The sequence below is a fragment of the Antechinus flavipes genome, chromosome 1, assembly GCF_016432865.1.
Source record: "Antechinus flavipes isolate AdamAnt ecotype Samford, QLD, Australia chromosome 1, AdamAnt_v2, whole genome shotgun sequence".
NCBI lineage: Eukaryota > Metazoa > Chordata > Mammalia > Dasyuromorphia > Dasyuridae > Antechinus > Antechinus flavipes.
The window spans coordinates 298,379,453-298,667,810 of record NC_067398.1 but is presented as its reverse complement, the minus strand read 5'-3'; the positions used below and the strand labels follow the sequence as shown (position 1 = coordinate 298,667,810).

At 33.1% G+C, this 288,358-nt stretch overlaps 1 protein-coding gene and 1 non-coding gene across 8 annotated transcripts; both read right to left on the bottom strand.

Annotated features, from left to right (window-relative positions):
• Nucleotides 1–25,774: 25,774 nt before the first annotated feature.
• On the bottom strand, nt 25,775–25,846 carry TRNAT-CGU (transfer RNA threonine (anticodon CGU)). Its single transcript has one exon. It is a non-coding gene; the product is annotated as a tRNA-Thr (tRNA).
• Nucleotides 25,847–63,360: 37,514 nt separating this feature from the next.
• On the bottom strand, nt 63,361–203,861 carry MRTFB (myocardin related transcription factor B). Of its 7 annotated transcripts, XM_051963104.1 has the most exons (17): nt 203,656–203,849; nt 196,675–196,737; nt 127,994–128,059; nt 125,895–125,950; nt 124,712–124,787; nt 122,325–122,486; nt 121,109–121,287; nt 108,131–108,268; nt 90,949–91,196; nt 82,644–82,782; nt 80,837–81,853; nt 79,454–79,588; nt 76,062–76,223; nt 75,510–75,650; nt 72,262–72,322; nt 69,007–69,483; nt 63,361–67,269 (listed from the first exon to the last, which is right to left on the bottom strand). In XM_051963104.1, the coding sequence occupies exons 1-17, from the start codon at nt 203,807–203,809 to the stop codon at nt 67,112–67,114; spliced, it is 3,432 nt and encodes a 1,143-aa protein (XP_051819064.1). In that variant the 5' UTR covers nt 203,810–203,849; the 3' UTR covers nt 63,361–67,111. The 7 variants fall into 7 exon arrangements, with proteins under 7 accessions (XP_051819064.1, XP_051819031.1, XP_051819014.1 ...); XM_051963071.1 differs by lacking the exon at nt 196,675–196,737 and having other exon boundaries at nt 80,987–81,853; nt 203,656–203,852; XM_051963054.1 differs by lacking the exon at nt 196,675–196,737 and having other exon boundaries at nt 203,656–203,848.
• Between the last annotated feature and the right edge of the window lie 84,497 nt (nt 203,862–288,358).

The following is a 288,358-nucleotide window of genomic DNA, read 5'->3' as shown; positions in this document are numbered from 1 at the left end:
AAAATCAAACTAGCCACAAGACATCCCCTTCCTCTTCTTTCTCTTGAGGGGCCTAGATTCCCGTGAATCCAAGTTAGGTAGACATTTCCTCTCTGGTGTGTAATGTTACTTCATCATAGAAAATACCGAAATCTCATTGCTTCAAGGGAGACAAGAATGGAAGTGGCTTGATACTGCAGGAGAGAGTAGTCCCTAGTTCTGGAGTCAAAAGAAGGAAAATAACAAAAATTTATTAAGCACTTACTATGTGCCAAGCACTTTGCTAAAGACTTGACAATTATTATCTCATTTGATCCTTACAACAATCTTGTGAGGGAGGTCCTATCCTCATTTTATGGTGGAAAAAACCCAGGCAACCAATTTAAGTGAATTTTGCAGTGGCATACAACAAAAGTCTGTGGCTATATTTGACCTTAGGTCTTTCTGTCGCCAGGCCCAAAGTTTTATCCCTTTGATACCTACCTACCTAGAAGGCAGTTTACTTACATTATATGACCCTTACTATCAACTCACTAAACTTTGTTGGTCTCTCAGTTCTTTTTATATAGTTATGTATATTCTCTTTCTCATTTGAATTTTTCAGAACATCTTTAGGTCAGGGATTGTTTTTGCCTTTCTTTGTATGCCCTAAGTTTAGCATGATGCCTGGCACATAGTTATTACTTTGAACATTTTTTGTTGACTATCTGACTTGATGACTTCTGAGGTCCCTTCAGATCTATAACTCCATGATGCCTTGAGTGTCAGTTAAGCTAGACACGTGAATAATGATAATGATAACATTTAAATAACATTCCAAAGTTTAAAAGGGATGTCCAGCAACTAACCTGGTTAAATAAGTAAGATAAGTAATATTTTTATCCTCATTTTAGTGATGAGGAAACTATGATTCAGATAGGTCTAATACCTTGCCCATAGTAACATTTATTTATACATTACTTGTGTTAACTTTATAAACAAGAAAGTGGGATTTTTTTTTTCTACAGGCAAATCCATTTGGTCAGATCTATTCAGATAATTGGACAATTTCAGACTTCTTGTAAATTAAAAGTATTGAGGTTCATCCTATCCTACTTGTCATTGAGTAGTCTAACTCTGTGACTCCATCTTGGGATTTTCTTGGGAAAAATACTGACATTTTCTTTTCGGGCTCATTTTATAGAAGAAGCTGAGACAGACCGGGTTAACACAGCTAATAAATGTCTAAGGCCAGACTTGAACTCAGGGAAAGAAAGTCTAAGCCAGTGCTCTAATTCACTGCTCCAATTTAGATCCTATAAATAGATAAAAGAAAAATAAATACTTAATTTAATAAATATTGAATGGGGATCGTGTATAACATTTAAAACTTGGCTTGGAAGATTCCAGTCATTCTCATATACCTAGCTTCCTATCACGTCTGATACACATAGTGACTGTGTGACCCAGCAGGTCATAGTTCCTCAGTGCTCTAAGCAATTCTTAATGAGTATAAGTTGTAGAAAAAAAGGTAATCTGTGCATGTAGAGGGAATTTCTTTATTGAAGAATTCCCTCTATCAGTGAAATAAATCATGGGTCCAGGGAATTAATATAGTTACACAAATTTTCGGTGACCTTCAGCTATATGAATACTGAACAGTAGTTTGAAAGAACATGTAGTCTAAAGACATCTTTTTTAAAAGTTGGTTTAAAAAACCTGCTTTATTATTTGACTTTGTGAATGTTGACTTTGTTTTCATTGAATCAGTAGAACTGGTTCTGAAATTCCTCTTTGGCACTTGGTCCACAGTTCAATTAGGCAAAGATATGGCCCCAGTCAGAGCAGGGCCTGAGGCAAAGAAGGCCATATCAAAGACTGGATCCACCTATTTACTAGGTTTTAGGAGTGAATTCAAACCCTTAGGGTCAGATCTGAGGGAGATTTACAACTACAAGTAGGAAGTGACTTTATTTTTAAGAGATGGGGCCAAGGGGGCTAAAGGTGCTTGGGATTTGCCAAATATGGCTCCTAGATTGATTACCTGAGACCAGAATCTCTGATGAGAGCAATTAGATGTGTGCCCAAAGGAAAATGGGGAGTAAAAGGCAATCCTGTATTTGACTTCACTTGGCCAGTAGCAGTGCCAAGGAGCATCAGCTCCTGGAAATTGCCCAGTATTTGGGATGACTTTTCACAGATTATAGAAAGCAGAAAATATTTTCCCCAAATCCCTTCCATGATTCTGAGAACTGATTCTGAGAATATGATGCCCTCCCTTTCCACTAAACCAGAAATAGTTCCTGATTGAGAGAGAGCAGAGACAGTGTAATCTCCAAAAAGGACTGAAGAGTTCCTTTGCCAGGTCACTAGAGCAGATACCCAGGCCCAGTTCCTTTTGGTGGAAAAATTCTGGTCCACTGGAACCAGAGCCATCCTCTTTATCCCAAGGTCTTTTGGTAAAACATGAGAAAAGCATCCAGTTTTTTGGTGTGCCTTCTATCTTTCCTCATCACAGAGCTCCACTATAAGCACCCTAAAAATGGGGAGCCCTGTCTATACATATATAGAACTGCACAGAGCCTGGATATTTCATTAAAACATAAAATAATAGTAGTAACTTTAACTTGAAATTTTTTCAAACCTCCATCTCTAGTCCTCTTCATTCCCACTGCCTACCCTTCATCCTCTCCTCCCTCCTGTTTCCTCCCCTCATCCCCAGGAAATGCATCCAACTGAAGCTTGTCCCAGCTAAAAGCAAGAGTAGAAATTTGGGTCAAGGACACCTAGGTAAAACTGCTCTCCGCAAAAGTGCCTCAGGCTCCTCAGTATCAGTGAAAAGAAAGCAGGGCTCTCTCCACATCCTTAAATGCTAGTTAGAATATTGGTTTAGGATTGATTACTTTAAACATTTATGCTTGATAAAAAGGTCCCAGAAGTCTGCTTGTGTGCATCAGTTTTCCTGTTCTACCTTATGAATGAAATTGGAAAAGGAGAAAAAACAAATTAGCAAACACCTAATTGATGATCATAGGATTCTCTTCCACCATGGAAGTCCTGGATTTTAGAGAATAACATCTGTTCTGCTTGGTCAGCATTCAGAACAGTTGCTAATTAGCAGTTTGAATGTCTTCCTCCCTTCTCTGGTCCACATAATGGAGTAGGTAAGAGGGGGGAAATGTGGTTTGAATCAAACTATCTCTCTGCCCTTCCAACTCTTACACCATTTCACAATGTTGTGTTCAGATTTCCCATGGGTCAGAGAGATCCAATTTCTACCATGCACAGAGAAGTAGTTCTGTGGTGAACAAGGTCCCACTTCTACTCTGAACCATTTTAAATTTAATTGGTTTGTCTTCAGGGGTGACTGAATGGGTATATCTTTGCTTTCTACCATTCAAATTTAAGCAAATTGGAAGAGCATTCCTGATTCTTAGCTCAAAGAGAATGAGGCACAGAGATCACATGATCTGAACTGAATAGAGCCAGGGATTAAGACCTGAGGCAATTGGCACCTCAAAACATATACTATTTTACCATTCAACATAAGCAATTCTCTGAATGCCTAGATGAGTTTGGGACTTGAAGTTAGGAAGACCTGGATTCAAATCTTGTCCCTAACCTTAAAGCCCAATCTATTTATTTTACAGATGGGAAAACTGAGGTCCAAAAAGGTTAAGTGATATGTTTAGGATCACACAATTTATAAGTATATGAAGCAGACTTCAAATCCAGAGCTTCCTGATTTTAGGTTCAAGAATCTACCCATTATGCCACAATAATTTTTATATGCCTTTTAGCAGCAACCTAAAACTTATCAAATAAGTCTTATTTAGTTCAATTCAATAAGTCTTTACTGAGCATTTGTTTTGTGCCTCATATTATAATTGGCTCTAGAGATGCAAAGAAAAAGGTGAAAATGTGCCATAGTTCCCTTTTAATGTCCTCACACAGTTTCTCTAATTGTCCTATTCAGTTACTCTGCCTCAGATTATATCATTCCTTCTTAATGTTTGATGAGATAAAGGTTTTATATCTTTAGGCTATAATCATTCCTGCTTAATGTTTGATAGGATAAAGATCTATCCATTTTAGACATCATTAGAATATCAATAACCTCTCCAGTGCCTCCCTCCATTATGTCATCATAGATGCCTCCCCCCATCCAGGTACCTCCCCATTATGTTGTTCTTATTATCCTATAAAAGAGTCTTGCTGTCCAACATTCAGGGCTGGATTCTTTGAGCCGATAGTCTTGTTCAACCCTGGGACCAAACATGGATCATTTGGTACCAGTAAATCTCTCCATTTAATAAACTATTTTCTCTAATCTCTGTCTTGGTTAGTTTCTCCAGCATTACAAAAATAGTCCTTGTTTGCGATGCATATATTTTTTAAGAATGTCAGAGGAAAGTTTCTGTTTTGGTAGAGGTAGTAACTCATATCAGAAGTTCCCAGGGAGACGATTTCAGATCATATGAGTATTTGCCTATGTATGTATATGTTTGGATGAGCTATATTTCCAATTGTTTGAAAAATTAGAGTATGCACATATAAGAGATCATTCATCCGTTGAGTTATATGTATACACATGTATACAATGGTATTTATGGATGGTTTATCAGTATAAACAGTTTGCATCTGGGTATTTACATGTTGTTGTATATATTCTTTAATCCCTGGGAATCCTGGAGAATAGATAAGCATTCAAGTATAAATAATATTCTTTCTTTCCAGACTGGAAGAGGTGTGGGGGAAGGGTAGAGTGAGGGATAGGGAAAGATACCAGGTGATGCTGGACATAATGTGTTCAGTAGTGCTGACAGCATCAAAGCTTTTTTCTCTTCTCTGAAGAGGATCAAATGAGATAATAAAATGCTTTAATAATTATAATAATAAAATACTATGTGAGGTTAAACTCTACATGAATGATGATGATGATGACCATGATGATTCTAAAGTAGGAAACCTTAATCTTGTCAGGTCCTTGTTCACACTTCCTATTCAAACATAACAATGATCTAATTTAGGCATATCTTCTTAGGCTCGAGGCACCAATTCCACTCTAAAGTGTTTTAAATTTGTTTGGTTTGTTCTCAAAGGCAACAGAGTGATAGCTTTGTTTTCTACCACTCCAATTTAACCATACTGGAAGATCTACTCTTTGGGGATATGCTTGTCTTATAACCTTGACAGATAATATAGATTTTCATAGTAATGCATCTTCTTACATCCTGAAAATGAATTTACTCTCATAAAAGGCATCACACTATATACTCCATTCATTTCCTGGTTTAATATTCTATTTAATTATCTGTATTTTTTATAAGTCTGTGTCCATTTATTGGCACTTATCTTATACTGAAAACTTATGATACCCTCCAACTCCTCGAAGAACAGAAGGTTCTGATCTATGTAATTCTTTTTCTCCACTCATATACCATCATTCTAATGTAGGTTCTCATCATTTCTCTCCTGAACTATTGCAATAGTCCTCTTCAATCATCACTTTACCTCAAGGCTTCCCACATTCTAATCCATCCTATCTAGAACCAATAATTTTTCTAAAGTACATGTACTGAACATGTACCTCACCCCTTTCACTGAACTCCAGTGCTTCCCTATTATATAAGGATCTAATATAAACTCCTTTTATTGACAGTAAAAACGCTTTTATAATTTGTCCTCTTCACATTTGTCTTCTTTCTAGTCATTTTACATATTACTCCTCCCCATCCATTCTTCATTCCAGCCATACTAATCTGTGTTCGATGTTCATTAGGTCTGGAATACTCTTTTGTCACTCTCACCAGGAATGCCTGATTTGCTTGAATACTCAGTTTCAGCACCAGTTTCTTCCTCATTCCTGCCAATTATTAATGCACTCTTTCTCAAAATGACCTTATATTCCTTTTGCATACATTATGTATCTATTTCTGTACATACATGTTTCCCCTTTTAGAATATAAACTCATTATTGGAAACTGAGTGGATACCATCAGTTGGGAAATGGCTAAATAAGTTCTAGTATATGAATATCATGAAATTTTATAGTTTTATAAGAAATGATGAGCAGGCTAATTTCAGAAAAACCTGGAAAGACATGAACTGATGCTGAATGAATGAGCAGAACCAGGAGAACATTGTACATAGTAATAGCAAGATTATGTGATGATCAACTCTGACAGATTTAGGTCTTCTCAGCAATACAGTGATCCAAGACAATTCTAACAGATTTGGGATAGAAATCTGCATCCAGAGAGAAAACTATGAAGGCTGGATGTACATCAAAAGATTTTTTGTTTTGTTTTTTCTTTCTTGTGGTTTTTTATTGTTGTTGTTGATTTTTCTTTCATGACATGATGAATGTGGAAATACTTTTAAAATGATTGTACATGTATAATCTATATCAGATTGTTTGCATCTTGGGAAGGGGGAAGGGATGAAAGGGAGGGAGAAAAAAAATTTGGAACTCAAAATCTTGCAAAAGTGAATGTCAGAAACTATCTTTACACGGAATTGAAAAAATAAAATACTATTAAGTGGGGGGAGAGAAATGTCAACTTCTTAAAAATAAGTCGTCTTTTTGTTTTGTAGCATGGTGTCAGTATATTGTAAATGCTTATTGATGATGATTGCTTTTTGCATAGCATGTAGTGGAATTTCATGTGCATTTAGATACTCAATGAATAACATGAGGGTACCTAATAGAGAGGGGTCTTTAATTATAGGAAGGAGGAAATTTCTTAAGAGCTAATTTCATTTAGCTAGTCAATCTGAAAACAGATTTGTCCATTTAGCTTTTTAATACAAAAATTTACATCTTTAGGACTTGGAAGTATGAAGCTTCTTCTATAAAAATGATTTCCTTTTAAAAGCTTCCTTAAATGATATATCAATTAGTTGTTTTTGTGGCTTTCTTGAGATCACTAATTTCTCCTCTAACCATCAGGTGGCACTCATGTCCATTTATATTTGGGAGAATATTTACCCATGCCCACAAAAGGCAGAAGTACCAAGACCACTCTCTGTAGACTTGCTGGGGTCAGTAACCTTCTATTCCTTAGCTCTGCTGCTATTGAGGACCTCTACCTATCAAAATTAGCTCTGAGGCTCCCACTAGTTGGCAAACTCCACTTTCTTTTTGGAACTGGTTAATTTTCAGTGGCAATAATTAGAATGGTGCAGTGGATAGAATGTCAGGCCTGAAGAAGACTCATCTTCCTGAGTTCAAATCTGACCTCAGACTCTTAACTAGCTGTGTAATTCTGGGCAAGTTTTTAAACAATGTTGCCTCAGTTTCATTATCTGTAAAATAAGCTGTAAAATAAAATTCAAAATCTGTAAAATAAGCTAGAGAAGAAAATAGCATCTTTGGAAAAAAAAAAACAAAAAACAAAAAACAAAAAAACAAAAAACAACTTCAAATAGAGTCTCAAAGAGTCAGATCAACTGAAATGACTGAACAACAATGATAATTTTTTAGTGAGTGATATTATGCCATAGATCTTGGCATAATATCAAATATTCTTGGCTACTCCATGCAGTGTTTACTCATCTTGGGCAAATCTTTTAACCCTGTTTACTTTAGCTCCTTATCTATAAAATGAGCTGGAGAAGAAAATGACAAACCCCTCCCTGTAAGTATCTTAACACTTCTGGGCAAATCACTTAACCTCTCTGTTTGCCTCAGTTTCCTCAACTGGAAAATGGAATAATTTTAGCACTTACCTTTTATTTAAAAAAAAAAAAACTGCTTAGCATAGTGTCTGGCATATTATGTTGTTGGAGCTTTATAAATGTTTATTTCCTCCTTCCCCATGTGATTATTCTCTTCACTATTATATAGCAATTCTGCCAAGACTTAATGGAGAAACTTTATGAGCTGGTCTGAAAAATTCATTGCCTGAAGGTTCCATCTGATTTCATGACTAATTTGGTTTTCAGACAATCATCACTGGACTTAGACTAAAAACTTGTCTTGTTGATTAGCTATAATGTTATTCTCTAAAATATAATGCTCTCTGAGAGAACGTTTCTTGGGGGGGCTTCTGGGAGCAGTCTTCATTTCAGTTCAGTGTAATCACCTTGAATGCAGACAGGGATTAAAGTCCAAATCCTTTCTTTTCTCTTCCAAAATCTTATCTCCTTCACTTAGGGCTCAGCTAGTTTTCTGGAGGCCTTCTGGATCTTGGTTTCAGTGTTCTCCACAGGACAGCTTGCCACCACTTCTCTGTTTTCCTTCGTTCTGCCCAACTGAATCCTGGCTTCTCAATCTACCCAAGCATCCTGATTGAGGCTCCTAGCTTATATATGCTCTCTTAAAGATGTGAACTCTAATAGGTACTAAGTACATCTAGAGAACTGTTGAGCATCCTGCTAAACAACAATTGTCTCTATCAATTCCACTGACTTAGCACCTTGTAAGAATTCTAACAATTAATACCATAACTTGTACTCTTATGGTATACTTGTTATAGAGGTATCATATAGATGATTGTCTAAGACAACCAAGTAGGCCTTTAATAGAGATTTCCCTGTCACTTAGGTTCGTACTAAAAGGACTATAAATCAGATTCTTTTTTATACTTTCCAAAGTGCTCAAACTGAAATTGCCTCTCATGATAATAATGGGCAAAATTTTGATCAGCAGTTGTTAGGCAGATAATCCAAAACGGAAAATTTCTCTTGCAGCATTTTTGTGCATATGTTGACATATGTATTTGTGCGATTTGTGTGATCCATTCTTCAAATGGAATAATGCTCTGAAGATCTCCAGACTCAGGACTAAATGAAGTTATTTAGTTTATTTCTCTGCCCAGAAAATTCCCTGCAATCCTTTGATTGCATCATTTCTCAGACTGATGAAAAGTACCAGACTAAAATAAAACGTGATATCTGTATTTTTTACTCTCTTTGGGTTAGGGAAGGTAATTAAGTACAAAGATTTTTTACTGCCCAGCACATCATACTCATACTGCTTATTCAAGGCCCACTATAATAAAATCATTCCCTTACATAGCTAACCTTCCCCACCATATTAAATTCTTACTCTTCAATTTGACATTTAAGGTCCTATATAAGATTATCCTCTTATTTAGCTAGCCTACTTACTTAATATGTATTTTCCTTTTAGAAAAGTCAGTCTCCTCACTGTCCCTTCAACTGACCATCCTTCTATACTTTGCACATGTTATTCTCTGACTTGGAATGTCTCTTCCTTCTTCTCCATCTAGCCACATTTTATCCACATTTTCATGCACAGGTGAATCCTACGTCTTCTATTACTATATCTCCTATTTATTTGCTTCCTTTTTTGAAGCACTATAGTATCTATAGTTAATATACAATTTCACTTAATAATGTATATGCTGTTATCTTCTCTTGTTATTTAACATATCTTGAACTGAAATTTCTTTGAGGACATGTCTTCAATTCTTTTTGTTATCACTCAGTGTTCCTAGCACCAAGTTGGGTACATTAAATAAAGGGCCAACTGGTTAATTGGCTCAAAAATTCTTCTGTTGAGTTACAGGCTTTAAGGAAGATAAATAAGAGGTAACGAATTGTCTTAACTAAGGACGGTTTTCTATTTGCTTTAATTATGTCAGTGAGAACTTGAAAGCAAGATTTATAGGTAAACCATACTGTAAATAATCTAATGATAATGAAGAATTTATTGACCTGAATCCTGGACAGGTGATATCCATGAAGCAGATTGAATAATCCTAGGACTCCTAGATTCTTGGCCATTAGGTAGGGTTTCAAATAGTGGCAGTTTACTACTGTTCCCTCTCCTCCTTAGAAAAATGTAAGATTTTCAGGTTATTCCATAATTCATTTTTCTTTAAGGAGTGTCATTGCTCTGAATGAGATAGAGATCCTCTAACATTTTAACTCATTGAAAGCCTGGTATGATTAGCTCTACAAATTACAGAAGCTACCTAATCCAACCTACTTTTGCATAAGGAGATAGGCAACCAGGTGGTGCAGTGGACAGAGTACAAGGCTTGAGGTCAAGAATTTCTGAACCTAGATCTCATCTCACATACTTACTAGCTCTGTGTACTTGAGCAAATCACTTAGTATCTGTTTGCCTCAATTTTCTCCACTGAAAAAATGGTGACAATAAATATAACACTGACAATAACTGTGACAATAAATAAATAACACTTGTGTCTCAGGGTTATTGTAATGCCAGAGAAACTGAGTAAGATAGAGATTAGAGAACAATTTAATAATTTATTTAATAGAGAGATTTACTGGGACTGACTGAGACTATCCTCTCAAAGAATCCAGTAGCAAATGTCAGATACAAGAATCTTTTATAGGGTAACAAGAACAATGACATAATTGGGGAGGTACCTGGATGGGGATGATCTAATGGGGGGGAGGAACCTAGGATGAGGATGACATAATGGAGGCAGACACCTAGGATGACATAATGGGAGGTACTGGAGAGACTCCTGATATTCTAATGATGTCTAAAATGGATAAAGACCTTCATCCCATCATACATTAAGAGAGAATGATTATAGCCTGAGGTCTAAGATATAAGGCCTTTATCCTATCAAACATTAAGAGGGAATGGTTATAACCTGAGGCAGAGTAATTAAATAGGACAATTAGGGAAACTATGTCAGGACATTAAAAGAGAATGGTGGCACAACATTATGAGGACAAGTGGAATAGCACTTTGCTATATAGATACTAGTTTAATATTATGATTATTATTATTTCCCCCATGTAGCAGCTTTTCACAATCTTAAGGATAGAAATAATGTCCTCTACAAATTTTGTCTTCTTTGGGTTAAACATACCCTATTTGTTTAATCTTTACATGGCACAAACCTAAAGTCTTTCTCCATTTTGGGGACACTGGTGATGTTCTCTGGCTTATCAATGTCTTTCCAAATGGTGATGTCCAGAGCTGAACACAAGACTTTCTAGAGACAGAAGGGTTTCTACCTCACTATTCCTGGTGTGAGAATTGGATGAAATTTTAGTTCCTATAATGTTATAAAAATTGAATTAGAGAAATACAGAGAATGGGAGGCTAAGAAAAAGAAAATAAAAACAAAAGGGGAAAATATAACCAGGTATTGGAGATTCGGACTTATAAAAAGAAAATGATAATGTAATTAGGGTGGAAATTTAAATAAGAATTAGAGGTCAGAAACTACTTATGTGTGGATGGTAGGAGAGAGGAAATTTAGACTCAAGTTGGGGAAATAGACTCTTCAGATAGGATAGTACTCAGCCAATAAGGAATCAGGGGAAGGATTGAACTACTTCCATGCAAAGATAGTTTTCAACATTTACCCTTGCAAAACTTTTGTTTCAAATTTTTCTCCCTCTCTCTCCTCTTCCCCTGCCTTGGACAGCAAATAATCCAATATAGGTTAAACACTGCAATTCTTCTAAACATATTTCTACATTTATCATTACACAAGAAAAACTAGATCAAAAGGGGAAAAACTGAGAAAGGAAGAAAAAAAAAACCCAAGTAAACAACAACAAAAAGTGAAAATACTGTGCTGTGATCCACAGTCTCCATAGTCTTCTCTGGATGCAGATGGCTCTTTCCATTATGTCTATTGGAATTGCTTTGAATCACCTCATTGTTGAAAAGAGCCAAGTACATCACAGCTGATCATCACATAATTTTGTTGCTGTGTACCTTGTTCTGTAGGTTCTACTCACTTCACTTAGCATCAATTTCTGCAAGTCTTTCCAGGCTTTTCTGAAATCAGGATCGAACGGCTTCCAAATAAGGAAAATGCAGGTATAAAAAAAAAGGATAAGAATTGATTCCAGGCTTTCCTATAATATAGACTACCGGAGTCTGAAGTTGTGAAATTAAAGAATTCACCCCTCTCAAGTCCAATGGAATCGTTTCTCACCACTGAAAGCTATCTGTTTCTTAAAGCAACTCAAATAGCATTAAATGTTTTGGGTGGTCATATCACATTGTATATTAAATCCACTGAAACTGCAAGATCTTTTTCAGCAACCCAACTTGTATTTATCAACTTGATTTTTTTATAATTCAGTATAAGGCTTTGTTTTGCCATATTTAATTCCATCCTTCAGGTATTGCAATAATACTTGTGTCTGAAAAATATGTGTGTGTGTGTGTGTGTGTGTGTGTGTGTGTGTGTATGTGTTTAGTACATCAATCAGTACCTTTTAGAACTAAATGGTCAATTATCCAGCACGCTAGCTTTTTTACATCCAACTTTTCTATTTGTACTTACAACAAGACTTGAAAACTTCTTAAGAAAAGTTCTGCCCATAGTAAAGAATATAATAAGTGAGCTTCTGACCTGTTCTCCTGTGTAACAATTAGATTCTAGCATCTGCTGTTGACTCTTCAGGTGGTCTTGAGTTAGAAAACAAATCCTGGACCAGACCAATAAGAAAGTGTACATTCATTCATTCTATAAGCATTTGTTAAACATTTACTCTCAATAAGCTTACATTCTAGCAGGAACAGGACAGCTACCTTCCTAGACTCCTTAAGGGTGGCATCTTGATGGTATCAGTAGTTTGTTTAAAAGCAAGTGGGGATTTGTGAGGCATACTTTGTGAAGGCAGTCCAGAATTAGTCTCATTTTTTAAAAAGTGATTTTGCTTTCGATTGTCCCGTCTATAAAATTGACTCTTCTAGTTAACTTAATATTACAAAGTACTTTAAGGCTAGAAAAGCAAATTACATATCTCATTTGATCCTTAAAATAATTCTGTGAAACAGATTCTATTATTTTTTATTTTTATTTTTTAGGTTATACATGTATATTCATTTTTTATATATTTCCACATGAGTCATGTTGGTAGAGAAGAATCAGAACAAAAGGGAAAAACCACAAGAAAAAAAAAGAAAAAAAGGTAAAAATAGTTTGCTTCGATTTATATTCAGTCTCCATAGTTCATTTTCTGGATGTGTATGGCATTTTTCCATTCAAAGTTTGTTGGGATTGTCTTGGATCACTGTATTGTCAAGAGCTAAGTTTATCATAGTTGATTATCCCATAATCTTGCTGTTGCTATGTACAATGTTTTTCTGGTTCTGCTTGCTTCACTCAGCATCAGTTCATGTAAATCTTTTCAGGATTTAAAAAAAATCAACCTTTTTATTATTTCCTATAGAATAATAATATTGTATTATTTTCATATACCATAACTTATCCAGCCATTCCCTAATTAATGGCATCCACTTATTTTCCAATTTTTTTGCTATCACAAAAAGAGCTGTTACAAACATTTTTGCACATAGCATGCACAGTTGTGATTTCTTTGGGATATAGAGTAGGTGCTGTTATTATTCCCATTTTACAGCTAAAGAAACTGAAGCTCTAGATGATTTACCCAAAGTTTCCTTGATTTAAAAATTCGGAAAAGGCTTTGAATTTTATTTTAAGAGGTTAAATAGTTGAAAGTATTATGACTAGTAGGTTTATCGATTTTTTTTTTTACATCAAATGAAATGATATAGACAGAATTAGAGGTAATTAGAACTAGAAGGAGATAAATTAGAGACAGAATTAGACAAGTCTCATTTTAATGTGATATAAAGTCTGCTGCTTTGGGGATGGCATAATACTTTCTTTAAATTATATATGTGTATTTGAAATGTGTTTTTTAAAATGCATTTCAAGTGAATTTTGTATATCCAACATTTTGAAATGCCTGTTTTGTTTTTATTTATGTTAAATGTTGGTTTTCTAAATAGATGACATTAGCCACAATTTAAATATGTCTTCATAAACTTTTCATCATTGAATATTGCCAAGTTTTTGACCCACTCTGCTCAATGGGAATGTGTTACTTTGAGCTGATCTCTTTGACAGTGGGAAGTAAGCTCCTAAATTTCAGAGGCAGAATATGATGATGATGATGATGATTTACACTTTTATATAGTTTCTACTTTTTTGTTGTACTTTCACATTAATTATCAAAACAATGGATGCAGGAATGAAGAAAACAATTTACTAGACTTTGAACTAGGCACTGAAATACAAAGAAACTTATCTCTCAACAGGAAAACAAAACATAAATGAACGTTTTCCCTGGCCAGAAAAGGGAGCTTTGTTTTGGGGGAATCAGTTGTTATATCCTCTTCAATAGCAAAGATATTGTTGATTTGATTATTGTTCTCAGAGCAAGAGACCGGGATGAGGCAGGGCAGGAAGAAGATATTCATGTTTGGGGATGGTTCAGATGGCAAGAAGCTTTCCTTAGCTCCGGTTTCCTTGTAGATGACTGGATGGGATGTGAAATAATGGTCTCTGGTCAGCTAAATATCATGAGTTAGGTGAATTTGCATCAGGACCTCTTCAATCTAGGACAGTAGTCCAAAACAAAATGGATTAATGTCCCCAGGAAAAAGGCCGATCTCTAAATCTCCTCTCACAGGTTAGGAAACTAAATATCAGAGTAGTTAAGTAATTTGCCCTAGAACACACAATGAGTCAGGGATGAAGCAAGAACTGGGTCTCTAAACTTCTGAGTTTAGTGCTCTTTCCATTATGCTTTATGATTGGAGACAAGTCAATTCCTGTCAAATTAATAATAGAGTTAGAATACAATTATCCTGAACTCCAAAGAGTGGTTAGGCAGCATATTGGATAGAATCCTGGGCTTAGAATCAGGAACACTCATTTTCTTGAGTTCAAATCTGGCTTCATACACCTATTTGTTATGTGACCCTAGGCAAGGTACTTAACTCTATTTGCCTTGGTTTCCTCATCTGCAAAATGAGTTGGAGAAGGCAATGGCAAACCATTCTTGTCCCATTAAGGGGACAAGAAGAGTTGAAGAAAAATCCAAAGGGCTATTCAAATTGTTTTGTTGTACCAGAATCCCTGTTTTATAACATATTCATTGAAACAAGAAAGCTTTTAGCTTGGACTTGGAAGTCTTTTATTATATAAGTCTTTTTCATTCTAAAGATTCACAGAATAACAGTATCAGGATTGGAAGGGACCTGAGAGATCAGTCATTCCAATCAATAAATAGGAATCATTAATATTATTTTTCTTGGAATTTGACTATCAATGATGATGATATTCATCAGGAAGAATCCTAGACTTTTTTCTATGATTCTACTTTAGATTTATTAAATGGAGTTCCAAAGAGACTCTCTCTGAATGGGGAGGAAAAAAAATCATACAGTTGTATGGCTAACAATTTTTTTTTTGGCCTGGAGGAAGGAGAGGGGTGTGTGGGGGTGGAGAGCTCTTCTATCCCTGTGTTGTTCTCATGATATGATATAGCCATACAACATTATGGCCCTCAAAGAAATGTATCACTCATTAGGAGTGATATTTGAGGAATACTGAAATGACAAAGAGAGGCATATAATGGGAGTGAATGGGCTGCAACACATTACAAACAAGGAATTCTACAGAAGCAGTATGAAGAATGTTATTAAGGAAAAATATGGAGAAAAAAAGTAGACTAGTCACATGGAGAACTGCAGAATAGCTCACATGCTCTACTGGTATCCTGGAAGGCATGTTGGATCAGTGTCTTGCAGTGAACTTATGGAAAGACATGGACAAGAGATAAGATAGGAAAAGATACAAACATTCTTTAGTGGTTTGCCATTGCATTCTATTTTTTTTTTTTTTTGAGTCCAGCTCTTCTATCCCTTTTGCTTATAAATCATCCCTCCTACTGACTCAGGGGTTCTGAGCCTGGGATTTGTGAACTTGTTTTTAAAAATATTTTGATAACTAGATTTCAACATAATTGGTTTTTCCTTTGTAAGCATAACACATTTTATTTTATTTATTTATAGACATTATTCTGAGAAGAAATCCATAGGTTTCATCACACTACCAAAGGTGTCCATGATACAAAGTTAAGAATCTCTGTTCTAACTTTACCTGGAATAGGTAACCTAAGTTTAGCCACAGGAAGAGAGGAAGGATATGTGTGAAACCCATGCCTGTTTTTGAACATAGATCTGTGTTGTTGGCATATCAAACCAATAACTATTCTTGATCATAGCTTTACAGCTGAAAGGGACCTCAGGGGCCAACTAGTCTAATCCCTTCATATTTAGTTAAAAAACAAGTCCAGGGAAATTGTCATACTGGCAGTAAGAATCAGACTGAGTTCAAGTATTCTAACTATAGAACTGTCTTTTTTTCCATTGTAGCCAGGTCAAACCAGTTTGAGAGTGACTTAAAATTTCAATATGAGCATCATGCCTGGGAAACTGACAAAAGCTATAAATCAAGGCATGATTTGTTTTATTGATAGTCTAGATTTAAGAAAGTGATGGAGAAATGTTAGTATTTATGAAAAAAATTAGTTAAACTTGGTGATTGGTGAGGAAGTAAGAAGATTAAACTTAAAAGAAGTGGGACACTTTTAAAGGACCACTTAAGGTTCTTACCAAAATGTAAAGTTCTCTCAGCACTGGTCATCATATGTTCAGAAGCAGGCCCTATATAGTTCTGCTCGGCATGCTTCAATGGATGTGCAAAGGAATAGGGAGATAGCCCTTACTATAAAACATACTGAATTTCTCCCTAAACCTTTAGAAGAGATTGCAATTGTTAAACTAGGATAACATTCTCAACAGAGAATGCCATTATTATCATTAGAACACATTTTTCTTTAGCTCTGCACACTTCATGAATACCATCCTGTTTATAATGTGTGTAAATTATGGATTAAGTGTTGAATTTGGATTCTGGTTGGGGACAATTATAGAAATATTTGGAATGAGGTCTTCTAGAGTTTGAGGAATTTAAAAATCATCAAGAGACTTGATCTGTTTCTCTTATCCGTTTCAATTCCTTCATTTCATGATAACCACCTTTCTGAATGAATGGTTATATTGCTGCTCTGACTCTTCACAAGGGGGAACAAAACTTATCTGTTCAAAGGATTTTTTTTTTTAATGATATTCTATACATGTAGATGGAGACTGGAGAGGGAATACTGCATCCTCATAGTCTGTATCCAGATGGAGGTGGTGGTATAGTAATTCATGGTGGGTATGGGAATGATCCGGAGAGCTTCTTATATCTTTTGGTATAGGAAGTCCAATCCCTGGAATGTTTTCAAGGGTGATTGGTGTGGAACAAGTTGGAGTGAGGATGAAAATATTTTCTGACTAACCTAAGATTAAATAACAAGGGAGAATGTGGAAAATCTTACCTCTGCTACTAAGTATATAGGTCCAGATAGCCTCTATCCAAGGGTTTATTATTGGATAAAAAGGGGAGAACTTTTAAATTTGACTTTAAAAGTGAAAACAAAAATCTAAAGACAATGAATACTTATGGAATACAATCTAACAAGTGCTAGAACAATCTAGTACTCAAGACCTCAAGAAGTGATTTTGACTTTTTTCCCTGTGGGATTTTACTTGTGAAATACTAACTCAAAGGAATAGGATAAAGAGAAAAAACTTCCCACACATAAGATCTTAACAAAGGGCATAAAGTTCTCAATCATATAGCTATGGATAAATGTGTGTGTGTATCTTATGACACCTACTATTAATTCATTTACATTCTTAAGAATGAGACAGACAGAGGTTAAGGGACTTGCCCACAGTACACAGATAGTATTTGTGTTTCTATTTCAATTCATGCCTTTCTAACTCCCAAGTCTAAAGCTTTATATTCACTGTACACTATATTCACAGGTACAAATGCTCATAAATATATCCCTTGGGTTATAGCTAACAAAAGGGCTCCTACAAAATCATCTCAGATTCAATGTATCTATGCATAAAGTTACACTTTCCCACAGCTCCCTCCAATGGAGAAGCAGACAGATGAAGGGAATACATTGACCAGAAAATAGAGAGATATGAAGGGGGCAAAAGTTAACTCCTGTCTCTAACATGGCTTTCCTTTGCTCAATTCTAAATGTTTTTAGTTGTTACTCTCTTTTGCCATCTGCTGGGCATTATCTGCAATGTAGCTTCTTCTGCTATTACAGGAATCATATTGGTTCTTTGTGACAAGTACTACCACTCAGCTAATTAGTTGGAGTAGCCTTCATGCCCCTGAGGTTTGTCTTATGAACTCTTCTTTTTCTGATTTTTATCTCCCATTTACACAGTCTATATCTTATATATACATAGTTGTGTACATATTAGAATGTCAATTCTTTGAGAACAGGAATGATCTTTTTGTATCCTCAGCACTTACTGTACCTGCTACCTAGAAATAGCTTCATAATTGCTATTATTGACTATTGCTTTTGCTAAGAGCTCTTTTGGTTCAAATTCTTGACTTATGGCAATTGATCTACAGTCTCATTGACTTGAATTTTCACTCCCACAGTGCAGATTGTAGCCTGTCCTTGCCTGGAGACCAGTGGAACATGTAGGCTTTCCTGCAATTCTTCATGTCTTCTTTTTTGTTCATACATTTCCCTATTAACATTCTTCACACCACTTCCACACAGTTTCTTGTTTGTAATGTTTAGCAGTCTATTCATTCCTATTATATGCTTCTATTTTGTCTTTTGGGTGATCTTCAACTACATTTCTTTGAGGACCATAATATTCCATAGGCATGTCACATCACAAGTAGTATTTTAAATAAAAAATGAGCCTTTATTTCATTGAGAAATTTAAGATCATTGAAAGACTTTTATAATTTTCCAAAAGTAATATAATTTGCTTCACTGCTCTTCAATTCTAGGTTCAATTCCTTATCCATTTTCAGTGTTTACATATATAAAGACATAGACATATAGGTATTTATAGGTATACTTACATACTTTACACAAACACACATATATGTTATCCCAAAAATCTCAATGATTTTAATTTCTTAAAGCTTAAATATATGTAGTATATTATATAATTACACATAATAGTATATTATATTACTAATTATATAATATATAATACAAATAACTTGTACATAGTACATGTGGACACTAGACACACATATATTTTATACTATATTTGTTTGTGTGTATATGCACATATATATATGTATATTTTCATATTTATAGAACAGCTCTATAGGTTGTCCTTTTATTTGTATATTATAACATGGACAGTAACTATTTTTTGTAAACTTGGTTTTTCCAGTATGGATGACAGTTATAGTTTTGAGTTATAAATAGTTTGTTATAATGAATAGTTAAAATTCTTACCCAAGATGCTCTGCAGTGTATTATGACTAGATTCATTTAGCATGACACTTGTGAGCCAAGCAGCTAAAGGACCTCATCATCAATAGGGAATTCCTTTTCAACTTGAATTCTGTAGTGACCTCCTCCATAATATCAGCAAATACCTCTGGCATTCATTCAAATTTCTATATTATTCCTTTTTATTATTAATAATCAGCATCATTGAATAGTTGTTATTGACATATAGATGGGAGATGAGTAGTACCTCAATGGAGGAGAGCCATTAAAGAAGCATTTTGGGGCAGCAATCAGATTACTCTGGATCAGGCTATTTTAAGAGTCTGAGATCCAAGAATAATACAACACTCAGTAGTCTAAGAAAGCACCATCAGAATCAGCTCAGACTGAGCCTATAAGGAGAAATAAGGAGAGCCTAGTCCTAACATCAAGTCAAAAGTCAAGAAGTAGGTTGAAAGAAAGAGAGGACACAAAAAAGAATAGTTATCAGGGTGATAGAGATATACTTAAAGATATAAACCCAGAAAAAGAGAATGACCCCAGAGCATCTATAATAAAAGCTCACCCCTCTCCCCAACCAAAACACAACAGCAACAATTAAAACATCTGGAGAACAAATTCAATTAGAATTTCTGGAGGAGATGAAAAAAAAAATGGGGAAAAAAGAGCTAAAAATTGTGTTAATAAATGAAATGAGAGAAAAACTGGAAAAGAAATGAGAATTATGGAGGAAAGAATTGGAAAGGAAAGCAACAGCTTCACACAAGAATATAAACTCTTTCATAAGCTACAAATTACCTGAAAATAAGAATAGATGAAAAAGAAACCAATGATTCCAAAAAACAAGAAGAAATATTAAAACAAAGTCAAAAACTAGAAAACATAGAAGAAAATACAAAGGATCTCATAGCAAACAAACAAACAAATAACAACAAAATGTACTTGAAAAACTGACTGAGAAAAAAATTTAACAGTCAGTGGACTATCTGAATACCATTAAGGAAAAAAAGAAAAAAGAACCTAGATATAATATCTCAAGAAGTCTTAAAAGAAAACTGCCCAGATCTCTTAGAATCAGTGGGCAAAATAGAATACAATTCAGTGATCACTTCCTGAAAGAAATGGACAAATGAAAATCTGTATAAATATAGCAAAATTCCAGAGTTCCCTAGTGCAATTAAAAAAAAAAAAGCAAAGAAATAGGAAGAAACCAAAGTGAGAACCACAGAATGATTTAGCATCTACCACCCTAAAGGATCAGAGATCTTATAAGACAATATTCCAGAAAACAAAAAATATATAGGTTTACAGCTAAGAATAATACTCAGAAAAACTGAGCACAATACTACAAGGAAAAAATGTTTTGTTTTTTTTAAACAAAACAGAGAAGTTTCAAGTATTCCTGATGAAAAGATCAGAACTGTAAGAAATGGTGAAGGAAATAGTTTTAGAGAAATCTGGGGAAAGATTTATATGAACTGATGCAGAGCAAAATGAACAGAACCAGAAAACTGTATATAATGACAACAATATGGTAAAGATAATGAACTCTGAAAGAATTAGAGACTCTAATCAGTATAATGACTAACCACAATTTCAGAGGACTAAAAATCAAACAAGATATCTGATCAGGAGATGAAGGATTCAAAATGCAAAATGGAACATATTTTTTGAACTTGGTCAATTCAGCAACTTGTTTTATGTGAGTATATATGTTGTAACAAAAATTTTGTTTTCTTCAATTGAGGGGTGGATGGAGTAGAAGGGAGATTGAAAAAAATAAATTTTTTCAAAGTGGAATTTTGCTCTGATTCAAATTTTTAAATAATTTTTAAAAATTATTAAATCTTATTAAAAATAAGATCACAGTTGGATCTTATTTTTGTTACATCTTTTGGACAATAGTATAAAAGTAAGCATATGGTCTGGTGGGTAATATTGCTCATGAAGGTCTATTAGTCCCTGTCTAACATCTTTATTACTAAATGTCCTTGATACATGTATAAATTATTTTCATAAAAAATTAATGTACTGGGCAAAGCAAGCATGTAAACTCACAATTATTAATTTCTCTCATTCATATTTTTTTTCTATTCCTTCAATAGCTTTCAGAGACCATGAGAAATGATTTCCCAACATTTTTATGAAATGCCTTTCAAACTATTTGATCTACTCCCACTGCTTTTTGAATCCTTTTTCAGTGTTCTTATCCAAGGAGCATATGCATGACTTTGATATAGTGGTTTCACTGTTATAAAAACATATGAAGATCTTTTCCATTTTTCTTCTGTTTGTTATCCTTCCCTTAATTTCAACCTTAAATGATCACATAGTTGTATCTCTCACCAAACTTGCCTTTTCTTTATAAGGCAATATTGTCCAAAACCTTTGATCATTGTCCACAATATTTTAGAAAGGAACTTATATATTGTAAACCAGTATTCCCCTGGGCTACTATTTCTTTAGTTGGCAAGCAGATTTAACCAACAAAGTTTCTAGTCTTTTTAGTCTCTTCATTACAACTTCTGCATGTAATTGTTATAATTGTTATAATTAAGGAAGTCCTTTCCTCCCTCCTCCATTTTTGACATCAGTAACTTAAAGAAAAATTGGTCAGATTGAAATTATTTTAGTTCTTCATACCTTTTTTGCCATTCTTATATTTTTAATTAATTTTTAAAAATTATTAAATCTTATTAAAAATAAGATCACAGTTGGATCTTATTTTTGTTACATCTTTTGGACAATAGTATGAAAGTAAGCATATGGTCTGGTGGGTAATATTGCTCATGAAGGTCTATTAGTCCCTGTCTAACATCTTTATTACTAAATGTCCTTGATACATGTATAAATTATTTTCATAAAAAATTAATGTACTGGGCAAAGCAAGCATGTAAACTCACAATTATTAATTTCTCTCATTCATATTTTTTTTCTATTCCTTCAATAGCTTTCAGAGACCATGAGAAATGATTTCCCAACATTTTTATGAAATGCCTTTCAAACTATTTGATCTACTCCCACTGCTTTTTGAATCCTTTTTCAGTGTTCTTATCCAAGGAGCATATGCATGACTTTGATATAGTGGTTTCACTGTTATAAAAACATATGAAGATCTTTTCCATTTTTCTTCTGTTTGTTATCCTTCCCTTAATTTCAACCTTAAATGATCACATAGTTGTATCTCTCACCAAACTTGCCTTTTCTTTATAAGGCAATATTGTCCAAAACCTTTGATCATTGTCCACAATATTTTAGAAAGGAACTTATATATTGTAAACCAGTATTCCCCTGGGCTACTATTTCTTTAGTTGGCAAGCAGATTTAACCAACAAAGTTTCTAGTCTTTTTAGTCTCTTCATTACAACTTCTGCATGTAATTGTTATAATTGTTATAATTAAGGAAGTCCTTTCCTCCCTCCTCCATTTTTGACATCAGTAACTTAAAGAAAAATTGGTCAGATTGAAATTATTTTAGTTCTTCGTATCTTTTTTGCCATTCTTATATTTTTAATTTTGTTTTTTGTTTTTTTTAAGAACTTTTTATTGACAGAACCCATGCAAGGATAATTTTTTACATTATCCCTTGCACTCACTTCCGATTTTTTCCCCTCCCTCCCTTACTTTTAATTTTGTATGAATTTTCATCTTTGCCCTAACCAATTGGTGGTTTGATCATATACAAACAGCTAATTCAAGAATGACTCCCACATCAGTAATGAACCATTTCTTATTTGTTAAAGTATAATTAATTTAATTTGTTTTTGTGATATTATTGTTTGCCATGCTCACAGCTTTTTGAAAATATTCATAATATAAAGGTGTGAAGGATCTGAGTTATCTACATGTTTTCAGTCTGTGAACCATATTTTTTCACATATTTTTCACCATCTTTGACTATATTTATTTTTGCCTTGAAATCAGAATATCAAAGCATATGCTGATTTCATTTGTGGAGTTTTGTTTAAGTTTTTTCAAAGAATGTTTCTATCTTTTGGCTACAATGATAGGAGAAGATAATGATAAATATTAGAGGGGATGTGGGAAAACTGGGACACTAATGCTTTGTTGGTGGAATTGTGAAATGATCCAAGCATTCTGGAGAGCAATCTGGAACTATGCCCAAGGGCTATAAAACTGGGCATACTCTTTAATCCACTAGTGTCACTATTGGATCTGTGTCACAAAGAAATCATAAAAGGGGGATATGTGCAAAAATGTTTGTAGCAGTTCTTTTTGTAGTAGTAAGAAACTGGAAATGGAGTGGCTACCCATCAGTTGGGAAATGGCTGAATAAGTTATGATATATAAAGACAATCTATAAGAAATGAGTAGGCTGATTTGAGAAAAGCCTGGAAAGACTTATGTGAACTGATTCTAAGTGAAGTGAGAAGAACTAAGAGAACATTGTACAAAATAACAAGATTATATTCTGATTGACTATGATTAGATCTTCTCAATAATATGCTGATTCAAAGCAATTCCAATAGACTTGAGATGGGAAATGCCATCTGCATCCAGAAAAAAGAATTATGGAGACTGGATGTGAATTGAAGCATAATAGCATTTTCACTTTTTGTTTTTTTCTTTCTCATGGTTTTTTCCCTTTTGGTTTGATTTTTCTTGCACAACACGACAAATAGGGAAATATGGTTAAAAGGATTGTACATATTTTTTTCCTCTTTTTATTTTTTTATTAAAGCTTTTTATTTTCAAAACATATGCATGGATAATTTTTCAACTTTTACTTTTACAAAACCTTGTAATCCAAATTTTCTCTTCTTTCCTTCTATCCCCTCCCCAAAATGGCAAGTCATCCAATGTATGTTAAACATCTTAAAATCAATATATGTATACATATTTATTTGTACAATAATCTTGCTACACAAGAAAAATCAGAGATTGTACATATTTAACCTATATCAAATTGCTCACTTTCTTGGGGAGGGGAGAGATAAAGGGAAAAGGGAGAAAAATTTGGAACACAAAGTCTTACAAAAATGAATGTTGAAAACTATCTTTACATGTATTTGGAAAAGTAAAATGTTATTGAGAGGGGAAGAAAAGAATGTCTCCATCTCTTTATTTTCTACAAGAAAATGCATATAAGCTGCAATTATTTTCATGGTGATTTTTTTCCTGCAAATTGTTTGTGAAGTAATCAAAAGTGACATGAAGTGATAGCGTTTTCTCTCCAAAGAGTATATCTTGATGCATCCTTCCATTTATCTGCAACGTCCTTTTTTACTTCTTTTGGTTTTATTCAGTTAGAGTAATATCATTAAGATTTAGATGATTCAATACCTCCACTTGTCATTGGATAAGCAGAATAAACTGCAGCTAATTTAATGTTTATGTAGTTGGTCTAAAAACTATCTTTGTCCTACCTTCTGCCCCCTTTCTGTCATACCACCACCCTTATAGAAGAAGGAAAATTAGTACCTGGGGAGGGCTGAGGGCTATTTTTCATGGCAGCTAGATGATGTGGTGAATAGATCTTGGACTTGGAGTTCGGAAGATACTGCTAATGAGACTGGAGAAAGCCTGGGGAAGTAGCATTAGGAGAAAGATAGTGGGATAGGCTCGGGCTTTTCCATTCGAATTTTTCCCCCTAAGTGTAGCCCTATGGCAAGATTAGGAGACAGAGTAGATTCAAATCTCCCGTCTTGCTCCACTTACAGTTCTGTGAGATTGAGCAAGTTATTTCTTCCGTAAAATAAGGGGATTGTAGATTTCAAAATCTTCGTTCCAAATCTGTTGTATGATCCTATATGACCACAGTCATTCTTTCCATTAAAAACCTTCCCTGCACTGACTTGGAGTTAAGGGCAGGAAGCTGGCACAAAGAAGAATAGAAGAAAATCGTTTGGGAAGGCGTGAAGGAAGGGTAGGAAAACCCAAAGCCGCCGTAGGAGGAAGGGAAGGATCATTTCTAGGGTTCCTGGGGTAGTTGGTCGAGTTATGATCAGTTGTGATCAAGTAGACAAGAAGGTATAAAAATCACTGAACTTGCACATGTTTGACTGAACACTAAGTTCCTCAGGTTAAATGTAAACTGAAAATCCAAATACACTTGAGGAATACCAAACACATTTTCATTTACTTACTTATGAACATGAATCAATGAGGCCACTCAAAAGATGCCCAGTGATAAACACGGGCTCCCGGGTTGTGTAGTTTATATGAGTACTACATATATTTAAAATGCCTCCCCTCCCCCCCCCCCCCCCATTTTATTGGTTGATTTCTGGGCAACACTTTTGACTTTTTGGGGGGAGAGAACTATTCCTCTAATTTATTTGGATTTTGATGGATTTTAAATCAGAGACCATTATTTTCTTTATAAATACCAATTTCATAAGCAAATACATACTTCCGTGCTCTATGGTCTGTCCGGGTAGTGGTGGCCTTTTCCACAGAATTGTTCTCGGGCAGACAGAGATGTTTGTAACAAGCAATTGTCCGGTCTAGTTCCCCAGCGTCCCAGCTGCTTGCAAGGGGTGGGTAACTCCGGCACGTTTGCCTTTAACACGAGCAGCAAAGATAAGGTAAAACCGGACGGAGATGTTACCTAATGCGGGGCTGAGGTTCTTCGAGGAAGAGTGAAGACCTCACCTCCGTACACAAACGAAATTACCCTAAAAAGTTGCGGCTTGAAAGTGACTACTCCGCCAGCACTAGGCACGGACGGGGTTCGAACCCGTGATCTTCGGTTTACGAGACCGACGCCTTACCACTTGGCCACCGCGCCTGCGTTAGGCTGCCGGGCGGGCGAGCCTCTATCCTGGCGCCGCTCCCGAGTGCTTCCCAACGCGTGCACGAGCACGCTCTTCTCGCTTCTCTTTCCTCCACCCCCTCCCTTCTCCCTTCTCGCTCAATAGACATGGCCCGCGCAGAAGGGACCAAGGATGTTGTGGGCGGAGATGTTGTGGGCGGAGTAAGGGGGCGGAGCCAAGGTTGGGGTGATTAGTTCCAAGCCCGAAGTAGGCCGCGCCCCGGGGAGTGACTGATTAATTTGGGGCGGGGGTTTTTGCTTGGAAGGGAGGAAAAGCAGGGTAGGTGACGGGAGAAGAATTGTAGAGGGTGCTGCTACCTGAGAATGTCTCCCGCACCCCCATCCTTCCTGCTCTTTGTCTGGACTTTCGGTTATGGTGAATAAACACCGAGGTACTGTGACCCTCCCATCCCCCCGCCCCCGCGGTGAAGTCCTGCGGGTGGGGGAGGGGAGGGTCTGGGCTCTGCTCTGGTTCACCTGAAACCGGAATCATCGGGTGTGGCTTGTACTTGGGGGCAGCCAAGGCAGGTCTAGCACCCAAATATCGACACAGAAGATTTTTTAAATTTTAACCCGCACTCTGCATTTAGTTCCCCTGTCCCCCGCCCCACTCCTCCGTACACTACGTAGCTGACTACGTTCGGCTTCGCTAACAAGCCTCGGGCGCGGGAAACTTTTCTGCTGGAACCCCGGGTTATGGGGCACGTGCAGGAACCGTGAGGTCGCGAAGACTTTGCTCTTTTCCCTTTTCCTCCTTCCTCTACCCCTTCGCGTTTCATTTAAGCTCAAAAAGTAGTTATTTTGGAAATAACCACTTCAATCTGGACTTAGATTGTTTTTTAAAAAAAAAAAAACTAGCACAATGTGCATCAAACCAATAGGAAACTTTAAGCAATAGAGAAATGAATGCAGACTGAAAAAATCAGGAACTTTTCACCTCATCTCAATTTAAAATTCCGTGACAATTAATTTAAAAAAAGGCAGGCATCATAATTTGAAAGTTGAAAAACTCATGGTAAGAGCAGTATTTCACACTTGCCAGTGAAATGCAAAAGGATGTTTCTCCTTTTGAAATGGCACTTTCCACAATTCGACTTTGTTAGAGAAACCTACTCAAAGCTTGAAAGGAAGACAATTCCTGCTTATGTCCACACGTACACTTTGCAGAATATTTTATTATTGTACTTAAGTGGGGAAGAACAAAGCATAAAAGGAAACTGGCTTACAAGGTAAAAACAGTTTTTCTCACATGAAAGCGGAATTAAATCTTCAGAAAAGACTCAGTATTCTATTGGGGTGTCTTCTCTGACCTATGAGATAATTCATTTGTGGGAACTGCGGCAAATAAAGAGAATAATTTTAACAGCCTAATATATGTATCTCATTTGCAGTTCTGCAACAAGGCAAAATGTATGGGAAATCTTTTCAAAATCCTTTGTTAGAGTTCTTTTCTCATAAGTCTTGTCATAAAGTTTATACCTTGTAACATTTAAATTTGAAAAAAAATCTTTGTAAACAATATTTCAAATTTCCAGATATTGAACATTTATTTTTAAGAGATTGTATGAATCAAAGAAAATGGCATCCTTAGTCAATAAAGTTTGGTGAATGTTCTTCCTAAGTATTACAAGAAATTTTAAAGAAAGCAAAAGATAAAATCCTTTATCTCCAAGAGTATAATCTAATGGTGGAACTGGTATCAATTGGAATTATTATAGTCCTATAGTAGCTTTATTTTTTAAATTGCATGTTTTTATTTTTGTCTTTTATAACATATTTCTGAATACTGTATGTCTTTCCCTACAGAGTCCATCCTCTGTTTTATTTATTTAACTTTGGATTTTTTCATGAATTTATAAGTTCCTTCTACCATTTAGGAAAAGGGAAAGATTGAGACAAAACTGTTCTGGTTGGAAAGGGACCCCAAAAGGTTAGGGGTTGCAGACCAGTGTCTCAGAGTGTCTCAAAAGAATTTGCAGGCTTGAACTCATATCCAAGTCAAGGGGCAAAGTTTATTGTAATTGTAATGCCAATTGAAGCAGGCTAAGTTCCAAGAGAATTTAGCAAGGAACCTGAAGCAAGGAGACACATTTATCTAGTCCTTCAAAGCTAATTTTATAACCTAGGGATAGAACCAAGAAACAATCTCAAAAATTTGGTTATCACTGAACAATAGAGAGTAATGTTTGTAAGGCTATTCCAAGGCCAAAAGACTTGAAATCATTGACAGATTGTTAGAACAATAGTCTCCTAAAGTTAGAGAGTCTCAGTATCACCAATATATCTTCCCTAAAGTTTAAGGAAGAAATATTATGTTCCTAGGCCAGAAGACTTTTATAATCATTCACAGAACAATATAGCATTCTTAGATAAGGCCTCAGGATCATATTCCAAAGTCAGAAGATTTAGAATCATTGACTGTGGGCATGGTCCTGTTGGAGACATCTGCAAAGACAGCTTGACCAACCCTTGATTATACAAGGTAAATCTTGGCCTGGGGGCTACTCAATATCAGGCCAATTATCAGGTTGAATTCTCCAATTGAATAAAATCACTTAACTGGGGAGTTTGAGCTACTGGGAGTGGTTCTCCACTAACCTTCAACTCAATAGAGGGTTGGACCACGTCCCTGCCCAAGATCTCCAACTGAATGAGACCACTTAACTGCCCTGAAAGGTGAGCCTCTTTCAGAGGATAGTTTGAGACTCAGAAACTTCCCTCGAGAAGGGGGACAGTTTTGGAGTTCATCCCAAAGGTTAAGGGGACCTAATTTACATCTCCCCCCCAAAAGATCTCAATTTACATCATTCCCAGTGGGGTCCAGACTGAGAAGGGGAGGCACACAACTTGAAGATGGCAGCAGCAGCATCTGGTGCTGAGTGTCAGAATCAGTTAGCCCAAGGTATTCAGGATGAACAAATAGTTGGAAGTTCACAGCTTGAAATCGGGAGGAAACAACTCTACCAACAGGAATGTTAGTTCTCAAAAGCTTCAAGGAAGGTCATGTAGAAGCATCACAAGTGAGTTTGCCAGAATAATTTTGGAATAGATATCCCTCAATTATTATGTGGGCAAGAAATCCTTTCCAGCAAGAAAACAGGGGATAGGTTAAAGTTATTCCCCTGGAGGGGGAAGGGGGGAGTAGCTAGTACAAATGGGTGGGGATCCCCAGGGTGGGGATGGTGACATTTGGGAAAGGCAACGAATCAGATCAAACATATGGGCTGCCTTAGGGATGCTGAGGGCACATCCAACAACCCTGATTGCCCCCACTGCCCACGGAGTTCCCTAGCCTCACTAAAGACTAAGGAGTTATCTCCCCACTAGTAGGGGCCCACAGGGTGACACTGAGAGAGCTGGAGAGAAAATACTAAGAGCAAAGCTCTCATCCTCGGAGTGTTGTTAAAGGTAGACCTAGAAAAGGTGGAAAATGACAAGAAAGAAAGCAAGCTAAAGTGAGAGCGAGAAGGACACAGGCAATGTCACCCTTCTCTATCCAGGATGTTTCTAGGAGTCCTGAGGAAGAGTAGTTTTAGGTCCTCTCTGGGTTTATAGGAACATTCAAGAATGGCTGAGGGAGAAGTAACAAGAGCAGCACTTTTAATTCTTGAAACATGAGTCCAGCTGGGGGAGCCTGGAGTTTGAGTAGGAGATTCTTCACTCAATTTTTTGGAGTCCCCAGGGAAAGTTTAGTAAGGACTCATTTTCTCCACCTTCCCAGGAGACTGAGGCCACCAAGCAGAGTGGAGATGACAAGTAATCTTAGGTGGGCTTGATTTCCTTTAGCAAAAACCTCTGAGCCTTTTCAGTCTTACAAGGGAAGGCTTTTACCCAGTTAATAAATGTGTCAACAAAAACCAAAAGCAGTTTGAAACCCTCTGAGAGGGGGTATATGTGTAAAATTTATCTGCCAGTCCTCCCCAAATATGTACCCTTCCTCCAGATGGCTTCAGGAGGGGGCCCTTTCAGGATTTACTTAGGCACAAACTGGGCAGGCTGACAGATTAATTGTTTCTCCTTGCTTGTGAACATGAAGATAGGTTTCACAAGGGATTGGAAAACATTTTCTCCCAAGTGGGTAGCTTGGTGTAGGCCAAAAAGACAGTGTCCCCCCTCCTCCCCCCCCCCCCCACCTTCCATCAATATAAAGTGTAAAAGGCTTTAGCCAAGACTAAGGCCTGGGCAAGAGGTTAGTTTACCTTTCAGGGGCTGTCCAAATATGTGAGGATTGTCACAGAAGTCCTGAGCTACTCCATGTTATGGATGTGACTGCCTCTGTTAATTGGTGGACCCCTTTAAGGGCATAAAGAAATTGTGAAGCTTTATACAATGGAATGCAAAAGAAAGTATCTTTAGGATTTAAGATAGAAAACCATTATATCCCCTAGGATACTTGTTTTGGGCTCATGATTTCCATTGACCATTTGCTCTGATTATAGAGGAAAAAGCAGGGACATTATTATAATAGCATCAAAACAGGTCCTTCAGGCCTCAGCTTGAGAACACACATGACAAAATAATGCCTCCTTAGATCTATGTGACAACTGATCATGGAATAATATTTTCACCTCATAGCCAGACTCAGGAATAATCAGGTGGGAAAAAACCAGAACTGGGTAACTGAGTCTCAAGCATCTCACCTTAAGTAGAGGCTAAGATTGGCCTTCCAACTTTTGCCCAGATAAGAGGCATTCCTAAGCATTTCTCTTCAGGAAGGCATCCCTCTGAGTAATTTACAGCATTTCTCTTCGAACAGTGGGTTACTAACTTAATGATCAGGCAATCAAATTCAAAACTCAAAAGATTATCTATTACAATCCCAAGAGATTTTATCTCTAATAGCAAATCCTACTTATCACAGCTTAGGCTACATACGTTATATTAAAAGTTTACGAGGACTTACACACATAGGAGATTTTTTTAAAACATGTCTTATATGTTTGAACTTATTTTGGTGCAAAGGATCAGTCATTATATAAGCTTATAGATTCTTAGTAAACACATTTCTTGTTTAGGAACTACAAATTCTAAATAGGCTCCATTCTCAAGGTTGATGATCTTGCTTGCCCTGATGGTTTCAAGAAAACTGACAAGCTGACAATATAAGGGGGGGAGGGGATGGTTGACAGAGACCCCAGAGAAGGGGCTGACCTTGCTGTTGCCCACCTCAACTATTCCTAGTGTTTTCATGAGCTGTGCTATTTGATACCTCTCCCCACTCTGTGAAAGGGGAAAAGGTGTTGCATACTTCATACTTGGAGGTGAACTGATAAAGTTTTTACCTCATCCCTCTTGTTCCACACATAGAAATTACAGCTAAGACCATTTGGCTATTATGTAGAAAAAAATCTAAAATTATTAACTAAGTTATTTGGTAACCAATTTTAGCTTTAACATGATGACAATAACTCCAAATAATTTAGTTAATAATTTTAGATTTTTTTCTACATAAGAGCCTTAGTCTTAATAATAGTCTTAGCTGTAATTTCTGTTCCCTTAATAAGTTCCCCTTTTGTTTTAGGGAGAAAACAAGATAATTCTTAACACTGAGAAAACAGATTTTAAAATTGACTTAACTTTAGTTAATGAGATTCCCTAGTTCTAGACAAACTGAATTGCCATTTGGTTATTTTCCAATTTACCCAAATCATTTCTCTTTTGTTAGCCAGGAAAGGGGTTAAGGTGCCAGTTTTTACTGGCAGGGCCTTCAGAAGTCTGCCTCTAGATGACTCAAAAGCAGGTTATTTGTAGACAGAGTTTTAAAAGTAGTAGAAAACTTCTTTTCTGTTTTCCTAAAGTTCCCAAACTCTTCTTTTAACATTATCAGTACAAATAGATTACAATTTACATATCCCTTTAGTGGACTTTAATTAGAGCTCCTTTAAAAGTGCTTTTATTATCATCTTAAACAAATTTCCAAATTACTTTTCACACATATAGAAATCATTTATCTGTTGGTCACATCTAAAAAATTCCCATAAAATTATCAAATATGAAGCAATTATATCCAATTAAGCAGTTAACATTTATATAATATGTTTTATGCTAAGCACTTTTATCATCATGTGATCTTCACAACGACTGTTATTTCTCTTTACAAATCAGAAAGCTGGGCAGAAATAAAATAATTTGCCATAAATTTCATAGCTAATACATATCCACAACTGAAATAGAGAGTGGTGAGCTTACCAAATGCAGAGGCTGACTGGCTTTCTCACCTCACACTGCCATGCTGTGTCAGGGTTCTCAAATTCTTCCTAGGCAATTACTGGACAGAACCTGCTGAAAGCGGGGGTGACTAGTGCCAGTATCTCCCTTTGATGGTAGTTTCAGGTGCTAGGGCTCATGGAATGCTGACCATTGGGCCAGCTGGATTGGAGAGATAGTTGGACAAAGAGTTGTGTGGTGACTCCCCATGCTTTTGCTGCTTCCCCTATTTCTACAGGTAAGGCAGAATTTGAATTTCCCTACAGTTCTGAGATGAGAAGAGTTAGCAAATAAAGGGACTTAGGCTATATCGATTTTGTTAGCAATCCCCATAACTGAAATACACTCAGGACCACTCCAGGGAATAGAGTAGAGGAAGTCCTTTGATATCTAATGGAGTGCTTTCTCAAAAAGTTGCTATTTACCTAGTTTTCTTTTCTTCCAGAATGGGATAAATTCCTGGAATTATCCCCACTGTTGCAGGAATTTTTCTTGCCATGTTAAAATGACTAATTGCTAAACTTACTAATCATTGCTTTTAAAATTTTGAGAATCTGCTAAGATGTTATTTTAATTTTAGTTAACTAACTTTTTTGTGTGGCCCCCAGCTTGGCCAGAGCTGAAGTTCACAGAAAAAAGTTAGGATTTTTAAGAAATCTTCCTAGCATTTAACTATAATATAGAAGTTTTTCCTTGCTGGTTGCATTTTAAATATTTCCAGGTAACAAAACCTAGCTCACAGAACAAATATAACACAGACATTCTGCACAGAGACATAGACACAGACAAAATGACATGAAAGAGAACTGTCCTATCTTTGCCAAAAGTCCTCCTATAGCACTTCATCTCCTGTGGTGTCCCAGAGGAGGTAAAAAGGCAAAAGATTTCCTAGGAACTTTGCTGAAAATTGCAAGAATTTCCAAATCTGGGCATCCCCAGTCAAGGAAAAACTTGCTGAGCATGAAGCTCACAATGACCCAGACAAATCTTCTCAGTGAGTTGTGGTATCCCAACTATAGGACTAAGGGAGAAAAAAAAAATTGGGAGGCTTACTTGATAAGGAGGAAATCGCCAAATGTTGAGGCTGGGAAGAAACCCTAAAAGGTTGGGATTACAGACCAGTGTCTCAAAAGAATTTGCAAGTTTGAATTCATAACCAAGTCAAGGGGCAAAGTTTATTGTAATTGTAATGCCAGTTGAAGCAGGTTAAGTTCCACGAGAATTTAGCAAGGAATCTGAAGCAAGGAGACACCTTTATCAAGCTCTTCATGTCACTGATATGGCTAATTTTATGGTCTAGAGGTAGAACCAAGGAGCGGTCTCAAGAATTTAGTTATCACTGACAGACATAATGTTTGTAGGACTATTCTAAGACCAGAAGACTTGAAATCATTGACAGTTTGTTAGAACAATAATCTCAGGATCACTAATATAATCTCTCTAAAATCTAAAAGAAGAAATATTATATTCCTAGGCCAGAGAACTTTATAATCATTAACAGAACAATAGCATTCTTAGATTAGAGAGCCTCAGGATCAGATTCCAAAGCCAGAAGATTTAGAATCACTGACTTATTGTTAGAATAGATGTCCCTTAAAGTCAGGGAACCTTAAAATTATTGATGTCTCTCTAGAAGCTATTGTAATGCCGGAGAAACTGAGGCAAGATAGAGATTAGAGAGTTTTAATATTTTATTTGAAAAGGAGAGATTGTGCTGGGGGCATGTTGCCCCCAGGGCTGATGTCCCAAGCATCCTGCAACTAATGTGTGCTTCCCATGAAGTATATATGCATATGCCTACAAGCTACCAGGGGGTAGACTGAGGCAGGGCAGAGTCAGAGCATTGAGAGCAGGAATGGACTATCACTCCAGTTCTGACAGGGTTGGGGAAGGCACTGGACGTTCTGATAAATTGGGATCAAGAAGAACAATGACAGGATGGGGGGAGGCACAGGAGATTCTGATAAGTAGGGAAGGTCTGGGGTCATGATGTCTAAGATAGAAAGTCTCTCCTTATCTGGATCATGATGATTAAGAAGGGGGATGTTGCAACCCAAGCAACATTTCAGGGAAATTGAGGTAGAACAATTAGGGAAACTGAGTCAGGACACTAAAAGGGAACTGTGGCACAACTCTATGTTAAATCAAAACCATTTATATATTTCGATTTGCTGTTGAATTGAAATTTCATAGTATGAGTGTGTAAGTCCTAAAGTCAATTCACTTCAGGAAGCATTTTTGAAGTATTTAGTATTTCAAGGCACTGCTTGCTAGACAAAATTTAAAATGAGTTTAAGCATGTCACCCACGTTTGATTAGAAAGATGATGAGTTAGAACAAGAACACAGGCATGAACACTGTGTTGATTTGTTTATCTTGATTATACTTATATCTTTTAAATTTTTTGAAAAGTCTGGGCTTCTCCTAGGGGATGTCACACTTAAACAGAGAAGTAAATAGATCATTTGAGGAGGAAGAAAGCACTAAAAAGTAAGGATATTAGGAAAAGTGGGGCATTACCTTAGTAGGTAAAATCCTTGAAGGATTTTAAGTAGAGAGGAGTAAAGAATGTATTACAGCCTGTGGCAAGGCATGGAGATGGGAGATAGAAAAACCTAGTTCTGGATGCAGAAAGGTCAGTTTGGTACACAAAATACATAAAGGGGAATAGTGTGAATTAAGACCAGAAAGGTAAACCAGAGTAGATTATTTAGAACTTTTTATATCCCAGATCAAGGAGCTTGCATTTTATCTAAAGGCATTAAGCCTTAAACAGGGTGACAAGGTCACATTAGTTTTTCTTTTTAAAAATTTTTTAAAAATTTGTTTTGATGTACTTAACATATACTTTTAACATATTTTACATGTATGGGACTACCTGCCATCTAGGGGAGGGAGGTGGAGGGAAGGAGGAGAAAAGTTGAAACAGAAGTTTTTGCAAGGGTCAATGTTGAAAAATTACCCATGAATATGTTTTGTATATAAAAAAGTTATTTAAAAAATAAAAATAAAACTTGTTTTGAACTTAAAAAAGAAAAACAATCTATTTTCATATATATAACAACACAAAAAGAGGATTCAATATGAAACCATGAATCTCTATTTCATACTATTTACTTTAAAAAAAAAAAAAAAGACAAAAACACTGTAATAAATACAACATATCATTTTCTGTCCTGAGTTTTTGTTGTTGTTGTTGTTGTTGTATATTTTTTTTCTGCCTTCATTTCTATCCCAAATTAGAAAAGGCCACCATTAGATTCAGATATTTGTATGTATGTGTATACACAAACACATGGATTTATATATGTAAAAAGATATTATGTCTATTTGTCATTTCTTTCTTTGGAAGAAGATAACATCTTCTTTCGTAGGTTCTTTGTGGGTTGATTTGAGTATAATACTACAGCTACTACTACAGCTAAAATACTATAGTATTTTAAAACATATAAGTTCTTTTCCTTTTCCTCTGATCACTCTGGGACACAAATCATTAGATCTATTAAGTGGTATTGCTAGGTCAAATTATAATTTTGGAGATATACTTCCAGATTGTATCTCCTAACTGGCTGAATGAGTTTACAGGTACTACCAACAGATTGATTATTAGTGTCCCAATTTTTCCACATCCTTTAGATCAATTCTTTTAAGAAAATTATTTTGGTAGTTATTTGAAGAATGTGTTAGAGAAAAAAGCAATTTATAACCTCTTACGGTAGTCCAATTAAAAGATGATAACAGCCTGAACTGCTATGGTGAGTGAGTGGACAGAGAAAGGCATAAATGCAAAACATCCTAAGCAGATAAAATCACAAGACTTGGCAAATGTTTGACTATGGAGAGTAAAGAGTTAGATATGCCTTCAAGATTGCAAACTTGAGTGACTGGAAGAGTGAGAAAAAAAAGCAGTGTGAATGAGGGATTGGATTAAGGGATGAAGCAAATGAGATCTGTTTTGGACTTGTTGAATTTGTGAAGTTAGTGGGACATAAAGGTGAAATTGTCCAATAGGCAATTGGTAGCATCAGTATATGATGGCTGACTTAAGGAAGAAGAATGAAATTTGTTCTGATTGGTCCCAGAAGAAAGAACCAGGAGCAACAGGTAGAAGATGCAAAGAGGTGTATTTAGTTACAATGACTGAAAACTTCCTGAGCAGTAGAGATTCCCCCCTCCCCATCCTCCACAAAAGTTGCCACCCAAAAGCTATATTGGGAGGAAGTGAATTCCCTCCATTAGAGACTGGAAGACTACTTTCTAGATGATAGCTGAGGTTCCTTTCAAACTTAAAATTTGATAATATGTGCTACAAGAGCTTAGGTTCTATTTTCATAGCATTACAGGTTTTCAAAACGCTTTACATTATTTTATTTGATTCTCTCAACAGCCTAGTGAGGTACTACATTTTATCACTCCCACTTTATAGGTAAGAGAATTGAGGTTCACTGAGGTTAAATGACAAATTTATAATTATCCAGCAAATAAGTATTAGATTTGAATTTTACGTTCCAATAAGGTTAGATTTAAATGAATGTTTTTTTCCTTTCTTTATGTCCAGTATTCGTACTATTTTACCAATTTGTGTCTCCTCTGTGGATATTTAAACAGAAGTTTTTCTTTTTTATTATAAAATTAATAATCATTAACATACAAAACCTTCCAATATGCATTGCAAAAAAGAATAAAGAAGACTGCATACAAACTATGAATTTCTGTTTGTTAACAAAAATTGAATATTAAATTCAACAAGATAGTAATGAAATTGTTCTGTTTCTTGTGAACTTTTAAACTCTAGATTTGTACTGCTTTTTATTTGTTTTATTTTATTTATACTTTCTTCTCCACCCTCACCTCCCATCTTCTCTATCTTCCTTTCCTCGTCCCTTGCCTCTAAATCCATCCTTATAACAAATATAGTCAAGCTAAAGCAATCAACAACTTGGACCTATCTGGAAATGTGTTCTCATTATGATCTCTAGATAAAGGCAGCTAGATTGCTCAATGAATAGAATGCTGCACCTGGAGTCATGAAGACTCAGCTTGTTAAGTTCAAATCGGGCTTCTGACACTAGGAATCCTGGGAAAGTCATTTAATCCTGTTTGTCTCAGTTTCCTCATCTGTATAATAAAGGAAATATCACACTACTCCAGTATCTTTGCAAGAAAACCCCAAATGGGGTCACTAAGAATCGGACAAGACTGAACAAAAAATAAAAACCTCTAGTTTATCAATTTTTAATCAGAGGTAGGAGCATGCTTTAATCATTAGTCTTAGGATAATGGTTATGATGTTGAAAATGTTTTTTTTTTTAACATTATTGTGATCATTATGCAGATAATACTTCTGAATCTGATTATTTTATTCATGCCAATTATTTTGTAATTATCATTTCTGGCACAATAATATTCCATTATATTAATAAATCACAATTTGTTCAATTGTACTCCAGTTGAACAGTACTTACTTTGTTTCTAATTCTTTACCACCACAAAAGTGTTGCTATAAATATTTTTGTAAATATGTGTCCTTTGTCTTTCTTTGAACTTTTTTTTTGAGTTATTGCTGGGTCATAGGATCAGTAGAACACTGTTTAGAGATTACTGGAACATTGTTCTCCAGAACAGTTGGATCAGTTTCACTTCGTATCCATTCACATAAGTCTTTCCATGTTCCTCTGGGGAATTAATTGCAATCATTATTTTTCATACTGGAATAATCTTCATATTATCATAGATTTAGAGTTAGAAGGGACCTTAAGTGGTCGTCAGGCCTAGCCCTTTCATTTCACACGGGAGCATACTGAAGCTTAGAGATATTAAGCGATTAGCCCAAAGTTACACAGCCAGTAAATGGTCACAGAAGACATGTGAATCCTTATCCTCCTGACTCCTGATCCCAAATTCTGACAACAACTAATGAAAAAATAGGAAAGCAGTTTGGTAGGAATGAAGTTAAATCAACATCTTATGCCATAAACCATAATGGTTCATGGAGATTCAAACTAATTTTAAGAGAACACATTATTTTAAGAAATTAGAGAAAAGTTGTGGTAAAACATGCTGTCAATTCAATTGTGTTTCCACCCTTTCCAGTCTAACTGAGAATCCTTGTTCCAGTAGTTTTTGTTCTTGGGTTTATCATATTTTAACATTAAAAACCATTCCTGAGCTCAAGGGATTGGGGCACTGTACCTACTCCTTTCTCTATTAGGAGCCCTTCTCTGCTCTGGACCTTTCAGTTTGGATTTAATTGGGGAGGGGGTGGCCTAGCCTCTAATGAGAAGGGTGAGACTTCCTTTTTTTCACTCTTCTGCTAGCTATGACCCAACCAAAATCTGCCTCCTACTACTATTGTACTGTATCTGCTTCCTCTGACAAGTGTTGGTTACTCATTTAGAGTAAGACCAGCATATCTTGCAGGTAGTCTACATATTTATAATGTAATGCTGGAGAAACTGAGGCAAGATAGAGAGTAGAGAGTTTTAATATTTTATTTGAAAGGGAGAGATTTACTGGGACCAAAATGGATCCATGGTTTGATCCCAGGGCTGAATGAATCCAGCAGCGAATGTCGAATGTCGGATACAAAGATTCTTTTATAGGGTAACAAGAACGATGACATAATGGGGACAGGCATCTGGGATGGGGATGACCTAATAGGGTGAGGCACCTGAAATTCTAATTAATTGGGATGAAGAGACACATCTGATATTCTAATTAATTGGAATGGGGAGAGGCACCTGATATCCTAAGATATAAAATCTTTATCCTATCAAACATTCTGATGATTAAGAGGGAAGGATAGTGTTATAGCCTGAGAATTGAACAGAACAATTATGAACTGAGGCAGAACAATTCAGGGAAGGCAGGACAATTTGGGAAACTGAGTCAGGACAATAAAAGGGAACAATGGCACAACAACAATTCTGTTATTAGTTAGCAGTATGGTTCTTAAATTGTTCTTAAGTTGGTTAAACTGTTTGAATTTATTATTATTTGTCATCTCTTAAGAGGCTTGCTTTCCTTTTTGGAAGACCCAAAGATTTTTTTTCCTAGTATCATTCCTCTTTTCTAAAAAGCTAGGTGGGATTAAGACCTGCTCACCAGTGTTCCAGATAAGCTCTATTGCCTATTTATTCTCTGCACTTAAATTTCACTTTATTCAGCTTTCAGTGTGTGAATTTGCCAGAGTGGTGACCAAAGAAGTATAACTATTTCATCCTTTGTTTTGATCTTAAACACTTTTAAGGTGATTGTTGGTAATTTATGTTACTTTTTTTCCCTTTCAACTGAAAAGTTAAATTCGAAGAAAAATTCATTAACCATCTATTATATGTCAGGCTATATGCTAGGTATGAAAAGACAAAAACAAACAAAATAGCCTCTGCCTTCAAGGAGTTTATTCTACTGGGGAGGAGTGAAGGTCAGGCTGGATATGATAAGCACATACAAAGTATAGCAGTTATTTTGGAAAGTCTGGACCAATTGAAGAAGCATAAATCTCTGAAGACTGTGGAAATTGTATTTCTTCCAAACCAATTAGAGACTACTTTTCTCTAGGGATCAAGACCTAGGAGGTTTAAAAAGCTTTCTGGAGAATCATTGAATGATTTTAAGCTCTTTGAGAGCAGAACTTATGTTTTGCCTTTCTTTATATCCTCTGTTCTTTAAAAATGTTTGATGAGGGCTAAACCAGACAGCTTGATAAAGTGATATAAACAAACTTAAGTGGATTTACAAACTTAAATGGATTTACATTGTCTGGAAGAAATTCTAGAGAAATACTCTTTTCATACACAAACCTAAATGGTCCCACACCTTCTGGAAGCAGGAAGAAAGATTATCTAAAGAATGTACCTTCTTGGATGCAAAACTTAAGTGGCTTTGCCTATTCTGTTCTATTGTTATGTTTCTGAATAAAAATTGAAAGGCTGAACTAGAGTAGAGACTATTATTTATATTTTTTTTATAACTTATCTATTAGAAAATGACCTTATAAATATGTCAATTTCCTATAGAATTTGGATATCAGACTTTTATCAAAGATAACCCTCAGTCCAATCTTCTACAAAGGCAAGAATTCAAAGAGACTTGAATCTCCTTGAAGGAGTTTCAGAGAGAGAGAGTTTCAGGGTTCCCCTCTTCAGTTTCAGGGTTCTCATGTCAAAATCATTTATAAGTTGTCCAAAAACTTTAAAGTTAACATATCCATACCATCTCAAAGTTGTCAGTAATATTTGGTATTCTATTGGTCTTTACATTTACAAAGAATTACAAAGAATTTAACTGAGATTTACATGTCATACAACCCAAAGGCTCCTTAGTAAATCCTAGAAGACTTTTCCTGATTCAACATATTGCTAGGCTATAATTTTGGGTTAATAAATGAAATCATCTCTTTTTGAAGATGGTAGAATGGATCTAAAGAACTCTAGAGAGTCAATCAAAAACTTAACTGAAACACTATCTTCAGTAATACAGCAGTATGTGAAATAAATCCATAAAATCATCAATTTTTTTGAATTTTACCTAAAAAAATTCTATAAGGAAGAGATAGAAAAAGAATAGAAATTTTATTCAAAATAACTGCAGGATATATACAATATTTGGGAGTTCCACTATCAAGGTATACACATGAATTATATATAAATAAAACAACAACAACAACAAAAAAAACACTTTATAGAAATAAGGACAGAACTAGTGTTGTGCCACAGTTCTCTTTTAAAGTCCTGATCCAGTTTCTTAATTGTCTTATTTAGTTACTCTGCTTCAGGTTATAACTATTCCCTCTTAATGTTTGATAGGATAAAAGTCTTATATCTTAGACCTTAGGTTATACTTATTCCCTCTTAATGTTTGATGGGATAAAGGTCTTTATCCATTTTAGACAAAATTAGAATATCAGCAGCCTCTCCAGTACCTGCCTCCATTGTGTCATCCTAAGTGCCTGTCTCCATTATGTCCTCCTCATTCTAGGTTCCTCCCCCCCATTAGGTCATCCCCATCCAGGTACCTCCCCATTATGTCATTGTTCTTGTTACCCTATAAAAGAATCTTGTATCTGATATTCATGGCTGGATTCTTTGAGATGATAATCTCATTCAGCCCTGGGACCAAACCATGGATCCATTTGGTCCCAGTAAATCTCTCCATTAAATAAATTATTAAATTGTTCTCTAATCTCTGTCTTGCTCAGTTTCTCTGGCATTACACTAGATAATTGAGAAATAGTAATTGCTTATGGTAATTGCTCAATATAACAAAATTGATAAAAACTGCTTTACTGATTTTCTGCCATACCTATCAAAGTCCCAAAGGTTTACTTTATAGAACTGGACAAAATAATAATTTATCTAGAGCAACGAAAAATCATAACTATCAAGGGAAATGGTAAAAAAAAAAAAAAAGTGGGAAGGAAGGGAGCTTGCTAATACTAGATCTCAAACTGAGAGTTTCAGTTTGAATTCTGAACTTCAGAAATAAATGAGCATAGTAGCATAGTATTCTGTAATTCAAAGGATTCCTGGTAATGCAGTATGGACTCATTATTGTATTTGACAAAAGCTTTTGGGAAAACTCTGGAACTGCCCTTCTGGCAACATTTGGACTGACTTCCTCTGGAGAGGGCCTGGGTTACTAAAGAATCTGATAGTTCTATTTCTTCTATGTTCTGCAAGAAAGGATGCTTTCTCAGGATGTCACTGGAAGATAAAAATTATCCACTTCATCTGTAGTTAAATCTCTCCAGAGAAGAATGTGAGGGAAGAGAATTGTAGGGAGAGTGGCTGGAGCAGCTGTGGCAGCAGATGGATGGGGCTACCAAGGGATTGATTCTCTGAGGCTTGTTGGAGTAGATGGAGTCTTTTCTTTGCTCCAGAGAGAAACCCATTATTGAGAGAATCCAGCAGAGAATGACTCAATGGCAACTCAGAACTCAGAGAAACTGTTGGTACAGTGGCAATTATTCTACTTTGTTGTACTGCTGTATAAGATAAGATACGTACGTGATTCATTACCAAAGGCTTTTGATTTTTAAATTTTGCCTGCTGGTTATTTATATTTTAAAAAAATAATTTACTAGATAAAAATAAGATAATTTTAATTGTATTAAGTTTGTGTTTTATTCTAGAGAACATGCTAAGGGCATAAATTTGTAGATAATTGCACCAAATGCAACTCCTCCCAATTTAGCGATCAAATTGTCTGGAAGCTTAGAGAATTTTGTGAATTTTTTTCTTTGAAATCTCTATTTTTTGAGCTCTTTAGCCCTTTAGATATGGACCAAGTGCCTTGGTCCAGATCAAAAACTCTTAGAGCTAATCTTATCATCTTCAAGCAGATGGGTACTTTGTACTTTAGGTTTCTATATCTCTTGAGGCCAGAGAAGGGGAGGAGGAAATCTCATAAGAAGATCTTATCCCAAGCTAATTCCAGTGGGTGGAGATAAATGGGGACTGAAGTATTCTATATGTAAAAAATGTTCCTTATTCAAACTGTCTTTTGCAAAGACCTTTCCTGGCCATTAGCTAGAAAGCAGTCTTGCAAAAATTAAATTTAGATCAATATACCACACCCTGTACCATAATAAGCTTCAAAAAGATAGATGATCTAGATATAAAAGATCATACTATCAATATAGAAGCACAGGGAAAACTTTCACAATTCTAGATGGGGGGAAGAATTCTTGACCAAACAAAGTATAAAGAAAATTATAGGAATTTAAGTTTCCACCTAGAAACGTAGAATTAGAAAGAAAACTGTTAACTATAAAAATAAATTTGCAGCAAATTTCTCACTGAGGCAATACAGAAATTGGTTTTTAATCTTTTAATGTGAAGAGTTTAGGCTAGCAGCTCATGTCCAAATCATTCTGGCCCTGAGGAACTGAGGCAGAGAACTTATATAGAGTTTTAGCTAACTAGGGTTTTCAAACAGAATATATAACATGAGTATACAGTCTTATAGGGGAAACAAAGGCAGATAGTAGGGGTGAGGAGTAGTGAGAGGATGGACAAGCCATAATTCTAGGAAAGGATCATAACTTAATCCTGACAGGATAGGAGTCAAGATAAGGTCAATGGCAGGAGACAGCGAAGCAAGGAGCAATACTCAAAGGGAGGGGGAATTATATAGCAAGGATTGAGATAAGGATTTTATGACATGATGGTATATAAAGGTTATTGGAGCTCCAAGGTTTTTCCAGATTCAGTTCTCCCAGTCCTAATGGCAAGGGGGTGGGGGGCAATAATAATTTTATTCAGGGCATAACAATATATCCAAACTATATGTAAAATTGATTGAAACATGTGAGAGACATTCTTTAATAGGTGCATGGTTAAACAATATAAATAGACTTTCTTGAAGAAAAGCAAGCTATTAAAAATAACATAAAATATTTCAAATCACTAGTACAATAAATGAAAATTAAAACAATTCTGAGAATGTTTCTTTTTTCTTAATTTTTTTTATTTTGAAAAAAAATTCTTTACAACATTATCCCTTGCATTCACTTCTGTTCCGATTTTATCCCTCTCTCTCTCTCCCCTACCCCAGATGGAAAGCAGTCCTATACATGTTAAATATGTCACATATATCCTAGATACAATATATGTGTGCAGAACCAAACAGTTTTCTTGTTGCACAGGAAGAAATGGATTCAGAAGGTAAAAATAACCCAGGAAGAAAAACCAAAATGCAAACAGTTTACATTCATTTCCCAGTGTTCTTTCTTTAGGTGCTTCTGTCCATCATTGATCAATTGGAACTGAATTAGATCTTCTCTTTGTCGAAGAAATCCACTTCCCTCAGAATACATTCTCATACGGTATCGTTGTTGAAGTATATAATGATCTCCTGGTTCTGCTCATTTCACTTAGCATTAGTTCATGTAAGTCTCTCCAAGCCTCTCTGTATTCATCCTGCTGGTCATTTCTTACAGAACAATAATATTTCATAACATTTATATACCACAATTTATTCAACCATTCTTCAATTGATGGGCATCCATTCATTTTCCAGCTTCTAGCCACTACAAACAGGGCTGCCACAAACATTTTGGTGCATACCGGTCCCTTTCTCTTCTTTAGTATCTCTTTGGGATATAAGCCCAGTAGTAGCACTGCTGGATCAAAGGGTCTGCACAGTTTGATAACTTTTTGGGCATAATTCCAAATTGCTCTCCAGAATGGTTGGATTCGTTCACAACTCCACCAACAATGCATCAGTGTCCCAGTTTTCCCGCATGCCCTCCAATATTCATCATTATCTTTTCCTGTCATCTTAGCCAATCTGACAGGTGTATAGTGGTATCTCAGAGTTGTTTTAATTTGCATTTCTCTGATCAATAATGATTTGGAACACTTTTTCATATAAGTGGAAATAGTTTTAATTTCATCATCTGAAAATTGTCTGTTCATATCCTTTGACCATTTATCAATTGGAGAATGGCTTGATTTCTTATAAGTTAGAGTCAATTCTCTATATATTTTGGAAATGAGGCCTTAATCAGAACCTTTAACTGTGAAAATGTTTTCCCAGTTTGTTGCTTCCCTTCTAATTTTGTTTGCACAAAGGCTTTTAAATTTGATATAATCAAAATTTTCATTTTGTGATCAATAATGATCTCTAGTTCATCTTTGGTCACAAATTTCTTCCTCCTCCACAAATCTGAGAGGTAAACTATCCTATGTTCCTCTAATTTATTTATAATCTTGTTCTTTATGCCTAAATCATGGACCCATTTTGATCTTGTCTTGGTATACGGTGTTAAGTGTGGGTCCATGCCTAATTTCTGCCATACTAATTTCCAGTTTTCCCAGCAGTTTTTGTCAAATAATGAATTCTTATCCCAAAAGTTAGGATCTTTGGGTTTGTCAAACACTAGATTGCTATAATTGACTATTTTGTCTTGTGAACCTAACCTTTTCCAATGATCAACTAATCTATTTGTTAGCCAATACCAAATGGTTTTGGTTACTGCTGCTTTATAATATAGTTTTAGATCAGGTACAGCTAGGCCACCTTCATTTGATTTTTTTTTTTCATTAATTCCCTTGAGATTCTCAACCTTTTGTTCTTCCATATGAATTTTGTTGGTTTTTTTTTTTTTTAGATCATTAAAATATTTTCTTGGGAGTCTGATTGGTATAGCACTAAATAAATAGATTAGTTTAGGGAGTTTTGTGAAAATCTGTTTCTTAACAGATTGGCAAAGGTGACAAAAATGGACGACAATTTTTGGAGAGAATATAGGAAAATGGGCCCATTAAGACAGTGATGGTGCTGTGAAATGGCTGGACAATTCTGTGAAGCAATTTAGAACTTTATTCTGTTGTGCCACAGTTCTCTTTTAATGTCCTGACCCAGTTTCCCTAATTGTCCTATTCAGTTACTCTGCCTCAGGTTATAACCATTCCTCTTAATGTTTGATAGGATAAAGGTCTTATATCTTAGACTTTAGGCTATAATCATTCCCTCTTAATGTTTGATGGGATAAGGTTCTTTATTCATTTTAGATGTCATTAGAATATCAGGAGCTTCTCCAGTACCTCCCATTATGCCTCCCCCCATTAGATCATCCCCATCCAGGCACCTCCCCCATTATGTCATTGTTCTTGTTACCCTATAAAAGAATCTTGTATCTGACATTTGCTGCTGGATTCTTTGAGAGGATAGTCTCAGTCAGCCCTGGGACCAAACCATGGATCCATTTGGTCCCAGTAAATCTCTCCATTAAATAAATTATTAAATGAGTTTAGATTTAGATAAACTCTGAAAGAGTTTAGCTAGAAAAAGGAGAGATACAGAATGATAACTAGAATGGATGGGCAGATCAAATGAAGTTATTTTAACAATGGGGAGACAAGGGTATATTTTTAGGCAGTAGAGAAGTATCCAATAAATGGGGAAAACCTATAGATTAGTGAGAAAGTAGGGTTTGATAGGAGAGTTCAGTCTGTGGGAGAAGATGGAATTGGATCTCTTGGGGTCATTTAGGAAGTTCTGCAATATTCTGGGTTTTGATGCAATCAACAAAGCATTAGTTTTCCTCAGAAGTATCTGGCGGTCTCAGCACCTGTAAGGAATTCCTCAATGATTCAGGATAAATAACTTTTCTTCCTAAAACAAAAATTCATTTTCTTTAACACCAATATTTTTCTATGATGTAGTATGATTAAAAGTGTTAGGAAATCATAAATTCAGGAGAATTATAATTGCAGTTTTTTCAAATAGCAATAATAGGTTCATAGTTGTGGGGAGCCAGCACTAATCTACAGGTGATAAGTCCACTTTCCTAAGACTACTTTAACTTTGGATAGGCAGACATCTCGGTGCCTTCTAATCACATCCTGGAGTTTCTCGTCCTTTGGTGGGAAATTAATCCTTTGTCTAGGGCCCCCTCTGTACTGAATTTGTGCGACCCCTACTTCCTTTCTTCTTGCTATAAATGCCTGTACTACTGCATATAATAAATGAGACTTGATTAGAAAGCCTGTCTTGTCTCCATTCTTTGTAGCTCCTCTCCCTTGCCCCCTCTCTTTTCTTTCAGGGTCCAAGCTCTGATCCCGCGGGTTGGGACACATAGTGAGTTGTGAGTAGTCTACAACAAATTATTGACAAAAAAAAGTTACTTTGGATAAATCATGTGAAGAATATAACTAGAGAAGATATATGACCAAAAAAGAGGTGGGCTAGCCACGTATCATGAAAAAAAAAGATAACTGATTAGCATATGTTCCATTGGCATCTGTACAATATTAAGAGATTTATATCAAAACAATCTGGTATTGGCTAAGTGGAGGCAATAGTGGACCAGTGGAATAGATTAGGTAGTCAGTATTTAGTAGTAAGCACAAAGAGCCAAGTTTGGGGGATAGAAATCACTATTTTACAAAAATTACTGGGAAAAAAATGGAAAGCAGTTTGGCAGACATGATACATAGACTAACATCTTACACTGAATACTTGAGATAAGGCCAAAATGGTACATGATTTAGACATAAAGGGTGATATTTAGGGGAGCATCAAATATTTTACATGTTAGATCTATGAATCAGGAAAGATTTATTTGATTTAAATAATTTTTTCCAGTTATATCTAAAGACAATTTTAACCTATTTTTTAAAAAATTAAATTCCAATTTCTCTTCCTCCCTCCCTTCACTCTGAGATCAGTAAACAATTTGATATAGGTTATATATGTACAATCATGAAAAATACATTTTAGTATTATTTATGTTGTGAAAGACCACATAGATGTTTTTTAAAAACATGAAAAAAATAAATTGATAAACAATATGCTATCTACATTCAGACTCCATCAGCTCTTTCTTTGGATGTGGATAACATTTTTCATCATGACTAAAGGGAAGAATTTATGACCAAATGAGATAAAGAACATTACAGCATGTAAAATGGATAATTTTTTTTAACATTAAATTAAAAATGTTTCATACAAGCAAAACCAATGCAGCCAAGATTAAGGGGAAAGCAGAAAATTGGGAGAAAATGTTTATAGATAGTTTCTCAAAGGCCTTATTTCTCAAATACATAATGAACTGAGCCAAATTATTAAGAATATCATTACCCAATTGATAAATGGTCAAGGAATATGAAGTTTTTAGAAGAAGAAATTGAAACTATTTATAGACATATGAAAAATATTTGAAATCACTATTAATTAGAAAATGTACATTAAGACAAATCTGAGGTGCTACCTTACACTTATCAGATTGGCTAATATGACAGAAAAGGAAAGATGACAAATATTGGAGATGATGTGGAAACATGGAATTGTGAACTCATCCAACTATTTTAAAGAGCAATCTGAAACTATGCCCAAAGACCAATCAAACTGTTCATGCCCTTCTAGCAATAACTCTTACCAAAAAGGACTAGTTTCCAAATTTTCATGATAAGCTCATCCATGGGAGAGCTATTATTCCTTAGAAGTTTGAATCCGGATTTGCTAAGTAGCATAATGTTTATAAAAGAGATGGCAGACAAACATGATTGAGATGATAGCATGACCAAGTAAATGGATATATTTTCTTTTTTGTGGCAATCATCTCTCAATGCCAGCTTATTAATTAGTGGGATAAATAAAACCATGTCTATAATTAGCTCCACTCCAAAGCTCAAAATGAATTTGATGATTTTGAATTGGGTCTACCTTATGTAGCATTCTTTCAAGTAATAAGTCAACTGACCCTAATGGTGCAATAGAGAAAGTACAAGGCAAAGCTCAGGTATCTCAAGCAGCTTTAAAAATCAGTTTTATTACCACTTTCAGCATGACAATTTGAAGTTATTGAGCAGTGAATCAACATAGGTTGGAGAAAAAAAAGAGTATACCACAGTTCAGGTTGGTGGTCAGTTGGTAATCGGGTAATGCAATAAAAACAGCTCACCAAGAGGTTTCTTGTAGTCAAGTAATACAGGTCCAGTTATCTGAGCAAAGGGAGAGCTCCTTTAGGAAGGTGGTCAGGTTGGATGTGCCCGACACCAAACTTGTTGGGACAAACAGTGCAATGTAAATTGCATAAATCTTGATACTATGTTGTGCCTTTATGATAATTTTCTATCTTAAGTCTTGACTTGAATATTTTATGCACAAGTGAGATCATCTTTGTGGAGAAGAGCTTGATAAAATTGAAGTCACAGTCTGTAACATACTGCTCCTACTCTTTCTTTTTTGCCTGCTGTTATTTTTTAAAATAGTATTTTATTTTTCCCCAGTTACGTATCAAGAAAATCTTTGGCATGCATTTTTACAAGATTTTGAGTTCTAAATTTTTTTAATCTTCTTTCCGTCCCTACTTCAGAAGACAGTAGACAGTTTGATATGTTTATACATGTCCTGTCATGTAAAACATATTTCCACATTAGTCATGGTTGTGAAAGAAACAGATCAAAAGGAAAAAAAAAAAGAGAATAAAATGAGTGAAAAAAAATGTTTCAATCTGTATTTGAAGTCCATCAGTTCTTTATCTGGATATGGATAGGGTTTTTCTTCTCGAATCCTTTCTACTTGTCTTGGATCACTGTGTTGCTGAAAAAAGCCAAGTCATTCATAATTGATCATCACAGTGTTGCTGATGCTATGTATAATGTTTTCCTGGTTCCAGACTGCTCTATTCTTGAAACTACCTGTAAGTTTTCCCTGGTGAATCTTGATGTAAGGATGACTTCAAAATCTGGATGAAAAGCTTCTATTTTAAAAGTAACTAGAATCTTTGTCACTCTCCTAAACATTTGTCATCTTCTTCAGTTGCTGTTTATCAACATATGTCTGGACAGCAGCACATACAGTTAGTTATTCAAAGAATACAAGAACTCTAACTGAATATGTTTCATTTTGAATAGCATGGTTTTGCCATATAGCTTAAAAATTCAATCATCCTACATATTGAAGTATTTTGTACTTTGAAATAGGAAAGTAGAGTATATATTTGTATACTTTTGAGTCTGAAATAATGTCTCAATAGTCTTTTTGTTCTTCTTTTGGGAATATCATTAATGTTACTTCCCTCCTGCCCCAGATTAAAAACAAAACTACAAAAAAGAAAGCTTACAACAAAAAAGAATGCTTATAACAAATAAGCACAGTCAAGCAAAATAATACATAATGGCCATGTCCAAAAATGATGCCTCCACATCATTAGTACATTGCCTGTCAGGTCTCTGTTGGTCATTGTTTTGGTTAGAGTTCTTGAAGTTTTTTAGATATTTTTCTTTATAATGCACTATTCTTGGTTTAGCTCATTTCACTTTGCATCAGTTTATAATTTCTTAGAAATTTTTTCTTTCATCATTTCTTATATTGCAATAGTAGTAATACATTATATTTAGATCTCACATTGCATGTTTATATATAAATAGATATTCATGCAAATAGATATCTCTTTTCTTTGTAAGCTGAATGCTTAGCACAGTGCTCAGTAAACGCCTCTGGTTTGACTTAACATAAATTTTTCATTCATTTCCCAAATGATAGTCTTCAGTTCTTTGCTTTTCCTACATCTCTCTCTCTTTTTTTAAAAATAACTTTTTATTGGTAGAACTCATGCCAGGGTAATTTTTTACAACATTATCCCTTGCACTCACTTCTGTTCCAATTTTTCCCCTCCCTCCCTCCCTCCACCTCCTTCCCTAGATGGCAAGCAGTCCTTTACATGTTGAATAGGTTACAGTATATCCTAGATACAATATATGTGTGCAGAACTGAACAGTTCTCTTGTTGCACAGGGAGAATTGGATTCAGAAGGCATAAATAACCCGGGAAGAAAAACAAAAATGCAAGCAGTTTATATTCATTTCCCAGTGTTCTTTCTTTGGGTGTAACTGCTTCTGTCCATCCTTGATCAATTGAAACTGAGTTAGCTCTCTTTATCGAAGAGATCCACTTCCATCAGAATACATCCTCAAACAGTATTGTTGTTGAGGATATAATGATCTCCTGATTCTGCTCATTTCACTTAGCATCAGTTCACCTACATCTCTCTTAATCCTCATTTTGGTATCATAAGTTCTTTATTCTTGCAACTATTTACTCTTTTCGCCTCCCTAAATTCAAATCTGAGACTGACTAGCGATGTGATGTTGGGCAAGTCACTTAAACACTATTTACTCAATTTCCTTAACTGTAAAATGGAGATAATAACAGCACCTACCTCCCAGAGTTGTGACACTTAATAAAGATAACATTTGTAAAATGTTTAGCACAGTGCCTGGCATATGGTGGTTGTTTGTCCTTTATTTTTGGAGAGGATCAATGACCATATAGGGTGATGCCTTGACTCATGCACTAATTGGATTTAAGTGAGGCAGCATTGTATAACATTGTCCAAGCTCTCCATAGCATCTGCTTTAGGCACCTTTGTGGCCATTGGAACAAACTGTTCTCATGGGCCCATTCTGCCAAAGAAAGTCTTCATTCATGTGCTTGGGGTAGATGCCCACTAACTCACAACAGTTTGAGGACCATCAGTTGAGCATAACCTGGGTTAGCCCCACCTGCTGAGACCTGCTTCCTGGGTTATGGCTGCTGCACATGCTATAGCTTTTTGGAACTACAGATAAGAGCTGAGTATCAGATAGACACTATGGGTGGATGAGCAGCCCTGAAAGGAGCTTCGCTGGCTCTCACCAGAGAGGTAGTAGGCCTCTTTGAACACTCCATACACTTCCCTTTTCCTTCCTCTCTCCTATTCCCAGTCCTGGAAGGTTTTCCATTAATATACATCTATATCAAATTGTGTGTGTGTGTGTGTGTGTGTGTGTGTGTGTGTGTGTGTGTGCCATGTATACTTTCAACTTTCTTTTGCTTCAGATGAAAAATTCAACTGAGGCCCCCTTCTCCCACTTCTTCCAGGATCAAAAGTTATGCATAGTTTGATAACTTTCTGGGCACAGTTCCAAATTACTGGACCAATTTATAGTTTCACCAATAGAGTACTAACATACCTGTTTTTGTACATTTCCTCCAACATTTCTCATTTTCCTATTGTCATTTTTGTCAGTCTACTGATTGTGAGGTACAACCTCAAAGTTGCTAATTAAAGCAACTTTATTTAATTTTTCATTATTTATTTTATTTATTTCTCTAATTATTGACAATATAGAGCATTTTATATGATTATTATTTATTTATGTGATTGTTAATAGCTTGAATTTTATTCATAGTGACCATTTATCTATTAGGGAATATTTTTTAGTTTCATAAAGATGAATCATTTCTTTATATATACCTTAGAAATACAACCTTTATCACAGAAAATTATTGCAAAGATTTTTCCTCTATGCCTTTACATTGTAGATTTTTATTTTTAGTATTAAAAGTGTTGTGCTATGTTAAAAGTTTTTTTTTTCTGAATCTATTAAAATAATTGGTCCTGAACCAGTTTCTATACTTACTGCATTATGGGCTATAAAGGCTATATTAATTATGTCTGCCTTTTTTACATTTGTTATATAGAACTTAGCGAATGGTCAATTTTTGTAAAAGTTCAGTACAATACAAAGAAACACATATATTCTTTTACTGTCCTATTTAGAAGATACCAAAAGCATCAAATCTAATTTCTCAGAAATTTGTTTAGTTCTATAATTTTCTTTTTATTCATCTTTCTATTAGAATTATCTAAAACTGATAAAAAGATATTGAAGTCTCCTGTTACTGTTCAAGTCTTCTTGAAGGTCAGCTGTTTACTTTATGAACTTAGATGCTAAAGTATTTGAAACATTTTAAGTTTTTGTTGCTTTCCTGGTCTGAACTTTTCCAAGCTTCTAATTCAAATCCAAAGTCCCTAGCAGAATTCCATAAGACCACTACTGACTCAGTTCCTGGCAGTTATCTGGAAGACTGTTTAGGTTCAGAGTGATAGAAATATCCTGGTCTTCTCCTTGCCCTTGTTACTTAATTCAATTAAAATTTTCAGACTGGGACAAGGACTTACTTATATCCTGCTCCAGGTTCAGTGACATCCAACTGCTTCTTGCTTCTGTTTCTGATCTTTTCCCAGTACTTAACCTCAGACTCAGGATTATCCTGGTTAATTGATTCTGGGTTCAAGTCCTCTTCCCAATACATTTTAGATCTGTGACCCATCTGGGTTCAGAGCAGCAGAGTTTAGCTCCTGTTCTTGCTCCGCACAGTGTTAGCTCGATCTTTTCTGGATTCCTGATTTCCGAATTCCTTGTCACAAACTTTAAGTCAGTCTGAATCACTTTGCAAGGTGCTGTCAACACCCTCCCATCCCTTTACCCCGACTAGACATTGTCCTCATTGTCTACAATTCTTTCAGTCAACCTATGCTGACTTTGACTAGAAACATGCCCATGTTTCCCCCTTGGATTTTCCCTCTTGGATTTCTCACAATTTGGCTGGTACCCTTACTAAGTTTGTGTTGGCAGAGTTGTACTCTACAACTAGATACGTTTTTACACCTGACTTGGAAAGTCCTCTCATTTTAAAGCTCTCTTCTTCAGTGCCCTTTCCTCTCTGAGTTTTTCCTTCCTGATCATTCAAACCCACAGCTATTACTCTTTCTCTGAACTCCGTTTTATGTTTAGCTTTGACATATAAAGTAGCATGTGCTACTCTATATCACTGAGCAATAAAAAAAGGAAAAAGAAAACTTGTTAAAATGCATTGTCCAGCTTAACTAATTTCTTATGCTGGCTATGTCCAAAAATGTGTATGTACTCTTCATTTTAAGTCCATTTCTATGGCAGAAGGTGGATAGCATATTTCATTATTGGTTCTCTGCAATCATTGTTTAATATTGCATAGATCAGAGTTCTACACTCTTTCAAAATTGTTTTTCTTTATTATGTTTTTGGTATTGTGTAAACTGTTTTCTTAGCTTTGCTCACTTCACTTTGCATTAATTCTCTTTCTCAGTTTGCTCTAAAACTGTTCATTTCATCCAATGGGATATTTCATACAATATCCCATTGTATCCACACATTCTATTTTATTTAGCTATTCTCCAAAAGGTGGTCAGTCCTTGTCACAACAACAAGAAAAAGAGCTACTCTAAATATTTTTGAATATGTGGGTCCTTTTTTCCCTTTCTAGGATCTCTTTGAAGAATAGATCTAGTAGTGGAATTGTTGGATCAAAGAGTATACAATTTGATAACTTTTTGACCACATTTCTAAATTGATTTACAGAATGCCCGGGCCAATTGATAGCGGCATCCACATTGCATTGATATACTTGTTGCCTTAGCTCCTCTAGCATTTGTCAGCTTTATCAGTCATTGGGTATGAGATAGAACCTCAGAGTTGCTTTAATTTGCTACTTGGATGTGATAACTCACTGAGTTTTCTTGCAATAACAGTTAATCTTTCAAGAATACTGAATTTTATGTTGTCCCTAGGCATGTACTCATTCCATGTATTGATGGTGAATGGATACAGCTTCAGAAAAAGTTTTTGTACTTTTTTGTGTTTCAACTGCAGGGTAGGATCTCTGCCTGCTATGGTAAGCAGGCCAAGGTGGTTAGGTAAAGTAGGCAATTTTTAGGGCATATTTTGTGGCTCCTTCCTTATGTCAGAAAGTAAGCAGTGTGGTCCTTTAAAAAGGCTGTACAAACATTTTGTTGTTAACTTGAAGGGAAAGTTGAGCCAAAACAATTGGCAAGAGTGGAGTAAAAAAGAAATAGGTAGCTTTCAGAGACGTGGCATACAGCTCTGCATTTAGTCATCTGGGCCAGAATACTCATAAACATTAGGATTGGTTTGATGAAAATGATGGGGAAGTTCACTAAGTAAAAAAAAGAAAACTCCTCCACAGCAGGATAGTTTATCTGTCACTTAAAGCAGTGCTTTAACTCCATTAAAAATAAAGTACAAGTCAAGTCTAGACACAGATGCTTGATTCTTGGCTTAGAAGAAAGCAGATGAAATTTAGTTTTACCCTGATAGTAATAACCCAAAGAGCTTTATGGTGCCCTGAAGGCCAGAGCCCTATGGTATGTCTCAACTACTCCATGCTGATGGAACAACATTGATTAGTTATAAGTATGTGATTCCAGAGAAGAGGCTAAATTCTTCCATAATATTCTCAATAAACAATCATCAATCAATTCTCAGCCACTGATTAAATAACTCAAGTTAAAGTCAGTTCCTTTCTTGCTGAACTTCTGACTGAAGAGGTCTTGAATGCCATCAGGCACCTCTCATATGACAAAGTACCTTATTCTAAGACAATATAGATTAATATTGCTGATATGTATTTTAGCTTTAACTTTGTCTGAGGTCGACTATTACTCCTGCTTTTTTACATAACAAATTCTACTCCGGCCCTTTATTTTCTTTATGCATCTCTCTCATTTTTATATTGTTTCCCGAAAGCAACATATTGTTGAATTCAGATTTTTAATTTGCTGTTTCTGTTTTATAGGTAAACTCATCCCATTCACATTCTAAACTATAATTGTATATTTTCTTTCTATTTTCCCTATCTTTCTCACCCTATTTAACCCTAATCCTCCTCACTTCTGTTTTATTTCTGCCTGCTACCTTGATCTCCTATTCTTTAACCTACCCACTCCTCCAAGGGTCGCTTCCTTATTCTCTTCCCCAACTCTTATCTCCTTGCTGTCTTATTTCTTTCTGAATTTAGAAGACTTTTATACCCTTCTACATGTACATGCACACACACACACACACACACACACACACACACACACACACACGTTGCTCCCTCTTTAACCCATTCCCAATGAGAGTAAGTAAGGTTCCAGCATTATCATCCTCTATCCACCCTAGTTTCTTCTGCATCATTTTTTCCTTTTATGTCTCATTTGTATAAATAATCACTCCTTTCTATCTCTCTCTAGTTTTTTTTTTAATCATCACCTTGTCATTCTCAGCTTAGCCCAAGTTTTTTCCAAGCTACTCAAATGACATAACAGTACTGATAAAATTTTGACATATAAGTAATTTGACCTTACTGACACTTTTTTAAAAAAATAACTTTTTATTGATAGAACTCATGCCAGGGTAATTTTTTACAATATTATCTCTTGCATTCACTTCTGTTCCGATTTTTCCCCTCCCTCACTCCACCCCCTCCCCCAGATGGCAAGCAGTCCTTTACATGTTGAATAGGTTACAGTATATCCTGGATACAATATATGAGTGCAGAACTGAACAGTTCTCTTGTTGCACAGGGAGAATTGGATTCAGAAGGTATAAATAATCCGGGAAGAAAAACAAAGATGCAAGCAGTTTATATTCATCTCCCAGTGTTCTTTCTTTGGGTGTAGCTGCTTCTGCCCATCTTTGATCAATTGAAACTGAATTAGCTCTCTTTATCGAAGAGATCCACTTCCATCCTTCCTGACACTTATTTAATGTTTTTATGTCTTTAATGTTTTCCTTATATTTCTCCCAGATTTTATATGTAAAATTTTCCCTTAAGTTCTGTCATTTTTTGTCACAAATATCTGAAAGTCTTTCAGTTCACTAAATGTCCATTTTTTTTTTCATTCAGGATTATACTTAACTTTGCAGGGTAACTTGCTTTTGGTCATAACTCCCACTCTTTTGCTTTATGAAATATAGCATTTCAAGACCTACATTCTTAAACATAGTAGTAGCTACTAAGTCTTGTGTGAACTTACTGTAGCTTCACATTTTTTTTTTCCTTGTTTCCAATATTTTCTCCTTAACCTGGGGGGCTTTAAAACTTACTTCCTGTAAATTTTCCTCCTTGGATCTCTTTCAAATAGTGCATTTAAAAAAAAATTCTGCTTTGCTTTCTTGTTCTAGAATTAGAGGGCATTTTCCCCTGATAGTTTCTTGTAACATATTAAGTTTCTTCTTTTTTTTTAATCATAATTTTCAGGTAGTCTGACTATTCTTATTTCTCCTTGATCTGTTCTCCAGATCAATTGTTTTCCTGAGATGTTTCACATTCTCTCCTATTTTTCCATTTTTTAAATTTTGTTTTATGATTTCTTGGCATCCTAGGACGTCATTAGCTTTCTCTTGCCCAATTCTAGTTTTCAAGGAATTATTTTCTTAAGTTTTTGATTCTCTATTTCAAATTGGTTGACTTTTTTTCCCCCCATAATGTTCTTGATATTCTTGGAATGCTTTTTTTTCTTTTTCTAATTTTTTTCAGTCTCTTATTTGATTTTTAAAGACCTTTTAAAATTCTTCCATGAACTCTTTTTGTGCTTGGGACCATTTGATGTTTCATATTTTTAAAAAAAGCTTTTTAAAGCACCATTATTTTTCTTCGAATATGAATCCAGATCTTCTCTGTCGCCCACACTATCTATGGTTGGGTTCTTTCTCCTTTGCTTACTCATTTTAAGTAACTATTAGTATAATCAAATGTAATTAGTGTAAAACTACTAATCAAGGTCCTGGAGGATGATATTCTAAGTCTCAGGTCCTTCTCACTGTTACTTTCTGAGGTCTCCCTTGGGGCCTAACTTTGGGCTCTCCTCTCCACTCCTAAGCCATGGCTAGTGCTCTCAGCCATGCTTTCCCCCAGATGATCTTGCTCCCTGCAGTCCCTCTGGTGGATGCAAACTACAGCTGTCCACTCTGTTCTGGAACTGAATCCAAGGACTCTGCTCTCCCGCAAATGTGCCAGTGTCTCCAGTGTGTGGGAGGTGTCTGGTAAGCACAGCAGTGCTTGGCTTCTCTCACAGTGGAAGATTCTTGGGTCTTCACCTGCTCAGCCCTCAAACTGCTTCACCTTCCCTCCCACTCCCTCACCAATGTCTGCAAGATGAAAGTTTCTAAGGCTGAGGTTGCCTCTCACCCCAGCTGCCCAGATCTTATTGTCGATTCCACAAAATTGGACTGCAGATGTTTGCAATTCATTCCAGGAAAACTCCATCTCTGGAAGTTGATTTTTTTTTTCAAGTTGTCTTAGGAGAATAGTTGCCTTCCCCTGACTTTTTATTTTGCTCTACATTCCCTCAGAGGCAATGTTCAGCCTTTTTCTTTTTTTGGTAGAGGAAATTTGGACAATCTAAAGTTTTCTGACCTATTCTTCCACCTTCCCAGAATCCTCCTTTTATGCTTTTTTTTAGCAGGATGTTTGGATACTTTTGATGAGGATTAAAAATGACATCAAGGCCAGCTGCTGCACTACTGGCAAATTATTTAACTTTAAAAGGCTATAAGCCAAGACTAAAGTGGAGGGAGAGTTGGTGCAGAACTTTTTGTTCACAGATGACTGTGCCGCCTCTGAAGCTGAAATACAACAGAGTATGTAGATTGATTCTTTGCCTTTTGTGCTAATTTAGGCCTGATATTACCCACAAAACAGAAGTTCTCCACCAACCAGCACTATACCATCTATTTGTGGAACTGTTGAGGTTGGGACAGGGACCCCAAAAGTTTGGGTCTCTCAAAAGAATTTGCAGGCTTGAACTCATCTCTTAGTCAAGAGCAAAGTTTTAATTGTAATGTCAGTTGTGGCAGGCTAGATTCCAGAAGACATTAGCAAGGAATTGAGAGAAAGGAGCTTCATTTATATAGAGTTAGATCAGAACTTCCTGTTACTTATTTGTTAATTTTATGGCTTTTAGGTAGGTTTGAGGAGTGATCTCAGAAAATTGCTTATTACTGACCAGAAGATCTACAATTATCCTAAAGCCAGAAGACTTTGAAATCATTGACAGATTGTTAGAACAAGAGCACTCTTAGATCAGAGGGCTTCAGGATCACTAATATATTTTCCCTAAATCCAGGGGAAGAAATATTACCTTCTTAGGCCAGAGGACTTTTACAATTATTGATAAGATTGTTAGAACAAGAGCACTCTTAGATCAGAGGGCTTCAAAATCATTGCTGTCTCCCCTAGAATTACATATATATTACATTAGAACCATAGGTTATAATAAATGGAAAAATTTTGAATGCTCTGGATAAATTCACTTACCTTCACAGTATACTTTCCAGGGATGTATAGATGATGAGGTTGATGCATGCATTAGCTCATTGTTTGAGAGGTTCCAAAGGAAAGTGTGGGTGAGTAGTATTAGATGCCTACCAAAATGAAGGTTTACAGAGCCATTGTGCTGAGCTTGTTGTGTGCCTGTGAAACCTGCATAGTATGCAAGCTCCATGCCAGGAGGCTGACTACTTCCTTCTGAATTGTCTTAAGAAGATTCTGAAGATCCCCTGGTAGTGTAAGGAAGCAGACACTGAGATCCTTTCTTGAGCTGAACTTCCAAGCATTCAATCCCTAATGCAGAGAGTGTAACTGTGGCCACACTGTTTGAATGCCAAATATATATTTGCCTACAAGAGTATTTTACAGAGAACTCACATAAAACAAGCACTCACAGAAGGGATACAAAAACACTATATCAAGATCTCTGTGAAGAACTTCAGAATTTATTTTGAGACATGGGAGACGCTGGCACAGAGCCATTCAGCATGGCATGCCTGCATATCCAAAAAGGTGCTCTTAAAAAAAAATTGTATTAGCTTTAAAAAAAATGTGAGATGTGCAAATTTAGAGACATCTCCACTCCAAATTTTTATGAGGACTTATTTGAACTCTGTGGTGGATCCTTTCAAGCTTATATTAATTTGATCAGCCACAGTTGGACACCTAGTATGTTGACTCCAACATAGTGCTATCATTTTGGTCCTCTATTATTATAAAGGACAACGAGCAATATGAAATATATTTTGTGTGACTTTACACATTTTGATGAGATTAGATTCAGGGAACCAAAATGATGATAGGGTTCCTGGTAGTGAGGGAGTTAAATGATAAGGTTAGTGGCAGGCACAGGTTCAGGGTCTTTTACAGAGGCAGGGTTCAAGGAGAATCTCTCCTTCAAGGAGCTTTAGAGTTTTGGGGTCCCCTCGTCAATATAATCAATGTCACATTGCTTGCCTTTTCTAGGAGAGAAAGGGATGGAAAAGATAGAGAACTTGGGATTCCAAGTTTTAAAAAATGAATATTAATTTTTTTACATGTAACTGAATATATTTAACAAGATAAATAAACTATGTTCAAATAAAAAAAAACTGCTTTTTCATATCTATAACTTGGGATTCCAAGTTTTAAAAAATGAATATTTTTTTACATGTAATTGAAGATATTTATCAAAATAAAGTATATTAAAAGAAAAAACTGCTTTTTCATATATGTATGTGTATATATATCTGCATATATATACATATACACACACATAGATTTCTTTGTCTCTCAACTTACCATTTATAAACTGGGGGATAGTTCCCTTAGAAATTTGAATTACTTCCTTAATTGCCTTGGATATAAGGCCTTTACTAGAAAAATTTGCTATAAAGATATTTTCAGTTACCTGTTTCCCCTCTAATCTTAACATTAATTTTGTTTGTGCCAGAATTTAAAATTTTATGCAAATGAGATTTTGTTTATTTTTTGGGGGAAGTGATCCTCTTAATCTTAGGTGTTTTAGAGTACCTATGCAAAGGCATAGAGAAAAGGTATACTAATTTTGGGGTTAGGGCAAGTAGGCCAGTTTACTTATAATAAAAGTACACAAAAGGGAGCAATAAGTCTGGAAAGGAAGTCTGGAATCAGATTATGAATAAAGTGAGGAAATAATATTTTATTCCATAAGAAACAGTGCCAGTGATGCTTCTTGAACAACGATGAGACAGTTAACATTTAAAAGGTAGATTGGCAGCTATGAGGGAGACGAATTGGAAATAAATGAGATTGGGAACTGGAAGTCTAGTTAGGATGATGAAGTGAAATACTTCGAAGGATAGAGAAAAAAATCTTATGTGAATTAGGGTAAGTGATTTTCTGAGTAGAAAGGAAACAGGGCTGAGAGACATTGTGGAGAAGAATTAACATTTGGTGAATGGTTGTTTGGCTAACTGTCCACTCCTATGTCATTCAGGAAGGTAGGCATTGCAATGAATAATGTGGGGGGCCTGAAATCATGAAAATAACTTCCTAAGTTCAAATTTGGCCTCAATCATTTACTAGCACACTACACAGTGACTTACAGGGTTACACAGACCCTGGGCAAGTCACTTATAACCCTGTCTGCCTCAGTTTCCTCATCTATCAAATGAGCTGGAGTAGGAAAATGGGAAACCACTCCAGCATCTTTGCAAAAAATTCCAGACAGGGTCACAAAAAGACTGAAAAATGCCTGAACAGCATATAAAGTTGTTTTCTGTAACACTATACTTTCAAAAAAAAAACAATTAATAATCTTAGATGGGGTATATATATATATATATATATGTATAGGTGTATTGGATTTAGGTGTATATAGTTTCCTTCTATAGAAAGTAAGCTTCTTGAACGCAGGGACTGCTTGAATGCAGGGATTGCTTTGTTTTGGGCTTTGTATTTTGATACTATGCACACAGTAGGTGTGCTTAATCAATGCTTATTGACTCTACTTCACAATTAAAATTAACATTTAATAATTGAGATTACTATTGAATGGAATTCATTAGTGAAATTTAAATCAATGATTAATTTTTGAGATGTTATAGATACTGAGACCTTTGACATAATTAGATTTACATAAAAAGTAAATTTCAATAGTGGAGATTAAAGGAAACTCCTGAGTAGTGAAAAGGAAGTAGAATGTTCCTGGGGGGGTGAGGGGATGGGGAGACTGGTTAGCAAGGGCCTTTGGGATTTTTAGGAATTTAATTAGAAGTGAAATACATGATTCTACTAGCATTATTTCCTCACATGAAGCCCTATCATTAATTCCGAAGGAGAGTGGAGCACAGATAAAAGACGTTAGGAATAGGGGCATTTTGCTCCAGTACTTTCCTCATTCTTTGTAGCTTCTATAGAAAGTACATATAAACTACAATCTTTAAATAACAGAAATTGTCCAAGCAGAAAGACTTCTCCCTTTCCTCCCATTAAGTAGACATCAACTTCCCTCCAAAAATAGTAATGCTTAATACCTTCAGGAAATCAAAATATTTCTCACTTAAGGCACAATATTTATAGGCCTCTGTTACTTAGTTTGCTGCCCATGTCATAGATTGGCATCAAAAGAGAATCAAATAAATCTAAAAGAGTTTGGAAAAAATGCTTGACAGTAATAGAATCTGAATAGTTTTGATTTAGCTGTTAGCCAGTTACTTTGATGAATAACTTTACTACACAGGTATTGAGGTTCAGAAGGGACCACTCCCCTAAAAGATTGGGGATCACAGACTGGTGTCTTGAGGTGTCAAAAAATATGCAAGCATGGACCCATTCTAAGTCAAGGAGCAAAGTTTACTGTAATTGTAATGCCAACAGAAGAGGGCTAAGTTCCAAAAGGATTTAGCAAGGAACCAAGAGCAAGAAGATAGATTTGTAGGATAAGGTTAGACCAGAGCTTATAGGTGGATTTGGGGGATGGTCTGTTCACTATTGTCTCAGGAACTTTCATCACTGACCAACAGATTATGTCAGTCAGTCAGTAATATTTGTAGGTTTATCCTAAGGCCAGAAGACTTTAGAATCATTGGCAAATTGTTGGAACAAAATCCCTCCAAGGACAGAGGGTCTCAAGATCATCAATATATCTTCTCTAAAATCTAAAGGAAGAAATATTATTATATTCTTAGGTCAGAAGACTTTTCCTAATAATTGATGGGCAGATTATTAGAACAATAGCACTCTGTGGTTTGGGAAACCTCAGGATCACAGATTTTAAAGCCAGAAGATATTGACATTGTTAGAACAGAAGCATTCTAAAGTCAAGGTCCTTAAAATTATTGTTATATTTCCCTTAAAAGCTGTACTTGATCACAGGTAATTGGAAATTGGAATACTAACAACTGTAATGGCATTATCAAAGGGGCCATTTATTCAAAAAGTCTTCTAAAATAGTGCTGAGAGGTTATTTTGGTCAGCAAAAAAAAGACTTGATTTTTTTGATAGTAAAGATGTTAACTTTTAAAAAAATAATTTCTATTAAAGAAATATTAAGATATAGAGTTACTTTCTTATGTTTCTACTTGATTACATGATGATGTTGAAATATGAATTTAATGATGATTGTGTGGACAATTTAATGGGATCCCATTACATCCCATTAAATTGGGATTAATAGTGATGTGGCTGATGTGAGAGGATGATAAGCACCAAATGTTGGGGTCTAGTCATGTGAAGATTCACAATGGCCATTTTCTTGTCAAAAGGTAGGTTTACTTAGGGAAGGGGTTACCAAAAAAAAAAAAAAAAAATGAAGGGATATAAAAGACCAGGAATGGTAAATATGAAGTAGAGTTGGGAAAGCATAGAAAGACAAATTTTTTAATAGAATTCATAATTACCCAGGAGAAAGGGAGCTCCCTATGAGGTTGGGGCATCCTTAGTATCTTAAAATAGTTAGAAATAGGATTGAGAAGCATGGTAGGGTATGGGGAGATACCTCATGGTGAGGGGAAGGAATAAGGGGAAAGACACCATGAGGTAGAGTGACGGAAGGAAGACAGTAGCAAAGCCATGAATTATGAGCTGTTTTATAGGGAAAGGGAATTAAAGTTATATATATAAATTTTAACCTCTGATAGAGATTACTTTCATTTTTTTCTTCTAAAGATTTTGGGAAAGTTTTGAATCAGAAATGTTGAAATATGAATGTAGGGTCGGTGTCTTTTCTGAAGGACACTGTACTTCACATATAAGAATTATAGAATGATAAATCTGGAATATACCTTCAGAGATCAGCTTCCTAGCTGAAGTATAATTTAGATTAAATCCTGGCCTTGGTGGCCTTTAAAATCATTGATAATCTTTTTTGAAACTACATGTAAGGCAAGCAATCACAGTACATCAAAAAATTTTTTATTTGAGACACAAAAATGCAAAAATGCTGAGATATCAAACATTTTCTCATTAGCTACAATATTGCCACTATGTACAAAATATTTGATGATAAATGTGCTACACATATAAAAATACAGTATGCATTACATATATACAGTACAATGTGCAAAATGTATGGCATTCAAACATGATATGGAATTAATTTCAGGGGTGCAAACAGCAAATACAAAGGCATCATGGTTTTTTTTTTTTGTTTGTTTTTTAACAGAAAGGCAATACATGAAAGGAACTTCCCCTCCCCCTTTGCCTTATACATACATACATATATATATGCATATATATGTATGTATTTAATAAACTAGTGCTTAAAGAATAGAGTCCTAGAGACTGTGGTATCTTTCTTCTTTTTTCATAAAAGTGAGATGCTAAGACAATGTGACTATGAAAATAAGAAGAGAAACACCTACTACACTCCACATTTCTACTGCAAGCAAAAAATGAAGAAAATTCACTTCCACCTGGAAAGGTTGTTACTACTATGAAATATATATATATATGTATGTATGTATATATATATATATATATTTTTAAACCAACAAAACACAGCTACTCTATTGTACATGGAAACAATTGTAGAATATCTATATCTTTATGAAAAGTTTGACTTCAAATAGTTAACACCTTTTTGGGATTTACTTTGAGATATTCTCAAATTTCAAATACAAAGTGCCTTCTTTTGGCATAATTCTTGGCAATGCCTTTGGTTCCTTTCAAGCAAGTTTGTATTACTGTCTTTTTACTGGAGGATGAGGACTTTTGATCGATACTTAATAATTCCCTCACCCATCTCACAAAAACGAGTAAGTTTGCTTACAACATGACGTACAGAGGTACTTGGTGTATCATTATAAGTGATTGTATTTACTTTGTTAAAGCCTTATCTTCAAAGCAGTTGGCATGAAGTCATTCAGACTCCTATAGCTTTGCATATAAACCCTATTAAATTCTGCTTTATTTGACCACAGCACACTGTGGAATAATTTGCTATTATGTGTTGTCATATGATTGTGACATTTATTAGTAATGTTTGACATACTATTTTCTAACAGCAGTGAAAAACAAACCAGTTTTGTAAACATTTACAGCTTTTGAATTAGAGCTCTCAAATGTAAGATTTTGAGTGGAAACACTTTTTTAAAGATATGTTTTCTAAGACAGTGCAGGAAGAAGTGCCTGGAAAATATATAGACTTGCTATAACAGCATGCAGAATTTGTAATTGTAAAAATTATGCACTGGAAATATTTTTAAATGAACAATATCTAAAGAGCATTTCAACATGTAAGGTTTTAACACTAAAAACAAAGCCAAAATAAACCCAGAAAAAAAAAAATCCGGTTAATTTTCCAGTTTTAATTTAAATTACTTAAAAGTTTAGTTGTCTGTATTAAAGGTGCAATTCAAATAAATGTCATGCAATGTTATGCTTGTCTGCACCTCACATTTATATATCTATACATACATATATTTTACGTATATGCATGTATGTATATATTATATAATGCCCTTCCAGTTAAAGTATTCTGATGGGGGGAGGGGGAGCGCTATTTTTGTGATATGTAACAGGGTAAGACAATATGATCTTGTGAGTAATGTTATTTAATTGATTAACTTTTATACTGGTAGTTAGCCAAATTCCTAAGTAAATGTTAATATATTACTTAGTTCTTCAGACTTGTATTGTGCTTTGCTGATAATAGCTACTGAATACAAAAAGAAAATAAATTACTTTGTGGTGGTGTTATATCCCTATCTACATATGTTCCTGACATTATTTTCCATAGAGATGGCATGAGAATACATATAAGATTCAGGTCCCTCTCTAAAATAGCTTAAAAACCCCCAAAAGCTCTCTTGTCTAAGGCCAAGTTTATTTGCAGAAAATGAATAGATTCCAACAAAGATCATCCATTCATTTTATTCATTTATTGAAGATGGCCATATATGATAGTCACCCTTGGCAATTTTTATTGAAGTCAGCCACAATGATTGGAATGGTCAGCGGCTGTGTATGAACATGTCCTGAGTTAAGCTTTGGTGACAAAAATAGAGATTGATTTTAGTGGTTTTTATTCTGATAAAATAGGGTATTTCTTAATACATTTATGTTCACTAAATTATATGATTGAGCAGAAATATTTTATTTTTCCTTGTCTTCAAAAGGCAGCAGGCAGCAAGTTCAACTTGGTACTAGCATATCTTTTGCAATTCAAATTGTATTGCAAAATAATGTTATCAGTTGGTGACAATTTTTTAAAAAGAAATTTCAAATATTTAGGTAAGATCTCTTCAGTATTACAAAAATATTCATATAAAACACACAAATAATGTTCAAGCAAGAATTCATTCTACAAATTGGGAATACATATGCATAGACATATAGCAAATTCTATACAGTAGTTTGCACATTTCAGGAAAACACTCTAAAGCAAAACCATTTAGCCATTCCATAAGGTTTTCTAATAGATGCTGTTCTGAAATGCACAAGATAATTGTATATCCCCTACAATATAATCTGATAAATTTTTGCTAAAATTATTTTTTGTTTACTCCCCAAATGACCTGATCCATATAAAGTAGAAAGCAAAGGTTGATACTAAATGTTTATAAAGTATGAAGGAGATGTGACAGGGATAAGGGAGAACACACTCAAGAATTAATTAATATTTTCTTGGCAATGTAAAATGTTTTTCAATGATATATAATACCACTTATAAACTATATACATGCGAATTGAAAATTCAACAGTTTAATTTTACCTGGTGCTTTTACTATGGCTAATTGAAACTGACCTTAAATAGAAATTTTTCTTTAGGAAACAAACTCTTTTCTTGAACCCCTCCCTTGTACATTCATATAATAAACATTGAAACAGGGTTAGGGTTATTTTCTTACATTATCATCTTTGGTCTATGATTTACTCAACTGCACATTTTAAAACACAATGATCCTAAACATGATTTAGTATTCTGTAGAACAATAATATTTTGTAATTATGTCTTGCTACCTCTAAAGTGAAAGATGGTCTAATGGAATGGTACATGTGTATGCAGTTAGTAACTAAAGATTAGTTACTAACTGTTGACACACAAGGGCTTAAATACTTAAGTAGACTGCAGCAGGACATATTTATCCAAACTAAACTATTGAGAGTGCTTTCATTCACTACATCATGTCTTTTTGTGAATGACTTTATGTAATAACTCATTTATGGTTGAAAAACAATGTTATGAGCATGTTTCTCAGGACTCCTCAAAAATTTGTTTACAAAGAGGGATTGTGAAAATATAAAGATATTGAAAAAGCTACTATTAATTATAAAATTGATAAATCCCTACAGTCCATGGCAGTTGACCTAATTGTAAGGAATTATTCCAAAGAGATAGTCTTAGTGTTTAGTGTGGGCAATTTAAAAATCAAAAAATCCTTACGAAAGACCAGATGACAAACATATAATAACACTTTCCAAAGTTAAATACTCCTGCCTCACTATTTCCAAACAGAAAGATTTCTACTAGAAAGATATTATCATCAAATATGGTGGAGTCTGTTATCTCACTTGATCAGGGAATGGGATGTTCTGGTTCAACAGATAAAGAATTAGATACTACACATGCAAGGATTACCAATTTTTAAATTCTTCAAGTAAAATAAAATACACAACACTAAAACTACACTAAAACATAATTTAAATCTCTGACAATTCCAGAAGGCACTTCAGGATCTGGTGTTGCTTCAAAACTATGAAGTGCCAATTAACAGAGAGTTCCAGTGTTCTGGGTGATCGAATGATGAATAAACACAATTTTACCATGCTTAGTAAAATGTATGAAACTGAAGAAAATTCTGAAATGAGAACAACTTTTAGTTAAAAACACATTAGAGAAAAGCACATCTAGAGAAAAGATTCATAAGTCCTTTCCAAGCAAAGAGCCTGATCAATTCCCTGGGAAATTTTTATGGGAATGTCTGTCATTGAATGAATTACAAAGGCAGCATCAAATTTGGATGCAGGGCTCATACAGATATGAGATAGATGAAGAAATGCCATTGTACTAATACAAATTGCAAACACTTATAGTAGGTTTCAAGCTCATCTATTTTCACTTCCTTATATATTTATATAACCATTTAAAATTATGAAATTTTGCAGTGAAGAATTATAGAAAATCCTTAATCTTCACAATAATCAAATATGGACTGGTCCAAACAAAAACCTCCAGTTTTTTAGTTTTAGACATTCTGCTCCTTTAACATTACTTGAAGAGTTAAGAGTTCTTATATAGTATCCAGTTACTAAGCGCTTGAAGCTTCAAACTGGATTATCAGTTGCAATGAACAAAAATCAAAGCAGACAAAAGTCTCTCTTCAAAAGTGGGCCCTTAAAAATACCTTAGTAATCATTATAGGAATGTTGCCAGATACTTTACATATTCTTCCTTTGTTTTCTATTTTCACCTGACCAGGTCAAAAAAAGATTTAATGCTAAAGTTTTCTTTTTCATTCTTTGAGATGGATTTGGCTAATCAGAAATATAGTTTGTAAGAAAATAAATGAAGAACAAGTAAGTCCTCTAGGTACTCTAGAATTATTAAACAAACAGAACCACAGAATATCTATATTCCCACCCTAAAATACTCTGTACAAATTATAAGTCAACTAGTATACAAATGTCTGATATACATATTAGAAATCAATCTAATCAAGCCAGAATATCCCTAAATTTCAGTGTTATCAATATAATCTGGACTTTTTAGTGGCTTGTTCATGATAGTAATTTTGAAAGAAACTCTCTGTTTATAGTGAAGTTTTCCCATAAATTTAAATTTGGAAATCCAAAGTATGATTTCAAAAAAGTCACAAAGCAAACCACAGTAACAACAAAAACAAAAATTTCAAAAGGACTCTGAACCAGAAGACATCACCCATAAGGGTCTTTGTCCCTGAACTGGCCAGGTCTCTTTCTTGCCTTTTATCTCCCCTAATGAATCTTGACTTTGGCTCAGGCTTTTTACAGGAACAATCAAGTGCAGTGATTTCTTAACTTCCTCTCAAACTAGCTCTTTGTTTCTGCTTTAAACTGAAAATCAAACTCAAAGTGAGCTGTTTGCCTTTTATTCAGAGTCTTAAAGTAACCACAGAGATTTAAATGTAGTTGATTTAATATCTATAAAGGACTCGCTGCTATTTTCTACAGGTATTCTTCTTTTCCATGTTTTGTCTAGTGGTAGATTTCATTACTGAGGTCCTTGTAGCAATTATCTTTTTCTTGACTGTTATACTTCTCAGATGGCCCTGTACTATTATTATTAAATCATAGAAAAAGTTAAGAGAAATTCACTGCTAAATACAATGAAGTGTTGCAGAATTTGTTTCAGGACTATCACCTTATATTCATTCATTCTGTGATAACGTTTTAATTGCAAAGCTGCAGTCACAGGCCTACCCTTAAACTTGCCTCCAAGATAGTTATTTACATGTTCTTATTATTATCTCTATTAAGTTCTGAGACCAAAAATACCCAATTCTAGTCCCAGTGTAACTGTAGGTCTTGTGGATCTAAAAAGTCAGTGGAAAACATACTTGGAGCAGTAGAGCTGAGAGGAGTAAGCCCTGATGAGGAGCTAGGCATAGTAATGTCTAACCATTCCATATTGTCTAAGTTTGAATCAGGAAGGTCAAGAGACAAACAGGAATTATTTGCAGCAAACTGTGCTTCTGAAGTTTCCATAGGAGAATGTGAATGATCCAGCATGCCAGAGTGACTCAGTAGATCATTTTGGAGATCTTCAATCAGAGAGAATGATTCTCTGTCCTCGTTGTTAGTTGTTAGTTGAGGAATTTCACTTGAAGGTAAAGTTCCATCTAAGAAAGCTTCTAGTTGGTTCTCTAAACTGATAGACAAACTATTGATTGGTTCTAAGGATATTGGTGGTGCCATTTGGACTTGGGGTGGTGGTCGTGATACCACTGTATTTACTGGCATTGTGGTGATATTGGCTGTCACTGGTCTCATTTTGGAAATAGGAGAAGGCTCTTCTTTTATAGGGAGAGAAATCTCTGTGCAAAAAAAAGTTTGTTTGTTTTTTTTTTAAATAAAACAAAACAGAAGACTTTTAATTATTATTTAGCACAATCTATTAGAAAAAATAATTTTGCCTTTATGTGGCACTTTTCACCAAGAAGCTGAATGACTTGATCCAATTAGCATAAATCTGTCATAGAGCTATATGACATTCTTACTCATAGTTCCTCAAAGAAAATATATCCCATTAACTTAAGTGTATTTCTTGAAGTGCTTGAACTAACGGATCATTTTAGCTTGAAAGCTTGACATATGATGTTCATATTCTGAAATGTTTATCATTTTTAGGACAAGTAAATAAGTTTAGAGTAATTATATTTCATTAGGAGGCAGTGCTTCATTGAGGGATGTGTGTGTAAAGTATGTGTTTTAGACCTAAAACATTAGAATTAAAATTGGGAAGTTTTTGTCAATTACATAATTGATTTGCCTATTTCAAAAGTACTGATATCTTAAAAATTAATTTCATTAAAATTTTCTTAAAGCAGCAAGGCATAAAGTTCTTTTAGCTTACATTATAATGAAAGTATCTGCACTATATGGGTTTTTTTTCTGCCACTTCAACATTTTACTTTTAAAAAAAGCACTATCACATAATTTATTCTTTTTTGTATTTTTTATGGGATCATAGCGGCATATGATACATTTTACCTTTTTCTTTGAAGCTGATTATTTATTTGACTCAACTTTAAAAGTCTGATGATTAAGCAATGACCTGAACAAACACTAATCATGACATCAGGTTATGTTATAATTTAAAATGTCATCTACTATTAATAATAGTACCCACCCCATTTCTCTGAATATCATTAAAGAATTGTACTCTTTAAATTGAGAATCTGACTTATATAATTTGTGTTAATTTATGTCTTCCAAATGTCAATATTCCATAATGTCCAACATAGATGGATTAGAATCGTATTTAATCTCAGATCACTAAGTAAACAAACAACTGCTTATGATATTGATAATTTAATACAATCTGATGTATGCTATTCATGTTTATTCTCATTCTCTGGAGTCAACCCTAGAACTGTTTTGAAAAGCAGAAATGCCATAAATGTTAAGGATATTGCTGAAATTTTAGAGAATATTCTACAATCCACTATTTTAATCACAGGGATTTTCATTATTGGTAGTTTTGACAGCAACATAAAGAAAAACATAGTAAAAACTGAGGATCTTTATGTTGCTGTCAAAAATATCAAAAACTTTTTAGGTAAGGAGTCTATCTGAACCTCAAGTAAATTTTTTCCCCAAATATTTTTAATTCCTAATTTTAGATTTGCATTTTATTGTTTTTTAATGGCCAAAGCCCTTCATACCTTGTTCCCCACCTTCTATACTTTTTCTCTTCCCCATATAATCTACAAATAAGTAACACTGGCCTTTTTATTATTCCTCACAAAAACCCTTTATCTCCTAACTTCAGACATTTTCATTAGCTGTTGTCTTCCATGCCTAAAATTCCCTTACTCCTCTGCTTCACCTTTTGTATTCCTTCAAGGTCTATCTAAAATCCTATTGTTATAAAAATATATATATCCTTCATTTCTTCTTAATTCCTCCTTACCAACCAACTCTGTTACTTATTTTCAATTTATCTTGTATATATTTTATCTATAAATAAAATTGTTTTCATGTTGTCTCCTCCATTATTATAGTCTTTTTAATATTTTCTGTGCTAGTCTGCTAGTCCTTAGTACAAAGTAGGCCTGAATTAATTATTTAACTTATTATTATTTTTTGTTACTGAAATAAAAGCATGAAATACTTAATTCCTTTAATTTCTCAAGTTGGAAATTTTCTATGGTAGTTTAGGCATGACACGAACTTAATCTGTTTTTCAAAGTCAATACAGTTCTTGAACTTATATATGACTTATATATGTAAATATGCTGTCAAGTTTTAATAATATGCCCTGTGCATACCAAATGTTACAAATAAAATGTCAACCTCAATATCAATATTTTTGAATAATAGGTAGTGAAGTTGCTGAATCTTTCTTATTTCTAACAATATTCCTAAACTCCATTTACCCTCAAGTGTCTCAGAATCCTCTGAAACATTCCAATCTTTGAAACATAAATTTTATTATACTTATTGTAAAAATATAGCAATTGAGGAAGGAAGGTCACACATAGCAATGTGAAATGCTATAGTAAGAATTCTCAGGTTTAAAAAGAATCACAGCATTTCTTTTTAAAATGCAGAACTTTAACATTTCATTTATGCTTTATTAATATTACTACAGTACAGATCAGTTTAATCTACTTCTTACAGTCATTGTGGAATAATATTTTAAGTTTCTTTATTGTTCTTTTGGATTCCTATGATTTTTTGGTATCTTTCTAACTAATATCAACAAACTTCCAAAAATAAAAGTTTCAATCTGCCATTTTGCCATTATTTTTCTTTTCTAACATGTAGATTGGTGAAAAATGTTGCCTTTAAAATATAACAGCTGTATTTTTGCAGTGCCTGAAATACAATCAGTGCCTTATTTGTTAATAAATTTCTATCATATATATAGTGCTTTTTAGTACCTTACCATTAATACATTTTCTAACATTTTCACTGGCCAAAAGGAAAACCTTGAGCTATGTAAAAACTTTGAATTTTACTGTATTGATATATTCAATAATATTGAATTATTATTCAATTAAAATTAAAATTATTTTCCTGTTTCTCATTGAGAAAACTAGAAACTAACTTCTTTTCTTGAACATTTTCTACTGAAACTTTTTACTCACCTCCACTTTTAATGAGGATATCAAAGAGGTCATCCATCTGTTGACTATGTGCATTGGAAATCTACAACAGAAAAAATAAAGATTAATTTCCTTTTTGCAAAGAATTAAATTGAAGCCACCTAAGAAAACTATACAATGTTTTTAAGATTGTCTTATTTGGTAGAGTAGAAAATAGTTTCAGAGAAGGCAAAGAAAACCGTCCATTGTCATAAGGCTGGTCAATGGCAGAAATAAGTCTAGGAGACAGGTCTTCTGAACTAGTTCAGTGATATGTCAAAGCTAGCTGCTTCCATTAGTTCTAATAAGACTGCTATTTTTATAATTGTCTAGAGATTTTATTTTGAGAATTATAGCAGTAAAGGCTTTGTGAAAAATGTCTTCAAATGAGAGTTTTTTTGCTTCTTTCCACACCTTTACTAGCCAATTTTTTCCTTTCTACTTTGCTTTGGGAGAGAATAGGAACACAAAGGAAGCAAGGAATATAAAGATACAGAAAAACATTGAGATCACATCTTAGGGGAATAAATGTCATGTGGTAATGGTGACCACAGAATGAGACTATTCTGATTGTCAATTACCCAATTTCCTTTTTCAAAAATGAAACATAATTCTAAACAAGCTGTTAAAATTCTCCTCCCCATGCCATCAGCATGGTCTGTATCATTTGCTTCATGCCTGACTGAATAAAATTTGACAAAAAGAGATCTGATTAGCAAGCTTCTAGTGTTCTTCATGATTCTGAGATGACACATTCAAAAAGATGCTGGCATCATTTTCCATTAGACTATCTAATAAAAGACTTTACAAGCCATATAATCATGCAAAAAGTGGGAAAGTAGAACTTTAAATATCTGCCTCATAATTTATTTTATATTCAGAACATGAACTATATATGTGAATTTCTCCTATATTATAAACAAACTTTAAATCTCGGCTTTTTTTTAATTACTGCTGTAAATAATACTTACTCATTAAACAAATGACATGCCATTTAAGCCGCAGTTACCTTAAAATGAGCAATCTATCCATAGGAGTAAGCATATATTCCAAAATTGTTATGTTGTACATGTAATCAAGAAAGTCTAATGCTACACTTTCAAGTTTTGCCATTCAATTTAATTGCCAGCTTGTGACTAGAGTGTAACAACAAAAACAAAGAACCTCACTGGACTCACTTAGCATATACCAGTGACAGAGAAATGATGCTGAAATTTGCCTCACTATATAAATATTTACTCTGAAAATCTCCAAGTGTTCTTATCAGCACCCCTCAAGTCAAAGAGACCCATACTTTTGTTTTTCTGGTATTCTCTTAATAAAGCAGTGAAAATCCTACATTCATCTAAGCTTCAGAACAGAATTTAACATAACTGAGTGCTACATTTCCATTCCTTTGGAGTCCACTTGGATTACTGCCAATATGGCTTACTGCCTCACTGTAGTAGAAATTCTATCAACTGGATTCAATACAAAATAGCAAAAGCTAAGGATAAATTAAAAAAAAAAAAAGGCTAAGGGTTATCACTTCTTACAAAGCACCAATGGGGGAAAAAAACAATGATAGTAGGGGATCACACCACACACTGTATCAGTGAGCCAGGAGTCTTTCAAATGAACTCTTCTAGACAACAGGAAGAAATAAATGAATACAATCTAACTGCCAATATGCCTTCACTGTCCCATACTATGTTATGAGCCAGAACTTGAAATAAGGTGATAAACTCAATGGAATTGATAGAAACAATGCTTAAGTTAACACTTTTGGGTGATTTTGGAAGATACAATAAAAGATTGGATTTTAACTCCTGGTTGTATTTGGAGTGATTATTACTTTAAACTGAAACTAAGGCTGCCTCCAGAAAACCTCCCCAAGAAACCTACTCCAAAAGAACATCGCATTTTAGAAAAGAAGAGAATACCACAATACTACTTACTTCTGCCAAGGAAAATTCCTTGAGAATGTCCTTGCCTTTCAGTTACCTTTTTCCTCTCTTTGTTGTACCCTAGCTCTTCCCTCTCATCTTTCTTATATACAATCTACTCTCCAAAATAAATATCCAGCAGATACAATAAAAAAGAAATCAATTCAAACATTAGAACAACCATTACTACTTTGGCTTACTACTTGCTACTCAAGCTCAGGCATAGAATTACCTTTTCTTTCTTTGTTCATGTAATTCAAATTATAATAGCTTTTCTCTTTTTTGGGAGGGGAGTGGGAAAGGAGAGGAGGCAATTAGAGTTAAGTGACTTACCCAAGGTCACACACGTAGTGTCTGAGGATGGATTTGAACTCAGGTCCTCCTAACTCCAGGGCCAGTGTTCTACCTACTGTATCACCTGTCTGCCTCATAACAGTTTTCCTTATGACCATATAACATTGTTAATTTCTAGTGGAGTTTTTATGTGTGGATGCTTGCTGCGCATATGTAAAGATAATATCTGAAATTTGGCTGCCCCCATGCTCAAACAAGACTTTTTATGTTTGGAGGATGTTTCTCTGCCAAAGATAGATTAAAAAAAGCTTATTACACAAGATGGTTTTCAAACTTTTATTCAGTAAACAAAAAGGTCTCTATAACCTCATGGAATTTACAATTTAATTGGGAGATAAAATAATATGTGTAATTTTACATATATATGATATAGATATTTATACATATATATCACAAAGACATATGTAAGCATATAAATGTTGACAGAATTAAAAGGTCAGTGGATTTTGAGTTCATTCATAAAGGCAAATGGAGCTCAGTATTGAAGTGGAAAGTTTGGATTATCAAAAGTCCTGCAGGTAAGCATGAGCAAAAGCTTGGAAAGAGGCAGAATGAACAAGGTATGAAGGCAACATGATGCTACCTAGATGCCAAAAAGCCTTGTGGAGGCTTTTTGCAAAGGAAATGTAGGGCTGGTTACAGATCCAAAAAGCTGGAAGGTTTTTGGGGAGATAAGGAATCTAAATTAACAGATTTTTCCATTGAAAAGAAAAGCAATGATGAACTTTATTTTTGAACATGAACAAATCTAGTGTAATTGTTTTGACTCAACATAGATTTAAATTAATACTGATTACCAATTTTACTGCTTATAATTCATAAATAATAATGAAAGTTTATTGTTTCTCACATAGCAGATACACTTGGTTCAAGCAAGGGAATCACTAAGATATGGTGAAAGCTATAAAGATATAGAAAATTTCACTCAGAATATTTTTTATAAGCTGCTAATCATGACTAGCCTTTTCTTACCTCTGTATGTGAAGATGACTGTATGTTTCGAGTCTGCTTTATGGCTTCCTCATATCGTGGGGGATCTTTTGTCTTGGTGACTGTGTTGCCAAATAGAGAGTGTTGTATGATAAATTGCTGAGGTTGAGAAGGAGAACCAGGCTGGGCCAAACAAAGTCGAGAAATATGTTACTGTAATACCCAAATCTGTACTCTTTCTGTATACTTTTCATCAGAAACAGTGAATAGCCAAATAATGCTAACAAAGAATGCTTATTATGCTTTAAACAGCTTAACACTGTGAAGCAAATAGCAAAAGTAGTTTCTAGCAAATATTGCTACATATTTTAACAATATTAATATATTTTATGTTATTTACATTTTTAGTATGTATTATATACACATACACACATATATTTTAGAAGATTCCAACAAATACAATTTTCCATCTTTTCTATTTAATTATTCATAATATAAGTACAAAGCCATGGTTGGCATATTTGCAGTAAGGGATTATATTCGCAAATAAATGTATTCAGTGTGAACACTGCTACATGACAAACAGAAGATTACCTTGTTGGTAGTACTAGGTCCATTTTGCACTGAAGGAACCTGAGTATTCCTGGCCTGAAGAACACTGTTGGATGTGTTATTAATGAATGGCTGCTGAACTGTTGTTACAGGTGATCTCTGATAGGAAAATACTGTATTTGATGCTGAGCTAGATGGAAAAACCTGAAATGGATCAACATTTTCCAATCAATTTATTGTTTCTTGAATTATTCATGAACAAAAGAAAAATTAACTTATGAAACTTAACAAGTTAAACCACTTGCCAACTTAGTCAATTTTGTGTCTCTGACACTGATACCAAGGGGCATATTATTGTCAGAGAGCATCACATTTTTTATTCTTTTTGATGTCTACATTAAAAGATCAATAAAATCCAAATATCCCTTAGCTTCTTTTAAAAACTCACTATGATTCAATCTATAAATTTATTTTGCTCTTTCTTAAGCCTATTTAAATGTTTAAACTTAGAAGGAATTTTATGTGCTCCATGAATTAACCACTTGCTGTATAAAACTGTATCTAACAAACATCAAAGACCCACTGATTGTACTTTTAATCTTTCCAAATAATAGGTTCTAATGACAAAAAAATTTTACTAATGAAATGAGGAAGAAACATCTAGTTCTAGAGTTAGGAAGGCGGCCCCAAAGGAGGGAAAAAAGGATTTTTTTTTAACACCCAAGTCTTTTATATATTTAAATTATTAACTTTTAGATAATGTATAATGAAAAAGCATCATGGACTAGATTTAGAGTCAGGAATACTTAGGTTCAACTAACACTTTAACTAATGTGTTAACCTGGGAAAATATCTCATTTTCCTTTACCTGTAAAATGAAGGAATCTAAATGGCTTCTGAAGTTCCCCTCTAGTAGGCACTCTGGGCTTGGTGAACAATCATTTTCTAATAATTTATCATTCAGTCCACAACATCTGATCACTTATTGTATGTTTAACATTGGTAGACTTTCTCAGAGTTAATCCTAAAAGAATGCATATACTTATATTTGAGTTAAGATAAAACTTCTATCTGTTCTCCTAAGTCAACAAAAAAAGTTATTACTAATTCATTAATGGATATCAATATGTGTATCTAATTGCCAGGATATAAATCCTTTTTTCATGTATATTTTTAAAAGGTATTTTCAGAAGAATACTGTCATATAATATGGTAATAAAAAGAGCGTTGACATGGAGATGAAAGACCTGCACTGTCTTAGAACCTTGAATAAATTAATTGATCTTTCTGTATCTGTTTCCTCTGTAAAATGAAGAGATTTTAGCTCTTACATTTCTAGATCCTATGATTATATTCCTCATTTTTCTTTTACAAGGATATACTTTTTATAGCTCCATCTAGTGGATAATCAGAATCCTACTAGAATTCTAGCAACTTTTGTCATTCTTTTAAAAAATAACTTAAAGGCACCTCTCATTTAATGACTGTTATCAAGGTCATGTAAACACAGTTAGTGTTAGAGCTAGGATGGTGAGCCAGTTCTGATAGCTTCCAGCCTAGAGAATTACTGAATATAAGAATTAAAAAAGGGAACTTTCAGAGGTCTTTTAGTCTAATCCATAGCTGAACAAAAATACCTGCTATAGTTTATCAATAGTCATCCAGTTCATGCTTGAAGACCTCTAATGAGGGAAAATTAATTTACCAAGCTCTATCCCATTTTTGTTTAGCTCTATTAGAAAATTTTTTTTAATAGCATCACATCCAAGTCTCTCCCTTTTTTTGCGATGTCTATTTGTTGTTTGTAGTTTTGTCCTCTAGAACCAAGCAAAATAAATTTAAACCCCTTTGTCAACTAACATATAACAATTAACTCTCCTAAAGCATACTCCTTTTTAATCTACACATACTGATTCCTTCAATTTATCTGCATATGGAATGATCTCAAAGGATTTCTTCAAGGCCATTCCAGGTTGCTTTCTGCTAGATATGATAAAGGTCATCAGTGTCCCTCATAAAACACCATTCCAAATGCTCCAGGAACCAAACAATATCCAGACATCACCGAATCAGAACTATCACCTTTCTGGTCTTGTTTTGCTTTTCTTAGATTTTATGACTGCCATTATCATACAACTGACAGGTTGTTTAAAAAAAATACTATTAATACTACTACCCTCCCTTCATCTTGTACTTATGAAATTGATTTTTTCAACTGATATGTAACATAACATTAGTTTTCTCCTTTTAAATTATGTTCTAGATAATTCCCTAATATATTAAGATCTTTTTAGTCCTGACTTGTCATCTAATATGCCATTAATTCTTTATAATTTTGTGTCATTTGCAAATTTGTTAAGTTCACAATAATGTCAAACAAACATAAGGGGGCTCATTTTTACTAGAGACCTCAATTTTCAATCAAGTCTGGCCATTTAAAGAGTTCTAAATTCATTTAAGCTACTATCTAGTCCAAACCTCCCCATCTTGTTATAAGTTTTGCTAAAAGCTAGCTCAAGTATATTTGTATTTGTATATATTTGTATATTTGCATTATTTCTTGGTTTACCAGTTTAGTAGCAAAAAAAGTAAAATATTCTTGGATGGATCCATGCTGGCTTAAAAAAAAATCATCATCTCTATATATTTAAACATGATCTATAAAATATATTCTAAAATTTTGCCATTGATCAAAATTGGACTTACTGAGTTTCAGTTCTCAGATTCTACTCTTTTCCCTATTTTGAGAATTGGAACATTTATCTTTTTCCAGGCCTGAAGCACCTCTCCTAGTCTTGTTATCTATCAGATAACTGATAATGGCTTAGTCATCACACATTTTTTTTCAAAGTACATTTAGGATGTAGTTAATTTGAACCTAATGACTTTTTTTTTTCTGATGAGAAAGATTTTATTTTTAAAACTTTCTTGATCTGAATTTTTGAAAAATACAATTGAAGATATATGCTTTCACTTAGAAAGATTATTTGAATAGATTTTGGAGGATTGCCCATCTCTCCAATTAAGAGTTGTGCTATAAATTATTCAGGTAACCTGGAGAGTCAGATGTTTTATGTATCATTCCCTATTCTTGGAGACAAAAAAGTTAGAATGACTTATTATTTTACAATAATAGATTGATATTCTGTGTCTAAATTAAGTAGATGGCACAGTGAAGAGAATGCTGGCTTGGAATCAGTAACAGTCAAAGTCTTAAGTACAAATCCAGTCTTAGCTACTTACGAGCTGTGAGATCCTGGGCAAGTCAGTTAACCTTATCTGCCTCAGCTGTAAAAGGTGCCAAGGAAAGAAATGCAAACCACTCCAATGTCTTTGACAAAAAAACCCCAAATGGAATTATGAAGAGTTGGATATGAATGAAAATGACTGAACAACAAGTCGATGTCTACTGCTCCACTTTAGTAGTTACAAACCTTTCTTATTTGTTGAGGCTGGTTGAGTACTTGGTTGAAATTGTCTTGTTTTGGATGGGATGTTTGGGTTAAGCCAGAGGGAGATACAGGAGCTGATATTTGGGGCTGAGTTGTAATTCCTACTTGTGGTGGAGCCTAGGAGAAGAATAATAAGTTATTCATTTAACCATGTGAAGACAAAAGTTAAAGAAAAAGCAATGCTTTCAGAGCCTCGTTTATAGTAAATCCGTAAGAATAAATAGTTTAAGAGACAAGTATTAATGATTGTGCTACTGTCATTTATAGATACCAATGAAGATTTAACTGCCAGATTTTTGGATGCAGAAACTTAATTTTCAAAATATGCCAAGATAATTGTTTATTTTAAATTTTAATTGTTGTATTTTAAATGACAGAATTTGGTTTTGTTTACATGTTCCTAAGAAATCCTAATCCAAAGACTAGAACTTATGAATCCGTTATTTTTCCTTAAAAAACAAACAATTCACAGCAACTGTTTTTACTTCACTATTTTGAGAAAACAAGAAATTGTGATAAAAGGAATGTATAGTAATCTAATCATGATAAAATCATTTAATAATCTCATTGTTTTCTTACAAAGATGTACTTGAGTCCTGTTTACATTTTACCTTGTTCATCTATTTAGATAAAGCTTATCCAAATGATTTAAGGTATAAAATATGCAGAACACAAATAAATGTCTAAACATGGATAAGGATCCTATGATCATAGCTAGTAGTAGTTTCTCTTAACATTCTCCTTGCCAAATTTCAATTTATCTTTTCTATAATTCAAAATTAAACTATTCTTGCATTAATATAATTATGTATTTTTGAGTACTCCATACCTGCCTATGCCATTAATTAAAAAAAAATCTATATATATATATGTGTGTGTGTGTGTGTGTATATATGTATACACATACATAAAAGATATATTAAAATACAAAGATATTGACCATAAAAATCACAAGGTCTAAGAATTTAAAAATTTCATTTCCTGTCTTAGCTCTGCTACTAATATTCTTGGAAAAGTCTCTGGCATTCATTTTCTTGATCTGTAAAGTTAAAAAGTATGATGAAGTTAGATGATAATTCATCAAGATATTATGAATGAAATTTAGCCAACAAGAGGATGTCTGGGATAATCTACATAGTGATATGGAACCTTTTCTTTATGCACTTCAAGATCTTAGAAAACAAAAGGGAAAGTTTGAAAAAATTTATTTTATTTAAAGAGTATTTATTTAAATCTAAATATTTAGATTTGAATAACCCTGCCAGTTTTTTACAACTATTTTGTATCTTCATTACCAATTAATCATGAATAAATTTTCATTTTGATTTAAAGGAAAAATGAGTAGTTAAAAGGTAAACTTCACACCTGTAGTTTTATACTGCCTACTGGTAGTTGAACTGAAGTAACATTTGAACCCTCGATAGACACTGGAAGTAGCAGCTGTGCAGTTTGGGTGGTTAGTAAAGCTTGAGGCTGAGCAACAACCGTGGTTTGAGGATGTCTCTGGGAACTCACATAATACTGAGAGATGATGTTCTGCTGATCAGCTTTGGCCACAGGTACCTCTTGCTTGATAACTACGGCCTTTTTGGCAACTAGGTTCTGGCCAGCAGTAGATCCTGACTGGCCTAAAGAATGGCTGGCTCCTGATATTGATTGCCTTGAGCTAGAACAGTCAGGGAGCGAATTCTCATCTTTAACAGCAGGAATGACATGCTTTTGATCTACATTATTTACAGAATTAGCAGTGGGCTGGGGTACTGGTGGTGGCTGCTGTCCCCGTTTTTCAACTTCAAGTTGCATTTTTAGTACTTCCACAAGTTTTTGTTCTTGTTCCAGTTTCCTTTTTAGCTCTTCAATCTGTTTTTCTTTCTCCTGAAGCTTTCGGTCCTTTTCAGCCACATCCAATTCCATGTTTGACAGGCCTCCACAGGTAGGACTTAGGCTATCTTCATTATTTGTCACCCTCAAAGGAGATGAACTTAAAAACTGGGAGGGGGACATCATAGTCATAATTTCTGTGAAAGTATCTGTCATGTTAGTATCATCAGTACTAAGACTGGAGTGTTCTGAAGGAGATGGGGAGATAGGCAGAGGGGAACTGATGGTTTCGGTGTGTGTCACACTACTTGTTCCAGTAGATGATGTTTCTGACTTAAAACTGGGAATGGTGCTAGCAACAGAATTATTTAATGTAACTGGGAATGCCATAGTAACTTCTGGATTGCTAGTGGCTACAGTAGAAGTGGATACTGCAACAGCATTGCTGGTGGAAATACCACTATTAAGCTCTTGGTAAGGTTTCAGACGTTCAATTAGATCTGTCTTGGTGCCTGACACTGGTAAACCCCTTAACTTCAATTCCATCTTCAGTTCAGCTACCTGGATATAAAATATTAAGATTAAATTATTTTTCTCTTTTAGGAGATGAGGTTTTTGTACAAGTCTTCAATAAAACACTGTGACGATATGAGGCATTTTTTTTAAATTTAACCAAATGTATGTTCATTTAGTTAGGAAGGCTTTTGCATTTGGTTATATAAAAAACAATTAATTCCAAGAATACAGTTTTCAAAATATATACAAAGTATTCTGAAAAGAATTAGTGCATCTTTAAGCTATTTAGAGCTTGATATGCTAATTCTTTTGGGATACTTTTATATGAAGCCATTTCATAGCCTTCTTAAGTGAAATAAGAGTATGCTAGTAAATTTATTCTTTTTTTAAGGATCTTAAAAAAAACAAACAGTATTAGTGTATACTTCTTTCTTATGAATTAAATAAAATATCTGCTAGAGTCCAAACCTGGCATTCAATAATATTTATGTAGTTTTTTTCCTTCCTATTCAAACTGGAATGACTTTAAAATACTTTCTAAGGGTTTCAACTAATTTATACACAAGAATAAGGAAGAAAAAGCATTGAAGGGAAAAATAAGCATGTCCCTCCCACCCCCCCCCCCAAGGTTAATGTATTTCTTCTAAAGTAGAATTTTTAAAGGAAATCATTCTCATTTTGCTAAATATAGAAAATGGTCATAGAATATGGTATTAACAAATTAATATTATATTAATACTATATAAAAAGTTAGTAATATAGTTTACTAAATTAATAAAAGGTTTGCCTTTTATTAGTCCATGAGTGCTAAGTTTCCTTTTTAAAAAATTATTACCTTCAAATCATCCAGACTAGAAGGCAGTGGTCCCGGTTTTCTAATAGGAAGAGAAGTAGTCTGTCTTGTGTTGGCTCCTGTTGTAGATGCATTATTGCTCAAAGTTGCATTTCCACTATTATGTTTGTCATTTAATGGCCTTCAAAAGAAAAAGAAAATCAAATCCATAGTTTTATATCTTTTTGCTAAATTTAAGCAGAACAGCTATTTGATCTAAAATATGAATTTTTCAGCAACAAATTCTTTACATGCATTTTGGAAGACTATTAGCAATCATTACCACATAAAATTTCAAACTAGAAATTTTATATAAAAAACAATGTCCCAATATTGCTCATTTTCTTCAACCTATGTTTTTCACTTCAGTTCAGTTTTTCAGTTTACAGAAAATGGGATGGGAAAAGGTTCCAAATCATTTCCCCTCCTATCTTGATCTCATCCAAAACAGTACTATACTTTTTCAACATAATTATGAATATAGAATAAGGTTTGATTTAAGTTATGAAGTGAATATTTTTCAGAACAAATAGGAGTGATTCATCATTTTTTTTTCTTTTATAAATTAGCATTTGTTTGATTTTTTAACCTGATAGCTCTGTTGAGAAACTTGCACAGATAGGATGTTGTTTTGCCAGAAAAGATCTATTTTCAATGAAAAAAGCATGCTAAATTTAACATGTGAACTATGACCATATCACTAAGTTTTAGTATATAAAACAGCTATAAATCTAGAAAGACATAATTTCCCTAGAAAGTATTACTGGTGTCAATATTACTCTTTGCTATGTTTTGGCAACTTATGTGAATGGTTTGCTCTAGAATCTGTCCTTCTAAGATACAGTATAACTAAAAAGTATTATTCTCCTTATTAGGGCAGTTATTTTATTTCCCAACTACTTGATATATATAATCAGATTAGAGATGAGAAAAGTTGTTTTCTTTTATACAAATGACTTAAAATCTTTTTCAGAATTTTAGAAAACACCTTGAAGTCTTAATGACAAGGACTAGTGAAATTTGTGAAATCTATTGTCACTCAAACTGTTATATAAGGAAAAAATGGCATTGAATGAGAAAATAACCAAAAGGTTAATGTATTTCTTCTAAAGTAGAGTTGAGTCTTTGCCTTTTATTAGTTCATATGAGTGCTTAAGTTTCTTTTTCTAAAATTATTACTTTCAAATCATCTAGGTTTAGAGACAATGGTTCTGGTTTTCTAGTAGGAAAAGTAGTAGTTGCTAATGTATTCTTTGCATAGTATGATGTTTTTATGTATATCTGACAAAATAAGGGAATGATCCCTTCACATTTAGAAACTACATAGCTACCTAAATCCCCAAATCCTCTTCCATGTTAATTCATTTGATAAGGAAATATCAAATTATTCTTTAAAATACTGCCTTTCATCTTTTTTAGCAATGGTCTTCTAGTTACTCAGAAGATAGATTATTAGACCAGTATTCATAGCCATCAACTATCTCTCTTACCCTTTTTCTTAAATGTATGCTTCCAAAGTTAAAATCAGTACCGCTTCTTCACTTCAGTTATGCCTGACTTATCCATATAGTTTTTTTCCACCTTCATGCCTCTGTTCATACCATTTATTTTATTTGCACATTTAAACTCACCTCAATCAAAAAGACTTGCCTGAACAATTCTACATCCTTTCATACAGTTCTCAATTTTTGAATAATATGCCTTTATTTTTTAGGGTGTGTGGGGTGTGTGTGTGTGTGTGTGTGTGTGTGTGTGTGTGTGTATGTAGGTGGGAAAGACGAAGTAGGGAGCTTTATTCATGAGATTTTTTTGGTATAGAGAATTTTTAGTGTAGGGAACACTCCTGATAAACACCTTCTAACAATGAAAAAGAGCAAATATCCTGCAACTTAAAAGTCTTAGAGAGTTGTATGTGGGCACTGAGAAAGTAACCTCCTCAGGATCATACAGCCCATAAAGATATCAAAGAATAAGGTATTTCTGCGGTCAGAGACTAGAACTGAAATCAGCTCTGATATCAAAATCATTAATCTGTAGGTATTATTGGACTATGGGGTCATGTGTGTAAAAGGAGGGGGGATTGGTTTCTGGGTGATGGTACCTTTGGAATCTCAGCCCCTACACTTTTTGTTCCCACCTGCCCCTCATTCATGAGGCTCAAAATGCCAAGGACCCACAGGTACTAGGTATCCACTAGGATTCCAGACCAGCCTCTAGGAGAGGCAGGATTCTCCTGAGCTGGAAGCAAAGTCTGTTGTGAATCCTTGTTTACCCTTTGCTATTGAAAGAATTAGGCCAGACTTGCTTACAACAAAAAGCAAATAAAGAACCCAACTCCCACAAAACCTGAGCCCAAACCTGTCTGGAGTATCACCCCTGCCCCTTGAAAAAAGGACTTGAGAACAAGAACATTCAAATACATTGTTATTTCTGACTTTCCTGGGCTAGAGATGAAGGTAGCTTTTGTTTGTCTTTACAGAAGATGGGATGGGAAAGGGTTCCAAATAATTTCCCCTCTTATTTTGATCTCATCCAAAAAGAAAAGATCCAGAAGAGAAGGGGAAGGACAACACAATCAGAAAGAATTTGATAGGGGCAAATAATAACACTCCCTTCCCTGCCAAGGGCCTTTTTCCTAAGAAAAGCCTTGGTCGCCCCCTGAAGCTATGTGCCTTTAGGAAAGTCATCTTCCTCTGACTCATTTTCCCAGTTGTTAAGATGAAGGTATTAAACTTCAAGGTCTCTGAGATTCCTTTCTGTGCTTTGGTGAGAGTGACTCATGCCCACAGACATGGGAAGGAGAAAAGGATGATTGTTTTTTATACTTCCATGTCTTAACTGAACCTGGCTTCTCCCTGATAGAGCTTCAGAGGCTATTTTCCATTCATTATGTGTGGTCACTGTTCTTATTTTCTGCTTTATTTAGTGAAAAAAAATTTTTTTTTGTTTCCCCAAATATACTCAAATTCCCTAAGTGTAGGCATGATATATGTTAACCTTTTCATGTCTTCCTAATACAAACAAATGAATTAAAATTAATTCATTTAGTACTTTTTAAATATATGAAAAGCATTTTAAAATGATGCTAGTTATTTTGCATGTTAAAAATTATATTTAACCTGTTTAAATAAATACTACTTGGGGAATACCAGTGTCAACAAATACTTGTAGTTAAGAGATTATATAGATAGATTTGGCTCTTCTCATCATTGTGATGATTCAAGGCAATTCCAAAAGACTTAGGATGGAAAATTCCAATTGCGTTCAGAGAGAAAATGATGGTGACTGAATGTAGATAGAAGCATAGATTTTCACTTTTTGTTCTTTTTTCTTTCTTGATTTTTATTGTACAACTTGACAAATATGGAAATATGTTTAAAAATGAAATGGCGAAAATGACCTTTACATGGATTTGGAAAAATGAAATATTATTTAAAAAAAAAAAAAAGATGAGACTACATATTCTTGAAAAGCTATAGAATGTGTTTCAAGAGGACTGTATTCAAAGATAATTAATTATAGTTAAAGTCTAGATTTTGCTTACTAGAGTTTCTTGTGGAGTCTTTTTTGGGGGCAAATAGGGTGGGATAGGTGACACTGGGTTCTCAATGTCTTGCCCAGATTAGAAGTGTAAGCAATTTTAGGCTTAATCCCACTGGTGATGATGGAAATTCTAACATGCTTTGTTACCAATATGGGCCAGTTTGTTGCTACTTAGGCAGCTAGGTCTCTCTCCAACATCAGGAATCCATAAGATATTGATTCCATAAGATATCCAAATGTAATTTCTTGTGATGAAATATTTATATTTATAAATAGCTAATATTTATATAACCACTTTGTATGTTTGAAGTGGCAGATGCTAAAAAGTAACTGCTACTTAAGGTGAAGACACAAGGACTATTAAAAAGCTCAGTTTAATTTTCTTCTTCCTTTAATATGACTAAATAGCAGGAAATAAAATGATCCTATTGCATAGTCCTTAAGGTTTATTTTATAAGAGTAAGGCAACATATTTACCACAGTAACATGGACAGCAAAGAGCTGATTTGTAGTGCTGGACTTTGAATGAAGAGAATTACATTTCTAAAACTTGTAGTATAAGTCACTTATTCTCTTGGCGACTCAGTTTCTCAGCTGAAAAAGGAATATTTCCTATAGCATAAACCTCACAGTACTGCTACACAGTCAAATGAGGTAAAATATAAAAAGTGCTTTGTAAAATTTAGTAATGTGTTATTATTATTATTACTATTTTAAGCCTACCTTATTAATTTTTTTTCCAGCCAGGGTTTCTCAGTCATTTATGTAAACTTCATTTTTTAACCATCCCAATTCTCTACAAAGTGTAAATTTTTTTGGTGGTATTTTCATTTTTTTTTTCTTATAGTCCAATGGTATTTTCATTTTAAGTGAAGAGCTTGTTACTGCAAATAAATCTCTAATTAGTAGAAGATATGGAGAATGCTTCTTTGTTCACCTACTCCAAGTAAATACTGCTTAATAGCAAATGGAATAACTTTTATTGAAAAGACTTTCTCGTAATGGATTCACAGCCTGTGTTTTCTTTGCAGTAGCTTCAATACACAATTATTATTATTTGCCTGTTATTCAGGATACCATTCAAGCTCCATAACAAAGGGAAGTATCCTAGTGGAATGGAAACAGCATGAAAACAGTGGAGAGTCAAGATGATGTAGAGGAAGCAGTACGGCCTAGTTTCTTCTAAACTTTCTTACAAAAGTCTAAAAAATGAACTAGACTAAAAGCTATCAAAGAAAAACAAGAAAAAGTCACAGTGAGTCATTTTTCCAGCCCAGAGTAACTTAGGGAGACAGAAAGAAATCTATGGAAGACTGCATAGGTTCTGTCCAAAATCTTAGGCCACAACAGAGCATTTTTGTGCCCAGGAGGAAATCAGAGGAATATGGGAAAAAATTGGCTCTCTATGGACAGGTAAAAAGTTCATGACCAACAAGAGATGGAGAGGTTTCACAGGAGGTAAATGGGATAATTTTCATTATATTAAAGGTTTTGCACAGACAAAATCAATGCAGCTAAAATTAGAAGAAAGAACCTAGGGGAAAAATTTTGCCACAAGTTTTTATTATGAGGGTCTTACTTCTAAGGCACATATTTTACATTATATATTATATACATATATTAATATAATCATATTCATATGTGTATACATACACATATACACACACTGTGATTCAAATTTATAAGAATAAGAATTCTTTCCCAATTGATAGTCAAAGGCTACGAATAGGCAGGTTTAGAGAAAGAAATTTAAGCTATCAATATCCATATGAAAAAATAAATAACAAATACTCATGAGTATAATAACTGATTATAAATATAAACAACTAAACAACTAATATTTAGAGAAACACAAATTAAAACAACTCTGAGGTACCATTTTCAAACTACGTGACTGACTAAACTGACAAAACAGGAAAATGACAAATGCTAGAGAAGCTCAGGAAAGAAAGGTACTATAATGTACTATTAGTGGAACTCTAAACTAATCCAAACTATTCAGGAAAGCAGTTTGGTATTATGTCCATAAATCTATTAAGCTGTCCTGAAGAGTCTCCTCTCTGACCCAGTGATACCACTATTCAGTCTATACCTCAAAGAGATCAAAGAAAGAATTAAGACTCAAATGTATAAAAATATTTATAGCAGCTTTTTCTTTTTTTGTGGTGGCAAAAAAATAAGGGGAAAATGTCTATCATTTGAACAATGGCTGAAGAAGTCATAGTATTAAGGAAGGTGAGGGAATACTATTGTACTATAAGATTTGATGAAGAAAATGGTTTCAGAAAAACCTAGAAGGACTTCTATTAATCAATTCAAAGTGAAGTGAGCAGAACTAGACCAGTTTATATAAATACTAACAGCGATATTGTAAAGATAACTTTAAAAGACTTGGAAATTGATTAACATATAAAATTAATCATATTTCCAGAAGGACTCATGATGAAACAAACATGTTATCTACTTCCAGATAAAAAGATGCTGAACTTGAACTCAAATTGAAATATCTTCTCTTCCTTCCTATGTAATCTATAAGACCTTTTATTAAGATATATTTTTTAAAAGTTCCTTAGATAAAATTTTTTCTTCTCTTCCTAGAATGTTTTGAAATCACTTCAAAATTAATATAAATTGAATTTTAAGTGAATTTTGAAGGGCCTAGAGAGACTTACATGAACTGATGCTAAGCAAAGTGAACAGAACCAAAAGAACATTGTACACAGCAACAAGATTATGTGATAAACTTCTTTGATGGATTGATTCCTTTCAACAATAAGGAGATTCAGGTCAATTCCAATAGACTTATGATGGAGAGAGCCATCTGCATCCAGAAAGAAAACTATGGGGACGGAATGTGGATCACAACATAGTATTTTCACCTTTTTTGGTTTTGTTTGCTCACTTTTTTTTCTTTTTAATTTTTTCCCTCTTTTGATCTGATTTTTCTTGTGCAGGATAATAAATGTGGAACTATGTTTTGAAGAATTGCATGTTTAAAATGTGGGTAGAGGGCGGGAGGGAAGGGAGAAAGAAAAATTTGGAAAACAAGGTTTAGCAAAGGTGAATGTTGAAAATTATCTTTACTTATATTTTGAAAATAAAAAGATATTACTAAAATAAAATAAAAAACAGCAAAAGTGAATTCATGGTCTTTCAAATCCTCCAAATTTCCTTGCCATTGACGAACACCATTTTACCATGGACCAAGTTCTTTTGATTTTTTTTTGAAATGTTACATATTTCTCTGTCTCTGCCTAACTAATAAAACTACTACAGTACAATGCCTTTTCATTTCCAATTTAAAGAATTATAGTAGAGGCCTAACTAGAGAAAACTAAGAAGTAGGGAGCCCAGATATTTATTATCCCATTGGATTAATTTTCCTTTAATAGATAACAGAATCACATTTATTTGACTTAAAGGGATTTTTAAGACTGTTTTGTTTTAAGAAACTGAGACTCAGAAAAGTCAAGTGACCTCTCCAAGATATACTGTTATCTAGTACAGTACATGAACTTGAACATTTTCTGACTTTTAAGTTGAATAATTTCCATTATACTACAAAGTGATGTCATTCTCATACTCAAAATTCTTCAAAGACTCCCTAGTTTTATTCTTTCAAGGAAATATAATATTACCAACATGAATGTTGCGCTTTTACTGATGCATATTCAAAATCCCTCTATAACTTGGCAGATGATTTTCAAGAATAGTCATAGATGAAAAATTTATCATTCTATGATCAAACTAGTGAATGAGCTTTTCCAAACTTAACTGGCAGGTCAACAGTTAAAATACATTCTTTTCATTTTTGTAGGAATGGCATAACTTATGCTTTATAGCTTATAGTCTCCTTCACACTATAATAAAGTATTGGACATTAGAACACTATCTTCTTTGACAGCAAATCTAAATTTTCCATTCAATATTCTGTACAATACACCTATAATACATTCCCATTATGTCTAGTCACATTTGTTAATACTCCTTAATACAAACTCTTTACTATAGTTATACTTCTTCTACAAGTAAACAGGGTTTGATAATTGTTGCAAGTATCTGTGTCTTGCTCATGTTTATCTTTCCTGAAATGACCTCTCTTTTTTTTTTCCTCCTCTTATTGTAGTTCTCAATCTTTTTGGTCCTAAGATTGCTTTCTACTCTTATCAAGTGACTCCCCTCCCTCCCATCCCCCAGAGCTTTTGTTCATGTGTAATGTATCGATGTTACTGTATTAGAAAGTAAATTATCACAGTATTATTATGAAAATAATTTCAACTTTGCGTCCTTTGAAAGGATCTCAAGGAGGCATTTACAATTTATACAACAAAAGTTGTCATTGAATTATTTATTCACTATCTTGTATTATTTACTATTTTTTCATATATAATAGTCGTCTCACTTGTAATTTCTTTGAAGAGCTGTGTCTATATTTTTATGGCTCTCATATCACCTAGTGCTATGTTGAGCAGAGAGAGATACTCAAATAACTGTTGCATTGTAACCAGCCACTTCTATTTTTCTGATAATTGCAGAGACCCTTGTGTAGAATACAAAATTATACTACTAAAGATGGATTTGAACCCTCAATTATTGACTTTTTAAGTTATCAGAGTTTTACTTACTGGTCTATGAACTTCATGAGGGAAAGAGCAACAGAGAAGAGCTTAAGTATAATTCTAAGTCTTAAGTAGCATGATTTCTCAGTTAAAGAACATATATATATATATCCTGGCAAAGAAAATATTGACAAAATCTTCCATACTTGAGTGGTGCAGGTAGAATAGTCTGGTAGTTGTAGTGTTGTTGCTGTTGGCTCAAGATCTGTAGCTGCAGGAAAAGCTGCTGTTGCTGTAGCAAACGGGCATAGTTGGAGTCCATCTGTGGCTCGTTCTTCTCACCTTTCTGATCTGGTGGAATATACTGATGGTACTTCAACTTCTTAACCCGTGGTTTGGGATCTTTACATTTCTTGCTTCGGTGCTTGTCATTTGGATTCTTAGGATGACTTTGCTATTTAAAGAAAGAAAGGAAACAGGAAGTTTCATAGATGGCACATATTAAAATCTATTCTCTTACATGTCTAATTTGAAACCACTGACATAAAGGAGCAGGACATTAATTTGTGAGAAAAATTCCCAGGAATTAAGATATATATATATATATATATATATATATATATATATATTTTTTTTTTTTTTTGCTTTGTAGCTTTTTCTCTCAAATAAAGAACGACTGCAATCAGACCATCCTTTCCTTTTTCAACATCCATGTTTATATGAATACAACCAATGCAATAAATTCCAGGTGATGATTCATACACTAGTTGAAGGTACGTTTAATTTGATAATCAAAGATTTTGGTAGAGATCAAATTGTCAGTTATTTTTATTTTATGAATTTTAGTTTCAAAATTGATTTCTAAAAAAGTACAAAAACATTAGAAAGGCATTTTATTCTTTTAACAAGCCCTTAAAAAAAAAAAAAAGTAAAGGAAACTTTCAAAGCTTTCAGTTTGCCATTTAAATTATGCACCTAAATGATAATTTTTTGTTTCTTGATGAGTACTAATATTTTAAAACTATATTAAAAATTTTATTGTTACTATTTTTCCAATTACACAGTATGTATCTCCTCAATTAGAATAAGAAAAAATTAAAAGAGAAATTAACTCTTAATAATAACAGATATGCATAGTCAAGCCAAACAAATGTCTATATTGGTCTTGTTTAAAAATATATGCCTCAGTCTGCAGTTTAAATTCATCACCTTTCTGGTAGGAAGGGATTAATATACTTCACCTCTAGAATCTTGTTTTGTCACTGCATTGATTGAAATTCTAAAGTCTTTCCAAGTTGTAAAACTATATTTTTTAAGAGATTTCATTTTTTGTAAGAATTTTCCTAAAGATTCTTTTTATTATTCATCATTACTTTGGTGCATAATCTTTAAAAATATAAAACTAAAACATATTTGTGCAATAAAAATGGAGAACAATTTCTTACTTAAAAGAACATGTTACTTAATATTAACATGTAAGGTTGTAATCTCTTCAATGAAGTGACTTCAAATTTATATTATTCTAAAAGACAGATTATGGAGTCATTCTTGTTAATTCTAAAAACTCTTAAAAGTATTTGTCGAATATTTTATGGGAAGTCAGCCCAATGTAGTGCCAGTGCTCCTGATAATTTATTAAATGAATGCAATTCAAATTCCTAAATAGAACTGAAGTCAATTTATATCAAGCAAAATTTCATGAAATTAAAAGAGTAAGTATGGTTTTTATGTCATATCTATTTAGTAACTAATTCTATTCTTTATATTTCTTTTATACAATTCTTCAGGGAAAAGATCTGTTTTTTAAGATACCAATGGCAAAAGCAAGTTAGATATTCATTATAGTTTGTTAATTTGCATAGGAAAAAACAAAGAATGGCTACATGTATGAATTATATTTCAAAGAATAACCAAATCATTGTACCAAAAGCTGACCTATTTATACCTCTTCTTACTATTAACTCTGCTATCAAAAATATGATATTTCTAAGAATCAAAAGTATTGCCATTTTCAAATCATTCTGAATTATTTTTAACTATTCACTTAATACCTACAACACTGTGTATTATCATTTCTATTCAAATGTCTCATATAAAGTAAATCATCTGCTAACTGCTTTCTTCGCTTTGATCACTGTGGATCTGGAATGTTTTTTTTTTTTTTTCCTTCTAAAGCACCTAAATATCAAAACCAAAGTAGTATTTTTTAAAAAGTTAGGGGAGAAATTATATGCCAGAAATATCCTAGTCAGTAATAATGGTATGAATTGTTAAAGGCACAACAGTCTTCTGAAATTACCTGTTGTACCTGTGTCTCCACTTTTCCCCACAAAACTTTGTTTGAAAATCACCTATTCGATTTAGATTAAGATAAATTATACTTGGAAAAAAATACATTCCAGTAACGACAGCTGATATTTCAACAGTACTAATATATGTTTAGCAATACATTTTATATATTTTATCACTGGGGTAGATATTATGTAAATTAAAATTTTTATTGATAATTTTAATGTTTTTTACATCAGCGAAATTTCTCCCAGGATATTTCCTCCAGCCCCAAAAGAGCCATTCCAAATAACAAATGCTGATTTCAGCAAAAGTTATCAATACATGGAAAAACTTTGATCATGTGTGCAATATGGTCACCTGCAGAGCTCCCACCTTTGCAAAGGAGTATGATGAGGATGTCTTCACAAATCTCTTCTTTGGAGCCAGGCTTTGTAATTTTTATTGTTTCAAAGCTGTTCTTTCTGGTCACATTATTGTAATCATTATGTGTATTTTTTTAAAATTTTTTTCCATTTAATTTAATTTTATTTAATAATAACTTTATATTGACAGAATCCATGCTAGGGTAATTTTTTTTACAACATTATCCCTTGCACTCGTTTCTGTTCCGATTTTCCCCCTCTCTCCCTCCACCCCCTCCCCTAGATGGCAAGCAGTCCTATATATGTTAGATATGTTGCAGTATATCCTAGATACAATATATGTTTACAGAACCGAACAGTTCTCTTGTTGCACAGGAAGAATTGGATTCAGAAGGTGAAAATAACCCGGGAAGAAAAACAAAAATGCGAATAGTTCACATTTGTTTCCCAGTGTTCTTTCTTTGGGTATAGCTGCTTCTGTCCATCATTTATCAATTGAAACTCAGTTAGGTCTCTTTGTCAAAGAAATCTACTTCCATCAGAATACATCCTCATACAATATCGTTGTCGAAGTGTATAATGATCTCCTGGTTCTGCTCATTTCACTTAGCATCAGTTCATGTAAGTCTCTCCAAGCCTCTCTGTATTCATCCTGCTAGTCATTTCTTACAGAACAATAATATTCCATAACATTCATATACCACAATTTACCCAGCCATTCTCCAATTGATGGGTATCCATTCAATTTCCAGTTTTTAGCCACTACAAACAGGGCTGCCACAAACATTTTGGAACACACAGGTCCCTTTTCCCCTCTTTAGTATCTCTTTGGGGTATAAGCCCAGTAGTAGCACTACTGGATCAAAAGGTATGCACAGTTTGATAACTTTTTGGGCATAATTCCAGATTGCTCTCCAGAATGGTTGGATTCGTTCACAACTCCACCAACAATGCATCAGTGTCCCAGTTTTCCCGCATCCCCTCCAACATTCATCATTATTTTTTCCTGTCATCTTAGCCAATATGACAGGTGTGTAGTGGTATCTCAGAGTTGTCTTAATTTGCATTTCTCTGATCAATAATGATTTGGAACACTCTTTCATATGAGTGGTAATAGTTTCAATTTCATCATCTGAAAATTGTCTGTTCATATCCTTTGACCAATTATCAATTGGAGACATTATGTGTATTTTCTTTGTTCACATTGTGTCAGATCATATAAAATCTTTCCAAACTTCTCTGTATCCATCATCATTTTTTCTATTATAATATTCTATTTACATTCATGAACCAGAACATTTAGCCATTCTTCAGTCAATGACAGCTACTTTGTCCACTTGTCTACATCTATTTAAAGTTCTTTATTTCATTTTAAAAAAGCTGCTATATTTTGGTGCAGATTGACAGTTATACACAAACCACGTTCCCACTTCCCCACCCCACCCCTAAAATCATTGTCCTCCTAAAGGTATATAAATTTAGTAGAATCTCTACGTCACAGAGTATGAATATTTTAGCTACTTTATTTGCATGACTCCAAATTACTTCCTAAAATGTCTGTACAGACTTACAGCTTGAACAACAATGTACTAGTAGGATTATTTTCCCATAATACCTTTAACATCAACTATTTTAATCTTCGGACATCTTCACAAATTTGCTCTATATGAGGTATAACTTTAAAGTGCTTTGTTTTACATTTGTTATTGGTGATAAAGAGTAGTCTTTCAAATGGTCATGTTTGCAATTTTTACATACCTTGGACACTTAAATTTCATGTAAGAAACTTGAAACAAAATTTTTCTCTCAATTGACTGGCTTCCCTTTTTATCCTAGGATGCATTAATTTTGCTTGTTCAGAAGCTTTTCAGTTTCATATAATCAAAGTCATTTATTTTATATTTTGTAACAGCCTCTATTCCCTTATTTAAAAATATATTGGAGCAGCTAGGTGGCTAGAGTATCAGCCCTGAAGTCAGGAGGACCTGAGTTCAAATTTGACCTCAGACACTTAATACTTCCTAGCTGTGTGTCCCTGGGCAAGTCAGTTAACCCCAATTGCCTCAGCAAAAAAACAAAAACAAAAACAAAACAACAAAAAAAAAAAACCTATCTATTTACCATAACTATGGAAGGTATAATAATTTGCTTCTCTTCTAAATTTTTAATGGTATTGTTTTAAATATTAAGATCATATATCTATTGATATCTATGAAATTTGGCATAAAGTGTTAAGTGTCATTTTTTGTTAATATTTGCATGGCCCAGCCATAATTATTTGAATGTTTTATCTATTGTTATTTATTTCTTTAAGGAGAGTTTTTTGTTAATCTATACAAGAATTTTGTATGCTTTAGCAGACTGACTCCAAATAGCTTAAGCACTATTACTGTTATGTGGATTGGGATTTCTCTATCATTGCCTTGTTCCCTGAAATATTGAGAAAGTTTCTAGTATATCCTCATAACACATGATGCTTGGTTTTAGATATTTATTTTGATAATTACAAAAAAGGCCCTCTTGTATCTATACTTTGTAGGTTTGTTTTTTAAAACAAATTAAATACTGTAGAAAGTCAAAGGCTTTTTAAAGGCAAATATTATTATCCACCTTTTACAGATAAGAAAACTGACCCTCCAAGAGAAAGGCCTAAGGTCACACAACAATTAAGTGTCAGAAACAGGATCCAAATACAGGTCTTCTGGCTCCAAGACCTGAACTCCTCTATTATACCACACTTACTCTTCTACAAATGCTATAAGCTAATCTCTATTTGCATCTACTATAAATAGTATAGGTTGTTGGTTTATGGATATTGACAATTTCTGTGCTGATTACTAGAGACAATTCCTTTGCATCTTCTGTTAAGCTTTCCATAATTAAAATTTTTTAATTATCTAAGCACCTCAGCCATTACTTTTTTTAAATTAAATTTTACTTTATTTTCAAAGATCAACTTCCTCCCTCTTTGCATTTTCTTCCGCCTTCCAACTGAGAAAGCAGTGTTACAAATATATACAGTTCAAGCAAAACAAAATTTCTCATTGGCCATGTCTAAAAACATATCTCATTTTGCACTACATTACTTCTTTATCAGGAGGATGTTTCATCTTGAGTCTTCAGAAATTGTAATTGGTCACTGTGGTGTTCAGAGTTCCCACATTTTGTTTTAATCTGCTAAGATTCATATTCTCACACTCTACTTCCCACGTACCTCTAGCTTTGTGCCCCAACTTCTATTTTCATCCCAATTGAGAACACAAAAAACCCAGATCTCATTACATACACATAGAGTCAATCAAAAACAAATTCTATATTGGACATGTTCTAAAAATATCTCATTCTGCATCTTTTACCAGGAATTGGGATAGCATATTTCATCATTAGTCCTCTGAAATCCTAGTTGGTTCTTATTCCAATTAAAATTCAGCACAGTAGTATTCCATTGCTCTTGTATATTATTGTTTATCCATTCTTCAATATATGAGCACCCCTCAGATTCCATTCTTTGCTACCTCAAAAAGAACTGTAAACAGCCTTAGAATTTATTTTGCTTAGGAGTAATCCCTCCTTTAATCTATCCTTCTAGTCCCTCTAATTCCTCCTCTCCTTTCTCTTCTCTTTCCCCGTTGAGGGAAATGTTTTGTACTCAACTGTATTATTTGTCCTCCCCTTTGACCAGTCCAGATGTGAGATTCAAGCATCATTTATTCCTATACCTCTTCCTACCTCTCTACTTTATGCACCCTTATTATATGAGAATTTCCCTTAACTTTCTTTTCCTTTCCCTGCTTTATATTCCTCTTCTACTCTCTTTAAATTCTCTTCTTAAAATAAGACATAGGAATTATTTGTCTAACTGGACTCTATGACTATTATAGGATTCAGAGGAGACACAATATCTCCTCATATTTGAATGTAAAGAATTTATCCTTATTTAATCCTTTATCACTATCTATTCATGTTTATCTTTTTTTAGGTTTTTCTTTCTTTCTGTGCTTGTATTTCAGAGTTTCTCTGAAGCTCTGGTTTTTTTAAAGAATGCTTAGAAGTCCCCTATTTCATGAAATATTTTCTCTCCCATCCTTCCTGCCCCCAGTAACATTATGTTAATTTTTGCTAAGTTATTTTTGCCTATGTCTTTGCTCACTGGAATATAATATTCCAAGTTTTCTACTCCTGTGGCTTCTTGGTACACTTGAATTCTTCTAGATGCTTACAATAATAGTCTGAAAGCTCTTAATATTCATGGGAATTTTCATTTTGGGGTTTCTTTCTAGTGACTGGTAAATTCTATTTCAACTTTGTCTTCTTTTTATAAGAGAGAGAAAATTTTCTTTTAAGATTGCTTGAAATGTGATATTTGACTTCTCTTTTTTTGTCTTTTGATTACAATGTTCAGACAGTCCAATGATTCTTCAATTTTTTTCTACTCTTGATTTTCTGTGTCATTAAAATTTTTTTTGGTAATTTTATAATAACTTTTTATTGACAGAACCCATGCCAGGGTAATTTTTTACATCATTATCCCTTGCACTTACTTCTGTTCCAATTTTTCCCCTGCCTTCCCCCCCCCTCCACCCCCTTCCCTAGATGGCAAGCAATCCTATATATGTTAAATATGTTGCAGTATATCCTAGATACAATATATGTGTGCAGAACCGAACAGTTCTCTTGTTGCACAGGAAGAATTGGATTCAGAAGGTAAAAATAACCCGGAAAGAAAAACAAAAATGCAAATAGTTTACATTCATTTCCCAGTGTTCTTTGATTGTAGCTACTTCTGTCCATCATTGTTCAAATGAAACTGAGTTAGGTCTCTGTCAAAGAAATCCACTTCCATCAGAATACATCTTCATACAGTATCGTTGTTGAAGGATATAATGATCTCCTGGTTCTGCTCATTTCACTTAGCATCAGTTATGAAATAACTTTTTCCTAAGCCTTTTGATTGTAATATTTTTTGTTGCCTCATGGAGTCATTGGCTTCTATTTGACTCCTTTGAATTTTAGAGTTTGGTTGAGCAAGATTTTGTGCTTTTTGTGCCACGCTGTTAGCTTCCTTTTCAATTCTTTCTCCTCTAGTCCTCATTTCTTTGATAAAAAACATTTTACTCCTTAAAAAAAAAAAAAAAAAAAAAACAACATTTCTTCATCTGTTTTCAGGAATTCTAGTTTAATTCGTGCTCAAGCTATGTTTTTTTTTTTTTTCCCCCTGAGGCATATTTGTAGAGGCACTTCCTGACTTTGAATGTGACATTAGGACTAGGCTTTGCATACTTGTAGAGGAAAGGGCTGGCCCGACCTGTTGCTTTCCTGGGAGAATTGAAGTTTGTGTTATCCCTAGATCTCGGGGACAAATTCAGATTGAAAACCTGCAAACTTTGAATATTCTCAAAGTGATATGATCCAGAAGTTGGATTGCTCCTCCCCTGGTCTGAATTCTGCAAACTCCTGACCTGATTTTGAATCTGAATAAGAATAGAATGCTGATGGCCTTCATCCTTCTCAGCCAGCTGGAAAGCTCTCTTGGCACAAAGAGGCAGAACTGAAGTTCCCCTTTGTTTTGGGATCCCTGCCCTGGTTATTCTTCAGCAGCCTATCTTAACCTTTGGAAGTGAAGTTTTGCACTGCTCCTGGGGTTTAAGCCCATACTACTGCTACTGACTTCTGAACTACCCACCTTTTTCAGTATATTGGCTGGGCTGGAACCACTGTTGATGCAAGTTTCCTTCTCACTCCATCCCCTATGAATGACCAGGGACCGAGGAAGAGCGGGTGACAAAGTTAAGAGTCAGCACCTGCCCCTGGGGCAGGGCCCGATATGAGTCTGGATTCTTCTTTCATGCTGGAGTGCTCCCACACCAACGCTATTCTCTAATGTTCACCAACCTCCCTATTTGGTTCCCTATGTTGAGCACACATGGACAAAGGACTCATTGACACTTTACCTAGATTTCTCCAACAGGATATGATCTGGTATATTTTCTAGAACTGTTAGGATGAATATGTTTACAGGAATTCACTGAATTGCTTCCTATCCACTCCATTATCTTGACTTTGCCTTTTCTCAGACGTTTGAACTTTCTTTTAAATTGCACAAAATGGAAATGCCACAGTCAGAACGTAAAGCATTTGTGTTAATTATACAAGGCTTAAAAAAAAGATTACCTCCTTATCCATCCATATTTCAAATTTAGACTTTTCATTTGTTATTGTTTTCTGAATACTTTGGTAATACATGTATTTTGACTTGTCACAAAATAAATATCAATGTGCCTCGGAAAGAACATTTTGGCATTAAAAAATTTAATGGCATTTATAAAAATGCTAATATTAAAAGCTATCCATTTTTCCTCTCTCAAACTTCCCTATGTGTTGCATATATATTGATATTTAACCCAGGTTCTGGCTGTCACTGCAATTTTCATTTCTCTTGAGTTTCATGTTCTTGGCAATCATTTTTAATGTTAAAATATTTTTTGCTTTCTTAGTTTTTAAGTTCTTACAGTTTTCACTTTGGTATACTTGTTTAAATTTTTTTGGGGTTACATTTTTTTCTTGTATTGGCTAGAGTCTGCTTTTTCTATAAAAGGGGAAACATATGACAACAGTCATAGTGGCCTAATCAAGAATTCAGAATTACAATCAATTACTCTGTTTTTGGAGGAACTTTAGCTCTGTTAATATACCAAAAGAGACTTTAAAAATTGACTGGTGCTCTGTACCTCATAGTCTCTCTTTAGGAATGTGAACTATTTACATTCATTGAGATTTTTGCTGTTGTCTGAAAATTGGTTTGAAGGGCAGTATGGAATTTATTCTCAAGCAGGCACCCTGAGAAGAGTACATGAACTAATTACTATGCTTATTGTGTTTGTTCAGTCATTTTCAGTCATGTCTGACTCTCTGTGACTCCATTTGAGGTTTTCTTGGCAAAGATACCAGAGTGGTTTACCATTTTCTTCAACTCATCTTACAGATGAGGAAATTGTTGCAAACATGGTTAAACTGATTTGAAAGTTTGATGCTACATTTGACTTGAGGAAAATGAGGCTTTCTGTTTTCAACTCTGGTGCTCTCTATATTATGCCACCTTGCTGTCCTATTCTTAATGATATGGAGAATATGAAAAATGAATGATAAGCTGCCTAAAACTATTAAATTAGTGGGCAGCTACGGTACCTTATAAATATCCAATGCAATTTTATTAATGAGACCATGCTAGCAATGTAATAATATTAGACCTTGACACTTTTATTTCAATTGTTAATAGTTTCTTTGAAAAAATAAAGCTCTAAAGTATTCATTATGCCAGTTAATCAGTTGAATATTTCTGGGGATAACTATTAAAAATGCTGGACAATGTAAAAATACCAAATCTATTTTTTACATTATTGATAGGGAATAGTTGATGTATATATTAAAAACATAGGTCTTCCTGGAATCTTTTGGCTTTCTCTAATTATAACATCTCCAGTATAGCTAAAAAGGCTGATGGATAGGTGGTTTGGTTTCTGGTACTACTACTGTGAAGTGTGAAATGTGCAACCTTAAAGTAATCAAAGCCTCTTCAAACCTCAGTTTCCTCATCTGGAAAATGAGGAAAATTTCTGCCCTATTTCACAGGTTGTTCAAAATAAGATCATAGCACACAAAGATTTTACATGAAACTTATTACAAAAATAGTACAACAGAATCAACATCTTGTTTTATTGATTTTTTTTTTGTTTTACATCATAGTTTTTCCCAGATATGCCCTTTCCTTCAGAATAATTCACATTTTCCTGAATTCACATCCACTATATCCCAGCTTCTTAATTGTGGATCATGACCCATAGGGTCTTGCGAAATTTTGGTTATGATCAAATGTCTGATTTGTATCCCTGTTTTGTATATCTATATACCCAGAGTCACATAAAATTTTCTTGGGTGAAAAAGAGTTATGAGAGGAAAATGTTTTAGTGCCCTGCACTGTACCACCCTATTTCTTTCTTTCTTTTCTTTTTTTTTTTTTTAAAGTTTTCTGATGGTGAATTTTAGAGCTTAACAACTATAAATTTATTTATATGAACATTTAGTAAGTCAATAATTAAACCTTAGTCTAAATAAGGCACATATACATTAAAATAGAAAAGTAAAAATTATGAAAAAAATGCTTGGGGGCTTCTTTGCAGACTGTAAAATCTGTATTTTGCATCCTTGATTTTATTCATTAATTTTAAAAAACAAAACTACAATTGAATATTACAACAAAAACAATAGTGCACATCTTAGGATCATTGTAGTCCTTTACTTACTCACTACTGTATATAAAAGCTAATATTACAAGGAAAGATATTTTCCATTGGCCCCTATTCAGATATTTAACTCCACACCTCTGAGATAATATTTATCACCCTCATAAGCTTCTCCCATTGTAATGATCAACTTCTTTCTTGAGATGGGTTCAAAATATACTAGTTTTACCTGACCCATTTTTCAGTTTCCTCTACTTGCTTTCTTTTCCAATAAAGTAACTTTTCCTACAGAGATGAAGGAAAACCATTTTCTAAGAAGTCTGCCCAAAATTGAATTATAGAATCTCTTTTCCATGAGATCTGTAATCAACTGGCATCCTCCATTTAATATACATATTTTGGCCAGGATGAGAGTAATGACTATAGTTCTACTGTTCTACTGTCCAAGGTTGATACTGGTTTTCGGAAAGCTGCACAATAATCCAACCAAACTGGATATCATACACATGAAAAGGTCTTCACTTTCTTGTGTTAATACAGCTTTGTCCTTTTGATCCAAAAAATTGATAATACTATCTCCTAACTCACATCCTGGTTCCTGATGACCTTCATCATAGAATATTATTCTCTGACCTTCTTTCAATGGCCTTGCTAACATGAGCTTCCAGAATCTTTTTCTTTTGAACAATCTTCTTTCTGTTACAGCTTGATCTTTGGGGCTGATCTGTTTCCCATATAGACTGATTAAATTTCCTGAAGGCTGTTGTTGTTTGTCCTTTGTTAAGTTTCAGGAATTCTTATTTGCAATCCAGCACCCTCCACATTTTACTTTTACTAGACTAGATCCCAGGGTTAAGACACTCAATCTCTAAAAGTAGTTAGTGGAACTTTATAAAGGAATAGCAAAATGTTATGACATATAAAGAAGGCCCGTCACTAAATTAATAGGTCCCATTAAAGTGTTATTTTGTCAGCCTTTTCATTTGCCTATGAGCAAATGAAAAACCTAACCTTTGACATATATTTCAGCAAATAAACATATGTTCACTGTCATTTATTTCTAACAAAAATATATTTTCTATGGATAAATATTTTCTTATTAATATACAGATACACCAAATATATGATAATTCAGATGAATTCTTTTAAATTTTCAGAGGAAAAATGAACAACTTATATGTAAAAATGAAAGTTATATGAATCTGAAAGTAAATTTTTATACTTCCTAATCACATTAATTATCTGAGATACAATTCAAATTTCTCTCTGACTCCTTCATAGATAGGTTCTTTGAATTATTATTGTTATTATTATTATTGTTATTTGAAACAAATAATTCAAGTTATATATTCTGTTCTTAGTATATGGCAAACTTGTTCCGTTTTTTTTTTTTTTTTTTTTTTCATTTGCATCCAGCTTTGTGACTCCCTTTGGGGTTTTTTTTTGGCCAAAGATACTGGAGTAGTCTGCCATTTTCTTTTTCAAGTTATTTTTACAGATGAGAAAATCAAGGCGAACAGGATTAACTGACTTGTCCAGGGTCACACAGCTAGTAAATGTCTGAGGGTGCATCTGAACTCAGTTTTTCCTGACTCCAAGCCTGGTACTCTATTCATTGGGCCACTTAGCTGCCCTATGGCAGCTCAGGTTTTTTTTTTTTTTACCCCCAAGGAAAGTAAATAACTTGGCCAAACATTACCATTATGACAACTGTCTTAAAACTAATTCCTCAAAACCACTGTTTTGAATTCTTATGACATTATTTTACAAAACAAAATTAATAGCAGAAATTTAAAAGTACTTATGATATTACAGAGAATATAAAATTCATTTTCCTTGCATTTGTTTTAACCAATTCCCTTATCAAAACAAACCCAATATAACCACCTATTACATTTTGTTGTTGCTGCTGTTTTGGGAGGCAGTTGGGATTAAGTGATTTGCTCAGGGTCGCACAACACAGCATAGCTAGTAAGTATAAAGTGTCTGAGACCAAATTTGAACTCAGGTCCTCCTGACTCCATGGCCAGTCTTCTATTCACTGTGCTATCTAGCTGCCCCATAACCATCAATAATTTTCCTCAAAACACTTTTATCTAAAAATGAGATTGACATCATATTATTTAAATGTTCAAAAATTCATTTAGTACTCCCCTATGAAGTAAGTGAGCATAATTTGAGTCATTGAAGTTAAGGATAGGTAATTAAAATGGATAATCTGGAAAGTTTAGGATAATTAAAAAAGATAAACCAAAAAAAATTCCAAGGATAATCCAAAACAAAGAAATCAAAGCCATGGTTTAAAATTAGAAATCAAGAGATATTGAAACAGATAGGGCAAATTCAAAAGTAGGAAAGTTTGGTTTGCTTAAATCTCTGTTGCTTCTGATCCTATATCTATTAATCATAACTGTTCAACTCAATGCCTTGGTTCTGGGGAGTTAGACAAGGTATTTCCAGACAGTTTACTAGGTATGATTCCTTAGTTTATAGTTTCCTAATTCCAACAAGTATTGTATAATTGCCTAAACTGTATTTGGGCTGTCCAGTTCTTCTTGAAGTACAAACTTCTGGAAAGACTTCAATGCTGGTGACTCTGTTTAAGAGCAATGACCAATGGAGTAACCAGAGTAATATTGGGGAGTTCTAGTCAGAAGGCCCCTGGGCAAATAACACTATATGACTCAAAAAGGACAGTTTCTGAAAAATTTGTGATCTAAAGATACTCTGTTGAAACATACATCTTATTCTTCTACTTCCAATATTTCCAGGGATTAGCATACTATGGCAATTCTGATAAGTTTTTCAATTGGGCAGACAAGAGGATGTTATATATTAACAAAGGGAAATATTGGGATAATGATGATAAAAAGCATGGCTCAAAAAGAAGAGTATAATCTAAGTGAATGAGCAATATTGTTGATTAAAAAAAAATTTGGTGTTGCTAATCAGCAGACATTATTATGATGGTAGGAGAAATTCCCCAGAATGAAATTCTGAAGACACGAACACAAATAATTTCTGTAAAGAAAAAGATAAGAATATTGCCCAACAAATTAAGATTAAAAAATATGTAAAAGAAAAAAGCTTGACTTTAACCCTAACCCTCTGACTTATTTATCACAAGGGAGAGGAATTTGGGGGAGATCATGGGGAGATAATAGTGGTAGTACTTTCAAAAAGAAAAGAAGAAAAACAGTAATGACCAATTACGATGAAAAGATAGCAGAAAGAAGTTCAAGAAACAGACACACAGGGAAGCACTGGTATTATCATGTTAAATTTAATATATATTGAAAAAAAATGTAAATAGAGATTCACCATTCCATATTTTTGTATGTGGATAATTTCATGTTTATCAAGTTCATAATAAAAAAAAAAGTATGTATTGAAGACAGGAACAAAGACAAAGAAATTTAAAAGGAAGGATCTAATGGAATATCACTCCAGGCATCTGTCTTTGGCCTATTGCTGTTTAAAACTTTTATCTTAAATTTAGATAAAAACAGCAACATTAACAAATTTTCATAACTACGAAGCTTGGAGGGAGATGGCACATTGATAAAATCTGAGCTAAAATAGCTAAGATGAAAGATAAAGTATAAAAGTAGTCTCATATGTGGCTGCTTAATAGGATAGTAGATAAAAGGACTGGACTTAGAATCAGAAGATGAAATTTGAATACTGTCTCAAATAGTTATAAAACATTATCATGGATAAGTCATTTAACCTTTGTCTCATTCTGTTTTCTTTGTAAAACAGGAATAATAATAATACCTGTCCCCTTGGGTCTGTTGTAAGGATAAAGTTAGATAAGTATACATAAAGTGCTTTGCAAAGATTGGATGACAAGCTGTCAAGTATACTGCAAATATCCTTTTCCAAATATTGGTTGGCCTAGATGTTTCAACAAAGGTTCAACTTTGAATCTGAAGTTCTGTGATACAATGAAGCTGGAGAAAGAACAGGGCAAAATTTTTTTCATAGAAATTTTTTTCATAGTAACTGTTGGGGAGAGACTGTGCCACAAAGGAAAATTCAGAACAAAGGAGGGGGTTAGCCTTGTGGTTTTGTGGTTGACATTAAATCACTACTTATGACTGGTTCAGGCCTTGGGAAAAGGGGACAACTTTATGAAAAGAGTACAAGGGGGCCTGATGGACAGGTTTGTTATGATAAAGGGAATTGTGGCAGAGGCTCTAAATATTTCTTGATGTGTTTCTAGAGTCTTTATGACTAAATGGGAACTAGGTAGTGTTTTGCTACTTGAGTCTTGAGGCTACTGTGAGCCCAAACTATTCTGAAAAGAGTAGGAATAGAGTGGATAAAAACCAGATAGGTAGAATTCAAAAGGATTTGACAACTGATTGAACAGTAGGTAAGGCAGAAGAAAAGGGTCAAAGATGACTTGGGTTTTAAGTATGAGTGAATGGAAAAATAATAATGCTATTAATAGATAAATGGAAGAAAGAATAGGTTTTGTAGGAAAAGATGAATTTAGTTTGGGGTGTATTCAGTTGAAGACACCCCAATGAGATCTATTAGGCTGCCATGAAAACTCTCAATGAGGTCACAAGAGAGTCAGAAACAATTGAAAGGACTCAACAATACAATAGAGTTGTAAAAACAGTTCAGTTTTATGACTACTCTGCAAATAGGTAATAGATGAACTTGTAGATGAGTTTCCCAAGGAAACTAGTAGAGAGAAAAGGGGTAAGAAAAAAAAAAAAAAGAAGAAGATTTAAGAGATATATTTAGGACACTGAAAGTAAGATTCAGGAGAGACATTTATAGAAACTATAAGAGGAAGGCAAGAGAGAGAGAATGAGCAGTAGTATTCAATGCAGGGAAAATCTGATTAAAAGGCTTTTAATTTTATAATTAGGAAGTTATTAATGATTATTAGTAATTTTAATGAAGAAGACTTTCAGTGGAATGGTGGGAATGTGGAAGTAGAAGATAGGTTAAAAAGTAAAAAGTACTCAACAGAAGTTTGGCAATAAAAGGAGATAGAAATGTAACTCACATATGGGGTTAGCAGAATCTAGGCCCTGTGGGAACCCTGCTTTAAAGGCTAAGAGAAATAAGATTGTTTGCAGGAGAGGAGAAGGATATACTAGAGGGAGTAAAACAATATACAAGAAAGAAAGAATGCAATTGATGCAAACAAGGAGGAAAGGGAATATATAAGGATATACATTTAAATAGATTTCCTTTTAATTAAGATATTTTAACTTGGACAGAGAGGTAAGGTAAAGACAAAAATTTTGCAATGTGGAGGAAACCGACAAGGACATAATGCCAAATTATTCTTGATTTGAAAATTTATAACAGAAATGCTGTGAAAGCAAATGCAGTATTCATCATAAAACATACAGAAGCAGTAAATCTCAGTTTTAGTCCCAGATTTGGCATTGATTCTGGCTGAAGCCTTGGATAAGGTATTTAACTTTTCTCTCAACTTCTTCATCTTTAAAGAGATTAGACCAGCTGAAATATTGACTTTTCAAATGCCTCAAGTCTATAATAATGGTAGGGACAACCAGAATATTAAAATAAGCTAAAATAACAGAAAAACATGCTTTTAGAAAGTAGTCCTCTAGCCTACATTTAAAGATCTCCAGTGACAGAATTTGTCCTTTTCAAAGTCTACTTTTTGCACAGTTCTTATTGTGAGAGAAGTTCCTCCATATAAGTTCCTCCTCAAATATCCCTCCTGTAACTTTCACCCTTTGGTCACTTCATTGCCCATGATGAACAATTCAGAACAAGTTTAATTCTTCCACATGACAACCCTTTATATAATTAAAGACCTTAATTGAGGCAATTTCCACTTTCATTTTTTTCTCAGATAAAACAGCTCTACTAATGCAATGAATAAACATCATTTAAAAATTATATATGATTTGAAAAATCATCTTCCTGAGGCATCATTAAAAATGAATTATTCTCACCAAATAAAATGTGGGACCAGTGCCACAAATCTCATGCTTATTTAAAAGAACAGTACAGATAGATCACACTTCAATTAGTCAACCTCTATTTTCATAATTGAGAAAAACAATGTTCTCTAAACATTGAATCTGTCATGTAATACACCTGGGATAACATTAAGTAATGATTTCAAGTACAAACTCCAAAGAACATGTTAACTATTAAAGTCAGCATCTTTTTATGAAATCCTAAGACACAGAAAATGTCAACTTTATCTGCTAACTTTTTTTCCCTAGCTTCCCTCAGTGTCATGAGAACAGAATTGTCACATAGTTTCTGGAACATTTTTGCATAACTTTGTGGAGTTTCCCAATAACTTTAAAGTGATGGTTAGTTTATTGATAAGGATATTTCCTGCATCATTAATGTTATTATGGGCATTTCTCAAGCTTACAGGTTGAAAATATACTATACAGTTTGGGTAAGTGCCACAAATGACAAGAAATCTGAGATAGGAATTTAATTTTAATTTAATAAGCACATACGTAGGGTAAACTCACCTTTACCAGTGCTGGCCCAGGCTTTGTTGAAGACACAGTATTTGTAGAGAGGACAGGAGCTGGAGGGCGTGATGCAGGATGATCAGCAGCAAGAGGGGTTTTCAAGAATTCAGAAACTGCAGTGGATAGTGAAGTATACTGGCGAAAAAGATAGGAAAAAGAAAGATAAAAATTCTGTTTCTCAAACTTGGAACACACTAAGTTACTGAAAATATAAATAAGCAAATTATTTTATTTTTTTGAGTCCATTATAAAAGGAAAGGAAGAAAAGAAAAATGTGGTAATATATTGTGAAACTAGAAAGGTAAGACTATCTACTTTGTTTATGTATTCTCAATTCCTTAAAGATATCTTAAGTTTTCTTACATGGAAAAATTAATTCTAAATAATATCCTACTGAACAATTCAAGTATGCTATTAGATAGGTGGTTTTTCTGTTTAGTACTGAGATCCTGCAATTTATCTAAAAAGGATCCACACTGTGAAATAATTGCTTAAACTAGCTGTCTTTCTGCCTTACAAGTAAAAGTAAAATGAGGTAATTATTTATGAAGTAAATTTAATATTTGTAAAACTTGATGTGCTATGTAAATGCTAGCTGTTGTATCATTATTAAAATAACTGTACTTATGTAATCTGAAGCAGGACAGAAATCATACCATTTCTTTGTATTCCCTCTTCAGCACCCAGAAAACTGTTAAGCTCTTGAGGAAAGTCATCCTATTTAATACATCTTTCTATCTATTTCAGTGTCTTGGATAGATTAAATAATAACTCAATAAATATTTGCTGAATGAGTTTAAGAGTAGTTAATTCTAATCTAAGTTTTATTTTAGACATAATGTATAAGGAATTCACATTAAGAAAAAAATTCATTTACAACTAAACAGTGTTTGTATGCATACAATTGTGAACGACACGTAAGAAAACTGAATAATTATTGTTGAATGATAACATTGCTATTATTAATATGATAGTGCCAAAATTTTGAATTGTGTCCAGCCCTATATTAATCAGTTGACATATAATATCTTATCAGTTTTCTAGGTAATGAACTCTTCTATAAATACTAGCTATTACTTTATTTCCCACTAATAACTGAAAAAAATTAATATGACCTAATCTACAGAGAGTACCTACTAATTTAAAACAAATATGAGGACAAAATATTCTCTTGGAGAAAACAACATGTGTACCACAAAATAAACCCATTTTCAAGGAACTATAATTATTGTCTGCTACTTGCAGTCTATATATTTGTTGTTCAATCATGGCCCCATTTGGGGTTTTCTTGGCAGAGATAATAGCGTGGCTTGTCATTTCTTTCTCCAACTCATTTTACAGATGAGGAAACTAAGGCAGCCAAGGTTAAGTGACTTATACAGTTCTTAAGTGTCTAAGGTCAGACTTGACCTCAGAAAGATGAGTCTTCCTAACCCTATCCACTGGATCACCCTAATTGCCCATACATTTATAGATGTAAATAAAAAATATATTTTAAGTAGATACAAAGAAATTTCAGGACAGATCAGGTACTAGTAGCTGGGTAGAAAAAGAAAAGGATCATGTAGGTGATGGTACTTTAACCGAGTTTTTAAAAGTGATTTACAAATATTAGGAGATAAAGGCAAGGAGAAAGTATATCTTAAGAAAGGATGGACCCTGTGCAATGGCAGGATAGAAATTACATTATAAATGAAGAACTTTAGGAGGGGTTTCTACTTTATCCTAGAAGTAAAAAGAATATTGGAGATTTTTGTGCCAGGGAAATCTCATGGTCAGATGTATGCTCAAGGAGTATTATTATTTTTTTTTTTTGGGGGGGGGGGAGAAACAGCTATATGGAAAATATATTAAAAAGGGAGAGAAAGCTCAAGTGGCAGAAAGCTCAAGTTAGAATCTATTTAATAGTTCAAGTGAGCCAGGGTGAAGGGTCATGCAAACAGAAAGGTGGCAGATGAAAGAGATCTCATGTGAGTAGAAACAAAAATCTAGCCACAGCCTGGATATGGAGGATCTATGGTTTGGGAGGAATGCATGAACGGGAAGATTTGAGATGACTCGAGTTTGTAAACTTGGGTGAATGGAATAATGGTGTTCTTGACAGAAAAAGGGAAGTTAGAAGGAGAGAAAATGAAATTCTGTTTTAGATATGTTGAGTTAGAAATGTCTAATAATGACCTAGTGATGCCTAACAGCTCAGTAGAAACACTAGTGCTAGAAGGAAAGATATATTTGTGAAAACAGAACTATGCAACATCTGCATAGAGATAAAAATGGAATCCATGAAACTGATTGAAAAACACAAAGGATATACAAAGATTTAAAGAGTCCAGGAGAGGGCCTTATTATTGTACAGCCATAGTTAGTGGCTAGGACATAGATGACAACAAAAGAGACTAAGAAAAAATCATACTTCATTCTCAGTCATAGAAGGAGAAAGAGGATCTTCTTTCCCAGAGATGATTTGAAGAGATTTATCAAAATTTGGTAAAAATAACAGACTTTATACACTATCCTACTTAAGTATCACAATTGAAGGTTCTGCAGATTTAATTTTTTTGAATTATAGTTTTTCTTTTCTTATTAATAGCATGTTTTATTTTTCCAAGTACATGTAAAGATAGTTTTCAACATTCATTTTTGTAAAACCACAATTCTGCATTCCAAATTTTTCTCCCTCCTTTCGTTACCTTCCCTTGAGACAGCAAGCAACCTGATATAGGTTAAATATATGTAATCCTTATGTTTCTCTATCAGGAAAAAAATCTTTATTTCCCTTCTTCCCTCCCCAATCTTTTCTTTCCCACATTGAGAATAAAAGAAAATAAGAAGTCTAAGTTACAAACATGTAGTATACTACAGGTCAAGAAAAACAAATTTATATATATATATATATATATATATATATATATATATATATTTTTTTTAAAGACTCTTACTGAACTTGTCTTATCCCTCTCACTTGTTCTATCGTTAGTCCTCTGATATTATGACTGGTCATTGTGTGGATCAAGATTCCTAATTCTTTCAAAATTGCCTATCTTTTCCATACTATTGTCAATATATTAAGTTGTCCACTTGGTTCTGTTCACTTCACTTTTTATCAATTCATACAAGTCTTAACAGGGTTTCTCTGAAACTATACCATTCATCATTTCTTATACTACAGTCACATTTCATCATATTTATATACCATAACTTGTTCTGAGTTATCCCTCTGATTTCCATTCATTGATATTTCTAACAGAACTATATCTTTAGTTTTTCATCTTTAGTTAAGAAGATATTTGGCTCAATTCTGAGGTACCACCTCCTCACATCCCTCACATCTATTAAGATGACAGGGAAAGAAAATGATAAATTTTGGAGGGGATGTGGAAAAAACTGGGACACTGATGTATTGTTGGTGGAGTTGTGAATTGATCCATTCATTCTGGAGAGCAATTTGGAAACCATGCTCAAAGGGCTAAAAAATTGTGCATACCCTTTGATCCAACAGTGTCACTATTGGGTCTGTATCCCAAAAAGATCATAAAAGAAAAAAAGACTCACATTCAAAAATGTTTGTAGGCAAAGAATTGGAAAATGGGTGGATGCTTATCAACTGGGGAATGATTGAATTAAATTATGCTATATGAATATACGGAACTATTGTTCTGTAAGAAATGATGAACAGGTTGATTTCAGAAAAAGCTGGAAAGACTTAAATGAATTGATAAAGAAAAACATTACACAGCAATAGCAAGACTATGTGATATTCTCAGCCATTCACTGATCTAAGGCAATTCCAATAAAATGTGGATGGAAAATATTATGGATTTCCATAATATGTGAATGTGGATTGAAGCATGTTTTAACCTTTACTTTCTTTCTTCTTTTTCCCTTCTGAATTTTCTTTTCCAATATGACTCATGTGGATATACATTAAAAATTAATAAATACTTACAAGTTATATCAGATTGCTTGCTAGCAGTGGGGGAGGAATGGATGGGAGGAAGGATGGAAAAGAGAAAAAAAATTGGAAATCAAAATCTTTCAGTAAATGAATATTGAAAACCATCTTTACATGTAATTGTAAAAATAATATTTTTAAAAAGAATATACTATTAAAATACATCTTTTTAAAAATGTGAAAAAGAATTTATTTTGCTTAGGTTAATCCTCCTTTTATATTTTCCCTTCTATTTTTGCCATTGAGTGAAATTTGTTTTCTGTACCCAACTGCACATCTTCTTTCTTTGATCACAATCAGGATCAAGTGTCACCTGCTTCCCTCATTTGTTTGTATAGCTGATTAATTACCCTGATTATGTGAGACAATTTCCCCTAATGTCTCTTTTCCTTTCTCCTATTCTAAGTGTCGCCCCCCCCCCCTTTCTATTCTTAAGACCATCAAGACATAATAAAACCATTACTAGAGCTTGTCCAATAGACTCCCTCTATGACCACTGATAGGGATTGGGTACAGTGAAGACTGAGAAAAATAAATTGATTCTGTGTCATTTTTTATAGATCCTCTTTATAATTAACTGATTTTGTCTTATAATTGTTTAAGTCATAATTCTTTGGCCTATAATGAGTTAAGTTTAGAAATCCACTTCTGCTAATCACCATTCTATTCTTGCCTCAAGGAAATCTGCTATCCTTGAAGCCTGTAGTTGGACACCAGGGAGTCAGGTTTACTATCTCTAACTGTGGAGATGGACGCAAAAAATTTCTTAGTCACAGGAGTTCAGTTATTCCTCCGAATTAGTTAAAAGAAAATTTGTTATCCTCATTAACTTCAAACTCCTGAAAAACTCCATATCATTTTTGAAGACTTTTAAGCTGGTCTGACTTGGTACATTCCTACAAGATATATTGTTCATCCTTGTCTATCCTTGCTCAATTAAACAGAATTTTATCTTCTCTCTATAAGTCAGGAAGTCTGCTATTTTTGGCCCATTATCAATGGCTTCAGAATTCAGATGGGTCCTATGGGTATGTGAGCCCACATTTTTAATATAACCAGTCATATTGTCCTCACTTCTCCTGAAGCTGCCAACCTATGGGTTTTTAACCTAACACCTAATAATAACACAGAATACCTTTATTGGTGGGATTCTTTGCTTTGCTCTTTTAACCTTCTTGTTGACGTATGATTTGATATAAGGGCCAGACTCTGCTAATTTCTAGTCCTGTTGCTGTTTCCTTGGGTTATTCAATGTTGGAACCCATGGAAAACTTAGGCTGGGGATCTGCAAGCTTTTAGTTTTCCCAGTGAAAGGGAGCTCCTGGTCCTGCTTCCTGCTACTCTGATTCTTGGTTCTATTTTTCCTACAGACACTACCCCATTTTATACATAAGCTGAAAGCTCACAATTTAAGTACTCTTGCCTATAGTTCACACAACTAGTATTTGGAAATGGGATATGAACCAGGTTATTATAGAAAATGAGTCCAGTATAATCTCCATTATGCCAATAATCTCTTGATAATATTATTGATATTTAGATAGTGCTTGAAAAATTTTAATGCATTTAATGTATGTTATTTCATTTGATCTAAACCTCTGCAGCACCCGACAATGTTGACAATCCTCTCCCATTTCTTCAACACTGTCCTGCTCCGTGTATGCATACACCTCAAGAACTCTATTACATTTGCCTTTTATTGTATCCCTAAGTGCTCAGCACAATGCCTGATATATAGCAGATATTTAATAAAATTTTATTTATTGTCCTGGCTTTCCTTTTTTCTCTATTCAGGGGTCCTCAAACTTTTTAAATAGGGGGCCAGTTCACTGTCCCTCAGACTGTTGGAGGGCCGGACTATAGTAAAAACAAAAACTTTGTTTTGTGGGCCTTTAAATAAAGAAACTTCATAGCCCTGGGTGAGGGGGATAAATGTCCTCAGCTGCCACATCTGGCCCATGGGCGTAGTTTGAGGACCCCTGCTCTATATAATCCATTTCTTGGTGATCTCATCAACTTGCATCAATTCATCTATTTCCATTATGCAGAATGACTTTGAGACATACATATCCATTTTCATCTCTCATTTCATAATTCCAACTTCCTGTTAGTTACTTGGATGTTCTGTAAGTATCTCAAACATTTTCAAATCAGAACTCATTACTTTCCTCCAAAATTATTCTTCCTCCTAATTTTTCTTTTTTGATTAAAGGGATATCTCAGAAAACATCTTTCATTCTTCAGTTACATTCATCCTCATATGCAATCTTGTTGATAAGTTTTGTCAACTTCACTTCTACTGTCTCGCATCCCTTTTATTCATTTTCACTTAACCATCATCCTATAATTTAGGCCCTTGTCAGCTTGCTTTTGGACTATAGATCAGCCTCTTAACTAATCTCCCTGTAGTCAATCTTTGTCCTTTTTACAATATCCTAAAGCACAGATATGACCATATCACTCCTCTGTTCAACAAACTTTAGGGCTATAATCTGTAGAATAAAATGCAATTTACTTTTATTAAACAAAACAAAAAATTTATAATTATGTTTGAACTTGTTTTTTCAAGGTAGGCTGCTCATTCTTTACCTTCATGAACTCTATAGTTTAGTTAAACTGGGCTATTTTTTGCTTTTCCCTATATACCACATTTTCTCTGTGCTTTACAAAAGCTGTTTTCTATGTTTGGAATGTACTCCCTGCCTTGCTCAATCTCTTACAACCACTATCTCCTCCCTTTAAGGCTCACAGTTTATGTGCCATTTCCTTTAAGATGCCTTTCCTGATTCCACTGATATTAATATGCTGTATCTCTGTTTAAAATTTTTATGTGTTTTAGAATGTAGGAAAATATCTGAGATTATAGATAGCAGTAATTAAAAAGTATGTCAAGTAAAAATCTTCTCTGGACAAAAAAGTTGTCAATAAATCAAAATTTTACAAACACTAAAGCCAAATGTTTTTGAATTTTCATAATGTACTTTACATATTGTCATCAATTGGAACATGGTTTTTACTACAATTCAAAATTTTTTCCCACACTGACCAGACAACATTAAATTTTTTCTCCATTTTTCTTTATATTATTGGATTATATAATTTTTCTTTCTTCAATGATCTTCCTCTATTTTCATTTACTTTAACAACATTTTAGGAGAAAATGTTAGAAACATCATTATTTAACTGACACATTTATGTTTTTAAAAAAATCTAATCAAAAGCTTTATGAATCTTACTGAATTTTCCTTTAGAAATCACTATTGGAATGCTCCAGACAGATATGACAAAGATCTTTTTATTTAGTCTTGAAAACAACTGCAGGAAAAGAAATGAAAGCCAGAGAAAATGTCTGGATTAATTAATTGTTCTGTAAGACTGCCTTTATCTTTCAGGTGTCTGCACATGTTTCCAGTGGAAGAACATGTGCCATGTTTTCTAAGCAGCAATAATTGTCCTCTGGCAAATGATCTTGAGAATCTAAACTTAAAGAAAAAAATCTGTACTCAAGGAACTTTTAATCTTTCTTTCGTTACCAATTTCCAGACAAATAAAATAAATGAAAGCAAATGCATAGACTAACTAGATTGTGTGTGTGTGTGTGTGTATGTGTGATGCTAAAAACACATTTACATAAAACATGGAGATTTTTCCACTAGTTAACATTATTCTGAAATATATCAGATCACACTGATTTATCATTTGTAGTTCTAGTGTTAAACTTTTTGCTTAATAAAAAAAAAAATTACTGGACATACTAATATCCTAAAACATGAAAATAATCCATAGCAAGTGGCAAAGAACAGAAAATTTTAAAAAATCAATAAGAAATTTTATTTTAAAAATGTACTATTCTACCCCAAAATTTCTACACAACAAAATGTATTAAACAAACAAAATATGCTGAGTCTCAGAATAGTAATAGATATATTAATTTAGAAATTTTCCTAAAAGAAATCATATTGCCAGGAAAAGATCAAAAGAAAACAAAAGAAAAAAGATATTTAAGTGGAATTATAGGGGAAAAAATAACATAACGGACATTTAAAAATAAAAAGCACAAAAATGAATAAAACCATCGCTATTTCTAGGCTGTAATAGTTAAGACTATGACATAAAATAAATAATAATATTCAAGACAAATTTGGGGTATATCATACCAAATGTCTATTATATTTGGAATAAATCCACTTCACCAAAAGTTTTTTCAACTGGCACTTGTAATAATATCTAAAAGAAATACTTGTTTAAATTATAAGAAACTATTGCAGTGGTAGGCCACCTTACTAAGTAGATTTCTTGCACTTAATCTGTTTAAGACCAGATGTCACCTTTTAAAGTGTTTGCTTTTGGTTATGTGAAGAAATAGGGTATGTATCAACAAAAATTCCATCATCACTTCCTAGGAAAACAAAGTATGTCAGACTCTTGGTAGTTTCATTTTCACAAGTGAAAGAAAGCACATAAAGGTCACAGAGTTTTATAACTGGAAGGGACCTTATTCCTTCTATCCACTATCTTCTTCCTATAGGTAGAGATTTCAAACTCATCCCATGTGTTCAATGCCAATTCTTATTTATTTTTCCTTCACTCATACAGTCACAAAACTAGTCCAGGTTTTGTAATAATCTTTACTATCACCTAAAACTTGCATTACTGTAATTATTTCCTAACTACTCTTTCTGATGCCTCTCTCCCACTTCCCTGTTGCAGTTAACTCAATATTCCACTGCCAGTAATTTCCTTTATGTGGAGGATCTGGACATATTACATCCTCTACACTGATTCTCTACTGAAGGTTAAATGAAGTTCAGATTCTTTAACCATGCTTTAAAACATTTCGCAGCTGGTACTACCAACTTTATTTCATACTTACCCTGTTTATCTAATATATACTAATCAAAGAGGGTGACTACTTTATATCTCTGAATAAGCCCTACAATTTTTCGTTTTATTTTATTTATTGCTGTTTTCCCCTACCTTTAGAATATATTTTTTTTCTTATTCTACTCCCTTTTCCCTACCTGTTGAAATCTTGACCATCCCCTGAAAACCCTGACCCAATACTTCCTTCCTTGGAAAGTCTTCCTTGATTCCTGAAGTCTGTAATGATCTTCCCTTCCTTAAACCTCACTAATACTTTGTATTTCTCTTCTAGCATTTATGTATTATTATGTAGATAGTTTTCCTGTCTCCCTATTAGATCATAAAGTCATAAATGGAAGAAACAACAAAACAGAAAAACCAAGAAAAAAAAAAACACAAAAAAGCAAAACTACTATGCTTCAATCTGCATTCAGACTCCATACTTCTTTTTCTGGATGTAGATAGCATTTTACATTATGAGGCTTTTGAAATTGTCTTTGATCACTGTATTGCTGAGAAGATCTAAGTCTATCAAAGCTGCATAACACACAATATTGTTACTGTGTACAATGTTTTCCTAATTCTTCTCACTTCATCTAAGTCTTTTTAGGTTTTTCTGAAATCCACTTGTGCAATTATCTTCTAATGGTCTCTCTGCTTCAAATCTCTTCACTCCAATCCATAGTCCACTTAAATGATTAAATAATTTTTCTAAAGCACAGGTCTGATGTATGTCACCCAAAGAACTCTAGTAGCTACTCTCTGATTTTTAGAACTCTTCATAATCTGCTTCTTATTACCTTTTCAGCTTTCCTATATTTTTAACCAAAAAATTAATTTCAATTTTATTTTCAGTTTTCAATTATACCCGGAACAAGCTTTAGACTTTATCTGCTTAGTCAGAGAACAGAACTAACAGCAATGGCTAGAAATATCAGATGCACAAACAGGCTGATGCTGTCCAAAAGTTGAGAGAGTTAGTTTTGTAAGTCTTCATGTCACATTTTAGGATGACAATTTGTGATTATATTATGAATGACAAATGAGGTTCCTCCAATGAATTTCTATGAAACAGTTAAGAGTGTATTTTTGTTTTTTTTTTTCAGTGGTTAACATCAAAGAATGGAAACATAAACAGCTGCCAATCTCCTGGCAGAAGTAGTCAGCAAGAGTTAGGGCTTCTATGTTATGGATGGCTGCTCAAAATCACACATAGCTTTTTGTTTTTCTAAGAGTTGCTCAAAAAAAATCAAATAAATATATGTGATATGTCCTTTGAGGCTTGGATAACTCGCTTTCCAGCTGTACTTTAATCAAAATGTAAAAAAGAAATATTAAAAAAACTCAGCTTCTTCTGTAGGTCCCAATCCCATAATATGGAAGTTGTGAAATTATGATTTATTAAATGTTTGATTGGTATACTTACTATTTTATGTACCTATATACTCGGAGTCATGTTAAAAATGTCTCATGGAAACGTTTAAGAAGCCCTGTTGTAGACCATTTGAGAAGCCCATTTGGAAAAAGATTTTTGCTATCTTAGTTTATTTATAAGAAGGGTGGGGTTCCTCAAATTTAATTAGCTCTAGAATCTTATAAAAAGGAAGGAGTAATAGGAAGCTTCTTTTTTAGACACTACACATAGTGAGATTTTTTTATTCCTATGTTCTATAGTGTAAGGAATGTTACGTGTTTTAGTGATTTCTTTCTTTGCCCTAGAAAGCCTATATAGTCTAAAAAAGACATCAGACTTTTTGAATTAGTGCCATCCAGCAAAATGTTTCTGAATGAAATTTTTAATGACTTAAAAGGAATTTTTTGACATGGGCTTGACTACTGTTTAATAGGTACAAACGAAGTCTAAGTGACAAGGGGAATTAGAAAAAAAAAAGTGTCTAAATTAGTGGTCTATATAACCAGAAATGGTAATTATTTTAAATTGGAGCCAAAATGGACTAGGATGCATATGCACAATTAAGAAATTTAACTAGCCTTTAAAAACAAGCTAAAATGAAGACATTCACTGTGTAAATTTTCTTGATCAATTTCTTCTTACTGTATAAACTGAAGAGTTGTCAACAATACACACAAAATGCCATTTTGGACAAAAGGAAAAAACCTTTAACCATCCCCACTTAATACAAATAGCTTTATATCAAACCCTAATGCAGAATAATAATCAGAATTATTTTTCATACATATAATTTCCCCCCTCTTTCCAGAGATCTTATTTTATGGATGGGGTGTGTGTGTGTGTGTGTGTGTGTGTGTGTGTCGGGGGGTGTGTGGGTGTGTGTGTGAGAGAGATGGACATCTCTAGTGCACCAAAGGCAAACATGGTGCCATTTTATCACTTCTGTCCCATCTCTTTTCTGAAGTTTAAGTAATTAGTGATTAATGGTCACGTATACTTATCGTCTATCTAATTTATATTTTAATATATTTAACATCTACTGGTCATCCTGCCATCTGGGGGAGAGGGTGGGGAGAAGGAGGAGAAAAATTGGAACAAGAGATTTGGGAATTGTCAATGCTGTAAAGTTACCCATATATATAATCTGTAAATAAAAGGCTATTAAAATAAAATAAAAAAGTAATTAGTGATTAAAAGTACTCTGTGATTTGATACTTTTCCCCCTTTATACTTCTGCCCAATCTCAATGTAACATTTATTTTCAAAATATTAAGATGTAACTACTGGAGGAATGGTACCTATTGCATATATAGTTCCTAAGGAAAGAATTTGAAATCCTAATCTCTTAATGTAGTAAAATATAGTTTATAACATATGTAGGCAGACACTTTATAGGGAAAGATTTGGATGAAATATGAGCAAAAATGTTTTGGATAACCTTAAATAAGATTAATACAGAAATAACAAAATGTGCTACTACTTGTATAGTACATACAAATATCCCAAAGATTAATGATAAAATGTTTCTCTACAAAGTTGGTTTAAAATAAAATAGATCCTAAATAGGAATATTTTTCCTCTTCATGATACTATTTAAAGGATTTTCAAAAAAATTAGAGATTTTACATATTAATTATTTGCAATGTAAACAATTCAAAGTACAAGCCAGAACTGAATTTGAAAACTACAAGAAAGATTCATCATTTAAGTAAGCGTTAAGTTAATATAAGCAAAAAAGTTACCTTATGATTAAAACAATGTAAACAATATGAATGTCCATTTTTTTTGAGGGAATATCTTCAACATAATGATACTAAGTGAATATTTTTTTAAAAGAGACCTCTAGGTTCATGTATCTTGAATAAGAGACACACCAGTAATCACATAGCATAGAGAAAGCATGATATTCAAGAGAATTTGGTAATGAAGTAACAGTACAACCTGTTGCCAAAATGGCTACTTAAATTCAGAAAGGACACAGGCATTATTTACGTGCACTATCTTGGCAAAGATTATACCATACATATTTTTTTGAAAAAACATACGTTTTAATAACCCATTGAGTAGGAATGATTTGGACAATTCATTAAAATATACAGGGAAGAAGAGAATATCATTCTCCTTCTGAAGTGGGGGTTTTTAAGGTCATTTTCTAAATGGCTGAGTTGATAAAGAATTAATTTTCTTTCTAAAAATGATAGACAACATTCACTCCTATCTGACAGCCTAATTCAAATGGCAAAATGAAAGGATTAAATACTAAAAGGAATAAATAACACAACTGTTAAGTTTATTTGCATACTTGACCTTTTTTGAACCCGTTTTTACAGTTCAAAATGAAGGACAATAAATATGCTAAGAATGCCCTGCACTCCCCGCTCTGGGTTCATCTGTTTTTCAGAAACATTAGTCTTTTCCTTGGTTCCTCCTTCTGCTTCCAGTGTAAGAGGAAGGTCACAAATAAGCTTGTTCATATTACAAAGCAAATCTTTATTAAAGAAACTTGGATTTCAGCTACTGTCATTTGTCTTTTACTAAATGCATGCTGGAGAGGAGTTTCTATTCTTAAATGAAATGAAAGGCAAAAATTGGTCTTTTTTCTTTTAGCTCTTTATTTAAAGGGTCCCCGCTCATATTCTTATTTTTTGCATCTCTCTTATGTTATATCTGATGAACAATTATTGACTGATTACATGGGAAGATACACAAGATAATGTTCTGGTAGTTTTAACTTCAGAAATCATACCTGAGTTGGAGTGTTTGTGGTGATAGGAGATGGCGATTCACTGATTTTTGGCTCACTTGGGGATGCTGCTGAACCCTGAGACTCCTGGCTGGCTGGCTGGTCTGGAGACAAAGCATCACTGCTGTCTTCATCAAATGAGAAATCACCTTGAGTTTGGGGATAGTCTTCTTGTCCAACTCCTATAGGAAGAAATGACTTTGGTGTTCTCAGTTACTAAAAGCTAAATTATCTAATGAAAAAGGTAAAAAGTGGAATTTTCACTTCCTATAACAGTTCAAAAAACATCATTTAAAAAATTGCTTATTTTTAGGTTTCAGCCATTCATATCCTCATAATCTACGAAACCACAATAAACCCTTTTAGATTTAGTTATTAGAACTTACAAGTAGTACTTAACTTAAAGATCTGGCAAAAGAATGATTTAAATGCTTATGCAAAAATGGTAACACATGTTCCTTGATTTTTGGAAATATGGCATTTTATAAATGAAGATTATTTTAAATAGCTAAATAAACAGTAATAAATGATTAGTCAATTATTTTGCTTAGATTCATTAAAAAGTCTCCATAAGAAAAACAAATGAGTTTTTGTGCTATAGTAATGCAATTTGGGAAGACTACTTTTTCTTTTAATAGCCATCTGCTGTTCAAATTCTGTTCATCTTTTGGCGGAGTAAATAAGTGGTTTATGAAAACATAAGGAATTTAGAAAACAGTTAAATTTTAAATTTAAGGTGAAAAATATTTGCTATGGACAATGGATGGTGAGTGTTTTGGCATTCAACGTTAGCTTCAAATGCTTACTAGATCTTTGACCTGGGCAAGTCACAATCTCTATTTGCCTCAGTTTTGTTATCCGCAAAATGGTTTTGGCAATAACAGCATGTGCCCCCCAGTATCATGAGAGTCAAATGAGATATCTGTAAAAGCACTTACCACAATGTGTGGCAAATAATAGGTGCGGTATAATTTTATTATTATTATCATCATTAACATGTCTGCTTGCTACTTCTTGTGTAATATGAAATGAACTAAGTTTCTAACAATGATTAGACAGAAGTTATTTTTGTAATAATGTAGAGGAAAAAATAATACTTGGAAATGTTAGTGGAGAGACAGCCAATGAAATGAAAATAGAATCTTATTGGCTGGCTGTCTGTTTAAAAGATTTTTTCAAAAACTCTTTCCCTTAGAGTAGTATGCACTTTCAGCCTTGCCTATAATTGCTTCCTTAACACAGGAATCTACGGGAAGTATGTTCTTTTCTACTAGTTCCATTGGGCCAGGTCTTTGAGCAATCTTCTCATTCAGATCATCTGCTAGCCGAGCTCTCTTCAGTTTCATCTGTGTAGCCTGCAGGGAAGGCTCTGCAAATGTTTCTAAAAGAGGAAAGATAACTTTGATCATTACTTAATAAACTATAATTATCTTATGATATTACTTCAGACCATCATATTTAACTTAAATCCAATTTTTACAAGTTATGAATATTTTTATGGAGACAACAATAAAAATAGTCTACAATTAACAGTCTACCAGTTTATGTTAGAAGATATTTTATATTAATTTCTCCATGACCTCAAACTAATATGAATTTGAATGATCACTTATTATGGGAAGTGAAAATTCATATTCCTGAGTAGAGAATTTCTCAATTTTCTAGGATATTCCTTAGATGGATAATAGATAAATACATAATCACAGCTTGAGAAAAGTGATCCTCAACTTACTCTAATGCCACCAAAAGGAGTCCCTGTGTTTTTTGGTTTGTTCTCCCTTTGGGATGTAAATTTTGATATGGCAGGTACTGTATTTTTGGTTTACTTGAAAATTATGACACTTAGATGGTCTGCAAAATTCACAATGAATGTGAATAAATATAAGACAGTTAACATTTTATAATTATTAATCAATCATCAATTATTCAAGGAAAAATAATATAACATTTATATAGGGTTTTTACTCTTCCTCTCTGTGACTACTTTAAATTATAAACATACCTAAAGAATTAGATAAAAAGAAAGGAAATGAAAATTAATCCATGTTTATTTCTGACTGTCCCTGAATGATACATCTGAAATAAATGGTTCATATTTCGTCCTGAACTTAAGAGCAACAAGAACATCTTGTGTTTGTCACAAATATTTGTATTACAGAACAATTACAGTACTATGAAAGTTATACCTGTGTTATAGAAAATCATTAAAACATCCTTAATTTTTCCACTTGAAAAATGTAAAAGCATTTACACATTTGTTGCTTGACTTTTGTTTTTTCCATTTCCTATTGCTTATTTGTATTTTTTAATCAAAATTTTGTTTTGTCATAAAAATGTAAAATTCAATATAATATGTGTTTGCCAAAAGTTCAAAGCTAGAAGGTGTTCTTTTTAAAAAATCTTGGAAGATTATACATAGCAAGGGCAGGAAAACCAAAATGTGCCAAACCATCCTATGGGTGACTTAAAATGCTATTTCCTTGAGTTTATTATTATTAGGATGGGAAGTAGGAGAAAATGGCAACTAGGCTTCTCATTTATCAGTGTCATCCTACCATTCCCTTTCCTTGCCCAGGTTTTAAAAATATTTCTTCAAGTAAATTGGTTCTCTCAACCTGTAGCGTTCAAATAGAAGCTAATAATGCCAAAGAAAAATGTTGACTTCTCCTTTAATGATGCTGCAAGATAAATACTCTGATTCCTTAAAGACTTTAAATATAGAACATGTCTCATTACAAATATACTGATGCCATTTTTTCTTCTCTGGGGTACCCTGGACCTCAGTTATTCAAATTCAGAAACCTATTTATAATTTCATGGCTTGTTTCCTTCTGCTCAATGAGTTTTTAAAAATTATGGACGGCAAGTTCTTTTTCCATAGTTAAAAAAATCCCAATTTGGAAAAAAGTCCTATTCAAGCTATTAATGGTTAATGCCTCAATTATGATAGAAAATTTTGAAAAAAGAGGAAATAATTCTTTTGTCAGTAAGCAAAGGCAAAAGTAGGGGCTTCATAGGAGTCCATAATAGTATATGTCCTTAACTAGCTGATTATGATGTCAAGTTTTAAAACTCTGAAGCTGTTTATATAGACCTCTTTCCAAGACTTATAACTTATGGAAAGTTAAAAATAGAGTTTACTATTAAAAATGCTAATGACTTCAGCTTATTTTATGACTAGATTAATGGCCTGAAGGACCTATGTGAGAATAAGAGCAATGCTTAGGATATAACTGAAGTTAGGATAACTCCCCTAGTGTTGAGAGGAATGCTTTCTTCTTCCTCTTTAAGTTAACTATAACTTCATCTATAGTTTGATTCTGGAAATCTTCAAAAGAGTTTATGATTAGAAATAACTACATAATAGGATTTTTTTTAAGAACTCAGAAAGGCTTTTTAAGTACTTTGAATAGTGCAAAAGAGAAACCTATAGTGACAGTGGTAGGACTAAGTTTGTTGATTAAAAAAAAATACTAACAATTGAAATTAGTGGGTTTTTTGCTTTTATTCAATTTTGTAGCTCTTAAAGTTGCTAAAATGAAAATCAATGCTGTAATCATCTCTTTTTTGTTAAGAAATTAAATTATCATCAGAGAGGGCCCTTACCTTCCAAAATGTGCATTCTGACAAGTTCAGAACGATCTGGCCGACTACGTATCTTGTGCTTCAGAAAATTTTCAGTCTTTAAAAAGAAAAAAAGAGATCTAGTTCCATTCTATTATGAACTAGATTTTAAGTTTTTGCATGTTTATATTTATAATTTATGTTATAAATACAATTTATAATTTCTATTATAGTCATGCATTTGAGAGGAAAAAGAAATTAGGATATATCATGATACATATAACTTTAAATATTGTCATTTTAGGTATTGGTATCATGAATAGAAAAAGAGAAAAAGAAATAATTATAAAGTTTAACACCAAATTCAAACCTATTTCTTTAGAAAATGTATTTTAGCAATATAAGAATGTTTGGGGGTAATAAGTCCAGAAAATATATTCTACAAGAAGGGTTTAGAAACCTGTGTAAAGACATTTTCTAAAACTTTTAATACTATTTTGTTTCATTTTATATGCAAAGCACTACTTTCTCTTTAACTTAATATATAGTTTTAAGGGTTTGGGGTTTTTTTGCCCTTCAGTTAGAATGAAACGGTTAACTAATGTGACTCTTGGAAATCTTGAAAAAATTCTCAAAAGTCAAAATCTAATTGTAGACTTCTCCTAATCTTTGTGTAAATGACATGTAAATAATTTCCCCGGCAGCCTGTCCCATTCATAGCAATGGAACATAGAAGCAGATTATTTTTTTAAAAGCAAAACTTATGAACTATCATATTATATATTATGTTATAAAGGAGATAGACTTGAAATCTGAATATTAAACATAAATTTGAATAACTCTGATATTCTCTTTCATTCAGCCTGATTCTACCAGTCTTAGTTCAGAGGTAAAGGTGATGTAATTTCTGTTAGGAAAGTCCTTTGTGGTACAAGAATACATCATTTCTACAGGAAGAAAGATGGAAGACTTCCCTGGCAACATACCTCCAAAAATTATGTCCTGCAGACCAGGAAGAAGAAACAGAACAATTCTATACTAATTAGACCCTTGTTTATTATTTTTTAAGTCATTTTTTTCCCTACAGACCTTTAAAGTATAATTGCCATAGGGGCATAATTATTCAAAATAAGTTGTTTAAAATTTCAGATTTTAGCAATATATCTTCTTCCTAATTTGCAGGTACAGTGCTCTGAAGTAGAACATTTTGAATCAAATTTCTTACTCTGGCTCGTTCTAAGCTTTTTATCTGTTCATGGAATGCCGCTGGACTCTTTAATGCTGTGAAGAGAAAATAAATAGTTATTTTAACAGGAAAAGATTTTTCTAACAATGCAGAAAATTAATATTTTAAAAGTTAAATCTTATAAACCATTTTGTTGATGTTTCTTATTTGACTTGTTCTTCTTTAAACTATATAATTTATTTACTGAGTTATTTAAAAAATTAGTTCACTGAAAAAATTTTAACACTTAGACTGAAATGTTTTTTTCAAGTATTATCTTTTTATTTACCATGTACTTAATCAATATTTGTTTTGAATTGATTACTTACATCATATAATATAAAACAAGAAGGAATTAAAAGTATGGATGCATATGTTAAGCAGCATAAAATAATGGTAAAGTTAGTGTTCCAGTCCACATTCTTGACAAATTCAGATGATTCAAATGAGAACTATGAGAATTTTCTTGGCTATTACTGCTTTTCTTTATTTTAGCAATGTATGAGGCTATACTAATAGAATACTAGGATCCCAGGATCACACATTTCTAGTTCAAAAGTAACTTACATGTCAATCTAACCCTACATGCTTATTTTACAGATGAGGAAACTAAGTCCTAAAAAAATCAGAACAAACTAAAGTATAAAGTGACAGAACTAGAATTCTAATCTAGGTGTTCTGGAATTTTATCTACATCTCTCTCCACCTCCCTCAGTTTCCTCTCCCCCTACTCCCCCCCCCCCCGCTATGCAAAGCAAGATTAACTGGTTTTATGGGATAAAGCACAAGATACTATACTACTGGATTTCAAAAGCTCTGACGTAGTTTGAGCCTAAAAAAAGAGACTATTAAACTTCTTCCAAAAAACTCCCAGCAATTCATATGTCTAATAAATGAATTTTTAACTAGAATATCAATTTAGCATATATTATTAATTCCCTATTGCTAATGATGCAAAGGAGTGTTTAAAATTTAAATGGTATAAATTTTGGATTCAAATTAATGGTTTCTTCAATTTTTTGTCTTTCTGTAGAGTTATCTACCACGATATATACAATAACACATTTATCACTACAGGTTATGTTGTACTTGAAGCAAATGACTAATCTTACGTGAGCTGATATTTCACCGCCAGGCCTTGATTGGTCAAGCTCTTGAAAACTATAATGCTTATTTTGAGCCCTGATGCTTGGGACTCTGCACAGGTTCATATGAGCCAAACCTAGTATGTATGTCAGGTTTAGGGTTAGCAGGTTTGGGCAAGTGATGGTTTGAACATCATAGTGAATTCATTTGCATATTCCTGCCCGATTGGCTGATAGTCAAGCTTGCTGTAGTGATGTGGCTATGAAGAGTATCAAAGCAGCTTTTGTCTCCATCACAATGCAAGAGATAAAATTTTTTTTAACAAGTGAAAAAAAAAATTATTCTTCATAAATAACCATATAGAAGAAAAAGATCACTTTCAATGACAAAGAGAAATTTGGGAAAATTTAGTACAGAATACAATTAATACTCTGTACTAGTACTAGTAGTATTCTGTACTAGTAGTAGTAGTATATAGTACAATTAGTACTCTACTTCCTCAGAAGTTTTAGGCTGTTAATACTACTTTTTGGAAAGGGCCAATTTATGAGGATATATACATAAATAAACTTTTCTTAAGGAAATAAGATGAATTTTAAAATATGAAAAATTATACTGCCTCTCTCTAAAAACCTCCAAAAAAGAATGAATACAAGAAAAATTTTTAAATTTACATTTCAATAATTTAGACACAGTAGTGCTTGAAACCAGGTCTTACTGAATCTGAAGCCAACTCTATCTAGGGACATCATGTTTCTTTTCACTAGGAATTACCAACAACGAAATCATGGATCTGGAGGAAAATCACTGCACGCCTTCCTACTCCCCAGCAAATCTCCCTGCCAATACTTTCTTAGAATAGGATTTTTGATCATAAAACTCCAGTTATGAATTCAGTTTGTATGAATGGTTATTATCAATGACTCAGCTATTATAAATTCTCTTCTTAGGCAAGTCCATTTTGACAGCTACTACTATAGATCTGAACTATAAGTGACTCTTATAAATCTTACGTGGCATGATGCCCTGGTCCACTAGCTGTTCTCTTGTTCTTCGTTGTTGTAGCCTCAGCTGTAATACTATAAAAAGAAAAAAGTAATTAATTTACATGAGATTTCAAGAGATAATAAAATAAATACTGGAAATACATAGTTAAGTTCTATGTTAAGATTTTCTAACTGCCAAGCAAATAGTTACATTTAGTTATCTAATTTAGAGTATAACCAGACAAGCAGAATATAACTAACTGTAGTCTTAGTGCCTAACACACAGGAAGTGCTTAATTAAAAACTTTTTAAAAATTGATAGATGATTTAAAAAAAAATGAAATGAACTCAAGTTAAATTCACTAAAATTTCTATAAAGTTTATATAACATTCTAAATGATCCTAGCTTTAAACTATTACCTTTGTTGTTTAATGATCATATAGTAAACAATAGATTATATATTTAAGTTAAAATTTGGGAATTAGAAAAGAAAAATTCCTTCAAAAGACTATTTAATGAAAAAAAATTTTCTTATGGAAAAATTAACTTAATTTTGTATTCTTTATCCTGGAATGAATAAATTCATAGTCTTTAATAATTAAAGCTTGCTTAATAAGAATAAGACTGACATTTCTGTGTGCTTTCTGAAATACTAGAATCCTTCAAATATGAATTGATTTCTTAGTCTAAAGTCTAATTACTGTTGAATAGAAATAATACCATTTCATTCTGAAATTTCTAAAATGCTTTTTATCATTTTTTACCTAAGATGTCAAATCTTGAAAGCTGGTTGAAAATACTAAGTATGCCATTAAATGAAGAAATCAATTTTGTTTAATAAGACTCCAAATATTCTGTTAAGAATTCCAGCCAACATCAAATGTGGCTTTAATATGAAATATATAAATTCTGAGATATATACAACATTGTAAACTTGACTGTTAAGCAATTATTTTAATGTTTCAAAACATTTTTATATTGAAAAGTAATTTATTTCAAAAAGAAAATATGAACTACTTGTAAAAGATAATTTTCTTACAAATTATATACACCTTTAAATAAATTTTAAAATTACTTTAAGATGCTGATTCATAATCTTGAGTTACAACTGAAATAAGGATCACTGAAGTCAAGAGATGAGTTTTAAAAGATTTAAAATATATATATTCTCTGACCTTCTGATTAGATTTCCAAGACCAGATCTTCCCCCCAACTATAACATCACAGGAAGCTGGATCTGATGACCACACTATTAAAGTCTTTTCTATTATAAATTCAAAGAGTTTTCTATTATAAATTCAAAATCCTTAGGGGCCATAAAACCTCATTGATATCCAGTTTGGAGTAATAGAAAAAGATTTTTGCTGGTCACTGATATGATAGAAAGCCAAATAAAATTCTATTGGCCTTTTAATTATTGGAACATTCTTTTCATGCTAAAATATTTTAGGATACTTTGGATTGATAGTGTTCCAAACATGAAGATCTCTTTTGATAATATTTGGCTTATTAGGGATAATATGTTCCCATTGTATTTTACTGGTAACAAAAATAATCTCAGGAAGTGACCTGTAGAATCAAAATGGGTGTACATTTTAATTTTAGCATTTAGCCATGGTAGACAAAGTAATACTTTTCAGAATTTGAGGCAATTTCCAACAAAAGAGGAATTTTGAAAGCAAGAGGGAGTGAGAGAACAACTTGGATTTAAACGGGGACTAATTCTTTAGAAGTTTGACAGAAGCCTGTTGGGGAACTTTTAACATTAATCTTATTGTTATTTTTGAGCCTAAGGAGAAGAATGGAGGCAAAAAAAGAAGCAATAAAGGAAAAATACTTTTTTAAAAAGACATCTTGTGATACAAAAGTATCTAAATGGAAATATCTCAGTTATTGCACATTTATAGAACATGAATGGTGATGTTCTTATGATTACTTGGTTTTTCAAACATTTAATATTTTTATTACCCTAACTGCAATACTGAAAAAAGATTACAGACTGTATATTGGTCATTTTAGTTACCCTTTATATCATCTATAATAAATAATCTCTTTTATTTGATGATATATTCATCAACATGAATTGTTGATATATTCATGAATGTTGATGTATTCATGAATCTATTATTAACAAACCAACAACATGGAATTTTATACTACCATTCAATTTTTACATCCCACTTTTTATTTATTATGTTCTAAGATAAAATGTTCCATATTTTATTAAAGGTAGATATAGTTCCGACTAAAGAGAGAGAAGTGATCTTTTCATTAAATTTATCATTGCTTAAATATTTTATCTTACAAACGATATTCCTCAAAATAACAATTATTTTACTATTCTCCAACATGTCTATTCATTTAGCCAAAAAATTCTGAGCATCTTCTATGTACAAAACACTATGCTATATGAAAAACAAAGCAGACAGACTGTGACATACAATAATTATAAACAGAATGTTAAGTGAAGGCATTGAGAACATATATTCTAAGAGGCAAATTCATAAACAATTATGAAAGTTTTGTGTGACTTTTGGTGACTAGTTACTAGTTTCTCCATCCATCCCCACATACTGAAAACCTAATATTGCATCATATTAAACAATAAGGACAAATAATGCTAGATCACCATGGGGTATGTAAAAGAGAGACATGAAAGAGTGCTCGAGTGCCATATGGGAAAGGATAGCAGTATTGAAGCCTTCATTCTTCACTTTCCTTCTGGCTGCCAGTATCTTAGATTCTATCCCCCATTAATAAATGAGCTTTTATCTGTAAAATAATACAGATTATTATTGCAGTTTTTTTGTTTTTTAAAAACTTTATTATAGCCATTAGGCAAGTAATTACTACTGGACATAAAAAGCAAGCAAGTGAACATGTCAGTGCACTTTCATCATCACTAATGAAAAAAATCAGAATTCTCAACTAACATTGACCAGTAATCATCATTGAGAAATGTGAAATAAGGCATTTATAATAAAAAAGTATTTTTGTAAGAATTTTAACATTTTATCAAACATTTATTAGAGTCATTAGGAACAATGCACCGTGTTAGCCGCTAAAGATGAAAAAATAGCTTTTGTAAACCCTGCATTCAAGAAGCTTATCAATATAATAAAACTCATCACCCTTTGATATTTTTAAGAAAAACATTTTTATTTTTAAGGAATAAAAATAAACAATAAATTTACACTACTCAGTTTCCAAAAAAGACTATAAAATTACCATTTTTAGCTTCACACAGGATTTGTATTATCAGAAAATCTTGCCAATAGAAAGTACATTTTCTTTGTGCAAATAAGTGCACTTGGTCACAGTCACAGTCAGAATTCCATAAAAAAACTACTGATTTCTAAACTAAAAACTTTATTTGAAGAAGCTGAAGTTGTATTTACTATAATATGTTATTAGAGTCACTTTTCCTAATTGGCCTGAATTCCAGACCATGTTTTTTTAATACAGACACTATCATATAAACCAGAATTGCAAGTAGTTTTCTTTACCAAAAATTTATATTAAGTTAACAGATGTCACAAGTATCTCCCTTTCTTGATGAAACATATATAAAAATGCTATTCTTTAATCACAAAGTTCAAAAGTATTTTTTTCTTTTTCTAAAAATATGTGGGCTTGTGAGTACAAAAACATAGACCAATTTCTGAGAAAAATATTTAATCAATTATTGAATCTTATTTCAAATGTTTTCATAATCTCCTTGTATTAAGTGCTTCTCATAACTAAGAAATTGGAAAGCTGCTAAAAAAAAAAACAGCAAAAGAATTTAATCTTCAAAGCTAGCTTAAAAAATACAAACAAACAAACAAAATCCAGCAGAAGCAAGGTGCTTGTAGTGGTATTGTGTTTGCTAAACGACTTCCTATCTGCTCTATAATATCTAACTACTGTTTTAAGATCTCTCTTTAGAAATATTGACTTTTGTTCAACTACTGACATTTAAATTATTAAACTGTTTCTCCAGTGCTGCATTTTAAATGTTTTTCTGTTTGGTTCCTCTTGTTACTGACTACACTTTGTACTTTATGAGTCCTTTAAGAAGCTGGAAAACACAAGATTTAATGCAAGATATATAGGGAAAAAATGTTTAGCTTCAGGGACTGGACCTAAAAATCTGTTGGAAATAGATAATTCCTAGGAGAGGAAATTCCCACTGATGCATCTTCTGTAGTATTGAGAATTACTTACAACACAGAGAGAGCTTGAGTGACTTGTCCATGGTCATATAGCCAATCAGAGGTACCAGGGCTAAAAAAACAAACCCAGGTAGTTCCAGTTTTAAGACCAATGTTATATTCAACTATTTTACGTTTCCTCTCTACAAAATTTAAAAATTTTTTTAAAAAGATTTTTATGTTTATATTTTTGTATATTGCAACTAATTTTTGTGTTGTGTTCGCCAAAGGGAAATTAATGTTATTTTTAGAAACAAAGCAAAGCTAACATGGACTGCCAATTTTACAACTATTATTGTTAAAAGTAGTTTCAAAGGTGTCTTTGATGTGGCCCTAAAAAGGGCACTTTTTTGCTGCATGGCCTTTAAGCACTGAATGGGTATGGCCTCTGCCGAACTAAGACATGTTAAAAACCTAAGCTTAAAAAAACCAAGGTCTTCCACTGCATTTAGGACCTTCTTCAGTCATCCTGATTTGTATCTGGCCACTGGAATCAGATCGCCCTGGAAGGGAAAGAGAGGCACAGCCCTCCCTCACTAAAATCCAATTCACTTGCATGTTATAGCATTACCTCCCTGATGTCATGGTCCTCTTTAAGAACAAAGGATAAACAACAGAAAACATTAAATGGCACCTAAGGAGTATAGAACAGTTTAGTATAAATTTGTCAAGTCTGAACAAAACAAATTCTCTTACTTGAGGAATTTACAAGACACACGTGAAGAAAAACAAGATAGAAGTGATATTTGCAAATAGAATGAATGGCATATGGCCACATTAGCTGGAAATAAACAAGTTGGCCCGAAATTATACTTTTATGGATAGTGATGGTGGTGGTTTTCCAGTCTAAAGGATAACAGGAGGAAATAAAGTACTAATGAGTGGCTCAGCTATGCTTAGAATAAAATGTGGAAATATGAGTGGGTGAAAAGACAAAGAGAGCTATTGGCAAAGATTTAGCAAACCAAAGACAGCAACAGAAGTAGAGAAACAAAGAATATTTTAAAAGCATTAGCTCAAAGGAATAAAGATATTTATTAAGGCAAAAAATAAGGTAAAGGAAATTTTTAAAAAATTCTCGAGAAAGAAGATAATTTCAAGACACAAGAATAGTCAAGGTAAGAAAAGTATCTGAGGTAGCATAGATTAAAAAAAGGAAAGATAGCCCACAGAGTTAACACAGAAGAGGCACTGTTTGGGCAAGAATCTGGTATGTACTATTCAAATATCATTAAGTAGTCAACTTAAACCTATAAAAACAAGGAAATTCAGAAAAGCTAATATCCTCAAATTACCCTTTGTTACCAAATACCCTTGTATTTGGACACAGGAGTGAATATTTGGCCTCAAAACTGCAGGCCACAATAATTTAGCTCTGATTTGAGAAAGCTATCAGTTAAAGTCAAATTACCTGGTACCATCTATTTAATAAATGGACTAAAACAATATAAAAAAAGATTAAGGTGGTGAGAACAAATGGTTGATCAAGAACAGAAACCTTTTGATTTTTCTTTCTAATAAAGGTTTGTTGCTTTAAATACTTAATAAAGACTAACTGAAAAAATACTTTAAAGATTCAGAAACTTGGTGACTTTATTAGCAATAATTATTAAGTACCAGTAAAATTTATTGTGATAGAAACATTAAATTATTTGTTCCATATGATGAGGTTCGGCATGGGACAGAGAGTTGTGGGAACCCCTTCTGGTTGGCACAGGTTCTTCATAAAAGAATTTACGAACCTGAAAAGTTAGACTGGCAAAAAGAAGTTTATTGTTGGCCCTGAGAAGTCAGCCTTTGCTAGGAGGACTGACTTTCTCAGTGGCAAGGTCCCAACAGAGAGAGAGAGAGTTCCTAGCAGAGAAATCTCCTAGAAAAGAAATCTTGGCAGAAGGAAAAAGGGGGGTTTTATCACAGAGAAGAGAGTCTCTTCACAGCAGGCAGAGGGTCCTCGCAGGCAGCTATACCAAGGAGAGATCCCTTGGCCTGGCATGATTCCTGCTTTTGGCCCTCTGTCAAGTCCTGACAGAAAAGTTGGTGAGAGATATAAAGAGAGGTTAACACTGAAAAGAGAATATCTTCTCAGCAGGCAGGAGGTCCTGCCAAGCCCGACTATGCCAGAGAGAGAGAGAAGGGTTCCTTGACAAGCCACTGTCCTGCTTTGGTCTCTGGAAGAAAGTGCCCCAAGTTGCCCTTTTTATAAGGAATTTGAAACTTTGGCTATGGGCTGGGGGCAATTTGAATTAAAATCAGATGGAGATCTTTGAATTGAATAGAAATTTTCCAAATGAATGAGTAGTCCTAGATTAATCTCTAACTCAATAGCGGTTGACAGAAACCTAGATCTCCAGCTTGGGCTAAGTAGGAATGGTCCTGGACTCAACTAGTCCTGCCTAGATAACAAAATGAAACCATTTTATCTTGATTCCCTGAAGCAGGCCTCCCCAGGAGAATTCAAGGAGTTTTTTCCCCTTCAAGGAGATCTCAAGCATTTACCCTAAAGTTAGGACAGTTTCAGGATCTCCCCTGACCCTATCATATAGATATAAGTATTTTTGAAGTGGCCCCTGTAAAAAAGAAAGTTCTTTTCTGGAGCTATTTTTGGCTGGGAAAAGCAATAGGCAAGGAGTGGGAGGACTTGGAAGAAATCCTTAGGCAAATTATTTAATACCTATGGGTTTTATTTCCTTTTGTAAAGTGAGGGACTGGGATTAGATGACACCTGAGGTCCCTTAAAGCTGTAAATTATGGTATCTGACTTACAAATTTCCTGGCATGTTCCATAATCTATTTCTGAATTTTGTGAGAATTTTAAATTTAAAACAATGATAGCTTTACATGGCAAAGAGCTAATCTTGGGTTCAAAGGTAATGTCAGTAAAGTGTAAGCTCTGATAGACTCAATCATCCTGGTAAGATTTTCTTCAATTCCAATCTTTTCAGTCTTTCTGCTTCTCCAATCATGGTGGCAGAGTGGTGAAAAGGTAGCAGAAAGTATTAATAATTGCCATTTTTATTTGACTCATTGATCTTCTGATTATAATATCCCGAACCTAACCAAAAAGTTGACATGTTCTTTCTAAGACATTCTAAGATATATTGCTCTTGACATTCTTTCTATAAATAGACTTTAAAGAAGGAAATTATCACCAAATGAAAAGATGGCTCACAGATGTTGGTTGGAGAGTCAAAGAAAGGTGACAGAGTAAGTAGGTTGTGTTATTTGGCCACAGGCAAAAAAAAGAAATATTTCATGAAATAGCTGGTCATCACATATTGCAGAACTAAAGAAAAATATCTGCACACAAACCATCATTAAAAAATGTAGCTTATATATTAACATCAGTTGCTGAAGATGAAAAGAGAATTTTACAAAGAGTTTGATATAATCATGCAAATTAAATGAACATTTATTTTGAGACTTGCCGACTTCTATACAAAGGTGATGGTCAGAAGAATTAAGTTGAGGAAAATATGGTTCAAAAAAAAACTGGTAGAGGCAAAAGACTTAGATTGTATAGAAACATTTCTCTGCATAAAAAATTGGTAGTTAATGGACAAGGCAAACACTAAATAACATTAAAAAAAATGAAATGGCTGTACTAAAAGATAGGAAAAAAAATCTGGGAATTATTAGTTTTCAGCTCACTGTCATAACATTAACTTATCAGAATTAAGATAACAACTACAAAAAAGCAATAATTTTTTTTTAAAGAGAACAGTACAAGAGGAACAAGTCAAACCAAAGAAGTAATGGAGTGCAAAAAAACTGAGAAACACAATAGATTATAACAATTTGAATCCAAAGTTTGAACAGTGTAAATCAATTGCTGCAACAAAAACACCAAAAAAAAAGAAAATGCCTTCATTAGAAAATACCTGGCTTACTTGTCAAACGGAGAAAGATTTTTGTCTAGCAAAAGTAATGCTGGGTATTTGTAAAATCTAAGACCAAAAGATGATGTATAATTATGAGTAGTATCATCTCAAAAAGCAGAAACAAACAGTGGAAGGCAAAATATGTTTAAAGAAAGCTTAGCAAGATATCTAAGTAAAGCCCATCTGAAACACATTAGAAAAGCAGATCAATGGAACAGAGTATAGCATCAAATAAACAATATCTTTATAGTTGATCTGAGGATAAGAATTCAATATTTGGCAAAAATTATTGATTACTGGAAAGCAGTCTGTTAGAAACTAGGTATAGACCAATATCTTACACCTAACTAAGATATTGTTAAAATAGATATATGACTTAGATATAAAGAGTGATTTTTTAAAAAAAAATTATAAGAACATAATACTTATCAGTCTTATAAATAGATGAACAATTTATAAATGAACAAGAGATAGCAAATTTAGGTGTAAAAATAATTTTGATTACATTAATGTTTTGTACAAATAAAGCAAATGTAATCTAGATCAGAAGGAAAGCAGAAAATGGGGGGAGGGTGGGTTATTAGATAAAGGTCTCATATCTAAAATACATAAAGAATTTTGTCAAATTTGTAAAAATGAATCATTCTTCAATTCATAAATATTCAAAGACTGAATTGTTATAAAGATTTCTTTAATAATTTATATGTAATTATTATATATAAAACAAATACAAATTATAATTTCTACAATAATTTGTAGTTATATGGAAAAAAAGGCCACTATCAATTAGAAAAATGAAAATTAAAATGATGCAATATCATTTTACACCTACCAGACTAGCTACAATGATAGAAGAGGAAAGCAATAAATGTTGGAAGGGATGTAGGAAAATTTGGACCTTAATTCATTGTTGATGAATCTGTGAACTGACTGAATCACTTTGGAAAGTAATCTTGAAGTGTTCCAAATCACTACTGATCAGAGAAATGAAAATTAAGACAACTCTGAGATACCACTACACACCTGTCAGATTGGCTAAGATGAAAGGAAAAAATAATGATGAATGTTGGAGGGGATGCGGGAAAACTGGGACATTGATGCATTGTTGGTGGAGTTGTGAACGAATCCAACCATTCTGGAGAGCAATCTGGAATTATGCCCAAAAAGTTATCAAACTGTGCATACCCTTTGATCCAGCAGTGCTACTACTACGCTTATACCCCAAAGAGATATTAAAGAAGGGAAAGGGATCTGTATGTGCCAAAATGTTTGTGGCAGCCCTGTTTGTAGTGGCTAGAAACTGGAAAATGAATGGATGCCCATCAATTGGAGAATGGCTGGGTAAATTGTGGTATATGAATGTTATGGAATATTATTGTTCTGTAAGAAATGACCAGCAGGATGAATACAGAGAGGCTTGGAGAGACTTACATGAACTGATGTTAAGTAAAATGAGCAGAACCAGGAGATCATTATACACTTTAACAACGATATTGTATGAGGATGTATTCTGATGGAAGTCTCTTTGTCAAAGAAACCTAACTGAGTTTCAATTGATAAATGATGGATAGAAGCAGCTACACCCAAAGAAAGAACACTGGGAAACGAATATGAACTATTTGCATTTTTGTTTTTCTTCCCGGGTTATTTTTACCTTCTGAATCCAATTCTCCCTGCGCAACAAGAGAACTGTTCGGTTCTGCAAACATATATTGTATCTAGGATATACTACAACATATCTAACATATATAGGACTGCTTGCCATCTAGGGGAGGGGGTGGAGGGAGGGAAGGGAAAAATCGGAACAGAAGCGAGTGCAAGGGATAATGTTGTAAAAAAAATTACCCTGGCATGGATTCTGTCAATATAAAGTAATTATTAAATAAAATAAAATTTAAAAAGAAAAAAGAAAAAAAAAAAGGAAGGTAATCTTGAATTACAGCCAAAGAATTACTTATTAAATTATCTATAACATTTGACACAGCAACACTATTACTTATTTTATTTACAAAGATAATAAGGGAAAAAGAAAAAGAACCTGTATGTCTTAAAATATTTATACCACCTCTCTTTGTGGGGGCAAAAAACTAGAAGTTGCAGAGATTCTCATCAACTGAGGAACACTACTAAACTGTAGAATAGGATTGTGATGGAATTTACTGTGTTATAAGAAATGATAAGCTCAATTATTTTTGAAAAATATGGACAGGGACTTCTGGCCAAGATGGCGGAGAGGACACACATATCTACTTAAACTCCATCTTTGCTCTCAGAATTAGCTCATGATTAAAAAAAAAAAAAAAAACCCACAAATAATTACCAACAGAGACATGCTCAAAATTCACCAGAAAAGGTCTGTTTTTGCTCGTAGGTGGGGATGGTCAGATAGGGTGCAGACTGAGGGCAGTGAGAGTATGGCAGACAGCTCACACTGAGCGGACCAGAGGGGGGGTGGGGTGTGATCGCAACCGTTTATGTGGAAAGAACTTTACCCCAGTGTAGCTACTTTGCCCTGGCAGCAAGCCAGTAGACCAGCAGAGAAGCTAAAAACATAGGGAGTAAAGACTATAACCCCAAAAAGCTAGGGTCTCTTGGGACCTGGTCACACCCACCCAAAGTGTCTCAGCATAGTCTCAGAGGGCAGATGCAGCACAGCCATTGCTGTCTTGCTAGTGCCTCATTGGTGCCCCCTGCAGTCTGTAGAGGAAGCTAGGTAAAACCATACAGCCCCACCTCTTCCCCTCCAAAAAAAGCAGACTGCATTTGTTTTTATTTTGTTAGTTTGTTTTCTTTGAATCTTCTTTGACAAAATGAGCAAAAAATTAAAATGGACTCTAATTATTGATAGCTTCCACACTGATTGAGAGTCCTCTGGTCCTCAACACACAAGACTCTCATAGAAGAAATCGAAAAGGCTCTCACAAGAGAGTGAGAGGAAAAATGGGAAAAGGAAAGGGAAGCTTGGCAAGAGAGTCTGGATAAGTCATCCCACTAATTTAAAGATAGAGTGGACAAAGAAATCAAATCCTTGAAAAAACAGAATTAGTGAATTGGAAAAATAAAATAGCTCTCTAAAAAATAAAATTGGCAAAATAAAAAAATTCCATAGAACAAAACCACTCACTTAAAAACTGAATTGGACAATTAGAAAAGAATATAAAAAGAGTGAAGAAAATAATTCATTAAAAATCAGAATTGGAAAAAAAAAAAAGGAATTGAAGGACTCGAGAAGACACCAAGAATCAGTCAAGCAAAACCAAAAAAATGAAACAATGGGAAAAAATGTCAAATACCTTCTTGGGAAAACAACAGACCTGGAAAATAGATCTAGGAGAGACAATCTGAGAATTATTGGATTTCATGAAAAATATGATGAAAAAAAAAAGCCTGGACATTATTTTCCAGGAAATTATCAAAGAGAACTGCTCAGATGTTATATAGAAACAGAGAGTAAAATAGACATTGAAAGAATTCATCGGTCACCTACTGAAAGGGACCCTAAAATCAAAACTCCAAGAAATATAGTGGCCAAATTCCAGAACTATCAGATGAAGGAAAAAATACAGCAAGTTGCTAGAAAAAAATCAATTCAAATATAGAGGAGCCACAAAAAAGATAACTGCAGCATCCACATTAAAGGATCAAAGGGCCTGGAATCTGATATTCCAAAAGGCAAAAGAATTTGGCATACAGCCAAAAATAACTTACCCAGCCAAAATGAGCATTGTTTTTTTCCAGGGAAGAAGATGAACATTCAACAAAACAAGTAAATTTCATCTATTCTGATGAAAAAACTGGAACTACACGAAAAGTTTGATCTACAAATATAGAACTCAATAGAAACCTAAAAAGGTAAAAAGAAATCTTGGGAACTATATTTCTGCTATAAAAATATATAAAGAACACATATATAGTTTGTTCTAGAAACTAGAAGTGAAAACTAAATTGTACCAGAAAAAGGGCAAAATGGGGGTACTACATCTCATGAAGAGGTAAAGGAAACCTATTATATCTGAGAAAAAGAATGAAGGGGGAGGAACAAAGTGTGTATCTTATTCTCATTAGAAATGGCTTAAAGAGAAAAATATTAGATATATTCGATGTATGGTAAAACTTCTTCCACCTCATTGAAAAGTGGAAGAGGAAAAGTGAAACAGGAAAGAGTAAGCTAAAGGGGAAGGGAATTGTGAGGAAAGGGAGTAAGAAAGGGGGAGGAACTTTAAGGTGAGGGGAGGGATACTAAAAAGGGAAGGATGTGAGAATCAAGTGGTGCTCACAAGTTTAATACTGGGTGGGAAGGTAAGAGGGAAGGAAAGGAGAAAAGCATAAGCAGGGGTTAACAAAATGGCAAGTAATACAGAATTGGTAATTTAAACCATAAATGTGAATGTGGCAAACTCCCCCATAAAGAGGAAGCAGTTAGCAGACTGGATTAAAAGCCAGAATCCTACAATATGTTGTTTACAGGAAACACACTTGAAGCAAGGCGATACATACAGAGTAAAGGTAAAAATTTGGAGCAGAATCTACTATGCTTAAGGTGAAGTAAAAAAAAGCAGGGGTAGCCATGCTCATCTCAGATCAAGCAAAAGCAAAAATTGATCTAATTAAAAGAGATAAGGAAGGGCACTATATCTTGCTAAAGGGTAGCACAGATAATGAAGCAATATCAATATTAAACATATATGCACCAAGTGGTGTAGTATCTAAATTCTTAAAAAGACAAATTAAGAGAGCTACAAGAAGAAATAGACAGCAAAACTATAATAGTGGGAGATCTCAATCTTGCACTCTCAGAATTAGATAAATCAAACCACAAAATAAATAACAAAAATGTCAAAATAAATAGAATACTTGAAAAGTTAGGTATGACAGCTTTTTGGAGAAAACTAAATGGAGACAGAAAGGAATACACTTTCTTCTCAGCAGTTCATGAAACCTATACAAAAATTAACCATATATTAGGACATAAAGATCTCAAATTCAAATGCAGAAAGGCAGAACTAGAAAATGCATCCTTCTCAGATCCAAAAAATAATTGGAAACTAAATAATCTCATCCTAAAGAATGATTGGGTGAAACAGCAAATCATAGACACAATTAATAATTTCACCCAAGAGAATGACAATAATGAGATGTCATACCAAAATGTGTGGGAAGCAGCCAAGGCGGTAATATGGGGAAATTTTATATTTCTAGAGGCCTACTTGCATAAAATAGAGAAAGAGAAGGTCAATGAATTGGGCTTGCAACTAAAAATGCTAGAAAAGAAACAAATTAAAACCCCCCCAGTCAAACATTAAACTTGAAATTCTAAAAATAAAAGGAGAGATTAATAAAATTGAAAAAAAAAAAACTATTGAATTAATAAAACTAAGAGTTGGTTCTATGAAAAAACCAACAAAATAGATAAACCCTTAATAAATCTGACTTAAAAAGTTAAGAGGAAAATCAAATTGTTAGTTTTAAAAATGAAAAGGGAGAACTTGCCACCAATAAAGAGGAAATTAGAACAATAATTAGGAGTTACTTTGCCCAGCTGTATGCCAATAAATTTGATAACTTAATTGAAATGGAAGAATACCTTCAAAAATATAGCTTGCCCAGATTAACAGAGAAAGAAGTAAATTGGTTAAACAGTCCCATCTTAGAAAAATATATAGAACAAGCTATTAATAAAGTCCCTAAGAAAAAATCCCCAGGACCAGATGGATTTCCATGTGAATTCTACCAAACATTAAAAGAACAATTAACTCCAAAGCTATATAAACTGTTTGAAAAAATAGGGTTTGAAGGAGTCTTCCCAAATTCATTTTATGACAGAGACATGGTACTGATACCTAAACCAGGTAGGTTGAAAACAGAGAAAGAAAATTATAGACCAATCTCCCTAATGAATATTGATGCTAAAATCTTAAATTAAATATCACCAAAAAGATTACAGAAAATCATCCTCAGGATAACACACCATGACCAAGTAGGATTTATATCAGGAATGCAGGGCTGGTTCAACATTAGGAAAACTACTAGCATAATTGACTACATCAATAACCAAATTAACAAAAACCATATGATCATCTCAATAGATGCAGAAAAAGCATTTGATAAAATCCAACATTCATTCCTAATAAAAAAAACACTTAAGGGTATAGGAATAAATGGACTTTCCCTTAAAATAGTCAGGAGCATATATTTAAAACTGTCAGTAAGCATCATGTATAATGGAGATAAACTGGAATCTTTCCTAGTAAGATCAGGAATGAAACAAGGTTGCCCACTATGACCATTATAATTCAATATTGTATTAGAAATGCTAGCCTTGGCAATGAGTTAAGAAAGAGATTAAAGGAATTAGAGTAGGTAATGAGGAAACCAAATTATCGATTTTTGCAGATGATATGATGGTATACTTAGAGAACCCCAGAGATTCTACTAAAAAGCTATTAGAAATAATTCATAACTTTAGCAAAGCTAGAGGATACAAAATAAATCCCCATAAATCCTCAGCATTTTTATACATCACTAATAAAATTCAACAGCAAGAGATACAAAGAGAAATTCCATTCAAAATAACTGTCGATAGCATAAAATATTTGAGAATCTACCTACTAAAGGAAAGTCAGGAATTATATGAGCAAAATTACAAAACACTTTCCACACAAATAAAGTCAGATTTAAATAACTGGAAAAATATTAAGTGCTCTTGGATAGGCCAAGCGAATATAATAAAGATGACAATACTCCCTAAACTAATCTATTTATTTAGTGCTATACAATCAGACTCCCAAGAAACTATTTTAATGTCCTAGGAAAAATAACAACAAAATTCATATGGAAGAACAAAGGTTGAGAATTTCAAGGGAATTAATGGAAAAAAAAAAATCAAATCAAGGTGGCCTAGCTGTACCTGATCTAAAACTATATTATAAAGCAGCAGTCACCAAAACCATTTGGTATTGGCTAAGAAATAGATTAGTTAACCAGTGCAATTGGTTATGATCACAGGACAAAATAGTCAATAACTATAGCAATCTAGTGACAAACACAAAGATCTCAACTTTTGGGATAAGAATTCACTATTTGATAAAAACTGCTGGGAAAACTGGAAATTAGTATGGCAGAAACTTAGCATGGACCCACACTTAACACCGTTCACCAAGATAAGATCAAAATGGGTTCATGATTTAGGCATAAAGAACAACATTATAAATAAATTAGAAGAAGATAGGATAATTTATCTCTCAGACTTGTGGAAGAGGAAGTAATTTGTGACCAAAGAAGAACTAGAGATCATTATTGATCACAAAATAGAAAATTTTGATTATATCAAATTAAAAAGCCTTTGTACAAACAAAACAAATGCAAACAAGATTAGGAGGGAAGCACCAAACTGGGAAAACATTTTTACAGTTAAAGGTTCTGTTAAAGGCCTCATTTCCAAAATATATACAGAATTGACTCTAATTTATAAGAAATCAAGCCATTCTCCAATTAATAAATGGTCAAAGGATATGAACAGACAATTTTCAGATGATGAAATTGAAACTATTACCACTCATATGAAAGAGTGGTCCAAATCATTATTGATCAGAGAAATGCAAATTAAGACAACTCTGAGATACCACTACACACCTGTCAGATTGGCTAAGATGACAGGAAAAAATAATGATGAATTTTGGAGGTGATGTGGGAAAACTGGGACACTGATGCATTTTTGGTGGAGTTGTGAACGAATCCAACCATTCTGGAGAACAATTTGAAATTATTCCCAAAAAGTTATCAAACTACGCATACCCTTTGATCCAGCAGTGCTACTACTGGACTTATAGCCCAAAGAGATACTAAAGAAGGGAAAGGGACCTGTATGTGCCAAAATGTTTGTGGCAGCCCTGTTTGTAGTGGCTAGAAACTGGAAAATGAATGGATGCCCATCAATTGGAAAATGGTTGGGTAAATTGTGGTATATTATTGTTCTGTAAAAAATGACCAGCAGGATGAATGCAGAGAAGCTTGGAAAGACTTACATGAACTGATGTTGAGTGAAATGAGCAGAACCAGGAGATCATTATACACTTCAACAACAATATTATATGAGGATGGAAGTGGATATCTTCGACAAGGAGAAGATCTAGTTCAGTTCCAATTGATTAATGATGGACAGAATGCTACACCCAGAAAAGGAACACTGGGAAATGAGTGTGAACTGTTTGCATTCTTGTTTTTCTTCCCAGGTTATTTTTACCTTCTGAATCCAATTCTTCCTGTGCAACAAGAGAACTGTTCGGTTCTATATACATATATTGTATCTAAGATATACTGTAACATTTAACATATATAAGACTACCTGCCATCTAGGAGAGGAGGTGGAGGGAGGGAAGGGAAAAGTCGGAACAGAAGTGAGTGCAAGGGATAATGTTGTAAAAAATAACCCATCCATATGTACTGTCAACAAAAAGTTATAATAATAAAAAAGAAAAACATGGACAGATTTCTGCAAAATAATGATGAATGAAATGAGCAGACAAAAGAACACTGTATGCAGTAACAGCAATACTATTTTAAGAATGACTTTAAATTTTAAATAATTTTAAATTTACTAAAGTAAGTTGTTTTGACAATATAAATACCTAAATTAACAAAAAAGGGAAGAAAGATGCTACACCTAAACCCAAAGAAAGAACTGATAAATAGAAGTATGTCTAGAACAATTTTATACATAACTATTTGTTTCTAATAGTAAGCATCTGTGCAAGGGGGGAAGGGAAGAAACAAAAAAAAAATTCACATGATGATTTTGTTGAAAAGGAAGGAATAGCAAAAATTGTGCTATTAAGCACATTGTGCATAAAAGATTTGCAGTTTCATATACAATCATCTTTTTAATTATACCATGTTATAGAAATGCTTGTTTTCCAATATAAAGTGTAATGGGGTAAAAAAAAGACCAAAAAGGGTGAACAACAAACAAGAAAATTGGAATAGATTTTTAAAAATTTTGACAAACTTTTTTCTCCATCAAAAAAAGTAGAATCACCATTCTAAAACCCTAACATTTAATCGAATTATAGGGGAAGGTAAGTAGTACTAAAGAGAAAAACAGGAGAAAAGCAGTTGACTAGATCAAGTATATGTAAAACCACAAACTGAAGTAACACACCTATGAGATAAGATATACAAAGGACAGGAAAGTATGTAAATTGTGGGGAAAATTCAGACTTTATTAATACTGAAAAAGGCTAATTGAGTAAATATCAAAAAGTACTGACATTATATGTATTGTTTCCCCATAAAATAAAATCTTTTTTCCTCTTTCCTTTTTTTTAAATCAGATTTACTAAGGGTTTGTCTATTTTGTTGGTTTTTTCATAGAACCAACTCTTAGTTTTATTAATCAATTCAATAGTTTTTTTACTTTCAATTTTATTGATCTCACCTTTTACTTTTAGAATTTCAAGTTTAGTGTTTGACTGGGGGTTTTTAATTTGTTCCTTTTCTAGCATTTTTAATTGCAAACCCAATTCATTGACCTTCTCTTTCTCTATTTTATACAAATAGGCCTCTAGAAATATGAAATTTCCCCTTATTACCGCTTTGGCTGCATCCCATACATTTTGGTATGATGTCTCATTATTATCGTTTTCTTGGGTGAAGTTATTAATTATGTCTATGATTTGCTGTTTCACCCAATCATTCTTTAGTATGAGATTATTTAGTTTCCAATTATTTTTTGGTCTACTTCCCCCTGCTTTTTTGTTGAATGTAATTTTCATTGCATCGTGGTCTGAAAAGGATGCATTTACTATTTCTGCCTTACTGCATTTGAGTTTGAGGTTTTTATGTCCTAATATATGGTCAATTTTTGTATAGGTTCCATGAACTGCTGAAAAGAAAGTATAAAATAAAATCTTTAAGACAGTCATCTATATATGAATGATGGGTATCTTCCCCAAAGGTATAGTACTAGGAGATAATGAGCAGACTGTTTAAGCAATATTCAACACTCAAATCTTTACCATTTCACAACAACTGAAAAATGAAGAGAATATTAGATCCTTATTGCATTTATTGTTGATTGATTGCACTTAATTGGTTACAGCAACATCTCAGAAATTACACCATTCAATGATTCCTTGAGTATCAAAATTAGGAGAGGAGTAAAACAAGGGAGATGTGCGCTCTCCATTGGTATAAGAGTACACAGTCCCAAGTTGGAGGAAGACTGCTTGTAAGATGGTAAGATCCTCTAAATGGCCCTGATAGAGAATGTCATTTTTTGGATTGCACTGAGCTCTGGAATTTACAGAGCATTTAAAAATATATATATAATCCCTCAAAGGAATTTGTTCCCACCACTCACTCAGGAAAAGCAAAATAAAGACTGTCTATTGCCCAGATAATTACATGCATTTGTATGAACAACGTACAGAGCTTATCTGTCAGAATGTACACTTTGGAAAGAGAACACAGAAAATAAGGTGGACCTAGATTTGAATGAAGAGAGAGGGCAGGACTGGTCAGGAAACTGCAGCCTTCCTTTACTGATCGCTAATTTCCATGAAATCTAAGATGTACATCTTTTAATTACTAACATGTTGCTGGTTTTGTTTGGCAGTGAGATATTAAATATTACCATCTCTGAATATTTAATAAAAATTGTCACACAGAAGACAATGGAAACATGAATGGTAGACATGATCGAGACTATTAGAACTGATATTGGAACATTGCTCCTCATTCCCACTAGATTACCATAACTATGAATGATTAGTAAACTTTTATAGCATCTTTCCAAGAATTACTTTGCTTCATCTAGTATATTCCTAGCTTTAAAAAAAATACAAATACTAAACAAGAGAAATAAAAAAAGTTCTGTACATTGTTTACTATTTTTATGATTAATCCTTTCCTCTTCTATTTTTTCTTCTATTATCTTTCTCCTTTCAGCAAACATTTTGTAAAAAGAAGAAAGGCGATGCTATTATTACAGTATTGCTCCTAGTTACTTCTTTTGACAAGGTGAGCCCAAAACAAAAGAGCCAGCAGGTCATATACTATTAATTAGTACTCTTCATTTTTGATGAACAGGATCATTCATGTACCTTCAATTACTCCTGGTATTATGAACAATCAAAACAAGCTATTGTAAAGGGGGGAATGAGAGTTTTTAAATAAATCACACATTTCCTACTAAAATTGGTAGCAGTGATAAAACTTAAGGAATAAAGTAAACTTCATATGTTTACAACTCAATTTTCTCATAGTAGGAGGGAATTAAGTATATTTCATTCTAAATTTTCATAAGCTAAAGTGGATTGTTATTCACTAATAATCATTACCAAATCAACATCAAAAGACATCACCTGTGACTGATGCTGTGTGAAAGCATCAAGAAAAGGATGTCAAGACTGTACATTTGTCAGACTATAATAAAATCTTAGAATATTATTGTGGCCAAAAATCCACAGAAACAAACAGAAAACTGTCAAATATCATTACTAAATAAGAGCATAAATAGTTTTGTTCATGTTCTAAAGGGAAGAAAAATCAAACACATAACTTTTATTTTTGTCAGTGACTTAGGTCTTTGGCCTTATCTCTCCCAACAAAGAGACATTGCCAAAGGTATTTGAGAATGAGGGGACAAGCTGGCACGCAGACTGCACTAAAGATATGTCAAGAATAAAAGCACCTCAGATGAAGTTCTTTCCTATAAGTACATGGCAAGAACTTACATGTGAGGATTTTTAATATTAGAACTGTTTGAAGATCTAACAAAATTCAATAAAATGTGTTTTTCTCTAAAACTTTTATCTTCATTATTAAAATGCAAAAATCTCAATTAAAATTATCTTTTTCAAAAACATAATTGTATAAATAATAATTAGTCTTTAATGATTCTACCTTATCAAAAATATTCACAGTAACTATTTTCCTAAATAAAAGTTAATATAATTAATTATTTGGATTATAGTACTAGAAAATATTATTTATCTATGGGTCCTACTGCTGACATTTTCAACAACAAATGGCAGAGATATTAAAGAGATTTGTAATTTCCATAAAGTGGTATTACATTTTTATTTGTATGTCTTCCTTTTTAAAAAAGATCATCCTTAGTAGATGAACAGAATTATTCTCCCCCTCACCCACTTTCATTGCTCTCACTTCCTAAAACATACATACAACACTCAACGGATTGATAAATCTCACACTTTGAAGGATATATTATGTTGAATAAACTAAATTTACTAAGGCACAGTGTGAATAAGACACTCAGGTGGCAATCTGAAGCCTCAAAGTCACAGATTGTTAAGAGTTAGAAATCATATCACCAAAATGTGCTTGTTGCTGAATACTAAGTTAAATGAGTAAAATAAGTGGAGATAATTAGTGTAAGCCTATGAGTATTATATGAGAAAAATACACAAAGCATATTGCTTTATATCACTGTTATATGCCACTGCAAGAAGAGGACCACTGAATTCAGCCACAACTGTTTTATACTTAACTCTATTGTAACTGAGAAAACAAATCTCTTCATCACATTTACTGCCAATCAATATTGACATGAGACATTAAGAGAATTGCCAATCAAGTCACAAGTGAGCTATAGATTCTGTCAATTTTATCAAAATAAAATAGGACTAAATCCATTGAAATAATTCACCTAGCCATTCTTTCTAAAGCTTATTATAGTAGCAAACATTACAATGAATTTTAATCAATACAAAATCCTTTTCTCATTTCCCCCATTACTTTATAATCAGCTATAGTATTAAATACATAAATATCATAAACAGAATACTTATATATTCTGTATTGCTACATACATTAAATATTACAGTCTCAGAATTGCTAAAGATGAGAAGTTAAAAAGAAAAGCATTCACCCATTCTCCTGCCCAAACTTTTGAACAAAGGAGTTCAATTCACAGTATAAACTCAGGGAATGCCTTAACCTTTAAGTATACACTTTTCAATAAATATTATTCAAATCTATTCTAAAAACAGTGTGCTATATTAAAATAGTAAGCAAAGTTGTCTTGAGCAAATTTGGTATTAGATTTGCTTTGCTTTAAAAAGTTTGCTAGAATATTTTTAATAATACTTTCCTGTGTAAACAGTTAAAAAAAAAGTAATACTAAATAAATGCTAACTATAATGCTAATGTTATTATACTAAACTTATTTTTCAACTGTTCTGTCATGTATTGAGAATTTGGAGGTAATTCAGAAGGGGAAGTCTGGAGAGAGAAAAGGGATTACTTTGATCTATAACTGTACTGATTAGAATCAGGCAAAAAAAAAAAAAGAATATAAATGGGAGGGTGAGAATTGGGATAGAAGATAAGTATAAATTTTTTTTTAAGTTCCATATGAAAAATTCATACAGTGAAGGCTACAAAGACAAAATTAAACATATGATAATCAAATATACTTTAGAAAAATTTTGTTTGGTGAATTATGGAATCACAGAATTGAAAGTAGCATGTAATCACAAAAACTGGAATGCAAAGAAGCCAAGAAGCCAAAAATAAGTTGATAGTTGTCCTGCAAGAACTCTGCTATCTGTACTGATTAAATAAACTTTCATCACCGTTTCTTGACTGGAACAAGAGTGGGAAGAAATTTAAGAATAAATCTAACTCTTGGATAATATAAAAAACAGAAAGACCATTTTACATGACAATTTTCACATGGCATTAATATTTTTAGTACAAAAAAATGAAAGAAAGCAAAAAGGGCAATCGTTGACATAAAAGGATAAGTTTAAAATAATTAAAAAATAGTTATATCAGTAATCTGCTATACTTTAAAGAATAAAAATGAAACTAGAGGAACAATTAAGATATTATCAGGATAACTTCCATTATTTTCGTAATTGTCACATTTTGGACTTGCATAAACTTTAACCTATATATCATTTGATGGGAAAAACTGCATTTTCATTATTTAGTCTTACAATACTTTGTTAACTTAGTGGGTGGCTACTGCTCCTGCACTAATTAAAAATTGTTAAAATGGAGCATGTTCTTTTAAATTAATTAGATTTCAAAAAGCTCTCACTTTGTTTTTGTTATAATTGTGATGAATTGGAAGAGTCTCATTTGTGATCTGGGAATCTGAGTTTCACATAATGACTCTAAATTACAGTAGTAATGGACATAAAACATTTCAAATAATAAGCATATTTGATTTTAAATAGTACTATTAAATTTTTAAAAAACCAAAAATTTAAACTTGGCTGAAAATTGTAAAAGTAAATTTCCTACTCATGAAAATGAATGTCAGAACACACAAGCTGAATGAATATTAGATTTAAATATAATGCTAATATTTTAAACTGAAATTTGTTTAATTGCCTTAATATTAGAAATGCTTAGATCACACAACAATATTTGGATTATTTTAACATCTATAACTTTAGAGCACTGAATTTTTGACATGGAGGAACATGTTGGTTACTAATTTATTTTCTATATTACTCATCCCATATGGTTTCAAGCCTCCTAAATTTGAAAGTAACAGATTCTTCTTCTTATAATAATCATACATCCCACAGTTTCAGACAATTAGTTTTTCTGGGTTTTGCTGTAAGTGATTAGACAGAGATACTTAGGGCTCTTATTTCTTAAAACTTTCTAATTGAGAATTATAATTTTTATGTAAAAAATTCTGTAACCATTTTATGCAACTTTTACAAAAGAGCTTGGCATAAAAACACATTTAACTATTTAACACCCAACATGATCAGAGTTCTGATTTAAACCCAGTTAAGAAAAGGACAATTCAAGCATGTGATTGAATAAATAAGAATTAGAAACTTATGTATAATTATTGCTGTTCTCTGATTTGGGTGAGGGATTTGTCAAGTAGCTGCCTAATTAGAATTTTTGTACATTTCTATTTTTTTAAAGATAATTTCCAATTATTTATCTGCATAGCAGTAAAACTTGGTTTTATTGGCTTCATAGTTGAAAAATAACGAAGATAAAAACCTCACAAATCTCTAACCAGTAGATGTTAGCCATGAACAAGAAGTGGTTAAATGACAAGGGGGTATTAGAGGGGGAACAAACAGGGTCCAGAAAAGGAAGGAACCACACAGTATAAGAGATGGCAGAGGCTGTCCATTGTTGGGAGTAGAAGAAAGGTTTATAGCAAAAAACAAACAAAACAAAAACAAACCAAAAAATTCTTGGACCAATTGAAAAGAAGAGAAAGTCTTAAATAAGCTTCATTTTGGCCCACGTCCAGTGAGGATAAACAATGCTCTCTTCAATATCCCTTTTGGCCAATCTCTGCTTGAAAATATTTAATTAAAGGGAACTTATTGCATTATTGGTGAGTTTTCTCTGAATTGCTCATAATCTTTTTAAACTATAGAAACAGAAATCACACTCCCCTCACTTTGAAAATAACTGGAGGATGTTATAAAGCTTGAGAATAAATTAAAAAAAAAATACAACAGACTCCATATTACTGATGTAGTAAACAAGTAACTTGACTATGACAAGCTTTTTTTCTTTTATTCATTGAAAAATCAGATTTTGAAGTATCTGTGATATTTTCAGTAATAACAGGAAAAAGGTAGTTAAGTGTTAGACTCAAGAGTCAAAGACATGAATTTTGAAGCCCATCTCAGACACTTAATGCATATGTGACTGGACAAGTTACTTAAAACTTTTTTGTTTAAGCTTCAGTTTTCTTGTCTGTAAATTGGAGGTTATTAATGGTATCTACCTCATATAATTGTGAGGATCAAATGAGACAGGTATTTGCAAACTTTAAAATATTATACAAATGTTAGCTGCTATTATGATTGTTGTTGACTCTTAAAAGAGTATTTGGTAAAGTAAAACACTGCTTCAAATGTTCACCTCTATTGTAGTCTTTTCTCATATGTAAAAATCACATAAGATTCTTTCAAAGATGAAATAATACAGAACATGGTCCATCAACTGTTTTCTTATAAATAATAAAGAGAAGTATAAAACAGGGAGAAGTAGATTTGTCAAAAAAAAATACTATCCACTGTCATGGAGGATGTCTAGTGCGGAATCTAAAAGAAAGAAGAATTCTGTACGCATAGCAAGGTCCACCTGATGACAAGCTATATATATTTTGACATTATACTGATTATATTAAGTCCTAGAGTATTACAGAGCCTTCTAAGTAAAATCTATAATCATTTAAAAGGCCATCAAGGAAAAACCAAGTAAAAAATTATACCTGTTTTGTCTAAACTATGAAATAAAATTGAATGGACAATTTTGTTTTTATTGACTGCTAGTGTCTCTACATCTATCATTCCTCTTGCCCCTCCCCTCAAAAAAATAATAAATAAACTTGTCTTTTATTTACTTTGGATATATTTTACATTTTTATGTGTGCATGATATTTCACTCAACAGAGTATAGGTTTCTTGAGGGAAGCAGTTTTTAGTATTTGTATTTTTATATTTGCATCCCTAATTGGCACAGTTTGAGAACAAATAAAATGTTGATTGCTTGATTAGATAAATATTGGATAAGTACTGCATGGATAACAAATTGAATCTATGTAGAAAGAGGATGAATTGGGCTACTTTTCAGAAATTACATAGTTTTAAATGACTAAACATTTTTCTAAAATGAAACTTTACCTTTAAAATATCAATATAATTCTTGTCATATGGTGTGAATATCAGACATGGAATTAAAGTTGCAGATCATCCACATGTGAATGGGTGTTAATAGATTATGATATATTGCCAATAAATAACTGCAAAGGAGAAGTGGCAAAAAGGATAAAATAAGAAAGATGTATGACCAGAAAGGGAAGGGAGTCAGTTACATAGCAAGTATACAACCATATGCATGGTATATGACCAATGGACAGCCTATATGCTCATTGGTATTTACAAAATGTCAAGAGATCAAGATCCACTAGCACATTAGGTGGCTCCTTTCAGAGAATTTCAGAGAATACAGGTGTGAGCATTCAGCACAAGTGAAAGCAGTAATCACACACTGGTAAGATCATAGCCCCATGGAAGTATCAGAATACTGAAGAAAAAGTTAAATTGATATGGCTTATAGAAAAATCCTCCCACTAATGTCTTATTAGTGTGGACCTTGTGTTCTTGAAGTCTATCCTGGGGAAAGCAAACTGGCTAATCACCCAAAAAGGATTTGACCAAAGGCTATTATATGAGTACCAGCCTAGCTAAATATAGCGAGATCTTCAGTACCTGATTGGAGACAGAATGATTAATTTGTCTGCTAATTGCTAAAGCAACTCTCAAAGATTATTTATTAAGTTATATTGGAGCTGTGATTTACATTGGTGAAAGAATAAGAGTACACATACTGGCAAAACTACAGATTGAAGAAACATTGAAGTATCATTGTTAAAGCAATTACAATGTGTTCTCTTCTAACTTGCTAAAGAGAATTAATTTTCCAGAAGCATCACCTAAACTTTTGAAACTCACTGTTACATATTTTTATTTTTTCAGCCATATCAGAAAAAAAAATACATCAATATTTGAGATTTATGCTGTGTAATTAGTACTTAATTGATAATAAATTGTTTTCTTATCTTAGATGTTTACAAATAAGAATACATTTTCCTTAAGATAAAAGGTTATAAAAAGGTGTTTTAAGTTCACAAGTCAGCCTGGGAAAAACCTTGTTTAACTCAAAATGTTCCAAAAGTGTGGTACTAGGAAAAAACACTACAGAACAAACCCTTGTGTATGACAAAATTTTTTATAGGAAGATGCATTCATAAAGTTCCAATATGATTTCTAAGATATTCAGCACCAATAACAGGCAATTCCCTTTCTCATCAGTAGGAATAAGGATTTTACTAAATCTTAACCAGTGGTAGGAAAAGTTCCAGGTAATCTGAAGAAGCAAGAAAAGAAGTATTGGGGATGAGTGAAAGAAGAACTGAGAGAAAAAAATTAGGATTCAAGAACAGAAATCTAGAAGTTGGAATTATGAAGATAGTGGGGTGTTCAGGATAAACAATTTGTAGGGACTCCTGGTGCTCTACTTATCCCTCCAAGGAAATGTTCTGGGCCCGAGATGAGTCCCTAATTACATTCTGTACATTCATCTATACTTCAGAAAAGTTAGTCTTTTTCCTACCTTCCTTTTAATCCTCTTCCACATCTCATTTTCTCCCCTTCTTCCCAGGGCAGCCATTGTCAGGATGGATAAGGCATGAAAGCCCTGAATAAGAATTTTACTCCAGCCACATCCTAGCTGTAGGATCCTAGGGAAGTCACTTAACCTTTCTGTACCACAGTTTAATCATCTATAAAATGAGCATAATAGCACCTACCTCCTCCTAGGACTGTGCAGACCAAAGGAGAAAACATACATAGAGTGTTTGCAAACCTTAAAGTACTATAATTATTAGCTACTATTGTTTCTATTGTTCTAAGATATTATATTGGAGGACTAAAAGAAGACAGCTAAGTGAAATAAACTGTTAGTAGTGCTTTGAATTGATCCAAGTGGTCTGGAGTATCATTTATGCCATTCTCTCCAAGTAATGAAAAAACTATGTCTCTTATCCCTATTGCTACGTTTATCCCCTTTTCTTCCTCTCCCAAGATTAAAAAAGCAGAAAAAAATGATCCTATATACATCAAATATTTTATACAGTTGTTTTTGTTATAGCAAAAAAACTGAAAATTAAGTAAATGCTCAGCAATCTGGGAATGTACAGAATTGTAAGAAATGATGAATATAAAGAATTCAGAAAAGCATGAAAAAGACTGGAATGAACTGATGCAGAGTAAATAGAATCCCCCCAAAGCTCACAGATGACAACTACACAAAAATGGCAAGATTAACAAACGGATGCCATATCTTCTATAAAGACCCAAATTAAGCCCTCTGGCAGATCAGTAAAAACACACATTAGTGAAATACCCTCCTCAAAGATTTGGGAAGGGGATGTTTATGACTGGGGATCACACAATCAGATGCAATGATATACTGATTAGTTTTACTAAGCTGTTTTTTCCTGTTTTTATGTTATTTGGAAAGGGTCTTTAGATAATGATCAATTTTTTTTTTTTTTAAATCATGAACAATAAATCATGAACATGTGGCTCAATGGATAGTGCTGGACTTGAAGTCTGGAAGACCCGAGGTTCAAATCCAGCCTCAGACTGGGGGACTTATTGGGGGACGCTGGGCAAGTCAGTCAACCCTGTTTGCCTCAGTTTCCTTAACTGTAAAATGAACTGGAGAAGGAAATGGCAAACCACTCCAATATCTTTGCCAAGAAAACCCCCAAAGTGGTCATTAAGAGTCAAATAGGTCTAAACAATAAAAAAAACTTTTAAATCTCACATATAAGCCAAAGAGTTTGGAAGTTAAGGTCTCTAGTGGTTTATCCTAATTTTATATTCCACAAATTTTGCTATTTGACAGAGTCCATAGTTCCTCCATGCAGCACTTTCTTACCAAATTCCACATAAATCCAAATTTGCTTATTGGATGAAAAAAATGGAAGTATTTTTATGTGAGGTAAGTATTTAACTTTTTTTTGGTCAGATCTAGATTAAAATCCTTTCTTAGTTCTTAGTTCTTAGAAACAACCAAGTTATGAAGAAACAGACCGATTTTGTGAACCTTAATGCTAAACAAATACTCTTCCCTACCATGTTTCATCTACATAGTATCATATGTGCAATGAAAAATATTCTAAGACATTGAATAAAATCTAAGCTCGGTGTTAGCGATCATAGAACTGTAATAAGACTTTGTCTTTGCATATATAAGACTTCCTCAAAATAAAACAAAACAGATTCCCCTCTACCATTCCAACTTAATAGAGTAAGAATATAGACTTCAATTTCTCTGTGGTTGTAGAAATATCTACAAACTATAAAATGCAAATGTCAAAGTAAAAGAAGAAAAACAACAGAAATATGAATAAGGAAAAAGAATTTATAGATTAAGGAAGGAAAGACACGAGAAAGAAAAAAATTTATGCTACTAAGGACAAATCTAATCAATAACTATTCTCTGGACGGGTTTCTAAATATTATGCATTAGACAGGTTATTCTTATTCTGTATATACAAATAGGAGGATCTACTATATTTTTCTATTTCCTATTATCCTTTTTTATTCTCTATTACTGCTTTCTATATTTCTCCAATATTCTTTATTGGTGAAATCTTCCTTTTTATTCCTTCTCCAAGAGCCTTCTACTCTTTCTGTTTTGCAAGCAGGTCTCCTTTTCTCCTTTCTTATTCCTCCAATTAAAGTAATTTTAAAAAACTTCATGGAAGCAGTAGTTTTATTAGTAACAATTTTTAATGGATCAGTTGATTTTTAAAAATGTTTCTCATGTTTATTATTGTGATAGAAATTTTAGCCTAAAAATGTATTTATAATGAAAATTAAAGTAGGATCCATCCTGCAAGAACAGAAGCACCATGACTGCTCTGTTCCTAACAACTGCTATTTATGTCATAATTCAATTGTTTCTACCAAGGTATTCTTACATATTTGTGAAAAGTAGTCCAACAGAAATTTAAACATTCATTTTAAATTATCACCCTTATTTTAAATTTTTCAATATTAGTAATCTCTAAATTAACAAATACTAAGACTCATGTAATTTTGTCTTCTGAAGTTTTTAATTTGATAGATAAAACCAAAGACATTTAATTTCTGGGCTTGTATCTGATGAGCAAGAATGTGTGGGGAGATGAGGGGGTGGCTGATGGCAGGAACTCAAAGCAGATGAAACACCCGTAATTCTTTTTTTTTTTTTTTTTTCAAAAAAGGCTGGCAAATTATCTTTCTAATTTAGAAAAAAACTGGGAGTCCATGATCTTTATGTCTCAAATTCAGGAACAATGATTATTTTCTGTAGGAGCTTTTGGATTTCTTAAATTTCAAGCCTCTCTGTCTTCAACTGGTAAAGACAAAGCTTTTTGATACATGTCCCTTCCTTCACATATTCTTCCTGCAAAGAACTGGATTTTAGTAATATTTAGCAATCAATTTCTAGTAAATTTAGCAATTAATTGGATGACCAATTAACTGCCATCATAGTGAAGAAAAACTTGTAGCATTCAACTAGATGCTTTGCTTATGAACTGAACAGCATAGTGCTTGAATTCTGAGGCTGTAGATAAAGAATTTTAGTCACTTGTAGGGGAAAAATATTAAATGAAAAAAAAAATCCCTTGCTGGTAGTTGGGGGGGGGGGGGTGACTGCCTGCTGAGCTAACTGTGAAGATGAAACAGTATTCCTTAAAAAAAACAAACAAAAAATCCAACGGTAGTCACTTTATTTGGGGAGAAAAAACCCACAATCTTAGAGAACATCACAACTTCTAAATGAACTAATACACTTTTATTAAGTCCTAACTTAAGAAATATCTTTACTAGATTACTGTACAAACCCAGCAGATATTATTAGATAATTAATAACATCGCCATCCTCGTTACAAAGAGCCAAGAAAATGAAAGGTACATGTTTGAAAATTTAAATAACAATACATTAAGTACAACATGCAGATTGATTGACAGTTATGATTTTACTTGGCCCCAGTTCATAGACTGACCTTCCTTAAGACTTTTCTGGTTGTTCACCTCAAGGCATTCCTTTTCTTTCAATGGCTCGAAATCCCCAGCAGTTAAAATCTCCGGAAAGCCCTGTTGCTGCTTCTTGGAGCTATCGATCATGGTTAGAGGCGCTTTCAGAATGGCAACATCAAGCAAAGGAAAAAAGATTAATTTGCCACCCAGCAGCAAACGGTACAGTGAATACTCAGGTCCCAGCTTCCTCTTCACGAAACACCAATAATTGAGCAATTATGTCTTTAAGCAGCTGAAAGCAGCCATTACCCTTTAATTCCCACTTTGACCTGCAAATCCCATCTCTCCGCTCCCTCAGCTCTCTCCCAGACTGGGAAGCTGAGCCCAAGCGAGAGTGCGCGCGAGCTCCGAAACCCCGCCCCCCTTCCCAGACAACCCCCGTCCTTAGCCATTCTCGCTTCCTCTGCACTCGATGCTTTAGCGAACGGTTTGATGGCCAGAATCATCTGACAAACACTGAGCCAAGGAGTTAAAAATAAATCCTGCTGTAGTTAAAGGAGAAGCCTTTGCAGATACTGAAGATGAAAAATTATTCCTAAAAGGTGTCTCTGTATCTCCTTTCTCCTCTCCTTTTTTTCTTTTTAATACAGCCAGAAGCTGGGTAAATACTTTACATTGCCCAGACAAATGCATTCTTTTTTTTTTTTTTTTTTTAAAGTTGCAGAGATAAACAAATGACTGTTTAGGGTATTTCTGAAAGCATTAGGTTTTACACTTATGCAAATCTGAATTAAATTTGAATTTTATTTCACAAAAAAGCTTTTTTTTTTTTTTTTTTAAACCTCTTTATATAGTTAATGGCTGATCCTACACGAAACTTATGGTCTAAGATGAAAAGCAAAAGCACAATTTTCCCCCTTTCCCATCACAGATCCAAAGCAATTTTCCTTTCTACCACTAGTCGGCCACTTGAGTTAAGATCTAACTTAAGAAAAAGTTCTATAACATTGCCAATTGTGATAAATGTAATCTTTATTTCAAAGCATAACCATGAAGAAATAACTTTCTGTAAAATTTGTCAATTGTGTTTGCTAGCTTAGACCAAATCCAATATAAGTAAAAGGAAAGTAAATTTTAAGATTTTACAATCTTACTGTCCAGAAAAGAGAGACTCCAAATTTAATTGTACAATCAGCAAACAACACTATCTCATATAAATCCCATCATATTATTCCCAGATGTATATGTAAAATACATGGGGGTGGGTGTCTCTTAAAGAGTCAAGTAAGTCTATATGGTTTTGACAGATTCACAAAAAGGATATGACCCCACAGTCATTTTGCTCTATCAAATTAAATTTTTAAAAAAGTATTTAACAAGCACAATAGGACTATCTATATTTCTATGTCATCAATATGACTAGAAAGATGTGGTCTGCTCTAGAACATCAGCAAATTCTGCCTATTCAAATCTCTTTTATCAAGGATAAAATTGATGAATGTATAAACAATTTTATGACAAGGGGAAAGTGGGAATATGGTTGATAGCTGTTATTTCCTTGATCATATTTTTTCAAAGATAATAAGGTCTGGAATTTTTTCCCACATTTTATCTTATCCTTCTTTTGCATAGCTTGAAAAATTATATTACAATGCAGTTAGACAACCCAGAGAAGATGTATTTGTCCTTCTCTATATTCATACTACAACTACTAATGTAGTCCAGACTCTTATTATGCTTATTTGGACTACATGTATAATCTCCTAAATAGTCTCCCTGCCTACAACCTTTTAACCTCTCTAATCCATCCTCCACATTACTATTCCAGTTAAAACTGGCTTACAGTTTGCACAAGTGACTGACTCCCATGGCAAGAATGTATTACATTTGACCCTTCATCTATCAAGGCTCAATTCATGTGCTACACCTCCTAAAGTAGGCCTTTGTTGATTTCTCTACTAGTATAAGTCCCCTCAAATATTCTGAATTAAGGAAGGAAGGAAGGAAGGAAGGGAGGGAGGGAGGGAGAAAAAGTACAAGACGAATAGCAAAGCCAATAAGGTTGGAAAGATGTTTAATTCAGGTTGTATGGAGCTTTAGCTTTTAAAGCTAAACACGAGATTTTATTTTGACCTAGAGGAAACCACTGGAATTGCCTGAGTAGAAGTTTGCATAGATTTGTGCTTATGTGTAAAGGGCAAAACTTTGGAGAAGTATACTTGAAACAAGGTGTCAAGTCAGTGGAATTGATGAGATGATTGCTCTTTACTTAGTACTTAGCATAGTGATGTAATGGTTCTCTAAGTTCACACATAATCAGTATGCTGTAATGATATAATTACAATAAGGTATTATAAGGGCTAATAAGGACTGGAAGATAGACATTTTATTTTTGACCAGCTTCATGGTTACTCTCATGCCTCTCCACTAAGATCAAGACTGGGACAGAATAAAGACTGTAGACTCTATTCTTGACCATTCTTGTGGTGTCTAACCTGCTGAGACCAAGGCCCATCCGAAGGACCTCCAGAAAGCTAGCCCAAACATTATACTTGAGGAAGATTACTTTTGACAGTAGTGCATATGATGGAGTGCAATGGTGAAAAACTTCAAACAGGGATTCCAATTAGAAGGCTGTTACATGCAAAATCTAACAGAGAGGATGGAGGCTTGAACTGAAATAGTAAGCTGTGTGAATACAGAGGGTGGATAGGAGAGACTTTATGAAGGTAGAAATGGCAAAAATGGGAGTGGAATCAGATATATGGATTGAGGGAGATCTTTCCCTGTGTGAGTTTCCATAAAATAGTCTTTTTGGCAAGTATACCTTTGGCATTCAAATAATGTGGACAACCCAATGGAGTTGTGCTTTCTTCAGTAGCGTTTGAGGACCTCAGTGTCTAGGATTTTACCCTTCCAAGGGATCTTCAGAATGATCATGTGGGAAGAACCCACATGAAGTACATTCACCAAAATAAAAATCAGTAAATGAGCACAAGGAAATTATAGAATAATTCTCAAATATTCCTTGGTATAAAATAGTAAGGTGTTTTATATATTACAAAACTGATTGAGTAAAGAGGAATATCTTTTTCATTTACAACTGCTTTGGGTACTTAAAAGATAGCTATAAATATATGAGTCTATAAATATACATGTTTATATAATATTTAAAGTATACACATCTAAAAATTGAGGAAAAGATTATGTTCTCATAGAAATAAAACATTTTGTTATAAAAATGCACACCAAAAGCATTTAATGAAAAGTAACTTTATTAAAGAATTCTGAGTGGTAGGGAATAAAGCTGAGTGGCAGGGAATAAAGTATGCATGCCCTACTCCACAAATATTTGACATAATTCTAGCTGTATAATGAGAACAAAATTAAAGATATAGAGATTAGCTAAGAGTAGAAAAATAATTCTTATTTGCAGATGATTTGACAATGTACTTAGAAAACCTCAGAGAATCATAAAAGTGACAATAGCCTCAATAAAAAATCAAGGTGCAAATAAATCCACAAAAATCATCAGCATTTCTATAAAGTGTTAATAGAAGCCTGGAAGGACTAGGAAGGGAAATTTCTTCAAAATAATTATTTAAAATGCTTAAAACAAGGAAGCTAACCTACCAAGACACATGTAAAGTTTATAAATATAATTACATGCAATAAATATGTATTATATCTAGGATATACTGCAACATACTTAACATATATAGGACTGCTTGCCATCTTGGGGAGGGGGTGGAGGGAGGGAAGGGAAAAAAACGAAACATAAGCGAGTGCAAGGGATAATGTTGTGAAAAATTACCCTGGCATGGATTCTGTCAATACAAAGTTATTATTAAATTAAATAAAATTTAAAAAAATAATTACATGCAACATAAATAAGGTATTACTGTTCTGAAATTGAGGAAGACAGATTATTGATGTGATATTCACTGTTTGAGCAAAGCCAAGGGAAAAAAAGTAATGATATTACTTGAATTAATTTATAGTTTTAGTGTGATAACAAATGACAAAGTTCATAAAACTATGCAAAATAATAACAACATTCATCTGGAAAAACAAAAGGTTTATGAGTCTTTTTCAAGGGAAATAATGAAAAATAAATACAAAGGGGATTAACGCATTGCCAAATCTTTAATAAATCAGGGATCCTCCAAATACTTGGTACTAGTTTAAAAAAGAAAAGATAAAGTAGATCATTTGGCACATATTATAAAAGCAATAAACAAAAGAATAAAAAATTATATCCCAGTGTTTGTTAAGTGATACAACTACTGTATCTTAAAATAAAGATGTTAAAGAAGTATTGCCCTGGGGAAAAAAAAGTTGTTTTTTTTTTTTAAAAAGTCTATTTCCCCCAGGATATTGCACTTAGATCCAATGTAAATGCTTCTAGATTATTTATCCATAAATTTGAGCTATTTGCAAAGAATAAATGAGTGTTCTTTGTTCTTTTTTTTTTTCTCAGTTTCTTCAATTCTCTAATTTTTTGGTCTAAGAAACCATAATCTATAGACATTTAAAAAATAAAGTTAGAGTCCTTAACCTTGCAATTATAAGAAGAAATCTATTGCAAATTATGACTAAATTACCATTTACGTTGTGATTTAATGAGAAAAAGTTCTGGCACAATCTGTCCTGCAACTGAAAGCTACTACACTCATGTAGCAATCTTTGAGTAAGAAAAAAACCTATTAGCTTTTCCAAAAGTTGTTTTACTATACGTGTCCTTCTTATTTGTTAATCATTTATAATAAATCACCTCTTCTATCAACTATGCTGCATGATCTGTAATTATAGTCACTTAGCCTATAATAAATCCACATCCATAGTGAGGGCTTATTATGTGCAAAGGGGATGTCTGAATATAAAAAGGCATTGCCATAAATCAAATCAGTTTTCCCACCACCCTGAGGCACAAATATTTATTAAGCGTGAGAAAACTGTATAGCTAAGAGACCAGGAACAGCCCAAGAAAGGCGTCCAAGGAAGCAGAACACAAACAAACGCTGCTCATGGGACTTATACAAAAATTTGGCAGGGTTAATATATTCTTATTATATTGGATTATTTCTATGAAGATTTCTTATCACAACAAGAAAAAACCTGCTTCATTAATATAAAAAATGGCCAAAAGAATATAAATGAAATGACTGATGTCTTTTGATACAAGGAAAATGCCACGGCATTTAATTCCTTGTGCATATCTATAGTGTATACTGGAACATGCATCTAGCTATATGCCTTTCTTAGAATTTGATTACCACATTGTGGGTATGTCTTATGTCCTTATGTAATATTCTGTATCTTGGTTGTTTGAGATTTACCAAAGATTTAATGACTTGCCCAGGGTCACACAGGGATTAAGTTACAGAATTAGAATTCAAATTCAGGTCCTCGGATACTAAATCATCATTTGACAAGCATTTAATTAAGTACTAGCTTGTACCTTCACTAGAGATACAAAGATAAAAAATAAATAATCCTCTCAAAGAGCTTATATTCTTTTGGGAAAGATGTCAAATGATGGAGTTAACCTCTGAAGTCCCTTCCAATTCTAATCCTGTCATCCTCTGTATCAGAACATACAAGATCTAAACTAAATACAAGGTATTTGGGTGGTCAAGTTGTAGGGATAGGGCAATCATGAAAGGCCTATTGTAGGTGGTACTTTATCATCTTTGAAAGAAACAAGGAATTACTGAAAGATATATTGAGGAGTATAAGAGGAGCAGAGAGAGAGAGAGAGAGAGAGAGAGAGAGAGAGAGAGAGAGAGAGAGAAAGAGAGAGAGAGAAAGAATAGGTAAAATAATGGAGACAATACATTAAGTGTGATATATATAAAAAACTAAGCACTCATAAGAAGGCCAAAATGTCTGGGCTGTAGAATCTGTGGAATAGGTAAAGAAGGAAATAAACATTTATATAATACTATGTGCCAGATACTATGCTAAAGGCTTTGTATATATTGCATCTGATCCTTATAACACCCTTGGAAGGAGGTGTTAATATCCCCATTTTACATTTAGGGAAATTGAGGCAAGAAAGAGGTTACATGACTTGCTCAGGGTCATATAATTAGTATCTGAGACTAGATTTAATCTCAGGTCTTTAGGATAAACATTGTATCAACTGTGCTTCTAAGAAGGGGAGTAATGTATTTGATACTAGAGGATCACTGGAATTAACTGAGCAAGAGTTAACTGAATTAAGTGAGTAGGAGAGTGACATACTCAGATTTGAGCTTTAGAAGTAACAGGTTAGTAGCTCTGTAGAGGATCCCAATAAATAAACATTTATTAAGTACTGTCTATGTGCCAGTCATTGTACTAGATATATTCAGACCTAATTTTTTTTAAAGGAAAATCGTATTAGTGGCTGAATGGAGGTTGAATTGAATAGACCAGAAAAGGGTGACAGTTGGCAAGCACAGTTCTTGACACACAGCCCGTCATGCTTCATCAATTCTCATATTGATCAAGAGACCAGTAAGGGATCTTTTTCTAATATGCTAGGTGAGTGATAATATGGGCTTGAAGTAGGATAAGTCTATATGAACTAAGATAAGGAAATAGTTCTAAGAGATAGAACAGAATAATAGAATAGAATCAACAAGAGGTGGTAATGGATTGGATATGGGGTAAAAGAGAATGAGGAGTTGAGGATGATTTCAGACTGCAAACATGGTTAACTTGAAGCATTCTGGTAACCCTGACAAAACTATGAAAGGTCTAGTCGAGCCTCTATTAGTCTGGAATGGAGATCACATGGCCTATAATATCTAGCAGCTCCAGCTATTTTCTTACCATATGCCGTCTCTCAGCTCTGAAATTTCCACTCTATGACATTTACTCTCCTTATGGGTGAGTGGATAAAGTGACCTACTCATTCTTGTTATCTCTACATTCCCCCTTCAATTTTGGACTCTTTATGGCCATTCATTCTATGATGTATATACCTCCATTATTCACACTTTCTAGTTCTGGAACTGAAATCAAGTCTCCACTGCCACTGTATTAGGCACAGAAGTGTGCATTTTGGAGAAAATACTATGACTGGCAGTTAGGAAGAACCAAGTCCAAATCCTACCTCACATATTTCTAGCTGAATAGGTTAATCTATTTGATCTTTAGGTTTGTGTGTGTTTTAAATCTAGAAAATAAGAAGGTTGGACTCTATGACTTTTAAGATCTCTTAAAATTCTAAATGGATATTTTTAGTCTATTTGAAAAAGGCATGCTAGACAGTGGCTCTCGAGTTCTATTTTCCATCACATTGTTTCCATGTTCTAAGCTCTTCTTGCCAGCAAGGGATCAATGAAACACCATGACATTCCATGTGAATGCTCTAGTTTGGCCTCTTCCCATTTGAAGAAGCCCACAGTGCAGGGGATCACAGAGCCACCATTCTGTGTTGGCCTCCTAACAAGGCTTTTTTCTGTTTCCTAGAAATCAGATACTATTCCATTGCATGCCATTCCCTGGGCTAGCTTCTTCCTACTTGTTGCATTTCCTGCCTGCAGGTGATAGATGCCATTCCTTCCTACTCATTTTGCCTATCTCCTGATTTGGTCTGTCTTCAGGAACAGAGGAGAAATGCTTTTCAATTCTTTCTTTCCAAGAATCCCCTTAAACCCAAGTTGCCCAGTAACTTGAGAGAATATTACCTAAAGCTATGATCTATGTTTAATAACCCTTCCAAAATTATTCAAACCAAAATCTCATAATACCTTTCTCCATCCTACTAATCGTCAAATTCCATCTCCTTCCTCTCACTGCCGTCATGTAAAAATCCTGTTCTCTAAATCCTAATATCTATTCCAAAAATCCTATTCATCTCAAATGAACCCAGCTAAATTTTGCACTCTAAAATCAAACAGTCCTTCTACTGTGCTCTCTGAGATACATGCTCTGTAGGTAACAAATTTTCTTTCTTCTGAATTTCACTGAGATCTAGTTCCCTCGTGATGAAATGCTTCTGTGGTTACTTCTTCTGGTACCAGTTGTGCTTTCCCTGATCCCTCCTTAGTCAAGATAGGGGAATTGGAATATTTCTTATTTCCCATCGCCACTTCCAGGTTTGCCTTCTATCTGTAATACTAGTAACTTTCTTGAGGTCTATTCATTCTGTATCAATTGTCCAATAAAATTTTTGGTACCAGTTGTCTACCAACTTTCAAATATTCTCCTTCTTTGCCTAAACGAGTTCAGTGTCTGGCTAACAGTCTATCTCCTCTTTAGATCCTATCCTTATACTAGGGAACTTCAACATACATATTGATATTCCTTCAAATAAAGAGTTTCTCAACTTGTTCATGTTCCATGCTTTATTCTCCGCCATATCTTAGCTACATAAAGAGATGATAATATTCTTGGTCTTGTCATCACCCATAAGTGATCAATTTCTGTTAATGAACTCTGAAATTCCCTTATCTGTGAACACAACCCAGTGTTATTCCACCTCTCCCACTGTCTTACTACATTAAATCTTGTTATTCATCCTTACTATGAACTCAAATCCCTTGACTTCCTAAGTTCTTTCTCAGGTCATCATCCCAGCAATAAATGCAGTCTCTTCAGTTCTCTATCTTGATTCCTTAGTGAACCAGGTCTGCTGATAACTTCCCTCTCCATTTAAATCCTTTACTTGCTTATGATTATTCCCATCATCTACTGCCTTAGCTCTCACATTTACATGAAGACAAAAGAAGTTAGAGAAAAGATGCAAAACATTTCAAACAGATCCACTAAAAACTGGTATGTAATTTCAGTGGGATTTTTACTATGATATGACAATCCTTTTATAACTTTCTAACAAATTATCACTTCCACTTACTACAATGGTTTTTCCAAAACTTTTAATCATCCCTCCTAAAACTTCTTTCAGCTACTTCTCCTCCTATTCTTGACTCCATTTGCCAAATTGTTGCTATTGCTGTTCTTTCTTTTTTTCCTCCTTTTTATTTTTCTCCTTAATTCAGATCACCCAAATGCCTTCTAATGTTATTTTTGCTTTCACTTTTGTTTCATGTAATGAGGCAGCCCTTGTTACCAAGCTAAAATCTCTACATCCACATTCCATCTCATCTCCAGCAGATTATCTTTTTCTGTTATCTCCATTCTCTCACTTATTCTTAATATCTCTCCCTATCTACCAGCTACCTTCCAAACCATCTACAAACATGCCTATGTCTCTTCTCTCTTCAAAAAACCCTCAATTCATCCATACATCTCCACTAGAAATCATTCTATATTTCTTCTCCCTTTTATGGATAATAAACTTAAGAAGGCCATCTACAAAAGGTTCTTTCACTTCCTTTCTTCCATTTTTTTTTTTTTAAACTCTGTAGTTTGGCTTCTGACCTTATCATTCAACTGAAAATGCCTACTTCAACAAGATCAATGTTCTCTTAACTGCCAAATCTAATGGTTTTTCTGAATTCCTATCCAGTTTTACTTCTGCAGTCTTTGACATTGTTGGATATAAAGGGCTGAAACTCTTAAAAGGAATGCTTGAATCAGACAACCTCACATTTAAGGCTAATTACTTATTTGACAATGACTCTATTAGCATATGTTTGGGAAAAATGGACCTTCTCACTTGTTTGGTGCTGGCTGGATGTTTGGTGTATACAGATAATCACAGGCAAGGATTAGAGGATGGGGTGAAACAAACCAGACTTCACTTGGCCACAGGCAGAAGAGGATAGAGGTTGGTGACTTAGGAGTTGGTGACTTTTCTCCTTTGGAGAATCCAGGAGTCTCTTGGCAGTTTTGTCTGTCTCCTTCATTTCTCCTCCTAAAGACCAAGGACGTTTACTTACTCTGACTCCGGCTGTTCCTGAGACCTCCAGGAAGCTAGTCCAGACTTTACAGTTGGACACTCTCTTTTCCTTGATACTCTAGTATTTTTGAAATATTCTCCTAGTTATTCTCCTACCCATCAGACCACTCTTCCTAGTGTCCTTTTGTTGCATCTTCAATCAGGATTATGCTTATTAATGACAGATATCCAACAAAGCCTCTGTCCTGAGCCTTCTTTTCTTTTATCTATATTATTTCAGTTGGTGATCTTGTTAGCTCTCAGAGATTCAATAACATCTCTATGAGTATGATTAGGAAATCTATTTGTCCAGCCCTAACTTCCTCTGCAGATCTCCAAATGCCTATTGTACATATTGAATGTGTGGTAGGCATTTTAAAACGAACATGTCAAAACCCTCTATTTTCCAAACTTTTCTACTGCTGTCAAGAGCATTATTATCTCCCCAGTCATCCTGGCTCACAATGTTGGCATTAAATTAATTCTTCACTCTCTCTCATCTCTCAAATACAATTTGTTGCTCAGTCCTTTGGCTTTTTAAACACCTTTCATGTACATCTCCTGCTCTCCTATGACATTGCTACCACTACAGCAATCATCTAACACCTATACACACCCGTACTCAGTAAACTCTAGCTGCTCCTTATCACTCCCAAGTTCAAATATAAAATCCTTAATGTTCAGATCCCTTTTATAACTTGCTTTTTATCTCCTGCTATCTTCTAATCTTCTTATACAATCTCAATGTTTTCTGTGATCTTATGACAATAGCCTCTTTACTATGCCTCAAAGAAAACACTACACATTTTCACTGCTTGTCCCCCAAATCTGGAATGGTCTCCCTCCTCCTCTTCATCTCCTGACATCCCTGCCTTCTTTTAAGTCCAAAATCTCACTTTCACAGGAAGTGTTTCCCAAAGTCCCTTAATTCTAATGCTCTGTTAATTATCTCTACCCTATCCTATGTCTTATTTGTAAATAGTTTACAAGCTGTGTCCTCCATTAGACCTAGTTCCTTGCCAGCAAGACCCGTCTTTTTTCTCTTTTAATGTTTGTAATTTTTAGCACAGTGCATGGCAAACAATAGGCATTTTATAAATGTTTGTTGACTGACATCCAATCCCCAATACTCCTTCCCATGTATGTGTAAAATCTCCCCCTATTAAAATGTAAGCTTCTTGAGGGGAGGGACAAAGCCACTTTTGTATTTGCATTCCCTAGAGTTTACCAATTTGAAAGAAGTTAATAAATGCTTTCTTCATTCATTCAAAGTTGGAGAAAAAGTTTTGGGGAAAAGATGCTGTGATACTTACTTTACACTCAGTTAAAAATGTCCAATAAGAAACTGGTGATATAGAAATGGAACTCAGGAGAGAGTAGAACAAAATATCTAGATATGGGATCCATGTTCTTAAAGTCATTTACTGAAAGAATATGATCTTTCTTTAGTGGAATAGTGTGATAATCTATAATTTTATCTTTTTTAAGCATCATAAAACTGCATTTTAAAAAATGTTACCCATGTATTATCTAAAATACATGGAGAAGCCTCTGTATATATGTGTTTATATGGAAAATTAAGAATACAGTCTATGAAAACAAAGTTATCTTTCTTTTCTTCACTCACTTTTTGTGATCACTTATACAGAATTAAAAAAAAAAAACTGTATAATATGTAAGCAAAATTTTCCCCAAAGAAACCACTTTCTCAAGATAAGTAATCTCTTGAAAGTTTGATTTTTTAAGGAAATCATAACATTGATAGGTATGATTAAGTACTCCAAATATTTTTTAAAAGTATAATTAATGATATGTTTAAAAAATTAATCAGTATTTTTATTTTTTAATTAATTTTACTTTGGATATTTTGATATTTTATACCCAATTACACATAAAAACAATTTTTAGCATTAATTTTTTTTTAAAATTGAGTTCTGAATTCTAATCAGTACATTTTAAAAGTTATCTGTGCTTATTATTTGAAAGACCGGCATATAATTAGACTGACAAATATATTCTCTATCATTGTTTATTTTTTACTTCTGTATTCCACGAGAGCTGTGAATTTCATCCTGAGTTGGTAATTCTGTCAGTCTAAAGTCTAAAAAGTCTAACGTCAGTCAGACTAATGCTATTTAACTCTATTCTAGAATGAAGGATGAAAGGGAGCAAGATAATGAAGTTGACCAAATTGTCCTCTCTTGCATAAAAAGGTATGTACTGTGTGGCATTGTTTTTCTATTTAAGGTATTTTAAAACCACATCATATGCTAGGTATTTATAAATCGACATTACAAACTATTGTGTCTAATATAAATTTTTTTCCAATTATGCTTTTTATATCATTTTCTTTAGCCTTACTATACTACAAAGAGGACCATATATTTTATAAACATATATACTTCATCTACTTCTAAACTTTCTAGTGTATGTTTATACACAAATATATGAAAGTACAAACTTGTCAAGCAGATCTACAGAAATCTTTGTCTTTTTAAAATTAATTATAGTGCAGAGATTTAAAGCTGTGATGCTTTCAGATCTGTTTCCCCCAGATTATGAAGAGATTGATTTCCCTAGTCAAAGAATGTAAGGGGAATGGAATGAATATTACTATGGAATAGGAGAAAAAAATCCAAACAAAGAGTAAAATGTAGTTTTTATACCATGGTCACTGTGGTGATTTGAGATTAGAGGCTAGTTTCTTTTAGATAAAACTATCTAAAAAAATGGAAAACACATTTGCTCTTTTGCATTTTTGAGTCTGTATCCTCCTTGCTTGAATATGCAGGAAGAACTTAAAAAAAAAAAAAAAAAAAAAAAAAAAAAGGAAAGTACCTATTGGTGAATCAAATGACTCTAGTAAGTAGAAAACAAGTTTTTGTTTTTCCCTAAATTTATCATAAGGAATGAAAAAACAAAATCATTACATTTAATCATGTGTCAAAAACTATGGTAAACCCTAGAAAGAGAAATGAAAAATTGAGTCAATCCATGTTCCAAAAAGCTCATGTTTAATTGGGGAGATCACACATATATTAGAGTTGAGGGACCTATATGGCCCGGGGAACTGTTGAAAAGATGAGATAGTGGGATCTGAGGGATGAGTTTATGGGTGGAGTCAATGAGAAAAGAGGGTGTCCCATTCTGTAAAGCATAGAATGGATTTAGCATATAGAACATATAGTTCAGTACATTATCTCATTGGACCTCAAAACCTTGTAAAGGGCAGATAGCACAAATATTAATATTCCCTATTTTGCAGATAAGGAAATAGATACTCAGAAAGGTATCTTATTCAAAATCACTCAGTAAGTTTTGAAGGTAAGATATGAATCTAGATCTTCTTGACTACAACTCAAATACTTAAACCATTATAACACAAAGTACCTCAATCACTGTCCTGGAGCTGGAAGGGAACGCATGAGTCATTTAATTTAACTATTATAGGAAGAGGAATGCCTTTTTTAAAAATAACTCTAACAAGTAGTAAGTCAGCTTTTACTTAAAGACCTCCAGTGACGTGGAAGTCAAGATCTGCCAAGGCCTATTTTATTCTTGCATAGTTCTGGTAACAAACATAAACTGTTCTCTTAGTAACTGTCATCAACTGCTTCTAGAACTGCTCTAGGCAGTTCTATTGCCTAAGTAAAAAGTAATGTTGTCCACATGATACCCCTTCAAATATTTAAATAAAGCTATCATAATCACCTTAAACCTTTTCTTTTATAGGATAAACTTTCCCAATTAAACCTTGTATGGCAATTCAAAATCACAGGATTTAAAACTGGAAAAAGACCTTAAACATCATGTAGTTCAACCCATTTTACAAATGACAAACTGAGATCTAGAGAGGTTAAGTAGAGTTGTCTGAAGTTAGACAAGTAATCAAAGCCACAGAGTTGGCATTCAAACCTAGGTTCTCTGACACCACCACTAGAAAAAAAGACTCTCACAATCCTAACCAAATTCTTTTGAGTAAGTCATACAGTAAATCTATTACCTCACTTTGGACAGTAAGTTGTTTTTGCTTGCTTGTTTTGTTTTTTTTGATACATCCTGAAATTACATTAGCTGCTTTACTACTGTGTCACAATACTGAAAGATGACAGATAAAATCATGGATTGATTTAACAAACTATCTGATATAGTATTTTTAATGCAGTTATAGTTTCTGCCTTTAACACAAATACTGCCTATAAGATAAACTGTCAAATGTCAATCTTGACCAAATTCTTTCGATAAAAGCTACATACAGTAGTAATAAAAGCATTGAGCATCACCAAACCTAATTTCCAGTCATGTCTCAGTCTCAAACTAACTCTTCTTTTTATTCATATAATTACTACTAGGGTGCCAAGCCTCTTATCACCTCATTCCTGGACAATTTATTTTATTAGAATTTTATTTTTCCAAATACATACAAAGACAGTTTTCAACATTCATATTTGTGTTCCAAATTGTTCTCCCTTTCCTCTTTTCACTTCCCCTGTTCCCCCCATACAAGATAGCAAGCAATGCAATACAGATTAAACACATGCAATTCTTCTAAATATATTTCCATATTCTCCATGCTACACACACACACACACACACACACACACACACACACACAAATCCAATTAAAAGGGAAAAAAAACATAATAAAGGAAAAAAGAAAAAAACAAGCTAATAAACAAGTATAACAAAAAAGGTGAATCCACCATATATCATCTCCTTGTATTCAATAAACTCCAGTTTCTCACTATTAATTCCAGGATCACATATATAATTATTTTTTTGTTTAGTTTTTAAAAGCCTTTCACAATGTGTGACCCCTTCCTACTTTTAAAGTCTTCTCAAGTTTTTTCCCTCCATGTACGCTGTAATCCAGCAACAGAAAACCTCCCTGTTGTTCCTTGAACCGACACTCAATCTCCTGGTGCCATACCTTTTCTTTTTGTTTTTAATTATATATTTTTAATCATAAAAAATCCACTTTTTCTACTTCCCTCAATACCCTCTCCCCCAGCTACAAAACAAAACAATCAGATGTATAGTAAAGCAAAACAAATTTCCACATTGGGCACATACAAAAAATTTCTCTCTTTATATACTCCAAGTATTTTTACTTCTCTATATTGGTAAGTGATGGGCATAGAACTTGAACCCAGGTTCAAATATAATCATAATATGTTTCATTTTCAGTCCTCTAAAATCACTGTTGAGTTCGTAACTTTTTCAAAGCTGTTTGTTTTGATTACATTTTTGTTACTGTATAAATCATTTTCTAAGCACCATTTACTTTATTCTGCATCATCAACTCATATAAGTCTTCCCATTTATAAAAATAACTTCTCTAAAATCATCCCTTGATCATTTCTTTTTTTCCTTTTCTTTTTCTTTTTTTGCTGAGGCAATTGGGGTTAAGTGACTTACTTAGGGTCACACAGCTAGTAATTATTAAGTGTCTGAGGCTGGATTTGAAATCAGGTCCTCTTGACTTCAGGGCCAGTTTTCTATCCAATGAGCCATCTAATTGCACCACCTTGATCATTTCTTTTCTTTTTTTCCCCCTGGGGCAATTGGGGTTAAGTGACTTCCTCAGGGTCACACAACTAGGAAGTGTTAAGTGTCTGAGCCAGCAAGTCCTCCTCACTTTCAGGGTTGATATTCTATCCTCTGTGCCACCTAGTTGCCCTGGTCCTTGATCATTTCTTAAAAGGACAATAGCATTCCATTATGATTATATACCATTATCATAACTTTTTCAGCCATTTCCCAATTTATAGGCACTCTTCATATTTCCATACTTTGATACGTTAAAAAGAGCTATATTTTTTATGCAGCCTTCAATTTTGTTTTGCTTAGTACTAATGCCTCACAATTTACGCTCACTTTAATACCCTTTTTTTCCTTTCTTTCTTGCTTCCCCGTGAGCGAAATATATTTCTGTACCCAATTATATGTGTGTATTGTTCCTTTGAACAGCTGGGTGAATGAAGTTCCATTAATTGTTAGCTGTTCCACCGATGCCCTCATCTTTATTTGTATACATGTCTATTGGAGCACCCTAATTATGAAATACATTTTTCTAACTTTCCTATCTCCCTTGCCCCTACCAATATATTCCTTTTTACCTCATTTTTCATTCTCCTGAGACCCTAAAGATATAACATAACCACTTAAGGTCTTTTAATTAGCTTTGTTTTATGATTCAAGATGATGACAGAGTTCATAGGGAACATATTCTCTCTATTCAGAATGTGTTTTTTCCTTGTTTAGTTCTTCATCATTGTACATTCATGTTTACCTTTTTATGTTTCTCTTATCTCTTATGTTTTAACTCCAAAGTTTCTATACAGCTGTTGTTTTTTAATCAGAAACGCTTTGAAATTCTCTATTTCATCAAAGAGTCATTTTTCCTGCTGACTGTAACTCTATATATTTATTATGTGTGATTCTGACCTACTACTCGATACTTGAATTCTTTTTAGGTGCTAACAGTTTTTTGCTATTTTTATTAAATTTTAACATGGAAACTGGATTTTGGCCATAATATTCCTAGGAGTTTTCAATTTAGTGGTTTTTTTTTTTAAGGAGATGACTTGTGGATTCCTTCTATTTTCACTTTGCTTTCTGATTCAAAGAAATTTGGGTACTTTTCTTGAAGTATAATGTGTCAACATTTGCTTACTCTTTCTTGGCTTTTACATAGTCTTAATTTTTTCTCCTCAATCTGTTTTCTAGGTTAATTGCTTTTGCTACAAGATTATCTCATATTTTGCTCTATCCCCCTCCCGCCTCCCCTGCTTTTGACTTTGTTTTAATAATTACTATTGTTTGATGGAGTCATTCTTTTCTATTTTGTCCATACTAATTTTTAAGAAGTTTGTTGTGTGGGCAAAGTTTTGCCAACCTGTTAAATTTCCTTATCAATTCTTTTTTTCCCTATAGCTTTCCCCCCACCCCCAATTTTTCCTTAACCATTCTCAGTTCATTTATATAAACATTTATTTAAGTCTTGCTTTTAATTCTTCCAACAATTCTAGTTTAATTTGTGTTTAAGTTGTGTTTTTCTTTGAAAATTTGTATGTGTTTTGGAGTCAGATCTTGAGCATCTTTGTTAAACATAATGGTTCTTGGTGTCTGCTGTTGTTTTTTAATGGTGGGATTCTTTTTTTTTTTTTTTTTTTGGTCTGTTTATTCTTCCAGCCCACTTCTTGACTTTGGACATGATATAAAGGCCAGGTTCTATGCATGTCTCTAGAAAAAGTCTGACTTAACCTCTACTGCTGGCTTTATTTGGGCATTAAATACTGTGTTGTTCCTGGATTTCAAGGACAACTCAGACTTAGTACTTAAAGGTCTTACAATGTTAACAAACTTTACAAGCTTACAAGCTTTCAGTGTACCCAAAGTGGACTGATAGCTGTCTCTCTGAGTCTTAAATCAAGACCTTTTTGCTTTTTGTCTCCACTAAAATATACACTCCTTAAGGCTAGGATATTTTTACTTTTTTTTTTTTTTAATTTCCAGAGTTTATATGATGCTAATGTCTAGGAGTTGGTACAAGATAGATACTGAATTAATTCAACAGTTGTAAAATAAATATGAAACTATACTATCCTCGAGGACTTTGTAATCAATAGTATAGCAAAACAAAAACATATAGAAAATACCAAGACAGCAATTATGAGTTAGGTCCTGTAGTACTAATCTTTTCCAGTTCAGTCCTGAATCTCCAATTATCTATTGGAAATTTTTATTCAACACCACAGCTCCACTAAAATCTACTACAGTATACTATCAGCACAGCTATGCTAAGCACTGGGATTATCAAGAAAGGCAAAAACCAGTTGCATTTAAGAAGCTCATAGTCTTTACAAAAACTTTTGGATTCATCACTTTCTCTTCATTCAGATGATTACCACTCTAGTCCAAGCCTTCATTAACTTCTCACTAGACTAATCCTTCTTAAATTTTTAATCCTGTCTTATGGTCTTCCACTTCTATTCCATCTTCCACACGGTTGTTAAAGAAATAGTCTTAAAGGATGAATTTGATCCCATTAGTCTTTAATAAACCTTCAGTGGCTCCCTAATACCACTAGGATCAAATTATAAACTTCCCTCTTTTTTGCGAGCATGAAACACAATATTCCATTTCCCAGGTTGGTACCTTTACATACAAGGTAGTTTGCCTTTTACTTCTTCATGCCTCACTTCATCCCTAGAATATTATCCTTCACTCTACCTCTTAGAATCTCTAGCTTGGGTCAAATGTTACCTGCTACAGAAGGCCTGCTTTGATCTCCCTTTGAGTGTTATTCTTTTTCCCTCAAGTTATCTGTTTTTATTTTGTATATATTTTCCATATATTTATCCTATAATCTGCTAGCATAATGTAAGTTCATTGAATATAAGGCCTGTTACATTTTTATCTTTTATTCATAGCACTTAATGCCTGACACAAATAAAGGTGTTAAAAACATGTTAACTGATAAATATAAGAGAGATTCATAAAGATGATGACAGAAAAATAGTGTAAGAACACTATGAAGAACTATTATATTTTGAAGGCAAATGAAGCAAAGCTTCCTAGGCCAAAAAAAAAAAGGCAATTCTTCAGACTCCTTAGAAATCCAAAGCATAAAATGCTAGAATTATTCAAAAGAGAAATAAAATTTTAAAAAGAATTTATGAGTCAATTAGGTAAATCAGAGCTTTTAATGAATTAAAAAAACAAACAATCCAGCAGCCAGGTATAGAGATTTTAAGATAATGGATAATCTCTTTAAAGAAGTAGACTATGGCTCTTAGAGAAAGAACACAACAGAAAACTGGAAGAAAATCTGACAGAAAACAGAAAAAAAAGAAATGAAAAGAAAGAAAAATTAACTCTGTGTGTGTGTGTGTGTGTGTGTCTGTGTCTATGTCTAAGTCACTAAGGCAGGTCCTACAGGAAAAAAATAACACATAAGTAGTATGAGCAAACTAACAAAATGGGTAAAATGCTGACATGAAAGAGGAAGAGAATAAAAATCAATACAAAAGAAAGAATGAAGGGAAATACAAGCCAAAAAATCCTAATCTTAAATGTAAATTAAACTATTCAATAAAACAGGTATAATGGATAAGCAAGTATAACTCAATAACTTTCCATATATGAAACACATTCAATACACAGCATAATACCCAGCAAATAGTAACAGCTTAAAAATATTTATTTACTGAATAATCCAAAAATAAAGACATTCAATATGTGTTTATGGTCTCATAAACTAGATAATTCTCTCCAACAATGCAGGTCACAACCAATAATGCAAAAAATGAAGATATATCGAATGAAATTAATTTTCTTGTTTTCATATATTTCAAGTGGTCTGTTAAGAAAAGCCTCACATAAGAACATAAACTTTTTGTCAATAAGAAATAATCCCAATAAGAAATATTCAGGGCATTTATGGTCATTCCCACCTAATGATATTAACATAATTAGGCAATATACTATTAGGGAAGATAGTTAATTCCATGTGAACAATGTTTCTGTGATAATAAATAAACAACAATTGAACATTTATAAAGGACTTCTAAAGAATTTTACCCTCAATTATTTCATTAATTCTGATTTATATCTCAGTTAATGGTTGAAAATCTCTGTAATTTATAATTTATTAATATTTCTGCAATTTGGAAAGATGATTTTATATATATACACACATATATATCTTTAAATATACAACTATATGGTTTGCTTTTATTGGTATCATATAAAATTCAATATGTACTTTAAGTTAAAGCTTAAAATATTTTATTTCTCACCAAATAGTGATGATACTGATTTTGTTTCAAAACAAAATAAATGAACTCATTATGTCAAGGTTGGTGGAAAATTATAGTTAAAATCCTTGGGGGAGAAGGGGTGGAAAATTTACATTTGAACTGATACAGAAATGAAGGTCTATCCAAAAAGATAGCTTTTTTAGGTGGAGGGTAGCAATTCCTTCTAACTTCTAACAACTACATATTTTAACCACTATGGACAATTAGGTAAGAAAGAATTAAGTTATAATTTAAAATCTGCTTTTTAAAAATCATTTTAAGCAAAGGAGACAGGGCTGTTCCAGTTTTTAATTTCTTTTGATTGCTCAATAAGTAGATCTCTAGAAAGTCATATGCCACCTATCTAATTTTAATTTCAAAGAGATGAGATTGACACGCAGAGTTTAGAAGTTGTTGCTTATTATTTTGCATGGGAAGCAAATGTTACTATAATTTCCTCCTTCAAAGCCATTATTCTATAAGTCTTACTTTGAATGACTTGGTAAGAAATAGAAACATGTGGCTTTAATTGCAGAGAAACATGCTCTATGTTAAAAAAAAAAAAAAAAAAGTCCAAAGAAAGGTTACAATTATAAAACAGTATTTTAAAACAAAGAAAATCCTTTTCTATAACAATATATAACAAAACCCAAAATGTATATCCAAAGTGGCAAACACATGTTCATGTTAATATTGAAGACAAAGGTTAATCTTTTTTCAGCTTAAAATGTAGGAACCATACGTGATTAATTTTGAATTAGCTTAATGGCTCAAATGTCAGGATTCATCATGGAATCAATTTTCTTCTCAGAATTAATTGTTTATCCTTAGTACATGAATATAAAAAGAAAAAAGGGTTTTTTGCTTGTTTTTAGAAAAGTTTGTGATTTCATCAGCAAAGAACCCAGAAAAAATGTAGATTAGTAAATTGTCTGCAACTTAAGAATCATAGAATAGCCAGAAGGATTTGAACTCAGATTTTCAGGACTAAGAAACAAGCTCTCTACCCCCTTCAATCATGTTGCTTTTTAGTTAATGATAATTAAGAAAATAACTATATATTTTTCTACTGACCAGATTATAGAGGTAAAACCCATAAAAAATATCTGGATATAGATATCAAGTCAAGTGAACAAGCATATTATTAAGAACTATTATGTGCCAGGAGCATTATGGTTACATAATAAAGACAAAAGGGAGACCTTTTCCCTCTCAAGTCTACAAAAACTTGCCCAAGTCTTCTTTCTCTCTAGCCACCTGAAACTTGAATGAAAAGGAATTCTCCTCCGTCTTCCACTAACAATATTTTATATTTATTCAATTACAAAAGGTAGTTTTCAACATTCACTTTTATAAGATCAAGAGTTCCAAACTGTTCTTCCTCTCTCTTATCTCCCCTTTCCCCAAGACAGCAAGCAATCTCACATAGATTATACATGTATAATTAATATGATTATTATTATATAAGAATAATTATATTAATTATATTTCTACATTAGTTATGTTGTGAAAAAAGAATCAGAATAAAAGGGGAAACTATGAAAAAGAAAAAACAAAAACAAAGAAAGTGAAAATAGTATGCTTCAATTTGCATTCATACTCCATTGTTCTTTTTCTGAATGTTTCTTTTCCTCCCTTTTTTGGTAAAAGAAAAATATTTTATTTTTTCCAATAACATATAAAGAGAGTCATTTTTATAAGATTTTAAGTTCCAATTTTTTTTCTCTCTCTCTTCCTCCCTTTCCCCAAATGGCAAGCAATCTGATAGATTATACATGTACAATCATATTAAATACAATTACATCACACCTTGTTTGAATGCCAAATATACATTTGCCAAAAAGATTATTTTATGGAGAACTCACCCAGGATAAGTGCTCACAGGGTGGTCAGAAAAAGCAATACAAGGACACCATTAAGGTCTTTCTTAAAAACTTTAGAATCAACTTATGACATGGGAGGCACTAATACAGGACTGTCCAGCATGATATGCCCTCATCAAAGTACTGTGCTCTATGAGCAAAGCAGAATTGAAGTAGCTCAGAAGAAACATGAGATCTGCAAAGTTAGAGAAGCCACCGACAATGTTAATAGGAACTATTTGTGTCCAACCTGGGGTCAAACATTCGAAGCTCATATTGGTCTAATCAACTATAGTTGGACACATTGTAACTCAATTCTAACAGTGATGTCATTTTGATTCTCTTAGAGAACAAGGATAACAACCAACCATTTACATGTTGAGAAAGAAGAATCAAAACAAAAGGGAAAAGCCATTAGAAAGAAAAAATAAAAGTGAAAATAATGTGCTTTGTATTCAGATTCCATAGTTCTTTCTCTGAATAATATTTTCCAGCATGAGTTTTTTGGAATTGTCTTGGATCAGCGTGTTGCTGAGAAGAACCGAGTCTCTCACAGTTGATCACTGTATAGTGTTGCTCTTACGATATATAATGAATGTTCTCCTAGTTTTGCTTACTTAGAATCAGTTCATTTAAGTTTTTAAGGTTTTTCTGAAATCTTCATGCTCATTATTTCTTGTAACATAACAGTATTCCATTACTTTCATATATTACAAATTATTAAGCCATTCCCCAATTGACAGGCATCCCTTCAACTTCCAATTCTCTATTACAAAAAGAGCTGCTACAAATAGTTTTGTACATGTTGGATCCTTTTCCCTTTTTTATGATCTCTTTGGGATACAGATTTACTAGTGGCATTTCTGGATATACACAGTTTTATAGACCTTTTATAGACCAAATGTTCTCCAGAATAGTTGGATCAGTTTACAATTCCACCAACAATACATTACTATTCTAATTTTCCCACATCTTCTATAACATATATCATTTTTTTCAAAAGGAAATCTTAACCAGAAAAATAATTTTTTAAAAAAAGTATTTCTTTTGGCTAAGATTCCTCTTTCTTCTTTTCTTTCCCAGAGAATAAGTGCTAATACCTCATTGTAATATCTTTCATTAGAAAAGGAACCTAATAGAGGATAAAGTTCTGACCTTGGAATCCAAAGGGCCTATATTCAAGTCCTAATATTTTGCTGAACACAGATTGGCTATGAGACCAAAATAAGACCAGGCAAGTGTCCAAAACTATAAAATGCAGGAAGTATAACAATATTTAATGTTGTCTTTTAACCCTGTTTGATGACAGGAACTATTTTTGTGTCTTTTGTATCTCTAATTGTAAGCATAGAGCTTAGCCCATAGTAGGTGCTTAATTAATGCTTATTGACTAGACTTGAATATAGACACAATCTACATCAAACTGATTAACCTTATTTTTCAGTAATGTCAATACATTATAAACAAACCAGATCTGATCTTCAGTAACCTAGAATTTAGCCTTGTAGTACAATTTGATTCTTTTTTCTTTACGAGAGACAGAGAGAGAGAGAGAGAGAGAGAGAGAAAAGAGGACAGAAAGAGAACGAAAATGTGTGTATGTGTATGAATACATATTAACTCACATGAACCATTTCCTCTTAGAAGCAGCTTCATTCGTAAAGGGAAAGAAAATAAATTAGAAGGAGGTATTATAGCATTTAATGTTCTACACAGATGCTTCTGAAAAGCAAAGGAAAATAAAATAGTAGCCTAGCTTCTTTAAGTTTAATTATGATCATCTTATTCCTACTGAACTTTAAGTCTTCAGCTCTTCAGTTCCATCCAAACAACCAATGAAGGAACATTTTTAAATTAGCAACCGCAAGCTTGGGACTATGACAGGCTCTGGTAATGTCAACAGGGGAAAAAAAAAACAACACAAAACACTTGCCTGCTCTAAACTAGCTTACTTGTTTGGGATATAGCAGATATATATAAAACACTACCAGCTTAAAGAAGGGAAAAATGGTATTCAAGAAAGGTCACATATAAGAGATTAAATCAAAGTTCAATTTTTAAAAAGGCCAGATATTCTGACATAATGAAGGAATGTATTTCAGGTATGCAAAGGCACAGAAAAAATATAGAATGTTGTGTTTGAGGGACAAGAAGTTGGCTAGTTTAGTGGACCTTAGAGTATGTGAAGGGAAACAATAAGTCTGGACAAGTAGGATAATATTGATTGTGAAAGTTCTTTTAAAGTCAAACAGAAAAAATTTATATTTGATCCAAGAAACACATCCTCATCTTTCACTTTTCCACTGCTCTATTCTTTTGCAAAGATGGCTAATATCATCCACCTACCTCTCCTTAATAAAGGAGGAGAGCAAAAATTATGTCTAAACTCATCTGAGATTCTCATTTTTAGCCAACTTATATAATAGAGATTAAGGGATTTCTAGGAAGACAAGAGTTAGTTCTTCTTATCCTTAATTCTATGCTTGTTATTCTGCACCTTGTTATTCTTTTTATTCTGATGGCTATTGGTCACAATCTCAGGGATTCTTTTGACGATCTAAACTATTAGGAATCCATAGAATCACAAAAATTCAAAGTTGGAAGGGATTTAAGTAGTCATCTAATCAAAACAACGCTTTAAAAGAATTCCCTTATAATCAAAAAACACTAAGTCTTTATCAGAGAAAAATGTGGCCAAAACCACTGATGTTAACTTTCTTTCTTTCTCCAATTCAAAAACATATAACAGGATTTGCTTCCTTTCTCTAATTTAACCAGCCAAGGAAAACAGAAAGGAAAATTATAATCTCTGTAGGATATAACTTAAACTCATACAAATCATAATATTTCTCTATATTACAAGCAAAATCTAAAAAAGAAGAAATCAAGAAATTCCTTTAAAAAATAACTATAGGCTGTATGAAATGCTTTGGATATATACTCGCCAAGACATGTGGCAGATCTATGAATATACTTACAAAATACTCCACATAAATACATCTCTAAATAACTGAAGAAATATTAGTTGCTTGTTGAAGAAAAGACCTTTCATCCATGGAAAAAAGAGGTACAAAGCCTCACTAAAGAAAATAATTCCTTAAAAATCAGAATTGGGCAAATGGAAGCTTATGACTTCATAAAATATCAAAAACAATAAGACAATGTCAAAAAAAAAAAAAAAAAGAAAGAAAATGTGAAATATCTCATGGGACAAACAACTGACCTGGAAAACAGATCCAGAAGAGAGAATTTTTAAATGACTAGACTAGCTTGAAAACCATGATCAAAAAAAAAGAAAACCTAAATATTATCTTTCAAGAAATTATCAAGGAAAATTGTTCTGAGATCCCACTACCAGAGCATAAAATAAAAATTAAAAGAATCCACTGATCATCTCCTGAAATTCCAAAATAAAAACTTCTAGAATAGTATAGGAAAATTCCAGATCTTCAAGGTCAAGGAGAAAATACAGCGAGTAGTCAGAAAAAATAATTTAAATATTGTGGAGTTAGGATAACACAAGATTTAGCAGCTTCTATATTAAAAAATCTCTTTAGAACTTAGAATATAATATTCCGGGGGGGGGGGGGGAAGAGAGAGGAGTAAACAAGCTAGGATTACAACTAAGAATCACTTACTTAGGAAAACTGAGGTGAAAAGGGAAGGTGATAACCTTACTTTCATTGGAAGTGGCTCAAAGAGGGAATACAACACACATATTCAATTGGGTAGATTTCCCCCAGCAGGGAAATAGGAAAGATAACTAATAAAAGGAAAGGTAAATTGCGGAAGCAGTGGTCAAAAGCAAAGTACTTTTGAGGAGGTACAGGGTAAAAGAACAGAGAGAGAAAGATTAACAGAAGAAAAATAAAATGGCAAGAAATACACAATAAATATAATTGTGAAAAAATCTTATAGCAATTTTCTCTAAAAGGTCTCAAAAAACAATACAATCAAATTTATAAAAAATAGAAGTCATTCCCCAAATTTATAATGAACAGGCAGTTTTTAGAAGAAAAATATCAAAACTATCTTCTAGTCTTATGAAAAAATAATCTAAATCATATTTATTTTAAAAAAATATAAATTAAATTCTAAGGTAGCCTACCTCACACCTATGAGACTGGCTAAAATGTATGTTGAGTCTTGAATTAAAAAAAGAACAAAGATAAAGGAAAAAAAGTATGAATTTAAAGAATAGTGACCTTGTGATTTCCTAATAAGTTCAAGACTGAAGCAAAGATGCCACATTGAATATAGAAGTATTAAAAATAATACCTATGGCATAAGAAAAACAAGAAAAAGAATTAAAGTACTAAACATAATTAAAGAAGACACCATTTTATCATTATTTATAGGTGACATGATGATTTACCTAAAAACAAACAAACAAACAAACAAGAAAACCCTAGGAAACCAGTGAATAAAGATAATAACAAAGTCTACCAAGAGCTTCATCTAAGTAGTGGTATACAAAAAAATTTTTTTTTAAACTCATCAGCCTTTGTAGTAAAAATCAAAATAAAAGATTAAAATAATAATTCCATTTAAAATAATGATAAATTAGAAATTAATTCTACCAAAAGATCAAAAATTCATATAAATGAAATTTATATTAATGTGGAAAATATTTTTAAAATAGAGTATTTTTTTTTAAATAAAGGATGATAAACAGAGAAAACTTCTTTGTTACAGGAATTCTGGGAAGGGAAAGGTTATTAAACACAGTAGTTTCTTTAAAAAAAAAAGTTTCATATACCAGAACATTAGTATGAGATTTGATTTAACAAGGCAAAAAATTAGGGATAATTGAAGAGAGAAAACTATTTGGAAAGTTTAAATTGAAGGGAAAGAAAAAAGCATTCTAGATAAATTCAGATGCCACAAACCATTTAAAAGACAGCAAAAAAGTATGTGAATATTTTTTCTGTCCTCTTTTTTGATCTTCATTTTCTTTCCTTCAACCTCTGTAAACTTAGTATTTACTTTGTATTTAATCAGTATATGCTTTTTTATGTTCATGTTTATCTCACCAGAGAAGATATATACTTTGAGGGCAGGGGTTGTTTCATTTTTCTCTTTGCAACCTATCATAGTGTCTGGCACATAATAAAATGCGAGAAAACTACATTTTAGGAACTAATATTCATATTTTTGTGAATTCATATGCTTAAACTTTTGTTTCTTAAGTACTCTCTGATTTTATAAACTTGTTTCTTTTTCTATACTGCTCTATAAATTCTGCTCTAATGTTAATACATTACAGGGTAAAGAGGCATGGGATCGATCCTGAGGGTATTCCAGTGGAACACAAACTAGACAGGCTTTGAGATGATGCTCATCATTATAGTTAGAATCTATTTTTTTAAATACTTAAATAATTATGAAGAAGCAAATTACTAATAGGCTACCCACCTTGTGAACAAATTTTTTTCATGACAACCAGTGAAAAAATGAAATATAACAAAAAAAAAAATACTCTTCTATCCTATGAAGCTTCTTCCTTCCACTTATGCAGTAACCATAGCAGAAAGATAGGAAAAGTGATCGCTAAGAATTACACAACTTTTAGACAATCAATAAAATTCTATTCATACATCAAGATAATTCAGAATTTCTTTAAAAAGATAACAGAAATAACCCAGTTCAGTGATCCTCTAATAATAAACATGAAGCATAAAATGGGGAGATGTATTGTCATTATGATGAAGGAGGTCTAGCACAGAGTCCCCGTCAAGAAGGGATACCCTGTGGAAGGTGGTATTCCAAATGCTTCCATTTGCAAATGATCTTGCATTTATTATATTAAGCAACAGGAAATTTCAGGAGTTTGGCTTGTCCAACCATGTAAAAAACACCAAATGGATGAAGATATCTATTGCACAGATTTCAACACATATTCGGGTCAATACACTAATAGGACTCATCCAATAATATGTATATCTGGGACAGAAAGATGGACAATGAAACCAGTTTAAAGAAAAAGAAGAAGAAGAAATTGGGCTGGAATTCTTTCAATAATTTCAAAGTCTGTTTAGTGGCCCCATACTTCCCTTGAAAGCAAAGGTCCATCTCTTCAAAACTAACATTTTATTTATTATGTACTGGTAAAGATGAGGGAATTGATGGAGGAAAAAAAAAAAAAAAACATGTGAAGGAAAGCAGCCTATAACAGTACCAGATTTTAAACTATGTTACAGAATAGTAATTATCAAAATAATCTGGTATTTGGCTAAAAAAATAGAGTGGTGGATCAAGGGAATAGATTAGGTACACAAAATATATTAGTAAATGACCAATGTCATCTATTGTTTGGTAAATACAAAGATCCAAGCTTCTGGGAGAAGAATTCACTATTTGACCAAAAATGCTGGGAAAACTGGAAAACAGTCTGGCAAGAAGGTAGACATAGACTAATATTTCATACCTTATACCAAGATAAGGTCAAAATAGGTATATGATTTAGTCATAAAGAGCGATATAATAAGCAAATTAGGGGAGCCTGGAAAAATTTACATGTCAGACCTATATGAATAAGGGAAGAGTTTATGACCAAATGAGAAATAGAGAGGATCATGAGAAATAACTATGGATAATTTTAATTAAATTTAAAAGATTTTATACAAAACCAACATCGCTACATTGAAAAGGAAAATAGAAAACTATGGGAAAATTTGTAGCAAGTTTCTCTAATTAAGGCTTCATTTTTCAAACAGATAAGGAACTTAGTCAAATTTATAAAATTAAGAGAGATTTTTCAAGCAATAGTTAAAGCACATGAACAATTTTCAGAAAAAAACTAAAGCTATCTATAGCCATATTTAAAAAAAAAAAAAAAGCTATACAAGTTGATTCAGGCCATTTCCAATGGTTTTATGATGGAGAAAGTCATCTGTACCCAGAGAGAGGCCAGTAGGGGGACTGAGTGTGGATCAAAACGTAGTAATTTTCACTTTTTTTGTTGTTATTGTTTGTTTCCATTTTGTTTTCTCATTTTTTTTCCCTTTTTGATCTGACTTTTCTTGTGCAGCATGATAATTGTGGAAATATAAATAGAAGAATTGCACATGTTTAATATATATTGGATTATTTTCTGTCTAGGAGAGGGGGAAGGGAGAAAAATTCTGGAACAAGGTTTTGCAAGGGTGAATGAAGGAAACTATCTATACATATTTTGAAAATAAAAAGCTTTAATAAATTTTTTTAAATATTAAAAAAAGCTATAAATCAGTAATCATCATAGAAATACAAATTAAAAGAACTCTGGGATACCACCCCATACCTATCAAATTGGATAATGTAACAGAAAAGAAAAATGACAATTGCTGGAGAAGATGGAAAAATAGGGACACTAATGCACTGTGGAGTTGTAAATTAGTCTAACCATTATGAAGAATAATTTAAAACTATGCCCAAACAGCTAAAAAAAACCCATGCATATTCTTGACCCAACAATATCATTACCTGATCTATATACTAAGGATAATTAAAAAAAAAAAAAAAGGAAAAAAGAACTACATGTATAAAAACATATATAGCAACTCAATTTGTGGTGGCAAGGAACTAGAAATTGAGGTGATGCCCATCAAGTGGGGAATGGACAAAAAAGCTATTTGCCTTCTCAAATGTGGAGTGAGGGGAGCATAGGAAAGGAAGAATTTGGACCGAGAATTTTTTAAAAATAAATTGAAAATTTGAATAAGTTGAATCATAAATTGAAATTGAATAAATTAAAAATATTTTTTTAAAAAAAGAATTAAACCAAAATAAGGTCAAAATGGGTTCATGATCTAGGCATAAAGAATGAGATTATAAATAAATTAGAAGAACATAGGATAGTTTACCTCTCAGACCTGTGGAAGAGGAAGGAATTTGTGATCAAAGAAAAACTAGAGATCATTATTGATAACACAATAGAAAATTTTCATTATATTAAGTTAAAAAAGTTCTTGTACAAACAAAACTAATGCAGACAAGGTTAGAAGGGAAGCAATAAACTGGGAAAACATTTTTACAGTCAAAGGTTCTGATAAAGGACTCATTTCCAAAATATGTAGAGAATTGACTCTAATTTATAAGAAATCAGGCCATTCTCCAATTGATAAATGGTCAAAGGATATGAACAATTCTCAGACGAAGAAATTGAAACTATTTATAGACATATGAAAATATGCTCCAAATCATTATTAATCACAGAAATGCAAATTAAGACAATTCTGAGATACCACTACACACCTGTTAGATTGGCTAGAATGACAGGGAAAGATAATGCGGAATGTGGAGGGGATATGGGAAAACTGGGACACTGATACATTGTTGGTGAAATTGTGAAGAGATCCAACCATTCTGGAGAGAAGTTTGGAACTATGCTCAAAAAGTTATCAAACTGTTCACACCCTTTGATCCAGCAGTGCTACTACTGGGCTTATATCCCAAAGAGATACTAAAGAAGGGAAAAGGACCTGTATGTGCAAAAATGTTTGTGGCAGCCCTGTTTGTAGTGGCTGGAAGCTGGAAAATGAATGGATGCCCATCAATTGGAGAATGGCTGAGTAAACTGTGGTATATGAACGTTATGAAATATTATTGTTCTGTAAGAAATAACCAGCAGGATGAATACAGAGAAGCTTGGAGAGACATACATTAACTGATGCTAAGTGAAATGAGCAGAACTAGATCATTATATACTTCATGATGATCAATTCTTGTAATGTTCTCTTCTCTAAATTATATTGTTCTCTGTGAGAGCAGGTTTCTTGGGGAGCTTCTGGAAGCAGCCTTCCTTTCAGTTTTGAGTAATAATCCCAAATGCAACCAACTGTTAAGTCCAAATCCCTTTAGCCTTCCGGATCTTACTTTCAGTGTTCTCCACAGGACACCCTGCCCCCACTTCTCTGTCTTCCTTCATTCTGCCCAATTGAATCCTGGCTTCTCAATGTCCCAGAGTGCTCTTTGGCCCTGAGAGCTTCTTGCTTATATGGTGCACACTGAGTATATTCCAATCATTACATCATTAGGAAACCATTATTTGTTGTAGGATTAAATCAATGCTAAATCAGATTTAACCATTGTCTCCTCAATTCCACTGACTTAGCCCCTTGAAAGAATTCTAACATCTCCCACTTTCTATGTTCTTTTTAGAACATAGGTGGTCATGACCTCCCTCACTTCTCAAGGAGGCGAGAACACCCAAAAAGAAGGTGATCACATCTTCCTTGACTGCTCAAAAAAGGAATGAAAACACCATGAAAAGAAGGTGATCACGCCCTTCCTGACTATTCAGGAAGGGAGATGAAAACACCCAAGGAAATGGGAAATCAAATCAGATTAGTGGGTTTTTGAGGGGCTCACCCTTAAAACAGGCATACATAAATCCATCAATGTGGTAGGTATTACACATAATTACATAAATTACATAAGCACACAGCAATATAACACATTAGAAGTGATGTAACAAATAACATGAATCAACATGAGAATTTATACATGTCCATAAGTCCCAGAAATAGTCCAAAAGAAATCTATTGTCCATTAGTTCATGTGCCAGGAATCCAATAATTCCTGCAAGTTTTTAAGTCCTGCAATAGTCTCATCTTGTGTTAAGAAATCAAATTATTCCTGCTGGTTTTCAAGTCCTGCAACAGTCTCTATCAACAACTTTTCATCTCAGGAAATCCAATGATTCCTGCTAGTTTTCAAGTCCTGCAACAGTCTTTATCAATAATTTTTCATCTCAAAGAATTCAATGATTCCTGCTGGTTTTGAAGTTCTTTAACAGTCTCCTTATCAGCCATAATCTTTCAGTGTTAGATGCTTTTTAGATCTTCTCCTTTGTTTTGAGGTTTTTCTCCTTTTCTGTCTCTTTCCAGGTACTCATTGCCACCCATCTGTTTCCTTTTTTGTCTGTAGGAACACAAGCAAACTCTTTCTCCCAAGCAGTTAACCTATCTATTCCCTTCCATTTTCTAAATCTCTCCTCATCATCTGGCAATTACATTGAAGCTGTTTGCACTGGACACTGCCCTGTTGGTTTAAAAGGTCTGTATTCTCCCCAATTGTAATCCCTTTCTGCTATCTGATTGCTTTTTTGACTGATAGATCACATCAGAGTTCTGACCTAAAGTCTCTGGGACTTTACTCTGGGAGTAAACTCAGCTGCCATATTGCCTCACCTATCTTTTGTATGATCTCTTGGAGTTGGGCCCTGCCTCTCATTTCCCTGGATCAATCTACAGTCTGAGGCCCAGTGGAAGCCTTGGTTGCATTTTGGACATGGAGTTTTCGGTTTTCTCTAACCCTGTCTTCTCACTCTATCTCCGTATCTGCCTTGGACTCTCAGATGTCCTATTTTTCCACACTGAAAACATGACGATTTTCTCTGGAAGTCCCTTGCCAAGAGGGACCCTGTCTTTCCATGTTCATCATAGTCTGGGTATAATAAGTATTTGTGCCCACTGTGGCACAGCGTCTTATGACCTCTTCTAAAGGATCATCTTTGTGTAGTCCCCATATAATTCTTTTGCAAACCTCATTGGCATTTTCCTTAGCCAGATGTCTGGTTATTATTTCTGTAGCTACATTTTCTCTAATAGTTCTTGTGACAGCTTTTTGCAAATGTCCCACAAATCTGCAAAGGGTTCATTGGGACCTTGCTCTATTTTTGTGAAGGCTTTACCTCCATCTTTTTGTCCGGGGAGGAAACCCCAAGCTTTTATTGCAGCCTTAGAAATTTGCTCATCCACTGTTATGGAATAATTGATCTGTTCTGAATTCTCTCCATACTGACCTTCACCTGCTAGTTGGTTAAAAGTGATTTGTACGTTACTCCTGTTTGCCTATTGCATCTGGCTTGAATCCTACATAATTCATGATATTCCGAAAGCCACAACAAGTTTTGTCCAGGTTCTAAACATGTCCTAGCTATGAATTTCCAATTACTCAGGTTTAAGATTTCATAAGCCAAACTCTCTAGTAACATCTTAACATAAGATGATGTAGCCCCATAAAGAGTGCAACCCTTTTTCAAATCCTTAATTTTTTCCAAATCAAAAGGAATATATCTTCTCCTTTTTTGACCTGAAGAGTCAATCTCTTCAATCACAGAGTATGCATTTATAAAATCAGATACATCCTGTCCTTCATTTTTTTGCCTTAACTAATGCCTTTCTAATCTTGTCACAGGCTGCTTCATAGGTGGTTCTATTTGTGTCACTGCCTCTCCCCCTCCTCCTTTTCCCCCCACCCGTGAAGGGTTAATTGAGGGAGGGAGGTCAAAGGAATGATCTAATTTCTCCTACTGTGAATTCTTATCTGATTCTTCCTCCTTTATCCCTTGTTTAGTTGGCACCTCCCCCTCCTGCTCTTTCTTTTTCCTTATTCTAGTACTTATATAATTTCTTAAATCCAGTTGTATTGAATTATATATATTAAAGTGTGTCTTTGGAAACTGAGTCTATTATCGTTATAGGATTGACAAAGTTGCTCTCCTACTAATTTTGACTCCTCTAGATGTAATTCTTTTTCCATAGAGAACCAAGGAGATATGTACTGTACAGTTTCTAAAAGTTCAGTTATCTGCTCCCAAATTAGAATCACACCTTAGCTTTTCATAACCCTGACAATGCTCTCTAAACATTTTCCTTGAAGAGAAGGCTGTTTTCTAAATATCTGTCCCATTTCAGCTGAAATTCTACTTTAGCTCTTTAACAAAGTTTCCTTATTGTACTCATCCTAATTTCTGGGTTATAGATGAAGGTTCTTGGTCCCACGTTCAGGTGCCAAAATGTAATGTTCTTCTCTCAAAAATATAATTGTTCTCTGGGAGCAGATTTCTTAGGAAACTTATGGAGGCAATCTTAGTTCAGTTCAGTGTAATAATTACCTAAAATGCAGCCAGCTGTTAAAAGTCCAATCCTTTACTGTCTCCTTCCAAATAGCCCAGTTAGCTTTCTTAGAGGCCTATCACTCTCCTTGGTTCCAAGAGCTCCTATTGCTAGTTCTTTGTCTCTTCCAGCTTCAGCCCCTAGCTTTCTCCAACTCCAAAGCCTCCAGCTAGCACAATCTGACTCTGCCTCCGAGAGTGGGCTTGTGGGTTAGTGGGCTTGTCCTTCCTGGGACTCCTTTCTGACTTGTGAATCTTGTAGAACTCCAATGAGTACTAAATACATTAGTGAGCTAGAAAACTGTTAAGTATCATACTAAATTAGATAACTAACTTAGCACCTTGTAAGAATTCTAACAAAAGCATATTGTTACGTTTTTAAAAATTTGTTTGCTTTTTCTTTCTTGTGGTTTTCCCCTTTTGTTCTGATTTTTCTTTAACTGCATGACTAATATAAAAATATGTTTAAAATGATTATTATATGAGATGGCTTGTTGTCTTGGGAGGGAAGGAAAGGGAGAAAAAAATTTGGAACTCAAAATTCCATTTTGATATTGATGGATGAATGAATATTGAGAGCTATCTTGATATGTAACTGAAAAAATAAAATACTATTAAATCAATAAAAGCTTGCATATTATGACAACCACATTATAAATTCTGAAAACCCCCCCAAAACTAATTTTTTTTTAAATTGGCAAAATAATACATGAAAAGATAACATTTTGCTCTACTCTATAAACACATTTTTTCCTCACAAGGTTTTATTAAATATTTGATAAATTCTACTCATGCTCCAAGAAGAAAAGGGTAATAGGAACCCAACAGAAATAAATGTAGGAGCATTTCCTCCTATTTTCAATAAAAGTATATATGTCTTTGGATATATCTGGTTCTTATAAGTAAAATTACTGCAAAGGGCTTAAACTCTTGAGTTAATGCACTGAGGTCTGGACAACCGAACACTTAAGGCTAATTACCAATTAGACGATACTCTATAAGCATATGCTTGGAAAATGGCCCTGCTATTCTGTGCTGGCTCAATAATTGGTGTATACAGAGAATTGTAGGAGGGACTAGGGGGTAGAGTAGGAGTAGGCAGAGTCACTTCTGGGTGGGAGACAAAGAGGAGAGGTCATGGAGATTCTGTGTCTATCCAATTCACTCCTACCTCTAAAGACCAAGAATAAAGACCAAGGACTTTTGCTTATCCTGACTCTGGCTGATTCTAAAGTATCCAGGGAGCTGATGCGGTCTTCACAAATTACAGGTTTTCTTCTTCTTTTTTTTTATTTGAAAAGATTTTAGAATGATAAGGAATATTGATATCAAAGATACAGAAAAAGCCATGAAGAATGAAGAACTTAAGCCTTTTCAGATTTCAACTGTCCCCTCACCAAAAAAAAAAAGGGTATGTATTGATGTATTTAGTTCTTTTATGGTTAAACATTATATTTCTCATGTTTTTCACCATTCAATCATCTTTGTTTAACTGAATGGTATGCTTTCAAGGAAGTGAAGCCTAATAGAAAAGGTTTGTGTTGGGAAGTAGTAGGAAATGAGGTTAATGACATTAGATTATAGAACTTAACTAGGCAGAAGAGTTTAAATCATGATTGGGTATCCATGAACAGAAATTATATAATTTTTAAAGTGTTTACAGGAAATAAATTTAGCAGTACTACAAGAGACAGTATAGTACAGAGAGCCCTGGATTCAAATAGGAAAGATTTAGTTACTAGTCTTAGCTCTGATATGCTCACTTGCTGTATGATCATGAGGAAGTTATTGACTCTCACTAAACCTGTTTTCTCATCTACAAAACAGAAAGAATATCTATACTGTCACTTTGCAAGTCTTGAATTGCTATGCATACATACCAGTTACTTTTATCCTTATTATGTAAGGTGGATTATGCAATGAGACTGCAAAAAAAATTTTAAGTCTAATGGAACAAGCATTTATTAAACACATACTGTATGCCTCTAGTTGTACTATGCAATGGGGAAACAAAGGAACAAAGAAACAAGGCTTTGTTTGCAAAGAGCTTGCATCCTGTAGGAGAAAACAGCATGTATCTAATTTTTAAAAATCCAATTTTATAAACCAATTCTTATTTCAATACTACTTCTCATAAGAGAGAGAGAAAGAGAAGGAGGGGTGGGAGTGAGGGAAGGGGAAAAAAGAGACAGGGAGAGGGAAGGAAGGCAAGAGTACTACTTCAATACAGAAAAAGTCTTCCCTACTTCCTCCCTTCAATTTTTTTTTTTTTTTTCTGAAGCAACTGGGTTTAAGTGACTTGCACAGAGTCATACGGCTAGGAAGTGTTAAGTAAGGCCACATTTGAACTCAGGTCCTTCCTACTTCAGGGCTGGTGCTCTATCCACTGTGTCACCTAGTTGCTCCTGTCCCTTCATTTTTTGAAGGAAAATAATGACAATAACCAGGTAGCAACTTTTTAATATGGCCACTTATGGAAAAAAAACAACCACAAGGAAAAAGAAATTACCTTCTAAAGACTCAGAAAAACAATGTAGATCTCTGGAGATACTTTAGAAAACTAACTGAAGCTCCAAATGTTTAAAAGTACAGAAATTTGTCAGTTATGACAACATGTAGAGTAGTTTTACCTATACTTCCTATAGGAGGGACAGATAATAATTCTTTGTTATGTATAGAACTCACACACACAATAATATGAAACAGTAATGAGATACAAAGAATTATTAGTTTTCACATATATTATTGTAGAATGAAAAGAAAATGATATCTGGAATCAGAAGGCTTGGGTTCAAATCCTGCTACTGCTTCACATAGAATTATCTTTGCCTCTAGACAAGTCAGTTCATATCCTTACACATGAACCAACTCTTAGGTTACGATATAATCTGTTATACTATACTACTTAGGTAGTGACTAAGTAGACTTTTTACACACATAGACAGGTAGTGACTGTCTATGACTCAGGAACATCTATCTACATTAAGAATTCCACCTCTTCTTAAAATAATCTACTCTGCTGAAGATTCTGGTCCAATGTAAAAGGATTTCTGAGATAAATCACAAGTATTAGTTAAAAGAGAAAGAGAAAGAATGATATCAGAAAGAATATTCCATAGACCCACCAACAAACCTGACTCTTTTAAGATGGGAAGCTTTGTTATCTTCCAAATTTTATATGGGTTACAACCATGTGAACTGACTTCCAGTGGTAAAACTTTTCAGATATTTCTAAACCATTAGGATTATGAATAGTAAACCCAGAAATAAAAGAAACAAATCCTAATGACCAAATTCCTCAAGCTGTTCAGCCTCCAAATCTTGGATTTCCTTCTATTCAGCTATTTTTAGAACTGGCTTTCTTTTTATAGAAATGTTAGAAGTATAAATAAATCATTGTAAGGAGCCTATAGGTTACCAGTGTTAGTCTATGAATTTTAAAAACCTCAAACAATTATTTTAAATAACTGAAAACAGCTAAGTAAGAACAGTACTCTAAAAGCACTGGATTGTTTTTGCTTTTACATGTACTCCAAAGGATATAAAAAAATAATAAATGGACAGCACATTAAGCCTCATTTTAAGAAATTTTTATTTCAAGTGATGACTTCTGAATAAACAATTACTTAGTTAAACTAAGGTTAATAGTATAAGACTTTTCAGCTAGAAATGTGTTTACTCACACACACACACACATATTTCCAGGAAACAAAATTAAAATTTAGGATTAACAATGAGAAATCTCTTTAAGAAAGAAAAATAACTCTTTTATTATTTAAAAATATTAAAATTTTCAACATAGCACTTATCATAAATGTATATCAAAAGCCTTAAAAACAGTATCACTGATTATGTCAACCATTGTAATCACTTCATAACAAGCACACAATAAACTAGAAAAATCTATAAATCAGTCCTGATGATAGAGAGATTCATTTAGTAGTTTACTAAATGGAATAACCCTGCTGGAATTCATTCAAGTAGCTTGTGAAAATGTCAGAATGTAGTTTGTTTCAGAGGTCACAATCCCCAGAGAGTTCTGAGTTTTGGCCTGTTTGTCTTTTCACATGCTTTAAGATTTGAAAATTGTTTCTCGTAGACACTGAGTGATGCCCAGGGAATGCTAGGATTGTGGGAACTGGCAGTACCAACAGTGAAGACAAACTTCCTGGGAAATCAGTGCCTACTTCATTTGCCCTATCAGCTCTTATCAGTTAAGATACCATATTCAAATGATTTAGGAGTGAAGGCCAAGCAACAAAAATTTCACGTGTTTTGGTGACTTTAAAAATAATTATATGAAGAAATTCTAGGTTTCAACTATTGTTTTTCCCATCAATCTCTGAATAACTCCATTCATAATGATAAAACTAAAATAGAAATAGTCAATTTCTAGCTTACTTTCTATCATGACTAGAAAATGTATTTTAAAACATTCATGTGCCATTTAAGAAAACTCCAAAGAGAATCTACAAGATGATAAATTCATTTAAAATAAGGATTGTGTCCTATTTCATCCTTGTATTCTCTGCATGTGGCCTAATCCCATGCTCATAGAAGGTGATTAATGACTATTTACTTTAGTGAACCAATTATATATCTACATATATACACAGTTATGATTTAAATATTGAATTTGATTATTAGTTTGACAATTAATTTGATGACTGACATGACATAACAAATATTTCTTTTGTATGATAAGAAAAAAACCACACTAGAATGTGAATAAAGAAAATTAAGTTCTAGTTCTGATGAAGGACTAAGTTACCTTCCTGAATTTCTTTCCTCGTCCTCAAAGAATTGGCTGAAAAAAATGATACCTAAAGCCTCTATCATTTTAAAATTGAATGTTTCTATTAAATTATATTTTGGCCAACTGAAAAAGCTTTATAGTAACTGTTTTAGGTAAGTTATTGTTTGTTTTCCACATATGAACTCTATAGTTAAATATTGAAAAATGCTAACACACTTGCATCTCCATAACTGAAATCACAACAAAGGGAATGTATGAATCAAGTTTTTTGCTTTTATTATGGTGCTATTATTAAAAATGAGTACATAAATATATATGAATCAAAACTTTATTTTCAAGTTAAAGTTGATGAAAAAACAACAAAATAGATGCTGTTTCTGAAATAGAATGCTGTTTCTGCATTAAAAGGCAAAAGGTATGAATATTTTGAACTAAAGTTGCAGTTTTCTTTTTTCTGATTAACTGATGCTACTTCACAAAAACTAACACACACCTGTCAACCTTTGAAAATTATAAAGAGATGTTGCATAATTTCATAGAAACAGTCTAAATTAGATGTCATAATAATTTTAAAAAACCTCATCAACTGGCTTACTACTTTTTTAAAAAAAATAGAAATTTACCCACCTGGGTACAGAGAATTGGCATATATGTTTACATTCACTAAAAGACCTGTGATATAGATATTTGATAATAACATTACTAGTGCACATTGAATAAAAATTTCACAAATTAATAAAAGTGGAAGTTTCCCCACTCCATTCTTCTCTTTCCTTTTCTGCTGCCCAATGAACAGCATACAGAAAAGAGAATAGGGTATCAGAAGTGAGCAAATGATGATATGAGGAGAGGCAGCCAGAGAAAGACATACAGACTGAAAGCTATCATACAAATAATACAGATAGCCATACCATGACACAGATAGTTTTTAAGACTTACCCACACTCACAGATTGAGTCAGCAGAGGAGATCGGAATCCTGACTCCCATAAGACTATACTTCCTGTTAATAATAGCGAGGGCAGTGGGTAAGGGTAGAAGAGTCAGACAATATGGGTTAATTTAAAGGCGTTAGAAAAACGCTTTTTCTGATATTTGCTAATGAATTTGGATTATTATCTACTATGGACCAAAAAAGAAAAGATCAATAAACCCTTGAATTCACCATAGTTTTCAAATTTTTTCTTTCAATATTTTTAAATAATGTCTAGAATATTCACCTACAAATTTAAGCTTAAATGAGAAACAAAAAGGAGAAAAAGGTAAGAATTAAAAAAACAAAACAAATCTTTCCCTCTATTTTTCAGTTGGGATCCTTTCCTTTCCAGTCTTTATCCCTACGCCAAGACAGTCCTGATTTATTTCTAATACAGCATATCAGTAATCCTTGACTTAATCAGTTCTCTTCTCCATTTAATAGCAATGGAACAGCAAGTATTAACCATTTTTCTTCATAGATATGAGAGAAAGCAGCTATAAGATGAAAGTAAGTTGAGAGATGGAAGAGGACATATGTCTACAAAGGTCTGAAGAACTATAATGTGGAAGATGAGTTAGCATCATAAGGTTGACCTTAGGACCAAAGTATAGAAATTATAAGAAGAATGCTTTCAGTTCATTATAGTTTTTTAAAAACCCAATAACTTCCAAACAAGATTTATTCAAAAGTAGAATACAGTATCTCAAGAATAGAAAATTCCTCATTACTGGCCATGTTCAAGTAAAAGTTATATAACTACCATTAGATTTACTGTAGAGAAGATCCATACTTTGCTTTAATGGAAATACAGAAAAGGGGATTGGCCCAATGACCTCTAAGATCTCTTTCAAATCAGAGGATTCTTTTGAGGAGCCCACCAAATTTTTCATTGTAGGCGCTATCTTAAAGTGTTATGCAATGATTTTCTAATTACAATTTTACTTACTGTAAAGGGAATTCTGATTCAGATACAGACTAATCTTGATAGTATCTTAAGTCCTTTCCTAGTCTGAGATTAAGTAATTCTAAAACCTGTTCATTTTCAAATACACTTAAGACAAGCAGGGCAGGATGGATTACCAGTAATTGAATGAAATTCTTTAACTATGAACTAGAAACTCTTATCTATTTTTCACAATTACAAATTATATAAACTTGCCTTCTGTAGAATGGTAAAAAAAAATTGCTTCTTCATGTACAATTTTAAATGAGCTCCATCAGTCTGGAGCCCAAAAGAAAACATCTGATACACTTCATTTCCTTAAGATATAATATGGTATATGTAGATGACTCTACTAATGGTAGAAATTTACAATGAAAGTTCTAGCGTCCAATCCCATCCCATCTCACCCCACCCCAAAGTTTCAATCAGTTTGATTTAACTTCTTAATTACTGTTTCTCTATAAGTTTTTGGTTTGTTTTTCGGGATTTTTTTTGCTGAGGCAATTGGGGTTAAGTGACTTGCCCAGGGTAACACAGCTAGGAAATGTTAAGTGTCTGAGGTCACATTTGAACTCAGGTCTTCTGATTTCAGGGCTAGTGCTCTATCTACTGCATCAACTAGCTATCCCTGCTATGCAAGTTTTACTTAGACTCATGGATTAACTGTTCGTACTTACAACCCAGGATAATTATAAAAAGTGCTCAACTTTAAAATATTAAACAAAGCTTCTTTGGGCTTAATGATTTTCCTAGTTCGTTTTGAAATCATTGGCCCTACTAAGCACTTCATAGACTTAATTATATATAATTATAACAGCAGATGTGGAACTAAGTCAGGAGTTCAAAGTAATTGCCAACTATAAATGAAGAATTCAAATAAATGCACTCTTTTGGAAGTATTCAGCAATGTAGTATAGGAAAACTAATTTCCAGTAACACCACTATCTAAACAAGAAATTCATAATAGAAAGAAATAGGCAGAATTAAATCTGCCTATTTACATCACATTTTAGTGGGAAATTTTAAAATTTTTGGATGGGTATAATTTATCCTTAAGTCACTTAGCAAGCATCTTGAAAGTTCAAGAGAAAGATAGTTGAAAGTTACAACAATTAGCCACATATTTCATTTGCAGTTGTTAAGGAAATACTATTATTTTAAATTAAAACTCTATTGTGGTATTGAGTATAAATCATCAATCCTGATAAAATAACTGGCCAAAAAAAAAAAAAAATCAGAAAGTTGGTTGAAGAAGTTCTAATTAAGGTCTATATATTCTGTCCATGACATACAAGTTTTAAAAACTAATTTCTACATACATCTGCTATTGTTATTTAGATGAAATATTAGAATAAAATTTTAGAGAAAGCAAACATTTACAAAATATCTGAGTTACTGTAATTACTGAGGAGAAAAAATATTTTAAAGATAGAATCAATGGCAAAGGTGATCCATGTGCTTTAAGATTTACTCATTTGTTAGTTCATTTGATTCTAAAATCATTTCAGGAACAAAAAGAGAAAGCAACAATCCTGGAAACACTATTTGGTTCCATCAATTAATTTTTTCTTAAATACTATTCCATCTGTTACTGATGTTATTAATCCCTCCAACTCTTTATACAATGGCTGATACATAGTAGGCACTTAATAAATGCTTGTTCACTGAATCTTCACCTCAAATTCAATGCAAATTATCATAAACTACTGTGAAAGTTTCTATTTTCTTAGGATTACCCCATATCTATTAAAGCATTGTTTCTATGCCCTACCGTAATATTTGAAATATTATCAACACTGTCAAATAAAAAAGAAACAATCTATAACAGTGAAGATCAAACACTAACACAGAACTTTGTTTTTTTGCTCTATAATCTCTAAATTTATTTTGGCTGAATGAACTGAATTTTACTTGATATTGTCCAAGTAAAATATTAAATGTAAATAGACAAACCAAAGAGACAAAGCTATAATATCTCGTGTTCAGCATATATTATTGTGTTGTGTTATCTTGTTATCTTGTGCTATCTTGTGTTCAGCACATCAATTATTTTTCTCTAGAGACAAAGGCAAAAATACCTGATTATGCTCTAAAAGATAATTTTCAAGTCTTTGTTACTTAGTTGTTAAAATAATAGAGAATCAGAAGGCAATGGAATTGAATTTACATAAAATTTTGAGTCATTTTTAGTTGAGTCTGGCTCTTCATAATCCCATTTGAGGTTTTCTTGGCAAAGATTCTCTAGTGTTTTGCAATTTCAGAGTTGAGGAAATTCATTTTTAGAGATGAGGAAACTCATTTTTAGAGATGAGGAAACTGAGGCAAACATAGTTAAGTGAGGTGCATAAGATGTTTCAACTACTCAAGTGTCTGAGGCCATATGAGTTTTCCTGACTCCAAGTCCAGCATTCTGCCCACTTTGCCCCCAGGGCAAGATTATTCTTCTTGGCCAGACTTAAAAAATAGTTTGAAAAGACTTTCAAACATGAAAGGGAATAATGATAAGATATTACTTTTAACTATTTCTCAATATTATAGCATAGCTAGTGCTATCCCCATTATTTGAATAAACATGATCCTATCCTATCGTGGAGGTGAATTTCATATCTAAATGACTTCTTTCCAAAGTACATTGAAAAATCTATGGAAAAAAATCAACCAAAAAGAGAATCCTGCTATCTTCTCTACAGACAATTTGTAAATATTTCTAATTAAATATGCTTAAAATTCTAGGCATTGAAATTACCAATCAATGCACCGAAGAAGTTTTATCCTTACTAGCTTAACCACATTTTGTCATTTATGAAAATCTAAATGCAATGAGTAAATTAATGCATAATGCTAGGAATTTTAAAAAGTCAACACAGAGCAATATAAGTTTTTGATAATTTTATCTATAACTAATTCCATATACCATACTCCAGAGCATCAAGTCTAATTAAAACATACTGTAACTGCAAAAGGAGACATTTAAAGAACAACTCTGCCATTTGGAAACTAAAAGATGGCTTGTTATGGTTAATAGTCTGAGTGTTTTCTTTTATCTCAGGCTATAATAATAAGACTGGATCACTCTGCATACAATCTGATTTCATATAACCTCAATTTCATTTTAATACATTGTTTTTGTGAAGGTATACTACTTGAATACAGTTGTTTTTATCTGATTTAATCTGTCTGAACTAACCTCATGGAAAAACTAAGCAGTTTGTCTTGCTTCTAAGGTACTAATATCAATGTCAATTTTTTATAGCCTCACTATGGGTACAGGGAAACCCTAGTATGTTCTGATGAAAACTTCTTTCATATTTACTGTAGCAGTGGAAATACTTTTCCATTTCATTTCCACTGCCAATATAAATATTAATCAACAATGAAGAAAAATCCTGGAAACATTTCTTAAATGTAAACTTCATTTTCCCTGTAAAGTTCATCTATAAACTATTTTGTGAAGCAATCATTCCACAGATACTCAAAATTTAAATATCTCCTTTTGTCAACAAAAAGAAAACAATTTTAGCAAACAAACTTCAAATGTTTAAAAATTGCAAAAACAAAAATTTCCCGTTGGAATAAATTTAAATTCAGATTATTTTAGTCTTCAAATAGTGCCTTTGAATTTTGAGAGTTGAAACCACTTATCCATGTGATGAATGAATCATGTTATTTTTCAAAAAAAGAATAAGAAGATAAATTTTTCCTTTACCTGTGTACTCTCTCATGTGAAAATATTGCTCATGTTGAAGTACTTCAAGAAAACTTTGATAAACACATTATATATACACACATGGTTCTATTATCTTCATGAGGCTAGTAGAAATTTTTTAATGTGTAAGGCGAACTATTTTACTAGAAGCCTAAAACAAAGTTTTTCAAAGCAAGGTAACAGGAAATATTGTTGTAAATGATATTAATTTAAAGCTTTTTCTGCAAAAATTAAAGTGAGCAGTGAGCAAAAGAAATGCAATTATGCCCTATTTCTATTCCTCATACACAGTGTCCTTGTACAGTTAAGTTTCTCAATACCAATTTAATCCTTATTCTTCTTAGAGATTCCAATTTACACATTTAATAAGATTTAAGTTATTTTGCTAAAAATGTAATCATACTTAATATACCGACACCAAAAATATCACGTAATGACTTTTCTCATCACTTACTATACTAAAAATGGAATTAGTTAATCATATTATGATCTTTTAGGATGATTATATATTGCTGAAGCTACTCAGACATCCTTACGATATTCTATTTAAGAGAGAATCTTAGAATAATCAAGTTATTAAAGGATAATGAGAGTCTAAAAGTCCTGTTGTTTTTCTTTTTTTTTCAAAAGACTATCAAACCTGAACTCAAGCATGATGTATATATCTGAAATGTATCTTCAGTACTTTCAGAGTAAGAACATTTATAAATAAGAAACATGAGATGTAGCAATATAGTACCATTCAAGAAAACAAAAGGATAACCATTTGGAAAGTTGTCTTTCACTAATGCTTTTTATGTACTGTTTCCTTTAACATTGCATTTCCTGATATAACAAATAATAAGGAATTTTAAGATATATCTCAAAACATAAAAAAAGTAGAAACTGATTATTCTTAGGGACAAGAGCTTCTTATCTTCTGAAACTTCTGCAATATTAATGTTCACACAGGCTAGATTCTATAAGATTTTTAAGACAGGACTTTTAGCTAATTTGAAAGATGTACACTTATGCTATATCTTTAATATATCAAAAGATAATAGAAAGAATAATTTATGTTAATGCTAAATTAGACATAATTGTGGACATCAGAGATTCACCTATAGATTCATGAATATATATGAAAACAAAGTAGTGAAAAATATTTATTTTAACTTCAAGGATAGAACAACAGTAGACTTAAAATAGGAGCCTATGACACATGACTTAGCATATTAGCGATAAGAACCATGTTAACCGTGGAATGGAGATCATTCATAGTTTATTTAAATATTTTCTTCTCATTTTGATGCAAAATATGAAGCACACTTAAAGTGAAAGTTTTAAAAGTATATCTTAATTTTAGGGCAAAAGGATTTACTACAACTTCAATATTCTTCCTCTAATAAATAAGAAAAGTAGGATTACATTACAAATCTTTACTGTCAAATTTGATAATATAAAAACTGATATATGACACAAGAGACACAGTTTGTAGTCAAAGCCTATTTTCTCAGAAAGTTACCTTACTATTCCCAGACTAGTCATTTGTTTGAAACATTACCCAGAATATCAGTGTACAAAAACTGAATTTCTCAATCTTAAAATCATTACCAAAAATAAAACTGATACAAAAAATATTTCAAGGGGAAAGTAATTGATATATATATATAAAGTTTGAAGTACTAACTGAAACGAGGCTGATTGTTTCTCAAAGCCTAGTAAATAGAGCTTATTTATATTCTAAAGATACACAAAAAGACACAAAACTATATAAATATATTTTGATATTTCCTTAATTTTATAATTGAAATACTATAAATAAGAACAATTATGTTAAGTACTTAAAACTGTTATAAGTGGCAATAGATTTCATTAGTAATTAAAAAACAAGAGAATTAAATGAAAATTTAATAAATGTATAAGATTGTAGGGTTGATTGATAATATTTCTATAATTTCATGGCATAACATTTCATTTAGCAAAATATGTTTATCAAGGGGTAGTAGCAGAGGAGAGAATGCAAAAAAAAAGAATATCAAAATAAAGCACAAAAGTTTATTAATTGATAAATTAGTTGATAAATTAATATTAATTATTATATTATTAGTTGAAATATTAATTATTAGTTGATATTAATATTAAATATTAGTTGGTTTAAAATTATTATGTTGCATTTTTAATGTCAAAAGATACTAGAAAGAATAATATGTAAAAATTATTTTTGAGAGGTTAGTTGAGAATGTAAACCTTTAAAAAATATAAATAGTAAAAAAATATATATATATAGTACTATTGATTCTTTAAAACTCACCATTCTTTCGTTCATTGAGAGGAGGCAAATGCTGAGTGGATTGTAAAGAAAGTTCCTGAAATTCATGAGCGACTGCTTCACTTTGAGGACTTGGAGCAAGGTGGCCTAATGACCCCAACTCATCTTCAGCCTCTACAATCCCAGTGTGATCCATGGTCTTCAAACTACCACCAACACAGGACTCACGACACCTCTTAACCACAGCTGGTAGATGAGACTGTTAAATCAAAAAACATACAATCAGTTTGCAGAGTTTCTTCTTTTTTGCAATAAATATAAAGTTTCCAATCCTGGGTTCATGCAAGAGGCTGGAAATTTTAGAAGACTAGCTAAGTATGAACCGAGAATATAAAATAACAGTGAAAACTGATAAAAAGGAAAACTTCCTGAGATCAGAGATATTGAAGCATGCCTCAGGAGGTAGCAGACACCTCCTATCCTATTCAATAAATTCCTGTCAGAGGAAGAAACATAAAACCACCTAATATTCAGAATCCTTCATAATCTAGCTGACTCCTACTTTTCCTGTCTTCTTATGCCTTCCTCTTCTTCCCCTAGTATATTCTTCAACCCTATGACACTGGCCTCTTTGCTTTTCTTTGTACAAGACACTCTATTTGCTCCCCATAGACATTTTCACTGGATGTTTCCCATGCATGGGGGAACTTCTCTCCATGTCTTCACTTCTTTTAGGTCTCAGCTAACATGCTATTGTCTTTAAGAAGCACTTTCTAATCTGCTTTAATGCTATTATGTTCCTTCTCTTGATTACCTCAATTTATCCTACACAATGTTTTATCTGCACATAGTTGAATGCATGTTATTTCCCTCATTAGACTAAGCTGCTTGAAAGCAGAGACTGTTTTTTGTTGGAGCTTTTTTGTTTTTGGCTTTTCTTTGTATCTCTAATGCTTAGGACAGTAGTAGTGCCTGGTACATTGTAGGCCTCTAATAAAAGCCTGTTGGCCTACTACTTAGAAGTGTTTAAATGCCTAATATGTGTCAGGCATTTATCAAGTGCTGGGGACACAAATAGAGGCTTAAGACATTCCCTGATTTCAAGGAGGACACAGTCTAATTGGGGGAACAACATGCTAAAATATTTGTAAAGAGTTGAAACCCTTGAGTTCATGCACTGAGATCAGACAACCAAGAACTTAAGGCTAATTACCAATTGGACAATACTCTATAAGCATATACTTGGAAAATGGCCCTTCCCACTATCCTGTGCTGGATCGATAATTTGTGTATACAGAGAATTGTAGGAGGGACTAGTGGGTAGAGTAAGACTAGCCAGAGTCACTTCTGGGAAGGAGCCGAAGAAGGAAGGTCAGGGGGATCTAGCGTCCATCCAATTCACTCCAACCTCTAAAGACCAAGAATAAAGACTAAGGATTTTTGCTTATCCTGACTCTGGCTGATTCTAAGGTATCCAGGGTGCTAATGTGGTCATCACAAATATTTATACAAAAGAAGCTATATAAAGATTAAACAGAAAATATTAAAAGAAAACTACAGGAATTAAGTGGAGTTAGAAAAGCTTCTTGGAGAAGATGGGATTTAAAGAAAGCCAAGAAGGGTATAGTCAGAGTTGATGAGAGAGACTATGCCAGTGGAAAGCCAGAGAAAATTCCTGAAGCTGAATATTCAACCAAAAGTTGGAAAAGCACTTTTAGAAGATATATAGGTAATTGAGAAAAGGGTACATTGGTACATAGATTTATGGTCTCTGATTCTGACAAAGTTTCACTACTGTTGAAACTCATACAAATGACTGATCAACCTCTATTTCAAAAGTTCCTCAATATCATGGGAATAACAACATAGCTTCATCTCAAAGGGCAAGAGAAAAGATAAAACAATTTTTGAGAAAAAAATTTTTTTAACCTCAAACCTATATGCAGATGAAAGGTAATCCTATTATTAAAGAAACATTATTGCTATTGTAATCTTTAGCCTATGGGACCAGATAAATACTACTGAAAACTAAGATGTGCCAGCATAGCTAGAAGGAAAAAACCCCAAGGGTATAACTCTTACTATCAACTATTTTTAATAGCTAAGAATTATATGTAGAAATTTCTATAAAATAGTTTCTAGCAAGGAAAAAAAAACCACTATAGCTTTTATAAATATATACTGTTACTCTCTTATAGTTTTTCAAGATAACGTTCTCCTTTTCTAAAAGAAAAAATCAATGTCTTCCAAAAGAAGCTATTTAAGCTAGAATAAATTCCGATAAGTTCAAAAATACATTTCAATTGCTCATTATTAGGCAGATATGTGGATTTTATTATGCTAAATCTTTGAGATGATAATAAGAAGCTATAAATGGGAATGGATATTTACAATTTTGCCTTAGTAGACCACCCAAAATTGACTCTAGACTTGATGAGTGCCTAAATACATAAACCACAATATGTATGAGCTCAGTCTTTCAATAGTTTGTTAAATAATTTCAAGCTTAAAGTTCTTTAGTAATATAAATAGAAAGTCTATATTTAATTTATTTTTAAAAAATTAAAGAACTTTTAACCAATGTCAACTTAATTGGAATTCCTAATCTATCAAATCTAAAATTTAATATCTTGAGTACTATTATTAAAGTTAGATAAGTTTCAAAGGATCCACATATTATTTGTCCCACAATTATAGAGGATCAACAGTAACAATGAAACTAAGACACAGAAAAAAGTACTAAATAAAATGTAAGCTAAAAGAGTGAAAAATGGAGAAAACGCTTAAAATTATGTGAACATAAGCCAAAAATAAATTGAATTTGGGAATAATGTCCAAGGATCAAGTCTATAATTAAAGCTCTGTTTTAAGATGTATATTCTTTTGTGAACTTTCAGGAAAAATGGCAATTACAATAGAAAAATATTTCTGAACCTCATTAAAAAATTGTAATGGATAACTAATACACAATCTTCTTCAAAGACACATGGATTTTACACACCTTATAGTTCATAAGCAGAATTAGAAATATTTTCACATTATGGGTATTATTATTAAAGCTCAGAGTGTTACTAAAGATACCTCAGGTTTTATTGTAGAGTTTAAGAAACTAAAGAGATTACAACTTAAAAAATTGCAGTTGAAGTACAAATATTTCCTTGGATAGTCATGGGCCAAGTGGCTACTGTTCCATAACTCTTATTAACTTTCTCAATAAGGAGAAAATGTAACATGATAAAGTTCTTTATTAACTTTAAAAAAACAATCAAAATGACAATTCTTTTTCTTTTCCATATCCTATTATTAAAAAAAAACTAATTAAATCACTTTCATATACCAAGAATCAAAAGCAGATGAAGTCTCATAAAACTTTTAAAAGTTAATTCTTTTCACTAGTATTTTAATGCTTCTAAGATGTGGCTATCATGTTCATAAAGTTAAAATTATTTTATAGAAATAATTTCAAAATTAGTCAGTTTTTGGAGGTAATAATGATTACCTTTGAATAATTACATTGTTTTCTTTGAAAATTTTATGACAATATATTAAGAATATTTTAAAACTTTTACTAATTCATGTTCTGATATGAATCCATGTTCATATCAGAATAATTCTTCAAAAGTGAGATTATCTTTATCTAAATATGCTTTACATACAATTCTTAGAGTTGAAAGTGAACTCCTAAGATTATTTTAATCATAGCTTTTTGTTTTTAAAAACTTTAATATTAGTATATATTCTCTCTTGGGGTGAGGGGAAGGATTAATAGAGGATATGCCATACTTTAGATCACAAGAAAATATGAAAAAAGGAGGGCATAATACACTAATCATAAGATTAGACTGTTATATGAAGCTAATTTAATTTTGCTATCAGCAACACAACTGGTAACAATTATGAGCTCAATGTTTAATGTAGTTCTACCTTAACTAAAGATGTTACAGAAAAACTAAGTCAAATTTATTTAAATTCAATCATTTAAAAAATAACTTCCAAATTTGCCACTTAAGAATTTGGCCAATGCTTTTTTAAAGATAATTCCCTAATCTTGGGTTTGGTAAATTTAGAGTTTTATACATCTGGGGCTATGAGAGATTAAATGACTTTACTTAAAATAACACAGAAATACCACCTTTGTCAGAATGTAATAAAAATGTTATTTGAACACAAATCTTTCTGACTCTGAGGCAAGGTCAATCTCTATCCATTACACTAGTATCAGACTTTCAATTTGAAATATATACACAATAGGTACAAAATGTTCATACCAAGAATCAAGAGGAGTAAAGGGTATGGAGGAAAAAGAACAAGTATAAGAAAAATCAGGAAAAGGCTCTGGTAGGAAGTAGAACTTCAGATGGGCTTTGAAGGAAGATACAGGCAGAAGTGACTAGGGATGGCATTCTAGCCTACTAGAGTGGAGTACTAAAGAAATAGAACTTTTGGGGGAGAAATACGAGGGTCACAGAAAGAATGGTAGGTTAGATATATCTAGCTGTTGATATGATATGCACAGATTTCAACAAATTATTGAACAAATAATAAAATCTCTCTTGCCATACTTGAAGATAAAATGTAGTTTTGGGCAGACAATAGATAGCTGAATGAATTCAGGATGGTCTGGGTAACCAGACCAAAGTATAACCAATAATATGTTGATGTTAACCTAGAAAGCAATTTCTAGAAAAGTACCCAAAGGATCTTGCTGCCCAATATTTATATCAATGAATAAAAGCATTGCCAAATCTGTTGATTATAAGAAGGCTAAACAAAAAAATGTAAAAGGTGACAGAGGTAGCTTCCAAAAAGAGGTAAACAGGATAGAACAATAAGGCAAATAAAATAACCTAAAATTTAATAGGGCCAAATGTAAAAGTTTAACATTTGCATTTTTAAAAAAATTACATGAATGTAATAGAATACTATTGTGTTAAAAGAAATAAAGAAATAGTTTCAAAGAAATCTGAAAAGACAAGTGAACTGATAAAGAGTAAAGTGAACAAAATCAAGAAAACAATTTATATGACAATGTAAAACTTAAAAAAATGGATTAAGATAATGGTCAACCATGATTCCAGAAAACTGATAATGAAGAATGCTCCCCATTTGCTGAGAAAGATATGATAGACTCAATGTGCAAAATAAAGTACATTTATAGACAGGATAAATAAGTGAATTTTTCTTTTTTCCCCAAAGAGGAGAAAGAGAGAGAGAATACACTTTTTAATTGAAAAAAATAAAATTTAACCAAAACTTTTAAAAATAGCTACATCAATATAAGTAAATTATTGTTACATGATGGTTTCACATGAAAAAGCAGAATGAGTCAAAATGTAACATGATAGTCAAAAAAGCTAATACTATGCAAGATTACAATGAAAAAGGGATAGTATCCAGAAAGAGCCAAGTATTAATTCTGAGATATTCATTGTTTAATGTGGATTAATCTAAAAAAAAAAATGACACTACCTCAATTTAGCATATAAACAATGTTTTAATGTTTAATTGCCAAAAGATTACTTTATTGTACTTAAGGTTTTATATCTAAGGTTTTAAGGGAAATAATAAACTGAAATCAGAATGAAGAGGCTGTAGCATTATCTGATCTCTAAATAACAAAGCAATAATCAAACATAAAAACTCCAACACAAAGTATTTGATACTGGCAAAAAATAAAAAAAATTATCTTCGTGGAACAGACTAGAAAAACAAGACTCAGAAACTATTTAACAGCAGTTCCACATTAGTAAATCCTAAGGAAAAAATTACTAATTCCTAATGGACAAAAACTGCTGAGCAAACTGATAGACAATTTGACTAGACATTCAATCTGACAGTTGTTTTAATTTGCATTTCTCTTAATCAATAGTGATCTATATTGATTATATGGATTTAACTTCATCTGAAAATTGTCCAAATCCTTTGATTACTTCTCAGGTGAGAAATGGCTTGTATTCTTATAAATTTGAGTCAGTTCTCTATATGTTAGAAATGAGACTTTTATCAGAAATACAAACTGTAAAAACTTGTTTCCCAGCTGTCTACTTCCCTTTTAATCTTAGTTTTGTTTGTGCAAAAACTTTTAAATTTAATGTAAAGTTATCCATTTTTCACTTTATAATGTTCTTTGGTTTTTCTTTAGCCATAAATTCCTCCTTTCACCAAAGAGCTGATAGTTAAATTATCCCTTGCTCTCCTAATTTGCTTATATCACCCTTTATGCTTTGGCCTTATTTTGATATGGGGTGTAAGATGTAGGTCTATGATGTTTAGTTTCTAATACATCATTTTCCACTTTTTCCAGCAATTTGTCAAACAGTTCTTATTCCAGAACTAGAGTCTTTTGGTTCATTAAATAATAATTTACTATAATAATTGATTATTGTGTAATATATATCTAATCTATTTGAGTCACTGATCCACCATTTTATTTATTTTTAATGTTAAACATGTACAATTCTTCTATACATAATTATAATCTTGTTGCTGTGTACAATGCTCTCTTGATTCTATTTACTACATTTAGCATCGCAGAAATATAAGTTTCTCCAGGGTTTTCAGAAATTATCTTGCTGATCATTTCTTATAGAACAAGAATATTCTATAACATTCATGTCCAATAATTTGTTCAACCATTCCCCAACTGATGGGCATCCACTCAGTTTCCAGTCTCTTGCCACTAAGAAAAGGTCTCCTACAAACATTTTTGCAAATTTGAGTCCTTTTTTGTTTTCTATGATCTCTCTGGAATACATACCCAGTAGAAACACTACTGGAACAAAGGGTTGTCACAGTTTAATAGCTATTTGGGGACAGTTCCAAATAGCTCCCCAGAATGGTTCGATTAGTTCACAACTCCACGAACAATCTATTAGCACCACCCTACTTTTTAGGCAGTACCAGATGGCTTTGAGGACTGCTTCTTTATAATAGAGTTTTAGATTGGGTACTACCAGGCCACCTTCCTTTGCATTTTTTCCCCCATCAACATTCTTGATATTTTTAAACTTTTCCTTTTCCAGATGAATTTTGTTATTTTTTCTAGCTGTATAAAATAATTTGTTGGCAGTTTGATTAGTATGTTACTGAACAAGTAAACTAATTTAATTAGGATTGTCATTTTTATTATATCGGCTCAGCCTACTCATGAGCAATTGATATTTTTCCAGTTGTTCAGATCTGACTTTATTTGTGTAAAAGGTGTTTTCTAATTGTGTTCATATCGTTCCTAGGTCTTGATAGACAGATACCCATTTTATTTTGTCTATGTTATTTTAAAAGGAATTTCTCTTGCTGCTAGGCTTTGCTAGTAACACAGAGAAATGCTGATGATTTATGTGCAAAGAGTAACAGTTTTATCTCCTCATTGCCTACTCTAATTCCTTTAATTTCTTTCTCTCTTCTTATTGCTGAAGTTAACATTTCTAGTACAATATTGAATAATAGTGGTGATAATGGGCATCTTTGTTTCACTCTTGATCTTACTGGGGATGTGTGTATAGGTTCTCCTCATTACAAATAATGCTTGCTGATGGTTTTAGATAGATGCTGCTTATCATATTAAGAAAACTTATTTATTCCTATGCCCGCTAGTATTTTTAATAGGAATGGGTACTGGATATTGTCAAAAGCTTTTTCTGCATCTATGGAGATAATCATATGATTTCTATTAATTTTGTTATTGATATGGTTAGTTGTGCCAATAGCTCTTCCGCCTTGCATTGCTGGTATAAATCCCACTTGGTCATAGTGTATTATTTTTCTGATAAGTAATTGTAATCTCTTTGCTAATATTTCATTTAAAATTTCTGCATTAATATTCATTACAGAGATTGAGCTGTAATTTTCTTTCTCTATTTTGGCTCTTCCTGGTTTAGGTACTAGCACCATATTTGTGTCATAGAAGGAATTAGGCAGGACTCTTTCTTTGCCTCTTTTTCCAAATAGTTTACACAGTATCAGAATTAATTGTTTTTTAAATGTTTGGTAGAATTTACTTGTGAATCTATCTGGTCCTGGAGATTTTTTTTCTTAGGGAGTTCATTGTTCAATTTCTTTTTTTAAAATGGGGCAAAGTAATTTTCCCCCTCTATATACTTTTTTTTTCTTTCAACCTTGTTAGTCCTTAGGAGTATTTTGTTTCTGACCGAACTTTCCCTCAAACTACCTTGTCTTTTATCACCTCTCCTCCTTTCTCTTACCCTTTCTCCTAGTGTTTCTGCCCTTCCTTCAATCCAGCCCCTCGAAAGGGTAAGATTTATTTCTATATCAAACTGAGTGAATAGGACATTCCCTTTTTGAGCCAAAACTATGAGATTAAGCTTCAGATAACGCTCATTCTCCTCCTTTCTTTCCCTCTATTGTAACAGGTCTTTTATGCCTCTTCATATTATCTAACTTATCCCTTTGCTCTTCTTCCAATATAATCCGTTTCCTTATCCTTAATGTCTTTTTCTCTAATATCAACACATGATGCAATGATCAACTATGAAAGACTTGGCTCTCAGTGATACAAAACAATCCCAATAAATTTTTGACAGAAAATGTCATCTGCATCCAGAAGAAGAACTATAGAGACTGAATGTAAATCAACACATGCTTTGTTCACTTCTGTTTTTTTTTTTTTTCTCTCCCATGGTTTTCCCCCTTTGCTAGTATTTTTTTTTCTCCCACAATGATTCCTAAAGTAATGTGTATTAAAAATAAAATAAAAAGAGACGTGATTAAAAAATATTACATCAAAGTCAATTTGTACCCACTCTCTGTCCATGTATGCCCCTACTTGCTTTCAAGACTTACTTGTATCATTTTTCATCTAGTGATAGTTTAACCTTTAAATAATTTTTTTTCTTTCCTGTCTCCCTTTTTGTGATTCTCTTGAGTCTTATTTGTAGATCAACTTTTCTATTTAGTTCTGATCTTTTTAATAGAAATGATTGAAAGTCTCCTACTTCACTGAAACTCCATCTCCTTCCCTGAAAGATGATGCTCAGTCTTGCTGAGCAATTGATTCTTGGTTTAAGCCCAGGTCCTTTGCCTACTGAAATATGGTATTCTAGGCCTTTCAACCCTTTATTGTAGAAACTGCCAAATAATGAGTAATTCTGACCGTGGCTCTCCAATACTCAATTTCTTTTTCTGGTAGTATACAGGTTTTTGTTTTTTTGTTTTGTTTTTTTTTTTTTTTTGAGATTATAGTTCTGTAGATTTGCAACAATGTTTCTTGGAGTTTTCCTTGTGAGATCTCTTTCCAGAGGTGATGAATAGATTCTTTCAATCACTATTTTGCCCTTTGTCTCTAGTATATAGGGCAAATGTCTTTGATATATCTTGAAGAATGCTACCCAGGCTCTTTTTTTTTTTTTTTGCTCATAGCCTTCAGGCAGACCAATAATTTTTACATTATATCTCCTAGATCTTTTTTCCAGGTCAGTTGTTCTTCCAGTGAGATATTTTACATTTTCTTCCATCTTTAAAATTCTTTTTTGTTTGACTGATTCTTGATGTCTCACAGTTTATAGTTTCCTTTTGCCTAGTTCTAGTTTTTAATGTATAAATTTCTTCAGTTAGCTTTTGTACCTCCTTTTACATTTGGTCAATTCAACTTTTCAAGGTGTTGCTTTCTTCAGTGGATTTTTTTTTTTTTTTTTTTTTTTTTGCTTTTGGCTAATTGTATTTCTTTAAGAATTGTTTTCTTCTGTCAATTTTTGTCCTTTTTCAAGCTGTTGAATCTTTCATGTATACCTTTCAATTCTTTTCCCAATTTTTCGTTTTCCTCTCCTTTTTGATTTTTAAAGTTATTTATAAGTGCTTCCAAGAAGACTCTTTAGGCTTAAGATCAATTCATATTACTCTTTGAGGTTTCACATGTGGGCATTTAGTCTTTTTCTGATTTGATGTTTTGGGCTTCCTTGCCACCATAGTAGCTTTCTATGGTTAAGGTTCTTTACTGTTTCTTGCTCATTTTCTTTCTTTCCTTTTTTTTCCCTCCCCCTTATTTTGTGACTTTTAAGGTTGATCTTTGCTCTTGGAGTACAGGAAGTGCACTCCCAAACTTTTTGTGCAAATTTGAGTACAGGGGCTCTTTGTGTTTGGTAGTTTGGTCACAGCAGGAGGTAATCTGAACTAGTCTTATCTATTGTTGCCTGTTTTCCTGCAGATGCCTTCTGTGTGGGACTCCTAGAGGCTGCCCCACTGGTTTGCTCTGCTACTGAGCCAGGATGGAGGGTCTCAGTTGCTGACCTGCAGTAATTAAGACTCTCTCATTGGCTTTTCCAAATACTGTCTGTGCTGAGTTGAGCACCCCTTTTATTGCAAAGTCCTCCCAATCTATTTTTTTTTTTGCTTTAAATTTATTTACTATTTTCCCCAGTTAAGTTCAAAAATTTTTTTTGCATTTATTTTTAAGATTTTTGAGTTTTAGCTTCTCTCCCTTATCTCCATGTACAATTCAGAAACCACATATGAAGCTAGGCAAAATATTTCCGTAAGAGTCAAGTTGTGAAAGAAAACATCTCCCACTCTAATGAAAATAAAAACCCTCAAGAAAAATTAAATTAAATTAAAAACAAAAAAGAGAGTAATAGGGAATGCTTCAATCTATATTCACATTGTATTCACAGTTCCTTCTCTGGGTAAGGATAAAATTTTTCAACATAATTTCTTCAGAGTAGGTGTGAGTGATTGTTACTACTGAGAATAACAAAGTCATTTACAGCTGATCATTCCAGAATAATGCTATTACTTTGTATATAGTATATTCCACTTTGTTTATGGAAGACTTTCCAGATTTTTCCCCCCTGAGAACATCTTGCTCATCATTTCCCAGAGGACAATAATATTCCCCTAGAGAAATTTGCTTCAAAAAAAATTTTTTTGTAATTACTATTGCTTTCACTTTTTCTACTGATGTTTGCTTGCATTTTGTTTTCTTTTCCTTCTTTACACAAGTTTTCTTGTGCAGTAAGATAACTGTATAAATATGTATATATAGATATTGGATTTAACATATATTTTAACATATTTAACATGTATTAGACTACCTGCCATCTAGGAAAGGGGTTGGGAGGGAAGAAGGGAAAAATTTGAAACAGAAAGTTTTGCTAGGTCAGTGTTGAAAAATTATCCATGCATATGTTTTGTAAATAAAAAGCTTTAATAATTTTTTAAAATTAATTACTACTGCTAATTTTATTTCCCCCATTTTTTTTCTCCTTTCATCCTGTCCCTCCTCAAAAGTGTTTTGCTATTGACCATTCCCTCCTCCTATATGCCCTCTCTTTTATCACCCTCTCCCTCCATTCCCATATCCCCATTTCCTTCCTTATTTTCCTGCAGGGTAAGATAAATTTCTATATCCCTATTGAGTATATATGTTACTTCCTATTCAAGCCAATTCTAATGAGAGTAAATTCACTCATTCACCCTCTCCTCCCACTCTTCCCCTCCCCACTGTAAAAGCTTTTTCTGGCCTCTTTTTGTTATAGCAGATAATTTGCACCATTCCACTTCTCCCTTTTCCTTTCTCCCAATACATTCCTCTCTCAACCCTTAATTTCATCACTTTTAAAAAAAAAGATATTTTCCCTTCATATTCAATTCACATCTGTGACCTCTATCTATATATACTCCAATTGTCATAATAATAAGAACATTCTAATGACTTATAAGTATCATCCTCCCATGTAGGAATGTAAACAGATAAACCTTATTAAGTCCCTTAAGTCACTTTTATGATTACCTCCTTATGCTTCTCCAGAATCCTGTATTTGAAAACCAAATTTTCCATTCAGCTGTGGTCTTTTCATCATGAATACTTGAAAATCTTTTGTTTAATTAAATGACCACCTTTTCCCTCTGAAGGATTATGCTCAATTTTGGTGGGATGGTGATTCTTGGTTACAACTGTAGTTCCATTGCTCTTTGGAATACATATTCCAAGTCTTCCGGTTCTTTAATGTAGAAGCTGCTAAATCTCATATTATCCTGACTGTGGCCCTACTATACTTGAATTGTTTCTTACTGGATGCTTGCAACATTTTATCCTTGATCTAGGAATTTTGGAATTTGACTATAAGATTCCTGGGAGTTTCCATTTTGGGATCTCTTTCAGGAAGTAATCAGAAGATTCTTTCAATTTCAATTTTACCTTCCGGTTTTAATATCAAGTCAGTTTTCCATGATAATTTCTGGAAAAATGTTGTCCAGCGTGGCCCTCTTCAACAATGAGATGAACCAAATCAGTTCCAATAGTGCAGTAATGAACTGAACCAGCTACACCCAGAGAAAGAACTCTGGGAGATAACTATGAACTACTACATAGAATTCCCAATCCCTCTACTTTTGTTTACCTGCATTTTTTATTTCCTTCACAGGCTAATTGTACACTATTTCAAAGTCCAATTCTTTTTGTACAGCAAAATAACTGTATGGACATGTATACTTACTTATATTGTATTTAACTTATACTTTATTTGGAGAATGGTTGGCTAAATTGTGGTATATGAATGTTATGGAATATTATTGTTCTGTAAGAAATGACCAACAGGACGAATACAGAGAGGCTTGGAGAGACTTACATGGACTGATGCTAAGTGAAATGAGCAGGACCAGGAGATCATTATATACTTCAACAACAATACTGTATGAGGTTGTATTCTGATGGAAGTGGATTTCTTTGACAAAGAGACCTAACTCAGTTCCAACTGATCAATGATGGACAGAAGCAGCTACAACCAAAGAAAGAACACTGGGAAATGAATGTAAACTGTTTGCAGTTTTGTTTTTCTTCCCGGGTTATTTCTACTTTCTGAATCCAATTCTTCCTGTGCAACAAGAGAACTGTTTGGTTCTGCATACATATATTGTATCTAGGATACACTGCAACATATTTAACATAGATAGGACTGCTTGCCATCTGGGGGAGAGGATGGAGGGAAGGAGGAGAAAAATCGGAACAGAAGTGAGTGCAAGGGATAATGTTGTAAAAAATTACCCTGGCATGGGTTCTGTCAATAAAAAGTTATTAAAAAAAAACATATTTAACATGTATTGGTTGACCTTCCATCTGGGGGAAGGAGTGGGAGGGAAGGAGGGGAAAAGCTGGAACAAAAGGTTTTGCAATTGTCAATACTGAAAAATTACCCATGCATATATCTTGTAAATAAAAAGCTATAATGAAAAACAAAAACAAAACAAAAAAGAAAAATGTTGTCCAGGCTCTTTTTTGGGTCATGACTTTTTAAATTATTTCTCCTGAATCTATCTTCCAGGTCAGTTGTTTTTCCAATGAAATATTTCATTTTTTTTCATTTTTTTGTTCTGCTTTATTGTATCTTGATTTCTCATAAAGCCATTAGCTTTCATGTGCTCAATTCTACTTTTTTAAGGAATTATTTTCCTCAGTGAATTTTTGTACTTCTTTTCTCAATTGGCCAATTTTCCTTTTTTTAAGACATTGTTTTCATTTGTTTTTTGAATTTCCTTTTGCAACTCTCTCAATTCTTTCCCTAATTTTTTCTTTAACTTTCTTCCTTGATTTTCAAAGTCCATTTTGAACTTTTTCATGGTCTGAGGCCAATTCTTGTTTTTCTTGGAGACTTTGGATGTAGGAGCTTTGACTTTGTTATCATCTTCTGAGTATGTGTTTTGATCCTCCTTGTCACCATAATAGCTTTCAATGGTCATAAACATTTTTTTTCCTACTCACTTTCCCAGGCTATTACTCAGCTCTTAAGTCTTTGTTAAAGTAAGGCTCTGTTTTCAGGGTGGAAGGTGTACTGTCTCAAGCTGCAGGGGTTTTGTGCAGCTGTTTTCAGAAATACCTCTAGGAATCTGACTACAAGCCCTTTTTTCTGCCCTGGCAGAAATATATAGCATTTCTAATCCCTCTGTTTTTGTCCACCTGCATTTCTGATTTCCTTCGCAGGTTAATTGTACATTATTTCAAAATTCAATTCTTCTTGTGCAGCAAAATTACTGTATGGACATGTATACATATATTGTATTTAACATATACTTTAACATATTTAACATGTATTGGTCTATCTGCCATTTGGGAGAGGTGGGGAGGGAAGGAAGGGAAAAATTGGAACAAAAGATTTTGCAATTGTCAATACTGAAAAATTACTCATGCATATATCTTGTAAATAAAAAGCTATAATAATTTTTTAAAAAAGAGTTAGCTATAAGCTTTCCACTTTTGTTTTGCCTTGTGATGATGATCAAACCTAGCTTGGTAGAGGTGGCAACTACATGGAAAATCCCCCAAAATAGTTTTGTATTTCTGGACCAATCTATTTGTTCATTAGGAAAAGATGATCATATTATGACTGTGATAGCCGGCACTATTGTCTCTTGCCCAAATTAAGGAGAAGCCTGTCCATCTTATGTGAAGATATTCCTTGCTTCAACCAACTTGTAACCTTGCTGACATATTGCTTATTCAGTGGAATTATTCTGTATTGGTGTAACTGTTCCAGATTGACTGGACATCTAATCCTATAAAAACAGAACCCTGGAAGGAGGTAATAACTCAGATTGTGAGGAAGACTTGAGGTCCACTTCATTAGAAGGGACCATGAATGTTTTAATAAAGTGACTGACTCAGACCTCTGCCTTCGTCTCTTTTATTATAGGTGGGATAATTTTAATTTCCATATAAAGCTGTATAATTTATATCTTCAATCTCAATTCAAATGTTTATTGAGTATGTTATATGTGAAGTACTGGCAGTGGAAAAATAAAGGCAAAAGTAAGAGTCTTGACCCTTGAGAATATTATATATTATTGAAGTGATACAACATTTGCATAGTTAAGTTAAATTCAAGATGACTTGGGAGAAGGAAAACTAAGATTAGTTTGTGTGGGGAAAAAATAATTATGAAAATCTCTGAAGAAGATATGGCACCTGAACTGGACCCTGAAGAAAATAAGAGATTCTCAAAAGGAGAGAAAGGATGCCAGATTTTTAAAAATATTAATGTATAACAAAAGGTTTCAAGAATATGGTTGAGGTAGGAAGGCTATAAGTCAAGAAATTAATTCCATAAGGAAAAATTATCTGAATGATAACATATGACTACAAACTTTCTCCAGTTCAGGTACCATTTTCTTTGGAAAATTTTCCCTGAAATCCTAATTATTATTCATCACCTTTATTCTGCTCAAGCAGTACTCCTCCCAGAAATACAAGATTTTTAAGGAAGGAAATGGTAATTTTTATACTTATATTCTTGTATATAGTTACTTAGGGCTTACTAAACTTCATTGAAAAGAATGGAACAATGTGATACACATTAATGAAATAAACCCCAAAGGAAGAGAAGCTCCTCAAAGACAGTATTTAAAAAAAAAAAAAAAAGACAGTATAAATAGTATGATTTGGCACTGCCACCTAAAAGAAAGGGCTATCAAGTCATTTTACTGAATAGCAGCAGATGGACTACCTTCCCATGCCTAATCCAGCAAGACCTTTAAATTCTCAACAAACCAAATAATGATCAATAGAACGAAAAACTTGAAGCGATTTCTCTCAATTCAGAACTACACAAAAAGCCAACCCAAGGCTTTTGCAATAGTAATGGGGCCCACCAGTAAAGCCAGTGCCAGGTTAAGCAAATAAGCTGGCAGCTTTGGAAGATACCAAGAAACTGAGAAAGACACTAGTAACCTTTAAAGCTCTGTGTCGAGAAGCCAAAAACAGTAGGATACTGCCCAAAAAGATTCAGGGACAGTAGAAAATCAGAAAAGGGTTAGAAAGCCCTTGATCAGGGACCTTGGAATATCCACAGAGTGACAATGGTCAAAATAATGCTCAGATAGACAGGGTCCAAGAGGTCCAAGGCCTTAGCACTCTATCCTGAGCAGCCATAAAAGCATGAAGCACATGTCCTGAAGTGACCAGGAACTAATCTAAAAAGTCAAGGAAATTGTTACCCCAGGACGCAGAAGAGAAGTCATCATGGGAACCCAGGGAGAGAACAAGTAAAGATGAACGCATGTAATACATACACATATTTATGTATCTAGTATGTCAAGGCTTGAAAAACACTTTACATATGTGTAAATGTTATGTATTATATAATATTTTAATCTAATATTTATAGTCCTGTCTCACTGTCTAAGAAAATCTCATGTGATTGTCATGATAGCTCTGAGAAAACAGATTTGGAGATGTTAAATCAAGACATCAAGAATCATATAGCTGGTAAATGTTTTAAGTTGAATTTTTATTTGGATTTTCCTGACTTCAAATCCACGACTCTATACATTATGCCATTTGTCTCAAAGATTTTTGAATACTGAGAAAAAATTGAATCTAAAGATTTTAAAAGTTTTTTTAAAGCTCTGGAGAAAAGAAGTGGAAGCAAGTAATGGGCCCCCTGAAAACTAGAATAAAACAAAAATCCATGATTCAACAAAAATGAATACTAGAAAATACAGAAAATACTAGAATAAAACCAAAAGAATGATAAATTATACGAAAATGTAAGATACCTAATATTAAAAAATTATTTATAAAACAGAAAAAGGAAAAAAAATTATGTAACATTGGGTTAACTAAGAAATGATTTTTTACAAAATCTGCACATTATGTTTCAAATAATCATAAATGAAAGTCACAGATCTACTAAAAGAATAGAGTTAAGATTGAAAGAAACTTCCTAAGAAAACCCTAAAGAAAAAGTCTCAGTGATGTCATAACCAAAATCTCAAATGCCCCCATCAAAGAAAAATATACTACAAGCATTCAGAATGTTTATGTACCAATGAACCCATAGAATCATCCAAGACTGACAGCTTCTATTCAAAACAACAGGAAATTTTGGAATAAAATCCAGACAGTTCTCGCTTTATGTATATGCATTAAGCAACCCAGACAAGCTCCAGCTGGGATTCTGGTTCATTATAGGGGTGGCAGTGGCTATAACAGTGGCAAGGGGAGAGGGAGGTCCACTAAAGTTAAGCAAGAATTGACCATACTCCAAAAGGCAAGAAAACTTACAAACAGAAATAACTTATCCTGCACACCTGAATATAGTTCAACAATTCCCCCATTAAAGTATGTTATTGGAGTGAGACTTTTAATGGAGTAAAAAACTTTAAAAACATTTCTGATGACCAACACCTATATCAGCAAAACAAATAAAAGAATCTAGGAAATTTTAAAATGATAAAAAAAAAAAATCCCCTCTGGAAGGGATTGTTTGATGATTTAGGAAGAAGGAAGAAACTTCCCTTACATGAATGACATGTACAAAAAGAAGACTATAAAAAAGTAGATGGGGTATAAACTTTACTTAAACCTCACTTTCTTCTAAACTGATGAAAAGAAGATAGAACATATATACACATAAATAACAAGAAGGGATAGGAAGAAAGAAAAGAAATAAGAAAAAAGGTAGATTAAAAGAGGGATAAGCCATAAGCAAAGAAAAGCTAATCTCCAAGTGAGCACGATAAAAGTAGATTTAAAAGGAAAGAAAAGGTAATAAATTGTGATAAAAGCAGAAATCTATGAGGAAAAAAAAGTATAAGTGAATAGGATAGATAGAAAAATACAATAATAAAGATTTTAATGTGACTATGAATTGCATGAATAAACCCATAAAATGAAAGAGGGCAGCAGAATAAGAAATAAATACAAATAATAAGAAAGCAAAATACAACAAATTGTTTAATACAAACATTTGAATAATAAAGACATACATGGAAACTAAAACAAGAGGTTGGAATAAAATCTATGAAGCCTGAATAAACTAAAAATGGAATGGGATAGGGGAAGGGAAGGTTGAACTCATGATTTTAGACAAGGTAATAACAACTTAATGAAAAGATATAAGCAGGCAAACTACATTTTGCTGAAAGGTGCCATAGATAATTCATTTTAATACTTGCCATATATATACTAAATAGTATAAGATCTAAGTAAAAGTTAAATGAATTAAAGGGAGAAATAAAAAATAGAAGTTTAACTGGATCTGTATTCCAAAGAGAGCATAAAAAAAAGAAAAGGATCCACGTGCAAAAATGTTTGTAAAAGCTCTTTTTGTAATGGAACTGGAAATGAGTGGATGCCCATCAGTTGGGGAATGGCTGAATGAATTATGATATATGAATGAAAATAGCATATTATTGTTCTATAAGAAATGATCAACAGGCTGATTTCAGAAAGATCTAACTAGACATAAACTGATGCTAAGTGAAGTGGGTAGAACCAAAAGAACATTGTATAGAGCAACAAGATTATGTGATGAACAACTGTGATAGATTTGGATCTTTAAAACAATGAGATGATTCAGGGCAATTCCAATAGATTCATGTTGAAGAGAGCTATCTATATTCAGAGAGAGTGAAGAAGGGACCCCAAAACTCTAAAAATCCTTGAAGGAGAAAATCTCCTTCAACTCTGCCTCAGTGAGGGAAAGCAAACAAGACAGTTTCATTCTGTTATCTAGCCAAAGGAACTCCAATCCTATTGAATTGAAGAAACTCATTGAATTCCAGCTCAAGCTGAAACCCAGTGAGTAGATGAGCCCACCCACGAGTTCTCTTCAGCTCATAGCCAAAGCTCCTCTTATAAAAGAGCCAAACTAAAATCCTCTCTTTGCAGAGATTCCAAACATGCTATGTTATGCCAAGGAAACCTCTGCCCGCTGGAATAATATTCTTTTCCAGTGTTATCCTCTCTTTATCTCACTTATTTCCCTAATCAGACTTTATACCTCTCTGTCAGGATTTCTAACCTTCCCTATAATAAACCTCTTTTATCAATTTAGGTTTTCGGGTCTGTAAATTTCTTTACAAAGAATCTCTGCGCCACCAGAAGGGAGTTCCCCAAAACTCCCTACTCTTGCGCCAAATCCCAAGCAGGTACAGGGGAACCAAATCTCTCCATTTGGTTCCCTAAATCCCAAACCTGACACTAGACCTTATCATTTAACTCCTTGATCACCAGAAACCCTAATCTCATTTTGGTTCCCTAAATCTAGACCTTATCATTTGATTCCCTACTAAAGGGAACCCCAAAACCTAAACCTCATCAAGAGGACTATGGGGACTGAATATATAACACAACATAGTATTTTCACCTTTTTCTGTTGTTGTTTACATGCTTCTTTTTTTTCTTTCTCATTTTCCGTCTTCTAATCTGATTTTTTCTGTTGCAGTATGATAAATGGGAAAATGTTTAGAACTGCACATGTTTAACCTATATTGGACTATTTCCCATCTAGGGAAGGGGAAAAGGAAGAAGGGAGACAGAAAAATTTGGAATACAAGGTTTTACAAGGATGAAAAATAAAAAGCTATTATCATTTAAAAAAGAAGAAGAAGAAAGAAAGGAACTTGCCTTCTAAAAAATTAAAAATAATAAGCAGAAACAAAAAAAAGTTAAGGAAATGAAGAAAAATTTAGAAAAATTAAATATGACAGGCCTTTGCTGATTGGTTGGTTGACTGTCTTTCATTCTCAAAGAGGAACAAATTGGAATCACTGTCAGAGTCAAGTTACTGTGTGTCTGACTGATCAGTCATCAGCTGATGACATCAATGATCAGATATGAGCTCTGCCACAGGTCAGACACAATCCCTATGAACAGATCACAAAATCAACAAGATGAAGGACTAGATATTTTATTAGATCCTGATTACATCTTAAAACTCTCAAAAATAATAATTTTGTGTCAGAAATTAAAAAATTTCAGCGATTTCCGTGGCTTAGGCCACAAAGAACTTAAAACAAGGTAAAAACTTGATGAAAAAGTTAATAAATTCTAATCTCTAATATATTCAATCAATATTCCTCACCAATCACCATGTTCCTGGCCATATGGTTACACTAATCCACCCACAAGCTTCTAAGAATACTCAACTCCATACTCCAACACACATTTCATCCCAAATCACAGAGATTCAAAGGGCAAAAATTTATTCAGGCTGCCATCACATTGAGAAATGCTAGCACTCTGTACTGCAAGAAAATTTATACTGAGAACTAAGGAAGAGAGAGAACTGCAGGAAGGTATGTATAAACACCATAATGTAAGAAATCGCACACACACCACACACACACACACACACACACACACACACAAAAAAAAAAAAAACCTGCCTAGAACTTCTGAACTGAGAAAACAACATGCCAACACAATACAATCTATAAATCCCCTCCATGAAAAAATTAATAATGCAAACTTGAAGATATATAGTAGTCAAATGTAACAATTCCAGTGACAAATAACAAATTCTGCAAATAACCATAAGACATCTTCTAATTTAATAGTAGTCAAATATAACAATTCCAGTGACAAATAACAAATTCTGCAAATAACCATAAGACAAATCTTCTAATTTAAGGTGAGGAAAAAAATTTTTTTTTAAATTATAGCTTTTATTTTTCAAAATATATACATGGACAATTCTTCAACATCAGTCCTTGCAAAACCCTGTGTTCGAATTTTCCCCCCTTCCCCTAGATGACAAGTAGTCCAATATATGTTAAAACATGGTAGAAATATATGTTAAATCTAATATGTATATATACACATATTTATACAATTATCATGCCGCACAAGAAAAAAAGAGAAGCAAAATAAAATGCAAGCAAACAAGAAGAATGAAAATGCTATGTTGTGAACCACACTCAGTTCCCAATCCTTCTTTTGGGTGTAGATGGCTCTCTTATCACTGAATAATTGGAACAGGTTTGAATCATTTCATTGTTGAAGAAAGCTATGTCCATAAGAATTGATCATCTTATAATCTTCTGGTGGTTAGTGTATAATGATATCCTAGTTCTGCTCATTTCACATAGCATAAGTTCATGTCAGTCTCTCCAGACCTCTCTGAAATCATCCTGTCGGTCATTTCTTACACAAAAATAATATTCCATAACATTCATATACCATAATTTATTCAGCCATTCTCCAACTGATGGGCATCCATTCAGTTTTCAGATTCTTGCCACTACAAAAAGGACTACCACAAACATTTTTGCACATATGGGTCCCTTTCTGTGAGGAAAATTTTAAATGAGACATTTTTATGTCTTATCAATTTCACCAGAAACTACAGAAAGGAATTCAATATACTTTGAAGTGCAAAAAAACTCAAAGTGCAAGGAAATGTTAACTAAGGTACAAGAAGACATTCATATTGATATAATAATGGCAAGAGATTTCAATGTGCATTTCTCAGTTTTGAAAGTCTAGCAAAAACAACAACAAAATAAAAAAATAAACAAAAGGGAAAATATAAAACTGAACAAACAACTAGGTAAACTAGAATGAAAAGATCTAGGACATTTTCTAAATAGAAACCATTTTACCATTTACTATTCTTAGCACCACATGGAGTTTTTAAAGAAACTTTTGGCGTATTGAGCAATAAAGAGATTGCAAACAAAAGCAAAAAGGCAGAAATGGTAAGTATAGCCTTTACAGACATAACACAATAAAAACAGTAATATGCTCAAGGATCACAAAAGATAAAGATTCAAACAGATTTGAACAAAGGAATCTTAAATTATAAATGGATAAAAGAACAAATCTGACAAACAATAATTATTTGAAAGAAAGTGTTTATAAATGAAACAAAATAAAATTTCTGTAATGCTGCTAAAGCAGTCCTCAGGGAAGAAGATATCTATATGTATATCTTATACATCTATCTAAACAATCATATGTATGTTTGTATATATGTATGTATATATGCCTATAAATATAAATTAACAAAAAAAGAGTACAAAAAGAAATGTTAATAATTAGAAGAAACCAACTGAAAACCAAAAGAAAAAATAAATAAAACTGAAAGCCAGTAATCTGAAAAGACTAATAAACTGATAAACCTTTAGCCAATCTGATTGAAAAGAAGGTAGAAAACTAAAACTACAAAATAGCAAACAACCAAGGGGAAATTGCAACAAACCCAGGAGAAACAAAAGAATAAATAAAACTTATAAAGTTATAGGCTAACCAAACTAAGACAAAAAGGAATTATAGAAATGAGTATAATTCTAATATATTAACCAGGGAAAAATAAAGAAAGGAGAATTATAGACCCATATAATGAATATTGATACCAAAATTTTAAATAAAATAATCTCCAACAGACTACAATGATTTATCTATGACTATGACTAAACTAGAATCATAAAAGGGTTGCAAGGATAGTTCAATATTAGGGAAATAATTAACATAATAATCATATTTTAAAAAATAAATGATTCACTCAGCAAATGCCAAAAAAGCCTTTAACAAACTGAAACATTCATATATGCTACAAACCATACAAAGTATATGCAGAGAAGGACATCTTTCCATATTATAAAATGTATTTAGAACCAAAGGCAAGGATCATTTACAATGGGGACACACTAGAAGCTTTTCCAATAAATACAGGAGTAGAGCAAGAATACTCACTTTACCACTATTATTTGATGTAATTTTGGAAATTCTAGCAATAACAATTAAAAAGAAATTAAAGGAATAAAGAAAAGTAAAGAGGAGCTACTTTCTATATTTATTGATAATACAATGTTTTACTTGTAAAATCCTAAAGAATCATCAAAGGTAATAATTAAGACAATGAATAACCTCAGCAAAGTTCCAGATTACAAAATTTTTTTAAAAAAATCAATCGAATTAATAACAAAATTAGAAACAATAACAAAAAGGGAAATCACCTTCCAAAGAACTAGAAATTAAATAACCAGGCAAGCAAAACATAAAAGACCTATCTAAATTCATTTGCAAAGTGCTCTTCAAAGCAATAAATAAAATCTTAAATAGCCTGAGGAATGTTCACTGCTAATAACAATACTATCAAGGTTAATTTATATATCTAATACTATACCAGACAAATTATCAAAGTGATACTTTTTAGAACTTGATAAAATAATGAAATTCATTTGGAAAAATGAAAGATTAAGGCAAATGATTAAAAGCAGTAGAGTTGAAGGGGGGAATAGCACTCCTGGACTTTAAACTATTTTATAAAGCAACAGTTATCAGAACTATTTGGTACTTGTTAAAAACAGAGATAGATCAATGGAATGGGATAGAAAATGAAAAATCAAAAATAATGGAACACAATAACTGACTTCAAAACAATGGAAAACAAATAACTTATGAAAGAACTCTAATAAAAAACAAAAACAAAAAACAACAATAACTGTTAATTAAATTACAAAATGGTCTGGAAGGAAATTAGACCAACACATTCTTGGTTTTCAAGTTGCTTTAGTTTAATTGTTGAGATGTATTCTAAGGACAACAATATCAAGTTTAAGGCATTACTGATTTTAGATAATATCCCAGATCATGCAAATACATTTGACTTAATTATGTGAGAGAGTGAGTATATAATCTCAATGAACTGTGGATAAAATTTTTTGCATCTGCCAGCAAATATATGAAGATTTAAGAAAAGTTAAGACAATCAGCTTAAGTAAAATTATTTTAAATAACAATGATGACATTTTCTTTATATTATCACTATATACTTATCTTTATATTTATGTTCAGCAATTTTAAGGGTTTTTTTTTTAATTTTGCTTCTCATAACTATTCTATTCAAGTCAAAAAATATCAATTAGAAATATATTTTCTTAATCATTTGCTGTTACATCACATTATGGGACTCGATTGCCATATTTTAAACAATGAATTCAAATGGCATGACCACTTCATAGGACTGAATATTCACATGAAATGATACTTGAAATAGAAATTCTTGTTGTCTCATAGTTACAATCTATATATTTAGCTCAAAATAATAGTCAATTAACTTGTTAGGATGATATTTTGTACTTTCACTGTTCAAGTGGTTAATTCCTTCTCTAATTCCTTAGTTCACAGTTCTCATTTCCTCTTCAATTTTTCATCTAATATGCTTTACTTATAAAAACATTTGAAAAGCTGTTTTAACCCATCAGATCTCATCTAAGATTGTAGTTGAATTTGTACTCAAGCAGATTTTCCTTGAAGCTTTACTTATACTTGTATAAATATTCAGTCAAGAAAGGTCTACATTATATGTCAGCTTTACTAATATTGTTTTAGATGCGTTTTTACTATGGGTAAATATGTATGTATATGTGTGTGTGTATATATATGTGTATATATATGAGTATATGTAGATATGTATGCATGTTGTTCTATCTGTGTGTGTATGTGTATAGGTATATATATGTGTGTGTGTGTGTATATGGGGAGGGGTCTGTGGATGGGTGTAAATGTATGTGTGTGGGGGGGAAATATGTGTGTTTATGGATATATATGTATATATAAATATATCTGTGCTTAACTGTAGCCCGCTTAGGGAAGGTAGAGGGGATGAAAAGGGGAAAAAGGATAAAGCAAAAAAAAAAAAAAAAGTACACAGCAGAGAACAAAAGAATAATCTATAAGGAAGCAAATAAAAGATGGATACTCATGAATATATTTTCTTCTACTATTATATATCCTTTTTTGAACTTGAAATCTGTTATATATGCTGAACCCTCCCTGATGGGCACATGGACAATGTTCTGTTCTGTTTTGTTTCATTTTCATTTTCTGTCTTTTTTCTATTCTTTTAAAAAAAAAATAAACAGAATTTTTTTTTAAAAAAAGCTTTATTTGTAGATGTTTTGAGTAATTCTCTGCTGAGCTCATATCTTTCACTGTCCACAATCTGTGACTGACAGAGTTGATAGTTGGTACCTGTTCTTGTCCCCTACGCAAGTTCAGGCCCCTCTAGGGGTGGATCCAGGACCACCTCTCACCCTAGTGCACAATCTCTCTCTGTACAAGAATGCTCTGCCTAATATTCCTTGACCAGTGCCTATTCTGTGTCTACAAATCTCTCTTTACCTCTCCCTATACCTGGGCTCAAGAAAATACTGTGAGGTTTTTTTTTCCCCCCTTCTTGGATTTGGTCTGTGGATTTTTTTTTTTTTAAATTTTTCCAAGTTTGTTCAGAAGAACTGGGGTAGGAGGGAATGGGGAAGGAACCAAATTATATGTTGATACTGATAATAGTATAATGTTTGATAAAGCCAAAGACCCCAGGTGCTTCCACAAGACTCACTATTTGAAAAAATTTACTAAGAAAATTGCATGACATTCTGACAGATATCAGAATTAGACTAATACTTCCTACCATACTTCAAAAGGATCTGTAATCCATATCACTTATGAGCAGAATAAATGAACAAGGAAATTACCTTTCAGATCTCTTGATAGGGAAATTATTCATACCAAAACAATGAATAAAAAGGATCATAGAAGATAAACAATTTTGATTTACTACGAATTAATCCAGCCATTCTAGAATACAATTTAGAACCATGCCCCCCAAATTACTAAATTGAGCATAACATCTGACACAGTAAATACTATACTCCAAAGAGCAAATAAAGAGAAAAAGGAACTATATGTACAAACAAAATTTATGATTTTTTTGGTGTTAGCAAAGGACTAAAAATTGAAATGCAAATATTCTTGTTTCATATTTTATTTTATTTTCAGGTTCATATTCTTTCCCTCTTCCACCTCCATCCTACACACTTAAAGAGCAAGAAAAAGAAAACCCATTATAAACACATATAATCACATAAACAAATCCCTGTATTGCTCAGATACAAGCATATTTGTATAACTGTTAAAAGAAAAAAAGGAAAAGAAATGAATTATATGCACAAAAATATTTCTAATAGTTCTTTTTGTTGTGACAAAGAAAATGTAACTAAAGGGGTGTTCATCAAGTGGGGAATGGCTAAAAAATTATGGCATATCAAATGCCACAAAAAATACTGAAAAGGAAAAGGTTTAGAGTAATCTGGGGAAGATTTTATGAACCTATGCAGATGAAGTGAAAAGAACTACAACAATTTCTATAACAACAACTACATTGTAAAGACAAAGACTTTGGAAATCTTAAGAATTAATCAGTAAAATTATTAACTATGATTTTAGATGATTAATAATAAAGCAGTCTACTTACCTCCTGATGGAGTAGTAAAGAATCTGAAGTAGAGAATGAGACATATTTTTGGATATCATTGAGAGTTCAATAAAGTAATTAAGAAAAATATCAACTGTTAATATTTTATTTGTTCATATTATAATTTATTATTCTTTAACCTAGAATTTTAAAAGTAAACATTTCTAACTACTGATCTCTACTAAAAAGTAGGATTCAAAATGAATTTGGTGTCTGTTTTGAGTAAAAAAGCTTTAACCATAAATGTTAAGCTGAAAAAGTTAGGATAAAATAGTGTTTGAATAAATTAGTATGTAGGTTCTATTATTATGATTACATATGAGAAGTGATAAAAATCCTTAAATTCCTAAATGTCTTCTAGAAACAACTATGTTTATTCTATGGTGAACATTAATGAATACGGATATTATACAGTTTTAATGGCAGAAAAAATAACTTTATAATAATTGCTCTTTTATTATAGACGTGTTTCAACATATACTTATTGTTATAAATGGAAATAAAACACAAATTATATGTTTTCCAAAACCAGAGATATATTCTTTGTACCTAGCTGGTATTCAAAGGTCCTACAGTTACTTGAGTCACACCACTTCTTAACTATATTAACCCAGCAATGAGATCTCACTCTACATATCACTCACAAGTACTTTTTCTTAACAAATTATAAGGGTTTTCCAACCCCACCACTCCAAATACTGTAGATACTATTATAATAAACTTCAGTGTCAAGCTGTGGTTTGAGGTATCATTATGCACTTACAAATATGACAAAATATCACATATTATGTAAAACTGTTAAACAAAAGGCACCCTAAAACAATGCCATAGGCCCTGAGAGAAAGAAGAAATCATTGTTGCCTGGGGAGGTCAAAGGAAGTATATATCTGCAGAAGGGTAGGAAAGAAACTGGGACTTGAAAAAAAGAAATAGGATAATAGAAAAAAAAAAAAAAAGGTAGGGATTTGACAGAGAATTATAGTTAACAAACTAAAGGGCTTAATATCTGCCAGGTACTCTGCCAAGTATGGAGGTACTTCCATTATTAATGGAAAGTTCACTAGGCCTGGGAGTTGAGGGTATGATTTTTAAGTTCCAGCTCAAAAACTTAACACTAATACAATCAAACAAAGCAAACCTCTCTGCATGTGAATTTTCTGTTGAGTAAAATGTGGGTAATATCCACACTATTTACCTCAGAGTTTGTTTTAAGAAAATCAAATAGTTTTGTAAACCATGAAACAATAGGAACATGAATTGTATCCAATTCTCCCTGTGCAATAAGAGAACTGTTCAGTTCTGCACACATATATTGTATCTAGGATACACTGTGACATATTTAACTTGTATAGGACTGCTTGCCAACTGGGGGAGGGGGTGGAGGGAGAGAGGGGAAAAATCGGAACAGAAGTGAGTGCAAGGGATAATGTTGTAAAAAAATTACCCTGGCATGGGTTCTGTCAATAAAAAGTTATTTAAAAAAAAAAAAAGAAGAAGAAGAAGAAGGTAAATTGTGTAAGGAAACACCCTTCTAAAAAAATAAATTCATTAAATTAATGAAAAAAAAAGAAAGTTAAAAGATCTTACCTATATGTAGTTAGTGTTATGGTGGATAGAGCACTGGTTCTAGAATCAAAAAACCTGAATTCAAATCAGAATTCAGACACTTAGTAGTTATGGGACCCTGACCAAATCACTCAGCCTCTGATTGCCACAGTTTCCTCATCTGTAAAAATGACAGGATTAAACTACATGATCTCTATAGTTTTTTGAAGTTTTAATAATCTCTGAATTGTAGTTTTAATAATCTTTGAATTTGCAACTCTTCTCTTCTATTAGAAGCAGAATTCACTTCAAAAAATGGGCAGTCTCATTTTTTCAGGTCTATGATTTGTTTTTGTAAAATCCACAGAATCCCTCTAGTGCTCAAGACTGTGTTTTGCATAAATTAAATGGCAGTGAAATACAATGGAAAAAATGACGACTATGGATTCAAAAGGCTCATATGAAAATCTGAATCTGACAATTGTTAACTATATGCAAGTAAAAATGACAATAACAATAATGATAGCTAACATTTATATAGTGCTAAGATATACCAGGCACTTAAAATTATCTCATTTGATCTTCTCAACAACCGTGGGAAGTAGGTACTATTATTTTACATATCAAAAAGATTTACATTTTACAGATGAGGAAATGACAGTAACCAAAAGTTAAGTGACTTTCCTAAGATCATACAACCAGGACATATTATCAGCCAGATCTGAACCCAGGTCTTCTGATTTCAGGCCCAGTTCTCCATTCACTAAACTACGTATCAAAGGACAGTTCTTGCCCTTGGGAAGCTAAAAATCTAATAGGACAAACAACATGCCAATACCTCTGTAAATACAAGCTAAATATGATTATCCCACCCATATGATTATTTCAGAAAGGCCTGGAGAGACTTACATAAACTGATGCTAAGTGAAGTAGAACCAAGAAAACATTACATATAGCAACAATAAGATTATTCAATAATCAATTCTGATGAACATGGCTCTTTTCAACAATGAGGTGATTCAGGCCAGTTCCAATGATTTTATGAGGGACAGAGCCATCTGCACTCAGAGAGAGGACTGTGGGAAATGAGTATAGATCACAACATAGTATTTTCACTTTTTTTGTTGTTGTTTGCTTGCATTTTGTTTTCTTTCTCATTTTTTTCCCTTTTTGATCTGTATTTTCTTGTGCAGCATGATAATTATGGAAATATGTATAGAAGAATTGCATGTGTTAAACATATATTGGATTACTTGCCATTTAAGAGAGGGGGTGAAGAGAAGGGAGGGAGAAAAAATTTGGAACACAAAGTTTTGCAGGGATGAATATTGAAAATTATCTGTATATATGTTTTGACAATAAAAAGCTTTAAAATAAAAATAAATAAATATGGTTATCCCTTCTACACTGACTTTTCCTATCAAGGTTTTGATATATTATGTGTCAGCATAAAAAATTAAATAGGAATTTTGGAGAGTTTTGTGGATGTCACAGGTGACACTCAAAGCCCAGCAGACAACACAAAAAAAGTTTAGAAACTTAGAAATGAATAAAATGTATGTAGAGCACTAGATAATATCAACATAGTTTATCTTTTACTACCATAATAATTTAGACTTATTCTCTGATATAAAAGAATGACCAAAAATTTTTATGTGATTTTTCCAGCCATGCCTCTAATCCCTGCCATGTGAAAGAGATAACTGTATATGACAAAGTGGAAATAATCAGTAGGAGGAATCAAGGGAGATCAGGAAAGGATCTTTGTAGGTGAATTTTTAGCTGGGATTTGAAGGAAGTCGTGAGGCAGAGATAAGGAGGGAAAACATTTCAGGCACTAAGGACATAGCTTGTTGAGAGATGGAACGTCTTATTTGAGGATGAAAATAATAATGATAATAATAATAATAATAATAATATAGCAATGATGCCAATGTCACAATGTCTAACAATGTTAGAATGGTAGGGAAAGGTGTACAGGATTAAGGTGTAAAAAGATTCAAAAGGTGGGGAGGTTACAAAAAGTCTTGAATAATAGAAGTGTTAGGCACTCAGTGGAATTTGTTCATTTAAAAAACCAAACAGCAAGTTATTGTAGTAGTTCGGATTTGTAAGTGCCTGTATACTAGGATGGCGACAATAACAAAGAAGAGAAAGGGGATTATTGAACAGATGTTCCAAAGCTAAAGTCAACAGGCTTTGGTAACAGATTGGCTATAAGGAAGGGATGAGAGATAGTGAGGATGTAAGGAAGATATCTAGGTGATGAGCCATTATTAACATATAAATAAACCAAACATCAAATGTATATCTGAGTAAAATACTAGATTATGGAGGCATGCTACTCTTGGCTACAAGAGAAACATTTGAAATGGATCTCTACTCACAAGAAATTTAATATCTACTTGAAAATATAATACATGACCAAGTAATAAGTAAAAGAGTCCATAATTAAGTGATAAATGGTATAGTATCAATTGGAAGTGCTAGAGGAGTACAAGATGGATCAAAAGTCACAGGTCTATTCTATAACTGGCTATACTTTCAAGTTTTCCAAATATGTTTAATGAAATGTTGTAGCACTGCCAAAATATTATTTTAATACTTTAAAGCTCCACTGTACTCCAAATGGTACAAGATAAACAGCAGGTTTAGATCAAGAACTATAAGGAATATACAAATGAAGAAGTTCAAAGAAAATATGTGTGAATACAGTTAGAATTAAATTCACAATTAAATTTTGTGATAAAGCTTCAATAAGAATTTTTGAGATCAACAAGACAGAAGTGGTACTTTGTAGCAAATGGAAAAGGTAAATCAATTCTAAAACTCCTGGGATGTGAGACTATTACTATCAGAGTACCTGTATAACAAAAGCACTTTCAAAAGCATCTATGGCTTTATTGGAAAACATAGTACTATTGTGAAAGTTAACAATATATATACTTGAGGCATAAGAATTATAGTACTTAAGTAATCTTTGAAAAAATGGATATTCTCTTGATACTTGTTTCACCCCAACTAGTTGCAGACTCCACTGATGACAAAGAATCAGGGGAAAAAATTGCTATTGATAATAACAATTTTTAAATTTTATTTTTAGTAATTTAGATGGCAATTGGAAGGTCAAATATTTACAGCCTTATATAACAAATCAATATTAATGGCTAGATCATAAAAAAAGAACAGAATCGATTTGGAAACTTTTTACAGATATGGCTAGATAATAAAACTGTTAAGCAAAGAAAGAATAATTATAGAACATAAAAAATATAATTTCAACTATGTGGAATTGAAAACCTTTGAAATGATTCAGAGGGAAATCTTATCAAATTTCTGGTAGAAGTCTGATTTCTAAAATATATAGAATCTAGAAACATATGAGACCAAAAGTCATCCTCCAGTACATAAATGGTAAAAAAGATATGAATCAAGTGTTTTCAAAAGAATTATAAACTCTTAATAAAGTTATTTATATTATTTACTAATATAAGTAAAGCAAATTAAATCTGAGGTTTCACTTTATGCCTAGAAAACTAGCAAAGGTGAGAAAAGGGAAAAAAGTCAATGTTGGTAAAGTGTGGCATACTAATAACTCATGAATAATGCTGTTGTTGGAGCTAGAAATTAGTCACTCTGGAAAGGAATTTAGAATTAAGGATTTTTAAAAGTGAATATTGTCTGAAATTTTTTAAAAAAGATTAATATGTTAGCACACAAAGTCATAGAATTCTAGGAAATAATGAGGAAAAAAATGTTTTGTTTGTTACCAATTTTATTTTGTATATTAAATTTTATAGGACAGCTAGCTAGTGTAGTGGATAGAGTGCTGGGCCTAAAGTCAGGAAGACTTATCTTCCTAACTTCAAATCCAGCATCATTCACATACTTGTGAGATACTGAGAAAGACATTTCACCCTAATTGCCTCAAATTCTCATATGTAAAATGAGCTAAAAAAGGAAATGGCAAACCACTATGGTTTTCTGCAAAGAAAACTCCAAATGGGGTCAGAAAGAGACACAACTGAAGCATTTTACTATATTAGAAAAGGTGCATATTAACAGAAGTAATGTTTTATACCAAAGTCTTATATGCATAAAAGTAAATTTTCAACAATCTCTAGAGATATGTTATAATTTCTAACTCAATGTTTCTCATAAGTTCAATACATCAACATTTGCATTTTTATTGTCATGTTTTTTGGGGGTTGGGGGACTGAGGCTGGGTTAAATGACTTGCCCAGGGTCACACAGCCAGAAAGTGTTAAGTGTCTGAGGCCAAATTTGAACTCAGGTCTTCCTGACTTCAGGGCTGGTGCTCTATTCACTGCACTACATAAGGCACCTAGCCCCTACTGTCACTTTTTAGGAACATTAACCTGTGAAAGTTGAGAATTCACTGAATATGATAAAGTAAATTCTTGTTTTGGTGTAATTAAATTAGATGGCTTCTGAGGTTTCTCCTAAGTTCAGATTCTAAGATCCTGATCAATTTTGTTTTTTCTAAGTTGATAATTTTACAATTAAGATTCTTTAATAATGCGTTCTGCAGAGAATGTATTAAAAACTTGCCATGGACTGGTCTTAGTTTGAGAAAACATGATATTATACCTTCACATGTTCAGTAGCTAAAATGCAAGAAAGTCTGAAAGTTTTTTTTAAAATCATATTTTCATCTTTATTTTCACTGATATAGATATTCAAACATATTAAAAGAAATATAAAGAAGACATAAAGCACAAAATATGCTTCCTTCCTTTTAAATATTTTATTTCTTCCTCAACTATATACAAAAACAAATTTTTAACATTCTTTTTTTATGAGTTCCGAATTTTCTCCCTGTCCTTGGTGAGATGATTAGCAATTTGATATAGTTTATACATATATAACCATGTAAAACATTTCCATATTAGCCATATTATGAAAAAAAAAAAACAGCAAAAAAAAAAAAAAAAAAAACTGCAACAAAACCTCAGGTAAAACTGAAATGGAAAAAAAAAATGCCTTGATTAGCATCCAGATTCCATCAGTTCTTTTCTCTGGAGATGAATAAACTTTTAATCATATATTCTTCAGAATTGTTCTTACATCATTGCATTGCTGAGAACAAGTAAATCATTCACTATTGATCATCATACAATATTGCTGTTACTATATACAGTGTTCTGGTTCTGCTCATTTCACTTTGCATCAGTTCATCAAAGTCTTTCCTGGTTTTTCTAAGAACATCCTGCTCATCATTCCACCACAATTTTTTCAACAGTTGTTTACAGAAATCTATCTTACTCTACAGGAAAATAAAAGAAGGGAATAAGATAAGTGTGGGTGGGAGGGAAGAAGGAGGGCAATAGGGAGGAAAGAGGTTTGTGTGTTTCCCATTCCCCAGTTGGTGGGTATCACCTCAAATTCCAATTCTTTTGCCACAACTAAAATATTTTTGTCTATATGGGTCCTTTTCATTTTGTTATTATCTTTTTGGGATACAGATCATAGCATATACACAATTTTATATACTTTGGGTATGGTTTCAAATTGCTCTCCAAAATGGTTGGACCAATTCACAATTCCACCAACAGTGCTTTAGTGTTCCACTTTTCCCACATCCCCTCCAAAATTTCAAATTGTCAAAATTCAAAATTGTCAAATTTGTCAACCTGACAGGTATAAGGTGGGAACTCAGAATTGTTTTAATTTGCATTTCTCTATCAGCAGTGATTAAAAGCATTTTTTTTCTCAATTTCTTTATCTGTAAATTGCCTGTTCATATCTTTTGACCATTTATCAAGTGGACAATGACTTATTTTTATAAATTTGATTCAGTGCAGTTTTATAAATTTGACTACAGTAAAAAAAAAAAAAAACTTGCTGTAAAAAATTCCTCCCCCAAAATAAAAATTTTCCCCATTATGATTCCTAACTGTATTTTCCCCGTCCTGTTTTCTGTACTCTCTCCTTTAACCCTATCCAACATCAAAAACGTTTTACTTCTGATTATCAACTTTCCCAATCTGCCCTTCATGCTATTAAGTTTCCCTTTCCCCAACCCATTCCTCCATCACACACACACAAACACACACACACCCCTCCCTCTCTTTCTTCTCTACTGTCTTCCTCCTTCCCCACCCCCTCACTTATCTTATTCCCTTCATTTATTTTCCTATAGCATTAAGATAGATATCTATAAGCAACTGCATGAAAATCTTATTCCCCCTTCCCTCTTCTATCTTCCATCTTCCCTTTCACTGTAAAAAGCTGTTCTGGGCCTCTTGTATATGAGATCATTTATTCCTCTCCACTTCTCCCTCCATCTCCTAATGTATTCTTCTTTCTTACTCTTGAATTTTATTTTTTTTTAGACATCCTCTCATTATAGTCAACTCATGCATATTCCTTGTAACTTTCCTAATAATGAGAAAGTTTTAGGAATTGAACATAATCATTTTCCCTCTCAGGAACACAAATAGTCTAATCTCATCAAATCCCTTATAGTGATTTCTCTTTCCTGAAAAACATGAAAATCATGAAATGAATTACCAGTTATCACTAATGAAGATGAAATTACAGCAATTTTGAGGAGGTATTTTGCCCAATTATACACCAAAAACTTTGACTAAGTGAAATGGATGAAAATCTACAAAAACAAAAATTGTCCAGATTAACTGAAGAGGAAATAGAATACTTAAATAATCCTAACTTAAAAAAAAAAAGAAAAGAAATCGAACAAGTCATATATGAGGTCCATGAGGGGGAAAAAATGTCCAGGACCAAATATATTTACAAATGAATTCTGCCAAACATTTAAAGAACAAGTAATTCCAATATTAGACAAACTATTTTTTAAACTAGGTAAAGATTCCTTCTATGACACAAATATGATTCTGAAGACTAAACCAGGGAGAGCAAAAACAGAATGAAAACTGTAGACCAATTTCCTCAATGAATACTGATGCAAACATGTGAAATAAAATCCTAGCCAGGAGATTATTGCAATATATTACAAATACCATATATTGTGAACAAATGGGATTTATAGTAGGAATGCAAAACTAGATTGATATTAGAAAACCTTTCTGACACAAGTGACCATGTCAATATAAAAAAATCTTAGATTATCTCAATAGATGTAGAAAAAGCTTTTGACTAAATACAATTTCCATTCCTATTAAAAACACTAAAAAAGATAGGAAGAAATGGAACCTCTCTTTAAAAAGCATTATTTATAATGAGGATAAATGAGAAGCCTTCCCAATGAAATCAGGAGCAAAACAAAGATATCCATTATCACTACTACTATTTAATACTGTACAAGAAAGTCTAGCAATAAGGCAAAGAAGAAGAGGAGGAGGAGGAGGAGAGAAGAAAAGGGAGGAAGGAGAGGGGAGGAGGGAAGAGGAAGGAGGAGGAGGAGGAAGAGGAGGAGAAGGAGGAAGAGAAGGAGGAGGAGAAGAGAGGAGGGAGGAGGAGGAGAAAAAAGGAGGAGGAAAGAAGGAAAAGGAGGAGGAGGAGGAGGAGGAGGAGGAGGAGGAGGAAGAGGAGGAGGAGGAGAAAAAAGGAGGAGGAGAAGGAAAAGGAGGAGGGGGAGGAGGAGGAAAGAGAAGGAGGGAGGAGGAGGAGAAGAACAAGGAGAAGAAGAAGAAGAAGAAGAAGAAGAAGAAGAAGAAGAAGAGTGAAGGTTAGGTAATGAGGAAACAAAATAATTGCTCTTTACAGATAAAATACAGGACCTTAGAAAATTCATTAAAAACTAGCTCAAATAATAAGCTATAGCTAAGTTACAAGATATAAAAATACACCCACATAAATACCCATACATTACCAACAGAACCCAGCAAGGTTTCTTCCAGCAGGAAGAAATAAAAAAAGAAATCACACATAGGAACTATATGAACCCAATCACAAAACACTCTTGACACAAATAAAGGCAGATTTTAACCACTGGAGGAATATTAATTATTCATGGGTACAAAAATAACAACTCTACCTAAATTAATTTACTTATTCAGTGATGTCTTGATCTACACCAAAGAATTATTTTACAAAGGTAGAAAAAGCAAATTCATTTGGAGGAACAAAAGTGAATCAATGAAAAAAAAAATTGAAGGAAGGCAACCTAACAGTATTAAATTTCAATCTATATTACAAATAAATAATTATCAAAACAAACTGATACTAAGAAATAGCATGGTAGATCAATGGAATAAATAAGGTCCACAATATACACTAGTAAATGACCATAGTAATCTAGTGTCCAAAAAACCCAAAGATCTAAGCTTTACAGGGAAGAATTAATGATTTGACAAAAATTTCTGAAAAAACTAGAAAGCCATTTGGCAGAAACTAGGCACAGATCAATATCTTATACAGTATACCAAGACACTGCCAAAATGAGTACATCCTGTAGATATAAAGGGTGATATGATAAGCAAGTTAGGGAAGCAAGGAAAAAATTAGCTATCAGATTTACAGATAAGGAATATGATTATGAACAAAGAAGAGAAAATCACAGGAAGTAAAATTATTTTGATTGCATAAAATTAAAAAGCCATTGCAGTCAAAATTAGAAGGAAAAGAAACAGGGAAAAAATACAGCAAGATTCTCAGATAAAGGTCTCATTTCTGAAATCTATAAAGAACTGAGCCAAATTTATTATAAAAATAAGACTCATTTCCCAGTTTATAAATGTCAAATATTACATATAAAAAGGTATTTTCAAAAGAAAAAAATTATCAATAATCATATTAAAATGCTTTAAATCACAAATGAGGAATGCAAATAAAACAACTGAAGTACCACTTCACATCTCTCATATTGCTGACATGATAGAAAAGGAAAATTACAAAAGCTGGAGAGAATGTGGAAAAATTGGGACACTGATGCACTAAATCATCTTCAATGAATATATAAGCATAGAACCAATAAATGTTGATGATAACTTTAAAAGGCTTTTCTGACATAAGTTAGTAGCTTCTATCAGTACACATTGGTCCAACAATTCTAGGGAACAATTTGGACCAGTTCAAAGAACAATAAAACTATACACCCTTTGACGCCCCCAATACCAGGTTTGTATCCCAGAGATCAAAGAAAAGGGAAAAGAACCCAGATGTACAAAAATATTTATAGCAGCTTTTTTTGTGGTGCCAAAGAACAGGAAATTGAAGAGATGCCCATCAATTGGGGAATTGTTGAACCATTTGAAGTATGATTGTGACGGAATACTATCATAGTATAAGTAATGACATGAAAGATGGTTTCAGAAAAACTTGGGAAGACTTATCTCAAGTCATGCAACATGAAGTGAGTACAACCAAGCTGGAACACTGTACATGAGCATTACCACAAAAATAATGTACATCATATATAGCAATAATATATAGCAATTCTATAACAATGATTAATTGTCAAAGATTGAGCTACTCTGATCAATAGTGATATAAGGCAGTTCCAAAGTACTCATGATGAAAAGTTCTACCCAACTCATGAGAAACTGATGAACTGTAACTCAAACTGAAGCATATTTTTTTTCTACTTTCTTTTTCTTTTAGCAACATAGCTTATAGGGAAATATTTTGTATGAGTTCATATGTATAATGGCTATCAAGTTGCTTGTCTTCTCAATGGGTGGGGGAAGGGCAGGAGGAAGAGAGAATTTGGAACTCAATTTTTAAAAATGCTAAAAATAAATAAATGAAAAAATTTATCTAAATTTGGAAAGAATGTAAAAAGTCATCATCAAAGTCTGCAAGCCTAAGAGCAATAAATCCTGATAATAAATAGCTTCAAAAGGTTTTTGTGACATAACAAAAGCTAGCAGCTTTTATCACTTGATAATACTTTAAAAAGTATAATTACAAGAGTGAAAATATAATTAAAAGCATAGTTATCAAAAAACTTAAAGGAATCCAAGTTTAAAGGCATACTCAAAATAGATCTCTACATAGTTATTTGTTCAAGATGCTTTTTCATGTTATAGTCCTTTTCTAACAATGTTGGTATAATGTGTCACCTCTTTAAGATTTGTTGCTAAGTCAACTCTGCTTAGAAATCTGAGAGTCACTGTTATTCTGAGTAATACCTGCTGAGAACTAAATCTGATTCATTTCAGAGACAAGTTATTGCTTAGTTTTGAATGTGAAAATCTCTTACATAGTGAAGAGAAATGAATACCAGAACTATTATGTGATTTGAAGAAAAATTAAAAATATATTTAATTGTAAACAGAAGATGAGGTACTTAAATAAGAGTCATTTCACTCCAGGATCTATCCCAGAATATCTAGCTCCTTGCCAGCAACCTTCTCACCATGGAAATGCCTGTTCTCCTTGCCTTCTATTGGCAGGTTCCTACTCTTGATAAATGTTTTGTAAAATGCTAGGCTATTCATGTTCACATTAATTCCAGCTTGACTCCTAATTGTTCAGACTTTTACCTTCTTCCCAGCAATTCTATCCCCTAAGAAGGCTCTCTACTGCCCACCTATAATTGTTTTCCATTTCCTTTTAATATACTGTCTTATCTCATTAAAATTCAAGTTTCTCAAAGATAGGAACTGTCTTATTTGCTTATATGTATATTCTAGCACTCAACACATTGCTAGCAGTTAGCAAGTCTTTAATGAATGCTTTATGAGATTATGATTATTAATCAAAAAGCAAATGTGGTATTGTTTGCAGAAAAGACTCAGAATCTGAACCCAAAAAAGAGTAAAGTTACATTTCAGAATTCTATTATCTTTGCTTGAAGCTAGAAGGGATAGATAATATAATTTCTGTTGAAGGATAAGTCTAGTTGAGCAGCCTGTTTAAAAGCAGTCTCAGAAAAGTCATTGAGCATATCAACTAACTTGGTCAAAGCTGTACCTAATATTAGTCAAGCACAATGTACATAACAGTTGAACTGTGCAGGCACCTATTCAATACAAGCCATATTAATCAAAAAACTTCTGGGAGAAAGAAAAAGTACACAAAGATTCTATATGTAAGTTAAGTATATGTATTTTCTTCCTTGGCATGTTTCTGTGATACTCAATCTCTCATATCTTTGAGAGTACATAAATGAGAGGGTGTTACTAAGATTATGTATAGACTTTGATATATTTAGTATTTATGCATTTGTTTTTAATACAGAAATACCTATGATATAATATCTTTGGCTTTCATATTAAGTAAACAGTTAAGAACTAAAATTGTCATTATTATGAGTGACTGGTTGGATAAATAGGAATGCGTGATTAGGACTCAAGAGCTAGAGTGGATGAGTAGGAAAAGTATATTCTCTCACAACAGAGTTAATTCTAGGATTCTGAGAGAATGAATGGTGATGGTTTTTTGGAGATCTAGATCTATTAGTGTGAGAGAAGACTGAAGTAAGGAAGTCAACTCAAAGAATATAAAGATATGTCCACAGGTCCATGTTAAAAGTATGAAGTTCTAATGTGAACAACATCCATAAACATGTACCAGTTACACTGACATCTATGTTACACATACTCAAAAGACTTACATAGGTTTACCACATGTCTATGTGCCATTAAAATAGAAAATTGGGAAATAGATTAAACACATCATCCTGAAAGTTGTCCATTAGTGGAATTCTTGAGAGAATTATAAAAAAAAAATTATCTTGAAGCTGTACCTCATTGTCCTTGATTAGTTCTCTCTTTTACCAATATTGGTACAAAGAAAAAAGAGACAGAAATATGAACATCAATGCTGCAAAAATCAGAATTTCTCCATATCAGTGTTAGTGCAGAAAAAGCTGGGTAGTAGTTAATTTCAGGTCTAGTGTTCTAACCACTGTTAAAACCTAGCTGCCCTCTGGCACACAGTAGACACAAAATAAATTATTATTGTTGAACATCAGAAGCAAATTTTATACTACTTTTCATAGAACATTAAAAAAAAACAAAAACAAAGAATATTTCAGCAACTTTCTAGTTCTTCAAATACAGAACAGATTTGTCATAATTTTAACAATTTAAAGGAAAAGAAGTAGAACCTCACCATGGAAAGATGAGTTTTTAGCCAAAGGATAGAGCTTGCCATAGGAGATAAATCATGCAGGATAGAAGTGTTGTGACTATTCACAGGCCTGATCCCACTACTGCAGATCAGTACAGAAGTTTTGACTTGCTCAGTTTGCAACCTGGGCTGTTTCACTCTTCTCAGGTAACTCAAGAGCACTCTTGTCTCCTTTTGAGGCTCAGAGTTATTTGTACTATACTTGGTTCAAGCACTCAATCCACTATAGCCCTAATGCAGCAGAGAATTCCCAAACATAATCATTCATCAGCTTCATCCTTCTTAAGTAGCAAGCATTATACGCATACACCACTTCACTGGGCTAAGAAGTAGCTCTCAAAGGAAAAAAAAAAAAAGGCAATTACTAAGAGGAATATGAAAAATGTCCCACATCTCTAATATTAAAAAATGCTAATTAATACAACCAAGGTTTTGCCTTATATCTTTCTGATTTTGAAAAGTGTCCCTCTCCCCCGCCAAAAAGGAAAATGATAATTAGTAGAGGAGTTATGGGAAGACAGCCACGTTAATATGTTGTTGAAGCTATGAAATAGTTCAACATTCCAAAAAGCCATTTGAAACTATAAAGTCAATCAAGTATGCATATATACCCCTTACCCCAGAAATACCACTCCTTGAACATATGCTCCAAAGAGTTACAGTTATATGTTTAAGTTATATATTATATGTGTGAAGACCTATATGCACAAAAATATTTATATCAACTTTTTGTTGTAGCAAAGAACAGGAAACAAAGTGGGAGCCCATTAATTTGGGAAGAGAGAAAAAATATAAGAATGTAATAGAATACTATTGCACCATAAGAAATGATAAAAAAAAGAGAATTCAGAAAAATCTGGGAAAAATTTTATGGGTTGATAAAGCGTGGGAAAAAAAAAACATTTCATATGATGAATAAAATATAATTCCATAAAAATATAAAATTAAAAAAACTTCACAAAAATTGGGAATGATATCAGAAATGAGAACTGTTAATTCTAGGAAAGTACCCAAAGAAATTCAACTTCCCATACAATAGCTAAAAAGTAGGAAGAAATATTGCTATAATTTATATCTATCACAGGGTTGAAATCCATCAAAACTCCTTTTTCCAATGCAGATCAGTATAAGGAGATGAATAAGCCCGTGGACACCAGAAATAGACTCTAGAAAAAAACAATCTTGAAGAACAGTCCTAAACAGAGAGCGACTGTGCCCCATGATGAGGAGAGGTTCCAAATCCAGTGAGGGAGGCACAGATTTTGAACAGGGTGTACAAAGAGGTACCAACTAGCATTTCTATCATTTAGTATCCAATTCCAGATTCCAGATCTAGGACGGACTGAGGATGGCAAATGGGGATGCTATCTAAAACTTAAAATGTTCCCTAGCTCCAGCCATAGCACTTTACAAAAACAAGCAATCAATATTTAATGAAGTTTTCATATTTTTTCTTTTGCCCATTTTATTGACACATTTTAATTGAAAATACAGGAACTGTATCAATCTTTCCATCGCCTGTTCTCTATTCATGCTTAGTACAAAGAAGACAGTTTTCAGGAGGCACAATTCCAACTTACCACTTACTAATTAAGTGAAATTGAGAAAAATCACTAAACCTCTCTGAGTCTCCTTATCTTCTTCTGTAAAATGAGGATAACAGTGTTTACATACAAGGTTGTGAGGCTGCAATATGCCATGTAAAGCTAAACTATTGTTACTAATGTGATATAACCTTAGGCTCGTAGAATTCACGCTTGAAATGAGTGAATCATTCCAATTGACACTTTATAGGTGAAAAAAACTGAAGCTGAGAGAAATGATTTAGAATTATAGGATCATGTAATTCTATTTCTTCATTGAGGAAATCCCATTACTTCATTAAAAAAAAAATGTGGCCCAGAGAGAAGTGACTTGCCCATATTCTCAGAAGTATTTAGAAGCAAAGTAAGGATTCTAACCCATCTTCTGATACTAAATTCAGTAAAATACAATGACTCTTCTTCATAATCCCCTACAGCATAGAAATAGGTTAAATTCCAGAATACATTCATCCTGTATATTACTTTCTGCACTGGAATTTTTAAGTAGTTGTCTGAATACGGCTTAAAAATAGTATCAATATTTCTGTAATAGATACAGGGATTTTGATACTATTTTCTGATATTCTTTATTACATCTCTCTTGTATTACTGGCCTGTGATTCCAAGGGTATGTAACTGATTTACTGATATGTAGAACATCCACACAACTAAGTATTCCCAATTTCTCCTGTGGAAAAAACACCAAAAATTGTTTTGTCAAGAACAAATTTCCTTAATACCACTCATTATTATGGATGCAATTAAAATATGTGCACTAATTCATACAATTCTGTTTTCCTTGTGCTTTTAGTAATTGTCTTACATAATTTCAAAAAATTAATTTTTCTAGCATTTCATTCTTCAAGCATTTCAAAAGGATAAGTTATTTTATAAATACATCTGTTTGCTTAGCAACTGCAAGATGTTGCCTTTTGTGACTAATCCACAGGTGCTATTCAGTTTACTTAAATGTACGTAAACTAAGCCCTTGAACTCAAAGTGAGGAAAAGCATTAAGTCTACAGTTTAAAAAGGAAGGAACTACATAACCGCTTCCTTTATAACATACTAATTTCCAGTTTCCTGCATGAAAATAATACATTTTCACAGGAATTATTCAAACAATGGAGAAAGTAAATCTAACCCTTTTAAAATTTAAGTTTTTTAAGACTTAAATTGCAATGGCAATGAAGATTTATCCTGGCATTCTCACATGGATGCTGGTGCTTATATGAGGACACTGACAACTAACAAAAGGAACTTTACAGGTTTCAAGGAATGTACTTTCACCTGAGTTCAATTACAGGGACCCTGATAATTTTCATATTTTTTGTATTTCATATATCTACCTAAAATCTGGCTAGGTATACTGCATTCTGCAATAAATGCTACTGGAATACACAAATTATACTTTGAGTTTTGCTTTCACCTTTTAATGGTGTGGAGGTAATATTTGCCACACAATCTTCCACTTAAAGAACATATTTTCTATAAAAATATTGGAGAATAGGGAAGGAAGACAAACTTCTCAAACCATTTCCTGGTTGCTTAAACCTAAAACCTAATAAGAAATTATCAATTTCAGGAATACAGAAAAATAGCGGAAAACTTTTGTGAACTAATACAGGAGGGAAGAAAGTAAACCCAAAGGAAAAATGACCACTATCATCAGAACAACATAAAAGAAAACAATACTAAAAGATATCAGAATCTTGATTAAATACATTGTTGAATCTTGTGCAACCAATGATAAAATGCCTTTTTTTCTCTCAAGACAGAATAAACTACAATGTTGAGTTTGCTGAAAATTAATGTTTGCTTACATGATTCCTTGTGGGGAGTACACCTGTTATTAGGAAAAACTAGAGGCAACAAGAGAAAACTTTCTGATTCGGCTTCTGTACTGTACTGCTTTCCATACCAAACTTCTAACAAAAAGCTTTTTGTATTTTAATTTATAAAGTTGTCATAATTACTTTAGATGTCAAAGCATCTTCCCACTAACTCTTCTTAATCTATGTAGTATGACTTACTTCCACACTACTCGTTTTATGAAAAGAGCTTTTAAGAAGGGTCTGAGGAAGTTAATTTCTACTTACCAAATTCAAAATTCTTTTCTCAAACCTCATCCTCTTTGACCTCTGTTTCACATTTCTATATAATCACTTATATAATCTATATAATCACTTCCTCAACATTCTCAATTATTCCTAAAGTTGTAGCAATCAACTCTATTTAGGTAATTCCCAAATCTGTATCTTCAACTGTCACATCTATATTCAACTCCATAGAGCTTATTCAACCAACTACAAGATGTATTCCCTGAATATATTTCACTAGAATTACCCCAATTAAACCCAAATTCAAAATCTTAAAAATTAAAGGTAAGACTAATTAAATTAAATGCAAGAAAATCACTGAATTAATAAATAAAATTAGGACTTGGGTTTATTGGAAAAAAAAAAAAGCAATTAGACAAGCCACTGGTTAATATGAGTTTTTAAAAGGGGGAAAAAACCAAATCACTAGTATCAAAACTGAAAAAGATAATATAGCACTCAATGAAGAAAAATCAAAGAAATTATTAGAAGTTATTTATTTTACTCAATTATATGTCAAAAAAATTTAAATTTTAGTGAAATGGAAAAATGCTTAGAAAAATTAAAACTGCCTAGATGAACAGAATAGGGAAAAGAATAGGAAAAAGAATATCTAAATATATCTATGGTAGAAAAAAATTTCTATAAAATGATCTTTCCAAGGCCATAATGATCTTTCCAAGAAAAAAAAGCATCCAGACTAGATGGATTTGCAATTGAATTTTAGCAAACATTTAAAGATCATCTTATTTCAATATTAAACAAATGATTTGGAATAGTAGGCAAAAAGGAATCCTTTAAAACCCCTTTTATGAAATAAATATGGTGCTAATACTAAAACCAGGAGAACAAAACACAGAAAGAAAAGAATAAATGAATTTCATTAATGAATATGGATGCAAAAATCTTACATAAAATACTAGATAGAAATCAACAAAGATACACTATTAATATATATGTAGAGACACATATATTATATAATTGTAAACAAATGGGATTTATATCAGGAATACAGGAATCATTTAACATGCAGAAAACTATTAACATAATCAATAACAACAATGACAATGGTAAAAATCATATGATTATATCAATAGATGCAGAAAAGGCTTTTGACAAAATACATTTATTCCTATTATTATTTTTGTTTGTCCTTTGTTCTCAAAGAGGACCATTACAACAGAGAAGTGATGGAAGTGAATTAGATGTAAGTGAGGATAAGCTCCTCAAAGATACCAGCCTCATTTTTCCAGAGTATTCTGGATCCAATAGCAAAATATAGGTCAGGATGCTAAGAGATGGTCTAGGATGATTCCTGATTTAAAAAAAAAAATTTTGAGCCATCTACATCTAGAGGAAAAATTATGAAGCTTGAATGTAGATCAAGGCATAGTATTTTCACCTTTTTCTAAGTTCTTATTGTTGTTTACTTGGGTTTTTCTCCCCTTTTCATCTGATTTTTCTTACACAGCAGAACAAATATGGAAATATGTTTAGAAGAATTGCACATATTTAACCATTTAACATATGGGTTGCTTGCTGTCTAGGGGAGGAGGTGAGAAAAATTTGAAAGACAAGGTGAAAACTATCTTTACATGTATTTGGAAAAATAAAAAACTATTTAAAAAGATATGCTAATCAAAAAACTGACCCAAGAGCATTTAAGCCTAGGAGACAGAAGTTAGGATTCAGGTCAAGACCAAGCAGGGCTAACTACTCAAACTATAGGCGCTACAGGGAATGGAGTCTGGCTCATGTAAAAAAAAAAAAAAGACCCAATTCAGGAATTTAAACTGTAAGGATGAATAAACCAAACAAAGCACCGATCAGGATAAAATATTATTGTATATTTAATATTCAGCCTAAAAGAAGAGAGTAGTTCTGTAATAAGTGCAAACAGAAACTGAAAGAAAAAAAAATAGACTTCTCCACAAGGAACATATGAATATCTAAAAATCATTAAATTAGAGTTAAAATATGAAATGAGTTCTAGAGGAAATTATTGAAAGAATAAATATCTTAGGAGGTAAAGTGATAAAACTTGGTCAAGTAATAGGCTCCCTGAAAACTATTAAAAATTAAATAGAAATCAATGGCTCCATGAAACCAGCCAAAAATATTAAAATAAAATCAAATGATAAAGTAAAAAAAAAAAATTACACAGCAAGGAACGAAAAAACAACCATACTAAGAAGAGAAGATAGACATTTATGACTATAGTTTCTTCTACTATTATAAATACTTTTTTGAACTAGAAATTTATTATTATATATTTTGAATCTTCCCTGATTCATATGACAATGTTCTGTTCTGTTTTATTGTTTTGCATTTCTTTTTTCTTTTCTCTTCTGTTTTTTAATAAAATAAATAATTTTAAAAGAATAAAATCAAATAACTGAAAATTGAAGAGAATATACGATGTCAAAAATAATTGATCTGGAAAACAATGAGAAAATTATTTTAAAATTAACTAAACTCACTGACAATCATAACTTAAAAAACCCTAAACATTTTATCTCAAAAAATTATAAAAGTTAACAAATCTTTTAGAATTTAACAGTAAAGTGAAAATAGAAAGAATCCACCAATTCTCCCCAACCCCTTCTCCCCCTCAAAAATAAACCCTAAAAGGAAAAGTTCCAGGAATGTTATAACCAAAATCCAAAGCTTCCACATCAAAGGAAAAAAAAAAAAATACTGCGCCAAGGAAAAGGAAAAATAATTAGGGGATTCCTAGAAGACTGGGAGCCCTTTTTTTTGGGGGGGGAGAGGTATTTGTATTCCCCAGTACTCAGCAAAATACCTGACACTCTGACACTTAAGTGTTTAATAAATGTTTGTGACTGAAATATTACATAGCAGTTTCTACTATAAATGAGAAGACATTTTGAAATACAAAATGGAATACCAAAAAAAAAAAAAAAATCCAAAAGGAAAAAATATGAGCTTATAACTAAGAGGAACTTAACTTGAAAAACTAAGTATAATTTTATAAGGGGAAATAAATATATCTTTAATAGAATGAACTTTCAAGTATTTCTTTTAGAGAGAGACAGACAGACAGACAGATAGACACCAGAATGGAATGGGAACTTTGAAATATATATGCAAGAGGCCAGAGAAAGCTCATCAGGTAATTTTTTTGAGTTACTAGAAAGAGACTGTATCATAGGGCTAACATTTTAACAAGGACAAACATTCTAACAAACAGGTATCCCTTCAGAACTTTAATGTCTTCAAAGGCTACTAAGGTGCTAAGAAAAACAGAAGACCTCATTGTAGATTAATTCTGATGCTTTTAACTAACTAAAGAGAATAAAAGGAGTAAAACCAATACATTGGCATATAATGGAAGGAAGTAGAAATTGCTATTTCTTATATTTAGACTGTATAAAGAGGAATATTTGGCAAAAGGACAGGAGGGTAGTTGTGGTTGTTATTAGTCCTTTGTCTTAGAAGAGGACCATGGCATCAGGGTAATGATGCCATGAAATGCTAGTGAAGTGGATTTAAGTGAAAAAGAGCTGTGCAAAGTCACCTTCCTCACTTTCTCTTCAGAGTTGTCTTGGTCCAGTGACCAAATAATAATCAGGAGGACTGGAGATGGCCCAGGATGCAGTAAGAGACATGGCCTTTTTAAGCTAAGATCTTTAAGAGGTCTCAATTTGGTTCCCAAGTGAGGCAGATTAGCAAGTGAGGCAAAAAATGGCTCCTTTCACTCAGTCAAAAAGAGAAAAATTCTAAATAAATAAATAAATCTGTAAGAGGAAGACCCTCAGAATTTCTGGCCACAAGAGAGATGATTTACATTTACTCTGAGTCAGTCAGGACCTAAACAATGACCAATAGGCTCTTGTCCTAGGTCCCATTGTTGATTAATCAATTTGTGGTTTGGTTTAAGGTAAAAAACAAGTGAGAATAAGAGAGGCAGTAGTTTAAGGGAGAAGCTAATACAAAGGAGTTGGAAAAGCAGCAAGCAAAAGAAATTGAACCTAGGTTAGTTCATATAAGAATGGCTGAACAAATTGTAGTATATAAATGTAATATTATTGTACCATTAGAAGTTATGAAAAAGATGATTTCAAAGAAACCTGGAAATATAAATTTATATAAGTGAAAAGAACCAGAGAACAAATTAAACAAGGGCAGCATCACTGAGTAGAAAAATAATTAAGTAACTTTGAAGAACCCTACTCAATGTAGTCAATCATATCTTCAGAGAATTTCTGAAGAAGCAAGTTACACCTATTTCCCAACAGAAACATGGTGGACTTAAGGTACAAGAAAAAAAAATTTCAACACAAAAAACCTACTTTCTTTTTTTTAAAAAAGAAGGCCAGTACATGAATTTGTTTTGTTTGGATCTGTTTGTTACAAGGAATTTTTTTTCTTTCAGTTTTTTTTTTTTTTTGTGTGTTTGTTTTTGTTTTAAAGAATAGAAGGAAAGAGAAGATAAAAAAAAAATACAGGTGAGCATTAGCTTTTTAAATTAGCATGGCTTTAATAGATAATTTTCTTTTAAAAAGCAAACTGTGAAATGGAGATTCATACTTTCATAGACAATCTCCTTTTTGAATTTTACTGTATATATATACATATGGAAATGATCAGGGTTTTTTGATGTTTAAATTCAAATGACATTAAAGTTTTTTTTAAAAAGAAAGGGATTAACATCAGTATCACCCAGACACTTGACCAGTTTAAGCTCCTGAATTGTCATGTTTGATTACTTCCTTCCCATTTGCCAATAAGAATTTTCCTCATTACCAATATAGATGGCCTGATCTTAGGCAGAATCCAATTCCACCTTACCTTTCCAGTCTTAATTTATATGGCTCATACTATATAATTCCCTCCAAGTACCCAATATTCTAGCCAAACACTCCCCTGAACAAAACTCCAGTTTTTCCACCTCTATGCCTCTGTTTATCCTAATCCCTATTCTTCAAATGTCTTCCCCCTTCCTTTTCTCCACCTTTTCAATTCCCAATTCCTTAAGGCCAATGCAAGTACAATCTCCACAATGCCTCAGATGTAATATATGAAAATTATTGATCTTATAATTTTTATTTTTACCTCATTCCATAATTGATTCTATTCAGTATTAATTGAATAATATTCATAATATATTTATATATTTTTATAAATATGATATATATTTAACATGTATAAATAAATATTTATAACTTAACCGCTCTTCTTTGATTGTAAAAGGTAATGAATTCATTTCCTCCCTCACAGTTGGATGCCTGAATTTATTGTCTGTATTGATTATGTTTAGTTAAAGAAAAACTCTGAGCTAAGTTTAGAATTTCAATACTCTCATACAAGACTTAACTTAAAGGGAACTATTTATTAGCTGAGCATTATCTCCAAATCACTTTTTGTGGCAAGGAAGCTTGTTATCCGCCTCATTGCTTAAGCACCTGAGATGTTCCATGCTTTGTGTGCTATCCTTAAGGGCAGACAACCTGGCTTTACCCCATTTTAGCCTCATTCTTGCCTAAGTAAAAGTGATTTTGCCTCATTCTCAGGTGCCTGTGAGTCTATATGTTGCTTAGAGGGAAAAAGGGAGGGAAAGGGAGAAGCAGAGGGGGAGGGGAAAAGTGAGAGAGTGTGAGTGTGAATGTGTGTGTGTAAAAACCCCTTTCTTTAATGTAACCAATCATGGTTCCTCATGCCCATGATGTTGCCAAGTCCATAACCAATTGTATTTTTTCATGTTTTTTGTTCTATATTTATAAAAAGGAGTTGCACCTTCCATTTTTTGCCATTGGCTAAAATGAAGCAAGTCTTTAGATCTGCTTTATTAATAGGAATGTACCCTGTTAATAAATAAAACAAAACAATCAGGCCTCAGTCTAGCTTTTTGTCAGATTTCACTGAATATTCCTTTCCTTCAGAGAAACAATAAACTGGGGAAACATTTTTACAATCAAAGGTTCTGATAAAAGCCTCATTTCCAAAATATATAGAGAATCGACTCTAATTTATAAGAAATCAAGTCATTCTCCAGTTGATAAATGGTCAAAGGATACGAACAGACAATTCTCAAAGAAATTAAAACTATTTATAGACATATGAAAATATGCTCCAAGTCATTATTAATCAGAGAAATGCAAATTAAGACAACTCTGAGATACCACTACACACCTGTCAGATTGGCTAGAATGACAGGAAAAGATAATGTGGAATGTTGGAGGGGATGTGGGAAAATAGAGACACTGATACATTGTTGGTGGAATTGTGAATACGTCCAGCCATTCTGGAGAGCAATTTGGAACCATGCTCAAAAAGTTATCAAACTGTGCATACCCTTTGATCCAGCAGTGTTTCTACTAGGCTTATACCCCAAAGAGATACTAAAGAAGGGAAAGGGACCTGTATGTGCCAAAATGTTTGTGGCAGCCCTGTTTATAGTGGCTAGAAGGTGGAAAATGAATGTATGCCCATCAATTGGAGAATGGTTGAGTAAATTGTGGTATATGAAAGTTATGGAATATTATTGTTCTGTAAGAAATGACCAGCAGGATGAATACAGAGAGGACTGGCGTGACTTACATGAACTGATGCTAACTGAAATGAGCAGAACCAGGAGATCATTATATACCTCAACAACAATACCGTATGAGGATGTATTCTGATGGAAGTGGATCTCTTCGATAAAGAGAGCTAATTCAGTTTCAATTGATCAAGGATGGACAGAAGCAACTACCCCCAAAGAAAGAACACTGGGAAATGAATATAAACTGCTTGCATTTTTGTTTTTCTTTCTGGGTTAATTCTATCTTCTGAATCCAATTCTCCCTGTGCAACAAGAGAACTGTTTGGTTCTGCACACATATATTATATCTAGGATATACTGCTATTTAACATGTAAAGGACTGCTTGCCATCTGGGGGAGGGGGTGGAAGGAGGGAGGGGAAAAATCGGAATGGAAGTGAGTGCAAAGGATAATGTTGTAAAAAATTACCCTGGCATGGGTTCTGTCAATAAGAAGTTATTTAAAAACAAAACAACAACAAAAATTCCTTTCCTTCTAGATCTGCACTCTAGAATGACTTATGTAACATCATAGTAATTTCATAAATACAAGAACTATAATAAAACAGTAATAACAATAATCTATTTAAAAATAAAGCTTTAATGTTTTCCTCAAAATAACCCAATGAGATAGGTATACAAATATTAATATCCTCATTTTGCAGCTGAAGAGATAGATCAAACAACTAGAATCAGAGCCACGACGTTTGAATACAGGTTTCTTCAGATTCTAAATTCAGTGTTTTCTCCTATGCTATACTGCCTCTCTTGGTTTGTCAAATAAACTTTACATATTCCATAGTATATTAACTCTTCATTGACTTGTCAATCTTTTGCTTATCATATAAAAGAACTGCACATAGAAAGAAGCTATCCTATTACCACTGGATTGCTTGACATATGTCAATATATGTCTCCTCATCTGGTCTGTAAATACCTTTAGGACAAGATTCTTATTTCTACATTTCTAAAGCAGAGTAGGTCCTCAATTATAATTTGTTGGTTGACTGAGTCTTATATTATTCTTATATGTGGCATTAGGGTACAAGGGGATACTATGGACATGAAATATAAAGTTCAGCTGAACTACTGCTGGGGAAAAATCATGATAATAACAGATCTAAATGATATGTGTTTTCAAAGTATCTTAAATAAAAAAAAAAAAATCAAGGAAAATGGTATCTGGAAATAATTAACCACAGATGCCCACAGATTTCATTACAGTCTCAAAGCTATTGCCTTTAAATTACCTATTTTATAATCAATGCACTTAAGCAGCAATTTGAAATAATACAATGAAGTAAGATTAAAAATCCAATTTTGAGGGACAGTGGATAGAGCACTAGCCTTGAAATCAGGAAGACCTCAGGTTCAAATCTGATCTCAGACACTTAACCTTCCTAGCCTTGTGACCCTGGGCAAGTCACTTAATCCCTATTGCCTCAGGAGAAAAAAATGCAATTTTTTTTAACATTCTATTATCATTCTAGTAGTTACCAACCTATCAGATGGAAGGTCCTTTTATAAAATAAAAAAATGCTTGGACCTTTACAGGATAGTAGTTTATTACAATTATCTAGCAAGTGTAAAAAAGCATCATGAAAAATTCATTGATTATGGCTATGAGTTCAGTAACATTTTAAAATCATTTTTTTTATTAATCACAACAAAATATATATTGGAAAAATTAAAGAACATATTATGTATGGGATATTTGTTCAGTCTTCAGAAAGGATGCTTTCCTGTTTATCATTCTAATGCAGATTTTTATTGGAACTAAATCAAAATCACAATGCTTGTGGTACAGAAGGATTCAAGGACTGCTTCCTTGCAAGAATTCTGCAATACTTCCAGTATCCTTAATCTACTGGCTTACTGTAATGGATAGGCTATAGGAAAACTTTCCTAAATATAAAACAGTATGACAAAAAATTACTAATGATTTTAATTAAGACTATTTTAAAATTAAATTAAGAATCAGGAAGACATCTGCTTGAGTTATAATCTAAACTCAGCTGTTTGATCCTGGACAAGTACTTTGCCTCAGTTCATTACCTGTAAAATGAGCTGGAGATACAAATGGCAAATAAGTCCAATATCTTTGCCAAGAAAATCCCAAATGAGGTCACGAAGAGCTGTATACAACTGAAACGAGGAAAAACACTTCAGAGATTATTACCCAAACTCCTACAGCAGGACTGTTGATTGTCAGTCCAATGCTCTTTCTGCTATATTATGGTTAGTGAAAAATCAGAAGTGTATCTGATTTAGCTGAGATTTATACACAATATATTTAGGGTGGCAATAATATCAGTAATGAGTTTATACGGTTTTTTTCATTGGTTTCTTTCAAATAGTGATTGAACCAAGGCAACTAAATCATATCATAAAGGTTATCTAGTAATCATTAAAAAAAAAGAATCTAATCTTTTTTTCACTTAATAGTATTTTATTTTTCCAATTACATGTAGATAATTTGTAACATTCATTTTTGTAAGAATTTTTTCTTCCTTTCTTTCTAAGACAATAAGCAATCTAATATAGGTTATATATATATACAATCACTTTAAACATTTTCACATTAGTAATTTTGTGAAAGAAAAACCAAAGTAGAAGGTAAAAACTACAAAAAAGAAAAATAAAAGTGAAAACAGCATGCTTTAATTTGCAAAGGCCTTGTCTTAAAGGTAAAACCTGGCCCCTACTTTATAGTCTCCCCAGTGACTGATCTTAAGGAAAAAAAAAAAACAACAACAACAAATTTGATATAGGTAATGATTATATCTGAATTAAAATATTTCTTTCTTAGGCTTAATTTTTAGTAATTTACTAGAATATCCTTCAATTTGTAAATTTAAATCTTAAATCCAGTCTATAAATATTTAAAAAACATTATTAAGGTTTGTAAATTTTTTTCTCACCTGGTTACTATTAAAAAAGATGGTAGCCAACATAGCATTCTCACTGTTGTAATTTGCTTGCATTTTTTTTTCAGTTTTTCTTTTTCTTCCTTCTTGATATGATTTTTCTTGAGCAATAAGATAACTATATAAATATGTATATACATGTTGGATCTAACATGTATTTCAACATATTTAACATATATTGGACTACCTACCAGATAGGGGAGAGGATGGGAGGAAGAAAAGGAAAATCTGCAATAAAAGGTTATGCAAGGATCAATGTTCGAAAAATTACTCATGCTTATACTTTGTAAATAAAAAGCTTTAATAAAAAAAAAAAAATGGTGGCTAAGTAGGATTTTTTTTTTTTTTGACTGAAGCAATTAGCATTAATTGTGCTGTGTGTGACCAGGGTCACACAGCAAGGAAGTGTTAAGTGTTTAAGACCCCATTTGAACTCAGGTACTTCTGATTTCAGGGTTAATGTTCTATCTACTCCGCCACCTAGCTGCCCCCCCAGTAGGATTTTTTAATGCTATCTTGCCTACAAATTATGTAATCATGATTTTATTTTTTGAGCTTCCATTAGCATTGTTACTAATTGGTATTTTAGTTCTAGAGTTAGTTCTGGAGTTAGTTCCCAGATTTGAATTTTGGAAGCTCATTGGGCTTATCTGTCACTTAGCCCTGTGCCATTTCTATCAGGATCACTAAGAAATGATGAAAAGGGAAGGGAAGAGGAAATTATTTTTTATCTGTCCCCTCAAAAATCCCTTTGCTGGTAGGTGGTTATGTATGGTGTGAATGGGTCATTCACCACCTTGGGCTTGTTTTCTCAATTATAAAATGAGGAGATTGACTAATAAGAGAAATGTAAATTAAAATATCTCTGAGAATCATCTCACATCCATTGAATTGGTAAATATTGAGTAAGTTATTGGAAAATAGAAACATTAATGCACTGTTGATGGAGTAGTACATTGGTTCAACTCTTCTGGAAAGTAATTTGGAATTACACCCAGAAAAGTGTCACATAAAGAATATAATGTACAACAAAACCAATGCAGACAAGATTAAAATATATAGAGAATTGACTCAAATTTATGAGTTCAAACCATTCTCCAATTGACAAATGATCAAAGGATATGAATAGACAATTTTCAGATGAAGAATTTAAAACCATTTCTAGTCACAAAAAAAGTTCTAAGTCACTATTGATCAGAGAAACGTAAATTAAAACAACTCTGAAGTACCACTACACAGCTCTCAGATTGACTAAGATGACAGGAAAAGATAAAGACGAATGTTGGAGGGGATGTGGGAAAACTGGGACATTAATACATGTTGATAGAATCGGGAACAGATCCAACCATTCTGGAGAGCAATTTGAAACTATGCCCAAAGGGCTATCAAACTGTGCATACCCTTTGATGTAGCAATGTTTCTATTGGGCTTGCATCCCAAAAGAGATCATAAAGGAGGGAAAGGGACCCAAATGTGCAAAAATGTTTATAGCAGCCCTTTTTGTAGTGGCAAGAAACTAGAAATTGAATGGATACCCATCAGTTGGAAAATGGCTAAATAAAGTATGGTATATGAATATTATGGAATATTATTGTTCTGTAAGAAGAGATCAACAGGATGACTTCAGAGAGACCTGAAGAAAATTACATGAACTGATGCTACGTGAAATGAAGACAACCAGGACATCATTATACATGGCAACAGTAAGATTATATGATGATTAATTCTAATGGACGTGGCTCTTTTCAACAATGAGATGATTTAGGTCAGTTCCAATGGTCTTGTGATGAAGACAGCCATCTGGACCCCAGCAAGAGGACTGTGGGAACAGTGTGGATAACAACATAATATTATTTTCACTCTTTTTGTTGTTGTTTGCTTGCATTTTGTTTTCTTTCTTATTTTTTTTCTTTTTTGATCTGATTTTTCTTGTGCAGCATGATATTTGTGGAAATATGTATATAAGAATTGAACATGTTTAATATAGATTACTTGACATTTAGGAGAGGGGATAGGAAGAAGGGAGGAAAAAAATGTAGAACACAAGATTTTGTAAGGGTTAATGCAGAAAATTATCCATGTATATATTTTGAAAATAAAAAGTTTTAATTTAAAAAAATTTTTAAGAGAATATATTGTACATACTCTCTAACCTGGCAATTATAACTACTAGATCTTTAATCCAAAGAGATCAAAGAGGAAGAATCGTATGTACAAAAATATTTATAGTAGCATTTTTTTGTTCAAAGAAGTGGAAACAAATGGATGCCCATCAATTCAGAAATAGCTCAACAAACTATGCTTTATGAATGAAATAAAATATGAACAAAAGGGACAGATTCACTCAAGGGAATTAATGAAAAAAAAAATCAAATGAAGGTGGCCTAGCTGTACCTGATCTAAAACTATATTGTAAAGCAGCAGTCACCAAAACCATTTGGTATTGGCTAAGAAATAGATTAGTTGATCAGTGGGAAAGGTTAGTTTCACAAGACAGAATAGTCAATTATAGCTATCTAGTGTTTGACAGACCCAAAGATCCTAACTTTTGGGATAAGAATTCATTATTTGATAAAAACTGCTGGGATAACTGGAAATTAGTATGGCAGAAATTAGGCATGGACCCACACTTAACATCATATACCAAGATAAGATCAAAATGGGTCCATGACCTAGGCATAAAGAATGAGATTATAAATAAATTAGAGGAACATAGGATAGTTTATCTCTCAGACTTGTGGAAGAGAAAGAAATTTGTGACCAAAGATGAATTAGAGACTATTACCGATCACAAAATAGAAAATTTTGATTATATCAAATTAAAAAGCCTTTGTACAAACAAAACTAATGCAAACAAGATTAGAAGAGAAGCAACAAACTGGGAAAACATCTTCACAGTTAAAGGTTCTGATAAAGGCCTCATTTCCAAAATATATAGAGAATTGATTCAAATTTATAAGAAATCAAGCCATTCTCCAATTGATAAATGGTCAAAGGATATGAACAGACAATTTTCAGATGATGAAATTGAAACTATTACCACTCATATGAAAGAGTGTTCCAAATCATTATTGATCAGAGAAATGCAAATTAAGACAACTCTGAGATACCACTACACACCTGTCAGATTGGCTAAGATGACAGGAAAAAATAATGATGAATGTTGGAGGGGATGCGGGAAAACTGGGACACTGATGCATTGTTGGTGGAACTGTGAATGAATCCAACCAATCTGGAGAGCAATCTGGAATTATGCCCAAAAAGTTATCAAATTGTGCATACCCTTTGATCCAGCAGGGTTTCTATTGGGCTTATATCCTAAAGAAATACCAAAGAAGGGAAAGGGACCTCTATGTGCCAAAATGTTTGTGGCAGCCCTGTTTGTAGTGGCCAGAAACTGGAAATTGAACGGATGCCCATCAATTGGAGAATGGTTGGGTAAATTGCGGTATATGAATGTTATGGAATATTATTGTTCTATAAGAAATGACTAGCAGGATGAATACAGAGAGGCTTGGAGAGACTTACATGAACTGATGCTAAGTGAAATGAGCAGAACCAGGAGATCACTTTACACTTCGACAACGATATTGTATGAGGATGTATTCTGATGGAAGTGGATTTCTTTGACAAGACTCAGTTTCAATTGATAAATGATGGACAGACGCAGCTACACCCAAAGAAAGAACACTGGGAAACGAATGTGAACTATCTCCATTTTTGTTTTTCTTTCTGAGTTGTTTTAACCTTCTGAATCCAATTCTCCCTGTGCAACAAGAGAACTGTTCGGTTCTGCAAACATATATTGTATCTAGGATATACTGCAACATATCTAACATATATAGGACTGCTTGCCATCTAGGGGAGGGGGTGGAGAGAGGGAGGGGAAAAATCGGAATAGAAGTGAGTGCAAGGGATAATGTTGTAAAAAAATTATCCTGGCATGGATTCTGTCAATATAAAGTTATTATAAAATAAAATAAAATATTTTTTTAAAAAAGGACAGATTCAGCAAAATCTGAGAAAACCTGTATATGCAATGAAATGAGCACAACCCATAGAACCATTTATATAATTTAAAAAGCATGATAAAGGCAAACAACTTTGAAAATTTTGAAAATTCTGATTAATGCAAAGATAATTAAGATTCTAGAAGGCTCAAAATAAAACATGTCTACTGTGTCCTAGTGGAGAGGTGATGATTTCTAAGTATAAAAGAAGACATAAATCTGCACACATGACTATCAAAACACTTTATTTTGTTTCACTAAATTTTTATGATAAAGGTAGCTTTTATGTGGGGGAAGGCAAGTTGACTCAGCTGGGAAACTGGGAGAGGGCAAATATAAGATACTTTTTAAAAAGAGAAAAGGAGGAAAATGGCTTCAACCAAATATTTTAAAACTACACAAAGGAAATCAAAAGAAGGCTCAGAGGGTAACCATCATGCAGGGCAATATTGGTACTACCAGTAAGTCAACAAGCAGTTATTAGTTATTTCTAAGTTGGGCACTATGCTAAGTGCTGTGTATACAAAGAAAAGCAAAGAAACAAAACAAAATAATACCGAACAACAACAATAACAAAAATACAAGAACAACCACCTTTGCCCTCAAAAAGCTTACATTCTAATGGGGGAAACAACATGCAAAAAAAAAAAATTACATACATACAAGATATATGGTGTAAATGAAAGGCATTAGCAAGAGGGAGTTAGGGTCAGGGAAGATGTTGTGCCCCCCCCCCCCCACTCCCTTCCCTTTAAATGTGCTGAACCAGTTTCTCCAATTGTTCTATTTAGTTACTCTGCCTCAGGTTATAATCTTTCCTTCTTGATGTTTGATGAGATAAAGGTTTCATATCTTCAGGCTATAATCATTCCTTCTTAATGTTTGACAGGATAAAGGTCTATCCATTTAGACATCATTAGAATATCAGTAATCTCTCCAATACCTCCCCCTCCAGTATGTCATCCGAGGTGCCTTCCCCCATTAGGTTATCCCCATCCAGGTACCTCCTCCATTATGTCATTGTTCTTGTTATCCTATAAAAGAATCTTGCTGTCTGATATTCAGGGCTGGATTCTTTGATATGATAGTCTCCTTCAGCCCTGGGACCAAACATGGATCATTTGGTCCCAGTAAATCTCTCCATTTAATAAACTATTAAATTGTTCTCTAATCTCTGTCTTGCTCAGTTTCTCCAGCATTACAAAGAGAACAGATGAAGAGGACTTTGAGCTGAAATCTGAAGTAGACCAGAGAATCCAGGAGGCAGAGGTAAGGAAGAAAAGGTTTATAGGAATGAGGAACATCCAGAAGACAGGGTGTTGAGTACAAGAACATTAAGTAGATCAATTTAACAGAATTGGACTGTAAGTGGAAGGGAGGAAAGTATAAAGTCAGAGAAAGGTGGGAAGGAATCAGATTTGAAAGGGAAAAAAAGTAAAAGATTGTAAAGATGGGAAGAGAGCAAATTGTAAAGAGACTCAAATTTCAAATAGCATTTTATGTTTTATTTTAGAGGTAACAGAGAGAAACTGGTAAAGATGGGAAGAGAGCAAATTGTAAAGAGATTCAAATTTCAAATAGCATTTTATGTTTTATTTTAGAGGTAACAGAGAGAAACTGGGAGATTAGAAAAAAACAGGGGGAAGAATATTCAGTTTATGAATGGATGGTGTTCCCAAAAACCCTATTCCAAGTTTGCTCTGTAGAACTCAAGAGGTATTTTCTCTCATTTTTTCCCCTTTACACTCCTTCCCCGTTAAAACAACATTTACATGTGGTAGATGGAGAAACTGAAAAAAAAGATACCACAGAAGTTCAGGTACAAGGTTATGCCAAGGTGGCAATTAACTGAGCAGAAAAAAGGAGATGTAAACAAGAGATGTCATGAAGGTAAAAACAACAAACTTAGCAATAGACTGATTATGTGTAGTGAATATGAATCAAGGTAAAAATGAATCAATATTTATTACACTTGATTTTACCCAAAAGGCCAAGAAGCATGAATCAATATTTAATCAAGGATAAAACCAAGGTTATGATTGAGTGCCTGAGGAAGGTCTTGCCCTCAATAGAATTAGGGAAATTGAGAAGATAGGAAAAGATTTGGGGATAAGATAATGAGTTTTGTTTTGCATATGTAGAGCTTGAGTTATCTACAATATTAAGATTAATTTGTATTAAAAGGAACAAATTATAAAATAATGGCTAATAATAAATTGCATTTTATAATGCTATAAGGTTTGTGAAGAGTTTATTAGTAAGAATAATATACAAATGAATTTGTCTCCTTTATGTGTAGAAATGTTTATGTAGCTGATTTTCTTGTTCAGCAGTTCTCAAAATATTGTCCATAGACCCAATGAGAGATCCCAAGAAAATCCCAGGGGGACTGTGAGGTCAATTATTTTATTAAATATTATTTGCGTTTTCTTATGAGCATTTTCTAAAAAACACAACCTCTGAATTAAAGATTTAACTACAAACATGACAACTAAGTTAATATTTCAGCTACAAAATTATTTCTTTGCCTTACAAGTGGATTAATCTGAGACACAGCTATAATTGCCATTTTACCTTTTTTTTTTTTTTTTGGTCCAATATTAGCACCAACAACTAATTATGGAAGTAAAAGGAAAATAAATTGAAATAAAAGGGAGAGGGGAATTGCCAATTTCATTTTTAAATCCTTGATAAATGAAAAAAAAATTTATTAAATTTGAACCCCTAAATATACCTTTTTAAAATATTTTATGTGATCAATGGAAAGTAGGCATAAAGTGCTTTCATTGCATACTGAAAAGTCTGATAGTTGTCGGAAGGAAAAATTTACATGTGCAATTGAGTTACAAGTTAAACTAGTGTTTTTCCCTCCATAAAATACTGTTTTTATTTGAATAACTGACAAACTGTGGTTATTCGGAATGGAGCAATGAACAGATATTTTATTGAAAATAAATTAAGTAAGCCTGTCACTTCAAGAAAAACAACTTATAATATTTGTTGCCAAAAAATAAAATTTGATCTTTCAATAAAAAGTTAGAATTTTGGAAAACCTGTATTTGCCATCATGGAATTGACAGCTTCTCAATACTTTTCTGTTGATATCAGTGGTAACATTAACAAATGGATCTTTTGATATTGCATACTGAATTGTGTCAACATTTGGAAGATCTATAAAACTCAATAAACCAACCTTTTCCAAATGACTACTGCATGATGTTACAAAAACAATGCATGATCCACTCAAAGTACAAGATATTCAAATGGATATTAATGTAATAAAGTATGAAGAGTTCAGTGATAAGATTTCAGATTCCACACTGCAAGTGATCTTTAAGAAACTATCATCTGGCAAGTTTTGGTTCAGTATCAAATAAGGATGTCTGAAGGATTATCTGAAAAGGCAATCAAACTCTTTCCTTTTCCAACTACATATCTGTTCAAGGCTAGTTTTTCTTCATATACTTCAACTAAAACAACATATTGTAATAGAATGAATGCAGAAGAAGATATGAGAGAACCCAGCTGTCTTCTATTAAGCCAGATATCAAAATGACCTTCAAAAATATGGAAAACAAAATGCCACAATTCTCACTGTTTTTATTGAAAATGGTAACTCTTCATAAAAATATCCTTTACATTAACATGTAATAGGTTTCTTATTATTTTGGATGAATCAATACAATTTTAAAATTTTATTTGTTTTTATATATATCATGATAAATACCAATAGATATAACCAAAGAAACAAAAGCTTTTTGGTATACTCAATTTTTAAGAGTATAAAGAGGTCCTAAGACCAAAAGGTTTGATGCTTACTATTATGGTCCATAATTTGAAAAAAATTTTAAAAAGAAGAAAGAGAAGATTGGACTAAATCATATAAAAGATCTTTTTCAGCTCCAAATCTTAAAAACATTATCCTCAAGTCCTCCAGTGAACAAGGATACTTCCCATATTATCAGGCCCTTCTCCTGCTTGCCATAAAAGCTCCACTTTCTTGGCCAGATTCCTCATACAAACTCCTGCCATTTTTTGCTAAGCTTTCTAAGGCATCCAGAAACTCCTAGGGTCAGAGACCCAGATGAGACTGTGTTTGTACTTGCCCTGACACAGCAGCTCCTTCAAATGTCTGTTGTGAAGAGAGCTTCAAAATGTCCTTCCACTAGCAATACTACTTTCTATGAGGCAAAACTAGTTGAGAAAAATCTATCAAAGCTGAAAGGATGAAAATGAAAAGATACCAAACAGGAAAAATGAGAAAAACCTGCAGAGATTTTTAATAAAAAACTTTGAATCATCAATCCAATAAGTATTACTACATGCCAGCCATTGTGTGAGATACTGAGGATGTGAAACTATCTATTTCACGGAGTTAAATTCTAAGTGGGGAGTTAACATGTACATATATAAATACATACAGAAAACATATAGAGGTACATACAAAACACATATAAAAAAGACTGAGGATAACTCTGGATGGTACTATCTCATGTAGAACAAGTTATTAAGCTGAGTTTGAAGGAAACCAAAGATTCTAAGACGCAAAGGTAAGGAGGAAAAACATTCCAGACATAGGAAATAATGTACAAAAAGAAACCAATATGGCTCGATTGTAAAGTAAGTGGAGCTTAGTAACAGACAAGAAAGCTGAAAATTTAGGATGGTCAAACCTAGTACTTCAGGAAAATCTCTTTAGTATCTGTGTAGAAGACAGGCAAGAGGGAAGAAAATCTTAAGGCAGGGAAACTAATTTAAAAGCTACATGAAAAGTAAATAAAGGCTTTAACTAAAGTTAATAAGTAGTTGGGTGAATGTTGAGAAGGGAGCATACTGTAAGAGATGCTCTGGAAAATAAAGACAAGACTTGACAAGTCATTAGTTAATTTTAGTCACCACATATCACAATCCCAGATTTGCTTTATAAGTGGAGGTGGAAATGGTATTGAATTTACCTAGTTAATCTATTTATGCAATACTATCTTAATTACTAAATTACCTTAATGAGTTAGAAAAAAATAACAAAAGTTAATTTAGAAGTACAAAAGATTAGGAATTTCAAAGAAACCAAGAGGAAAAGATGCAAAGAAAGGAGATTCAGCAGTATTAGACTAAACTATATCATAAGGTAAGATGATTATTGAAGTATAAAATGGATAATTTTGATTATTTTAAATTTAAAATTTCTTGCATAAATAAAGCCAGTGTAGTCAAGAATAGAAGGAATACAGAAATCTGCGAAGAAGCTTTCATAGACAATCTCCTACATAGGATCTGATTGTGCTGGATTATTGCTGTAGTATAAGAAATTATAAGCTGGTTGAGTTTCAGAAAAATAGAACAACGAAGGAAGATGCTATCACCTGCAAAGAGATGACAAGTGGAAAAATGCAGAGTATAATTTTACATCTGTATATGAGTGTATATATGTATATATATATATATGTGTATGTTTAGAGATATATCTGTATCCACATTTAATTGTGTCCTTTATGGAGAATATGGAGGGGGAAAAGTAAAAAGTACACAGGAGAGAACATAAAAAGAAAACCTAGAAGGAAACTAAGAAAAACTAGGTAACTATGATAACTATATACAGTATTTATTATAGAGATTTTCTTTAAATGGAAATGTATTGATTTATATTGAATCCTCTCCTATGTTATGTATATGAAAAGTTTTTTTCCTAGTTTTGTGTTCAAGTTTAAATGAATAAAAAATTTACAAAAAAAATAAAAGAATGTCATAAAAAAAATGCACTAAAAAAAAAAAATAGGAAAAGCAGTTGGATTAAATCAAGCACCCATATAGAAGATTTATACTAATAAGCAACAAAGAAAAGTGAGGCCACTGAAATAGTATTTCATTGAAGAGGGGGGAGATAGATATGGAAAAAATCTTGGACTTTATTAATAACTATTAAAAGGTGACCCAAAGAACATTTACAGCTAATGGTGGATGTTTGCTTCCTCTAGATATTCTTTATTAGATCACCTTTTATGAAAGTACACACAGGAAGTTTATTCTGATTCTACAAAGTCACTAATACCCTCCTCTCAGGAAAAACTTTATATACATTTTTGTATGTTTTTCAAGACACATAACACTCCCTCAAGAAATAAGGACTGTTTCATATTTTATCTTTGTTTCCCCAACTCTTATCATACTACCAAGTAGGCTATAGTAGTTATATATGATCTACTGAAGGGGGCTAAATGGCATAGTGGATAGAATGCTGGGCCTAGAGTCAGGAAAACCAATCTTTCCAAGTTCAAATCTGGTCTTAAACACTTATTAGATATGTCACGTTGGTCAAGGCACTTAACTCTACCCTGATTTCCTCACCTGTAAAATGAGCTGATGGAAGTAACAGCAAAACACTACAGTGTCTTTGCCAAGAAAACATCAAATGGGGTAACAAAGAGTCAGACATAACTGAAATAATTGAACAACCACAAAAATATAGCTTAGTAAAGAGACTGTACAACCTACCAATCAAAAAAAAAATGCAAAATTTAGCCTGGAAATAAAAATAAATGTAAATCATAGGAATAAGGAAACAATCTGTACCTATATTTTATACAAAAAATTAATAATCCCAAGTACAACAGTTTAATCTATACCAATAAAACAAAGTAGTAAAGTGCTTGTTAAATTTAATAAAATTCAAAGACATTTAAATTAGATATTCAAACCTACAGTTACCTATTAATCAATTCCCTTTAATAGATCTTTCAAGAATCAGTCTTTCATAAAAATATATTTAAAACGTGAAAAACATAATTTGAAAAATTTTACAGGATTATCCTTAATAATTTTTTTATATTATAAAATTCTAGAGCTGAAAAGAATTGATCTTATCCCCTTGTCCTCTGCTCTGGTTTTAAAGATGAGGAAACTGAGGCCCTGTGGGATCATGTGACTTTACTAAGTACATATGATTTACAAGGTAGTTTTATACAGATTTTCCACACTCATGGAGGGGAAGAGAAATCTTTACATGAATCAATGCCTAACATAATAAATATCTTGACCATAATTATTCTTTAATAAAAATCTGTTGAATAAAAAATTCTAAAACACTAAAATAGATCCACTTTATGGATCCAATGCAAGAATCTGAGAAAATTATTAAAAGTCTTTTGAATGTTTTAAAATTGTTTTTATTTTTAAAAATATTCGGCCACAGCAACATCATATACTTAAGACTATCTACTAAGTTATAGAAGAATTGCAATCCATATGGTAGAAGAAGCACACACGGTGACAAAAATCAAAGACTGATTATGAAGTTTTTTATTTAGTCAGTGATTTTTATTTCTAAGTTATAAAACTGTGTCTTCTAGCAAAAATTTTTCCCTTAAAAATGCTGAAAAAATTTCAATATAGCAAAGTTATAACACTTTTACTTTCTTTTTTAAAGTTCCCTCAAACACTTTTTCTTTTGACCTTTACTCTATATACACACTACTGCAAAGCTAAATTACAATTGGAAGGAAAAGTGAACAAACCAGTCTCCCTGGATTTGGTTATACATTTTTAAAGAACACTTTAGTTAAAATACCAGTATCCAATTTTCTGACAGTCAATGTTGGGGAAAAAAAAAAAATAAATTAGGTTAAAGCCATTTAGAACAATTTTCTCTTATACAAAAACACAGAACATCTACTCTGAGGAATACTATGTGAAATTTTGACCCTACACATCAAAACATATTATGAAAGTCAAGGTGATGAAATAGAAGAAACACAGTCTAAACTTTATGTCTTACACAAAGAAGAGATAAAGTAAAATTATTAAGTAAACCATTCAAGAGCTTTCAATATAGAAGATGTTACACAAATAACTAGTCTAAAATAAAACTAAAAAGGGTAGATTAATAAATTGAACATGCATTTTTAAAAACAGAAAATCTAAAATAAACACAAAAAAGGATATGCTTTTTTTGTTTTTGCACATGTAAAGCTTTATTTCTTTAGCTAGTTTTTTAGATGGAACAGACCTCTAAACTCTGGCAAAGCATCAGTGTGAACCTTCCTTATTCTGACAATTGTACTATACACAGTCCACATCACAGTCATCCTCTTATTCTTTTTCAAGTACCTGGAGCTGGCAATCGCTGCATAGGCTCTTTTCCTTCTAACAGGAAGAAGTTTTTCTATGTGTTGAAATCCCAGGGAACTCCAGGATTTCTTTCCAACTGTTAACAAGGTATCACAGGATTGTATGTCTTGCACAGCAAGAGTATGGCTGTAGCTCCAGGTCTGAGCAGAATCCCTAACTCATAAAATATGTGAACACAGATTTCCAGAAACCTATTTTATAGATTCTTCATCTGTTTATTCATTCAACATTTACAGAGATGAAATGAAAGTTTTCTGTAGGGATGGTAAGCTGAGGCTAACAAGATGCAATCTAACAGAAAAAAAGGAACGTTCCATTATCTATGTCAAAAACAATTAGCTAAGGTGAAAAGTTGGGGATAGCTAGCTATTGCAGTGGAATGAGCACTGGGTCTGGAACCAGGAACAATCTTCTTCCGAGTTAAAATCTGGCCTCAGACAGTTACTAGCTTTATAACTTTGGGCAAGTCATCCAACCCTATTTGCCTCAGTTTCTTATCTGTAAAATGAGATGAAGAAAGTGGCTCAATGTTGAAAAATTATCCATATATATGTTTTGTCAATAAAAAGCTATAATATGAAAAAGAGAGAGAGAGAAAAAGAAAGTGGCAAACCACTCCAAGTGTCTTTGTCCCAAATAGGGTCATGAAAAAAGAATTCAGACATGACTGAAAAATGATTAAATGACAAAAAAAGGAGAGGAGGATAGAAAGCACTTTCAAAGGGAGATGGAACTTGAGTGGATGTCAAGTCCAACCCCAATAATTCAAATAAAAAAGACACCTTAAACTCTCTTCTAGGTGTCAGTAGCTTAGTGTATAAAAGGAATGAAGTCCAAAACCTTACTGTGTTCCGCTGTGAATTGAGTCTGACTTCTGGCACCTCTTTTTAAAAGATCCACTGGATGATGCTAGCCCAGATGGAATCACCAAAAGTCTTCACAATTAACTTGTTGAGGATGTCCTAAAATGGCTTTTTGCTTTGTGTAGACATCAGACAAAAATGATTTTAAAGTCTCTTCTAGAATTGCACATGTTTAAACTACATTGGATTGCTTGCTGTATAGGGGACGGGGGTAGATATGAGAGAGAGAGAAAAATCTGGAACACAAGATTTTGCAAAAGTGAATGTTGAAAACTATCTTTGCCAGTATTTGGAAAAATAAAAAGCTATTATAAAAAGTCTCTTCTAATCCTGCCATATACTTCCAATCCAAGAGTTAGGTGTTATAGATTACAAGAGTGACAAATTGAATGAACAAACTTCTTACCTTCATTTTGTCAGTTACCAAAGGGGTCACTATCTAAAAGCTGCTGGTCAGAGAAATTAGTTCTATAGTCCGGGTATTCTGTTATCATAGAACCAATTTATTCCCTTTCACAATTAGCACTAGTCAATAATATCAATTAAAAGAGAAAAGGATCAATTTAGCCTGAATTGTGGCAACTCAAACTTGTCTGTAAAAAGGGCAGTTTTCATCTGCTACAAATTCTCCTTCTTAAAGAAGTATCATCACATATTTTTCAACACCAAACTTAAAAACACTCGATGACTGAGGGATAAGAAATCGAGTTGTAAGCAAAGTTTTTTAGATTTTCTTTCACAGTCAGTTTCAAGGATAATCAACTTCAGAACATCAAACATGATTTCAGTTCCTCAAACTCTCTGGTGCTCCATTATCTCTCTTTGAAGAAATTTACAAGTTCTCTTGTAAAAACAAGTCCCAATTCCTTAGGGCTTCCTTTTCCAATTTTATTTGACAGTACTGAACAAGATGGAGTGAAAATCAAGTAAGGCTTCATCTACCCCAGAGTTGGAATAGGGGTAAGGTCCTTGGGCACTGACTCAAAAGCATACCTCAGTTGCCTTCCAGCTATCCTCCCATGACATCATTTTCTTTCTTCTTTGATCAAATATGGGCAACTATGTACTTATTAGACAAAGTTCAATTTCCTGGGTAGTTCCCTCATTTAGAATGGAAGATCCTCAGCCAATGAAGATTGGTCAGTGGTGAGAGGGGCATTTGTATTAGGGACTATTTAAAGTGTAAAACCTGTCTCAAAGGTGCCTCCTCCTTTCGGTTGCTTGTCCAACAGAAGGGAAGTTCACTTCTTATGAGAATAAATAATAAGCTTTAGTTTTGCTCCTAGAGATATCTCTAGCTTTTTATTATTAAATGGTGATCACTCTGAACCACATGGTACCTTCTCAGTGTTGCTTTGCTCCTTCTCCAGAACTAAGAGGTTTGGTGCCTTGCTGGTGAGCTAATTACCACTTATAAGGTCATTAAAGAGTTCTTGTCCTTGTAATTCTGAAATGAATGAATACATCTTTCTGCTCCCCCTTTTAGGATTTCTTAAGCTATTTCCCTATATTCATTTTCAGGCAGTCTCTTTTCACAGCTCAAACAGGATCGGGTGCTCACTAGTTCATGGCAAGGAAAAAACTTCAAAGTCTGGGATAGGCTGGGAAGGCATTATTTCCTCCCCCAAAGAGGTGACAGAAATAGCAATAAGACAAGAAAAAGAAATTAAAAGAATAAAGACAGGTAAAGAGAAGTAAAACTATAGTTATTTCTTCCACATTTTCCCCATGATGGTTTCAATATATTGCAGGCAGCATAAGAAATTAAATGGAAATTTTGAGGGAGTTTTGTAGACGCTGTAGATGACACATGGAAGCCAACAATATAGAAAAGGCCTTGAAATTCAGAAATGCATAAAACATACATAATATCACCATATTTTATCTTTTAATACTGTAATAATACAAACTTCTTTGGAGAACCAAAAAATTTTACATGAATTTTCTGGATAAAGGGGCACTGCATCACAGACCCCCAAAACGTAGAAGGGATAACTTTATTCCTGTTCATTAATGATATGATGGTTTACTTGGAAAATCCCCGAGAATTAGCAAAGATACTTATTGAGACAATTAGTAGCTTCTGTAAAGTTGCAGGTTACAAAACAAATGCTCAAAAATCAACAGTAATTCTATATAATAATAACAAAGTAGAAAACCCAATAATAGAAAGGGAAATCCTATTCCAAATAATTACAAAAAGAACAAGTATTTGGGGACCAACTTACCAAAGCACATAAAAGATTTAAATTATAAAGCACTCCTTAAAAAAAAAAGAACTAAATTAAACACTAAACTGAAAATTCTGAAAATCAAATAAGAGATTAGATTGCTAAAATTGAAAGATCATCAAAATAATAAAAATAGAAGCTGGTTTTATGAAAATAGAAAATCATTGACTAATTTCATTTTTTAAAAAAGAAAACCAAATTACTATTATCAAAAATAAAAGGTAAATTCAGCACCAATGAAGAAAAAATTAAAGACAATTATTAGGAACTATTTTGCCCAATTATATGCCAATAAATTTGACAATATGAATGAAATGGATTAATAGCAAGAAAAATACAAATTATCCCAATTAACAGAAGAAATAAAATACTATTTTAACTAATCCAATCTTAGAAAAAGGAATTGAAAAAAGCCATCAATGAGGTTCCTAAGAAAAAAGTCCCAAGACCCAATGAATTCACAAGCAAATTCTATCAAACATTTAAATAACAATCCCAATACCATATAAACTATTTGGGAAAACAGGTGAAGAGTTCTATCAAATTCCTTTCATGACACAAATAAGGTGCTGATAATTAACCCAGATAGAGTCAAAACAGAAAAAGAAAATTATAAACCAATTTCCCTAATAAATATTGATGCAATTTTTTTAAATAAAATCCTAGCTAAGCTATTACAGTACAATTGATACTTATAACAGGAATGCAGAGTTTTTATATTAGGAAAATTATTAGCATAACTGGCTACATCAATAACAAAACCAACAGTAATCATAAGAATAGAGTTTACTTTAAAATGATAAATAACATTTACCTGAAACATCAACAAGCATTATTTTTAATGGGGATAAGCTAGAAGCCTTCCTAATACAAGAAGGAATGAAGCAAAAATGCCCATTATCATCTCTATTATTTAAAACTATACTAGAATTTTTAGCTAGCAATAAGAGAAGAAAAATAAACTAAGCAATTAAAATAAGCAATAAAGAAATAAAACTATTATTCTTTGTAGATAAAGTGTTATATTTAGAAAATCCTAAACAATCAAGTAAAAAAAAAAAACTACTTGAACTTATTAACAACTTTAGCAAAGTTGCAGGATACAAAATAAACTCCCATAAATCATCATCATTTCTATACTAACAAAGCTCAGCAGCAAGCAATAGAAAAATTCTATTTACAATAACTGTAGATAAAAATTTTTTTTAAAATGGAAATCTATCTGCTTAGACAAAGCCAGGAACTATATAAAACACTTTTCACACAAAAAAAAGCCAGATCTAAACAACCACAAAAATATCAATTTCTTTTGGATAGGCTAAGGCAACACAATAAAAATGACAATTCTGCCTAAACTAATCTATTCAGCACCATGTCAATCAAACTATTAAAAGGATATTTTATAGAGATAAGAAAAACAAAAACAAAAAAAACAAAATTCAGCTTGGAAGAATAAAAGCTCAATGGTATGGAAATCAATTTTTAAAAATGTGAAGGAAACTAGTCTAGCCAAATCAGATGTAGCTATGCCAAACACTTTTATAAAGCAATAATTATCAAAACAACCTGATACTGACTAAGAAATAGAATAATAGATCAATGGAATAGATTTGGTAGAAATTACATTATGGTAAATGACCATAGTGATCTAGGATATGATAAATTAAAAGAGTCAAGGTTTTGGAACAGAAACTCACCTTCTCACAAAAACTACTGGAAAACAGTAGAGCAGAAACTAAGTATAGACCAATGTATACCAAGATAAAGTTAAAATATGTACATGATTTGTACCAAAAGGATGATACCATCAGTAAAGTAAGAGAGCATGGAATAGTTTGTGTATCAGATTTAGAGATAAGGTGTAGTGTTCTCTTCTTTTCTAAAATATGATGGTTTTCTGGGAGAGCAGGTTTCTTGGGGAGGTTTCCTGGAGGCAGCCTTAGCTTCAGTTCCAAGTAATAATCACTCCAAATGAAGCCAAGGAATTAAAGTAGTCTTTTATTATCTCTTCCAAAATAGCCCGGTAATCTTTCCTTGGTTCCGAGAGCTCTTGTTTCTAGTCTTTTGCCTCTGCCAGCTTCTGCCTTTAGCTCAACTCCAATTCCTGGCAATCTTCCGAACTGAACTGACTCCACTGACTCAACTCCTTTTTATGCTCTTTTAGAGGTGTAAACTCAAAGGTTGACTCCTCTTCCGAGAATGGGATTATGGGAGGTGTGAATCTCATACTGAATTCTGACTTGTGAATCTCCCAAACTTGTGAACTATTGTATGTGAGCTAATGTGTGAACTCTCAAAGGTGCAAACCCAAGCACACAAGCATTGTGTGCACACAAGCATCAATTCCAGTGAGTCAACACCTGGTTTCAAGTTCTGGCCCATAACAGTAAGGAAAGAATTTAATACCAAGGAAGAGATAGAGAACATCATAAAATGTAAAATAGATAATATAGATAATATTGATTATATAAAAATTAAAAGGTTTTATATAAATGAAATCAATACAATCAAAATTATAAAGAAAGCAGAAAAATGGGGAAAATATGCAAGCATCTGTGATAAAGGTCTCACTTTTCAAATAGATACTGAGTGAATTTATAAAAATACAAGTCATTCCCCAATTGATAAATGGTCAAAGGATAGGAACCAGGCAATTTTCAGATAAAGAAGTTAAAGCTATTTATAGTCATATGAAAAAATGCTCTAAATCACTACTGATTAAAGAAATGTATCATATATCATTCCTATCAGACTGGTTAATATGTTAGCCATGTTAGCTACATCTAAAATGTTAGCTGTTAGGATGTAGGGGAAATGGGACACTAATGCATTGATTGTGTAAATTGATCTAAACATTCTGGAGAGCAATTTGGAATCATGCCCAAAGAATTATAAAGGTGTGCATAAAATTAAGACAACTCTGAGGTACGACCTCACATCTATCCAGATTTGCTAAGACAACAGGGAAAGAGAATGATAAAGGTTGGAGGTGATGTAGAAATACTAATGCACTATTGGTGGAGTTGTGAAATGAACTGATTAGCAAATTGGAACTGAATGTGATTGATCGGATGCAGTACTTCTCAGTATTAAGTCACATGATCCCTGTTCCCAAAGCTGGGACCCTAAGGGGACCATATGATCTCTGGAGGGATGAACTTTGAACTCTGGGATACAGGAAGTTGAAGGAAGTGAGTGACCTGTGGGAGGCAGCCAACACTGGTAATCCTTGGTCAAGGATGGTTATGTCCTTTTAGTCTATCCAATGAAAAGGTTCTAGTCTTTTCTTTTAAGTCCTGGACAAGCAAGAAGCTAGCCAAGTTCCAGGACCACATGGTGGAGTTGGGATGGTTCCTGGATATGTCTGGGTCTCTTCCTGCAGGGTTTAAATAAATTTTTGTATCTTTTGTTATTGTATTTATTATATACAAATCTTAGTACCTGATCCTGTCTCTGGTTAGTTAATTCCCAATCCCCACCCCCCCCAGAACTATGCTCAAATGGTTATACAACTGTGTACACCCTTTGATCCAGCAGTCTCACTACTGGGTCTGTAACCCAGACATAATAAAAAAAAAAAAGGGGGGGGGGGGGGGGAAAGGACTCACATGCACAAAAATGTTTGCAGCACTCTTTTTTTTTTTAGTGGCAAGGAACTGGAAATTAAGTGGATGCCCATTAATTGGGGAATGGCTGAATAAGTTATGGTATAAGAAGGTAATGGGATATTATTTATTGTTCTATAAGAAATGATGAGGAGACTGATTTCAGAAAAGCCAGGAAAGACTTACAGGAAATGATGCTGAGTAAAGTGGACAGAATATTATACAGAGTAACAACAAGATTATGTGATGATCAACTGTGATGAACTTGGCTCTTCTCAATAATGTGGTGATTTAAGACATTTTCAGACTTGGGATGGAAAATGCCAAATATATCCAGAGAGAAAACTATGGAGACTGATTGTAGATTGAAACATAGTATTCTCATTTGTTTGTTTTTATTTCTTGTGTTTTTGCCCCCCTTTTGGCCTGATTTTTCTTACACATGACAAATATGGAAATTAAAAGGATTGTATATATGTATTCTATGTCAAATTGATAGCTGTCTTCGAAGGGAAGAAATAAGGTAGGAAAGGAGAAAAAAATCTGGAACACAAAATCTTACAAAAATGAATGTTAAAAACTATCTTTACATGTTTTGGACTGACACAAATCCACTGGAATGACCAGGTTGTTCAAATGTCAAATGTATGCTTACCAAAAAGACTATTTTATGGAGAACTTACATAGGGCAAGTGCTCACAAGTCAAGAAAAAACCTATACAAGGACATTCTTTAAAGTTTCTCTTTAAGAATTTTAAAATTGGTTATATGACACTGGCAGAAGATCACTGAGCATGGTATACCTTCATCAGTGAAAATGCTATGCTCTAAGAGCAAAGCAAAATTGAAGTAACTCAGAAGAAAAGTGAAATGTTTCAATGTTCAAAGGGATTATTTGTGTGTAACCTGTGGCAGCACATTCCAACCTCATATTGATCTAATCAGCTACTGTCAGACACATAGTAACCTGACTCAAACATAATGATGTCACTTTGATACTCTTAAGAACAAGTCAACCAACCAACCAATCTATATCTGATTATCTACTATCTCAAGAGAAAGGAGGGAAGGACAGAATTTGGAACTAAGAACTTAAAAAAAAAATTTTAAAAACCCACTAGAGTCAAAAATATCTTGGTTTGAATCTAATTTCTGAATACTAACTCACTATTTGTGAAACTTTTTGCCAACTTAATTGACTTCTCCAACACTGAGATCCTTATCAGCAAAAATAATAAATAATAAAATCTACAGTTCTACATTGTTGAAGTTCTACATTTCTTTCAGTCTTTATCCATCTGTTACATTTTAAAATGCTATCTATCCTTTCTTCTAGGATACTTTGTATTCTCTGGGCTTTTGTCACTCCTCCTTACTTGTTTCTCTTCCTACTCTCCTTTCTCAATCTAATTAGCTACTTTGTCATTGAAATAATGCCTCCAACTATGGGTGCTGTTCTTCAAGGCTCCATCCTTGTTGCTATTATTTTCTTTTAATATACTTTTTCTCCTAGTGACTTTATCACCCAGCTACCTCCTTGATTCAGGTCCACAATGCCTCCTGTTTATTATTGCAATAATCTCCTAATTCATCTTCCTGCCTCAAGTCTCTTCCCAGTTCTGTTTTTCTTTTACATTTCTATCAAAAATGATTTTTCATTAAGCATATATCATTCCTCTTCTCAATCAACTCCAGTGGATTACCTATTCCCCTTCCCCCTCTTTTTGGTGAATTTGGTGGAGTTAAGTGACTTATCTAGGATCCCACAACTAGTCAGCATCAAGTGTCAGGCCAGAGCTGAATTCAGGTCCTCCTGACTCCAGGCCAGTTGCTGCCCCACCTCTTGAAACAAAACTTTTAAAGCCCTTAACTACTTGGTGATGAGCAGTCTTATAGTATATTCCCTTCAGAAACAAATTGAATACCTAGGAGACCAATCTCCAAGGAAATAGTCTAGGAAAAACAATGCAATGTGCTCAGACTAAATATTACTTCAATCTCCAATGCTAATTACTCGGTATCTTCAAAGATTCAGTCATCAGCTTCAATTTGGAGAAAAACATTTCGTACTTCCCAAATTTCTAGATATGTAATCTACCCTAACTGTATACTGTACATCTTTCCTCTATCCCACAATCCCCATATCTAATCAGTTGCCAAATTTTGTCAATCCTACCTCCAGGATATGTCTTGCATTTTTCTCATTTTCTTTACTCAACAACCTTTATCTTAGTTCACAGCCTTATCACTTTATTTTAAATATTTCAAAAGACTTCTCAAAGTTCCCCCATTTTAGTTTCTTGTTTCTTCAATCCATCCCAACACATAGCTGACAAATTGATATCACATTTCCTTACACAAAATTATTCAGTTTCTCATCACTTCTTTTAGAATAAAATACAAAATTCTCCACTAGGCATTTAAATTTCTTTATAATCTGACATCATTCAAGTTTTATTTCATATTATTCCAGTGAAGATATTCAGGTATGAGCTTTTATACCAAGTATTCTGATTCCTCCACTTAAGTAATCAATATTCTCTGCCTTTTTTGTACTTGTTTACTCCCTATATCCTCAAATAGAATGTAAAACTGGTTCAATTTTGGGTTTTGTATTCCTAATGCCTTATAGGTAGTAGATGCTTAATAAAATTTAGAATTTAATAGCCTTTAACTATATCCTATATCTGCTATCCTCAAGTACGTCAAGAGTGAGGGTGGAGAAGTAGTATTTCAGGGTCATCCACATCTACTCCTGGGATCCTGTTTAACACACTGATTGGTGTGAGCAATCCTTTAGTGCCTGCAAGTACTTGCAACATCAGTTAATTATTCCAAATTGGAGAAATGACAATAAGGTGGTAATGCTATATCCAAGAATATTTTAAAGAAAAAAAAAGGTCACAAGGGTCCAGTATCCTGGATTCAGTATATACATAATTGAATCGCCCAGTTCTCTAAAATTAGCATTAAGGGTATTAAGAATATTTGAATTTGTATTCTTTACAGATAATTGTTTCATTTAGTTTGCTCCCCCAAATTAATTTAATATATATACATTCATATATGTATGTATGTATGAATTTTGTTATTTATTGAAAGGAAAGGAGAAATAAATATAACAAATATAACAAAACAAAATCTACTATGGAGATCACAGTAAAAAGATTTAATAACCTCCCACCAATGTCTCTTCTTTACTTCTATCTTTTAGTCTCCCCATACTATATTGATATTTAAGTTTTTAATCTTTTTCAGTTGGAATGTTGCTTCAATTAGAAAAGATAAATTTAAGCTACCCAAGAAGAATGGTAGTTCCTAGAGAACTAAGAGTTTCATTCTTAAAATTTGTATCTCCAGCATTGACCACAGTGTCTTTTACATACATGACACTCAACTGTTGCTGAACTGATGGTGTGTGTGTGTGTGTATCTGTTATAGAGGACTTTTTTTTTTTGCAGTAATTGCAAAGGGTTACTCTGAGCCATCTACATTCTAAAATCCTGTCAAGTTTGTGGTCATTTGAGAGCAGCTGGTCAGTATTGGGTGATAAGAGTCTGTGACCATGACAAAGAGCTCTTCAAGTTAAATAGTTAAAAGCTTCAATAAGATCACTCTCTGAAATTGAAAAATCTTCCCATCACAACCCCAAGAGAGTAAGAGGGAGGGTAGTATAACAGAAAGGTCACTAAGACAGTCATAACCTGGGATTCAAATCTCTGCTCTTCCATTTACAACCTATTTGATCTTGATTAAGTAACTTAATTTCGCTGAACCTTAAGGTCCCTATTTGTAGAACACAAGTAATAATCCTTGTACTATCTAATTCACCTTATTATTGCGATGATTAAACAAGATGATTAAAGAAAAAAATAGTTTTATAAGAATAAAGGATCAAAAAAGAATAAAGTTCAAAATCGCCTTGGAGTACATTTAATCCAATTCCTTTATTTTATACATGAGGAAATTGAGGTCCAAAAAGTAATATGTCTCGCCCACAAATCACATAGGAAATAAATAGGAGAGTTGGTACTTTAATCCTCTGGCTCCAAAATCAGTGCTAGTAAGTACTTTGTTTTAGTAAAATCCTACAAATATAAACTATGAGGAAAAAAAATCAAAACAATCAAACTAATTAAAGAATTAATCTAAAAAAAATTTTTTTAATAGAAATTTACCCCTATGCACTACTTAGTGTGATCATGAAAACTAAGATTATACAATCCTGACAGATTTTGGTGTCTGAAAAGAAAATGTTGTGTGCATTACACATTACTCACATTTATAATTTTTAAAAAATCATCCTCTATCCTAAACTATAAAGATTTAACTTTAAAACTTCTGTGAAACAAGAATGGTAAAATGGTTTACATCATAATATATTAGTAGGAAAAGATCCATTCTAAGCAATTTATAAAACCAATTAATATAATCCAATTGGATAGACTGAACTACTTATGCCTGATTTTTTTTTAACAAATTTTACTTTCAAATTTCTATAATATGTAATTATTTAGCAAGCTATATGCTAAAAATAATAAGTGGTCAGTATACACAGGTAGATACACAGTATACACATTTTCAAAATCATCATAAACATTATTTCTACTTTATTGCTAACAATCACAGATGCAATGGGATTACAATACAATATACTCTCAATGCAGAATACTAAATTCTGAATATGAATGTTATTACTAACTTCATATAAATATTACCATGTTCTCTTCTGAATTACTTTGAAATAAAGTTACAGCATTTCTAGTTTATCAACAACTGTTTTATGGCCATAGAAAGAAGACAGAATTGGAAACCAACATTTCAAAATGAGGAGATAAAAGGCTAAATGAAAGGAAAAAAAAGGGAAATTCCATTTCTGGACTGGTGTGCAATTATTAGAGGATATAAATCAGGAATCAAGTTTCCAGATGACAAGATACAAAATCCACAATTCCCTGTTAATATAAAAATGAAATATTTAAAGAGTTAATACCGTGTGCCAAAATGTTTGTGGCAGCCCTGTTTGTAATGGCTAGAAACTGGAAATTGAATGGATGCTCATCAATTGGAGAATGGCTAGGTAAATTGTGGTATATGAATGTTATGGAATATTATTGTTCTATAAGAAATGACCAGCAGGATGAATACAGAGAGGCTTGGAGAGACTTACATGAACTGATGCTAAGTGAAATGAGCAGAACCAGGATATCATTATACACTTCAACAACGATACTGTATGAGGATGTATTCTGATGGAAGTGGATTTCTTTGACAAAGAAACCTAACTCAGTTTCAATTGATAAATGAAGGACAGAAGCAGCTACACCCAAAGAAAGAACACTGGGAAATGAATGTAAACTATTTGCATTTTTGTTTTTCTTCCCGGATTATTTTTACTTTCTGAATCCAATTCTCCCTGTGCAACAAGAGAACTGTTCGGTTATGCAAACATATATTGTATCTAGGATATACTGCAACATATTTAACATATATAGGACTGTTTGCCATCTAGGGGAGGGGGTGGAGGGAGGGAGGGGAAAAATCGGAACAGAAGCGAGTGCAAGGGATAATGTTGTAAAAAAATTTACCCTGGCATGATTCTCTTGACAAAGATATACATTATGTAATATAAAAGAATATAATTTAAATTAAAAAAAAAGTTAACATCAACATTTTCTATTTCAACATATTCTAAAATATGAGTACTTTATGTGAATTCTTACTTCTAAATTCAATATGAAATTTTCCCATTCACAAATGGGCCTTGATTTATTAAGTTCTCTGTTTTGTATCAACAGTGTTTTGATCAAAGCCCATTTTCTTGGTACAATCTGTATTGTTCCAAATGTTTTATAAACATCTTTTGTAAGAGCTTACAAGAGTGATTTGAAATTATATCCAAGATTTCATCCGGTGAGTCAGTTATTCCTAAAAGGAAAAAGGACTTCTCTTTTACAATCTCAACTTCCCAGTTTTTCAATAGGCCAATTTTATTTTTGTGTCAAGCTTTTAAAAAAGAAATCATAAAGTAAAGAATTATTAAGAAAGAAAATTAGTCACAGCAAAATTATTCAAATTACCTAGACACAGATGCTTCAAAAATAAAATTGATCTGTGACCATATTGATTTGGACATTCCCTTCCAAAGATGGACCTTACAATCCATCCATTTCAGGCCCAGCCTGTGAGATATCTGTCTATATCCCAAAATCAAATTTGCAAGGAGAAGGTGTGAAGAGGGTGGTGGTGTAGAAAACCAAAAATATTAAAAGATTTTTTTTTTTTTGCTTACTATGTATAAAATGGAATAAACTGGCAAAACTTTGACATACTACCAACACAAGATCAAGAGCAAGGAAGTTGAAAAAACAAATGTTCCCAGATAGACTTAATATTTATAAATGACAAGAATATGGTGGTAGGCCCCACAGCTCACTGTATATATAAGCAGTCATCTATTTACCTTTATTTGTCATGCATGGTAAATACTTAAAAGTTGCTTTATTACTTATCAAAAAGTCCCAATGTTACATCTCTAGGAGTTTAGTAACTGAATTATATATTGAAATTATAAATACACTTTTAAAAAAATTTTAACATTTAAAATGAATACATGAGACATAGGGACAGCTAGATGACACAGCAGATAAGAGTATCCTGCTAGTCAGTCATCTTCCCAAGTTTAAATCCTGCCTGAGGCACCGACTAGCTGTGTGACCCTGGGCAAGTCAGTTAATTCTGAATGTTTTCTCATTTGCAAAAATGGTAAACCACTCCAATACATCTGCTAAGAAAACTCAAATGGGGTCACAAAGAATTGGATATAACTATAAATGACTAACATGAGGTATATACCACCTTCAGCAAGTCACATCAAGAGACTCAGTTTCTTCATTTGAAAAAAAGATGAAGTTGCACTAGTATCTTCCAGCTCTAAATCTATGATGTGTATTATAAAAACCATACATTATAAGTAATAACTGAAAACTGTCACTGTGGTTCTATATAAACATTTATTTAAATAGCCAAAAGGAGAAAACTTTTAAAAGAACTATACACGAGGAAACAGAGTCAAGATGGTGGAGACAAGGCAAGCAACTCACCTAAGCTGACTACAAAACCCCCTTAAACACACTTGTAAATAATGTAATGAAACAATTCCTGGAGCAGCAAAATCCACAAAAAGGTCAGGGTGGAATAATTTTCCAGCTAAAGACTGGAAAGTTGGTAAGAAAGGTTTGTTGCACTGGAGTGAGAATGGAACACAGTTAGTGCAGGCTGTATCAGCATAGATCAGACCCCAGGATCAGGAGCAGATATTGGGAGTCACTAAATCAGCAATATTAGTGGCTGCTTCCAGAGCGCTAAGCCTACAGATAGATACTAAGCGGGTCAAACAACTGATCAGAAGGCAATTACAAAGGCCCTCTTTGCACATACTAGAGGCAAAATTCTGTTGCTGTGCCTATAATCAGATGTGAGTAGTAGCCCTGGATATAAGTCCCAGAACAACGAAATACAGTTGCACACCAGAACTGCAGCTGTAATGGAGCAGAGACTACCACCATGATTTCAAGGCAAAAAAGAGTCTTGTGGTCACTCACAGATCAGAGCTAGGAGAGTAGTAAACAATTCTCCTTAGATCATGCCACTTTGGAAGAACTGAAAACTTACAAATATCTAGAAGTATATCTGAAAACAGCTGCACAAATCCCTCTGAAGCCTGGGACAGTGCAACCTTCGCTCTGGAACCAGAGTCCCATTTTAACAAAGAGTTAAAAGTTAAGAAATAGACTGGAAAAATGAGCAAACATCAGAAAAAAAAAATCTGACCACATTAAGTTATTATGGTGATAAGAAAGATCAAAACACACAGTTCAGAAGAAGTTAACAAAATCATCCAGAACCTTCAAGAAAAATATGAATTGGTGTCAAGCAATGGAAGGGCTCAAGTGAGACTTTGAAAATCAAGTATGAGAGACAGGGAAAAAATTTGGAAGAGAAATGAGAGTGATGCAAGAAAATCATGAAAAAATAGTAAACAGTTTGGTAAAAGAGACATAAATGCTGAAGAAAACAATACCTTAAGACTAGATCAAATCATAAAAAAAGCACAGAAAACCAATGAGGAAAAGAATGAATGACTTAAAAAACAAAATTTGTCAAATGGATAAAGTAGCATAAAAATTCCTGAAGAAAAAGTTACTTAAAAAACACAATCAATCATTCTGATGGATGTGGCTCTTGTCAACAATGAGACGATTCAAACCAATTCCAATTGTTCCGTGATGAAGAGAGCCATCTACATCAGAAGAGAGGACAATGGGAGCTGAGTGCAGACTACAACATAGCATTCTCACTCTTTTTGTTGTTGTTTGCTTGCATTTTATTTTCGTTTGTAGTTTTTTTCCCTTATTGATCCGATTTTTCTTGTGCAGCAAGATAACTGTATAAATATGTATATATATACTGGATTTAACATATATCTTAACACATTTAACATATACTGGACTACTTGCCATCTACAAGAGGGGGTGGAAGGAAGGAGGGGATAATTTGGAACAGAAGGCTTTGCAAGGGTCAATGTTGAAAAATTACCCATGCATATGTTTTGTAAATAAAAATCTTTAAAAAAAAAAAAAAAACAGAACTGATCAAATTGAAAATTATAAAAAAGTTTACTGAAGAAACTAATTCCTTAAAATTAGAATTGAGCAAATGGAAACTAATGACTTCATGAGAAATCAAGAAACAATAAAAGAATGAATGAATGGAAAAAAATAGAAGACCAAATGAAATATACAGGAAAAATTATTGTGCTACAGTTCCCTTTTAATGTCCTGACCCAATTTCCCTAATAGTCCTACCTCAGTTACTCTGCCTCAAGCTATAATCATTCCCTCTTAATCATTAGAATGTTTGATAGGATAAAGGTCTTATATCTTAGACATTATTAGAATATCAGGAGCCTCTCAGCTACCTCCCTCAGTCCTAGGTGCCTCCTCCCATTAGGTCATCCCCATCCCAGGTATCTCCCCCATTATATCATCATTCTTGTTACCCTATAAAAGAATCTTGTATGCGACATTCGACATTCGCAGCTGGATTCTTGGAGACGATAGATAGTCTCATTCAGCCCTAGGACCAAACCATGGATCCACTTGGTCCCAGTAAATCTCTCCCTTTCAAATAAAATTTTAAAAACTCTCTAATATCTACTTTGCCTCAGTTTCTCTGGCACTAGAAAATAAGTGACCACAGATCCACATAATGTAAAAATTACTGGACTATTTGAAGTCATGATCAAAAAAACAGCCTCTTCATCTTTCAAAAAATTATCAAGAAAAAATGTTCTGGTATTCTAGAACCAGAGAGTAAAATAGAAATTTCAAGAATCCACTGATTACCTGGTGGTAGAGATCTCAAAATAAAAACTTCCAAGAATATTATAACCAAATTCCAGAGATCCCATGTCTAGGAAAGAATATTGCAAATAGCCAAAAAGAAATAATTCAAATAATAAGAAGACACAGGACAACACAGGATTTAGCAGATTCTACATTAAAATATGAAAGAGCTTGGAATAATATGCTAGAGTTGGTAAAGGAGTTAAGAATACAACCAACAATCACCTACCCAGCAAAACTGAGTATGATCATTCAGAGGGGGAAAAAAATTCAATGAAATGAAGATTTTCAAGGATTCTAGATGAAAAGACCAGAGCTGAATAGAAAATTTGACTTTTAATCACAAGACTCAACATGAAAAGGAAAACAAAAGAGAAATCATAAGAGATTTAATAAGATTAAACTGTTTACATTCCTACATGGGAAGATAATATTTGTAACTCATTAAAACTTTCTCATTATTTAGGTAGTTAGAAGGAATACATATAGAGAGCACAGATGTGTGTTGAATATGAAGAGATGATATATAAAAATGTTAAATTAAGGGGTGAGAGAAGAATGCATTGAGAAAATGAAAAAGGAAAAAGTAGAATGGGTTAAATTATCTCACATGAAAAAGGCAAGAAAAAAGCTTTATGGTAAAAGAGGGACTGAGTGAACTTTATTCCCAATGGAATTGACTCAAAGAGGAAACAATATATATCCTCAATTGGGTATAGAAACAGATTCTACCTTACAGAAAGAAGCAGGAGAAGGAGATAAGAGAAAAGAAGAGAGGGCAGATTGGGGGAGGATTTAATCAGAAGCAAAATACTTTTGGGAAGCCAAAGGGTGAAAGGAAAGAGAATAATTGGGAGGACAGATGGAATAGTTAGCAATAATAACTGAAAAAAATTAGAAGCACATTTCTCTGATAAATGTCTCATCTCTCACTCATATAGAGAACTGAGTCAAATTTCTAAAAACAAGAACCATTTCCCAATTGATAAATGATCAAAAGTTTTCAAAAGAAGTAACCAAAGCTATCTATAGCTATATTAAAAAATGCTCTAAATCAACTAATTGAAATAACTCTGAGGTACTACCTCATAATTAGTAGATTACCTAAGAGAAGAGGAAAATAACAAATGATAGAAGAGATGTAGGAAAAAATAAGATATTAAGGCACTATTGATAGAACTGTGATCTGATTCAACCATTCTATAGAGCAATTTGGAACTATGTTCAAAGGGCATATCCTTTGGTCTAGCAATATCACTACAAAGGAGATAAAAAACAAAAGAAAAAGGATGCACATATATGAAAATATTTATAACAGTTCTTTTCTAGAGGCAAAAAACTGGAAATTGAGGGAATGTCCATCAATTGGGCAATGGCTGAACTAATTGTGGCAAATGATTGTGATGTGATATAACTGTAATATACTATTTGCTGTAAGAAATGATAAGTAGAATGCTCTCAGAAAAACCTGGAAAGACTTACAGAAGCTGATGCAAAATGACACATACTGTGTGCAAAGTAACAGCATAGAGAAAGATGATCAGGTATGTCATTCATACTTAGCTGTTCTTAGCAATATAATGATCCAAAGCAACTCTAAAGAACTTATGATGAAAAATGCTACCCATCCCCAGAGAAAGAACTGATGGTGTCTAAATACATATTGAAATATGCTTTTTTTAACTTTATCTTTCTTGAGGGTTTTTTTTTTTGTCTATGAATTCCTTTCATAACATGACTTATTTGGAAATGACTACACATGTATAAGCTATATCAAATTGCTTGCCTTCTCAATGGAGATGAAGGGTGAGGAGGGAGGAAAGGAGAGAATTTGGAACTCAAAGCTTTACAAACAAAAGCTAAAAATTGTTTTTACATATAACTGGGGGAAAATATATTTTTAAAAAAGACAAAAAAAGATTATATTGTAAAAATTCACCAATTGAAAAAATTAAAGGAGTTTTCATGGTAATTGTCCCTCTGGGCACTAGTCTCTGTAAGAATAGTAAACAAAGTCACTTACTCTCTAATGATAAAAAAAATTATTAGGATTGTTTGGGTGACAATCAGATACTGATGTCAATATACATGACAGCAAACAATTCTAAGTGTTCTAGGCAAAAGCTGTATTATCAATAAATTGATAGGGAAACTAATGTCCTTGCTGTCAAAAAGGACACAAAGAACTGTCTCTACAACAATCTTTCTTTCCCTCTTAGAATTCCAGGACATTGTTCATTTTAGAAAAGTAATGTTTTCAGATCAAAAATAAAAAAAAGATAGGCTCCATATAGAAACTAAAATATTGGAAAGAGAAGGGTAAAGAGAAAGAACAGAGAAGATAAAAATGACAAGGAAAGAGAAGGGACAAGGGAATGGGAAAGAGGAAAAGGAAAGGGAAAAAAAATGTTAAGTGCTTGCTTACTAATTAGGAAATGGCAGAATCAATTATAGTTTATAAATGTAATGGAATTCTACTGTACCATGAGAATTCCTTTGAAAAATGTTCACTTTTCAAAGAATTCCAACCTCCTAGCTTCACAGATAAGGAAACAGGTTAAAATTTGTTATCACAGAGGACAAATTTATTGGCACTGTTTGCTATTCCAATGATTGTTGTTTATTTCAAATTTTAGAAAAGTGACCAGTGTAAACGGACCTATTTTAGAGTTATGGGAATAAGTACAAAACTACAAGGGAGACAGACAATAAAGGTTCTGAAAAAAATATACCTCAATGCTAAAAATTATAAGCAGATGTTGGCCACTTGATCCTGTCATGAGCTAATAAATAGGTATGGTTGGAAAATGTGAAAGTTATCTTTGAATCCCTACTATCCTTCATAATCAACAACTCACACATATATAAGGAAGAATTAATGTATGTAAGAATAATATACTATATTTATCTCAAATAATAAAAGAGATAAGTGTATCAGGAATTAAGAAGAAATGTCAGTTATCTGAAACAACAACCCCAAACACATGTTTTTAGAAGAAATTTACCATTTCTTTTCTCCTACTATAAAAAGATTCAAAATAGTTAAGAAAATGACCAAAAAAAATTACTTTAATATTGTATAAAATGCAATTCATAATAACGTGCTGATATCTCTAAAATGGAATTCTTAATCATCTCACAAACTCATTAGAAAAAAAACAAATATATATGTAAATGCATTACATATATTTAATATATACAGAAAACTAAGACATTTCAGTACTTTTTGTTGTATCATGAAATTTTTGACAAGGACACATCCACACATACCCATACATAAACACACACATATTTACACCAGTCTATTTGCATAAACAGTTCAAATGAACTTTTTCTTAAACTTGAAGTCCTACACAGAGCAATCACAAAACTAAAATCCAGGTAAAATTTGTAAGAGATCATGAGAAAGAAAAAAAGTTAAGAGTACAATATTTGCATTTATATAATAGAGAGTAGGTCTCATCTAAAATAATGAGAAGAAAACATCCATTTTCCCTTTGACATGGCTTCCCTTTGACTAAACTGAATTTTGTACATAGAATATTTCAATATTATTGGCTATAATAACTTCCTAGACTTCCTCCTACAGATCTGTCACAGCTCCCATCACCACAAAAATCTCTTCTATTTTTAAGTTCCTCAGAACATGCACATGCCTTATTGAAAGGAATCTGGATGCTAAAGTTGGTACCAGATAGCAAAATTTACAGTTAATTACCTTCATTTATTATAACTACATAAGCCATTGGAAAAATTTTCTATTCAATTTCATATTTGTGTAAATTATACTTCTCTAGTGGCTT

What these genes read in the sequence shown, in the direction of transcription:
- MRTFB (XM_051963104.1), bottom strand. Translation starts at nt 203,809, where the DNA reads ATGGATCACACTGGGATTGTAGAGGCTGAAGATGAGTTGGGGTCATTA. An exon ending in CTAGTCTGGATGATTTGAAG is followed by an intron (nt 81,854 to 82,643) that starts GTAATAATTTTT and finishes TTTTATATCCAG; the next exon opens with GTAGCTGAACTGAAGATGGA. An exon ending in GACCTAGTACTACCAACAAG is followed by an intron (nt 75,651 to 76,061) that starts GTAATCTTCTGT and finishes TGTTTGGCCCAG; the next exon opens with CCTGGTTCTCCTTCTCAACC.